This window comes from Eptesicus fuscus, chromosome 5, assembly GCF_027574615.1.
Source record: "Eptesicus fuscus isolate TK198812 chromosome 5, DD_ASM_mEF_20220401, whole genome shotgun sequence".
NCBI lineage: Eukaryota > Metazoa > Chordata > Mammalia > Chiroptera > Vespertilionidae > Eptesicus > Eptesicus fuscus.
Window position 1 is genome coordinate 36,909,220 of NC_072477.1, and position 231,947 is coordinate 37,141,166.

The 231,947-nt window shown below is 41.1% G+C and overlaps 3 protein-coding genes and 2 pseudogenes across 11 annotated transcripts; 2 read left to right on the forward strand and 3 right to left on the reverse strand.

The window, feature by feature from the left end:
* The first annotated feature begins 35,729 nt into the window (after positions 1-35,729).
* On the forward strand, positions 35,730-62,908 carry TBPL2 (TATA-box binding protein like 2). The gene is made up of 7 exons (XM_028141285.2): positions 35,730-35,792; positions 38,381-38,841; positions 39,615-39,702; positions 42,285-42,376; positions 46,707-46,874; positions 53,980-54,074; positions 62,832-62,908. Exons 1-7 carry the CDS (start codon positions 35,739-35,741, stop codon positions 62,906-62,908), a joined length of 1,035 nt encoding a protein of 344 aa, XP_027997086.2. The 5' UTR covers positions 35,730-35,738.
* On the reverse strand, positions 60,189-60,887 carry LOC114230548 (40S ribosomal protein S6-like; annotated as a pseudogene).
* A 2,855-nt stretch (positions 62,909-65,763) lies between the features above and the next one.
* Positions 65,764-117,286, forward strand: ATG14 (autophagy related 14). Of its 2 annotated transcripts, none has more exons than XM_054716049.1 (10): positions 65,764-65,994; positions 78,622-78,684; positions 80,274-80,316; positions 81,684-81,765; positions 83,733-83,970; positions 87,317-87,546; positions 88,771-88,888; positions 91,113-91,203; positions 91,284-91,369; positions 117,073-117,286. In XM_054716049.1, the coding sequence occupies exons 1-10, from the start codon at positions 65,774-65,776 to the stop codon at positions 117,200-117,202; spliced, it is 1,302 nt and encodes a 433-aa protein (XP_054572024.1). In that variant the 5' UTR covers positions 65,764-65,773; the 3' UTR covers positions 117,203-117,286. The 2 variants fall into 2 exon arrangements, with proteins under 2 accessions (XP_054572024.1, XP_054572023.1); XM_054716048.1 differs by lacking the exon at positions 117,073-117,286 and adding an exon at positions 98,875-102,113.
* Positions 111,509-194,017, reverse strand: FBXO34 (F-box protein 34). 8 transcript variants are annotated; one of them, XM_054716041.1, is made up of 3 exons: positions 193,575-194,017; positions 170,666-170,807; positions 111,509-114,705 (listed from the first exon to the last, which is right to left on the reverse strand). In XM_054716041.1, the coding sequence occupies exons 2-3, from the start codon at positions 170,671-170,673 to the stop codon at positions 112,584-112,586; spliced, it is 2,130 nt and encodes a 709-aa protein (XP_054572016.1). In that variant the 5' UTR covers positions 170,674-170,807; positions 193,575-194,017; the 3' UTR covers positions 111,509-112,583. The 8 variants fall into 8 exon arrangements, with proteins under 8 accessions (XP_054572016.1, XP_054572017.1, XP_054572022.1 ...); XM_054716042.1 differs by lacking the exon at positions 170,666-170,807; XM_054716047.1 differs by lacking the exons at positions 170,666-170,807; positions 193,575-194,017 and adding an exon at positions 193,217-193,237.
* LOC114230688 (U6 spliceosomal RNA) lies at positions 176,149-176,261 on the reverse strand (annotated as a pseudogene).
* Positions 194,018-231,947: the final 37,930 nt, after the last annotated feature.

The following is a 231,947-nucleotide window of genomic DNA, read 5'->3' on the forward strand; positions in this document are numbered from 1 at the left end:
AAATGCTATAAAAAGTTTCTGAATTCTTTCTCTCAATTTCTGTACTTATTATAGACTGGCACTAGCCCATGGGCCACACTTTGAGGATTACTGGTTTAGACCAGTTCTTCCCAAATACCATGCTGAAGTCTTTATTCAGTATACAGCCAATAAGAAAAACTAGGACAAGGAATTGAGCTTTCCATAAAGCAAACTTAATTTGACATAAAGGACCATCATCCTATGTTTTGAGACAATCTCCTTTCCATATATTTAGGGGGAAGAGTGTGAGAAAGAGGGAGAGATTGAGACTGAGACAAACAGTGGAGAGAATAGGTGGTAGTTGCCTTTGGATGCCTTTGTTGACCCATGATTGAAGAGTGGCTTAAACAATGAAGATATTTCTCATTTTTCATACAAGAAGCTGCACTTAGAGGGGTACCAGGGTTGGGAAATTCAGGTGATGTATTGCCAACAAGATTCCTTTCATCTCACACGGTGCCATCAGTGTGTTGGCTTGTCCCTTAAACTGGCTTTCCTCATGGTCCCAAGACGGCTGCAGCAAGTCCAGCTGTCCCAGGGAGACAATGATGCTCAAAAAGAAAGGCTGTCAGTGGTGATTTACCAAGAAATGAAAGCAGCTTAAGCTTTAGAACGCTTCACTTTCACAGGCTCCTTCCAAGACTCTGGAAAGGACCCAAGCAATGCATTCACCTGGTCATATATATATATATAATTTCAGAGAGGAAGGGAGAGGGAGATAGATAGAAACATCAATGATGAGAGAGAATCATTGATCAGCTGCCTCCTGCACACCCCACACTGGGGATTGAGCCCACAACACAGGCATGTGCCCTGACCAGGAATGGACCCTAGTTCAAGCACGACAAACTCAAAGGCTAACATGGGCCAAATAAGCAAGGTTTAAGTTTATGTAGGCCACAAAAAAACAAAAGCTTCAATTTTCATAGAAACATAGGTTTATTTTGATAGAGACATGCTGAATACTGTTATATTGGAAATCAGAAGCTGAACAGAAGACACCTTAGTTAGCCAAATTTGGAGTCTTTATTATGCCAAGGATCTCAGAGGAGTTGCCTCTCAAAGTCTGAGCAAAGCAACATGGAGGGAACTTTCCCTTTATACCCCTCAGGTCCTTTGTCTCCTAAATGTGGAGTTTCCGCATCTTTTGCAGGCTTTTCAAAAAGCCCTATGTAGATATTGTGCAGGAAGCTTGTAACCTTGAGCACAGTACAACTCAGTAGCCTTGAGCACAGTATAATTCAGATAATTAAAAGACACCTGGCATGGGAGTAACCAGGGACGGCAGTAGAGCAGCTTGCAAGACCAGATAATTGAGCTTATTTTCCCTATTATTCAAGTAAGCGTGTTTACAGAAGCCAAGAATAGCAGAGTTAATTCACAGAATAAAGGACCATCTATGTTTAGTGGGAAATTTCAAACAACAGTTTTTACAGTATAGAGCAGTGGTTCTCAACCTTTTAATGCCGCGTCCCTTTAATACAGTTCCTCATGTTGTGGTGACCCCAACCATAAAATTATTTTCGTTGCTACTTCATAACTGTAATTTTGCTACTGTTAATGAATCGTAATGTAAATATCTGTGTTTTCCGATGGTCTTAGGCGACCCTGATAGCGGTTCTTCTTTTTTTAAAATATATTTTATTGATTTTTTACAGAGAGGAAGGGAGAGGGATAGAAAGCTAGAAACATCGATGAGAGAGAAACATCGATCAGCTGCCTCCTGCACACCCCCTACTGGGGATGTGCCCGCAACCAAGGTACATGCCCTTGACCGGAATCGAACCTGGGACCTTTCAGTCCGCAGGCCGACGCTCTATCCACTGAGCCAAACCGGTTTTGGCCTGCTGGCGGTTCTTAACCTGTGGGTTGCGACCCACAGGTTGAGAACCGCTGCTGTAGAGCCTAAGGCCATCGGAAAACACAGATATTTACATTACAATTCATTAACAGTAGCAAAATTACAGTTATGAAGTAGCAATGAAAATAATTTTATGGTTGGGGGTCACCACAACATGAGGAACTGTATTAAAGGGACACAGCATTAGAAAGGTTGAGAACCACTGGTATAGAGGTTACGGGAACAAGATGGAGTGCCTATGCTTCAATACAAAGGGCTGAAATACATGAATAATCATTAACATAAAATTATAGAACATTTTAATAAAAATTAATATTTTTTCTTGAACATTAACTTACCAGACACTGAATAACTGCACAAATTAGTAAGTGTAATGCAAATAAACCTATTTTTCTTGTTCTCCAAAAGCAAAATATTTCCTGTTGCACACACCAAACAAGTCAGTCCAAGACTAATGATGTGACAATCGTCTGCTAAAATATTCGCTGCTGGTATTACTAGTAGTGGAGAGAAATGGTGCACCTGCGCGTAAGTCACGTAAAGGAAATGAATGCAACACAATTATAGTAATCAGTCATTAGCAAATGTTGTAGTTCGTTATTAATAATTATGGATAATAGGATATTGTAAAAATTAAGGTTTGAAATTTTTATTAAAACGTTTCTTACATATCATTATATTGGCTGGGCTGCAAAAATATTCATTGCAGGCCGCAAGTTTGACATGCTTGTCCTAGTTCATAGGTCAATGCTCAACCACTGAACCACATTGGCTGGGCTGGTCATATATTTTTGTAAACTGAAAAAGCAAAGACAATTTTATACCTTTTTTTTTTTAGAGGGCCCCAAAATTGTTTAAGCTTCAAGCTTCACAACCTGGATCCTACCCTGACAAGCATTTTTTCTTCATGTATCTCTCTTTGTAAGAGTAAGAAAAATCTTTCCCAAAACTCTGGCATTATAACCTATTGGCTAAAACTTAAGGCTCACCCCTTAACAAATCACTGACAGTGGAGTTGGGATTACATAACTGGCTTATACTAATCAAGACTCACCCCGCGCTGCTGGGGAGGGGCCCGTTTACCCCGAAGCCCCTGGCTGCCAGATACCTGAACAAGATTGGGATTCTGAAAACAAGAGGAAGAGCATAGTCACTTCCCTGGTTTCTTCAGACTTCCCAATCAGAGTCTTTTGCAACTTCCCTGACTTGCAATTTATGAGCAAGCATATCTCAACTATGTCGGTCCCTTTCTCCTTCTACAGCCCTTGAAACCTGGTGATTTCTTCAGCGTCTTTGCTAGGCACCCATCACCCCTCCACAACGCCCTATCAGACAGTATGTGGGATAGGTACTCACACTTCTCTCTCTCTCTCACATCTAGGTCTTGAGAAACATCAGGCAGCCTTAGCCCCACTAAACTTTTATTTGCATCTGGCCAGCCCCACTCACGTCCTTTAGATTTCTGGAACAGAGCCTGTTTTACTTGGCTTGGGTGAGGGACATCCACCCACAAGATCCACTCTATCGTGGCAGTTGGGCAATCCACATCATAGCTCTCTCCTATCCTTTCTCTCTCATCTGTCTGTAATTTCAGTGTGGGTGAAGGGTTTGAGAGCCACTTAACCTGTGCTATGCTCTGCTATTTTAAGTTAAATTAATCAAAATTAAATAAAATTTAAAATTCAATCATACCAACCATGTGTCAAGTGCTCAAGTAGCTACATGTGGCTAGTGGCTACTATATTGGAAAGCACAGATATAGAACATTTCCATCGTTGTAGAAGGTCCTATATAAAACCCTTAATAAAAATGTCAATATCCACTTTAAAGTTTATGCGTGGTGGTCCATCTCAGAACTTTTGGTATCTAAAACTTATCATACCTTAAAGCCTCAAGCAAAGCCTAATCAACTTTTACACATACATTTAAAAGTGTGAGATGTATTAATATAATTAAATATGATTTTCCCATGATTTTCATTTCATGCATGATAATCATTACATTCCTAAAGTTGTAAATATTTGCAAGGACTACTTCAATCATTTTGCTCCAGCTCATATTCAATTAATGCGGTATAATTTATCTCAGAAAGCATATTTTCATATCATTTGATGGTGCTTATATTTGTTGAGTTTACATTTTTTGAAATTGCTCTGTTATATTTTATGTTCAATTCACAAGAATCCAATTCACAAGAATCACACTTAAAGGTCGTTCATTAAAGTGTAAATACCAGTATAGTAAAGAAATCAATAATATAAACATTATAATTGAGAACAACAGCACAAATGTAAAAAGTGAGCAAAAGCCCTAGCTGGTTTGGCTCAGTGGATAAAGCGTTGGCCTGAAGACTGAGGGGTCCAAGGTCCTGATTTCGGTCAAGGGCACATGCCGGGGTTGTGGGCTCATTCCCGAGCAGGGGGCATGAAGGGGGCAGCAGATCAGTGATTCTCTCTCATCATTGATATTTCTATCTCTTCCTCTCCCTTCCTCTCTGAAATCAATAAAAAAAAATATGTATTAAAAAAAAAGTGAGCAAAAATCCAGGAAGAATATAGAATGTGAGTGTATTCACGCAGAGCTAAATGAATCTCTGAGTAATTCTGATTTTCCACAAGTAACCAATGGTGAAAAGTGTGAACAAGAAATATGATGAATCTATGAAACTGAATGTTACTCATTCATCAATTTCTTCCCCTCTAGTTCTGTGTGTTGTCTCCTTTGAAATGTTGTCAAATAGTAGCATGAATCCTTTGTATAATATTCAAACAAACCATCTTGGCCACTCAGATGAGCCAAACATTTTTTCTATTCCCAAACAGAAAATAATAATCTGCAACATGAAAATTATAAAGTTTGCTGCTAGACAGAAACAAAGACTATCATTCATTCTTATGAGTCATTAAAAGTAGGTGCATGTCATGGTATTGCTAAACAACAGTCACAAAGCAAATGATAAGAACCATATTCAGAGAGAAGACAGAAAAGCTACTGGCAAAATCCTTTAGTGAATGACCCTATTGTAGACCCTAATAATAATGGCATACTGGGTAGAAGAGTAGTTGCTATCAGTTGTGCATACTAGTACTTCACAGTGGAAGGAATTCACCGATGAGTATCATGGTAAAAATCAGCTCTTAGCATATTGTGATAGAACATGTGAGTGAGAAGTTCCGGATAACTTTTTGTTTTCCTTATGCCTGAAAATCCATCCTAATCATTTGCTCGGTTAGCCAAAGTTCTGTGAGTCATAATCTTAACAGGAAAGTGTGTGCTGATATCAGCGCTGACCAGGCGGGTATATAACAGGAATGATATCCAAAAAAAGAGGCTGTACCTGAATGCCAATCCACATTTATCATTTATTGAGAGAGAACAGTAGGCAGTGCTCTCCTCTCTCCCTCTCTCCCTCTCTCTCTCTCTCTCTCTCTCTCTCTCTCTCTCTCTCTCTCTCCCTCTCTCCCTCCCCTCTTTCTCTCTCTCTCTCTCTATCACACACACACACACACACACACACACACACACACACACACACACACCTACATACAGCTGTTGGTTCTGTTTCTCTGGAGAACCCTGACTAGCACAGCCCCTTTGGTGACTTCTTCATGTGTCCAAGTCCAGAAGTGACAGGAGGAGGCAGAACTCTCAGGGCGCTTGGCCTGGATGCAGGATGGCAGCAAGAAGAGTGACCCAGCATCCCAGTGAGAGGCTAGTAAGACCCAGGGAACAGGACCAAGCGGGCCACAGTGGAGTTGGCTGGGTTTCATTGTGGCTTAGGTAAAATAGGTGGCCAAGGGTTCAGGATGTGGCATCCAAGAAAATCTCAGGAGGAGCAAAAGGTGTCTCTGAAATTGACCTGAATCTAAGTTCAGGCACCAATTATCTGGATTTTTAATGTTGAGGGTAAAATATCAGGATTTCTTCAGAAGATTAAATTTTATACATTTGGTTCTTTACAAAGACCTTAAATTTTCACTAACTCTTAATGATTCTTCAGACATCTGGGAGATAAATCAATGACATTATTCTGCATATTTTAAATCATATTGAAAAGCTGCAACAATGAATCAATTACTTTCAGAGTCTACTGTCACCAAAGAATGAATTAAGAATTTGTTGTTCAAACTTCAGTGTTTGAGTGTGATATGCTACAGTCTTGGCATCTGATGGAGCCCTATAAAATAGTTTTCTGTTTCTGCATAACAGACTGCCCCAAAACATAGTGGCTTAAAACAAAAACAATCATTTATTTGTTTACAATTCTGAAATTTGGACTTGGCATGGCTGGGACAGCTTGTCTCTGAGCCGTTGAGCTAGGATGGCTTACTCAGAGGTTGGAGTATCTAAGAATGGCCTTATTCACATGGCTGGCAGTAGGTTGTGACTGTTGGTTTGGAACACAGCTGGGGCTATCCCTGGGACATCCCGGTTCTCTTTCACATGGCCAGCTTGAACCTTCTCAGAGCATGATGGCTGAGTTCCAAAAAGGAGAATTTTAAAGGGGCAAAACCAAAAGCTGTGAGACTTCTGGAGACCTAGGGCACATTCTGGTGTACAAGCAAGTGATAGGCCAGCCGGATTAAGTGTGGTAGGCAGGATTCCAAGATGCCTCCCTTGATCTCTGCCCTCGGGATTGCTCCCATGATAATGTTACATGGTAAAGGGAATTTGTTACATGGCAAAAAGAATTTGTAGATTAAGACTACTGGTTAAATGTGAAGGCCGCATCCATTTGCAGCTAGGGTTCAAGGTCTAGAGAAGGGGCTGATGCACAGATGGATATACTAGATAAGAAATATAAATTTAGAAGGCATGGGGGGAGCGAGGTGGAGACCTACTCTCTAGCAGAGAGGTTCCTTGAATCTCCGGACCTATCAGCTTTTTATTTACTAGAATACACATTTGCCCTTCAGCAAAGCAAACATGCATATCAAAGGTAAGGTTTGGTAAACAGTAAAAGATTATCAGATTAGGGGATTGCCTTGAGCCATCATTGTCTCCACAGAACAATCGGTGCATAGCTTTTTGCCCTTGCTCAAGCCCAAGGTCCATCAGCCTTCTGTGTTCCCTGCTGCACTTTCATGATAGTGTAGACAATGGGCAGCTTCCAACAGTTAAATTTTATTAATTAGGATTACTAATCAATTGACTGAAGATAGAGCTGTTATCCTGGTAGGCCTGACATTACATGAACCCTTTAAAAGCAGAGAGTTTTCTCTTCCTGGTAGCATAAGGGAAAATCAGAAAGAGTGAAAGCATGAGAGAGAGTCAATAAGAGGGATGGTTCTCCATTGCTGAGATGTGGGGGACACATAGCAAGGAACTGAGCATGACCTCTACGAACTAAGAGTGATCCCTAGATAATAGCAAGCAAAACAATGGGGACCTCAGTCCTACAACCAAAAGGACATGAATTCTGGCAACAACCCAAGGGAGCTTTGAAATGAATCTTCCTTTGGCCCAACTTCTAGATCAGGCGTCCTCAAACTACGGCCCGCGGGCCACATGCAGGTGTTTTTGCCATTTTGTTTTTTTACTTCAAAATAAGATATGTGCAGTGTGCATAGGAATTTGTTCATAGTTTTTTTTAAACTATAGTCCGGCCCTCCAACAGTCTGAGGGACAGTGAACTGGCTCCCTGTTTAAAAAGTTTGAGGACCTCTGTTCTAGATAATGACACAGCTGGCCAATGCCTTGATTTCTACTTCATGAGACCCTGAAGAAAGGACCAGCTAAAATGTTCTGGGCTATTGACACAATACATGTGTGAGATAATACACATGTGTTGTTTTAAGCTGCAGTTTTGGTAATTTGTTACAGCAAGAGAAAACTAACGCATAGAAGATAGAGATGGAGTGGACTTCAACTCCTGATGAAAGGAGTAGCAAACACTTACTACAAAAGGCTGTGGGATGGGAGGTATCGTCATTCAAAAATATGGGATCCACATCGATCCAAATAATAGTTAGAATTATCTGAAAGAAAATTCAACAACTGCTACTATTCTCAGAAACTTATCATTGTGAATTTCAGTTTTCTAATTGAGTAGAAATAAAAGTAAGAAAAGAAACCAATGTGACCTACAGCTCAAGTTATCCATTATCACACTGCCTTGACAAAAATTGCATACAACATCATCCCTCTTACAAATCTGAAATGACCATCATAAATTTTTAATATTACTTATCATAAGTGAACAATCTTCAAAATTTTTTCAACTAAATTTTCATAGTTATTTTTTACAAATTCATTTGAATTTTAACTGCATTGTGGTTAAGAATTTTGGTTCCAATTATTTAAAATGCATTGTGACTTGAATTGTGGACTATTAAGTAGTCAGATTTCATAAGGTTCTGTGTGGCATGAAAGAATGTGCATCCTCCAATTGTATTATGGGATTCTATATATATCCATTCATTTGAGCTTGTTAACTATCTTATTTAAAATTTATTTATCTTTACTGATATTTTCACCTACTTGATCTATTCATTACTGGGTGAGTGAGCTAATTTCCCACTAAGACAAGGGATTCATCTATTTTTTTGTAGTTCTATCAATTTTTGATTCATATATTTTGAAGCTATCTATATAGAAAAGGCTAAGCGACCGTCCACCTGTCCAACTGGTAGCTATGACACGCACTGACCAACAGGGGGCAGATGCTCATTGCAGGAGCTGCCAAGCTAAGGTGACTTGGCAACAGTGGTTCTTGGGTGACACACCAAGGAACCAGAGAGGAGGGGGTCCGATTCCGGGGGGGTGTCACCCGAGAACTGCCCTCTCGCAATCCGGGAGGATGTCAGAGAGCAGGCCAGGCCGAGGGACCCCACCTGCTGGAGGGACCCCTTTTGGGTGCTCTCTTGTGCTTGTTCTTACTTTCTCTCTCATTACATTCCCCCTGGGGAGTATGCTGCCTTGTGTTATCAGCCTTGTGGAGAGGCCCATGTGGTGTGGAACAGAAGCCTCCAGTCAATTAACAGTCAGCAAGGGACTGAGACCTGCCAGCAACCACTAACTGAGACTGGGAGGGGATTCTCCCACCTTGAGATGACCGAAACCTCAGGAGACACCCTGATGTTGAATCACCCAGCTACGCCACTCCTCCACTTCTAATCCCATCTTTAATGAAACAGGGGAATCTACAATCACAAAGAACAACCATGAAGAATACCTGCCAAACACCTTCAAATTGGATCAGAAATAATAGTGAACCCCAAGAGCAATGGACCTCAGGTGTATGAATTTCTGAGAATGGGTGCTAGTTCCAAAGAATCTTTGATTAAAGCACTAAGATCAAGGGCCATGGGGAGACCATGGGAGAAGCAGTAGGTGCCTCAAGGGAGACACCAATTCTGTACTGTAAAGTGTGGGGGGGGGGGGAAGGCGGGGGGGAACAGCTGAAGAGGAGACCACTGTAACAATAATTTCTGTTGTCTATAACCTAGTCCAGTGATGGCGAACCTATGACACACGCGTCAGCACTGACACGCGTAGCCATTTCTGATGACACGCGGCCGCTAAGGCAGCCGCATGCCGAGGATGAAACATTTGCTGCTCCTGAGGATGAAACACTTGCGAAATAATGTTTTTTCCTCAAAGTGACACACTACCCGAGTTATGCTCAGTTTTTTGGCGAAGTTTGACACACCAAGCTCAAAAGGTTGCCCATCACTGACCTAGTCTAATAGCTGAGAGAGAGAGTTTAAGGGATTTTCCAGAGGCAGTTTAAGGGACTTTACTGTGAGTATACCACACTCACCTCCTAAAGAGAAAAACTCTTGGAAAGAGGAAGTAGTAGATATAGGAAGCCAAAGACAGTCAGAAATAAAAAAGGCCCTATGCATGTATTCTTCAGGAAGAAAGAAAAGAATAAAGAAATGTAATCAAACTTCAGATAAAGAATATGTACAAAAGAGGATTTATCCAAGGAAACAGGAAGGCTTAAGAAAACAACAGCAGTAGGAGTAAAAGGCAAGCCAGCAGGACCCAGGAGAAAAATAGTTTAATGGTAAAAACATTACCAAAATAATACTACATGAGAAATGAAAGTGGGGGAAAAAACAAAACCATAATAAATGACATAAATTACAGGCTTTTAAAAAAAGAGATGGAAAGGGGCAATGATATAAAATATATTAAAGATGATAGATACAGAAGTAAAAAGAGATCTAACAGACACATCATTGATATTTCTGAAAAATAGAATCAAACAAATGAATTTTTAATTTCCCCCCAAATATAATAGAAGAAAAATATTCCAAAATAAATATTTGAATCTTCAGGACAAAAAGCCATATTGAGGAGGAAACTGGTCTTGCAAGGTGTGTCAGGCCATAAAAACTGTGAACAATGCATTGCCCTGGGGCGGGGGGAAGGGTCGTTATCGCTGGCCCCAGGACAGATCATCGGATATGGCCTGGGGACCCCCAACACCTGGGGGCCTTCCTGTAAACCTGAGAAAGGGGGCGGAGCCATATCTGCAAGATAAAGACCCCAGAAGGTTATAAAAAGTGAAGTCTTCTTCGTGTTTCTTCACTCTGATTTGGAAATTATCCCCGGAGTCCACTAGTGTTAATAAACAGGGTCCCTCCCTTTCTCTAGGAAGCATGCTTGGTATTTCTTTGGTCTTCCGCAACAATATGAGCCAGGAAGAACCGAGATAGAATGCCCCAAACCAAGATATAGCCTAATGAAGGTTAAAGGAACTAGAGTTACATACAAAACAAAAAGAAAAAAGTTACACACAACAGAGAAAAGTCAGGCGGCCCTCAGGCTTCACCACAAAAAACCTCTGTTCCAGCAGACAGAGAACACCGCTTAGACAGATCTATAAGAAAGTGTGGCCTAAACATTTATATTTAGCAAATTTGCTCTTCATATAAAAACACAAAAGACAGAAACTCTCCAGGATGAGAGAATTCAAACAAAATATCCCTTGTGAACTCTTCTGGAGAAAGAAAACAAAACTCTTTGATGATAAAATCCAGGCATCTGTGGATGAAAGGGGCCACCTGCTAACCTGACAAGCTCAGGGGAGGCCTGCATGGCAGTCTTGCAAACTCAGAGACCTAAAGTAACCACAAAGGATGGTCTGAAATTAACTAAAAGCAGTTATGGTGGGTAGTTACATCCTAGGGCAGTATCTACATTGACAAGGCCAACCTTTACCTTAACTGAGCCTATCTGTCGTTTTGCATCTATAATAATATACCCTTTGAAATGTCTAGGTAACTTGTAACTTCCCTTTTTCTGGACCCCTTGGGGCACAACCTAAAGTGCTGGGCGCCAGGACAGATACCACAAATTCCTTCATTATCATCTTAATTGTTCCTGTATCTATCATTTTACTTTTTATCCAATCCCAGGGGTTTCCCTGCTTTGCTTTCTCCCGCCTCTCAATGGATTTCATGTAACCAATCTACATCCTTTTCCTTTGATTGCAATGTATAAATACAGATGTAACCCTCCAATCTCCGGTGCATTATCTCAATTCGTTGAGGTTCTGCTTCCCAGCATATGTCAACAGTTTGGCTCAAATAAACTCACAAAAATTCTTTACAGGTTTCAATGGTTTTTTTTATGTTAACACATCCAAAGGGTAGAATCAAAACAACAGATTCAGAAATGAAGGAGGCCCTGGTAAAATGACCAGGTGAGTAGACTCTGGTGACAGACTGCCTGGGCTCCATTCACATGCCTGTGTGACCTTGGACAAGTCCTTTAGCTCTCTGTACCTACGTTTCCTCATTGTAAAATGGCCACAGTCGTTGAACTTAAGACTGAAATTTTTGAAGACTTCATTTGGCTCACGTGTAATGCACCTAGAATAGAGCCTGATACAGAAAAAAGAGCTATGAACTAGAAGTGTGTAAGCTAATATTTTATTTTAGAATAAGTCTGAACAACTATGGGCTGTTGCTGAGAAGTTAGAAACCTTGAAGGCTTCACAGCCAAAAACATCCAAAATATGGCTACAAGACTAGTCTAGTGAGGAGAGCCTATTGCCACGGCCAAGGGCCGATGCTACAACTTATGACCCCAACCCCCAGCACTGGACACTCTTGGCCACCACTGGCACTGCTGCTCCTGAATGATGATCTCGGTGCAGCGGCCATGAGAGAGTGCACCGATCACATGTCACAACCGAGGTGCAAAGGAAACTGGGAAGTGAGTACCTGCACTTTCAGCTTTGTGGTGGCAGGTGGGCTCTGTGTCCTACCCAGATTCATGTGGAGGAGAATTTCCCGTGCACAATAAGAGCACTCAGATGCTGGGCCACTTAAAAGAATGACAGGTCTCCTCCTCTTCAGTGAAACAAGGCAATCTAACTTAAGAGAGATAAGAGCATGACCCTCTCTACACAGAACACCAAAGTGCAAATGCTCTGCGACTGTGGACAAGTTAATTAAGCTTTAGGAGCCCCGGTTTCATCTGTAAATGGAGATGGTAATAGTACCACTCTCATAGTGCTGTCGTGAGGATTAAATGAGTTAATTTATTAAATGAGTTCTTTCAAGTGCTCAGTGAAGGTTAGATCTGAAAGTAATATTTCTTACATTCCACTCCTTCACTGCTCAAGATCAATGCATATATTTCTTCACATACTTATCATCCCAAAAGTGCTCTCACCTAACAAAATTAAATCATCCTGTGCCAACAAAATTATACCCACCTCTTCTTTTAAGTCCCGGATATCTGTTCCATTTCTCTTTTATTCTATCACAGCTCTGATCAATAGTCTGTAATATGTAGACTAATATTTAAACTAACATGCTCTATATGTAACTGTGGGGGGCAAGGGAGGAGAAAGAAGAGGGGAACTAGAGTACATGAGCATATTCATTGCACAGTAGAGAAAATGTGTGTTGCTGAAATTGTTCTTATTTCTGCAATGCTGTATAAATACCAACGTTGGTATTTCTGACTTATTTTTCCACCACCTAGTTCATGGTCCTTTGGCTTTTCACCAGCATCTCATCTGGTTGGAAATTTTTACCTGATGGAAGTGAACCAAACCTTAAATTCGGCGGGATCTGAGCCTTGTGTGATCTGGTTTCTATCAGGTTACTGTAGTGTTCCACTTACTCTCACCATTGGCAGTAGCTGTGGCAGTGGAGGAGGCAACCTAGTGGTTCCCCGGAGGCCTACCCATATTCCTTCTCCCCCTCACTGCGAGCCACGGTGCCCATTGGGTTCTCTGGAAGCGATCCTCACCTGTGATGTTACAGGAGCAGAAGCAGAATTGAACTGTGTGCCAGCCTGGTGGGGAGCTCTGGCGGGATCACTGCCCGGCATGGGCTGTCCCGGGAAGGGTCTGGCCCTGGCTGAGGCAGCTCTGTGCAGCTGAGAGTCACGAGTCCTTCCTTCAAAGGGACCTGGGTGACTCAGATCCCTGTTTTCTATAGGCAGCAATCCCATTTTGCCTTAGGGGTCAGGCACAATCACTCCATCTACATTGTAACTCCTCTTCCTTTGTTCACCTAGTGGCCTGTGGAAACCTCACCTTCCAATCCATTAGAACTGTAGGTGCATCTGCTGCTAGAGGCATTCCTCCCATGGGAGCAAAGCACAGAACATTGAAAATGCACAATGAAAATTTTGCAAATGGGTCACAGAGCGTAATGATTGGAGGTGCTTCCTCCATCTGCTTTCTCATTGGAGCACACAGCTCAAAATACAGTATTGCAGTTTTAGGAAAACAGAGATTGATGTGTTCATGTTATAGGGAAAAAAAACAACCCTGTATGTTAATCAAATTGTGGCAAATTGAATTGTATTTTAAATGCGTTTGGGGAGTTCATAATATAAAGGAAGTTGTTCTGCAAAAAGAATATTATTTTTGTTAATCAAATAGTCACTTTTTCACCCTCTAACTTCCTTTTCCCAGCTGCTCTCCACCTCTAGCAAAATTAATATATTTTATCCATTAACTTGTATGATATTGAGTTTTAAGAGTAACACACACAGGCTCTGTTATCCACAATTTAATATCCCATAATGTTTCCTGGAAATAGCGGTTTCTTGTTCCTAATGAGATAACTAGGGTTTATGAAATTATCCCAGCAGGAGGCAATAGAAATGTGAATACAAAACCTTTCCATTAATGAATGAGAAAAGTTAAATGTCCCTGTGAAAGGGCCCTAAGCACTTAGTCTCATTAAGAAAAATTCATGGCCTGGCTGGTTTGCTCATTGGATAGAGCCTCTATCTGCGGACTGAAGGGTCCCGGGTTCGATTCCGGTCAAGGGCACATGTCTGGGTTGCAGGCTCAAACCACAGTAGGGGGCGTGCAGGAGGCAGCCAATCAATGATTCTCTGTCATCATTGATGTTTCTATCTCTCTCCCTTTCCCTTCCTTTCTGAAAGAAATAAAAATATGTTATTTTTTTAAAAAAAGAAAAATTCACAAGGAAAGGTGGGGGAGGGTGGGTGGATGGGTGGGAAGAGATTAACCAAAGAACTTGTATGCACCTAAGCATAACCCAGGGACATAGACAATGGGGTGGTGAAGACCTGGGGCAGAGGGGGCTAGAAGAGATCAAAGGGAAGGGGGGCATATGTAATACTTTCAACAATAAAGATTTTTTAAATAAAATTTTAAAAATTCACAATAGCAAGGAGATACCTGATTGGTGGTGTTGCTCTTATATCAATCAGGGGCAAAGCAGATGTACAGTCCTGAGTTCATCCTAGCTTGATGCCTGTGTTGGTGCCAGAGCTGTTTCATGCCTGAGGCACATGAAAAAAATTTCACGGTAGCCTAAAGAGTTAAGTGGAGATGTATACATAACTACAGTTCAGTATCATGGAAATTGGAATGTTTTAAGACTTTAGGAGTAAAGCCAGTGTCTTTAAATCATTGTGATATAGTTGTAATAACCTAGTTATTGTTTAACAGGAAAAGGGTGAAAGGGGAGAGCAAATAGTATGGGCATGCCATTTACACAGCTTTGCCAAAAAGTTGTATTTAACACTCTCCAGTCTGTTCCCCGCTGATTGATGGGGAAGGGGCTAGAGACAAAGGTAGCTTATAAGCATGCCCAGTAAGGAGTGAGTGACATGGAAACAGGTCATTGGCCAGGATGGGCGTGGCCACTGCAAGCTCAGGGTTACCTAAATATTTAAACTTCCAAACAAAGGAAGTTCGGCCCTTTTCTCTCTCAGGTGCTGGCCCTCTGGGGACTCCTGCTGCAGGGGGGCTTTGCTCCCTGTGCCCACATGGTGCACACGGCCATGTTGGACTCCACACGTGGACTGATGGACTTGAATCTGGCCTGAATGCTGAACCACACCTGGTTGCAACATGGAACAAAAACTGGATGCTGGCCTGTTTCTGACTCTGAACACCCAACTGCTCCTCTTTCAGGACTGGCATAGGGGGCTTTAGGACCCAAGAAATGTAACTTTACACAAATACAGCCTTCTTCCATATTCCATCCTCCCGTGCGAATCTCAGAAAATTCATTTTCTGAAGATATCACAAGAGCCTCATTCCCACTCATGTTCTGGCATCAATTGTGGTTTGATTTTTATTTTATTAGAAGAGTATGGTTCTAACAGACTCTTTAAATGCCTCTTAATTTTACCAAGACTCTGTAACGTTTGTTTTTGAAATGTTCTATAGGATTGTTTATTATTTCAACATTTTCTGCATGTTAGACCAAGGGGTTATAAAATACCGTCTTTCTTCCGAACCCTCTCCCTTTAATCGCCCCTTCCCCCCAAGAAGCGCACAGTCTCTTGGGTATACAGAAGAGTAAGTAAAAAGTTATGCTGGTCAAATATTTTTAAGTGATATGCGTGCCCTAATAGTGGTATGCACAAAATTGCCTGAAAGAGGGCAGTTAGGAGGATGACACATGGACATGTCACTCAAGCCAAGATGTAAGGCTCTATAGGAATTAGCCAGAACAAGCTGCCATTGCTCCTTCTTGAGCTTTCAGTTGTAAGAATGGTCCTTCAGTTTGCCCTGCGGGAAGATAAGGAGTCAGCCTTCTTCCACCCCTTCCATATGCACTGTCCCTCCCGTTCTGCCATCCCCACTGAGAGAACCACATCACCTTTTGGTTAGAGCAAGTTACTTATTTACATTACAGTTACAATGTAAATGCTATTCAGACTTGAACCATTAGGCATATCATGATAACTTTTCCTTTATTTTCTTATTAAATATAATTTTCCTTTCACCTACTGGGTTTTAAGTCACAGATTCTCTAAGTCTCTAAATGTCCACTCCAAATTTTTGATATATCAACTTTTGTATTGATTTATCTTCTTCATCTGTCCTAGAGCCTTATGGCCAGTGCCAAGTTCAAACTGGTGGCCCTTCATGCTGGTGCCATCAGCCTGGATTGCGGCAGGCCAGGGGCTGGGTTTCTCTTCACTCTCCTGCCAAGAATGGCTCTTTCTCTCTCCTGGATTCACTATCCTGTTTTCTTCTCTCTTAATTAAAAAAAAAAAAAGTTTAATATGTTTCATTGATTTCAGAGAGAGGAAGGGGGAGAGAGAGAGAGGGATAGAAACATCAATGATGACAGAGAATTATCGATCAGCTAATTATCTTGTACGCCCCTACTGGGAATTGAGCTTGCAACCCAGGCATGTGCCCTGACCTGGAATGGAACTGTAACTGTCTGGTTCATGGGTCAATGCTCAACCACTGAGCAACAGTGGCCAGGTCTTTCCTCTTAATTTACTCCCTCATGCTAGGTATCTCCTGATACCCCAAGAAAGTACAATTGTTGAAACCTCTCATGTTTGGAGATGGGATTGGAGAGGGAAAGTTAGGTTAGTTAGGGAGCATGAGGACACTCTGTGGTCAGAGGGATGTATTCATTATCTTGATTGTAGAGATGGTTTCATAGTTGTATACATACGGCAAAACTCATCAAATTGTGTGCAATTAAGTTGCAAGAAAATAAAAAGAGGAACAAAGATATGCATATAAAATTCAAAAGTTTATTAACTTATATTAGCAAATCTGTGAGTAAGCAGGTGCTCATATACAGTGCTGGTGGGAATACAAATTGTACAATCTGTATAGAAAGAAATTTGACAATATCTAGCCAAACAACAAATGCACTTAACCTTTGGCCCAGCAATCCATCCCACTTCTAAGAATCTGTACCAAACATACATTGGCAGAAATACAAAATGATATCTGTTCTACACACTTTGTTGAAGCACTATTTGTAATAGCAAAAGATTGGAATCGATCTAAGTATCCATCAGCAGAATACTGATAAATGAAGGTACAGCTACAAAGTGAAGCACTACTCAGTTGAAAGGAAATAAGGAAGGTCCCAATATACTGCTATGGAGTGATCTTCAGGATGTATTGTTACATGATGATATCAAGTTATGAAACATTGAGGATATCTGTACTTTTTGTTCCAGAAAATGCTCTATATCTTGATCTGAGTGGTATCCACATGGGGTGTATAAATATGTAAAACTTCATTGAGTTACACATTACCATATGTATGTTAAATCTCAATTTAAATTAGAAAAAAAAAAAACATAAATGGGAGCAGATTAAATAGAGTGGGAGAAGAGGAAATGGAAACAGTGGGACTTGGCCATGAACAGGCAGCACTGGTTGGAACAGACTGTAATGCCACGGGAGAGTTTTTCTCTCCCTCCTTTCTTCTTTCCTTTCTGCCTGCCTTTAGTCCTTCCTTGTTGTAATGGGAAAGATTTAAGCATATGTAAAAGCTGATGGTTGATGAGAAAGACCAGTTGAAAAGTAAGATTGACTCCATATAAGAAGAACAAAGAATAGTCTATAGTGCAAGGTCCTTAGAAAGTTGGGATTGCCCTTAGCAGAGAGACACCATCCCAATGGGAGGAAAAGAGGCTAGCATGGGCGCAGCCACAGGAGAGTTGTAGGACTGGGAGCACCAGGCACACCGATGTTCTGGATGTTCTGTAAGGGAGCGAGCTGAGGAGGGCATGCAGTGGGAGTGCAGAGAGCTGGTTGTAGAATCCAAGAAGTAGAAAGGGTTTGAAATAGTATCGCAGGGAGTGGGAGAGTCAGAAATGAGCTGGATAGGAAATGTCAGGTATTAAGGAGTGTCAGATATTAAGGGCCTATTTGAAGTTCATGAGCACATGCCTTTCTCCAGAAGGGCTCAGAGGAAGCAGAAGGTTGGATCCATCCAAAGTTGGATTTCGCCAGCTAGGTGCAACTAAGACATAAGGGGGTTTATATAATTGGCCAAGCATGTTATTAAAATGACGAATCATTCAGTCTGAGGTGGATAAATGAGGAAGTAAAAAAAGCAGAGGGCTGATTGATGAGAAGTAAACAGAAGGCTGAGAGGATGGGCGTTCAGGTGAGGTTGGAAAGGGATTGCAGGAGCTGGGGGACTGAGCAAAAAGAGAGAGAGTCAGCATTTCCCAAAGTGTGTTCTGAAGAATATTACCAGATAAATGGCTCGTGCGCTAATAATGCATCCTTAAGATTCTGAGACATCTTGTATCACAGAGGCCTGTACTGTGTTTAATAGAGCACTTTCTGAATCCTGGAATTACTAAGCCTTTGCAGTGGAACATCTATTAACATTCTTCTAAACTAGTGTTCTTCCAAAATCTTTTAGCAACTCTGCTTTGTCACATGCTGAAACTCTTACATTAACAGGATGAAGTGAATAATTATCACAGCATGTGATCATTATTTTTATATCTGCTTTAATGTATTTCAATATGAAAAGGTTATTTTTCTATTAAAAGCATATATAAGAGTAGAACATATTTTTAAAGGTTAAAGGGGGTATGGTTCATGAAGTTAATACTGTTAGGCTTACCTCATTCTGCTATAAAGGTGAATAAAAGACAACACTATTGTGTTGGATAGAGTCCAGATTTAACCACTAAGATTATTATCTTCATCTGCATTAATAAACCTCATTTGAACAGTAAGCAGCCTCTCTTAAAACCAATTACATCTCAGCTGCAGAAAGACTTTGAATATAATAAAGGTCCTATGTTAATCACATCAAATGTGTATTTCTAGTCTTTAAACTCCATAATAAGATTTCTACCATATATAGTAAAAAGAATAAAAAGTAGCCATTACAACATATAAATAGAAAAGGTCTCCATTTTCTTTCACTCCATTTCTGAGACATTTAAGAACAATAAAAAAGTAGGTATCGGATGTAAACTGAATTAGTGTTTTTGCTGCCCATCCCTAAAGGAGGATTATACTTGTCCACCTCCTTGACATTACTCTTGGCCAATGAAATGTGAGTGGAAGAGACATGAGTTACAAGCAGAAGCTCTAAGAGCCACTGCATGGTTCACCATGACCTGTCTCCTTGTTCTACATGCTGCTCCGTCAGCCTGACTCCCTGGGTAAAGGTGACACAGAGCAGAGCTTCAGATGATCCTTAAAGGACGCATAGCATGAGCAAGAAATGCCAACAGGAGGGGGTCATTTGTTACCACAGCTTAACCCAGTTTGTGCTGACTAATACAGAAATTATATCCTGTACCCTCTCTTCAAGTTTCCCAAACTGGCAACTGTTAATGAACAGAAATAGAAGTAAGCACCAGAGGCATAAAACTCCCTCCAGAGAATGTCTGGATCAGTGGTGGCCAATTAGCTTCATCTCTCATGTCAAATCTATCAGACTCAGCAACAACATGAATCAACTCTGTAGAGAAGGGTTCTGAAGCCATGGCCTTGCCCGGAAGGAAAGAGTACCATATTTATGTGTATGTCTCCCAGGAAAGGTGATGCAGTAAGTTGTCCATCCCTGGTCTATAAGGCACAACCTATGCTCACTATCATTTCTGTTATTTTTCTCATTGGTGCAGGAGGCATTATTTTTTTCAATCCCCCTAGAAATAAACAGAAGCTAGTTCCCTAAAGTATTTAGACCAATAAATAATTTCATTTTATTTTACTTATTTATTTTCTAAAATATATTCTTATTTATTTCAGAGAGGAAGGGAGTGGGAGAGAGAAATACTAACATCAATGATGAGAGAGAATTATTGATCAGCTGCCTTCTGCACACCCCCCACCGGGGATCAAGCCCCACAATCCCGGCATGTGCCCTTGACCGGAATCAAACCAGGGACCCTTCAGTCCGCAGGCCGACACTCTATCCACTGAGCCAAACTGGAAGGGCAATAATTTCATTTTATTTGCTGATAAAGAAAGAAAACAAATTGTTCCTATCAGAGCAATCACAGAATTCCTCCTCAGGCAGAGACTGCCTTTGTTAGAAGTATCTTAAAAGGATGTTTTAGTTATTAGAATGGCTCTCTAGGCCAAGTCTGGATGGTTTGTGGAGAAAGGGAAATAGCTAAACTGTTTTGCGTTGGAAATGTGCAGTAATTGTTGGAGCTGTCACTGAAGGAACCGGGAGGAGTTAGGGAGAGGTAAGGAAGAGGGACAGGAGGCTCAACAACATGGCTGGAGGCTGGGGAAGAGACAACCCCAGGAAGTTCCCCTGGGGATGGAATGGCTGAGGGACTTTGAAATGAGATGCTTAAATATTCCGTTGCAAGTGTTTTGACCTTCTATGCTTTAATGTGACATCCCTAACACTAACACACATACCCACTTGTTATGGGCTGACCTGCAACCCTCCCCCCAAAATACATATGTTGATGTCCCAATACGCCCCATACTTCAGAATGTGGCCTTATTTGGAAGAAAGGGCTCTTGCAGTTGTAATTAAGACAAGGTCATACTGGAGAAGGATGGACCCCTAATCCAATATAACAGTGTCCTTATAAAAAGAGGAAATTTGGACACAGACACACACACACACACACACACACACACAGAGAGAGAGAGAGAGAGAGAGAGAGAGAGAGAGAGAGAGAGAGAATGCAGTGCAAAGAATGGAGCTATGCTGCCACAAGCCAAGGAACTAGCAGAAGCCAGGAGAAAGGTCTGGAACAGGTCCTGTCTTGGTGCCTTCCAAGGAAGCACAGCCCCACCAACACCTTGATCTCAGACTTCTAGCTTCTAGAGCTGTGGGAAAATAACCTTCTGTTCTTCAAGCCACTCTGTGCTACTTAGTTATAACAGCCCCAGGACACACCATAACACACACACACACACACACACACACACACACACACTCACACACACACTCCATTGCCCCAGTCTTTAGGAAATCTGCAGCACGCACACAGCCGTGAATGGGTGAATGGTGGCACAGGGCATGCAGGAAGCGGAACACAAAGTGGAGACCAAGAAAGCAGTGGAAGCAGAAACGGTGGCAGAGGGAATAGAGGCTCCTTCCGTTCATGCCGGCAGGAGTTCTCAGAGCTATTGGGAAGGTATCTGGCCTACTTATGAGGGACAGAGATTTGAGGCACTTTTTACTAAATCATAAAGGGCCAGATGAGCTCAGCAAGCTGGGGAAGTTAGGAACACCTAGTGGCTGACATCTGGCCCACACGACTAATGATGTCCAGTGGGTGTCTCTGGTTCACACTGTCAGTGAGTAGTATGTAAGTCATGAGCAATTAAAGGGGAATGGCTCACTGCACCATCCCTGGAAAGAGCAGTCCCCGCCACAGCCCAGGCTGCTCTGTCCTTGGCCTAATACTCATTATCCCCTGCACTGCGATAATGAGTTTGCTGCTTTGTGGGCTTTAGAGATGAGCTTGGTTTAATGCCTGCTGATTCATAAGACACAGGGGCCCTGGCCTGCCTGTGATGCGATGTGTGCATTTGAGTTGGGAACGATTTCTATTTCATACTCTCCGGCAAAATGAGGTTGGGTTGCTCAAGGAGGCCAGCTAAGCATCCAGAGACAGAGACCTGAGAACTCTACCGTGGGCAGGGGGGTGGGGCTAAGGAAGGAGCAGGCACACTGCCTCTTAGCCCTCCCCCTTTTAGCTCCTCCACAAGCAAGCTGTTGCCAAAAAGCATTAGAGCTGCTGCTGAATCCTATCAGATGGGAATGACTGAGCAGAGCGAGTGTTTGTGAAAGGCGGCCAATCCCACATTAGGCACTAACTGTTCACAAAGGTGACTCACCAGGAGTCGGTAATCCGGAAGGGAGTGTCAACAATGAAATACAGGACAAGTTTCAATGAAATGTTGGCCAAACTGGGCAAACATGACATGGTATGGGTACGCAGAAGAAACACTGTCTTAGCTGTTTCTTGTGAGATCAGGGAGGGCTGCACGCAGAAGGCTGCATCTGAAGGCCTTCCAGGGTAGGGAAGCCGGAAGAGATATTCCAACCGATGGGACTGTAGGAGTTCCGATAACTTAGTGCTTTTTCAGAGCCTGAAAGTGTAGTTTGGAAACTGTAGACGGAGAGGTTTTATTATTTGTTGTTGTGTTAACTTTTCTTTTTTTTTTAAATTCCATGTTCAGGAATTTGTACTTTATTCTAAACACAGTGGGGAATGCAGATTTTGCAAGGTGATCTGTGTTCCAGATGTGTATCTGCAATTTACAGACTCAATAAAAAATGAACGCCCTTCTTGTAGGCCCAGCACTCTGCCAGGCACCACAGGGCCAAAAGGAAGGCCACAGTCCTTACTCTAAGAGGACGCAGACAAAGAGAGAATGCACAGACCCAGAGTCCGAGAGAGAGAGAGAGAGAGAGAGAGCTGGGGAAGAGCTCCGGTAAGCTATTGGCTGCAGGAACCCAGAAAAGGAAAGCCAGTCAGGAGAGGCTTAATGAAGGGAGTGAGCTGGGGCTGAGCCATGAACAAAGTTTAGGATTGGAACTGCAGAAAGAGGGGAGATGTGCATTCAGAGGTTGAGCAGGAGGAAGGTGGTACAAAAGCAGCATGAACAAAGGCTGGTAGGGCAGTGGGCGTGGGGTCCTGGGGATATTGGCCTGCGGGAGGAAACTAGAGAATGTGAACGAAGCCCTAACCTCATAAGTTTTGCAGACAGTACCACCCAGGATTCTGTATCAAAGCCATTGCCTTTCCCCAAACCAATGTAGTGATCAAGGCCACATTAGAGGACCCATTGTAGTCACTCTTTCAGTGCAACCAAACCTAGAGATGCAACCAGAAACTGCAAATTGCAACCTGACGCTAAAACACACTTTGTTCTTTTGGGAAACAGCACGAGTTCATCAGTCTGAAAAGTCCTCAAACATTCTTGAAGCTGATGCCCAGGAAGTTCCAGGTCAGTGCCTGGGCTCTAGCAGGAACCAGAGAAGAAATGTTCATACAAAATCACGACACAAAGTAAAAAGCCAGCACGCACTAGGCAAATCCTGCACATATGCCAAAAACGGAATTCTTCCACCTTGGTAGTACTGGAAAAAAAAAAAAAAATCTCTGATGCCTAGCCAGTGTAGCTCCATGGTTGAGCATCAACCTTTAAACCAGGAGGTCACCTGTTTGATTCCCAGTCAGGGCACATGCCTGGGTTGTGGGCTCGATCCCCAGCAATGGGGGTGCAGGAGGCAGCTGATCAATGATTCTCATCATTGATGTTTCTATCTATCCCTCTCCCTTCCTCTCTGAAATCCTACCTAATAAAAGAGTAATATGCAAATTGACCACACCTTCGCTACGCCCAAGCCAAGCCCACCAGCCAATCAGGGCGAGTACGCAAATTACCCAACAAAGATGGCGGTTAATTTGCATACTCTGAGGGAGGGAGGAGTGAAGACTGAAGACAACTTAGAAGGAAAAGGGAGGAAAAGCGGAAAGCAAGGTGGCTGCCAGAGGGAAACTGTGGGCGGGGCGGGGCGGGCGGCAGTGGCCACTTGCAGGAATCTTCCTGCAAATGGGCTCCTAGTCAATAATAATTTTCAAAATCTCCTTTGTAGGAGGTGGTGTGGAATCTGGGAAAATCCCAAGGTTGAATCCTGGAAGCATTCCTCACCGTATGACCTCATTGTTTTGAGATTCAATTTCCTCATCTGTAAAATGAGAGTAACAGCACCTGCCTCACTGTTCTGACATGAAGATGAAATGAGATGACATAGGGCCTATGTCATAGGCAAACACCTTGCAGGATAACTGGCATCGCCTAAGCCCTGGGTGAACACTGGTTCCTCCTCTTTCCTCCCATTGGTCTTGGGTTATAAAGCCAGATCCAGAGAATTGGTGTGACTTCCGAGAAACCAACCAACCAAAGGATCGTGATGCTAATGAGGCTTGAAGCCTCAGACCACATTAAAGGTCTCCGGGGCATTGGTAATGGGCCACATCTGACATGGCTCTAAGATTTGCATCTGTTCCAGATGTCACAGCTTCATCAAGGCTGCCTCTCCATCACACTTTGGCATCGAATGACAAGATAGGATCTGTAACAGGACGCTGGAGTGAGGCCAGCCCAGCAGCCCTGAAACCCTCTCCCCTGCCCCCAGCGCAGGCAGGACAGGAGCCAAGAAGAGGTGACTGGGGGTACTGAAACAGCCTCCAAAGGTTTAGCTCACGCAGGAGGAACGGGAGCAGAGAAGGCAAAAGCAACACTCCTAAAGATTAATAAAGGAAAGTCCTCCGTGTAGAACACAGCCTGGCTGCCAGGAAGCCCAAGCAAGTTAATAATCCAACTTGATGGGCAGCCAGAAGACTTAAGGTAGCTCAATCAAAGTGTGGGCGTTATGCAGCCCAGAAGACAAAGACACATAAACAATAGCAGGTAAAATGTGAATCAAGCGATTTAGCAAGTCAGATTGAGAATCTATCGCTTGCCACGTCTCAGATTCCTAATAGATAATTGTCCCTCTGTCCCTTCTCTTCATCCCCGCTGCCCTTGCCCTCATTCAGGCCCATATCACCTCCTGCCAGCTCAGGGACACCTTAATTTTCTATATATTCAACTCTCACCAAGTTCCTGGTGGCTCACCAAATAAAACCTAAATTTCCAAGCCTGACATTGAAAGCCCTCCATAAGATGACCCCCGTCTTAAACAGCCCATGCCCTTTCGGGGTCCCTATGTTGCAGCCTCACCAAAATAGACTCCCTCAGACCTCGGTGTTTTTCATTTCAGTGTCTTTGCCTGAGCCGTTGTTTCCCAGGGATTCTCACATGCCCTTGGTGCGCGTTTCCCCAGGCTGCCGTAACAAATGACCACAACGTGGGTGGCTTAAAGCAACAGAGATTTATTCCCTCACAGTCCTGGAACCCACAAGTCCAAAATCAAGGTATTAGCAGTGTTGGTTCTGGGGGAGAATTTGTTCCACGCCTCTCTCCTAGCTTCTGCCGCCAGCAAATAATCCTCGTCATTCTTCGATTTAGGTCTGCCAACCTCTGCCTGTGTCTTCAGATGGCCTTCGTCTCTCGGGGTGTCTGGGTCTCAAACCTCCCTCTGCCTTTCTCTGAGAAGCACACCTCTCATTGGATTTGGGGCCCACCTTAACTCCAGGATTACCTCATCTCAAGAGCCTTAAGGTAATTCCATCTGCACAGGCCCTTTTCAAAACCGGGTCACATTCACAGGTTCTGGGTAGATAGATGTGTCTTTTGGACGGACCACAATTCAACCCCCTACATTCTTTTTGATAATTTAATTTAACTTTTTCCCCATCACCATTTATCCCCTCTGTGCCCTCTGTCACCCTTCCCCACCTGCAATCACCACACTGTGTCCATGTCTATGAGTTCTCTCTCTCTTTTTCTTTTTTTGCTCAATCCCTCCACACACTCTTCCCTGCCACCACCACCAGAGCTGCAGCCTGCTCTCTCTCTCTCTGAGCCTGTCTCTATTTTGCTTTGTTTGCTCATTAAATTCCACATATGAGTGAAATCATATGGTACTCGTCTTTCTCTGACTGGCGTATTTCACTTAGCATAATGTTCTCCAGGTCTATTTATGCTATCGCAAAGGGTAAAATTTCCTTCCTTTTTACGGCAGAGTAGTATTCTAGTGTGTAAATGTACCACAGCTTTTTTATCCACTCATCCACTGATGGACCTGTGGGCAGCTTCCAAATCTTGGCTATTATAAATAACTAGAGGCCCAGTGCACGAAATTCGTGCACAGGGATGGGGGGTTGTCCCTCAGCCCAGCCTGCACCCTCTCCAATCTGGGACATCCCTCTCACAATCCGGGACTGCTGGCTCCCAAAGGCTCGCCTGCCTGCCTTCCTGATTGCCCCTAACGGCTTCTGCCTGCCAGCCTGATCACCCTCTAACCATTGCCCTGCCAGCCTGATTGATGCCTAACTGCTCCCCTGTCAGCCCAATTGCCCCTAACTGCCCTCCCTTGCAGGCCTGGTCCCTCCCAGCTGCTCTCCCCTCTTGGCCTGATCACCCACAACTGCCCTCCCTTGCAGGCCTGGTCCCTCCCAACTGCCCTCCCCTTGCTGGCCATCTTGTGTCCACATGGGGGCAGCCATCTTGTGTGTTAGAGTGATGGTAAATTTGCATATTACTTTTACTAGATAGGATGCTGCAATGAACATAGGGGTGCATATATTCTTTCATCAACCCCCCCACACTGTTTAAGACTTTGCTCTATCTCTGCCTCCTCTGTGAAGTATGCCCTGATGCCTATCCTCAGGAAGTTTATCTTTCCCACCTATAACCTGCCAAGACATTTGATTGAATTCTACTTGGGGTCACTGTGTGTTTTTATGCAGGACTTTGAGTGAGTTGCCTAACTTCCACAGACCTCGGTTTCCTCATCTTTGAAACTGAGATGGTAATTACATCTATTTGTAGCACTGTTTTGATAAAAAGACATTTTCAGGGACTTAAGTAAGTCATCTGTCAGTGCTATATTATCATTATCTTGATTATAGCTATTGTGTTATCTTCTCACCTACTATATTGTAAGTTCCTTAGAGACAGGCCTGAACCTCTGTGGAATCTAAGGAGTGTCTTGCACAAGTCATGGATGAGTGGCCATGTGAGGGGGAAAATGACGTGTACGTTATCTTGAAATAAAACAGTGCACACAGAGACGTGGTGGGAAATGTTATGAGGAGAGGGAGCCCTCTAGCCAACTCTCCATCAGCAGTGAAGTGCCCGGGTCTTCCCCACCAGTGCCGAGTCTCTTCTTAGTCACTCCTAAGATATTTCTGCCAGCAGTTACTCGCTTTGGCTTCCAAGAAGCACAACTTGGAGATATGCCACGCAGGGGCCCTTCTGAGCAAGTACAGCGAATCTAAAGGAGAATTCCTTTTCATGAAGAACCTCGTTTGTGGATTTGTCATCATGGCAATTATGTCTTGTTATTTCCATGGTTCCTCTTAGCACCGGCTTGACTAACAAATAGAAAGGAGAACAGGGGAGGGGAGGAGGCTGACTCCTGGTTCGAGGGAAGAGTGACTCAGTGGCCCTAAGGAGCCTCGTCTCAGGAACTGGGTAGGTGTGCTGACTCACCGTGGCCTCCTCCCAAGGGCTGCTCCCTCCAGGCCTCTCGGGAGGTGTGGCAGCCTGCAGTGGGACTGCTGCTCTTCCCCACACAACCCCAGGGGCTATTTGGCAAACTTGCCTTCCGAAGGGCCAAGACTCTTGACGGATGGTTCTGTGTTTTGTTGAAGGATGCTCTGAAATGTTCTAAAGGATTTTCACTATTAGAAATGAGGGCTGGTCGTCATTCCCACCTGGCGGCAGGTAGTACTCCCAGGCAGCCCACCACCATTGACTGGGCACTTGTTGTGTGCCAGGCGCTGTACTAAGCGCTCGAATGTTATCTCACGTGACCCTACCACAGCTCTAGGGCAGACCTATGATTAGCTCCATGTCACCGGGGAGAAAGTGAAGGCTTACGGATATGAAATCGCTTGCCTAAAATCACAATCCTTGTGTGCAATTAAGCAAGTATTCAAACTGAGGTCTAACTCTCATACTCAGTCTCCCAACCACTGTACTCCACTGCCTCCTACCTGCATCCACACGGTGGGAAAGGCAGCTCTCTCTCCACAACTGCGAAAATGAGGTACCCTGGATACTGAAGTAGTGAATGAAATTCATAGTCTTCTTCTGACATTTCCCCGGTTAGGAACATTGAGACAGACCCTTCGCAGATGGGTAAACAGCTGAACTCGTAGACCTTACACTTGATTTTGCATAATAAATGTAAACGTGTTTCAAATTCCCACAGAATGTCTATCAGAATTCCATTTTTAAATGCTAACTCTTGGGGAGGAAAGATGGTGCTGGAGAGTCATTCCGGCCCGACTCTAATTACACAGCATGCAAGCGCAGACACGTAGGAAGATTCACGTCGTGGCGAGGTGCGCACGAAGTGCAGCTCAGTGGGAAGACGGAAGCTGAAGTCCTTCCATGTACTTCCCCAAACAAATACTGTAAGACCTCATCCGCTGAGTGTGGCAGGGGGCAGGGGGCAGGGAGCCATCCTCCGGGATCAGACCTCCCTGGAGGCGCTCAGTTTGGAAAACGGCAGGGCCACTCTCTCCTGCCCAGAATCGGTACTGACGGGTTCGGTTCTGTTTCCACAGAACAGTTGCCCAAACTGTGCTCATCAATAACACTTCCTATTTATAATGCGCTTTTCAAAATAACGTATCCTTTCGTGTGTGGAAACTCTCTGATGGTAGCTGTCCACCTGGAAAGAAAATCATAGGGATTAAGTCAAAAAGAGAAAAAAAGGAACTTGTGAGGTTTTCATTCTTGTCCTTAATTTTACATTAAATTGAGCCATGCTCCAAGGAAAATTAAAATACAGTAAAGTCTGCCGAAACCGGTTTGGCTCAGTGGATAGAGCGTCGGCCTGCGGACTGGAAGGTCCCAGGTTCGATTCGGTCAAGGGCATATACCTTGGTCAAGGGCATATACCTTGGTTGCGGGCACATCCCCAGTAGGGGGTGTGCAGGAGGCAGCTGGCCGATGTTTCTCTCTCATCGACGTTTCTAGCTCTCTATCCCTCTCCCTTCCTCCCTGTAAAAATCAATAAAATATATATTTTTAAAAAATACAGTAAATACAGTGTACTTCTTTATACCCAGTGTACAGTGCCACCTGAGAAGGAAGGTCAGTGGCATTATTGGGGAGGCTCTGTGGTGCCACTGCCATTCAAGCTTTTCAAAGGACTGCGGCTGGAGAGCCAAGGCTGAGGTGACTAAGGAGGTTATTTTTGACCGTGCTCCTGTGCCTTCTCGATTAAGCCATTACACAGACTCCTTCCCAGAGGCTGACGTTTATGCTCCACGGCCACTGAAAGGGGAAGGATGAGTTATTATGAGATCTTTTTATTTCAAATGATTACTGAAAGGACAAGAATTCATCCAATTTTGATCTAGACAAGACCTTCAAGCCATGCTCAACTTCCCCTCCATAATCTTTTGTGTGAAATCCCTGTCAGGAAACTGACAGCTCAGTGTAGAGATTAATCACAATGAATGTCCATGGCTCCTAAGAGAAAGAGAAGGCTGCATCTAGCAAAATTGCCACCAGATTAAAAAATGTTCTCTCCTAACGTGGCCTCAAGAAATGTAATCACGTTTACGCAAATTCTTGCCTTTCAGCTTTTCCCTAGGCAGCAAAATTGCCCTTCACCTAAAACACCAATCAAGGTAGTAACAAGGTGGATTACTCTACAAACACTTTCAGCTGGCTTACCCACTGTAATTTGAATCTCTTTGTATAAATATGTACAAATGTATTTGCATGGATTGGTTCAGTGACTAATCCTATTTACTTTTGGAAGTACCTCCTGATCTCCAGCCACAAGCCACAGAGAAATCGCCGCTTTTTATTTTAACATCTGAAGGGTGCCCGGACCCCTTTGTCCTCCAGCTCCAAAAGCAGTTTGCTCCCCAACCCAGAAGACAATTTCCTTTATGGAGAGGAACGAGCGCCCCCTAGTGAAACAATGTTTCCCAACATTCCTTCAACACTGACAATCCATCTCAGTGTTTCTTTTATTTTTATTTTTGAAACATACTAGGGTTTTATTATTATTTTTCAATATTATTCTGTATTAGTTTCAGGTATACAACATAGTGGTTAGACAATCATATACTTTGCAAAGTGGTCCCCCTGAAATTTCAAGTACCCCCTGGCCCATACATAGTTATTACAATATCATCCCCCCTCCCCCCGCCCCCCGCCGCCATTGACCTCTCCCCAGCCATTCCCACCCCCCAGCACATGCCCTCACCCCTCTAGTGTCTGTGTCCATTGGTAATGCTTATATCCACACATACAAGACCTTTAGTTAACTCATCTCAGTTTTTCTTGCCAGAGAATCTCCTGGACCGACAGTGGTGCTGAGGCCCAGGGCCCAGGGCCCATGAGCTTTTCCAGGGCCAATAAAATTGAAAGCTGAGAAAAATCTACTGGCTCCAAGAAATGTTTTAGTTCCAAAACTGAAATTAGTAAATTTGATTAAATATCTACAAAATGTGACATGTCAATTAGTCACAAACAATTCAACTTCTAAATCATTATATATGAATTACATTTGATGTGGGTTCATTTTAATATTTTCTTTGATGAGAGACAGGGCCTCTTAAAATAAGAGTAAGAACCTCTTTTCCATAGAGTTGACCTCTCTTATAGTAAAGACTTTATGACCATTAACACGGTCCAATTATGTCTTGACATTACTCTTTAAAAACATTAAAAACAATACTTTATATGTGCAAAGTGCCCGGTAAAAGTTTACACATACTACCATTCAACTCATTTAATCTTTTTTAAAAAATGTATTGATTTGAGAGAGAGAGAGAAGGGAGGGAGAGAGAAAGAATAACATAGATTGTTGTTTCATTTATTTATGCATTCATTGGTTGATTCTTTTTTAAAAAAAAATAATTTTAGAGAGAGTGAAGAAGGAAGAGAGAGACAGACAGAAACACTGATTTGTTGTTCCACTCATTTATGCATTCATTGATTGCTTCTTGTATGTGTCCTGACTGGAGATCAAACCCACAATCTTGTTGAATCAGATGATGCTCTAACCAACTGAGCTTCAACTCATTTAATCTCTACAATAGTAAATTAAGAAAGTATGAATTAAAACTTTTGGATAATTTGGATATTTTCTTTCTTTCTTTCTTTTGCCTAAGTACAAAATATTACAAATTCTGAAGAAAAAAAACAGAAACAAAACACTTTAATAAGCACAGTTCAAATGAAAGCAAACTTCTAATTTGAAGCATATGTAAACTTTGATGGGAGACAATACATAGCATGTGGCTTCCGAGTCAAATACTTTGAATAGGAGCTAAGTGACCTGGGACAAGTTACTCTGTGTGCCTCAGTATTCTCAACTTTGAAATGGGGATAAAATAGTACTTATCTCACAGGGTTGTTGTGATGCTTAAATCAGTTCATATATAGTTGTCCCAAAAACATGTATACACACTTTAACAGCTGATAGCTCCATTGATATTTCTTTCTTTTCAGCCAGACTAAGCTTTTGTTGTTGTTGTTGTTAATCCTCACCCAAGAATATTTTTTTAAATGTATTTTATTGATTTTTTACAGAGAGGGAGGGAGAGAGATAGAGAGTCAGAAACATCGATGGGAGAGAAACATCGATCAGCTGCCTCCTGCACACCTCCTACTGGGGATGTGCCCGCAACCAAGGTACATGCCCTTGACCGGAATTGAACCTGGGACCTTTCAGTCCACAGGTTGATGCTCTATCCACTGAGCCAAACCAGTTAGGGCCCAAGAATATTTTTTCCATTGATTTTAGAGAAAGTGAAAGGGAGGGGGAGAGAAAGAGATAGAGAATCATCCAATGGTTGCCTCCCGCACATGTCGGAAATCAAGGCTGCAACCCAGGTACGTGCCCTTGCCGGAATAGAATCCCTGACCCTTCAATCGTGGTCCAACACTCTAATCACTGAGCCAAACCAGCTAGGTCCAAACTAAGCTTTGAACAAAGGAAATTCATCCTAAAATGCTACTGGAAGTGTGAATATGCATTTTATGTAGTTGAAGTACAAACACTGCCTTTATAATTATTCTTAGTGTGTATACATTTTTTTGGGACACACTTTAACAGCTGATAACTCACTTAATTTTCACTCCTTTTTAGGTTTAACTGACTTGAAATAACGGGTAAAGCCAGATTAAGCTTTGAACAAAGAAAATTTATAAATTAGACTATTCTTAAAAATATGTTTCTATTGATTTCAAAGGGAGGAAGGGAGAGGGATAGAGAGAGATAAAAACATCAATGATAAGTGAGAATCATTGACTGGCTGTCTCCTGCATACCCCCTACTGGGGATCAAGCCCGCAACCCAGGCATGTGCCTAACCGGGAATCAAACCTGTGACCTCCTGGTTCATGGATCAATGCTCAACCACTTAGCACACCAGCTGGGCTCCACTAGACTTTTTTAGGGGATACAGAAAAGATAAATTTTACAGTACAAAACCAGCAATAGTTGATGAATTAAGGGCATACAAATACCAAATGAAATTATTCTTGATGTTTGTGATTCCATTGCTCCACGCTATCAGCAGTGTCTGGACCAGTTTTCAAACTGGACCATCAGTTTGAAAACAGACATAAACAAGATAAATTATTCATCTCTGTAGATTCTTTCAAATTTTAAAAATGAACTATCCTATATAATAAAAGGCTAATATGCAAATCGACTGAACAGCAGAACGACTGGTTGCTATGATGCGCACTGACCACCAGGGGGCAGACGCTCAATGCAGGAGCTGCCCCCTGGTGGTCAGTGTGCTCCCACAGGGGGAGCACAACTCAGCCAGAAGTTGGGTTCACGGCTGGTGAGCGCAGTGGTGGTGGCTGGAGCCTCTCCCACCTCCATGGCAGTGCTAGGGATATGTGACTGCCAGCTTAGGCCCGCTCCCCATGAGCCTAAGGCATCAGTCAGACATCCCCCAAAGGCTCCCAGACTGCGAGAGGGCGCAGGCCGGGCTGAGGGACCTTCCCCTCGAGTGCATGAATTTTGTGTACCAGGCCTCTAGTATATTAATAAACACTGACTTTATAATCATTCAAAGTATGTATACATTTTTTGGAACACCCTATATATGAAACACTCAGAATAGTGCTTGGCACATAGAAAGAGTTCAATAAATAGTAGCAATTAATTATTGAATCAAATCACATCAATTTTTTATTCTCAGAAATAGAGTAATTTAAGATTTTGGATAAGTCAATTCTCACCAAAACAACGGAAAACATCCACAAAAACAGTCACTCATCTTTTATTTTGAAACTTTCTATTTGTAAATAATTTCAAACTTAAAAAAAAGTTGCAAAAATCAAAATAGTACAAGGAACACTCATGTACCCTTTACACAAATATGCTTATTGTTAACATATTATTCATTTGCTTTGTCATTTGTACTACAGATCATTTCAAATCTGGTTGTTGGCCAAATTCAATGACTTGCAGCTATAAGAATGAGGTCTCCATTTCCTTGCTGGTTGTCAAATGTGAGCCATTCTCAGCTCCTACAGGTCACTCATTTTCCTTGAAACATGGCTTCATCCATTTCCAAAAGCAGCAATGAAGAATGGCCACACGTTTCTGAACCTTCCTCCCAAGGAAGAGCCCCAGTTCCTTTGAGCACTCACCTGATTAGGCCAGGCTCACCCAGGATAATCTATTCTCTAATTTTTATTTTTTTAATATATTCTTTTTATTGATTTCAGAGAGGAAGGGAGAGGGAGAGAGAGATAAAACATCAATGATGAGAGCAAATTGTTGATCAGCTGCCTCCTGCACTCCCATACTGGGGATTGAGCTCCCAACCCAGGCATGTGCCCTGACCAGTAATCAAACCTTGACCTCCTGGTTCACAGGTCGATGCTCAACCACTGAGCCACAACGGCCAGGCTATTCTCTTTTTATAAATTTGTTTGTTTGTTTGTTTGTTTTGTTGGAGAGAGAGAGAGAGCGAGAGAGAGAGAGAATCATCGATTGTTGTTCCACTTATTTATACATTCATTGGTTGATTCTTATATGTGCCCTAATCAGGGATCAAACCCACAAGCTTGGGATAGCAACTAAGCTACCTGGCCAGGGCTATTCACTTTCTTCATGTTAAATAATTTTGGACCTAAATTTTTGCAAAATCTCTTCACAGCAGCATGTAGCTTAATGTTTGAATAACGGGGAGAAGGTGTATATGCATCAGGGGGCAGGAATTTGGGGCCATTTCAGAATTCCACCTACCACATATGAGACACTTTCTTAGTCTATGTGTTAGTTTGCTGGGAATAGCAAAATACCACAGACCGAGTCACTTGAACAACATAAACTTATTTTCTCCCAGTTCTGGAGGCTAGAAGTCCAAGATCAAGGTATCAGCAGGTCTGTTTTTTCCTGAGGTCCTTCTCATCATCTTGCAGATGGCCACCTTCTCACTGTGTCCTCACATGGCCCTTTTCTCTGTGTATGCACATCCCTGGTCTATCTCTCCCTCTCTCTGTCTCTCTCTCTCTGTGCGTCTCTCTCTTTCTTCTTATTAAGACATCAGTCATATTGGATCAGGGCTTCAACATATAAATTTGGGGGGAGGGAGGCACAATTCAGTCCATAACAGTCTAATAACAAAACCAAAAGCTAATATTTGAGCTGCTAGGTGGATACTGTGCTAAACAATTTTTGTAGGCTATCTCATTTAACATAAATCATTAAATTACATATCATTATAAACATTATATAAAATTCCAGCTTTATCAAAATGTTCATTATTCTTGATTAGAAATTCTGTAAGATTTTTACTGTTATCTGATTGTTAGAGTGATGTGTCTAGATTACTATCATGTGCTTCCCACGCTCCGTTCTGAGTACATTTTCATCCACCGATTAAGTTTAATTGATCATCTAAGAGCTTGGTACAAAGATACAAAGATGAGCAACCGAATTTCCTGCTCTCAGAGACGAAGGCATGGTTTACATGTGTCTCCATGTGCATTTTGAAATATCTCACACTAAAAAATTAATTTTATTTATAGAACCATTCTGCACTTTTAAGTTCTTATGGAAACTGAGGCACTGAAAATTAAAATAAGGATTTTGAGAAAGAGGAAATCCCTGTGTATATTTGGTTTTCTTGAGCTGCCTCAATCCTAACTGTGCAGCGACATTCTTTTCTGTGGGGTTTGCCTAAAGGCTCTGTGATTGGGGAAAAAAACACCTGGGATTTGAAGGTGAGAAACAATCATAACATAAAAGCAATACATCTGACTAGGTAAGGCGCCTCAAATTCCTCTCACTCTGCTCAAGAGATGAAAAAAAAATCCTTAAAACAAAGAAAAAGAGAAATCCTTTTATTTCCTTACAGTTCAACCCATTCACTTTTTTAAAAATTTCATTTAATTTTGTTGTTTAAGGTATTACAAATAGTACATATGTCTCCTTCCCCTCCCCCCTCCACTGACCTCCTTCTGGCCTCCCCTACCCACTACCCCCTACCCCCGCCCCCGTACTTGCCCTTGTTTTCCTGCCCCCAATGCTTATATGCATGCATACAAGTCCTTCGGTTGATCTCTTACCCCCTCCCCCCCCCAAACCTCCCCTACCTTCCCGCTGTAGTTTGACAGTCTGATACTTTTAACGCTCCTAACACGGAGACCTCTCCTTCAGGAGGCAAAGGCATTTGCAGGTACTGAAGAAAATCTCCCCAGATTTGCAGACCCAGTTTGCTTCTCAGCTGTGGGCAGAGTGCGGTGATGGCACCTTGGCAAGGAGCCTCTTCCCAGCCCCAGCCCCAGCCCCAGCCCCAGCCCTCCTCTGCCCCGTGGCCGTGGACAGGTGTAGGTTCTGCATCCCCGCCCCGGCTCATCCTTCATTCACCAGCGCCGGCTGCGGGAGCGTGGACTGGGCGGGGCTGCCTCCCGGCCCCGCCTCCCCGCGTGCGGCTGCGAGGCTAATAAATGGTTCGTGCGCCCCGCGCGCCTGGTCGAACTCCGCCGTAGTTCGACCGGCCCGGGCGCTTCCCCGCATCCGCTCCCCCAGCCCCACCCAAGAGTGGGGCCTCCGCGCATGGAGAGGGAAGAGAGGTACCTGGAGCTCTACCTGGACCGGTGCACCGCCCAGGTGAGCCTGGAAGCTGCCGCACGGTCCCGGGGTCCGGGGCTGCGTCCCGCCCCGTGGCTTGAGCGCCAAGTCCTGCGCTGTAAGGGCTTTGCCTTCTTTATCTCATAAAATTCCTAGCGACTCCAAGAGATGGGCTTGATTATCTCCATCTCTCAGTTGAAAAATAGAAGCTTCGAGAAGTGAAATCATTTGCCGAAGGTGGCTAACCAGACCTCGCACCTGGTCTACAGTGAATCCAAAATGTGAACTGGAGGCACCTGTGGCTTCTTTCCGTTTGTGATTCCTAAGTGTTGTTTTCTTCAACTTTAAAAAAGTCTTTAGAGTCAAGTATTGTAGAAGAGTCTTCAGAAAAAGAAAAGAAACGAAGAGAAAAGAAAAGAGAGCAACTTATGGGGACGGGAGGGCCTGGTGAAAGGGGATTTTAAAGCAGACGGCGATAGGGCTGAGGTAGAAACAGTGCCGTGCCAGAGCCTTTAGCCTAGCAAAGGAGAGCCCACGCAGGGAAGGTTCTAGGAAAGATGAGTGAGTCATGGCTCTGCAAAAACCCTTTTAAAAATAAGTTTCTTCTGATGTAAGGTCAAGGATGCAGTGAAGACACTATCAGTACATCCTCTGAGGTGTGTTCCCACAGGTAAACTCATAAAAACATCCCCCTTCAATATCTTGTTGCCATTGCCTTAAATTTCTTGTGTTTTTTTTAAACTTTTTTACTTGTATTTTCAATTGAATTTATTAGGGTGGCATTGGTCAATAACATTATGTAGATCTCAGGTGTCCAATTCTAGATTACATCATCTGTATATTGTATGGTGTGATCACCACCCCAAGTCAAGTCTCCTTCCATCCATTTCAATTTCCCTGTTGGAGTCTGGTTTCCTCGGGTGAGAGCTTTGCCCCCTGCCAAAATGCCACAGAGGGGAGAGGAGGAGGCACTGACGGTCGCAGATATTGGTGCTTTAGTGCAAATTGGCTGATGAGATCCTTTCCAGCCAGGACTGAGGAGGCGGAGGAAACCTGGAGAGGAATCAGGGCCATCATCCCCACCTCACTTTTCTTAGGGTCAGTCTGGGGGGTGGGGGTGGGGGGAGAGCGGAGCTAATGATGCAATTCAAAATGAAATAAGGTCAAGCATTGTATTTCAAGAGAACGACCACATTCTTCAAAGTGTTTTCTTTGATCAGTTAGTCACCCCTGCCATCTGCTGGACTTGTAGAACCAGGGCAGTTGAATAGAATCTGGCAGACATTTTATCTTAGCTGAGGTAGCTTTGTCACTGAGACGACAGAGATGAAGAGGCATTCCTGACTATTCTGTTGTCAGAAGTAAGATCTTCTAAGGGATGAGGTTATCCTGCAGGCAGTGCTCAAAATCTAGACTCTCGCCGAAACCGGTTTGCCTCAGTGGATAGAGTGTCGGCCTGTGGACTGAATGGTCCCAGGTTCGATTCCGGTCAAGGGCATGTACCTTGGTTGCGGGCACATCCCCAGTGGGGGGGGGGTGGTGCAGGAAGCAGCTGATCGATGTTTCTCTCTCATCGATGTTTCTAGCTCTCTATCCCTCTCCCTTCCTATCTGTAAAAAATCAATAAAATATATATTTTTAAAAATCTAGACTCTCGTCCTGCAACTGGGGCAAAGCAGGCGGTAATATATGTACCAAAGTAATCAATTTTTTTCATAAAAACTCCATGAATTTTACACTAGCTCATTCCCTCAGTTGATCATAATGGAAGTTGAGCAACCTTCTCTCGACTGGAAATACAATATAATGATTTAAACTGTTCTTGCCATTTAAATTTCAATAACTTTTACCTGTTGCAAATTCGCATAACTAGAATGTTTTCTGGCCTCTCCTTTGACTAGAAGGAATAACACGGAGTCCTCAGTGGAGCCTTGATTAGCACTCAAGCTATATCTTAGACTTCCTTTCACTTATTGGTCTTTTATTTACTTATTTATTTTTTATATTTTATTGATTTTTTACAGAGAGGAAGGGAGAGAGATAGTTAGAAACATCAATGAGAGAGAACATCCATCAGCTGCCTCCTGCACACACCCTACTGGGATGTGCCCGCAACCAAGGTACATGCCCTTGACCAGAATCAATCTGGGACCTTTTAGTCCGCAGGCCGACGCTCTATCCACTGAGCCAAACCGGTTAGGGCTGGTCTTCTATTTAAAACATGAATGTAAAATTTAAAAATATTTAAATCAACTAAAGTCTATAATCAATTTGAGGAGTAGAGTAAATCTATTCTCTGCAAATTACACATAATCTAGAGCATGGTTGCTCAATTACAAAATTGGATTTAGAGTGGCAACTTACTACAGACCTAACTAAAGTAGGACAAGCATTTTATGGAAAAAAAAATGCTTTTTCTGGACGTTAAGACATACTGTTCTGTTTCTGTCAAGTGTGTTGTAACACTGTAATAGAACGTCAGTGAGACTTTGTGGAGAGAGACAGGTCCGCTGCAATGCATTGCCTCTCATCCTGAACACATTGCCTGCTGGCCATGGCAGTAGCCCGTGGGTGTGACATCCTGTTCTGTTTGTTGTGTTTTGTCTGTCTGTTTGGGAACCACCTAGGATGACCTCGCCCCACCGGGGTTGCCCCTGCTCAGCCCAGTTGCACCTTATGATGTCTACATATATAATTCATCCAACCCAGAGGCTGTGTTTAATTCACATCTTGAAGAAGTCAAAGAAATAACTGGTGGTTTCTCATCTGTGGATCTTAGCTTCCTACCAGATGAACTTACCCAAGAAAATAAAGACCAGACTGTCATTAGAAGCAAGGGTGAGGAGGATGAAGAAAATTGTAAAACTCAAAGTCCGCCAAGTAAACTGCCATTATCCAGCCAACAGGACGTTGGCCTGGGCTTAAACAGCAGCAGTTCGTCAAATTCCCACTCAGACCTGCACCCTGGGGATGCTGACTCTGTTCAGCACTCTCCTGAGAAACCAGACTCCTTGCCTCTGGCGTCCATAGCTCCCATGACACCAATGACCCCTGTTTCAGAAGGTTCAGGGATTGTGCCTCAACTACAGTAAGTGGTTTGTTGGGGCTTTTTAAATGGGTGGTGTTTCTGGGTACATATTTTCTATTTCTGAATGTCATGACAACTAATTTCAGGATAGGAATGTAGGAAGAGAATTTTATTATTCTTGGTTTTATCGGTTCTTAATAGATTGTGGCTTTGGACAGATTGGTTTTCTGTAAAATGAAGCACTAATTCATGATCTCCTAAGAGAGCGTTAAGAATATATACATTATTGGAAGATTGCATTTCTACTAAGACAACCGTAGTTGCTGAAAATTGTGGTTGCGGTTGGTTAAACATAAAAAATATAAAGATGTAAAACTGAATTCTATTTGCAAATTGATTTGAATTGTGCTATTTTGAGACATCGTTTTGAAAAAGATTTAGAACTTAATTTTAGTCAACCAGTCATAAAATTTTAGGAAAAACTATTTTACTTTAGTGCCTCCTTTTGAAATTTTTACATTTTACCATGTTACTAAGTATTTAGAATAATTCTCCCTCTAATAGGGGTGGGGAACCTTTTTTCTGCCAAGGGCCATTTGGATATTTATAACATCATTTTAGGGCCATACAAAATTAGCAACTTAAAAATCAGCCTGCTGTATTTGATCAAACATTTCATTAACTCACCCCTAATGACTTGGCCAGACCAAATAATTTCTCGGGCCTGCTCTACAAAGTCACTAATGTACAACCTATGAAGTGAGGAAGTTAGTTTCAATTCTTTTTCAATTTTTATATCGTATATAATTTTCTAAGTTGACTTATCCCTTTAGGAATATAGTTTCCACTGCAAACCTTGCCTGTAAATTGGATCTGAAGAAAATAGCTTTGCATGCAAAAAATGCAGAATATAACCCAAAGGTAAGCTTTCTTAGTATTCCTTTCAACAGTTAGCTTCCTCTTAAATTTACTTTCTTTCATATGATCAAGATATTGATTGATTTCTTTGTTTTATTTTTTATTTTATTTTTAAAATATATTTTATTGATTTTTTACAGAGAGGAAGGAAGAGAGAGAGAGTTAGAAACATCGATGAGAGAGAAACATCGATTCAGCTGCCTCCTGCACACCCCCTACCGGGTATGTGCCCACAACCAAGGTACATGCCCTTGACCAGAATCGAACCTGAGACCCTTCAGTCCACAGGCGGACGCTCTATCCACTGAGCCAAACTGGTTTCGGCTGTTTTATTTTTTTCAAAAGAGAAAATGTGTTAGTGAAAACCTTTGGGTAACTCAAAGGTTAATTGCTTCATTCTCTGTTTTGAAGTTCTAAAAAGTAATCATTCTCTATTCTGAATAAAGCAGTAATTGAGCAATTCCTAAAAGTTAAGATCTTTCCATTTTCATCCAGAAAGTTTTTTTTTTTCTTTTCATTTCAGTATGACTATTTTTAGCCTGACTGTGGAGGTGTTAAGTTTCTTAAAATGATATATTTTTAGAAACAATTTTTTTTCTAAATGTTGTCTCACCTAGCTGGCACTTGGGTATTTTTCCAGTTACAGCTTCTCTTCTTTGAGAAAGCTAAATTGTTTCAAGTGTAAAATTCAAGCTTCTACTTACTAATGTGAGATTCAAGGAATCCCCCCCACCTTCAAAGTTTAATAAAATCTATTCTTTCTGTGTCCTGCTAAGGCCAGGCATCCCATTTCAGTGGCCTATTTACCTAGGAAATGGATTTGTTAGTTTGATCTACATTTAATGATTTGGCAGGCTCTGTACTTGGGAGTACGAAGTTGAGTAAGGCCTGGGGAAAAGTTCACTGTCTTGGGTGGCGGAGGGTTATGGAGTTAGATGCAAAAGACCACTTTGGGGGGAACCCAGAGGACCTTGCCCGCATCAACTCTTTGTAGATTACTTGTGTGTTTTTTTTTGCTGTTGTGGTATTGTCATTGCTGACATCTGAATCCAAATGTTACCTGGATGTTACCCAAATGCAATATAGCTTTCCTTTTAATATTTCACATAGCTGGACAGAAACACAAGGCTCTTTTAGCTGCTGCAATGATTGACCACACTTTCGAGCAATCAGCACTTGAAGCATATTTTATTCTCAGCTTTCCCATCATTTTATTTTAGGGTATAGGACCTGTCCAAACTTGGACTTGACAGCGAAAGAACTTGTCTTGCACTTAAGCTACCATTAGAATGTGACAAAATGGTACTGGGCGAGAGTGCTATCTGTTTTTGTTTGTTTGTTACTCCTCACCTGAGGATTCCACACCCCCTCCTCCCCCCCCCCCACCCCCCGCCCCATTGATGTTTAGAGAGAGTGAAAGGGAGGAAAGGAGGGAGAGAGAGATGAGGAAGAGACAGAGAGAAACATTGATGTGAGAGAGATACATTGATTGGTTACCTCGTGCATGTGCTCCGACTAAGACCAGGGATTTAGCCTGCATGAGCCCTTAACTCCAAATCGAACCCAAGACCCTTTAGTGTGCAGGCCAACACTCTAATCACTGAGTCATACTGGCCAGGGCAAGAATGCTATCTTTTTAGTAAACACCAGGAAATCGTTAATAGGACTTGATCAACTGTGTGTATTTCTGACTCAGGATTCTTTTACTATCTGCTAACACTTCAAATCTGAACTTGCCAGCCCTGTTGGAGTAGCTCTGACCCATAGAACTTGAAGTCTTCTTGCTTAGCACCCAGGCCAGTTTCCTTCCCAACTTAAAGGGAAAGTGGGGGAGGGAGGGAGAGAAGGAGAAGGGAGTGTCTGTATAGGACCGGTAGGAAGAGCAGGTCACTAAGTGACATGTCAGTATGGCAGGCCAGTGGCCCTCAGCCCTCCCCTGCATCCGCCCACCTGGAGGGCTTGCCTGTGCTCCTGGCCTGGGACCACACTCTGCGAACTACTGTGGCAGGCGAGAACTTGACAAATCAACTTTGGTCATTCGTCTTCAGCATGTCTATCAATATACATATTCTGTTCTTTGTTTTGGCTGCTATGTAGTACATTCTTCAGTCTGGCAAGTCTGCAACATTCCTTTTCAGGTTTTTTTTTTTCAAAGTACTTTTACTTTGAAATACTTTGGTGGTTTTAGATCTCACCTTTAACATTGCCTGTGGAATGTTGGAAGTTAGATAACCACATAGTTTCCCTGTGTATGAAATGGGAATAATCATGGCCTTACCTGAATCCTGTTATGAGGATAAATGAGAGAAACCCTGTACAGCTCTTCGAATAGGGCCTGGAACATATTGGGCCCTCAAAGTTAGCTTTACTGTTGTTATTCTTACCTGTTTGTTCTAAGTACATTTTAGAAGCATGACCCTCTTTGTTATTTAATCTTCATTGTGGGCAGAATAGACCCAGACATTGTTTAGTTTTCCCATCCAATCTCAGTTTATTCAAGACTGTTTTCATCCCAGCTCAGCTTTTCAACTGGAACAGTGTTGGCTCTGGCAGAGGCTAACTGTCCTTTTGGCTTCTGTGTATAGAGGTTTGCTGCTGTCATAATGAGGATCCGAGAGCCCAGGACAACAGCCCTCATATTTAGCTCTGGGAAAATGGTCTGCACAGGAGCCAAAAGGTATGAGGAACACCCCCGCACCCCGCCCCACACCCCCCCTCCCGCCACCCCTACCAGAGGAAGAATTCAGCATGCAAAGTAAGGAAGGATAACATTATTGTCCTAAGACACATGGAGAAGCAAAATACTTGGCTAAATAGAGTTAAGTTCATGCAATGCCAAATTTGGGGTTCAAAACATTCAGTCCCACAATGCTGACTTTTATCCCACTTTATAGTTCCCTCTGAAATTACGGGGGCTTCACTAGGCTGTTACAGCTTGTTTTTAAGGTGCAGTAAAAAGAAAATAAGCTACCATAGGGATAAAGCCTGTTGTACAACCGGGGATGTAGTTTTCGTGTATTTTCCACAATTGCCGATAAATGGATAGGACTTTTTACAGGAGGGGAATTAGATGTTTCTTGACCATTAGCTTGAGCATTAGCTCAGGAGGCATCTCTTAAAAGGCTCGTCTTCCCAGGACCTCACGCAGAGGCAGCGGTGTGCTGCGCTGATGTAGAGCCTGTCACCGGGAAAGTGTAGCGGGAGCTGCTCTTCCTCCTGAGCATTCAAGGCGAGTAGCAAATTGTCCTCCTGAAAGGCTGTGCCCATTTCCCCTCATTCTAGAGATGTACTGAGTGTTCATTTTCTCCAATGAACACTGGTGTTAACATGTTTTATATTTGCCAAATTGATTGGCAAAAAGCTATGTTGCTTTAATGACATTTCTTTGATTTACTAGTGAGACTAATTTTTCATAAGCATATAAACTGCCTATTGTTTTCTGCCCAATATTCTTTGAAGATATTTGTCTTTTGCCCAATATTCTATGAATATATTTAAGTATTTTCACCATTTTATACTGTAAATATTTTCTCAGATTAATGTTACGGTGTTTTATAACTTTTGGGTTTTATATTTACACAATTAAAATATTTTTGTGCAGTTAGTCTACCCAATTTTTTTCTTTTTAGTTTCAATGTTTGTCTTCATGCTTAGGAAGGCATTCTTCATGTACAACATTATATAAATACTAGAGGCCAGGTGCACAAAATTCATGCACTGGGGGTAGAGGGGGGCGTTCCACAGTCTGGGATCCCTCTCACAGTCTGGGATCCCTCCTTACCGCCCACCTGCTCACTGCTCCTTATTGCTTGGCTCACGGTGTCTGCCCCCTGGTGGAGAGGGACTGCAGGAGGGCTCCAGGGCGTGTCTGGCCCTTCTTGCTCAGTCCTGATCCACCAGACCCCAGCAGCAAACTAACCTACCTGTTGAGGATCTGCCCCCTGGTGATCAGTGCACGTCATGGCGAGCAGTTGAGCGGCCTTAGCATATCATTAACATATTATGTTTTGATTGATTGAACGGCCGACTGGATGACCAGACACTTAGCATATTAGGCTTTTATTATATAGGATTGACCTCCATATATTTTTCTGGCCTTTTTCAGGTCCTGCTTTGTACTGAGGAAGGGAAGTGGATATTTTGATTCCTCTAGAGCTTTCTCTAGATGATAGAATGTTCTATATCTGTTCTGTCCACTGTGGTAGCCCCTAGTCACATGTGCCTATTGAACACTTGAAATATAGTTAAAACAACAAACTGAATTTTTAATTTAATTTTAGGTAATTTAAATATCCATGTGTAGCCAGAGCTACCATATCGAGCAGAGCAGGTCTAGAATTTTATTTCAATGTAAGATAAATATTTTTTTCAAATGGCCAATCAGTGCCCAATACATTTATTAAAGAATCCATTCTTACTCCATTCCCCGCCCAACCTGTTTTTACTAGTTAAGTTTTTTTTACACGTGTTTGAGTAAGTTTCTAGGCTTTTTCTTTTGTGGATCTGTGTATCCTCTGACCTAGAAGTTTCCATTGTTAAGTCATTATTGGACAACTCTGCAAGATTATCTGCAAGTATGTTCATTTCAGTATTGTCGAAAACAGGGGAGAAACAAATTAAACATGTAATGGAGGTTTGATTAGATCATAAAGTAAAATTGTATTTAGCCATTAAAATACACGCACATATATTGAGTTGGAAGGATGGTCACATTGGGTTAAGTTTGGGGAGGGAAGAGCAGGTAACTAAATTGTAGGTTTATTATCCAACTTTCACTTTAAAATATGCTCATGTATTCATTAACCCTACCAGACCTGAGGCTCTGAACCTAACTGTCCCCTATACCTGGGCTCCTGAGCATTAAAGAGAAAAAATCAACATGATATAGAAAAATGTTAGTTACATGCAAACAAGTGGTTAGAATAAGATGGAACTTGGAGACATTGTAAAAAATAGGTACTAGGCAAAGTACAGAAAATTAGGTAAAGCAGTATAGTGGCAGATTCAGAAATTACTGAAAAATCGGTACAGCGGTCTGGTAGCCTTAATATCTTTCCCTACCTGAATTTATTTGGTTCCTAACATCTAATCGTGAAAGAGGATAGTGAATTCAGATAGTAAAAGATATCGTTACTCAAATCTATCTGGTTCTTGAGTTTTGGATAGAGAGTTGTGAACATTTGGTTGGAATAAGAGATATCAGAATTATGTCCACAAACTTGCCAAACCTATTCTCCTTAGTTGTAATCATCAGAGTTTGCCTGGTGAGGGAAAAGTGCAGAAGGATTGAATTTATCGGTGGCTTTCACCACTGGTGTGACATTTCAAGGTTCTTAATCTATATTTTCTAATGTTTGTACGAAACATGTATGTAGTCTTCGTTAGTGTTTTTTTTTTTTTTAGTGGAAATTTCTATGTGATAGTCATAACTGATATCCCAAGAAACTACATGGTAATGAAACCTTTGAAACTTGACCTTATAAACACATAGGAAATATAAGGGGTCAATTAGGCAAAATGTGGCTTTTCAAAATGAAAACATTTTGTTTCACTGCTAACTTGGGGACATGGCCTTGCTAGGGACATTCCAGGAGTTAGAAGTGGGTGAGGAGAATCAACGTGAAGTGAGGCAAAGTAGGTGAAGTAATGAATACAGTTAAGAGGGGGCAGTGTTGGGAAGAATCCAGATAGAAAGCGAATAGAACACTTCCTGTGGTCCAGCAAACACATTCAACCTGGCTTCTCTTTCAGATGCTTCTGAGTTTCAGCTTAAAGATGGGCCGACCCATAGGAGCGGGTAGAGTTCACATGATTCACCCACCAGGTGTTGTCCCTGTTTGGCAAGCCCTGCTACTCATTCTTTTGTTTGGGCAGTGACCATTGGAAAGTACCTAATGAAAACCAGAGCCTCAGGCCTCAGGATTTCACATGTTCTGACATGCGTTTAGGGTTGGAGTAGGACAAGCACTTAGAACAGAACCACAAAGTTGGATGAATTGTATTATTTATTTATTTCTCATATTGGATGAGTTCAATGACAGTTGTGTGAGAAAGCCTGAGCAGAATTGGGCAGGTCTTGCAGTATTTTCACGTTTTTGTTAAAATATAATTTGCCCCATAAAGACCCAAGTCCTATATCATGGGTCATGTCTGTGCTGTTCAATTGGCATGAGTCTTCCTCACGCTGATTTTTTTTTTAATATATGCATTTGTACTTATTTTTGTTGCTGCTGTTTCCATATAAGTGGCACACGCGTTTAGAGCAAATGGATGGTTCTAAAACTTCAGTGAGCATCACAGTCACTGGAGGGCCCCACCCCCGGAGCGTCTGTAAGTCTGAGATGGGACCTGGGACTCTGCGTTCTAACAAGTTCCCAGGTGGTGGTGCTGCCGCAGCTGCTGACCTGAGGACACACTTTGAGAACCAGTGGAATAGTTAGTTTTATCTAAAAGATAAACGCTCTGGGGGTGGGGCCCTCCAGTGACTGTGATGCTCACTGAAGTTTTAGAACCATCCATTTGCTCTAAACGTGTGTGCCACTTAGATGGAAACAGCAGCAACAAAAATAAGTACAAATGCATATATATATAAAAAAAAATCAGCGTGAGGAAGACTCATGCCAATTGAACAGCACAGACATGACCCATGATATAGGACTTGGGTCTTTATGGGGCAAATTATATTTTAACAAAAACGTTTTATCTAAAAGCACTGAAAACCAGAATAAAAACCCACCTTATATGTGATGGGTGATGAATTAAGACAAAAATCTGTTTATGATTCAGTTCAACAGCTGTACTTGGTACCATACCTTTTACTAGGTGCCAGGGACAAGACTAGAGGACGTAGGTTCTCGTCCTGCAAGTCTACAGATTCATCGTGTACTTTGAAAGATAAACATGGTATAAAAGGTAGAAATACAATCAGAGGAGTGTGTGGATACAGCCCAAGTCATGTGGAGGACATGATGATTCGTCGTCTTTTAAACACGTTTGCCCCTCCCCAGCGAAGAGCAGTCTCGACTGGCGGCGAGGAAGTATGCTCGTGTGGTGCAGAAGCTCGGGTTCCCCGCAAGATTCCTCGATTTTAAAATTCAGAACATGGTTGGAAGCTGTGATGTGAGATTTCCCATCAGGCTGGAAGGTTTGGTGCTAACCCATCAGCAGTTCAGTAGGTACGATTGTTATAAAACTCGACTTGGAGTTTGCCAGCATATTAAGTTGGATTATGGGCTGCTTTTACAGTGGATCTTTTAGAAGAAGTATCCTTTTGTGTGTGTGTAAAGGCCCAGTATGTGAAAGGGTTAAGATGCTATACCTAAATCCTCATTGGTTACCATATATGTTCAATCTTTTGAAGTAATAATTCTTAAACTAATTTGAGTGGTAACCACCCAGATAGCTTAGAATTTGTAGTTCTAACAAGCTCACAGGCAATGCCAATGAGCTGCTGGACAGTGGCCCACAAAATACCTTCGATGTAGAGATTTCTAAAACTACATCTGGCTTGGAGGTGACGGCAGTGGAGGGTAGAGAAGGGGTATGGGATGGGGTAGGCTAGTCGGAAGGGGCTGACAGCTGGTGAGGGGAGAGAGGGTTGAAGAGAAGGTGAGAAAAGAATGGTCATAGCATGTTCTATGAAGACAGTCCCATCTCATGTTTGTCCTGTTGGGTCGTTTGAGGGTTGTTGTTGTTGTTGTTGGTTGGTGGTGGTGGTGGTGGTGTGTGTGTGTGTGTGTGTGTGTGTGTGTCCCAGCACAATTTCTTCTGTAGTACTCATATTCCTAGGGGAGTATCTCTAGCCTGCCTGGCCTCTTTAAATGTAACTTTTCATCTCACCAGCAAATGCTACTGCTGCTCCACCTCCCCCCTCTCCTCCTCTCTCTTCTGCTCCTCCTCCCCCTCAAGCTACTTTGGGGTTCTCCCGTCCATCTCAGGCCCTTAGATAACAGTGCTGGGGGTTGACTGGTCCAGCGGTTGCCAACCAGGGATCCACAGACCACCAGTGGTCTGTGAGGTCCGAAAGGTTGACAACCACTGGACTGGTCAACACCAAATCTCACCTTCCCTTGGGATATATGGGCCCCGGGTACTTGCACTGGCCTGGAATCACAGATGCTCTTGATCTAGCTTGAACTTAAGTCCTTTCATTCCAACACTTTTCCTTCTCTTTGCCTTTGGGCCATCCTTCTGTTTAATGGAGGATGGGGATCATATAGCTGTGCTTTCTCTTGTATTTCTTAGCTTTCTTTTGAGATGTGATCTGAACAGAAGTTTAAAATTGTCTTGTTTCTTCCCTAACATTTAAAAAAAAAAAGTTAGTTCAGCCCTAGCTGGTTTGGCTCAGTGGATAGAGTGTCGGCCTGCAAACTGAAAGGTCCCAGGTTCGATTCTGGTCAAGGGCACGTGTCCATGTTGTGGGCTCGGTCCCCAGTGGGGAGCGTGCAGGAGACAGCCGATCAATGATTCTCTCTTATCATGGATGTTTCTATCCCTCTCTCCCTCTTCCTTCCTCTCTGAAATCAGTAAAAATATATTTAAAAAATAAATAAAAAACGTTTAGTCCATTCTGAGACTGAGCTTTTATAATATTCTTCAGGCAATGTTCTTTTCCCCTTGATTGTATTTTCTTTTTTCGTCTGCATGAACTTTTATTCAACATATGCTTATTGAGTGCCCATGATGTACCCCCTGAGAAGTCCCGCCCTGCCCCACTTCAAAACATATCGCCTCTTTATGTATCTTTTTCTTTCTCCCTTCTTGTGATTATTTGTAAATTCATAGTAAAACCTCCATTGTTAAGAGTTTGTCAACACACAAACCATCTTATCTTCCAGATTCTCAACCATGGGCCTTCCGTCTGTCTTTCTCTGAACCAACTTTTTCTGAACATGTGAAAGATCTCTGCTTGAATTCTAATTAGACTTAGCATTCCCCTTTCTGGCCAGTTAGGGCTCTAAGATGATGTGGGCGCTTCATTTCATCTCTTTTCCACTGACATTGCAGCTCAGATTTAAATCTAGAGTGGGAGTACCCCTGGCCACGACTACCTTCTGACAGATACAAGTACCAGCAGGGCAAGAAGAGAATTCATCAGCTGCACTGCGTTTAGCCCCTTGGAGTGGATCTGGCCCTGTCTCTCTTCCTTCTGAGCCAGCTTGATGATCTCATCCATTATTTTATTTTAATTTGGCAAGGAAGCCTGCTTTGTATTCCCACGGCTATCTCATTCTAGTCTCATTCTTGCCTTTCCCAAATGTTCTCCGTCAGCCTCCATCCTTAGGTTATGGATGACAACTCCAGTGTGTGTGTTTGTGACACTGGGCACTCTTTTATCAGCAGGTGTTATCTTTAACGTGATCTTTAATCGCCCGTAGCCCTGCGGGCAACCATGGCACACACCAGTTCAAATGATCAGATCAAGTTTGCCTTACATTAAAACCTCAAGTTCATTTGATTCCCCAGGTCCTACAAATTTGTATGTATCAGCATTTGGTAATACAGATACCTACCTTGTTACTGGAATCTTCTCCATCAGTCTTCCTATGCTATAATTGTCTTCTGTTTTCCCTGAGTAGTTTTTCCCTTCTCTTTGATTTTAAAGTCAAAGATATCCTGATAATAAACGTTTCTTAAATGAGTAAAATCCAGGTGGATACCAGTCAGCAGATGCTCTGGTGACAGTGACCATCAATGCAGCCATGGTCCCTTGCCCTCATGCAGTTCACCTCTCAAAGGGAAGACACACAACCAAAGACAACCATGAAAAATGGTAACTATGAAGGATGAACTCCCCCTCCACCTGGGAGTGCTCTGGTACCATCAAACAGGCTGATGTAATTGGGGAGGTGTGGGGGTCAAGGAAGACTTCTGAAGGGAAGTGTCATTTAAGCTGAGACGTGAACAATAAGTCAAATTTGGGTTGGCCAAGAGACTGGCAGGTGTTTGTTATTCTCAGTCCTCATGAAGTTCTCCATCCCTAACCAAAACCTCTTTTTCTTTTTTCTACCTCTCTTGAAATTGAGGCAGAGAATAAATACAATGAAGTAAGTCTTTAATCAGAAGATTCTTTTTCTGGCACCTTAAAATCATGGTTCTGAAAGCCAAATGCAGTACACCATCATTTACATACTTTTGTTTTCTCTCTTCCCTCTTAGAGTCCTAAGATTCAGCTGGAAAATCAAATGAAAACATTCCTTCTGTGCCCTCAGCCTTCCTTTCAGTTCCCATGGGGTTTTCCAAGGCTCCAGCTGGTCTCATTGTCTTCCTGGTGTCAGGAAGTGGTTAACGGGTAGAAGTTTTGACAGATAGAGTGATGTGGTAGGACCACCCACAGCAATCTTTGTGTACCTTTGAAGGGCAGCCACTGTGATGTCTCTTCCTGGAGCCAATCAGAAAGTTCACATCTGCTGTTGAATGGGTCTTTGCAGAATGGAATGGGGGTTTTCATGTCATCTGGATTTCCTTAGTGTATTCTAGTGTTCATTTCTCCGATATCTTTCTTATATCTGTTCTCCATTAGCAATTGTTTTAAGAATAGTTTTATTTTATCAGCTTCCTCTCCCTGACCTCTCTTTTATAGACTCCTCAAGCTTTTCCAATTCTCTCCCCCGCTTTTTTTTTGTTAATCCTAGCCCTAGGATATATCCCCCCCCACACACACACACACACACTGATTTTTAGAGAGAGTGGAAGGGAGGGAGCGGGTGTGGAGGAAGGGAGAGAGAGAGAGAGAGAGAAACATTGATGTGAGAGAGACACATCGATTGGTTGAAACACACAAACCCCCGACCAGGACCAGGGACGTGCCCTTGACTAGGAATCGAATCTGTGACCCTTCGGTGCTCAGGCTGACGCTCTAACAACTGAGCCACATTGGCCAGGGCAACTCTTCTTCTTTGTGCTGGAGTGTGGAGAAGCAGTTCTTAGCCCTATCATCCTTTGCTCCATGGAACAGCCAGCTTACTATTTTTTTAAAAAAATATTTTTAATAAATCTTTATTGTTCAGATTATTACAATTGTTCCTCTTCCCCCACCCCATAGTTCCCCTCCACCCAGTTCCCACCCCACCTTCTGCCCTTACCCCCCACCACTGTCCTCATCCATAGGTGTACGATTTTTGTCCAGTCTCTTCCCACACCCCCCACACCCCTTTCACCCCGAGAATTGTCAGTCCACTCCCTTTCTATGCCCCTGATTCTATTATTCACCAGTTTATTCTGTTCATCAGATTTTTTATTCATTTGATTTTTAGATTCACTTGTTGATAGATATGTATTTGTTGTTCATAATTTTTATCTTTACCTTTTTCTTCTTCTCTTCTTAAAGAATACCTTTCAGCATTTCATATAATACTGGTTTGGCAGTGATGAACTCCTTTAGCTTTTTTTTTTTTTTTAATATATTTTATTGATTTTTTTACAGAAAGGAAGGGAGAGGGAGAGAGAGTTAGAAGCATCCATGAGAGAGAAACATCAATCAGCTGCCTCCTGCACACTCCCTACTGGGGATGTGCCTGCAACCAAGGTATATGCCCTTGACCAGAATCAAACCCGGGACCCTTTAGTCCACAGGCCAACGCTCTATCCACTGAGCCAAACCGTTTAGGGCTCCTTTAGCTTTTTCTTATCTGTGAAGCTCTTTATCTGACCTTCAATTCAGAATGATAGCTTTGCTGGGTAGAGTAGTCTTGGTTGTAGGTTCTTGCTATTCATCACTTTGAATATTTCTTGCCACTCCCGTCTGGCCTGCATAGTTTCTGTTGAGAAATCAGCTGACAGTTGTATGGGTGCTCCCTTGTAGGTAACTAACTGTTTTTCTCTTGCTGCTTTTAATATTCTCTCTTTGTCTTTTGCTCTTGGCATTTTAATTATGATGTGTCTTGGTGTGGTCCTCTTTGGATTCCTTTTGTTTGGGGTTCTCTGCGCTTCCTGAACTTATAAGTCTATTTCTTTCATCAGGTGGAGGAAGTTTTCTGTCATTATTTCTTCAAATAGGTTTTCAGTATCTTGCTCTCTCTCTTCTGGCACCCCCATAATTCTGATGTTGGTACGCTTGAAGTTGTCCCAGAAGCTCCTTACACTATCTTCATATTTTTGGATTCTTTTTTCTTTTTGCTTTTCTGATTGGGTGATTTTTGCTTCTTTGTATTTCAAATCTTTGACTTGATTCTTGCGATCCTCTAGTCTGCTGTTGGATCTCTGTATATTATTTTTTATTTCAGTCAGTGTATGCTTAATTTTTAGTCGGTCCTTTTTCATATCCTCAAGGGTCTCACTAAATTTATCGCCTTTTCTGGAAAATTCTTGAAAAACCTTATAACTGTGGTTTTGAACTCTATATCCAGTCATTTGCTTTCCTTCATTTTTTTTCATTTGTGACTTGTTTCTTTGTCTCCACATTTTGACTGCTTCCCTGAGTTGATAGAGTGGCTTTGTGTGCTAGGTGTCCTATAGGGTCCAGTGGCTCAGCCTCCCCAGTTATCTGAGGGGGACACTCTTGGTGCACCCCTTTGTGGGCTGTGTACACAGTCTTGTTGTAGTTAAGCCTTGATTGTTGTTGGTATCACTGGGAGGAATTGACCTCCAGGCCAATTGGCTGAGGATCAGCTGTGTCTACAATGGGAGAACTTCTGTACTAGAGACACCCTTATGAGGCAAGACTTGCTTCAGTGGGGCTTTGGTGCTCACTGAGTCTGCCCCCTGAGTGTTTCCCTTATGGATCTGAGGAGTTGTAATCTGACCCCTGGGTACACTGGCTCTTGGATCTCCAAGGAGGTGCTAGTTTAGCCTCTGCCTGAGGCCACCCAACAGGAGCTATGGAGAGATCTACAGATTCATCTTCTTTGTTTGGGGTTTGGAGGTGCCCAGATGAGGCCCAGCTGTGAAGCAATGCAAGCTGCTGTGGGGCCTTGGGCCTTCTTTTGGATGTTCTGGGTCTCACTGACTCAGCTGCAGTTTTTTAGGTAAGTTTAGGATTCTTTTTTCTTTTTGGACCAGGCCATTCATATGCAAAAGCCTCTGCGCTCAGCTTGGATGGGGCAGAGTCTCAGGGCAGAGCAAACAGCAATGGCTTCCCATCAGCCCTGCCCTAAGAGAGGTCCCTGGGTCTCAGTGTCCCGAGGTAATTGCTGCAAGCACCTCTGAGAGAAAACCACCCTCGAGTTTCACCCACTGCCAGACAGTCCAGTTTCTCCCCGTATGAGTCTGGGTCCCCAGAATCTCGCCTGGAACTGGAGTTCAGAGCAGAAGCTTTTGTCTCCCTCCTGATTGAGAAAGCCAGTCGCGTACTCAGTTGCCAGCCCTCTCTGTGCGCACGCCTCTGTACCTCTGCCTTCCGCAGTTCCTGTGAGTCTCAGTGTGCTTTTCTCTTTCCTTCTAGTTGTAGAATTTCCTCTCAGCCAGCCTTCCTGTGGTTCTGGATGATGTCCATTTTGTCTTTTAGTTGTAGTTTTGAAATTGTTGTGTGAGGCAGCAGTTCAGGTGTTTACCTATGCCGCCATCTTGGTTTCTCCCAGCTTACTATTTAGTAGTAAATAACAGTGAGTTACTATGTATAGAAACAAATCCTGAATTTTTTAAAGTTGGAATAGCTTTCTTTATACAGTACCTGTCCAAAGACAAATAACACTTTCTTTATACAGTACCTGTCCAAATAACACTGGTTTAGAAAATTTTTTAGGTCTAGCTGCTAAAAATGATAACTTTATCAGTTCATAATGACCATACAAAATATGCTCATTACTGGGGGAACTTGGAAAATTTAGAAAACGTGTTTATGTATTTTTATCAACAGACTTTTTTGGAAAGATGGTGAACATTTAACCAACAAGATTTTAATACATGAAATCTGATACCTTAAGTCAGGGGTCCTCAAACTTTTTAAACAGGGGGCCAGTTCACTGTCCCTCAGACTGTTGGAGGGCCAGACTATAGTTTAAAAAAAAACTATGAACAAATTCCTATGCACACTGCACATATCTTATTTTGAAGTAAAAAAATGGCAAAAACACCCACATGTGGCCCGCGGGCCGTAGTTTGAGGACGCCTGCCTTAAGTTACCTTAATTTGTAATAGCTTAGAAATAAATTCTGTTCTTGACTGGCACAAGAAATTACCTAGGATGCTCAGGACTACTTTATTAAGATGTCCAAAAGGTTTTTGGCAAAACAGCTTTTTAAAACTACTTTAATATGCAGCTTTAATATATACTGGGTCTGGAATATTATGGGAAAGTAGTTATAGTGCTATTTTTAACTTTTTCCTTTTATATCTTAACAGTTATGAACCTGAATTGTTTCCTGGCCTTATTTATAGAATGGTAAAACCACGAATTGTGCTGCTTATCTTCGTATCTGGAAAAGTTGTGTTGACAGGTAAGTTCTAAAATTATTTTCTGACTTTCTAAAATTCAATAGCTATGCGTGTGCTTTGCTTTTCCTTTTATTTTTTTTTAAATATTTTTTTATTGAGGTATTATATGTGTACATATCTTACTATTACCCCCCCACCCCACCCCCACACATGCCCTCCCCCCCCCCAGAGTTTTGCGTCCATTGTTTATGCTTATATGCATGCATACAAGTCCTTCGTTTGATTTCATATCTCCCCCACCTCTCCCTAACTTTCCCCCTGTAATTTGAAAGTCTGTTTGATGCTTTACTGTCTCTGTATCTATCTTTTTGTTCACCACTTTATAATGTTCTTTACTATCCCTAAATGAGTGAGATCATGTGGTATTTTTCTTTCATTGACTGGCTTATTTCACTTAGCATAATGTTCTCCAATTCCATCCAGGTTGCTGCAAATGATGAGAATTCCTTCTTTTTTATGGCAGCATAGTATTCCATTGTGTAGATGTACCACAGTTTTCCGATCCAGTCATCTGCTGATGGGCACCTAGGCTGTTTTCAAATCTTAGCTATTGTAAATTGTGCTGCTATGAACATAGGGGTGCATATATCCTTTCTGATTGGTGTTTCTAGTTTCTTCGGATATATTCCCAGGAGTGGGATTACTGGGTCAAATGGGAGTTCCATTTTCAGTTTTTTGAGGAAACTCCATACTGTTCTCCACAGTGGCTGCATGCTTTTCCTTTTAAATAGCTTTGTTCACCATTATCAAGTAATTCTATTACCGAATACTTGGGGAAGGGGGAGAGTAGAAAGGAATATAACTTCATCCATCAGTCCCAATACCCAAAACAATGTAACTTTTTCGTGTTTTTATGTCATTTTGACATTAAATGTTCATATTTACATCCTGCCTTTTTATTAACCATTATAACATATGTTAAGTGACTCCTTGTTACAAACTCTTTATGAAGGCTTTTAACCCGTAACCAACATGTGCCCTGACCAGGAATAGAACCGTGACCTCCTGGTTCATAGGTCAATGCTCAACCACTGAGCCATGCCAGCCAGGTTAAACTGTTTTTGAAGGGATGTAGAATACAGTTCTTCTATGTCATACCAGCAGTGTATAGAAGTATCTTTTAAAAATCCTCAGCAGCACTAAAAAACAAAAAAACATAAGAGAAAACTTTCTTTATACTAGTGGGAATTATCTCACTGCTTTAACCTCAATAGTAATCAGAAATAGAAATTCATCACTTTCACTATCTATCTATAGAAAAGCCTAAGCAACTGTTACAACCGAACAACTGGAACGACCAGTCAACCAGTTGCTGTGACACACACTGACCACCAGGGGGCAGACGCTCAATACAGGAGCTGCCCCCTGGTGGTCAGTGTGCTCCCACAGCCAACCTCCCACAGCCCCTACCCACCCACCCTGCCAGCCGGCCCTGATCATCCCTGATCAGGACTTCTCGAGATGCCCTGATCAGCCCCAATCACTGGCCGGGCTGAGGGACCCCACCCATGCACGAATTCATGCATCAGGCTTCTAGTATCCAATAAAGATCATTTTAGCTTTTGTAAATAGTGGGTATGTAACTTACTCCTTTTGTCCACTTAGTTTTTATTAGTTTTTTCCCCTTAAAGATTTGTATGCATTTAAAATAATTGCTCTTTGTTATATTTTTCCAGTTGACTTATCCTATATAATAAAAGGCTAATATGCAAAAAACGACCAGTCACTATGACACACACTGACCACCAGGGGGCAGGCGCTCAATGCAGGAGTTTCTCCCTGGTGGTCAGTGCACTCCCACAAGGAGAGCGCCTCTCAGCCAGAAGCCCTGAGCTGGGCTCACAGCTGGTGAGCGCAGCGGCGGTGGCAGTGGCAGGAGCCTCTCCCGCCTCCACGACAGTGCTAAGCTGTCAGTCAGACATCCCTCGAGGGCTCCAGGACTGAGAGATGGCACAGGCTGAGCTGAGGGACCCCTCTTGCAGTGCACAAATCTCATGCACTGGGCCTCTAGTTATTACATAAAGAAGGGTTTTTTAAATTCTCAAAGTAAATAGTTGAGACTCCTTTTTCCATATCATTCTACTGAAGTTTGCTATTTTTGTCTGACTTTTTACACATTTTACTCTTCTCTGCCAAAATGAATGCCACGTTTATATGGCATGAGCCAAATTGATCTCCACGCTCCATCCCTTAATAGCTAGCTAGTCATCTGAACATTACCTATTCTTCCTTCCTTATTCATTCATGAGGACTCCTCTGACCTTTATTGTTATACATGGGTCTGTTCTCCAGTTCTGCCTTTGTTCAAGAATTATGCTATGATAATCCTATTGTATTAATACTAATGTGCTGTAAATGTTCTTTAATTCTAGTGGTCTCTGCATCTGGTAGAGCCAGTTTTCTCTCATTGCTTTTCACTTTATATTTCTTACCTCCTCTTGGACAGTCTTCCAAATAAACTTTAGAATTTTATAAAGTCTAGCTCTAACTAAAAAAAGTGAGACTTTTGCATTACCTGAATTAACTTGAGAAAAAAATGATAAAACTATTACTCAGCATCCAGCAATTTGGAATATTTGTCCTTAAGCCTTCTTTTAAAATTTTTTATTGATTTCAGAGAGAGGAAGGGAGAGGGAGAGAGAGATGTAGAAACATCAATGAATAGAGAGAATCGTTGATTGGCTGCCTCCTGCACGCCACCTACTAGGGATCGAGCCAGCAACCCGGGCATGTGCTCTGACTGGGAATCAAACCATGACTTCCTGGTTCATGGGTCGATGCTCTACCACTGAGCCAAACTGGCTAGCACAAGCCTTCTTTTATAATTCTCAGTACAGTTTCATAGTGTGCTTTTCTCTAAGAAATAATGAATGTGTCTTCAAAGTGAAGAAAGCCTGTTTAGAATTCAAGAACTTCTTGAATACAGCAAAGCTACAATTCCTCAGATGTCACCAATTTAGAATTTGCAATAATTAAGATCTTCTCTAGTGACTAAATTTACCTCTGTATGTCCTAAAGGAAGAAGGGAAAGCCTGCCAAGTAAATGGAATACTATAGATATTGGAGATCAATATATGCCCTGCATAGGAAATAAACTTTTCAAACCCTTTGGAAGAATACTTTCATATATGTGATATGTGTCATTATGAATCTGTCTTATTAAAATAGCAAATTACCAAGTATAGGCAAAGTTCCTATTATAAGTACATAAACAAGTTTCTTTAAATGTCCTTAATTCAGATCATCCTTGCCCTGATGATAGGAATATGAAATCTAAAGAGGCTTTAGTAAAATGCTTTACATTTACTTATTTCCCTTCAGCATAAAGGACTAAAACATTGGGTCATAGTTACTGAGTCAGCTAGATGTCAGCGGTTCTTGGAAATGAGTAAGTCTGAGAGCAGCATAAAAATGGCCAGACTGATTTGATTAGTGAGTAGGCCAGAGAGAGAACAGAATATCCCTGTCAATTGTTACTGGTAATTTCCCAGTAATACACTGTTAAATGCATACCTTTAGGGGTTTAATGCTGTTTTTCTCCATTTGTAATATTTTCACTTGTGTGTATACACACACACATACATACATACATACTAGAGGCCCAGTGCATGAAATTCGTGCCCTCAGGGAGAGTCCCTCAGCCCTGGTGCACAATCGGGGCCAGGGAAGGACACAGGAGGTTGGCCAGCTGGGGAGGGACCGCGGAAGGGCTCCAGGGCATGTCTAGCCCGTCTTACTCAGTCCTGATTGGCCGGACCCCAGCAGCAAGCTAACCTACCAGTTGGAGCGTCTGCCCCCTGATGGTCAGTGCATATCATAGTGAGCAGTTGAACGGCCTTAGCATATCATTAGAATATTACTCTTTGATTGGTTGAATGGACGACCGGATGACTGGACACTTAGCATATTAGGCTTTTATTATATAGGATATATATACTTGTGTGTGTATATACATCATCCTCCTATATAATAAAACCCTAATATGCAAATCAACCGAACAGCAGAATGAATGGTTGCTATGATGCACACTGACCACCATGGGGCAGATGCTCAGTGCAGGAGCTGCCCCCTGGTGGTCAGTGCACTCCCACAAGGGGAGCACCTCTCAGCCAGAAGTCAGGCTCACAGCTGGCAAGCGCAGCGGCGGTGGTGGGAGCGGGCCTAAGCCGTCAGTCGGACATCCCCTGAGGGGTCCCGGACTGTGAGAGGGCGCAGACCAAGCTGAGGGACACCCCCCCCCCTCCAGTGCATGAATGTCATGCACCGGGCCTGGTGTGTGTGTGTGTGTGTGTGTGTGTGTGTGTGTGTGTGTGTATACACTGAGTGGCCAGATTATTATGATCTCTGAACGCATAATAATCTGGCCACTCAGTGTGTGTGTATGTGTATTTATATATATATTAGAGACCCGGTGCATGAATCGTGCATGGGTGGGGTCTGGCCAGTCTGGCCACGGGGAGGGAACATGGGCAGTTGGCCGGCCTGCCTGCTGGTCAAACTCCTGGTCAAGGGGACAATTTGCATATTAGCCTTTTATTATATAGGATATACACTGAGTGGCCAGATTATTATGCGTTCAGAGATCATAATAATCTGGCCACTCAATATATATATATATATATATATATATATATATATATATATATATATATAACTTGGGAAAATAAGATGTGTAGTAATGACTTGGTGTAAGAATATAATTTGAAAATCCAAGTAGAATTGGAAATTGATATTTGGGTTGCCTAAGGGGTAGGATAAGCTTACAAACTCTTATCGAGAGATGATAGACATTTAATAAACTTTGAGTGCTGACTAGAAAACATGCATTTTAGCTGCTAAAGATATAAAAGTGAATATAACACACTCCCCATCTCTAGAACAACAAAATGGCTTAGATTTTTTTAATAGCTTAGAGTTTGTAAAATGTTAAGGTTCAAAAAGGAATCTTTACAAGCTTTCTCTTAACTCTTTTTTTTTTTAAATATACTTTATTGATCTTTCACAGAGAAGAAGGGAGAGGGATAGAGAGTTAGAAACATCAATGAGAGAGAAGCATCAATCAGCTGCCTCCTGCACACACACCATTGGGGATGTGCCCGCAACCAAGGTACATGCCCTTGACGGGAATCGAACCTGGGATCCTTACAGTCCCCAGGCCGACGCTCTATCCAATGAGCCAAACCAGCTAGGGCCCCTTACTTAACTCTTGATAACAACCCTACGAGAAAGACTATTGTCCTTATTTTATAGGTGAGGAAACTGAAACTCAGAAGGTAAACCATTTGCCTGTGATTTCAGAGCTAGTTAATGGTAGAGCTGGCTTTTGAGCTCATATCATTTGATCTGAAAGCCAGTTTTTTCTGCAGTGCACAAAGCATAGAATGTCCACTTCAGTCACCAAACTTAGGAATTCTGTTTATTCCCCAAAGTGATGGTCATTATAACTGAAGGAAAATACTGGTAAGTTTTGCTTAAAAGGCAAGGATCATCTAATTGAAGTCTGGTGCTACAACTTGGGATGTTTGATTATTTATTCATTGATTATTAAAAGGAGTATGGGGCCAATTTAGGGTTCCTTAAAGTTTTTTGTTGTTTTGTGAGTTTTTTTGCTGTTTACATACAGTATTTTTTAATGTATTTTTCAATTATAGTTGACAATTTCTCTTATGAACATCTTTTCGTATGTTGTTGGCCATCTGTATGTCCTCTTTGTAAAAATGTCTATTTATGTCCTCTGCCCATTTTCTAATATAATTGTTTACTTTTTTTGATGTTGAACTGTATGAGTTCTTTATATATATTAGATAGTTAACCCTTATTGGATATATTATTTTCAAATATCTCTCCCATTCTGTAGGTTGCCTTTTGTCTTTTGATGTCTGTTCTTATTTGTTATTCTTAGAAAATCTCATATGTAGTGATTTCAGAGAGGAAGGGAGAAGGAGAGAGAGAGAGACGGAAACATCAATGATGAGAGAGAATCATTGATCGGCTGCTTCCTACATGCCCCCTACTGGGGATTGAGCCTGCAACCCCGGCATGTGCCTGATGGGGCATCCAACTGTGACCTCCTGAGTCATGCCTGGGTTGATGTTCAACCAGCAGGGCAGAAACTTTCATTTTCGACTGGACTCAGAGGTAGAAGCCCTCAGAGAGGAGCATATGTCTCTTGGCAATCCATTCCTGGTATTTATGTTTGGGCTCCTTCATTCTCTTAGCAAAAAGTTTAGCGTACTCATTTTTCTTAGGATGCTATTTCTTCAGAGCAATAGGCCAATGTTTGTGTTGCAGGACATGTGGAATAACTAGAAACTGAATCTTGGGTGTTTTGGTCCTGGGATTCTTACCTTCTTTGTTTAGGGGCTTTCTCACAACATATTGGTGGGCATCATGGTCTTTAGAGAGATTGAAAAGCTTGAGGATCCTGATAGCTCTTTTTTGGCCCCAGGCAATGAGGCACAGTAGTATCAGTGAGACCAAGAAGATCTCTCTTTCCTTTGTTTACAATGACCACGTTGAGAACACTGAGATTGGCATCCACAGTGCAGCCCCAAACAGATTTGCACTTTCTTTCTCCAGTCCTCCTTGGTCTGTAACAGGAGTGCCCCTTACTCAGAAGAAGCCTTTAGTCTGCCCCATGGGAATCCTTGTTTGTCTTTCCCACCACTGACTGGAACCACATAACCCTTCCATTCTTCTCCCAGAGCGTCAGCAGCAACTTCTGTGGCCACACACTTCTCATAAAAGGTATGGAGTGGGCATTCGTCTTCAATGAGCTTCTGGCAGCCAGTGGCTGGGAAAGAGATGTTTCCATTTTATTCTGAAGCAGCCAACTGCTTATGAGGCGCCATGAAAATAGGATGGCCTTTTTGTTTTGTTGGTGCTCTCCTTTGTGGAGCCAAAATTTTATGGGTTGAGGTCTTACATTTAAGTCTTTAATCCACGTTGAGTTTATCCTTGTATATGGTGTAAGAAAGTTGTCTATATTCATTTTTTTGCACGTCTTTCCAGTTCAACACCATTTACTGAAGAGACTGTCTATACCCCATTGTATATTCTTGCCTCTTTTGTCATAGATTAATTGAGTTTATTTCTGGGCTCTCTGTCCTGTTCCATTGATCTATGTGTTTGTTTTTATGCCAGTACCAGGCTGTTTTGATTTCTAGAGCCTTGTGGTGTAGTTTGATATCAAATAGGGTGATACCTCCAATATTGCTCTTCTTTGTCAAGACTGCTGTGACTATTTGGGGTCTTTTGTCGTTCCATATAAATTTTAGGATTATTTGTTCTAGTTCTGTGAAAAGTGCCATTGATATTTTTATGGGGATTGTATTGATTCTGTAGATTGCTTTGGGTTCCCTTAAAATTTTGATGCCAGTAATTTCATTGAGGAAACATTTAATTAATTTGATCAAATCCGCTCATTTTAACACCAAGTTACAATATTGACAGTTACAAATCCTGGCAATGTTTATCTGTTGACTTTGGATGCAAAAGAAGGAACACTGGATACACAAGAACTTCTCCCATAGCTGCTACCATTATTCAAGGGAACGTCAACTTCTTGGGCCCCAGTATGAAGTGAAGTAATTGTACTAGATAATCTCCCTAAAGCCCTTTGTGTCAGCAATATCTGAGGGTTCCTTAACCTTACCAACATTTGCCATTTTTAAAATGATAGCTCATCTTTGGTTCTGAATCCTGATTTCTACCTGTTTCTCAAATCTGATGATCCTCCTTTTGGTAATTCCCTGTGATTAGTCCCTGTAATTAAACCAGATAGCCACTTCTCACAGGTTATTTCTGTTCTCTTACTGAGCCTTCCTCCTCTCCAACCTTATATAGCACCCAAGGAAGCCTTTATCAACTTCAGCTATTTTCCATCCCTCTTCATGCTAAGTTTTTATATTCCTTTCATTAATCTCCTTGCCTCTTTCCCACAATAATACCAGATAATTTCCTGATTAACTGACAGATTAATCAGGAAATTTCCTGATTAATTAACATCCATTATTATGGATACATAAGTAATACCAGGCCACAACTCTTAGCTCAATGTGCTTGCATAGCTTTGAAGGTGGAAGTAGTGAGGGGTAGTAGGTGGTGGTGAGAGATGAGTAGGGACTGAATGATATCTCTCAAGGGTGGGGACCATGTCTAATTAATGTTTTTATCTCTTTAACTCCTAGAGCAGTTTGTGATCATTAAAGATCTCTGGAAATTAAAAAAAAAAAAGATCTCTGGAAATTTAAGACTCTGATGGGTGATAGTGGTACAATTTTTCCCTCTAATAATCTTACATACACTGACATTTAAAACTTTTGCTCCAGTTTGTCTCACTCCCTTAGTCAACATTAGAGAATCAAAATGTTAACGAGGGTAAGTGGATCAAAGGAAGTCTCTTTTGCTGGTAGCTAAATGCCTACAGATACTGATGAAGATCCTGTTCTGGGGTTATATTCGTGACACACCTAGAGATAACATGCCGTATTTCATAGTGAGTCCTTTGTGGCTAACGATGATCTGATACGCCCACATAGTGGATGTACTAGAAAACTCTGGTCTTTGGTGTGCGTTTGTGGAAATGTGGATGTAATCACTAAATTCTTTTGTCTTTACCAGAAATAAATATCACTTCTCAGGTACACTGAAAGAGATGTCATCGTATTAAAAGTGATTGGAGATGACAATGAAATTTTAGTCTTAAGAAAATTTTGGGATTGTTCTTAAAGATGATATAAACTTGGATTTCTTTACAGGTGCCAAAGACCGTTCTGAGATCTATGAAGCATTTGAAAACATCTATCCCATTCTAAAGGGTTTTAAAAAAGCCTGAGTATATCACTCAACATCTCACAGTATATTGATGAGTATGTGCATAAGCCCAGGACAGAAACAACTGGATTTTTCTACCTTTAATTGTAGATGTTCCATGCACATTTTGACTTTACAATTAAAAGGTGATTCCATGTGAAATGAAGAAAGCTTCTTATTCAAAATGACTCTAGTATGTTATTTTTAAAACAAGTAAACTTATTTCAGAATGTGAGAGATTTAAGGTCTTGCTAGAATGATTTGTAGCGTCAATAAAATTTAATGTTCTGCTCTGGTTAAAGATGTAGAGCATAACATGTCCTCTGAAAATGCATGGTGATATATAGAAATTTCAAATAACTGCATAAAATAGATACTATCTGTAATATCTAGCAGGAGAAAAATCAATGTGTCTGTGTTTTGCCTTTTAAAATATTGATTAGATAATCCTAGCTATCAGGTATAGGCACTGTGAAGGATCCTGTCAGAATACAAAAGGATCCTGTCAGAATACTTTCAGAAAGTCTGAAACCTTGAGAAAAATCTCATTTTTTTTTTTTGTTTGAAATGATCAGAGAAAATTCTCTCACCTAAAAATAAATATTAAACTTTTAGGAACTATTCAGATTTAGTGTAAGCTCTATTTTGAAATAGCATGGGGAATTTTTGCTTTCTGTGTGCCTTTATAATCCTACTAGAGGCCTGGTGCATGACATTCATGCAATGGGGGGGTGGGGGGGAGGTCTTTCAGCCTGGCCTGCGCCCTCTCGAAGTCCGGAACCCCTTGGGGGATGTCTGCCTGATGGCTTAGGGGAGCGGGCCTAACCCAGCAGGCGGACAACCCCCAAAGGGTTCTTAGCACTGCTGCCGCTGTGCTCACCAGCCATGAGCCCAGCTTCTGGCTGAGTGGCACTCCCCCTGTGGGAGCGCACTGACCACCAGGGGGCAGCTCATGTATTGAGCGTCCGCCCCCTGGTGGTCAGTGCCTGTCATAGCTACTGGTCGTTCCATGGTTTGGTCTATCTGCATATTAGGGTTTTATTATATAGGATTGTGTTAAAACAGATTGGATAAGACTAAGAGGATGGAGCAAAGGATTTAGATTCAAGACCTAATTAGTTTGTGGAGTCATCAGCATTTGATGGAGATGTGGAGGTTAACCGGGAGGGAAAAGGCTAACATGACTCATAGCCCCAAGTGGTAGTGATTATGTCTTTCCCAAGAGGAGGAAACAGATTTGTGAGGAGAGAGAGCTCAGTCCAACATGCTGAGCTGGTGGCCATGGTACATCCCTTGCTACCTAGCGGGCAGTTATGAATCTTTAGGTGTGGAACTGGGGAGGGAAGTCGCTGCTAGAGAGAGAATTTAGAGCAGTTATCAGTTGACAACCTATCAAAATAATCCTTGGGAATCACTGGTCTAGATAATTTGACCTATAAGCCCACTTTTCTTTTTTCCTTCTGTGGTTTAGAAGCATATTCAAACACTTATTACTCTGTTAACTGAAAGATGAAACAGAGAAGTGTTCTGAGCAGGCCAATCGACTCAGAACCATGCCGCCGAGCAGAGCCAGAGCAGGAATCAGAAGCTCAGGGCTAGGTTCGAGGATAGTCCATGCTCACCCAGGTTCGGCACCATGATGAAAGATGAAACAGAGGGCCGGAGACCATGGGATACCAGGATACAGGCTTTATTGGAGATCACCCTGCCGACCACCTTCCAGAGGGGAAAAGGGAAGAGAAAGAGAGAGAGAGAGAGAGAGAGAGAGAGAGAGAGAGAGCGAGAGAGAGAGCGCTAGCACGAGCTTGCCAGAGTGAGAGTGCCTATTAAGGGGAGGAAAAGAGGGGACGGGGCTTAGGGCACTCGGCACACGCTGATTGGTGGTTTCATGTAAGGTACATGGTTAGGGGCCTAGGGATTTAGGAATTGGGGGCTTAGGGTATATGGCAGGTGCTGATTGGTGGTTCAATGTATAGTCCATATAAGGTGTTCAGGAATGTCCGGCTGCAGGTGGAGTTTACGTCATACTCCGTCCATCAGTTGGGAGAAGGGAGGATTTATCATTAACAATCTTATGACCCACCTTATTTCCCCCTCCCTGAAAAAATCTGCCAGTAATCCTATTTAGGTAATTTTCTATCTAGTTCAAATTCTTTCTCAGAGCGTGGCCAGACAGATTAGGTAGGGGAGGAATGTTGGCCATTATTTTTAAATTAAAATTATCTTTTCGGAAAGATACAAAAGTGACTTCTACCTTCAGTAGTATGGTTGTTTCCACTGGTTAGCTATTATCCGTAAAATATTATCAGATTATTATTATTAAACGTGTTTGCTTAGGAATTCTCACGATGCTGGTTAGGTAGGTGCTTCTCCATTAAACAGATGAGAACGCAAGCCAAGAGGTTAGGGAATTTGCCCCAAATCACACAGCCATTAAGAAAGAGGGTGAGCCAAAATGAAACCTCATCCCAAGACCCAGCCCCTTCACCAACCTTGTTTGCTGTCGTTTTAGCCAAATTTTAAAGCATCAAGCGAATTAAAGAAAAGTCCCTTTATTTTGTTCCCAATCCGTTTTCCCAGACTCCTTGGGGCATCGTATGACTATTTCTTGCACAAGTTAGAGACCTAAATCGGTAGCCTTGGCACGATCCCGCCATGATGACATTTTGTTTGGCCGACGCGCCCCTCCAACCCAACTTCTGCTCCGGGACACGCCGCCCCTCAGCGGACAGGAAAGGCAACAGCGCCCCGACCTCGGGAGGCCGGGCCAGGGCCTCGCCGGGACCCCCGCCCGCGCTCCTGGCGCCGCCCCGGCCCCGCCCCCTCGCCCAGGATGCATCTGGTTGAAAACAAAATCCCACGTGACTGGCTCCGCTCTCAGGCTATCATGGCGTCTCCCAGTGGGAAGGGAGCCCGGGCGCCGGAGGCTCCCGGCTGCGGGCCCCGGCCGCTCGCCCGGGACCTGGAGGACTCGGTGGACGACGCGGAGGGGCTGTACGTGGCGGTGGAGCGGTGTCCGCTGTGCAACACCACCCGCCGGAGGCTGACCTGCGCCAAGTGCGTTCAGAACGGCGATTTCGTCTACTTCGACGGCCGCGACCGGGAGAGGTACGGCGGCCGCCACGGCCCTATTGTCTCTTCCCCGGGTGGCTTCCTCAGCTCCGCGCCGGAGGCTGGAGCCCGAGGCCCAGGTCCGGACCCCGGACTCCCTCGAGAGGAGGGGGAGAGAGGGAGAGGAGCTGCTTTGCTCCCAGGGAACAGGGTCGTCAGGGTCGGGGGCTAGATGAGGGAAGGTCCCCGTTTCCCCATAACCCACCCGAGAGGAGTCTGACCCCCCTGTGCTCTGGAAAATGGATAGACGGTGACTCTGGAGAGGTCTCCCCCTGTTGCTGCCTTAGAGTTGTAGTCTCAGCTCTTTGCTGCTCTCCCATTCAAAGCTTGATTTAACCTTTTTCTGCCTTTGAAAATACACTCATCCTCTAGGAGAGACCAGAAGAGAATCAAGTAAGTAGTTAAGGAGGGATTCGAGCCCGGGAAGCCTGAGTCGCAGCTGGACCTTGTCAGACATGCTTATTACTCTGTGTGAACTGGGACTAGCTCGTTACTCCCTGATTGTTTTGGATACTAAGGAGTTTGGGCATGTGTTTTGGCTTTGTTTTAAGGCATGAGTTAAGAGAATTAAATTTAGGGACAAGTTTTGAAATCAAAACAGAGCTACAAGTCCTTGGTTAAGGTATTTGAAGAATTGGTGTGTTTAGTTGAAAGGTCTCTCTCCCAACTTTTATTTCACTAAGATGAGCTAACGTTTTTATTGCAAAAGTTCTTAATCCGAGAAGTTGTTATCCCCACCTTATTGCTGAGTAAACTGCATAGTTAAGTGCCTCCCCCCCCCCCAGGTCACATAGTTGAGTGTAGGGACCAGAATTAAGATCCAGACATCCTGAACTCTTATACCATGCATTTAACCACTAGTTTGTACAACCTTTATATTTGGAAATGTTTTGAGTTCCTAGTTTTCCTCTGATCATGAATGGAGTTCGGTTCTTTTTTTTCCTGTTTTGAGATCTGTAGAATATAATCTTTTTAGTTCATTGCCGTTTGATGACTTTAGAAACTGACCTAATAAGTGATAGCTTTAAAAATTAAAGCTGTTTTTTAATTTTAAGAATACTAGGTATGAGACGGGAATGTCTAACTGATGGGGAGTTTTTCAAGGGTTCAGTTCTGAATCTTCTATCTGTATGTTTTCCTACATCCATTCTCATGACTTTAATACCATCTATATGCTGAAGACTGCCAGACTAGATCCAAACCAGACCTCTCTGGAATCTGGAAAACAGCTGCCTGCCCAACATCTATATTTAAATTTGTAATAAGTATCTCTATCTTGGCAAACTGGAGTTATTTTCCAATATAAATCTGTTCCTCCCATGCTCGTGCCAAACTCAGTAAATGGTAACCTCATTCTTCTTTGGTACAGGACAAAAAACAGTCTTCCTTGGCTCCTCTCTTAATGCTGCCCCATCTAATCCCATCAACAGATTCTAACCACTCTTCAAAAGCTATCCTAAGCTGGACCCTTTCATCACCTACGCTGATCCACCAAAGGAACAATGCCTCCTGAGCCTCTGCTTCCACCTTTGCTTCCTTATAGTGTTATTTCCATATTGCAACCGGAGTAACACCACTCCTCCATTCCTCAAAGTAAAAAAGCTGAAGTCCTTAATCAGAGTTCTGCATTGCCTGTTCTCCTCTGATCTATTATTTTTCCCTTACCTACTCTGCTATACCACCTGGCGTCCTTGCCAGTCCTCAGACACACAAAAAACACTCCTGCCTGGTGGCATTGCAGTCTTATTCACACTGCTGGGAGCTCTTCTCCTCAAAATAGTCAGGGCTGCCTTTGTCTCCTTTAGGCCTCTGCTCATTAGAGAAACTCTTTTTGACCACTCAATTAAAATAGTCACCTCCTTTCCCAGGTTACCTGCTTTATTGGCTTCCATAGCAATTATCTCCATCTATGGCTTACATATTAATGTCTAACTGCCCTCCACTCCAAAGATGTAAGCTCTATGAGGGCAAGACTTTATCAGTTTTGTACTCTCCCAAGTCCTCGCATGGTAGAGGATAGGATTATAAGATTTGTTGAATGACTGAATGGATCTACCTCTCTTTCCCAAACTTGTCTGATCCTGAATCATTTCCTTTTTATCCTTTGTTACTAAGCCAGAAGCCAGGGAATTATTTCATGTATCCAAATAATTGGCAAGTCTAATTTGATTTGCTCTAAAATAGATCTTGAATTTGTCTACTTCTAGTCCAGACTGCCTTCACTTCTCTCATGGCTACTTATTGGTTTCCTTTTTTTTTTTTTTTTTTAACTCTACAACTCCTCCCCACCCTCTCTGGCCAGCACACAACAGCCACTGTAAAAAAGTAAATCAGATAACGTTATTGTTTTGCTTAAACCTTTCAGTGACTTCTCACTGAGTTTAAAATTCAAAAAAGTAATCTAATTAAAAAAGTAAAGCCAAGCTCCTTCCCATGGCATATAAAGTCCCATGTAATGTGGCTATTGCTTATCTTTAACTTTGGCTATAAGGTTGAGTTAAAAATGTAGGCTTTGGATTGATACTGCATTGAATTGAATCCAAGTGCCCCCACTTGCTATGTGATTTTGAACAAGTTAACTTTGCCTATGCTTGTTTATTTCATTTTTAAAATGGCGGGGTTTCTGGTAGTGATTACGTAAGAGGATGCATTAAACTACTTAGCATGAAGTCTAGCATATATTAAGCACTCAAATATTCTTCATGCGCAAATCGTCTAACTATTAAAACGTTTTCACCACTGGGCTCTTCCCCTTGCTGTTCCCTCTGCCTGGAACACTGTACCTCCTGAGTGGAATCTTGTCTTTCTGTCTTAACTTGAACGTTGCTTCCTTAGTGAGGCTTGTCCTGACCTCCACTAAGGTAGGTTCACACTTCCATCTCTCCCCCGTTATTCCCTGTCACAGTACTCAGCCCGTCTGGTACTGAGCATGATGTATAATATTATTTATTTGAGGAGGAGCTTTGCATCCACCATGTAGTTTCATGAGGACATGATTCTGGTTTTGTTCAATCAGATCACCCGTACTTTGCATAGCGGCCGTGGAGCACACAGTACGCATATTGTTGAAGGAATGATAAAGTCAATAAACCTTTAAAATTTTTTTTTTTTTTTTTGCTAAATCTGAGCATTAAAGTGAATTTTCAGGCGAGAGGTGTATTCGAGTGGTTTTCTTTTTCTGACCAAGAAAAATAAAGAGCAAATACCAGAACCATTCAAAATTGAGAGGTAAAAAAGAAAACTTAGGGTTCAGGGACAAGAAGACTGCTAAAATGGTCTGCTCAGCTAGCTCCATGTCACTTTTCATTGTTCCCATTTCTGAACTGTGTCTTCCTTAAGAAGTGGAGTTTGTTTTCATCATTCCCAGAACAATGCCAAATATCTGCTGGGATGAAGCAATCTCTTGAGACCCAGGACCATTGTGCTAAAAGCCAAATCGTTTTTTATGAGCTCTCACTGGATGCAGTTATCTACATAAAACATTCTTGCAAGTTACAGAAGAGAAAGGCAGGTCTCTGCTCTCAAGGATTTACACTGATTACTAATAAGCCTCAAATTTCGGGGGTGAGGTTGGTTGTGAGATATTTTTAGTATTTATGAAAGTTTTGTACTCTGTGTTTTCCTTTCAGACTCTTAATGAAAAACTCGCTAACTCTGGGAAATCACTTGGAAATAAAATATGGAGATTTACAGCACAGTTTAAAAACCCTTGTTTAACCTCCGATTCTTTTCAGTAAATTAGCCAAATTATCTGTGCTTACATGGATCTTGAATGTGATCATGCATATCAAAGTTCTTGTAAATGTAAATGTATTTTTTTTTTTAGTTTCATTAATGGGCTACCTGAATATACAGGTTTTAATAGTTTAACAGGCCCAGTGGGCGTGACTCAGTGGTTGAGCATCTATCTATGAACCAAGAGGTCATGGGTTTGATTCCCGGTTAGGGCCCATGCCCAGGTTACAGGCTTGATCCCCAGTAGGCGGTGTGCAGGAGGCAGCCCATCAATGACTCTCATCATTGATGTTTCTATCACTCTCTCCCTCTCACTTTCTCTCTAAAATCAATAAAAAAAATATATATATAATAGTTCAATAATTCAAGGAAAATTAGGTATTAAAGACTATCTCATAATAGTTCCTTTCACAACTAAGAAGGAAGCATGTGTCTTTATATAATTTTGTGAAAAGTATGAGTTGGTAGATTGGTTGAAAAACATCTAAACACTACTTTTTTGTTGTTTAATGGGAAGACTTCCATATACCACGGTATTCTCACCAACACTGTCCTTTCCTCATCTCTCACCTTGGCCCCAGTCCTAAGACAATACCCACTTTCTTCTCCACTTTTTCACCTGCCTTTTAACTTGTGTGCTTCTTTAAGAGATGAAGAGAAGTGATTTAAGCAGTACTCCAACACAATCCTTGGCTTGTACTGGTGAATATTTTACAATTACAGGTCTTTTAACAGGAATATAATTTTCTGGATTATTCATTTATCTGATACCAAAAATAGCACTGTTGCTCAATAGGGAACTGACAAGTTAAAGTCATCTTCCCAGTCAAAACTGGAAAATGTCAGTTACTGGTTTATAATAGGGTTTGGGATAGGATGGGGAGCATAAATGTGAGGATGCCTGCTGGTTTAGAAACCAGTTATTTTAAAGTGTGGATTAAAAAGGCAGACATATTTTATGAGCATATGGATATTGCTTTTATAAGTACATTTTCAGGAATGATGCAGCATTACCTTCACTGATGAGTTTTAAGAATATATTACTACATTTTATCAGGAAACAGAAATATAGGCACTAAACAAACTGAAGTGGGATAAAGGATGAGCAAGAAATTTAGACATTACTGAAGATTTCAAGGGGAAGACACAACCAACATCCACAAAATTATCTTTTAGATATTTCTGTTCTCCCTTTAGTATTCTTTTGGTTGTCAGTGACGATAGCCTGTCTATAAAAATGTATTGTCTTAAGAATTCAGTTCTGAGGCCACATTTGTATACCTCACTCAGCAGAACAAAAGCTCTACAGGTAGCTGGTCTCCCCACCTTTAGACAAGAGTTTACCACCCTCACTGCTGTTTGATTGTATCTGCTAAGAAAATATGTTTGGTTTTCAGTCAATATCATTAGCTACGCTTCATCATTATACCTTTTAAAATTTATAAAAGGCTTTCACATTTATTATCTGCCATTTATTTCCTACCACAAAGCCATGTGTTATTAACCTATCTTAAAAGTGAAGAAACAGAGGAGTTGTGCTTAGACTATGCTACTTTTTAAATTCACTTCCAGATCTGAACTGTATTTATATATACATATATAGTTCAGTTTAATGCATTCATAAGTTTAAGTGCTAAATCACTCATTATAATGAAGAAAAGGGAAACTAAAGTATATTATGTGCTAAGTGCCTGTACTTGATGCTTTCACATTTATATTATTTAATCCCTGTAACCAAGTTGTGTAAGCAGTATTCCCATTTTACAAGTTAGGAGATTAAATGGCACTTGGTTTCCATTTTCTACTGACTTAACCTTCAATCCTGCCAGTGCAGTGTTTTTACTGTATTTTCTGAAATCCTAAATATTCTAACATAAAAAGCCATCCTGATGAGGACCATGTTTTTCCCCTATTGCATTTGTCCATAAACATTACACCCTGACTAGTATATGCCTGAAGCTAAGGAAGAAAAATTTGATGGCTAGTAATTCTTACTGTGTTCATATCCTAATTCAAGAAATATTTATTTCTTTAACCGCCTCCACTTAAACAAGGAGATTGCTGTGCTCTCTTCTCCAGGAACCTCTGTGCTCTCACTTACCTGAGAAGCCTCACTGCCTTATTTCTATATCCAGAAATAGTCATTAATTCTTCTTCCACAATCTGGGCCCAAATCAGTGATGGGTAAAACTCCCCACAGTGACCTAAAAACAGTGTGCTCATTTCTCCCTCTTATATTTAAGGAACCCAAAGAATATAACCTATCTCAAGGGACCTAAGAACTTTAGATACTTTAAGGGGATTATATATGTATTTTTATAGTAGATGTGATCCTCAGGGGGTGAACATGAGAAATTTTCATTGATTATATACCTTTTTCCTGATTGTAAAAGTATATATGAGTATTGTAGAAAATTGTAAAGTACAGAAATACATAGAGAAGGAGACAGAATTTTTTTTTAGGCCTTCAGTTGCTTATTTGAAAGTTTTGGGGGGTTTTTCCTTTCTATAATACATGAGTGGTTATAATATATTAAAGGTTTCTCAGACCTTTCTATTGCCATAACCCTAGGCACAAAGTAAACATATACCCCTAGGATGAGGGAAAGGACTGGGCAGGCAGATGGAGGGATTAGTTATTTTGTGAAAGGTGCTGTGCTTGGGACATCTAAGTGCTCAGTAGGTGGCTTAATAGTTGTAGGTGTTATAATGATGTTAATTATCTATCACCTAGCACAGAATTAATGTGGATCCCTAATAGAGAACCTTCCCTGGTGCTGTTTTTCTGGTAATATGGGATATTTATGAATGGTCTAACCTGTGTATAACTCTCAGTTGCCCATGTCAGTGGCCAGGGCTCACTCATTAGCAACACACTTCTATCCTCAATATCCCACTTGGGAGTGTTGACGCTTTGTTGCAGAGATTAATTTTTTACCTTGTGAAACATAATTTCCTCTGCCCTTAATGACTTCCTTCCCTTGACAGGGCCAGCTCTAACTCATCCTAAGTCTTAGCCCAGATAGGCATAGCTCACACAAAGCTCCCTCGGAAGCCTGCACTGGGTGGTGTGCCGTCTCTTGTACCACCGGGGTGCTGGGTGATTACCTCTCTCATTCCCATCCACCTCTATTGAAGGGAGAATGATTCAAAGTCAACTTAAGGGAGTATTTTTTTAATGGAAAAGAAATGATTAATTGTAAAAGTATGGAAGAATTTAGGAAACAGTAATCCATTTAAGGAAGTACTTTTTTTAGGGAAGAAAACATCTTATAAGTGGAGAAATTTGGTAAATAATGTAGAAGGTCTTTTTAAATTGGGAGAAAATATAGGAAACTTGTAAAAGCCATGGTGCACAGTACGGGTTCACTGGCAGATTCCTTTCAGAAACCACAAAATACTGAAGTCATTGAACAAACCACAAAATTGATAAATGTATTTGCATAAAAGTTGGAAAATTCTGTAGAACAGAAACAGGAGTAGTCAAAAGGAGATTGAGGTGGGAGATTTTTCAAGATATATGAAAGAAAAATGTCTAATTTCCCTAATAATCCTTAAAAAACTATAGAAAGATGGACAAAGGACATAGACAGGAATAACAAAAGAAAAAAAGTAGCTAATTATTTAGGGAAAGGGCATTCATTTCTAGTGAAATAAAGTATTTGAATAATGAACTATTTTGGGGGAAAAGGGGTGGGAAAGCCAGTCAGGTTAGCAAAGACTAAAATGTGCAGTGTTTGGGGAGAGTATGAAAAAATAGATTTTGTTACTGGTGGGGTTGTGAAGTATATTAAACTAGAAGCCCGGTGCATGAAATTTGTGCATGGGTAGGGTTCCCAGGCCTGGCCAGTGATCAGGGCCAATCGGGGCCTTCCGGCTGGTGGCCGAGGCCTTCCTTTCGACTGCCAACTGGGGACTCCCTTCCCCAGCTGCCGGCTGCCGGCCGGGGCCTTCCTTCTTTCCACACCACCCCCTGATGGTCAGCGCGCATCATAGCACGATAGAACTCCCGATCTCCCGGTTGAACTCCTGCAGGGACACTTTGCATATTAGCCTTTTATATATATAGATGATCCAGAAGAAATTTAAAAATAACTGCCAGAATTTTGCTTGTACATATTTGACCTAGCAATTTATTTTTACTTATTGGAATTTCTCATAGATAGTCTTAAAAGCTTGTAAAGATTTATGCACTAAGATATTCATTCATAATATTGATAAGAGTGAAAAATTGGCAGTGTTTAATAGGAGTTTATATAAGTAAATTATATGCCCTAGCCCAGTGGTCGGCAAAGTGTGGCTCATGAGCCACATGCGGCTCGCGAGCCATGGTTTGCCGCTCTGTTGACTAATGAGTTTGCCGACCACTGACCTAGACTCTCGATTCCAATAATTACAGGCTGTTGTTGTTCCTTGTGATTAAGCCCCTATCCCAGTGGTCGGCAAACTCATTAGTCAACAGAGCGGCAAACCGCGGCTCGAAAGCCGTAGTTTGTCGACCACTGCCCTAGCCTGTTTGGCTCAGTGGATAGAGCATTGGCCTTTGTACTGAAGGTTCCCAGGTTTGATTCCGGTCAAGGGCATGTACTTCAGTTGCAGGTACATGGTCGGCTGGTGCAGGAGGCAACCAATCTGTGTTTCTCCCTTATCGATATTTCTCTCTGTCTTTCCCTCTCCCACGCTCTCTAAAAAATCAACAGAAAAATATCCTCAGGCGAGGATTAAAAAAAAAAGTAAATTATATGATGTCTATTGTATGAAATTCTGTGTATCTGTTCAAGAATGAGATACTTACATGTTTTGATATGGAAAAACATACATACAGAATATTTTGTGTGATAAACCCAACTTGAAAGTACATATGATTCCTTCCCCCCTCCTTTTTAAAAAAAGTCCTCACAGAGGATATGCTTATTGATTTTAGAGGGAAGAGAAGGGTAGGGGGGGAGATATGTGCCCTGACCAGGAGTGGAACCCACAACCTTTTGCCATATGTGATGACACTCCAACCAACCGAGCCACACTAACCAGGGCTCCTTTTTGAGTCAAGTCTGGTTTGAATATAATGACTATCTGTTAATCTTTCCATTTGTTGGAAACCATATTGAGAAAGCGCAGACTTATGGAATGAATTTTTTTATCTATTTCCATGAGTAGTGGGATGGAGAATGCAGAGAATGGGTGAGTGTGCTGATGAGCAGTTGAAATGCTGACCCAGCCACATTCCTTGATATCATCTGCTGTTTAGCTTTGTTAACACCATTTAGTTTTAATTTCCTTCATCAAGGATACCATGACTCATGAACTGTTTGGTACAGAAAGAATTATCTTCCGTTTATTATTCCTGCTGTCAACTGTGTATTTGTTTTAAGTGTGTGTGTGTGTGTGTGTGTGTGTGTGTGTGTGTGTGTGTACAAAGCCCAAGAGAATCAACCAGCTTTTAAAGCTGAACAAAGTTGTTTGTCATCCCAGTTTGTTCTAGTGCAAAGTGGAGTGGCATTTTTATGACATCTGAAAGGAGAACTTCCATAACTTCTAAAAGCAAGATTTTATCTTCCTCTGTCAGTTCGTTTTTGCATGGTTTGGTGAATCTTGTCAGTTTGTCATACCCTTCAGGTTACGGGACCATGAATCACCACATTGCCTTAGTGAGATAGAAATAAATACCACATTAGTTTCTCTTTTTTATATACAAGGAAATGGAAGCATAAAACAAATAAGTAATATGTCCAAGAGTACACAGCTACAGAACATATCATTAGACTTCTTAATATTGTGGCAGATTCTTTGTTATACGTTGTGGGTACATAATAAAAGACTGATAAGTTAATTGATGATTCTCTGGGTTTGTCTACATTTCACATTGGTGTCTGAGTTTTCTAGTACTATTTCATGCACTGACCACCTGACTGGCCATTGCAGTGCTACCCAATAGAATGTCTGCCATGGTGTTCTGTTTCTACACTTTCCAATATGGTGGAAGCCAACCATTTGGGGCTATTGAAATGTGGTTAGTGCAACTGAGGAACTGAATTTTTTAAAAATATATTTTTATTGATTTGAGTAATAGAGAGACATCGACATGAGAGTGAACCCTTGGTTGGTTTCAGGTGCCTCTGGCCCCCCACAGGTCCCAACCGGGGATCGAACCCCCAACCTGGGTATGTGTCCTGACTGGGAATCAAACTGTGACCCCCTGGTTCATGAGTTGATGCTCAACTACTGAGCCACACTGGCTGGGCTTGATTTGCTTTTTTGTTTAATATATTATGTATTGTACATTTTCAGTGGCTATTAAATGATCATAATTAGACCATTTGGGTATGTTTCAAACATGGTGTTATCGAACTAGTGTTTTAGAGAGACTTGTAAGGAAGAGGTTTTTAGGGCTGTTATTGTTCTGTTAAATGGTTTTCATTTAGGCTAGAAATTGAGGAGACAGGCAAAAGCCTGTCCTTAGACTGTGTACCATGTGGCTGTAGCACCATTGTTTCCTTGAAAATAGTGAGCCACAGTTAACTCAGTTGAAAATCAGTTGCACAATGTTAGTCATTCGATTCTAAAATCAAATCCTTATTAAGCAACAAGCCACATTTCAGGTGTTCAGTAGCCACGTGTGACTGATATTTACCATATTGGACAGCACAGATCTAGAAGATCTGAATGACACTGTTAGACACCTTCAGCCAGTTGACATTATAGAGCACTGTACCCAGCAGCTGTGGAATACACATTCTTTCCAGTGCATGTGGAACTTGCACTGAGGCAAACCAAATTCAAGGCAGTCTCAAATCAAAAGATTGAAATCTCACAGTATATTCTATGACCACCTCAGAATTAAGAAAATAATAATAATAACTTACCTAAGAAAGCCTGTTATATCTAGAAATTAAACAATATACTTGTAAATAACTTGTGAGTCAAAGGAATCTTAAAGAGAATTAGAAATTTCAAACTAAATACACTGCATCAACATTTTTGGTGTCGCTAAAACAATATTTAGGGGGAAATTTATAACTTTATATGATTAAATTAAAAAGAAGGGGGCATAAAATCACTGATTTGAGCTCTAGCTGGTTTGGCTCAGTGGATAGAGCGTCAGCCTGCGGACTGAAGGGTCCCAGGGTCGATTCTGATCAAGGGCACATGCCTAGGTTGTGGGCTTGATTCCCAGTGGGGGATGTGCAGGAGGCAGACAATCAATGATTCTCTCTCATCATTGATGTTTCTATCTCTCTTTCCCTCTCCCTTCCTCTCTGAAATCAATAAAGATATATTTTTTTAAAATATCAATGATTTGAGTTTTTATCATAAACTGCAAAAAAGGGGCAGACTAAACACCAAATAGGTAACAGGAAGAAAGTAATAAGTATGAGAGTAGAAGACTGACAGAGAAGATTCACTGTAATATGATATCCCTTCCTCTTGGTAACTTTTACTTATTAATTTTGTAACCTCAAATTACTAGCAATAAAATAAGTGAGAAAAAATTGTACTTTAAAAATATAAGGAACAAATTGATAGGTGAGAGCAGGATTAAATTAAGCTTGATAATTAAAATTATTATTTTGTTGTTAATTTTCACCCAAGGATATTTTCTTCATTGATTTTCAGAGAGAATGGAAGGAAAGGGGAGAGATAGAGATACATCATTTGATTGCCTGCCCCAACCCGGGCCAGGGATCGAGTCTGCAACTGAAGTACATGCCCTTGATCAGAATTGAACCCAAGACCCTTCAGTTCGTGGGCCGATGCTCTATTCAATGAGCCAAACAGCCTAGAGTAAAAATTATCTACTAGAGGCCCGGTGCACGAAATTCATGCATGGGTGTGTGTGTGTGTGTGTGTGTGTGTGTGTGTGTGTGTTCCTCAGTCCAGCCTGCACCCTCTCCAATGTGGGACCTCTCGAGGGATGTCCAACTGCCTGTGTAGGCCTGATTACAGTGGGGTCAGGCCTACAAGGGCAGTCGGACATCCCTCTCACAATCCAGGACTGCTGGCTCCCAACCGTTCGCCTGCCTGCCTTCCTGATTGCCCCTAACTGCTTCTGCCTGCCAGCCTGATCACCCCTAACCACTCCCCTGCCAGCCTGATCGATGCCTAGCTGCTCCCCTGCCAACCCGATTGCCCCCAACTGCCCTCCCCTGCAGGCCTGGTCGTCCCCCCCAACTGCCCTCCCCTGCAGGCCTGGTTCCCCCCAACTGTCCTCCCCTTCAGGTCTTGTCCTCCCCCCCCCCAACTGCCCACCCCTGTGGGCCTGATTGCCCACAACTGCCCTCCTCTGCTGGCCATTTTGTGGTGGCCATCTTGTTTCCACATGGGGGCAGCCATCTTTGACCACATGGGGCGGCCATCTTGTGTGTTGGAGTGACAGTCAATTTGCATATTACTCTTTTATTAGATAGGATAACAATAAAAGTGTAATATGCAAATCGACTGAATGGCCGTCCGGATGACCTTCTGGACGAAGCCAGGGCTGCAGGCGCAGGATTGAGGCAGGTGCTGCGGCTGCGAAGGCCTACTCTTACACGAATTTTGTGCATCGGTCTCTAGTTTTTGTAATAGAAGCCTTAGTTTTTTTTAATTCAAATTCACATTAGTACTCTAATGTTCCTGTTTGGAAATAATTTAACTTAGGGGTGGAAACCTATAGATATATTTTATAAACCCATGACAGAATTTTGAGGCTGAGAGTTTGAATTTAACTTTAAAATAACCAAGTGGTGAGCAGCCACGTGCATCCCATTGAGAAGTTGTGTACAGTACTTACTTCAGTGACATTTCCAGGTGAGTCTGCAGACATGATTGGCTTCCCAAGAGTTCATATAATCTGATTGAACTGGAAAAAAAAAGAATATTTAAATAAAACATTAAATTTTTTTCTTACAGGTTTATAGACAAGAAGGAACGGTTAAGCCAACTTAAGAGCAAGCAGGAAGAATTTCAAAAAGAGTGAGTCTTCATTTTTTTTTTTATAATATATTTTATTGTTTTTTTACAGAGAGGAAGGGATAGGGATAGAGAGTTAGAAACATCGATGAGAGAGAAACATCGATCAGCTGCCTCCTGCACACCTCCCACTGGGGATGTGCCCGCAATCAAGGTACATGCCCTTGACCGGAATCGAGCCTGGGACCCCTCAGTCCGCAGGCCAACGCTCTATCCACTGAGCCAAACCAGTTTCGGCTCATTTGGCTTTTTAATTTGTGGAGGTTATCTAGTCACCATGTGGGTTAATTCAGTGCTGTGGTGTGCAGATATATGGATTGCTAACTTACTAAATCTAGGATACAATCTGAACGTACAGAAGAGCAGTGCATCTTGGAGAAGCAAAATAGGAGAGTTATCCAGTTTCTAGAAAATATTGGGATCAGACCCGGTGCCTGTGCACAAAAGGCACTATGATGGGATGGATGAATTAAGCCCCAGCCTGATCATTGGTGTGTGGCAGACGGGTCCAGGACAGTAGGCATGTTAGACTTAAGTTAGTGATGGTGGCTCCTATAGGATGTTACTGCTTCCGTTTAGCTTCCTTTATCAGTGTTTTTTGCAAAGTTTGGTATGCAGATCATCTATATCAGAATTCATTAACTGAGGTAATGGTTAAAAATGCAGATTTTAAAAATCCTATCCTTAGGTATTCTGATTCAGTAGGTCTGAGTGGAGGCCTGGAATCTGAGTTATTACTGAGCACCACTGGTGCATCTCTCACACTCTGGATTTGAGAATTTTCCTATAGAGCCTCCTATCCCAAACTGACCCAGTCATTGCTCTGCAGACACACCCCAGGTCAGATAAACACATTCATAAGTGGATTAAATAGCCTGAGATACCTCACATTAGAGAAACCTGCTTGGATTAATTTAACTTGGTTATTTCTCTAATTATTCAACCATAGAAACTATTTATTTATATATTTAAATCCTTCCCTGATGCCATGCTTATTCTTTTTTTTTTTTTTTTTTTTTTAAGAAAGGGGAAGAGAAAGAGAGAAAGGAGGGACAAATGGAAAGGGAAGAAACAGTGATCAGTTGCCTTCCTGCACACACCAGGACTGGGGTTCGAAACCTTTCAGTGTAAAGGACGGTGCTCCAGCCAACTGAGCCACACTGGACAGGGCAGAAACTTCTCTTTTTATAGAACACTTCACTCCATAAAACAAATATTTGCAGATACTGGCTTGTGCCTTTTCTTTGTGTAATGATCTTAGCATTTTTAATCATGAATTCTCTTGTAACTATCATTAATTATGACTGGTGGGAATTATTAGTTATGACTGAGGACAAAGGCTCTGGCTGTTATGGAAGTTTATGATGAATGCCTACAGAAAGGCTCTGGGCTGTGTTAGAAGGGCAAAAAGGAGGAGGTGAGAAAAAATTGCAGAGAACAGAATTTGGAAAACACTTAAGTGCTTCAGTCCCATTTTGCTATTTCAAGCCATTTATAAGAAGTTATGTTTAAAAATTGTTGATTTTACATTTTTGAGCTTTATAAAATTTAACTTTTTAAGGGCTTATTTAATATCTCTCTTCTCCATACAGAGTGTTAAAAGCTATGGAAGGAAAATGGATAACAGATCAGTTGGTAAGCTGTAAGAACTATTTAAATAATATTCTTTGTACTTGAGGTTACATGTTTTTAAGTTGGTGCTTAAAAAATCATTTTGAGTTTAAATTTGTTTTTGTTCATTTTTGGAAGTCTTCTCTTTGAATATATTTGTAGTGTGGGCTTCTCAGATATTTTATGGTTACCAAAAACAGGATATTGACAGTTCATTAGGGAGCTGTTGTAAAAGTTATGAAGTCTGATAGTGACATCTATACTAATAAAAGGGTAATATGCTAATTAGACTGGGTTGACCAGACATCTTCCGGTCGTCTGGTCCTCCTTCCGGACAAAGCCACGGTGGCGGGGGCTGAGGCAGAGGTGGTTAGGTGCAATCAGGCCGGCAGGGGAGGGCAGTTAGGGGCTATCAGGCAGGCAGGCAGAGGGGTTAGGGGCGATCAGGCAGGCAGGTGAGTGGTTAGGAGCCAGCGGTCCCGGACTGCAAGAGGGTGCAGGCTGGCTGACGAATTTCGTGCACCGGGCCTCTAGTAGAAATATAAGAACAATGGACTATCCTTTTGGAGAAAACGTAAAACACACACATTTTGGAGTAATGATTAAATATGAAAAGTAAACTCATAAAAATGTGAAAATAGGGGGAAGTTTTTATGTAATCTAGGAGTGAGGACCTTGATAAGCCATAAAAGAAAACATTTTATGTTTGGTTTTTTTTGTTAATCCTCTGGGCATAAACAGAACTTGCTGTGATGATGCAAATATTCTATATCTACGCAGACCAATATGGATGGTAGCCATTAGCCACATGTGGTGTTGAGCATAAGACATATGGGTAGTGTAAGAAACTGAATTTTTAAAAATGTTTTTATTGATTTTAGAGAGAGGAAGGAAGAGAGAGAGAGATAGAAACATCAATAATGAGAAATAATCATTGATCAGCTGCCTCCTGCAAGCCCCCTCCTAGGGATTGAACCTGCAACTTGGGCATATACCCTGACTGGAAATCAAACCTTGACCTCCTAGTTCATGTGCCTCAACCACTGATCCACCCCAGCCAGGCTGAATTTTGTTATTTTATGAAATTTTAATTGATCTTTAAATAGCCACATATGGCAGGTGGCTATATATTAGGCAGAGCATGTTAAGAGAATATACTGCAACATTTTTCTCTGAATTTCTCTTTAATTTTCTAACAGCTTCTGCATTGAGCCATAATAACACAATTTTTTTCTTTTTGGTAATCTGACATAGTTACAGAAGCTATAATAAATGTAACAGTTTTCATTATATTTTTTAAGATATACCTGAAAAATGGGTGGTGATACTGGGTAGATAATGATATTAATTATGAGGCCAAATTTTCTGATATTTATTGCATACTTTTTAAGAGATGGAAAATAATGTCCTGCAAGATGAGGATTGAACAGCTGAAACAAACAATATGTAAAGGAAATGAAGAAATGAAGAAAAGTAAGTAATTGGACCCCCTCCCTCCAGCCCTAATAAAGAGCTCATGTGGAATTTCATGGGATTAATAAACTAGAGAGGCAGAGAAATAGAGGAGCAGGGGCAACAGCAACCTGGAAAAGTTACTGCTTACCTTCCTCTCCTTATGAAACATTTGTGTAAGGGATTCTTATATAAAGACCTTTAAATAACCTGCTACCTTTCTCACTTTAAAAAAGTTAAGGAACATATGTTTCCCATTTGCCTTAGCTAAGAGGAGACTCAGAGTCTAACTTGGAATCCTATCTAATAAGAGAGTAATATGCAAATTGACCATCACTCCAAGACACAAGATGGCCGCCACAAGATGGCATGCAGGGGAGGGCAGTTAGGGGTGACCAGGCCTGCAGGGGAGGGCAGTTAGGGGTGACCAGGCCTGCAGGGGAGGGCAGTTAGGGGCAATCGGGCCGGCCGGGGAGCAGTTAGGCGTCGATCAGGCTGGCAGGGGAGTGGTTAGGGGTGATCAGGCTGGCAGGCAGAAGCAGTTAGGGGCAATCAGGCAGAGGCAGGTGAGCGGTTGGGAACCAGCAGTCCTGGATTGTGAAAGGGATGTCCAACCACCCATTTAGGCCCGATCCCACTGGGATCGGGCCTAAATGGGCGGTTGGACATCCCTCAAGGGGTCCCAGATTGGAGAGGGTGCAGGCTGGGCTGAGGGACAACCCCCCTTCCCCCTCCCCCACCCCCCCGTGCACGAATTTCATGCACCGGGCCTCTAGTCCATTTATAATTATTAGTTCCTACCACCAGAGGCATAGAATATTTTTTTTCTCCATTAGTGTATTTTATACATATTTTAATCTGTATTAATCTTACATTATATTTTTACTGATACTCTCTACCAATAGGTAGTTATCAAAATTTAAGAGAGTTCTCTTAGAAATCCTACATCCTTGGAAATAATATGTGTATTTCTGAAGATCAGTGTTTAAAGTTTAGAATGAATCACCATCAGACCTTGTGAATCCCTCTCCTATTCATTGCTTTCAGAAGCAATATCTTATAAGGGGTACATAGTGGAGTTAAAGCTTCCTTTGAAGACATTTTCCTCATACAGTTCTGTGGAGTTTCTCAGGATTAACAAGAGAAGCAGGGCAGCATGATGAAGGGGCACCCAGGACTGCGGACAGCCAATTGCTCACTGGGTTTGGCACGCAGCCTCCAAAGCCTCTGGTTCAGCAGCAGTGTAGGGACTTGTCATTTAACCTTGAACCTGGTGTACCTCTTCCCCACGCTTCCGTGATGTTCACCCCAGGGGTTGGCCACCAGGTATCTGAGAACCGCCTCAAATTGCTGAATTTACTGACCTTGTACATTTCTCTGGTGAGCAAGTTTAAAACTTTGATCAGCTCTCATAGATTCCTCACACCAAAATACAAAAGCAACAACCACAGAGAATAAAATGAATGGTTCTAAAGCAGTGAACTTAAAACAGTGGTTTCCATCCCTGGCAGAGAGATCTGGGAACCTTTTTAAAACCTAGAGAGAGAATCTTGGGACCCACCCTGGATTTAGAAAATACAGTCTCATGCATGGGGACTGGGTCAGTGGTTCTGAAACTGTAGTAAAAGACCAGTAGTTTCTCTTTGATTTCCAATCTGTCATAAACTGATACCAATACTTTTATAAAGTATAATAAAATAAATTACTGGAAAAATGATCATATGCTTGAATGTTAAGGCAATGTCAAATTGCCATGTCAAAGAAAACATTTTCTAAACTTAGTCTGTATTTCTGTACATCTCTTGTCTGATTGGGGAAAGTTTGCAGATGGACCCAGATGCATAGGCCACACTTTGAGTCCACTGCTGTGGGTCCCGAACCCTGCTCTTTAGAACATAATGCAGGCTAGTTGCCAGGCTCACAACCTAAGGGAGTTCATAGATTCCAGGCTATTTGTAGAGATAATTGTTGAGTTTGATTTATTTTAGATTCTGAAGGCCTTCTCAAAACCAAGGAAAAGAATCAGAAGCTTTATACTCGAGCACAACGGCATCAAGAGAAAAAGGAGAAGATTCAGAGGCATAACCGCAAACTTGGGGACCTAGTAGAAAAAAAGACCATCGACTTAAAAAGTCATTATGAGCGTCTGGCAGATCTTCGGCGATCTCATATATTAGAGCTCACCTCTGTCATTTTTCCAATTGAGGAAGTGAAGACTGGTGCGAGGTACAGTAAGCAAGTCTTTTGACTCTAGATCAGGTTCCAAAAATCAAGTATTTTTTAAGTGTGTCAGCACCTCATTTATTTGACCTCATTCTCATTCTGGGGCCATTGGCTTTCCTGGTAATTAAACTGAATGAAGTCTTATCTGCTTCAGCAAACACTGCACACTGCACGAAGTTGGGGAGGCAGCCAAGGGAAAGGGCGGTGGCCCTCGGAGGAGCTTGTGTACACGTACAGCTTCCCGATGAGGTGCTGACTCACCCTGATCAAAAAACCATCTGATGGCCCATGTCAGCTGCAATCCCAATCGGGTTGTTTATTAGTTATATGCTGTGAGGCAGGTTCTTGAGCCTCAAAGTCAGGGATAATAAATGCCTACTCACATAGGGTCAGGAACTAAAGTGGAAGAAAGCACCCGGTGCTTGGGGTTTCTTACATGGTGACAGCCTTTCACTGCTGACCAGCTGTTGTCAGGCACCGGGTATCTTTAGTCTACTCTTAGCAGCAGTACATGGTTACCCTTAAAAGACAACCAGTCAGGCCAAAGCGGGTAAAAAAGCTGACAAAACAGAAACATTTTGCCAAATTAAATTGCCTGCCATGGGAACATGAAAGAGGCCACGGATTCCTTTTGGAGAGAGCTTTGAACTCAATGAGTAGACACATGAGCAAAGCTCACCCTCCCGAGTTAACAAAATTTATGGACAAAAAGTTCCCCTTGAAATTAACTAGTGGCAGACATGTCCAAGGAATATTGCGGGGATTTGATTCCTTTATGAATCTTATGGTAGATGAATATGTGCAGATGGCAACAACAATATTGGAATGGATACAATTGCATACAAAGTCACAGAAAACGGAGAAAAACTTTCTCCTTTCTACCTGTGCTGTTTAAGTTTTTCTGTTAGTATATATTAGTATATACTGTTAAATTTTTTTAAGCTGATGATTTTGAAGTTATCCCTATAATAAGATTTCGTGTTCATTCTTATTTCTCAAACTTCCTTGAGTGGGAGAAGGAGGAAGTAGCATTACAGCTTGGAACTGGCCTGGTCCCCCTCACCCCCGGCCCTAACCGTGATAGCTGGTAGAAGTTATGCTGTGTGTTTTGTGGCAGAAGGAAAAAGGATCGAGGAACCACTGGCCAAGAGAACAGAATCTAAACTTAGTGCGGTGCAAAAGGCCCTTCCCAGTCTCCCATTTCCTACCCACCTTTCTAATACCATCTCCTGGCACTTTCTTTGTGTATTCTACACAACCCCACTGATCATCTCTGCTCCCAAACACACCGTGTTCTTCCCCTCCTATGCATTTGTGCCTGCTATGACTTCCATTCCCATCATGCTTCAGACCACCAGATCTCCAAGTGTGGTCTATGGGCTCTGTGGGTCCCTGTAACCCTTTCATGGGGTTCATGCAGTCAAAACTGTCCTACCTAATAAAAGAGTAATATGCAAATTGACCCTAACTCTGCTACACCAACAAGTCATGCCCACAAGCCAATCAGGAGCAAATATGCAAATAAACCCAACCAAGATGGCTACAGCCACTGAGAGCAGGAGGGAGGCTTGGGTTTCCCTGGTAGCAAAGGAAGCCAAGCTTTCTGCCTGCCGTTGCCAGCCTAAGCCTCCACTCAAGGCCACAAAGTTTCAATTGTAGAAGATAGATAAATCCCAGATACCAGGGCCTCTGTTTGGGTCGCCAGGGGGCGTGGCTGGCCTGCAAACCACCACAGGCCCCTCGCTCAGGCCGCCCCATGCCCCAAGGGAACCCCCACCCTGATCTGGGACACCCTTCAGGGCAAACCAGCTGGTCCCCACCCATGCACCAGGCCTCTATCCTATCTAATAAAAGAGTAATATGCAGATTGACCATCACTCCAACACACAATATGGCTGCCCCCATGTGGACACAAGATGGCCAGCAGGGGAGGGCAGTTGGGAGGGACCAGGCCTGCTAGGGAGGGCAGTTGGGGGCAATCAAGCCTGCAGGGGAGGGCAGTTAGGGGTGACCAGGCCAGCAGAGGAGGGAAGTTGAGGGTGACCGAGCCTGCAGGGAAGGGCAGTTGGGTGGGACCCAGGCCTATAGGGGAGAGCAGTTGCGGGGGACCAGGCCTGTAGGGGAGGGCAGTTAGGGGCAAACATGCTGGCAGGGGAGCAGTTAGGCACCAATCAGGCTGGCAGGCAGAAGCGGTTAGGGGCAATCAGGAAGGCAGGCAGGCGAGCAGTTGGGAGCCAGCAGTCCTGGATTGTGAGGGATGTCCGACTGCCTGTTTAGGCCCGCTCCCACCAGGAACAGGCCTAAACGGGCAGTTGGACATCCCTCGAGGGGTCCCAGATTGGAGAGGGTGCAGGCTGGCCTGAGGAATACCCCTCACCCTCCGTGCACGAATTTCGTGCACCGGGCCTCTAGTTTTTATATAATAATACTAACACTTTATTTTCCTTTTTCACTCTGTTGACATTTGCACTGGTGGCTCAAAAGCCATGGTGGGTAAAACCTCTGGTGCTGCGACACATTTCAAGGCAGTGACACCAAGCTGCAGTAATAGTCATTGTATTCTGCCCTGTACTTGCAGTATTCAAACAAAACAAAAACCATTTTTGCAACAAGAATGTTCTTGATGAAGCAGTAGGAAATATTTTTGTTTAAATTTTATTGGCTTGCCCTGAAAACACACCTTTTTAAGATAGCATATGATGGAATGGGAAGTGTGCAGAAGCTGCTTTTGCTGCAGACCCAAGTGCCATGTTTGGCTTAAGGAAAAGCACTTGAATGAATTGCAAGCAGTTGCTTTTTTCATGGGACACTATTTTACTTGAAAGAACAACTGAAATACTTAGGTATTATAGGTTTTTTAAAAATCTTGATCAGTGCTGTATTGTGTTATTTGACTCTTTACTAATGTTCTTGGTTTGAAAAATACAGATTTTTTTTCATAAAGATACACTATGTTAACATGTAATAAGTATTATTTTTGAATGAATGAATAATTTAAAATGTTCTCGGATTTCTTATATAGTAAAGCTCAATAGACCTAACCCACACACACAAAAGCTCTTTGGGGTCCTCAGAAATTTTTAAGCATATAAAGGAATATTGCTACCAAGTCGTTGGAGAACCTGATATTTGAGGCCCTTGCTCATGGTGCCCCCTTAACACCCATGTGGACTTCTGTGCCACAGCTGGTTTGATCTTCATCTCTGATAGCAATCACTTCCCTCTGCATGTTCCACGTCACTTCCTGTGCTCATGTGCTTCTTCCCAGTGTTCTGTATATCTGGCAAATATGTTGCCTGCTCTTTAAAACCCAGTCCCTTGAAACCCCTTTGCATCTTCTGGTTTTTAGAGATCCCGCGGATGTGTCTTCAGAGAGTGACAGTGCCATGACCTCCAGCACTGTGAGCAAGCTTGCAGAAGCCCGGAGGACGACTTATCACTCAGGGAGATGGGTCTGTGACGACCACAATGGGGACACCAGCATCAGCATCACAGGGCCTTGGATTAGCCTTCCCAACAACGGGGACTACTCTGCCTACTATAATTGGGTGGAAGAGAAGAAAACCACGCAGGGGCCTGGTGAGAAGCAAGATAGTGTTTGGAAACTTTTATAAACATGTACCGTACTTTCCGGCGTATAAGACGACTGGGCGTAAAAGATTTTCCTGGGTTAAAAAGTCGTTTTATACGCCGGAAAATACGGTATATTGGACTATATTGATGGGATTAGATATAATGGACTACCGTATTTTCCGGCATATAAGACGACTTTTTAACCCAGGAAAACCTTATACACCCAGTCGTCTTACACGCTGGAAAATATGGTATTTTTTTAATCGAGGTAAAATTTATATAACAAAAATGAACAGTTGTGAACAATTAAGTGGCATTTAGTACATTGACAGTGTTATAAAACCATCACCTCTGTCTAGTTCCAAACATTTTCATCACCCCATAAGGAAACTCCAGGGCATGAAGCAGTCACTCCCAGCGCCCTCCTCGGAGCCGAGCCCTGCCAATCACTAATCTGCGCCCTGTTTCTCTAGTTGTGTCTGTTCTGGGCATTTCATATAAATGGGATCATACAAAACATGGTCTTTTGTGTTTGGCTTTTATTGCTTGGCATGTTTTCAGAGTTCGTCCACATTGTTGCAAGTATCATTCTTTTTATGATTGAATGACATTCCATTGTATGGATATACCACATACTGTTTCTCCATCTGTGGATGTGCTGGAAACATATATTTTAGTTATTTCACCTTTTGGGGGTTGATACTGCTTTATTTATATAAAAAGACCTCACTATTTAAAGAAGTGTAGTCAGCCTGAGTCCCATCCCTTTTGATAGTTTTTAACTTTGTAAAGAGCTTGCTTTAGCAGTCCTAAATGGAGACTGAATACCACAAAAGAGAAAGCCTTTAACCCCCTGTAGCTTTTCTTTGGTGAGAATTGTTCATTTAGTCATTCAGCAAATATTTAGTGAGATTGTTTTAGTGACACCGGTGGTGTCACCCAGACAGGTGTGCCTTTCCCTCTCTGTGGGGAGGACAGGAAGCAAGCGGTCATCAAAAGCAGTGTGCACTGAGTGTGTGCTGTGGGTGGGGACTTTCATTTATGCTGGGCCTACTTACTTAGGTTTCACTCAGTGAAATCATAGCAATGGAACATGGACCTTTTATTAGGAAGGAGTAAAACGTTACCATAAACATGTAATGATAAAATTAGAAATCATAAAATGTAGGTTCATTCGTATTTTTTGCTGAAATTAATGTTTTGTGTGTGGTGGTTGTTTTTACACTTTAGACATGGAGCATAACAACCCTGCTTACACCATCAGCGCTGCACTGTGCTATGCGACTCAGCTGGCCAACATTTTGTCTCATATACTCGACATAAATCTTCCCAAAAAGCTGTGCAACAGGCAAGTAATTGAGTGATGTCTTCTTCGTTGTGAATCTCTTATGCTCTTTTTGTGTTCTCATTTGTTCTAATTAAACCAAAATCAATAATTTAAGTGTTATTCAGACAGAAATGACCATAGATACTGAGATTAATTCCATAAGCCTCATGTGGTACAATCTGGTGTTATCTTACAATTGCATGTGAAGTGTTTGAGAAGACCACAGAGAATTCTCCCACTTGAAAAAAGAACTGAAGGAAAACCCAGCATATTCAGAGGGTGTGCTCATGTGCAACTGGGTAAACACTTGACAATTTTTTGGTTTTGTTTTTCTTAAATGATTTGAGAGAGAAAGAAAACATCAGTTTGTTGTTTCACTTGATTTATAAGAAGATTCGTGCAATAGACCTTCATTCACCTGGCTGCCTGCACCAGTTTTCTGCCGGCACCGGGGACCCAGGCCTTGGCTGTGGCCACCGCCTTCTGCCTTCTGCCTTCTTTCAGGGTCCGAGCTTGGCCCTTGGCGGTGGCCTTGGGCTCGGCTGCACCCAGCGTCCCTGCTACCAATCGCAGGAGCCGACCCCCAGTGGTCTCCTGAGATCGGCACAGGCTCCCCGCTGGCGCCCAAGGCCGGGAAAGCCTCGGGCTTCTTTCCAGGCCTTGGGCTCGGCCGCACCCAGCGTCCCTGCGATCCCATCGCAGGAGCCGACCCCCAGTGGTCTTCGATCGGCACAGGCACCCCGCTGGCGCCCAAGGCCGGGAAAGCCTCAGGCGGCTTTCCCGCCACACCCCAACATCCCTGCAACGGTTTCCTGGTGGGCGTGATTGATGGCTTGGTTGGTGGGCGTGGCTTGGGCATAGCGAAGGTGCGGTCAATTTGCATATTTGTCTATTATAAGGTAAGATTGGGATCAAATCAGCAACATTGGTGTATTGGGACACGCTCTAACCAACTGAGCAACCCAGCTGGGGCTGTTTGATTTTTCAGAACAAAAACGTGGTTTAAAGATTTTAAAAAAATGTAAAGGTTTACAATCTGTACAAATCCTACTAATACATTCCTACCAACCTTTAGTTATCCTTGCATTTCAAGCAAATATAAATATGGTTACCATCTTTTAAACAAAGAAGGTATCATGCTGTACCAAGGTGTTTTAAACCCCTTGCTTTTTAAGTTTTTATTTATTTATTTATTATTATTATTTTTAAATATATTTTATTGCTTTTTTAAAGAGAGGAAGAGAGAGGGATAGAGAGTTAGAAACATCGATGAGAGAGAAACATCGATCAGCTGCCTCCTGCACACCCCCTACTGGGGATGTGCCCGCAACCAAGGTACATGCCCTTGACCGGAATCGAACCTAGTACCTTTCAGTCCGCAGGCCGACGCTCTATCCACTGAGCCAAACCGGTTTCAGCAAGTTTTTATTTATTTAAAAAATATTTATTGAGTGTCTGCTATGTGCCAAGCACTGTTCTAGGTACTAAGAAGGCACAATGGTGATGAAAGCATAATCCCTACCCTTTTGGCTCTAAACTTTAATGAAGGGACAAATAAACAGTATGTCATATGGTGACAAGTGACAGATAAACAGTATGTCAGATGGAGACCGTTCAAGGAGGGTGAGAGAAAGGGGATGTGGAGGCAGGGAAGGGCTTGCAGTGTTTGAGTGGGCAGGTGTGTGATCACGTGTGAACCTGAGGGAGGAAGGGAGCAAGCCAAGTGGACCCTGGGGAAAGAGGCTGTGAGCAGAGAGAGGCCTGCAAAGCCCTGGATGAGAGCTGCAAGGAGCACAGTGGAGACCGAGTGCATCAAGGAAGGTAGGAGTGCAAGTTGTGTGGGGCCTGTGGGGCCTTCAGCTCTCATCCTGCATAAAGTGGGCAACTGCAGAGGTTTCCTTTGTGTAAGTGTCCCCGGATCTTACCGGTCCTCTATTGACACTTGTGGATAATCTTACACATTCATCATTCCATTAGTTTGCAAGTATTAGTGTAGAATAAATTTTCAGAAGTGGAATTGCTTAGTCAAAGGGTCTATGTATTTGTAATTGTTACAGATTCAGTGAAATTGTTCCATGAGGGGAATAGTTCATTCTTAGAAAGTTTCTAAGTACATTTAAGAGGCAAAGGCCTCAGGGTAAGTTTTATACTGAACTGCAGTGTAAAGCACACTCTTCAAAATGAACGTTGTAACATAGAATTTCCTCCAAAAAATACAACTTTACAAATTATGTTTGTTTTACAGTGAATTTTGTGGGGAAAATCTCAGCAGACAGAAATTTACTCGAGCAGTAAAGAAACTGAATGCAAATATTCTTTACTTGTGCTTTTCTCAGGTATGGAAAATATGCTGTGAACTAATTTTTAATTTCTTAACATGGTTGAAAATAGTAATCAATTTTTTGTTTTTTTCTAGCATGTAAATTTAGACCAATTACAACCACTGCATACCCTCAGGAATCTAATGTACCTGGTCAGCCCGAATTCTGAACACCTAGGCAGGTAAGAAGGGTGTGTGTTGCTTTTCTCTGAGTGGTACTGTTGTGACGACTTTTAAGTGGAGTTGTATGTGTTGGCAGTGTACAGAGGGCTGTTCCTCAGCCCCCGATCTCCAAACAGGACAAAAATAATGCAGTCCCATCTAGAAGGAAGCAGTGGCTAATCAGATTCGAGCCATTATGGTTCTTAAATAATCATTTCTCGGAGAAAATTAATAGCATTTTAACACCTAAAACAGAAGAACCCAAGGGTTCCTGGCCTTTCTTGTGCTGTCCCTGAAGATCAAACGCTTTTCCTTTAATCCACATCTGTTTCTTCTCTAGCCAGTTGCTTGAGCATCTTCTTTTGTGCCTGCTCATTCCTTCCCATAACAGCTCTTCACAATTCTCTCTTAGTGACTGAGTCAATCTGGCCCCCATTTGTTGGATAAAGGGTATGAGATGTTTATGGGATGAAGAGTTTAAAATCCATTAGCTTAAAAACAGGCGTCAGTAACAAAAACGACCAACCAGGACCGTCTATGGGGTCTTTTCAGTTCTCAGCCCATAAAAAGCAGGGCACTCAGGAGGCTTATCTTTGGTCGCATCCAAGAGCCCCTTCTCTAGGTGCTTATCTTTTTTCCTTGTCCTTAGAGGTCTGTCCATTCATTTCTGCAGATAAGGCTTGGCTATTGTATTTGCACTTTTGAAAGACAAATAAAAGGTGGGAAAATTCTTGTGGGGTCTCTTCCCATCATTCATTCGCTTTGACACAAACCAGGGCTCAAGGGGAGTCCCCTCCACTGACCAGGATGCCTGGCTTCCTTCACGTTGCAGTAAACTTTGTGACAATCTGCCTTTAACCGTTGTCTTATGTTTCTCCCCCCTTCCCTGCCCCTGGCTAAAACAGTAGTTAACTTTGCAAAGAGCTGTGGACTCTCTCCAGGAAACTGCATGTTCACCTTGAATGTTTTGCCATTGTATAGGGACTTCAAACCCCTTAGCCCAAATCCCATTCATCAATTTAAGAGCCACAGAAAACCTTTCGAAATCCATCCCAATTTTAGTGGTTTGATTTCCATCGGTTTGCTTGCCATCCTCTCTGTACCTTATTTGTAAATGGTTCAATGTTAGGAAATTTATTATTAGTAATAAGGACTAATATTTATTGACACTGGGCTAAACACTTTACATGTCTTAAATCTCTCTTTTCAAAAAAATATGTTTTTGTTGATTTTTCAGAGAGAGGAAGGGAGAGAGAAAAAAACATCAATGTGAGAGAAACATCGATTGGCTGCCTCCTACTGCCCCCCACTGGGATTGAGGCTGCAATGTGCCCTCATGGGGAATCAAACTGGTGACCTTTTGGTGCATGGGATGACTAACCCAACTGAGCTACAGCAGCCGGGGCAGGATTATTATCCTTACTTTTACACAAGGGGTAACAGGCTTATTAGCAGGCCAAGTAACTCGTGCCCATGGTCACAGAGCCAGTAAAAGTGGTGGAGCCAGGTCCCAACACATCTGGCTGACGACTCCCAAGTACTAGGTACTCATGCTTTTAACCACGCACATTAACTTTATCACATTAACAGACTAAAGAAGAAAAAAACATAGGACTAACCTGGTACAGATGAAAGAAAAGCAATGGACAAAATTCAGTTCCCCTTAATAAAGAAAACTATCAAATTAAAAAGATTATTAATAAAGGATACCTACCATAAGCATGGAGCAAAAGCCATGTTTAATGGCATATTGCTTACGTAGATGTTTAGGGGCAGTGCCCTATCGTCAGGAAGAAACAAGGGTGCCCTCCTTGCACTGCTACGTTAACATGGCTCTGGAGGCCCAGCCAAGGCAGGGCATTTTAACAAGAAATAAGTGCGTTTATATTGGAAAGGAGGAAACTAAGCTGATCTCTTGTAGATGGTATGATTAAACTGGATACCCAAAAGAACTACGAAGCTATTAGAAATGATACTTGTATGGTGTCTAAATATAAGATCAACATACATTAAAACAGTTGCTTTCTTATGTGCCAACCACAACTTGTTAAAAAGAAGTAATGGGAAAAAGATCCCTTTTACTTTAGCAACAAAAGCTATAAACTATAGAGAAGTAATCCTTAAAAAGTACATGCAGCCGAAACCGGTTTGGCTCAGTGGATAGAGTGTCGGTCTGCGGACTGAGTGGTCCCAGGTTCGATTCCGGTCAAGGGCATGTACCTTGGTTGCAGGCACATCCCTGGTAGGGGGTGTGCAGGAGGCAGCTGGTCGATGATTCTCTCTCATCGATGTTTCTAGCTCTCTATCCCTCTCTCTTCCTCTCTGTAAAAAATCAATAAAATATATTTAAAAAAAAAAGTACATGCAAATCTTTGTAAAGAAAATTTTGGAACTTTAAAAAAATATTCAACTTGTAATTTTTGAATGTCTGCCCAGCACTGTATGGGGTGTGGCACTGAATGAAAGAAGGCCAGGGTGGTGATTTTCTAGGAGAGGAAGGCTCAGTATTGGAAAGTGCTACTTCTCCCAAAAAGGAAAACTGATCAGAATTTTAGCAGATATTTCATGGAACTTTGACAGGCTGATTCTAATGTTTAACTAATGTTTAATTAGTCTAGAATAATAAGGGATGGTCTTGGCCCCTTTTAAAACATAGTATAAAGGTAATTAAAACAAGACCCTGTTAGCATGCAAATCAGTGGAGCAATTAGAGGAATAGAAGAGAGTCCAGGAACAGACCCTTGTGTATGTGGGAATATAATATATGATAAGGGTGGCATGTTGAATCATAATAGCTCAGTGGTGATGGGCCAGTTGGGTATTAATCTGGGGAAAATGTTGGATTTATATGTCATTCCACATACAAAAAATTAATTCCAGATGAAATAAAAGACTTTAATTTTAAAAACTATAACTAGGAGAAAAGGCAGTGTTTATAATGATAGGGCGGGGAGGGGATTCCCAGGCAAGCCACAAAACCCCAAAACCATGAAGGAAAGGAGTTAGATATTTTACTATGGAAAAACTCTAAATCTCTCTGGTAAAAGATACCATAAACAATGTTAAAAGACAAGCAATAGATATTTTTTACAATCTCTATAAGAGACAATGGATTAAAATCTAGACTCCTTAAATCTTTCAGGTCAATAAAGAAAGGCAAGCAACCTCATAAAAAAATAGAGAAAGTATTCAAGCAGGCAGTTCACACAAAAGAAATGCAAGTAGTCAGAATTCACATGAAAAACATCGTTAGCCTCAATCAGGAATAAAGAAATGTAATTCAAAACAGGTTTCCATTTTTCATCTGTCAGGTTAGCAAAAAGGAAAGGACATGATACCCAGTGTTGGTGGTGGTTTAGGAAAACTGGCAGTCTTATATTAGGGTGGACTTCCTTGGGGATCTGAGTTTTCTCTGGGCTTGCCCTTGAGTCAGCCTCCATTTAGAGGGCTCTGTCCTAGAGACCTGCACACACAGCCAGGCTCTCGTCACAACTGAGCTTTCCTGGTCTGTGAACCAGGAGGTCAGCGCTTCAGAACTCCCTTTCCACACCTCCCTCAGTCAGGCTTAGAGAGACTGGTAATGGAACTTGGGTGGGACTTCCTGTTTCCATGGAGACCAGCTAAACTGAGGATTCCATCCTGAATCCAACATAACTTATTTTTCTTTGAGATAAATTCAGACTTACAGAAAAATTAAAAAATAGCACAAAGATGCATATACCCTTTACCCAGATTCACCTTCGTTAGTGTTTTACCCCATTTGCTTGGTCATTTGTGCAATCCCTCTCCCTCTCCTCCCTCCTCTCTCTTCATAAATACACACACACACACACACACATTTTTTTCCTGAACTCTATGAGAATAAGTTACATATGTCATGGCTCTTGACCCCTAAATAGTTCAATGTGTATTTTCTAAACATGGGGATATTTTCTCTTCTTTATTTGGGAGGTGGGGGAATTTTCTTAACCATAGCCCAGTTATCAACATCAGCACGTTTAACATTGATATCATACTTTACTGCCCATATGCACGTTTTGTCAGTGCACCCGATAATGTCCTTTATAGCATTTCCCCCTTCAGGATCCAATCTAGAGTCGGGTGGTACATTAATTGCTATGCCTCTAAATTTGGAACATTTTCACAGCTTCCTTTGTCTTTTATGACATTATTTTCATTTTGCGATTGGGTGTTTCCTTGCAGTGAGATGCAGGCTATGCATTTTAGGCTGGGACACTTCCTAGGTGGGAGTATCTCCACATAGCACATTTGACGATCTGTCCTTCTTTATTGGTGATGTTCACTCACAGTCAAGATGCTTTCTCACTTCGCCGCTGTGTAATTCCTATTTGCTGCCTTCCTTGCAGTGTGGGACCATGCAGTTGTCCTCCTAATAAGAATCCCCCCTGGATTTGTTACCTATTGACGAGTCTTATCTGAGCCCGTCTTTACTATGATGGTGCCTACATTCACACCTTATCATCCAAAGTCTAGAGTTTACTCTTGGTGCTGTACATTCTAGAATATTTTTGAAATAAGCTATTTGGCAAAAAGAGACTTTTAAAAAGCCAAAAAGATCAATCATCTTGTTGCCTTAATGATAAGGATAACATCCTGTATCATGAGAAAATGAATACTCTGGCTCCAGGGTCATGAATAAAAAGATATCAGTTATTCAGCTAAACTGAAAATTAGAAGAATTATTTTATAATCTGTATTTCCCTAAGACATTAAGCAGAAAGACTTAATTCTTTTTCTAGTTAATTCTGTGTGGATGCGTGTGTGGCTCAGGCATGCTGGGCAGGTAATAGATTATGCTGGAAGTGATGGGAGAAGGGCATCGAGTAGAGAAATGTCCCAGCCGCCTCTGTAAGGGTCTCTTCTGCTCCTGGTGGTGCTCAGAAATGTAGGCTAGTTGTTGGACCTAAAATGGTTCCTACTGACCGCTGTAGGAATCATCCACTAGTTTTTCATGTGAGGTACTTAATTGAGCACCTGCTCCGTGCCAAGTGGACTCTGTGCTATGGGGGTTCCAAGCAGAGAACGGGTCCAGTAGCTCCAGTGAGGGACTCTGCCTGAGATGTGCCACTTCCCCCCTGGTATCACTCCGGCCTGTCTCCTGGAAAAAACCGTCAAGAGGGGATCTGGAGACAATAGCAGTCGCATGCCAAGAAGGACCCTAAGAGTAGATAAGACAGCCTCAAGGCTAGCAGAAAGGAAGTAGTGATGGCGGAGAGCTGACCTGGACCTGTGAGGGAGCCTGGGGGAGTCAGGAGACTTAGCCCCCAGACAGCACAACTGAACAGAACAGAATCCAAGAGCCTTGTATTTGGGAAAGGAGGGAGACCAGCTAAGACACTTAAATTGTGAACTTTTTTTTTTTTTAATTGATTCTGAGAGAGAAAGGGAGAGGGATTGAGAGAGAGAAACATTAATGAGAGAGAAACATCATTGATCACTGCCTCCTGCATGCCCCCTATTGGGAATAGAGCCTGAAACCCAGGCCTGTGCCCTGACTGGAAATCGAACCATGACCTCTTGGTTCACAGGTCGACACTCAACCACTGAGACACACTGGCCCGGCAAATTGTGAACATTTTTAATAGGCAAACACCGTGAGAGGGACAGTTCTTCGGCAAGCTGAGGTGGGTGGGGGGTAGGGCTGGCTGGTGGTGGTAGCGATACAGGGAGGACTAGAGCTGGGGGACACGTTGAGGATGGGAAGGGGACTTATTTGGTAGTGTCAGGCAAGAGGGTGAGGGAGGAGGGAGGAATCCCAGCTGGCCGAGTTTTGAGACTGGTTGACTGGCTCAGATACCCGAGACTAGAGTGCGTGCAGATGAGAGTGCGTGAGATTAGTAGCACTCATTCGGGGAGCTCTGACAGACGGGTGTTTGGGATTGGAGCTTGGAGGAGAGGAATCTGGCGGGGGGAGGGGGGGGCTGGGGTGGAGTCTTTGGAGTAGACCTGTTTGTCAAGGAAAAGAAAAAAGGGAGAAAATAAGTAAACTGTAAGGAGAACCATAGGAAACAGGAAAGGGGCACTCAGAGCTAAGACACAGGTTGCAGTGGTTATTGGATTATGGGAAAAGTTTCAAGGGGAGGAAGGAAGGTTGTGGGGAGAAACCCCTCCCAATTCTTGTTCCCTTCAGCCCTTGCAAAATCAGGATTTCCAGGCCGGGTGGAGGCCTGGGAACCTTGGCAGTCCCTGGTCTGAGGGGCTTCTTGGGATGTAAATTGTTCACTAGAGACCAATGGGAAACACTGTGGCACATCTTCCAAAGAATGAAAACTTGTAAAGCCCTAAAAACAGTGCCCAGAACAAAAACATTAGCTACTCCTGTCCCAGCTGGGAAGCCGGGCTGTCTTGTAAGATTGAAGTCTAGTTGGCCCTGGAAGAGCGCGTCAGAGGTGCAGGTCTGCGGAGGCGCTTGGAGGCCAGCGCTAGGCTTTGGTCATTATACTGTAAAGAATTTAGGACCACAGACTGAAGGGCAGGCTGCACTTTCCTAGGGTATTTCTCATTTCTGTTATTTTGCTATCCTCTGTCATTTCTCCCTAAGTAATTACTACTGAACCTCTTAAATGAACTGAGGCATTGGGCCTTACTTGGGGGTAATGATGGAGAGCGAGGGGCTGCTGGAGCGACTTGGTCCCACCCTATAGCTGGTTGCAGGAAGTCCCCTGGAGAAGATGCAGCCTGGCTCCCTGGAGGCAGGAGCGACAGGCACGGGGAAGGGACAAGGAGAAGCAGGTCTGGTGGGGTCTGTTCCACACGGCAGCACTGAGTCCGGTCTGAGAAAGGTTGAGAGATTTGGAGGTGGAGACGTTACTAGGGAACTCTGGGCAATACAATGTTTTACTGAAAGACCATGCAGGAATATGCACTATTCTAGGTGAATATATTTTAAATAATCACATCTCATTTTATGCCATAAACATGTCCCTAGAAAATTATGTGATGATCTTAAAAAGGGCGGGAGCCGGCTGTTAACACCAGTCCCAGGAGGCTTTGCTAACGTGTACACAGCCATATCATTTAGCCCTTTTGGGTCTTGAGTTTAATGATTGAGGGCTTCCATAGGCAGAGAACATCTTAATTTCCTTTGTATACCATTTGATACTTGTTCCACTAACTAATTAATATACCTGAGTATATACATCATGTGACTGTTTTTGTCAAAACTGTGTCATTGGAATGTATAGATAGTACAGTTGTTTAAAACAAAATCATACTGTGGACCAGAACAGAATGATGGTCTCAGGGGATGGGTTTTTTCCTGTCCAGGGTCTTCACAAATAAAGTAGGTAGAATTGAGATGTGTGGTGTTAGTCATTAGTTGGATGGCAGTTATTTAGATAAAGAAAAACTGAGTTATAGACCAACAGTGAGTGGACACAGTGCGGACTGAGGGAACGGGTGCAGTGACAGCTCTGGGTCTCCTCCGTGCCAGCAGGTCTTCTGTCCCCTGTTGTCACATGTGAGAACGGTGGTGTCTCAGAGACCCTTCCCTGTCGGCACACAGGTCGGGACCCTTTGAAGTGCGAGCAGACCTCGAGGAGTCCATGGAGTTGGTGGATCCCGGAGTTGCTGGAGAATCAGATGAGAGTGGAGACGAGCACATCAGTGATGAGGAAACCGACTTGGGCACAGACTGGGAGAACTTGCCCAGCCCCCGGTTTTGTGACATCCCTTCCCAGCCCGTGGAAGTCTCGCAGAGCCAGAGCACCCAGGCCTCCCCGCCCATCGCCAGCAGCAGTGCGGGCGGGATGATCTCCTCCGCTGCAGCCTCGGTGACCTCCTGGTTTAAAGCTTACACTGGACACCGTTAACGAGCATGGATCAAAACGTGCCAGATTTGCATCAGGAAAGTTAACTAGTAAACTATGTATTTAGGTAAGATCATGCCTGGAACAAAAAGTATTTTTAACTTTTTTTTGATGTTGTTAATCCTCACCCGAGGATATTTTTCCATTGATTTTTAGAGTGGAAGGGAGGGGGAGAGCCAGAAAGAAACTTCGATGTGAGAAAGATACATTGGTTGGTTGCCTCCTCACTTGCCCCAGTCTGGGCCGGGGATCGAACCTGCATCCCAGGTATGTGCCCTTGACGGGAATCGAACTCGAGACCCTTCAGTCCACAGGCCAAACTGTCTAAGGCTAAACTATTTTTGTTGTTGTTTAAAGCAGGGAGATAGGCATTTCTTTGTCAAATGGCCAATGGTGGTGACAGACATGCTGAGGATAACAGAACAGAGGGGTCAAAGGTCCTTCTACGCAGACTAGTGTTGGTGGAAGGAGGACCAGTGCACGAGGCCAGTTCTGTTGAGGCAGAAATTCATCTAGGCTCCCTCTGATCACAGGCCAGAGGACCCAGGCGCGGCTGACATGTTGGTCCTCGTGATGCTGATCACAGGCCAGGGGACTCACAGACACAGGCTGACATGTTGGTCCTCGTGATGCTGATCACAGGCCAGAGGACCCAGGCCAGGTCGACATGTCGTTCCTCGTGATGCTGAAACTATTACTGTCACTTTATGTTGTAGAGATTGAATCTCAAGGAACTGATTCTTGATGATTAGGACTTGAATATGAGTTTGTTTTTATGCGATCATTTTTTGTACAGAGAACCAGCAGGCAATTTGAGATACTTGATTTCTTTATAATTTGGTCATGTTTGGTTTTTAGGTCAAGGATTTTGGTTTTGTTTGGAAGGGTAGTATTTTGGGCGGGGGCGGGGGGCGGGGAGTAGTTTAAAAATTATTTCACTTTTGCTGCTCTGTCGTAGCTCGTCAGACATTCCTGTTTTTCTTTCTCCCCACACACCAAAGAAACTAAGCTCTTTTCTTTAGGACCCACATTCATGAACAGAAGAAATTCTAGCTGCAATAATGTCCTAGAGATTGTAAACCTATTTTCTTATATTCTGAGTGGAATTTAGTTCATTCTTACCTAGATTATTGAATTCCTACCATCTACACTATGTGCAGTTTGAAATGAAACTTATTTTCTATGAGTGAAAGATTAAGTCATTAAGATTGTTTGCTAATGTAAGTTAAATGCCTGCCTGGGCACAGGTTAAAAGCCACACAAGTGGCCTTTAGTATTCTGGTGTCCAATTTGTTTCTAAGGGATTTAGTAGGCGGCAGGTTTTTCCAGGGAAAACTCCTGCTTGTTTCCTAGAAGTCTTTGTTGCTCTAAGGACACTACCTTCCTCAGAAATGCAGAGGAAATCATAGCTGGTACTCCTCTCTCCTGGGGGAAGCTCCAGGGAAGGATGTTTCCTCACCAACAGACCATTTTCAGCTCGTTTTCTTGTCATTCTCTAGTGACAATCTTTAAAGAAAACCGTAGAGAGGCATTATGTACAAATATGTAAGTAGTTTATTTTTAATAACTGCAAAAAAATCCTATGTAACTACAAAAAGAAATCCTATGAAAAATTCCTAACAGGCATTATTACCATATCTTGTTAGTGTGATTAGCATGATAGTACCTCAGATAAATCACTTGGGGGTTTGCCCTGCCCTAGCTTCTTTTCTCGTTGTAATTATTAGAGATGATCTTTGCCTCCAAACCCGAGGTGCTATATAGCTTTTGCTATTGGTATATTTAGTGTTTGGCAGAGTTTGGGGTAGAGTTGCAGAAGGGTTGTTTATTCCTACCCAGGAGTCCCAAGTTCCCTGAATATGAATTTGCCACTTTAGGAGGAAATAGGCTCTCTTTTAACTGCTTAGCTTTATGTTGCTGGGCTTGTGTTGTACCATCCAGGCCTGTAATTCATAGAGTGGTTGACTTAACAAACACCAAGTGAACGTAAAATCCCATGAGGTAAGACTTACCAGGTACTTCCAACCCTCACAAAGAAGAGCTTAGTCTCAAGAGTTGAAAGACTGGGATTTGGGGCTTGAGGGTAGAGCTTGACTTGAGCTGCAAGATGCACAATAGTCATGGTTGTTCTTAAGTAAGCCTCTTGGAAACCATGAATGTGAGATGAAGCTTAAGAACAGAATCCAGAGATCACAAACTCATAACTAGAGTAATTCAACAAACTGTGCAAGGATATGGGAAATGTAGGGATTGATAGGGTATATTTTGTTGTTATCAACTAGAGGCACTTTACTTAGGGTTAAATGATCAAACCCTTTAGTGGTTATGAACACCAACATACTGGCTTACACTGCTGAGGTATTTTGGTTTTCTTTATTTTGCACTGGATCCACCCTGTAAATATTCTTAAGTATACATTTCAACCACTGTTTTTTCTATTCTTTTTGCTGCTCATTAAATTCTTTCATGTAGGTGCCAGAACCATATGTAAACAGCTTTTTAAAAAATTGAAGCTGGTTTTTATTTTTAAACAAAAAGCCATAGACCTTGGTCCTTTATTCCACATTAAAATGATTTGTTGAAACAAAATAATACTAATAAAAATCCAGAGGCACCAATAGGCTGCTTAAAATGGTCTGCTAAAGACTTTTGTAATGGAGTATGACTAAGAAAAGTTTTGCACATCTGTACGTTAAGACGAAAAACATGTCAGCATTGGGTCTAGCAGACAGGATGCATTAAGGATTCGTGTGTTGGTAATTTGGAAAAAAGCATTTGGTGGCATGCTGTTAAAAGAACTACAGTGTCTGAGACTCTCTTCCGTGGTGTCATGTTGCAGGAATTTCCCATTGCTCTGCAACTTCCAAACCAGTTTGAGTCATACAAATGTTTTCTAAACTTTTATTGTATTATTACAATAAACCTTTTACCAGTATTTTGCTAATGTGTATGTCTTTCTCACACTAATTATTCGAATGAGATCTAGCCCTGGATAATTTTATATAAGTTATAGGATAATATTTTTAAGGATTTTTTGCCAAGCAAGGAAAAATGCCTGCTAATACTTGAAAGAAATTTTTGATCATGGTGGTATTCATAACGGTACATCTTTAGGAAGCTGGGAAACCGGTTGCTTACCAGTTACATAATTTCTCTAAAGATGGATTTTTCTTTGGTAGCCATCACATGATGCTCTTATTCTACGGTGACATGGTATCTTTTAACAGCCCTCTAGGAAGGGATTAATTTATAGCATAAAAAGGGGTAATTTGTGACAACAGGACATTAAAGGGGAGGAGAAAAAGGATTGAACTTGCACAGGTAAATAAAGATAAGATGCAATCAGAAGAAAAAGGACTATGTGTGAACAATTTTTAACATAAACCTAATGAATTACACGGGCATAAAACACACAACCAGAAACACAGGACAACCAGAAAACGAAAGATAAAGTGGCTATAGTAAGTCCTCATATCAATAATCACCTTAAACGTAAATGGACAGAACTTACCAATCAAAAGGAAGAGTAGCCGGATGGATTAAAAACTACACATTGCCTTCAGGAGACCCATCTCAGCTACAAAGATAAACATAGGCACAATAATTTTGAGAAAGAAAACGAAGTTGGAGGTATAATGCTACATGATATCAAACTATACTACAAGGCTGTAGTAATCAAAACAGCATGATACTGGCATAAAAACAGACATATATATACATAGAACAAAATAGAGAGTCTGGAAACAAATCCATTCCTATATGGTCAATGAATATATTAAAAAAAGAGGCAAGAGCATACAATGGGATAAAGACAGTCTATTCAATAAATGGTGTTGGGAAAATGGACAAATATATGCAAAAAAAAAAAAATGAAACTAAACCATTTTCTTACATGATATACAAGAATAAACTAAAAATGGATTAAAAACTTAAATATAAGACTCAAAACCATAAAACTCCTAGAAGAAAACATAAGTGGTAAAATCTCTGACATTTCTCTTAACAGTATTTTTTTCTGATATATGTCCACAGGCAGGGGAAACAAAAGAAAAATTTTAAGAATGGGACTACATCAAACTAAAAAGCTTCTTTCACAGCAAGGGAGTTCGCCAAGGATACATCCTATAAGGGGTTAATATTCAAAATTTAGAAAGATTTCAAAACCCAAACCCAAACAATCCAATTAAAAAATGGGCAGAGGACCTAAATAGACACTTCTCCAAAGAGGACATACAGACGGCCAATAAACATGAAAAGATGGTCAACATTGTTGGTGAGGATGTGGAGAAAAGGGAACCCTCGTGCACTGTTGCTGGGAGTGCAGATTGGTGCAGCCACTATAGAAAACAGTAGGGAGATTCCTCACAAAATAAAAACTAGAACTGCCTTAGGAAACAGGGATTCCATTTCTGAGTATATATCCAAAGAAACCCAAAACAGTAATGCAAAAGAATATATGCACCTCCATGTTCATTGCAGCATCCTATATAAGAGAGGAATATGCTAATTATCCGTTACGCTGTGAGGTGTAACGACCAACCACGTAACTGGATCACAGATCTGCAGGAGGGTGGGGCAGCGAGCTATAAGGAGGAGGTGGGGGAGGTATAGGAGGGCGGGCAGCAGGCAGCGAGCTACTGGCGCACGGATTCGTGCACAGGGCTGCTAGTTATTAATAATAGCCAAGATATGGAAGCAACCCAAGTAACTTAACCAATAGATGAAAGGATAAAAATGGTGTTGCACATATACAATGGAATATTACTTGGCCATAAGAATGAAATCTTAGCATTTGCGACAGCATGAGTAAATCCACAGCTGTGCTAAGTGAAATAAGTCAGAGAAAGACAAATACCATTTGATTTCACTTATATAGGGAACCTAAAGAACAAAATAAATGAACACACAAACAGAAACAGACTCATAGATACTGAGAACAAACAGGATTGCCAGATGGGAAGGTGGTTGGGGGGCTGGGTGAAAAAGATGAAGGGATTAAGAAGTACAAATTGGTAGTCACAAAATAGTCACAGGGATATAAAGTACACCATAGGGAATATAGTCAATATTGTAATAACTATGAATGGTGACAGGTGGGTACTGGAAACATTGGGGGGTGACCCCTTTATAAAGTATATGATTGTCTAACCAGTATTCGGAACATAGGAAACCAATGTAAAATAATACTGAATGTAATCTGTAATTGGAAAAAAAGGAATTAACATAACTAAAATATCCATATTACCAAAAGAAATCTACATATTCAACACAATTCCTATCAGAATCCCCATAGCATTTTTCACATATATGAACAGAAAATTCTAAAGTTTGTGTAGAGCCACAAAAGACCCCAAGTAGCTAAAGCAATTTTTAAACAAGAACAAAGCAGAAGTCAAAACACTATAGTATTGGCAGAAAAACAGATATATAGACCAATGGGACAAAATTGAGAGCCCAGAAATAAACCCACACATATATGAACAACTACTTTTCAACAAAGGAGCCAAGATTACTCAAGAGCAAAAGGAAAGGCTCTTCAATAAATGGTGGTGGAAAACTGGACAGCCACATTCAAAAGAATGAAACTAGACGACTATCTTATACCATATACAAAAATTTACTCAAAATGGATTCAAGTCTTGAATGTGAGACCTGAAACAATGAAATACATAGAAGAAAACACAGGCACTAAATTTATGGGCCTTTCAGAGATGTTCTGTGAACTTCAAGGCAAGAGAAATAAAGGCGAAAATAAAAGACTTCTGCACAGCAAAAGAAACCAACAAAACAAAAAGTCAACTAATGAAATGGAAGAAGATATTTGTAAATGATATCCTATCTAATAATAGAGTAACATGTAAATTACCATCACTCCGCTACGCCCACGATTGGGCGGCGGGAGGCGGGGGGGCGGGACTCGGGGTGGCCTATCCGGCCATTGAGAGGCACGGATCCGCTGACACTGACGGGGGTACCCTGCTGTTGAGAGGCGCAGGGGGCGGGACTCCCGCCCCCTGCGCCTCTCAACAGCCAGATCCGCTGCCGCTGAGGGGGCCTGCCGGGGACACCCAGCTGCGCCTCTCAATGGCAGGGTAGGCAGGTGTCCTCGGCAGCCCCCCTCAGCGGCCGTTGAGAGGCGCAGGGGGCGGGACTCGCGCCCCCTGCGCTTCTCAACAGCAGGGTAGCCCCCCTCAGTGGCTGCGGACCATCAAAAGTGGGGGAGCTAGGTGCCTGTCTGCTCCGGCGCCAGGCCTTTCAGGTGCCGGAGGCTTCTGAAAGGCCTGGTGCACCAGCGGACAGGCACCCAGCTCCACGTGTAGGGGACCCTACACGTGCATGATTCAATCATGCACTAGGCCTCTAGTTTCCAATAAGAGGCTAATATCCAAATTATATAAAGGACTCATACAACTCAAGACCAATAACTTAAAATCCAATTGAGAATTGGACAGAGGACCTGTATAGCTACTTTTCCAAAGAAGACATACAGGCAGCCTACAGGTATATGAAAGGATGGTCAACATCACTAGTTATCAGGGAAATTCAAGTCAAAAAGCACAATGAGATACCACCTCACACTTGTTAGAATGGCTATTATAAAAAGACAAGAAGCCCTAGTCGGTTTGGCTCAGTGGACAGAGCGTCAGCCTGCAGACTGAAGGGTCCTGGGTTCGATTCCGGTCAAGGGCACATGTCCAGGTTGTGGGCTTGATCCCCAGTAGTGGGTGTGCAGGAGGCAGCCAATCAAGGATTCTCATCATTGATGTTTCTATTTCCCTCTCCCTCTCTGAAATCAATAAAAATATATTTTAAGAGACAAGTTTTTAAAAAAGACAAGAAATAAGTGTTGGAGAGGAAGTGGAATAAAGGGAACCCTCATACACTGTTGGGAATATAAATTAGCCACTATGGAAAACAATATGGAGATTCCTCTAAGGAGCACAGACTAGAAGCAAGTTGAGGGGGTCTGGGGCCAAGACTATTGGTCATCGAAAAGGAAGAGGTCTTCTGAGCGGTCCCAGCTTGGGTGCTAGGGCAGCCAATTCACCATCTCTGCTTAGGAGTCAGTCAGGGCTGGAATAGAACTGTTCGTGGCAGGCCACACAGCCTGTAGTAGAATCATGCTCAACTGCCTATGTAGAGGGTTTGGTGAGGAAGGCCCACAGCTCAGTCCCAGAAGTGGGAGGGCTGGGTGGGCCAGGCCTGGCTCCATCCACACCCTCCCACCAAACCTCAAGCACTCAGTTGTGCAAACTGGGTATCAGAACTGCGTTTTTTAAGAACTGTATCAGTCTCTTTATACTACTTAACAGACATCTAAAAATTCCAGTTTGTAAAACAACTGTTTGATTCTCTGATGGGGATAGGTCAGATAGGAGGGAAATAATTTAAATAGCACAGGTGATTCTATGTCAGGTAACTGGCAGGTGGGATCTTTTTGCTCCCTGAGTCTTTCTACACACCGCTTGTCTCTCCGCAGGAGTACCCCATCTTACACAGTTTACACATTTCCCACCACTGTCTATGTCATCCTCTACTGGGTGATGAACATAGGATTTCCAAGAGTAATTTTAGTGGTATGTCATTCCCCCAAATTAGGACCTAATCCCTGCTGTGTTTTGTCATTCCAAAGAGAAAAGCAAAATTTAGTAGAACCATGTAATTTTTAACTTTCTTATAGTCCACCTTAATCCAAAAAATTTGAGACAAAGAGACCTAAAATTAATTGGTTCTGATGTCTGTTCCCTGCTAATTAAAGAGTGGGTGTGGGGTCTTTGAGGGGGTTGTTGCAGTGTATGTTTGCCATCACTCTGCTCCCAGCTACCAACTCAAGAGGCTCTGTTCCTCTAAAATAACACTAAGGTCAAATAAGCCATCTAAAATTGGGGTGCTGCCTAACTGGTCTCCCTTAAGCCAGTTAGCTATAAATACGCTGGATGTCACCCAAGGGTGCATAACCACAGTGATATGTATTCTTCCCATGAGGTTGTGCAAACACCAGCTATGGCCACAAATTTAGGAATGGCGTGCACGTCAATACAAGGGATTGCACATTTCCCACACAGGTGCTTTCACCAACTCACAGAGATTGCAACACTAGCTTGTCTGAACCCAAAGGAAAACAGGGATAGAAGCTATCCGATTCCCAGAGTATCATGTGGGGTGCTGAGAATGTGGTCCCTTCAGACACTAAGAGCTAGATAACACCAGCTCTTATTGGTGCAGTTTGCAGTATATGGCAAGAAGGGTTTTGGTGCAGAGTGGCTTTATTCTGTCGTTTGTGGCAGGCTATGGGATGAAAGAGAGGATGAATAGCCAGTCAGCTGAGTGAAGAAGGAATGAAGGCAACTAAAGCCCTGGAAAATGCCTGGGAATGCCCATGTAATAAAGTGTTAGAAGTCAATCCAAAAAAGTTGGCAGGGAGGCCCTGAAAAGTCCACTTAGAAGGGCTGGGGGGGCTGGATAGAGCCCAGGAAGGGAACTCCAACCCTCACCTTCTGCAGTTAGCCCAAAGCAGCCTGCCGCCAGGGGAGTCCCTGGCAACAACAGAACCCAGATCACACCAAACGCACACTGACTGTTACCCAGCACAAGTCCTCAGGCTGCCGTGGAGCATCCCTAACTAAGAACGTTCCCATGGGGCCAGCTGTGGCCGGAGGAGAGCTTCCTAGATCCCTTTATCCTCCCTTCAGGCTTCTCATACTAGATGGGAAACAGCACAGAGCAGTAAGAATCTGCCTGTACCCCTCATATTAAGATGGCCACTAGAGGGGAATATAAACATGTTATGGAGGGTGTACTGGAGGCACTGGGGATGGCATGACCAAGCTGCCCTCTCTGGGCCCAGAGTGAAGTCCAGATACAAAAAGGGGAATGAAATGATAGATTCACAGGGTACACCCAGCCAAACCCAGTGGACAGGCCAAGGTTGGTGGTGGGGTCCCAAAGAAGATACCTCCTGAGCAGAGCTATCAATGTGCTAAGGGGATGTGGTCAATTTGGTCGATCCTGTCACATGGCTATTTTAAAGCCAGTCATTTTGACAAGGCCGAGAAATTCAATATTAGCCCTTTGTCCATTTCCAATTCATTTCTTCCTTGGCTATCTCCTCCGCTGGGCAAGGGACAAAGTCAAACTGCCCAGAGATGGGGGAGATGCTCTCTGATTCTTCCAGATTTCTCTGAATCTTGTATTTTCTTCCAAATGGTGAAGTGAGGGATAGGAGATAAAAACTAGGCCAAGTGGATCAGAGCCTCTGAGCAAAAGCTAAGGGGAAGTTTTCTTTATTTGAGTGGGGAAGGGGGAAGGGCTAGGATCCTGATGCCCACATTGTTTACTCTTTTTTAAAGAAATATATTTTACTGATGTTTTTACAGAGAGGAAGGTAGAGGGAGAGAGAGTTAGAAACATTGATGAGAGAGAAACACTGATCAGCTGCCTCCTGCACACCCCCCACTGGGGATGTGCCTGCAACCAAGGTACATGCCCTTGACTGGAATCAAACCTGGGACCCTTGAGTCCGCAGGCCGACGCTCTGTCCACTGAGCCAAACCGGTCAGGGCTATTGTTTACTCTTACAAGTCTAAGATCTACAGCAAGGTGTAGGAAGGAGGTAGCCTGTGACGAAGAAAATAAGAAAATGGGCTAGTTTCCCCAGCGTGGCACTAGGGGGCTCTGAAGCACAGCATCTTTCTCCTCAGGGGAGAAATGAAGACCAGGGAGGGGCTACCCTTAATGCCATCTGCTAAAATCCTCTATGGTTCACACAGAGCACTGGGAACTGGGTCCTGCCACATCATTCAAAAGGGAGAAGGGCATGCCAAGATGGGGTTGGGCTATTCTTACCGTGTCCTCTGCTCCGGGTCAGTTCAGCTCCTCAGAGTCACAGCTTGTGTCCCATGTGAAAACCAGATTTGGAACGGCTTGAGTAGGGAAAAACCAAGCAAGAGTGTTTGTTATTTATCCTATGTGTCCACCCTGAGCCAACAATGATAGCTAACTTGCTGGGCACTTACCATACACTGAACTGTACTGTAAGTCCTGTATGTGCGTGTCTCCTTTAATCCTACATTCGGAATCACAACAAACCTAACAGGAAGGTCCATTGAGATTGCCGGTTTAGAGCAAACCACAGGGAAGGAGGACAAACACTGGAAACTTCAGCCCAGGGGATTCTCAGGCTGAAAGGCATTTCCAACATTCATAGTCATATAAAACTTCATAAGCTATATAAATATATAACCACAATGTTTTATACCGGAAACTAATGTAATAGTGATATTAAGTGTAATTGAAAGAAAAAAAATTTAAAAAGAAAAACATTTCCAACATACCTCAACTGAGGTGAGTCATGAGGAAGGACCATCACCATTAACTACTAAAATCCAGTGGGAAAATGAAAACAGACACAGCCACGTTTGCAAAGCTGTAACCTTGATAAGAGACTGGCCATGACACAGCATGGAGCTTATCAGCCCCAAATCCCCACATCTCTGCTGGAGGGGCTGGTTCCGTGGAGGTTCAGTTGGGTCTAGTCTGGGTTTCCTGATTCTTAAGAGCTGGTCAAATAATCTGATCCCAAACACAAAATGACCCTTCTTCAAACCAAGAAGGGTTCTGTGTCTTGCTTAGTTTTGTACTCTTGACCCTGACCTACCCCTGAAGTATCTTGGGTTCTGGGATTTGTAAAATTCTCCTCCTTCTCACTGCTGATGCCCAAAGTCAGACTGTGGTGCCAGTGCAACAGCCCCTCCTGGTGTGTGGACATCAGCAGGAGCTTCTCCTGGGGCAAGGACGGTGTCACGAGGGCCTCCTGAGGGGCCAAAGACCAGAGAAGGAAAATGTTCTCAGCCTCTCCTCAGTCCTGTCATAATCAGTGAGCCTGCAGGATCCAGCTTATCACAAGTGTCATTCTTACGTGTCTCACAGGGAAGACCTGCTCAGCATCAAGAAACACTGTAGTTCAGGGAGGAACAGATACTGCCTAAGGATAAGGGCGGAAGAAACCACTGCCTCAGCCATAGGTGACTCCTGCTCCACCTGGCTTCGGTGCTGCTGGCAGACCTGGCCAACACCTACTCAACCTTTCCAGCTTTCTCTTTGGGACCATCACAGCACAGCCCTCACTCATCACTTCCCGATCAGCCCCTCCACTGGGTCATTTACCACCACTTCTCCACAGCCTGGAGCTTACAGAGGTTGGAAGGTTTTTTTGGTGGGTATTTGATCTCAAGCCACCACATTTTTAGATCCTCCACAGCAGCTTTCTGGGGCCCAAAACTTCCCAGCCCCAACTAGCAGTACATGATCACAGGCCTGAATACATCTGACTGACTTTTGAACAATTAAGTAATTATGCCCAGACAAGTTGTAAGAATGTCAGATAACACCTCATCCAACAGGAAATACAGTGGTTGTTGGGCAGATGACAAACTCAAAGTGTTAAAGGGTTGCAAAAATGTAAGCTTGTTATGTTAAAACTAGAGGCCCAGTGCACGAATTCATGCATGGGTGGGGTCAGGTCAGCCCGGCCTCAAACAGGACTGATCAGGGCCGGACCTGTTGGGAGGAGGAGACGGTGGGAGATTGGCCAGCTGGCCCGCTTTGATCAGGGCCGATCAGGGCTGGGCTGGCTGGGGAGAGGGGCTGCAGGCAATTGGCTGGTGGGCCCCACCCCTGATTGGGGTGGGGGGCCGATTAGGGGTGGGGCTGGCCATGGGGAGGGGCTGTGGGCTGACTGGTCCCACCCATGAATGGGGTGGGGGGGCCGATCGGGGGTCAGTGGCCAGGGGAGGGGCCAAGCGTGGTTGGCTGGCTGGCCCTGCCCCTGATTGGAGTGTGGGGGGGCCGAGCAGGGGGAGGGGCTGCAGGAGGTTTGTCAGCCAGCCCCGCCCCTATTGGAATGTGGGGGGGGGGGCAATCAGGAGTGGGACCAGCCAGGGGGAGGGGGCTGCGGGCCCATCAGGGGTGGGGCTGGCTAGAGGGAAGGGCCGAGGGGGATGGCTGGCCACCCTGCCCTCCATCGGGGTGGGAGAGTCCAATCAGGGGCAGGGCCGGCCAGGGGGGAGGGGCCGCGGGAGGTTGGCCAGCCGGCTCCACCCCCCGATTGGCTGGTTCACTGGCTGCAGTGGGTGTCATAGTATTACTGGTTGTTCCAGCATTACGGTCATTGGCTTTTTATATATATAGATGGTCTCTTTTCAATAGCAGAAAAAAATTCTCTCCCCCTCCCCATAACAATTCAAAAATAATTTTTAATTCTTACAACTCAATTTACAATATCCTTCTTTGTTACTTGAAAAAAGGAGGGGAAAAAATCTGCAACTCAGGTCCCATTTAAGATGCATCTTTTTATTGAAATTAAAAAAAATTTGTAACCAGACAGAATAAAGTAGACAAGAATGTTATAATCTGACTATATAATCTCTCAATCTTGTTGAATCACTAAAATATAACGTAGGATTGTTCTCTATGCTAATTTTAAGGTTGTCCAGTTAAACCATTATTTGGTATCTTTTCAACAGGTACTCTTAACTATTTAGAATTTCTTATCAGAAACATTCATATATTATACAGGAAACATTCATAGTTTATTTTCAAAACATTCATATTTTATACAGGATATACAAATTTAAAACAATAAAAAAAAAACCACACACACACAATTGTAGCTGCAACACTATCCTAGCTGCATTGTGGTGATGAGATTCCGTCAGTGTCCACTATACATAAATGGATTTTAATCGTGTTATATACAGAGGGGCCAAAAGCACTCATCTAAGGTAAAGGCGCTCGGGTTTAATGTGCACTTTCACAGCCCTGTGAAAACACAACCATTATATACACTGTAAACACCACAGGGCATGAAATCCATCTCCATCCACAAACATCAATCTCACAGGATCAAGCATACAAGGCCTAAGGTAAGGTGCCTGACTTCTTCATACGCATACTTTTCATCCATGACTGCTGCTCTTCTTCCCATAGGACACTACTCACTTATTTCAAATATGGTGTCTGCCAGTGCTCAGAAATTTCTGGAACCCCTTTTTGGGGACGGCCTGCACAATCTGCAGTGAACTTTTCTGTCCGTCCTTGATGATGGCAAGTCTTTGTCCTCTGAGGATGGATTTGATTTGGGAAAACAGGCATAATTATTCACAGCCAACTGAATCAAACTGGGCTTTCACCCTGGATCAAAGGGGAGGCGCCACTATAAAACAATGAGACCAGTTTTCTTGTACAGCTTGTCAATGAAAAAATGCCCGAGCAACAGCAGTCCTGAAGGAACAGGTACAGATTCTCCTAGTGACGGCTCTGAGAGGCAACACCCACTTGAACAGTGAGTCTAGGTGGTGTTTTGCAGTATTAAAAATCAGCCATTTGGTCGCCTCTCACATAGACTTTAGTATTCCTCTTCAGTTTCAGTCCCTTTTGCTTTCTTGTGGATTGCCCGATTAAAGCTGTGACAAGCAGGGACCCAGTGATTGTCATGAAGCCCCAGCTTACAGCCAGGGAAGCCTTTCTGAGAGCGATGGCAACACATCCAGTATCCTGGCCCATAAGGCAATGCCTGGCAATAGGGCTTGGGATGCCACCGGCACAGGGACACATCCCCCTTCACATATTTTTTCTTGCACTGCTTACAAGGGTCCTCTCTATAGCGTGGGTCTCGAACCCAGCGAGAATCTGCTGGCCTGATGTTGTAGTACTCAATGATGAACTTGAAATAGCAGCAGGTACATTTAAGAGCCACTAAACTCTTGGTGGGAAGTAACCTGAAGATTTTCACCATAATGTGGTGGGGCAGGAAAGCCATGTACTGCTGAGGTTCTAAAAGCTGCTGGATTTTAAATCTGGTCTCCAGAAAGTCATGAGACACCTGCTTCTTCCAACTGGAGGCCTCAAGTACTGGTACTGTACTTTCCACAGGAGGGGCTGGCGCTGGGACGAGCGAATCAGCTGAAACAGTTTTTCCCTCAGATGCACTGCCACCCTCAGCAGCATCTTCAGGCTGGCTGGCCTCTGGAGACTCTCGGGTTGTGCTTTCATTCATCTGGGAACAGTCTGACTGCTGCTGACTAGGCAGCAAAAAGAAGAGCCTCCCTGGAAGGGGGTCTCCACAGGACTTTAAACTAGAAGGCTGGTCTCTCTCCACCTTGGACACAGTGATGCTAATGCACACAGATTCTTTTCTTCGCTGATCAGGATTTTGTGGCACAAGCTCTTCTCGACTCATACAATCAACAGCATTTGTGGGCAACTCAATGGCTTGGGGACAGGTTCGAGGAGGAAAAGGTGGCTCAGGTTCCTCTGTCATTTCTACATCATACCTACTGCTGTTTTTCACAGCAGGGTGCTGATCTGGCTCTGTTGCTGCACTATCCATGTGGAAACTCACACCTGCTGGCAATGAGGGACAGCCCGGAGGAGCCCCATCCCAGGACTGCTTCCCCTCAACAAAACAATGGTCAGCTCTTGAAGGGCCACAGTCCACAGACACAGGGGCCTCCAAAGCGCCTTTGTCTGTTTTGCCTTCATCAGCCTGAGTGCCGTTTGCCAGTAGCACCCGGCCTACATTTCGACGGAAGCTGTTATTCCTCGAGAGGCTCCCAGGCTCACTCTGGCTCTGCCGCTTCAGGCACTCAGACTCCAGCCGGGCTACCATGTCGAGGACGCGGACTGGCTCACTCTGGGGTTCACCAGCTTCAGGATGTCCCCTTTCCATGGGTTCTTCACAAGCTCCTGGGGCAGAAAAGGGCTCAGAGGCTGGAGGCCCACCTCTGGATTGCCCAGAAATCCTCCCCACAGCAGGGGAGTTAGTGCAGTTTTTCGCACAACTGGCCAGCAGAGCAGCACTGGCTCTTTGCTCCAGGAAGGCAACCATCTGTATGACCGACAGAGGCCTCCCAGCACAGACACTGTCCCCACTGTCACTCACGTAATGCACAGAACAGTGCTCAATGCCACACGCAAAAGGCTCAGGCTCATAGCACCTGCTGTTGATTTCCCTCATCCTTTCTAACTGTATCTTGGCTTCTTTAAGATCCCCTGATTTTTTCCTTCTTTTAGTAGCTCTCCCATCAATATCCCAGGAGCTTTTTATTTTCATAGATCCTATCCTATTGCTACACTGGTGGGCTGCAAAAAATGCTATTTTCTCCTTGGTATTTCCCGGTTTCACCACAGCCCAAATATCAAGCGGCCCTTCCCCTTCTTCGCCCTGGTGGATTGTTGCAGATGGTGCATTCTTCTTGGTTTTCACATTCAAGCTGCTCTCTACAGGACTCTTCCCACTCATGCTGCACAGAACATTTGGAGAAAGGACCCCAAAAGGCTCTCGAGATGATGCTTTACCAAGAGAGGTGGAAGGAAAGACACTTGATTTCATGTAGTTAGCTTTGCATTTTTTGTCATTTATAGCCTCTTGGTGGCTCATGGAAGTTCTCAGATTTTCCTTGCTAATTTGAAGAGGTTGTGCTTTCTTCTGCAGATTCCAATATGGTTTTAGGTGCATAACAGAGGCTCTACGGGAAAGAAATACACATTTGATTACAATTCTCATTTTGTTTTTAGGAATTTTTTTTTTACTTACACTCAGATAGTTCTAGCAAATAATAGAAACATTTTCTATCTGTTCACTAAATCTTTACCAACTCTCATTTCAGCTAGTTTTTAATTTACAGATCAAGAATAACAAAAGCTGCCTAGCCGGTTTGGCTCAGTGGACAGAGGAATGGTCTGTGGACTGAAGGGTCCCGGGTTCAATTCCGGTCAAGGGCACATGCCCAGGTTGTGGGCTCAATCCCCAGTACAGGGCATGCAGGAGACAGCCAATCAATGATTCTCTCTCATCACTGATGTTTCTATCTCTCCCTTTCCCTTCCTCTCTGAAATCAATAAAAATATATTTTTAAAAAAAGAATAACAAAAGCAAACTAACCATTTTCCATGGTGTATAGGCCAGAAAATAAGTTGGTGAATTTTAGACTTAGTGGACAGAGAGAATTTCAGAAAATATTCAATATTCTATATATAAAATTAGTGCTTAAAAGAAAGAAATCTGAACCTACCGAATATATTCCAGTAGGTAGAAGGCAGTATAGAAGAAAGGAAACTAGAAAAGAAACTCATCCAGAATTCCTAGTAGATTAACACTATTTCTAAGTCATTTGTAACTAGCATTTTATTGGTTGCAAAGGTCTATCAAAATTATTATATTGTTTTCTAAGCTATTCCCACACTTGAATATCGGTATGTTTATAACTTTTCACTTGTTTGCTTATGTACTTTGCCTGTCTATTAGTCTTGATTTTCTAAATAATCTATTTGTATGCTTGTATCCTCATGGCCAATTTTTTCTGCAAATATCGTAAATCAAATCTAGAACCTCTAATCCTTATTTAATTCTAAAAGCCATTTGGAACCAATTCAGAAAAAGTGCCTTGTTTTTGTTCTCTAACCTGGGGTAGAGATGAGAGCCATTTTTAAAATTAGACAAAAAGATGATTACATGCAGAGATCTGAGTTCTAGTCCTTACCATAGCACTAATTAACCACACAGGATGATTTTTACCTTGGACAATCACTTACTCTCTGAGTCTGCATTGAAACATTAACTGAGAGGTCAGAATACCAGATTATCTATCCAAAGATCTCATTTAAATGTCAAAATAGCCCACTGCTATACAAAAAGTGTTCTGTAGGGATGCCTGGTGTCCTACAAAATAAACCTACAGACCAAAATAAACATCTGCAGTCTCAGGTTGGTGGAGTGAGGCAAGAGCAGTCTAAGAACATGGACTTTCACCTATTCTCACTCATGGGGACACCAGTCTAAGACATACATATTGGGCAATTCATCATATTTCTCTCATTCACCCCATAACTTTACTGAGTGCCTGCAATGTGGCAGCCTCTATGGTATCTGCTTTCAGATATCAGCTTTAATAATCAAGAATGAAAGTGATCATCCAGAACAAGTTTACCTTTCATTTCAACTTTTAATTCCTAGAGTCCAGTCTCAGCTAAAAGAAGAAATGTGGCTATAAGTATCTTCCAGCTAGGTAAACAGAAATCTTGCATTTAAGGCACATCAGGTATCTTTTAAAAGATATCCCTGAAATAGATCTTTGTTTCTGATTTTTGGCAATTTATATCCTAAATCTGTAAAGATCTTCCCCTTTCTGCATGATAACATTTTAGTAGTTTTCTATTATATATTCTGTAATTTGGTCTTATAAAAGAACCACCCATAACTCAAGAATAAGATGAAGATATATATGAATAAAATAGATAAATTAATAAATGATAAATGGAAAAAAAGAGGCACATCTAGAGCTATTTCTGTGTCAACAATTTTCTGGTTTTTTTCCACATCCCTTCAACTCCTAAGTAAAATGAAAGACATGGAGTTTGCTAAAAAATCCAATAAATTCTCACATAATGATCTTATTACAGAATGTCTGTGGATAAATTTAAACTTCAGCAATGTGTGTACCATTCTGCATCGCACAGTATGTTCTCTTTGCCTTCCTCCCTCACACATTATTTTAGGTGCTAAATTGATAGACGGGGACATTAAGAAGAAACAGAAGGATTTTGTTTGCATTTATTAACCTGTAAAGTCAGCTCAAATGGCACATTACTAATAGATAAGGTTTTATAGCAGATTAAATAGGAGATGATCCCAGGAACAGAAGGGAGGGGAAGAAAGGTACAATATGGAAGGAGAAAAACTAACAAAACCATGTGATGCAATCAGGGTGACTGTTGGAGGGTGGGGAACAATTCTATGGGTCCCCTGAAGAAGACAGGACATTTAGGCTTGAGTTCCCAACTGGATGAAGATTGCCTAGGATATTAACCTCTCCTCTCCTTTTCTCCTTTGCAAGCCTTGAAGACCCTGTCCTGGCAAGACTTAAGAGTAAAAAAACAGCAGAACTCTGGGTTCTGGTTGAAATCATTGGTGGACCACACCATATGAGCAGGGCACCAATGGCATCTGCTGCAAAGATCCATTAAAAAAAAACTTTGCATCTCTAATAGATTACATCAGACGGTGGCGCTTTTCCCACCCCCACCTAACTCCCTTAAACACTGCAGAAAGCTCCAGCCAGGTTTCCATGGTTGCCAATCTCTTTATCACAATTGTATTTTTAAAGTTCTCTATAATAAAGTCCTGCTCTCTTGCAATTAAATAAATTGCAGAGATATAGCACCTACCTACACAAGACTGTTCCTGAGACACTCAGAAATGTCCTTGTAAAAAATTAAGATCCCTGGGCCCATTGAGTCAGAATTTCTGGAATTGGGTCCAGAATCTGTTTTTAACCTTAGATTAACTTTAGTGGAACTTTAAAGGTCATGTGTTAGATCTGGTGTAAGAGTGTCATGGGTTCCAGACTTGGGCTGGGGTGCTGGACTGCCTCAATAGGGGTGAGGTGGAACTGCCCAACAAAAAGCCAAGCAGACAGTCCATACTGAAGCACTCATCCTGACAGGTAAAGACAGACCCATTTTGTTGTTTACTCTCTTTAAAGCTGAAAAAATTTTATGACCTATCACACAATTTCCTCTTCAACTTCAACTCCTCAGTTTCTTTGACGTTGCTTTTTTCCGGATCTCTTCTTCTCCTGCCCTTAATCAGTGTTGCTCAGAGTTTTGTTTTTCTAGACCATTGTCACGCAAGCCATACATCCAAGTGATCTCTTCTAGTTTTTAATGACCACAAACTGATGACTCTCCACTGATGTGCTCTCCCAAACTTCATATCCTATTGCCTGCCTAGCAGACATACTCACCTGGATATCAAAAAGAATCTCAAAAACCAACAAAACTAGTTAATGATTACATCAAGTACCTAGTCCAGAAAGTTGAGTCACTTCGATTCCTCCACCCTGACCCCACATCCAATCACCAACTCCACTAATATGCTCCCTCTTCTTCATCCCTAGCACAACTGCCCTAGTTTAAACAGCCTTCTCATCTCTGCTACACTGCTGTTACCACAGGAAAGCCTACCCTTCCCCGCAATGCCAGGTGGTGGAGCCCACCCTAGCCAGCCTATAATATCAGCTCCCAGCCTATCAGATCCCCTCCTGCTTTGCCCTACTACCATACTTCACCCTCTGGAAGCTCGTCCACAGAACCATTACCATGGGAACAGGTGAACAAAGGCCAATCACATCACTTTAAGATACAATTTTTAAGGCACCCAGAACCATAAAACTAACATAACAGCTTTAAAATTTTTTCATATTAACAGCCACCCATTTCCTTCTATCCATTTATTATGAAAAATTTACTACATACTCTGGGCTGGATACTACTGTACAATTATGAATAAGACCTAAAAGCTGCCTTTAAGGAAACAGAAAAGTAAATAGGCGATTACCACAGAATGTGATATGTGTTATAAGGGTATGAGAAGAGGAGAGGGGACTATCAGCATCAAGTTCAGTCTTGAGGGTGTAGAAAGAGGTCAGAGAAGCCCTGATTTTCAAAGCTAAATAAGTGTTGAAGGGAGATAAATTAATTCCTAAGAGGTTTCAAGTAGACGGTGCTTTTGGAAAACTGAGGTAGGTGAGAAATAACCAGAGTCCAAGCTAAGGTGTCATGAGTGGGAAAATGACAAGTAAATGAATTAGAAAGAACAGGCAGGATTTTAGCCACTAATTATAAATGGAGATTGAAGGAGAGGAGTAAAAGTTGAGTCCTCATCTTATGGCTTCAGCAACTAGATGGAGAGTGGTACCTTTTAGTGAGATGGTAATGAAGGTAGCTGAGCAGACCTGGAGCAGGGGGAATCAGAAGCTGCCTTTTTGGGATGATTTTTAGTTGTTGCTACCTAGTAAAGAGATTAACTCAAGAGAATAGGAGGAAAGGAATAAGACAGTTGTCATAGAAACATTTAAATGAGGAAAAGGTTTTCTGGGTAGAAATTACAGATGTCTTTTTCCAAAAATTTCACAATGTATCACTGTTATATGGGGGGAAATGTGTATAAAAGGGAGGTGCAGACACTTTTAGACCCTACAGCAAGGTCAAATAAAGAACTGTGTCCAGTTAGCTAGGGAAGGAGATCCCTGGTGACCCTGCTGTGAGGCACTGTATTGTGAGTAAGACAGACCCAGAGTTCTTGGTGGAAGAGTGACTAGAAGTCCCAAAGCCTAGGAGCCATACTAACTGTTGTCTGAGAAGGGATGAACTTGATCAACGAGCAATGGAAAAGACAGAATTTCTTTGAGCTAACAGGAAGCCTAACATGAAAGGCAGATAGATGCCTGCTTTCTAATTTGTCACTCAGTCTATGGTGCCTTGCCTATCAAAACAGTTTAGAAGATAAGGCACTTTCTGTTTCTTTCTACTATATTAAAAGTACAGGACTGTTAATTCCAAAAAAGGAGTCATCATTTATTAGCATTAACAGCTGCTCTTTATTTACAAAAAATCAGAGTAATAAAAATAGAATAGTCCCTGAAAGACCCTTCCCATGATACCTTTACAGGGGGGAAAAGCATACAGTAAATAAATCCACTATTTCTTTACAAATGTAAAAGCTGCTAGAGGACATCTTATGACTTCCTTCTTCACGGAACCATTACAGAAATGATGAGCAACTCCAGCAACATGTACATATAATAAAATCCTGGTTTTTGCAAATGAAGTAAATAACAGAGCTAAAATGACTTTTGAAGCCCCACAGCTAGTTAGTAGTGGAATTAAGATATGAATTAGATAAGAATCTCCTGGATCTATACTTTCCTTGCTACCAAAAAAAAAAAAAAAACAAAAAAAAATCACCACAAAACAGCATATAAAATCTTAGATTCGATTACGACACAAATAAATTTTATTAAATAAAATTAAATAACTCTGGTAGCATCTATTCGAAGAGCCTTTATCTTTCAAGTTGGGTCAATATTTCTTAAATTGGGTCAAATTTTTAAGTGCCATGTAAAACCTCTACATAGAACTGTGAATTAAACCAGACATATCATAATCACATAGAAAGCCATACATATGTAAAAGTAGGTAGAAACTGCTTCCCCAGCTAGTAAAATAGAAAAAAGTGCCAAGACCAGGAGGGTGTGAATACAGGCAGAGGCATTAAAAAGACTTCCCTCCATAGGCCTCTAAGCACTGACAGAATGCATCCAACCCCAACAAAGCACCTTAACACAACAGCAGTACACAGCCTAACTCAGAAAAGATGGTATTTCTCAAAGTGAGCTCCAAAATATTGGGGGTGGAATTTTTTCAGGGAGTTAGTTCACTTTTTTTTTCTTTCTTTCTTTCTCTCTCTCTCTCTCTCTCTCTCTCTCTCTCTCTCTCTCTGGAATATTCTCTAAAGCTATTTCATGGGAATTCTGAACTTTGCTTCAGGAGGTCCGGATGGTTAGTAGTATACAATTTAATGGGAAAATCCTTTATTGTCTGTTAATAGATACTGAGTAATACAGAGAATGGCCTTTGAAAACTCAACACATGCAAGGTTTTCAAGAACTCAATGCTCACAGCTTTCATCTTAGAATTCACAATGGTATTGAAGTATAGCACATACCTGCTTCATGGTTATCTATAATATAGATTCTATATCATGATTAAAAAACAAACAAAGCTAACTTCCAGAAAATAAAGGTTATGATAACCTTGATGGGCAACAAAGTATATAAAACACACTGAAAAGGAATATTACAAGTTGGGAACGGTAGCCACTACTTTGTTATTCTATTGTGAGCACAACAGAAGTGATACCTAACACAATTAACAGTACTGCAAAATACTGAATTAGGGATATTATACTAGTTTACTCGGGTCTCCCCACTCCCCTTTTCTTGGAGTAGGGAGAAGAAAGGAGAAGGGCCTTGAAGGAAAGAACACTTGTTCAGGCTGTTACAAATTATCAAACAGCTGGAGAACAGAGACATATTGAAGTATTTCATTTTGGTTCAATTTACCATGATTATCTATGTTAACGCAGTAGTTTACAAAGTTTTTCCTACTGTTCCTGTGACATAATACCAAATGCTCTAAAAAATATGGCATATCACAATTTATTGCTACCTAAGCAGATGAGACATCTACAATTTGGCAGCCCTGGCTAAAATGAACACCAAAATCCAAATGAAACCCAATAAAAAAAGTTTAGAACCCCCAAAATCATTAATATATTTTGACAAATGTATTATTACCAAGAAAATTCTGCCTCCACAGACTTTGAGATATTCCACATTCCTGATAAAACACTTGCTTGTTTTTCCTATCCTAATATTTCTTAAAGAAAATAAAGAAAAATAAAAACTTTACCCTTTCACATAGTAAACTGTTACTTCCTTGAGTGAGCTGATGCTTTTTTCAACTTTGAAACCAATCATTCTTCCATACATATTTTATGCAAATTTATATATATTTAAGGCAATAGCAATTTTTTACATCACTTGTACTGACATGCAGTACTTTCAAAGAACTGATCAGAGCTTTAACATATGCCCTATTTGACCAAAATGTAACTCGGACATAAGGATGTCATCTCTCCCAGGGAATAAATGGTAAAGATTCTAATACTAGCTATGAACACACTTCAAACATCCATTAGGTGCCAAATAAAGATTGATATGAAAAATAAGAGAACAGCTACTAACTACAGTGTCACTGCAATACCACACTGCTTGTCTGCCAACATGCACACACCCTTGGGGTTGGATGCCTTGGTCTTTTATTTATTTCATTTTTAGAGAGAGAAAGGGAGGGAGGGAGGAAGGAAGGGAGAGAGAGAGAGAATATATGCATTCATTGGTTGACTTTTGTATGTGCCCTGACTGGGGATCAAACCTACAACCTTGGTGTGTGGGGATGATGCTCTAACCCAGTGGTCGGCAAACTGCGGCTCGCGAGCCACATGTGGCTCTTTGGCCACTTAGGGTAGCTCAGTTGGTTAGAGCAAACTCATTAGACAATGATTGAAATTTCTTTGGAGAGCCAAATTTTTTAAACTTAAACTTCTTCTAACACCACTTCTTCAAAATAGACTCGCCCAGGCTGTGGGATTTTGTGGAAGAGCCACACTCAAGGGGCCAAAGAGCCGCATGTGGCTCGTGAGCCGCAGTTTGCCGACCACTGGCCTAGCCCATTAGCACCATTATAGGTACCTGAATTTTAAATGGCTTATCAAAGAAAAAAGGAGATAAAAAAAGTCAAAATTCAGGTAACAAACATTAAGGCACCAAGCAAAACAGTTTGCTTGCAGTATCAATACAGACAAAAGATTGGACAAGTTAAGACTTTTGTCAGCAATCCTGGGTGGGGGTGGATGGGGTGGGAGAATTACTTCAGAAATAGGACTCACGATGTTGACCAAAGAAATAAAACCTAAACCACAGTCCTGACTGCACCCAGCTGTCAGTAATTAATGCTTCTTCTACCACATTCCTTTAGCATCTGTTGAACCAAGACTGAAGTAGCAGTCCATGTACTTACTGGCTGGTCAAGGTGTACACTTGGTTAAGAATTACCATTTGAAAAGACATAAAGAGTCAATAGAAAACAAAACAAAAAATTGCTGCTTTGGGACCTGTTTTTAGAACTTACCAAAGCCAATTTGAATATTAGAGTTAAAAAAGTAGTATATCCAAGGGATAAATGTGAAAAATCTATACTGCAGAAAACTAATTATTAGACACTAAGAAGCCCAAAGTGTCATGTTATTGGACAAAAAAGAAAAAAATCATATAGTGGGGGTTTGTGTACTTTCCTTATCTCTCATATAAAACTACTCCATGAGTACACGAAAGGTTTACTAGTATCTTCATCTTTGTACCCCATAGCCATCCCATTCTATAGAATTTGACTAAATCTGGAGTTCCTAAAACCAAATAGGAAAGATCCTATTCCTATATAATAAAGAGGCAATATGCAAATTAATCCTCATGCCCTCACAAGATGGCTGCCTACGACCAGACCGGCAGGGGGGTTAGTTAGTGAGGGACGACCAAACGACTGAACAAGCAGGCTGTGTGGGGCGACCAGGCCGGCATGGGGGGTGCAGTTGGGGGCAACCAGGCCGGCTGGGGGGTGCAGTTGGGGGCAACCAGGCAGGCAGGCAGGTGAGCGATTAGGAGCCAGCGGTCCGGGATTGTGAAAGGGATGTCCGACTGCCGATTTAGGCCCGATCCCTGGGATTGGGCATAAACCGGCAGTCGGACATCCCCCAAGGGCTCCCAGATTGGAGAGGGTGCAGGCTAGGCTGAGCGCCCCCCCCCCCCCCCCGTGTACGAATTTTGTGCACCGGGCCTCTAGTATAATTATAACAAGATATAAAGAAATCTCAATTCAGGGTAAACTTTGGGCCTTTAGTACCAGCTTTGCATAAAACTAGAATCTAAAAAGAAGTCATGGGTTTAAGAGAGCCCTTACATATCTTATCCTCTGGAAATTCCTAGATGTATGTATTTACTTAACATGGTTATAATCATATTGTACATATAATGCTGTACTTTTCATAATAAGTAGTATTTTCCATGTTATTACATGGTTTTCAAACCCACCAACTGTAGAAGTATAAATGCCAGAATTTATTAAACCATTCTCTCCAACCCTGGACATTATAATGTAACATCTTCATGGATATAATCTCTTATGTATTTAAGGGTATATCCTTAGAAATTTCCCAGAAGTGGAATTCCTGAGTCATAGTGTTAAGTATTTTTATGACTGGATATATCTTGCCCAAGCACTCTCCAAAAGCATAGTGCTAACTTAACACGGTTACCACCAAGAAAATCATGTCAGTTTTATGGCAAAGGTTTTGTTCTTTAAAGAGAATTGTCTTATACCAAGGGAAAGAAACCAATGTAGAACTAGAGATAAAAGATACCAGATACAAACAAGTGAGAATAGAATAGCTATTTCCACACTAAAATAATAACAGCTTTAACAGCTCTACGATGTTTACTATGTGCCAGGCACTGTTCTAAGCTTATAATCCTCCCCCCAAAAACAACTTAAGAAGTGCATACTCTGCCCTGACCGGTTTGGCTCAGTGGATAGAGTGTCGACCTGCGGACTGGAGGGTCCCAGGTTCGATTTCGGTCAGGGGCATGTACCTTGGTTGCGGGCACATCCCCAGTAGGGGGTGTGCAGGAGGCAGCTGATCGATGTTTCTAACTCTCTATCCCTCTCCCTTCCTCTCTGTAAAAAAGTAATAAAATACATATTTAAAAAAAAAAAAAAGAAGAAGTGCATACTCTATCTCCAACTGTACATGAAGAAACCAAAGCAGAGGGAAGCTGAGGAACTTGCCAGGATCACACAGCAAGCACATCAAGACGCCTGGATGCACATGTGGTAGGAGCCAAAGGCCATCTCTTACCTACTATGCAATGAAGGAAGCAGATGAGGAAAAGGGAGAGGGTACTCCTTAGCAAGGTAATCCTCAATATCATAAAGGAAAACTGAGGAACCTCAATGTGACAGGAAGCAGAATTTGGGCTATGTGCTCAATTTTGGATGCCTTGAATGATACCGTATTTAAAATTAACATAGTGTTTACCAAATATTTAATATCTTGCTGAGTGTCAGGTACTGACTGTGCTAGACCCTGGGGCTTCAGCATGAACAAAACTAGAATTCCTGCCCTCGTGGTGAACCTGACAAACATACATTCATCTCTTAGCCTTTTATTAATTTTCAAATCTAAAAGTTTCCAGTTTATTGAATCAAGTTAGCAACAGAAGCAGACATCATTAAAAAAATTCAAATTTTATTTTTGGCAAAGAGAAATTCCAAAAACTAAATATACAGGCATATCTCATTTTATTGCACTTTGCTATATTATGCTTCTTACAAATTGAAATCAAGCCCCTCCCCCACCATTTGATTACAACTCGCTTTATTATACTCGCTTTATTGCAGTTGTTTGGAACCAAACCCACAATATCTCCAAGGGATGCTTGTTATGTCAAAAATTGACAGTCTGGAAGAGGTGTGAGGACAGATGACAGTACCAGAGAACCAGACTGGGCTGGAATGACTGTACAGAACACACATGGGAGAATACACAAGCGACACTGTTCTGCTATTGATTTATAATGGACTTATTTATAAAAATCAGTCCCACAGAATGAGAAATGCTAGAGACTAGAAGACAAAATATAAGCATAGGCAAATGGGAAACTGTAAAATGATAATTAAATCAATAAAGAAGACCAGTAAGAATAGGAATTAATTTCATGGGTCCAAATTTCATGGGTCAAACCATCTCTTTCAGGTACTAGATTATGTAAAGCTATACACAACATTTTATCATATGACCCAGTACTGGGGGACAAAGAAAAATAGTTAAGTTACCTTGATATACTCTTTTTTTGTCACCCAACTGCTACTTTATACTGAGTGTATTAGTTTGCTAGGGTGGCTTGAACAACAGGAAAGTTACTTCTCACAGTTCTGGAGACTAAAAGTCCATGATCATAGTGTTATCAAGTTTTGCTTTTTTCTGAGGTCTTTTTCCTGGGCTTGTATGTGACTGCCTTCTCACTGTATCCTCACTTTTTCCCTCTGTTTTAGCACGCCCCTTGTATCTTTTGTGTTCAAATGTTCTCTTCTACCAAGGGCAGCAGTTAGATTAGATTAGGGCCCACCCTCTCTCTGTCCAAATTCAGTCACATTCCAAGGAATTAGGAGTTAGGCCTTCAATACATGAAGCAGGGAAGAGCACACAATTCAGCCCATAACAATGGAGTAAATGCAAGAACTTACAGGTTAAAGTTTGATGTTTGAAGATCACATAAAAAAATAATAAAGAGCCCTAGCCAGTTTGGCTCCGTGGATAGAGCATCAGCCTGTGGACTGAAGGGTCCCAGGTTCGGTTCTGGCCAAAGGCACATGCCTGGGTTGTGGGCTCGATCTCCAGTAGGGGGCGTGCAGGAGGCAGCTGATCAATGATTCTCTCTCATCATTGATGTTTCTATCTCTCTCCCTCTCGCTTCCTCTCTAAAGTCAATAAAAATAATAAATAATAATCTATAATAATAAAAGCATAATATGCTAATTAGACCAGTCATCCTTCCGGATGACCTTCTGGATGGAGACAGGGCTGCGAGAACTGAGCCCCTTGCACGAATTTCGTGCATCAGGCCTCTAGTAATAATAATAAAGTGCCCTAACCGGTTTGGCTCAGTGGATAGAGCATCAGCCTGTGGACTAAAAGGTCCCAGGTTCGATTCCGGTCAAGGGCATGTACCTTGGTTTCGGGCACATCCCCAGTAGGGGGTGTGCAGGAGGCAGGTGATCAATGTTTCTCTCTCATCGATGTTTCTAACTCTCTATCCCTCTCTCTTCCTCTCTGTAAAAAAATCAATAAAATATATATTTTTTAAATCTTTTTAAAATAAGGCTATTTTGATTTGACCTCTATATAATCCAAGCTGGCTCAAGAGAACACTTCAAATAATTCAAGAGCTCACTACTCCAATAATAATAAACATCTGGAAAATCTCCTAATTTTCTGCAAAATATGTCTGGAAGGGACAAAAATGTTTTCCCTATTCATTAAAATCCCATTTATACAGAAAACAGTTGTTATTAACCTTTTTGGCAGTTGCCAAGCCCTTTGAAATTCTGATGAAAACAAATGAGGCTCTCCTGAGAAAAGGGCACGCATTTACATAGTTTGGCATTATCATTGCAGATTTACAAACCACCTCCCTAAAGCTCATCAGAATCCAGGGACTCAGGTTAAAGAGCACTAACCTAAAGGACCATTTATTATCTAAATTAAAAACTAAGTGTCAGAAATTTTAAGTTATCTCTGAGCCTCTGGGTGGTCTTCCTTCATTGTGTCTCTTTAAACCTGACAAGCAACTCGGTATCTTGGAAAATGCCTCTTGGACTTTTAAGCAGAATGTGACTCTCTTCATTCGTAAAATAAAAACAGATTTGTAAACTCAAAAAACCCAGATGTCCACAAAATGGAACAAAATACTTGAAATTGAGATTATCTTGAAAAATAAAACAAAACAAACGAAAATAAAATAAAAATACAGAATATGTAGTAACCATGTTTACATTTAGCTACTTCCCAAAGGTCTGGAAATAGCTAATGATCAACCAAATAATATCGGAATTTTAATCCTACCAGCCAACTATAAAAAGAGACAGAAGAAAAGATTATTTCAGAAAATCTAAACTAAGAAAAACCTGCAATTCAGCACAAAATCTTAGGATAAAAAGAGAAAATAACAATAGGTAGAAATCACTAGTAGGTTTCTTATTTACTGAAAAAAAGAACCATTATTTTCTACATACCAAACTCAAAGCCAACAAAGATAATGTTGTGTTGTAAAATTTTAAGACCCGGCTTGTATTCTACTCCCTCTACTCAAAGGTAGTCTCTGATTTTCCTCAAAAAGCAGCTCTGGACAGCTGGTCAAAAGAGAACCTTATGTGGAATTCCACTCACTATTCCGCCTCGGGAATTCTGTGGATAATTTCAGCAATACGTAAGCTCTCAAGGATGGGGACACCTTGTCTGCCTGATTTACCGCTGTTGCCCCAGAGCCTCACTCAAAAAAACTGTTTGTTGAATTTGAATAAATAATGTATTCTACATGAAGCAACCTGAATCAACAGGGCAAGAATGTAACATTCATTTCTACTGTACAAGTACCTCAACTGGATCACTCTAGCCTTGAGTTGGATCTAACGAAGTACAGGGAGGGCAAAAGTAGGTTTACAGTTGTTCATATAAAAATCAATACAATAATTAAGAAATAAGAATAAGAATAAACTCTGTTTCATGTACTCACAATTGCAAACCTACTTTTGCCCAGCTTGTATTAGCAGCAAGAAGAAGGTTCAGAAAACAAAACTGCTATTCATTTAAGAGATGTATTATACCATCAATTTCTAAAGAGTTACCTAAAAGATAACTTGCTAAAAAACAAACAAAAAAACTTGCTAAAGACTCATCTGGCAAAATGCTGAAACTTTTGAGTTTTATTTCCTGACCTAACACTTTAATTTCCCTTCTATGTCCATTTAAATGATCAAAGGTCTAAGTTCATCTGGAAGGCAGACTCTCAAAATTCCCCAAAGAAAAGCAAAAATCAGGTTTATTCCACTGCAGATGTACCTGAAGATTATATTCGACTATACTTACTAGCTTTGACTAAAGAGCACCTTGAGCTTGAACAAGATTTGAAGAAAGAAAAGAAAGGGAGTAGTAAGAGTATGAGGGGAAAGAAGTCAGTTATCTGGTCTCTTGAAGAAAATCTCCCCTATTAACCCCACCACAGACTTCTTATTGAGCTCACCCAAGCTGGTCAAACCCCAGGCTTTAAAACACTTTACAGTGCTCCAGCTTCAGCTGCTTGCTTTAAATGAAATACCAATGAGGTGAATGGGGTTTTTCTCCCCCAAACAAATAAATTATTTCCAAAAATAAAAATATTGTCATACTATAAATATTATAGAGAGCTATTTGGAAGGTCCTCAAAGACAACAAGTGGGCACTAGACCCTTTGGATAATACTCAAATATAAAAGGCAGAAGTTATGCAATAGGACATACTATAAATTAGAAAACTGGAAAAAAAAATCAAATGATCTTCCAAGCCTCTTGTATAATTTTACAAAAAAACTGCACAATTTTGAAACTCAGGTCTTCAAATAAGTAACACCAAAGCTAACTATAATAAAGAGACATATTTTAGACTTTATTACTAGTACTCCCAATTCCAAATCAAGCCTAGAACTGATTTTTAGAAAATCAAACACATAGCTCATTTAAAAAATAATTTACATAAGCACTTAAGACTTTAAAACAGTACTTTATAATATTATACAAGTAGAGAAGTTACATAGTAATTAGAGTATATATTTATCCCTAATTAGTATTTCTAGCTGGAAAATAACCATCAGTAAGCACTCTATGACAACTTCCTAACTAGATGAACTGTATGGTCTGAAGTCATTCTGCAGTAATCAACTACTTAATATAGTATATTGCACATCAACATCAAATCATATTTTAATTACTGCTACAAAGCCATAGAAAAAGAATACTAATTGAAAATAAAATAACTTAAAGCCATTAAATGACTTAAATAAAATATATTTCCTGATTAGTTTTGATTAAAAAATAAGTGGATGAAATGACAGAAATAGATACTACAATTTTCCAACTTTTAGTGAATTTAACAGATCTAGGCATTCATCATCAGTAGCTGCTAACATCACAAAACTGAAACACAACCAGACATTACATGCTTCTGATTGGGGGGGCGGGGGGGGAGAGGGGAGAGGCACTTTAAAAAATCAATACTAACATGGTCAATCCTTAATCAGCTACCAATTTAGAGGAAACACCAGAGAGAGAAAAGTTGAACACCTAAAGGACAAAAAACAGCAAAATCTAGATTAGGGAGAAACTATAGAACAAAATAAGGCTAGTTTTGTCAAGTAAATTCCAAGAGAAACAGAAAGACAGAGATTGAGGGGAGCCTATACATCAAAAGAGACTTAAATTAATTATGTGGATCCTGAATCAAACAGATATAATGTAAAAATTAATATCTGTGTATATATACATGTATGTCTAAATTTTTAAGTTCTCATCTCTTAAGATATACATCCTAAAATCTTTTTAGATTAAATTATATGTCTGAGATTTCCTTCAAAACAATATGAGAGAGAAGAAATGGTTGGGAGTATAGATCAAACAAAAATGGCCATGAAACTGGGTAATGGCTAAGAGGGGGCCTATCCTACTATTTCTGTACTTTTATACTTAACTAGATTTTTCCATAATTACCAATCTTTTAAAATGTCCATTACGCACACACAGTGTGGAGCTGCATACCATCTGAGTTGTAGTGAAGAAACTGGAATAATTCAGTGGTTCCCTGGGCAGGGCAGCTTTGCAGGGCTCATTGTAAGTCCCTGCCCACCAAACCACAAGCTGTCTGATGCATCCACTCCTTCCTGGTTCAGACACAGGGCACCAACCAACATAAGTTCTTGTCTTACTCCATACCCATTACTGAAAACTGGACAGGAAATAAATCAGAAAGCAACAAGAAAGATAAAAAGAAATGAAAGAGAAACAAACACAGGCAGTCAACTAAAATCCTATATAATAAAAGCCTAATATGCTAAGTGTCTGGTCAATTGGTAGGCCATCAAACCAATCAAAGCGTAATATGCTAATGATATGCTAAGGCCGCCCAACAGCGTGCCCTGACCACCAGGGGACAGACAGTCAACCGGTCGACCAGTCACTATGATGTGCACTGACCACCAGGGGATAGATGCTCCGACTGGTAGGTTAGCTTGCTGCTGGGGTCCAGCCCATTAGGACTGAGTAAGATGGAACGAACACACCCTGGAGCCCTCCTGTGGTCCCTACCTGACTGACCACCCTCCCATGTCCCTCCCCAGCCCCAATCATGCACCAGTGGGGTCCCTCGACCTGGCCTGTGCCCTCTCACAATCTGGGCTGAGGGAACCGCCCCCGCCCCGTGCACAAATTCTGTGCACCGGGCCTCTAGTCATTTTATAACAAGCCACTCCCCTCCACATTCACCCATAGGGAAGGGAAAAATGACAGCATTAATATTAAATATTACTATGAATAATAATGTAGCTATTGATATTTATTGAGCACTTAATAGTCTAAAGAGCTTCATTATATAAGTATATGTATTAATTTCATCTTCAGGAGAAATCTATGAAATCAATGCAATTATTATTACTCCCATTTCACAAATGTGGAAAGTGACCAATTAAAATGTAATAAATAATTTTAATGAGTGACATGTTTAATGAATATATAAATCATAACTATACTTACTAAATATACTTACATAGAATATATTTATTTAATGAATACATCTGTGAACATAAATATTTTAATTTGGAGATTGAATATACAAGTGGCAGTTCATCTTAGAACTAAGTCATTTTTAAAATGTGCTTTACAGTATTTTAAATGAAGCTTTGTGTGCATGTATACACACATATTTATATAACAAATGATTAATAGTCAGAAGAGTCAAATCTTGCCCAAAGATCACCAAATCAGTGGTACAGAGGTTCCTAATTTTAAGTACAGTATATTTATGACTTTATTTTCTAAATCCTCAAATCCCAGTAGTTATCCATTCTTTAAAAGGAAAAATAAGTCACAAATCAAAGTCACTTAAAGTTCATTTTAGCAGAAATGTTTCTCTTTGCCCAGTAAATAGTTAAAGACCCAAAGATAACTGAACACACGTAGATCCAAGGTGAACAAACAGTCCAAAGGAAAGCATTACAATACCATCAACTCATGAAGGGCAGGGGTCCCTGACTGATATTTTATAGATTCCCCCACAAGATCAAGCACAGAACACTTTACATATAAGAGGAGCTCCATGAAAAGTACTGTATTTTCCGACGTATAAGACAACTGGGCATATAGAAGATTTTCCTGGGTTAAAAAGTCGTCTTATACGCCGGAAAATACGGTAAATGCCAGGAGCTATTCTACAACAGCATCCTAGTCCTCTACATCTTCATCAATCTGGCCTCCAAATAAAGGGACTCCTTTGACTGAAGAAAAAACAACAACAACAACAACACCTGCCCTTCATTGTCATGCAGTCTATAAATCTACCTAATTTGATAAGTGAGAAACCCAGGCAGGTGAGGCAACCTGGCGCCCTCTGGAGAACACTGTGTAAGCTCAGTTCCCCAAATTCCACCCTACCTCCCACAAAGAAAAATCTGTTCTACCACATCACTTCCTTATTTCTCTACAAAGCCTCAAATATCAACATCTCGGTCATCAAAGGTTGTTAACCTAGCACAGCTAATTTTCAACCTTTTTCATCTCATGGCACACAAAAACTAACTAGTACTAAAATTCTGTGGCACACCAATCCTACCTAATAACAGAGTAATATGCAAATTGGCTGTACCTTTGCTACACCCACAAGCCACACCCACCAGCCAATCAGAGAGAGTATGCAAATAAACCCAACCAAGATGGCTACAGCCACAGAGAGCAAGGTTTCCCAGGCAACAGAGGAAGCCAAGCTTTCCGCCTGCCCTTGCAGGCCTAAGCCTCCACTCAAGCTACAAAGTTTCAATTATAGAAGGTAAACAAATCCAAACAGAAATGGCGGCAGCCATGGAGCTGGAGAGAGCAGGCCAGGGTTGCCCCCGGCAATGGAGGAAGCCAAGCTTTCCACCTGCCCTGGCCGGCCTAGACTTCCACTCCAGGCTACAAAGTTTCAATTATTGAAGGTGAATTAACCCCAAGAGAAATGGCCGCCGGCCACAGAGCGAGCAGGAGGCTTGGCTCTGCTCCAGGCTACAAAGTTTCAATTGTAGAAGGTAAATAAATTCCAGATACCAGGGCCTCCGCTTGGGTCGACAGGGGGCGTGGCTGGCCTGCAAACCACCACAGGCCTCTCGCCCCAAGGGAATCCCCACCCTGATCCGGGACACCCTTCAGGGCAAACCAGCTGGCCCCCACCCATGCACCAGGCCTCTATCCTATCTAATAAAGGAGTAATATGCAGATTGACCATCACTCCAACACACAATATGGCTGCCCCCATGTGGTCAAAGATCCTGCCCCCATGTGGACACAAAATGGCCACCACAAGATGGCCAGCAGGGGAGGGCAATTGGGAGGCACCAGGCCTGCAAGGGAGGGCAGTTGGGGGTGATCAACCCTGCAGGGGAGGGCAGTTAGGGGTGACCAGGCCGGCAGAGGAGGGAAGTTGGGGGCAAACAGGCTGGCAGGGAAGCAGTTAGGCATCAATCAGGCTGGCAAAGGAGTGTTTAGGGGGTGATCAGGCTGGCAGGCTGAAGCGGTTAGAGGCAATCAGGAAGGCAGGCAGGTGAGCAGTTGGGAGCCAGCAGTCCTGGATTGTGAGAACTCTGCCTCTCATTGAACACTACTTACCATGGTCTATCTTGTCTTCCCCTCCCCTACTACACTGTAAACTCCTGAAAGGTATGAGTAATTCGTTTTGTATTTCTCAGAGAGCACACAGCACAGTGCCTTATACATGGCAAACATTCATTAGAGTGAAATCAATGTCAAACCTAAGGACTTAAAAGAAACCAGCCAATCAGCAAGAATCATCTTGAGTGAAACATTATGAGTGGCTGACTAATCAATACTTGGGCAACCTAGGAAGTTGATGCAATTAAGCAACTCCACCCACCCAAGGTTTCCTGGTCTTAGCACCCTGCTCTCTCAGAGATGGGAGGTGGAGAAGTTGACAGAGGACACTGTGGTCACCTTTAATCTTGTTTACTTTTCTTCGAAGTAAAAAGTAGTTTGGCTTGCAAAACAGCACCCCCCCCCCCCCCCCCGAATTTCAGTTACCTAAGTCATTCCTATGTAATATCAGATTTTAAAGAAAATCCTATTCACTAGCCATGTACAAACACTTCTGTAACAAAGTTATTTAACTTAATACTGTTTTTACTCTAGTCAGTTTAACTAGAGTAAAAACAACGTTCATGTTGCTTAATAACATCCAGGCCAGAACAGTCTACATATGCAGCCATTCAGCTATGCAACCTCTCTCTCATTTTCAGTCCCAAACCACATCCTTTAAATACTAAAATACACAGACGCTAAGTCCTAACAAGAAACAGTATAAAGTCTCCCCACAGCTCTTTACTGTATTAAACACAGCTGTCTAGGGTCATGTTTACAAAGATAAAAAAAAAAAAAGTCAGCACTACCAAAATTTCTGATAAACAGATTCCTACACACCCAAACTAGAAAGGAGGAGCATACCAAGTTTAAAAATACTTCCATCCTTAAGGGTTATAGAAACAAACTATGTCTTATTATCAAGTTTTGGTTATTCCTGTAAATTTTCTACATATATAAAATTTTCTTTTGAAGTGACAATGCTTCATTAATTACTTCAAAAGAAAATCCTAACTTCCCTGGCTCTAAATTAATTATAACGCATGCAGATTCACACCCAGAACGCTTCAATACTTCAATTGTTAATAAACTAAACCACAAAAGAAAACCTGATACCGAAGATCAGATTTCAGTGCTAGATTTATAGATGGCAAAACTGTACATACCAAACAGCAAAGCCAAACATGGTAAGAGTTAGAAATTATATAAAACTCCCTCACCCCAAATTTCTAGTCATTAAGTCTATTCCTCTTTCCTATGACAATCTTATAGAAAAAGACCATTCGTACAACTGAAGGAACAGCAATCATAATGCACAAACTGCTGGAATTTGTCAGTCATGGGTCCTACTCTTCCTTTTCATCCTCAAAGTAGGATCATACTCCCTATGCAAGGTGGCCTTGCAGCTAATGAACCATAGCTCAGTGGAAAAAGAAAACAAACACATCTTCCCTAACCCTAACAGCACCTGAGCTGTAAAGGAATGCTTCATATCTACAAAGTATTTATAAACATCTCATTTGGCCCTCTTTCTGTTCCTAAGTTCATTGGCATCTTGGGCCTTTGTACCAGCTGCTGCTCCTTTCTCTCCAGTCTTTGCATACTTATCCCCTTGTGGTCCTCAAGTCACCATAAACCTCATATCCCCCTCAATGTTCTTGGACCTCACAATCTGTAACCATTGTGCTGAAAAGGAGATAAAAGCCCAGAAACTGAAATTTGCTCAAGATCACAGTAGTGATTGTAGCCATTGCTTCTAACACTGACATTTTCTAACATACTAAAAATTTAAAACCTAACACATTTTAAGTTATAAAAAGGTTTATATAGATTCACCAAGTTCTCTCTATGGAAACATTTTGCAATGTCTTACTTCAGGAATTGACTTGTATTTATGTAGACCCCCGCCCCCCGCCCCCCGCAAAAAAAAAAAAAACTTAAAAAGGGAGGCTGAGACAATATAGGAAAAGGAGGAATACCTAGAAATCAGGTTTTAAATCGGTAGATTATTCTTGAGGTCACTTCACTGTTATCAATGTGTACAGTATTTCTTAAGTTTTTAGTACCTAAACTAAATTTGGATGGAAAGAGAAGAGGGGATGTCTTGGCTATCTGATGCCATTCAGCTCTATTACCTGCATGGCTACAGGAAACACACAAAGCAAAACTACAGGTAAATGCCTATGACACGCTCTCATTTGGAAAGATGGGGAAGGAGAGGGAGGAACATTAGTAGAGGTACAAAAACCAGACAAGTCAAACAGAAAAAAAAATGATCTTTGATTGGACTTAACATGAAAACAAAAGCTAGCCCATAAGGTAAAGAAAAATAATACTGAAGTTATCATTTTTCCTAGCATAGAATGAGGAATAAAGGAAATGGAAATCTCCTTAAATATTAGGCAAATTTTATCAGAAAAAAAGTCAAATTACTGTGGAATTTTATTTTTGGTCTTAAAAAAGGATGTATCCCAAAATGCCTTTTTAAAAAAAGTTTGGTGTCCTAAGTAGGACACTTCCTTACTGTTGGAATTATCTTGAGAAGCATAAAGAAATCATACGATGACCACCTAGCCATGATTTCATATACTAATGCAGAACCAGAAACCCACTTTTATCACCGCACTCTGAGTAAACAAAGCTCCCAAAGCTAGCTCATACTATGGTGTGCCTATGTAAGTCATAATAGGGATCAAAATTCCAAACTCAGAAATTAGAATACCTGTATCTTCCATTCATATTATCCCCTTTCCTGGTATTAAAATTATTAAACCAGAAGGTTTAGGTTACGCAAGGAAAGAATCATCATCTAAGCAAGAATTCAACCAAGTTATAATGAATCTTGAAATACAGTTTTAACCCACAGTTGATTATCCCCACCCTACAAGAACCAAAATAATCAATACAATAAAGAAACAGCTTCTTCCATCCATCCCCTCCCTTCTAAAGGCAGAACAAACATGGCCTGAAATGTTTGTTTTTAAGTTCCTCCTAAAGGCCTAATCTTCATTTTATTACATATTTTCTTCATTTGATATAACTAAATGGAATCAACTTTCTAGGTGTTCATACTGTTCTGAATTTGAACTAATTCCCTTGACCACTCTATAGTAAATCTCTCTAACGCTCATTTACTATACAATGTTCTTTCTAAAGATGTCTGATCTCATGCATTATTACCCAAATCTCGCAAGTTTTCTGAGTCATCTTATCTCAAAGTTGAGTAGGACACAAAGGAAAGCAGCCTACTTACCCATTAATTCTTGCAACAACAAATGTTAATCCATGGTATTAATTTTAAACTTTGTTAAAGTTTAAGAATGAAATAATATATTAGAGAAAGAATTCAAAACATGCATGAATTTTAGCAATAAACTGCCTTTTTAAAAGACTTTTTGCACAAATCGCCATCAGCCCTTTCCTGGGCTTATAGGTAACAATTCTTAGTTTTCAGGGCAGATTCTCTATCCTACCCTCTAGGAACTTCTAATTAAAGTACAATCAGTTTTGCTATATGGGATCGATTGATATACTGGGTAATAATTTGAGTGAAATGTGAATTTTGTGTTTGCTTGCGTATGATTTTTTTCTGTGAAAAACACTAGGTACATATACAAAACTGCATGTAGCTGATCCCAGCTGCATAGGAACATACAAAACACACACATGCCCACATCTCAAACATGGTTTTAAAAACTTTTAAAAAACACATGACAACCATAGATACCATTCATGCTGTTTTCCTGGAAATTTTGTTGTTAATCCTCACCTGAGGATATTTTTCCACTGATTTTAGATAGAATGGAAGGGAGGGGAGGGAGAAATGGAAGTAGAGAGAGGGGGGAAGAGAGAAACATAGATGTGAGAGGGACACATCAATTGGTTGCTTCCTGCATGCGCCCTGACCAGGAATTGAACCCAAGATCCTTCAGTGCATGGGCTAATGTTCTAACCATTGAGCAATGCTGGTCAGGACAGTTTTCCAGGGGAGGGAGGATTTTAAATATATTTTTATTGATTTCAGAGAGGAAGGGAGGGGAGAGAGAGAGAGAGAAACAGCAATGATGAGAATCACTAATTGGCTGCCTCCTGCTCACCCTTACTGGGATGGAGCCTACAACCAGGACATATGCCCTGACCAAGAATCAAACCATGACCTCCTGGTTCATAGATTGACGCTCAATCATTGAGCCACACCAGCCGGGCCTGGAAATTTTTAAATATCCTGCAGCAACCCTTGTGAGTCCGCCAGATGCCCCAGGGCTCCTCACATAGTTTGGGAAATGGCACCTCAGTCCTCCACACTCTAGTCTAAAGGCTCTAAATACAACCTACGTGCTATGTCAAGTGGCCAGTCCTGTGAAACTGAGTAAAGGAAACTTTATTTAAAATGGAGTGGGAAGCCCTAAAGGGGAAACCCTCATGCACTACCACTCACCACACCTTGCAGACTCCAACAGGGAGGGAGGTTTTCTCCTTGCCCTAGTAACAGACCCAGGCATTGAAAAACGGTATGTATGAAGTGTGAAGTCACTACATTTGAACTCTCGGTTTCCTCCAAAGCACTGGTGGTCCGTGAGGTCCAAAAGGTTGGGAACCGCTGCTCCAAAGGACATTTTGTTTATCACAGCCTCTCCCAACTCCCTCCTTTTTTTCTCTATAATGTTCCTCTGCTTGGTTCTCTCTCAACTTGTCTATGGTTTCCCATAGCTTGTATTTCCCAAATTGTAATTCCTCTGCCACTCCCAAATAAACTCATTTTTGCTGGTAAAATAACTGGCTACTTGATTTTTAAGGTTGGCAATATTGACTATTCAAACTTTCCACTTTGATGTTTAATGAGCCTCTCAAACTCATCATGTCCAATATAAAAATCCTGATTCCTTGTGCACATCGCATCACCACTCTCCCAAAATCTTCCCCATTTTAATAAACAACTCTACTTTTCCAATTACTAAAAAAAAAACAAAAAAACACACACCTTAAATCCTCTGTGATCCCCTTTTATCTCTCACAAATCACATCACTATATCCCACTGGCTCTACCTTCAAAAATATATTCAGAATCCAACTACCATTTACCACCATCACTACTACTACTCTGTTTTAAGCCACTATCGTTTCTCACTGGCATTAGTCTCCTACCAGTCTCTCAATTCTACTCTTGCTCCCCATATGGCCTACTCTCAAATTCAGCAGCCAGAATGGTCCTTTAAGAAAAACAGAAAGTTCCATCACATCATTTTCTGTGCCACACCCTCATTTGTTTCTTCTAAGATGAGCCCCCAATATTTCTCATTTTCTGTCATTCTTCCCTTTGCTTACTAGTTACTCTGCTCCAAAGAGACTGGTTTCCTTCCCTTCCTCAAACATAGAGAGCACAATCTCACCTCAGAGCCTTTACACTTTCTTCTGTTTCCTTTGCTTCTTCCCCCAGATATTTACCTGTGTCACTCTGACTTTCTTCCGCATTTCTGTTCAAATGTCATATTTTTAGAGAGGCACTCCTTGATTGCACACTTAAAGGAGCATTCCCCAAATTCCCTATTCCCTTCTTTACATTCTCTGCAGCACTGCCTCCCTCCCTCCTGACATGTATCCATGTTGGGGCAAGACTTTGTTTTGTTCATTGCTGTATCTACCGGGCCCAAAACACAATATTTAAGACACAATATTTGTTGAATAAAAATTATACTGATTGTTTAAGGAGGTCTCAGATTTCTAATTAGTATCAAAATGCCCCCAGAGTTTGTATTATTGGGAATTTTTCTATCCTGCATCTCAAACTCTTTTGTTTTCCTGATAAGAATTAAATTTAGCTTTTTAAATCATCATTATCCATAAAGAAAACTATTTGGCTAGTCCAAAATGAATTATACTTTGACTTTCCTAAGCTCTTTAATTCTATTACTAAACTAAAAATTAGATAGCCCTCTATATTTTATTAGCTACCTGAAATTTTAGTCTTATTTTTGACATCCTACAAAAATCAGGGAAGATGTTCCAGGCAAAAAAAATCTCAAATCCTGGTCTATTTCTCTCTCCACCAACCATCTCCTCAATTCTTAGCTCTAAACACAACTGTTAAGGAAAATCTCTAAGATTTAGGTTCCAAATAACCTTTTCTCAGAGCAAGATCTAAGACAACGCACTTCAAAATGTAACCACAATGTATTTAAACCAAAGATTACCTGTGGTCCTATGCAATCTGACCCAAATGTAAGATCACTTTTTACCTTTGCCTCATTTAATTCTCTACTTCCCCAGACCAGTTGTCTTCAATGTGGATTTGGGGGGAAGGGTACTGTTAAATGAGCCTTAATAGGAAGCTACTCGATTATCCTCAGGCAGAAAGTAAAAAACATCTGAATATGTTTTAGAGTCTCTGTAATGTGATGAAACCTCAACTCAGCAGATTTTACTTCCTCTACAAACCATCTCAGCTTTATCTTGTGCATGCTGAGGATGTTAAGACACACCTTTTGCAGGCAAGCTTGTCCAATCTATAAAAGGGTATGTGGATTGTGTTAGGTCCTTTAGAAAAGCAATGGACGAGCATTTTGTCCCAATTCAAGGTTATGAGTTGGCTCCTTGTTACTATGGTGATGAGCACCCTATGAACAAAGATAATTTGCTACTTCACGGAAGCTTTGATTTTTATCAGGAATAAGATGGGAGGTGCAGCACCAATTATGGAGTATATTTATAAACATTTAAAGGAGTGTGATTCTTGAATCTGAATAGCAAGTGTTTAAATTGTTGAGCTTACAGGAAAAAAGAAGGGAATGAGAGGACTGAAGTAAATAAACATGCTGGACTATATATTCTAACATGTACAGCTCTACACCATCCCTGAACTCAGCATTACAGGTGTAGAACATCAGTTCTTAGATTGGTTTTCAGATTTTGTGTATGTGTGACCAACAGTCTAGATGGGAAGAAAATCCACTGAAGTAACCAGGAAAAAAACAAGACAAACAGTAGTGCAAGCCCAATACTCCTGAAATATTAACAATTTAAAGAAAAGATGCGTATCTCAAATTTTTAAAAATAACATTTAGCATGTACTCTTGATCTTTTAAAAAAAATTCCTTGCAAACTATTGAAGACATTCCTAAATTAGAGCCAAGAATAAAGAACCCAGTGATCATATTACAAAAAGATTAACATATTGAAAGGGAAGAAACAAAAATCTGTCATCATTTGCAAACTACATGTTATCTGGGGTTTTCAAGTTAAACAATCAAAATTATTTGATATAATAGAAAAATTTACCAGACATAAGATGAAAAAGATAAAACAAAAATCATTAAACAGAATTAACACATGATCCAACAGTTCTTCTCCAATGTATACACCCAAAAGAACTGAAAACAGCTATTCAAATATCTGTACACAAAAATTTTTAACAGTACTATTTAAAATAGCCAAAAGGTGAAAACAAACCAGATATCCACCAGTGGGTGAATGGATAGATTGTGGTATGTACATACAATGAGTTATTATTTAGCTATAAAAAGAAATGAAGTATGGATATACAATACAATATGGATTGATCCTTGAAAACATCATCAAGTGAAAAAAAATCTAGACACAAAAGATCACATACTGTTATGATTACATCTGTAGGAAAACGTTCAGAACAGGCAAACCTATAGTGACGGAAAGGAAAGTGGATTTTGGTTGCCTAGGGCCAATGTGTATGTGGGTGGGGAGGGGTAGACATGGGATTGTATACTGGGACTGGAATCAGGACAGGACGAGTGGGGAGAGAGGAATGACTGCTAATGGGTATGGAGTTTCTTTTTGGGTGATAAAAATGTCTGAGAATTATGGGTGATGGTTGCACAATCTTTAAACACAAGTAAACTGTACACTTTTAAAAGGTGAATATTATGGTACTAGAGGCCCGGTGCATGAAACTCAAGTGGGGGGGGCCTCAGCCTGTGCCCTCTCGCAGTCCGGGAACCCTTGAGGGATGTCCTACTGCCCCCACCACTGTTGCGCTCACCAGTAGTGAGCCCGGCTTCTGGCTGAGCAGCGCTCCCCCTGTGGAAGCGAATTGACCACCAGGGGGCAGCTCCTGCATTGAGCGCCTGCCCACTGATGGTCAGTGCACATCATAGCGACCAGTCATTTTGCTGTTGGGTGGATTTGCATATTAGCCTTTTATTATATAGGAGGATGTGATTTATATCAAAATTAAAAGGTAAATGGGAGAGACTAGTCAATACAGTATATGCCCAGCAAACTAAATATTTGGGAAAGGAGTGTTAGGAGCATATATATTTTTTGGCATCTATTTTCAATGTTGTTTGAGTTTCTGACCACAGTAGATGTTAATTTTATAATATAAAAAACTATTTTAGAAGAAAAATGTCTGAGAGGCAGAACTTTAAGTAGCTGAGGACCATTAAAGGATTTTTAAAGGGAAGTAGTATGGTTGGGTCAGTGTTTTTGACATATCCCTGGAGCATCTTTACAGAGAATGGACTTGAGAGGCACCAGTTTGGAAACAGGTATTGATCCATTTCTCCATTTAACAAATGCTGAATGCCTACTGGGGCCTGGCACTGAGCTAAGCACTGGGATCTGTTAGACATGCTCCAAGTTGTCTCGGCAAAAGGTCACGTATACCTACTTTGGGCAATGGTGCAAGGGATATAAGGAAAGACGCCTATTCTTTTTTTCTTTAAGGGAGTGGGTATGAGGGGATGTATGTTAAAGCCCTTGCAATTTTAAGGCATCTGTGGATAATATTCTTCTGATAATCCTTCTATTACAAGAGGACCAGATATTCTCGAGAGTTATCATCCATTTTTGTCAATTCAGTGAACAGAAACATCAAAAACCCATATCAGCCTTGCTCTTTCAAGTTAGTCTTATTTTCAAGATTCTTTGACTTTGAAAAGTCCATTTCTCAAAAACCTCTGAATGAGTAAATTTCAAAGCCACCTTGGTCATTTGCTCTGTGTCCATTTTTTTATTCTTTGGTTTTGTCAAAGCTGAATAAAAAGACACAGTATTAATAGTTAACCCAAAGGAAAAACATTTTAGTGAATCATATTAAAGATATCTAAAATTATGACTTCATCTGCATTGGTTTCTTTTTCACAGTTCACATGTTCCCATTTTATCACAGCCATCTGCTATTTCAACAGTAAGCCAGTTTTAACAAAAGTTGTAATAAAGACCATGACTGTACATATAATTTTAAACTTTCTCACCTTAAAACTTTTTTTTTTTAAACAAAAGCCCCCTAACTGCCTTGACAGAAAAAAGAAACTGCTGATAAGTTAGGCAAAAAACTCACCCTATCATTTAGTTTCGGGCATTTTAGAAATGTGAGGGGCATGGCAGCAGCTCCTTAGGGCTACACACTACCTTAGGGCTAACTGCTTTACCATCCAGGACTGAGAAAAGGAGCTCCTCTGAGGTTGCTGGTCAAACTAGCAGGCATTCACTATCTCCTTGACAGTCACCTGCCAGGGTGGGCTTTTTTTTTCAACCCTACCATAACACTACCATAATTCTCCACAAACCATGCCAGCAAGGCCCCTCATTTAAAGAGTTCCCATTTCAAATACATAGTGTGGGTAATGCCAAGGTAAATGCAGGTCAGTTTCTGAGGAAGAGATTATGGCAAGCATGACAGTGACAGGATTTAGATATCCAGATAGTCCCAATTTTGATTTTTTTTAAAAAAACGTAAGGTGATTTGTTAAATATGTGATGCAAGATGATTTAATAGTTGTACTTGATAATTTTTTATGAATAAAGTTCAAAACCCAGAAAAAAATCTACACAATATTGCTCCAGTGTGGCTCAGTTGGCTGGGCATCCTCCCATGCACCAAGTCAAAGGCATATGCCCAAGTTGCAGGCTCAATCCCCTATAGGGGGCATGCAGGAGGCACTCTCACATTGATGTTTCTCTCTCTCCTTCTCCCTTCCTCTCTAAAAAACAAAAACAAAACAATAAACTATTTTTAAAAAGCAGAAATGAAACATTCAATAGAATAGCATAACAACATTGGAAGATCAGTCCAGGAAGTTCAAGAGAAAACTAAGAAGGGAAAAAAAGAAAAAAGGAGCAGAGAAAATCATCAACAAAACAGTTCTTAGATTAAAAAGGTTCATCAAGTACTCAGTACAATGAATGGAACCAAACTCACATTAAAGCATATTGTTGTGAATTTCAAATATCCAAGAAACAAAGATAAAAATTGATCACATAAATAATCAGGAACCTAATGGCTTTGAGCTTCAAGAGCAATGAAGTAAGCACAGAGGGAAACTAGAAAACAATGAAGTCATGCCTTTAAAATTCCAATGGAAAAATTTCAAGCTAGATTTCTATACCCAACCAATCAATCAACCAACAGTAAGCACAGAATATGGAATTTTCATCCATTCAAGGTCTAAAAGTTTAACTCCCATGAACTTTCTCAGCCACCAACTAGAGAATATATTCTGCCAAAATAAAAGGGTAAACTGAGAAACAGGAAAATATAAGATCTAGACACAAGAAATCCAACACAAAGAGGCAAAGAATTTCCCCAAGACGCTGGTGAAGGGCAGTTACAGGATAAGTGCTGTGGATAAAAACAGTGGGCAACCAGTCAAGATGGGAGCACATCTTCAGGAATATAAGGCACTAATAGAAGGCCTGAAGTGTCAGAACTTCCTGAAAGGAAATTTGGACAAGTTACTATTTGAACTGTATAGAATGTCCACTCTTAACATCATAAATAGCTTCTTAGAAATTGCTAAACAATGTACAAGGAAACCAATTTACCATAAGCTAAATCAGGAGTGGGGAACCTTTATTAGGCCAAGAGCCATTTGGATATTTATAGTATCATTCACGGACCATACAAAACTATCAACTTAAAAATTAGCCTGCTATATTTGGTCAAACATTTAATTAACTCACCCATAATGCCCTGGCAGGGCCAGACCAAATGATTTCTCGGGCTTTATACTCAGGCCGTTTCTTCCCCACCCCTGGGCTAAATGATATAAAAAAAGAGTTAAGCCGAAGCCGGTTTGGCTCAGTGGGTAGAGCGTCGGCCTGCGGACTCAAGGGTCCCGGGTTCGATTCCGGTCAAGGGCATGTACCTTGGTTGCGGGCACATCCCCAGTAGGGGGTGTGCAAGAGGCAGCTGATCGATGTTTCTCTATCATCGATGTTTCTAACTCTCTATCCCTCTCTCTTCCTCTCTGTAAAAAATCAATAAAATATATTAAAAAAAAAAAAAGAGTTAAGTTGCAGGAGGCGTAGATATTCTCTCTCATTGATGTTTCTGTCTCTCTATCCCTCTCCCTCCTCTAAAAATCAATGAACACATACTAAAAAAAAAAAAAAAAAATCCATACTTCTAATACTAAACATTACAATAAATGCGAGCTATCATACATTTTAAGAAAGATTAATAAAAACAAGTCACATAATCAGGTGGCAGGAGCCCATCTGGCAGCTCAAGGCCCAAGGTGGGGACTCTACCCTGGACAGAATGCCCTTCCATAAGAGGGCACACTCACACTCACCCACACGGACTCATACTGTGACAATTTACTCACTTCAGTTCACCTTGTGTATACATCTTCGGGATGTGAGAGGAAACCAGAGTACCTGGAGAAAACCTATGCAGACATGGAGAGACCATGTAAACTCCACATGGATAGCAGCCCCAGCCGGGAATTGATTTTCCCCCCTCATCAACATTATAACAGAATGATGTTGAATGAAATGAAGTTGAAGGAAATGACTATTCAAGGATCTGCTGAATTAGTGAGAAGTTAAACAACAACAAAACAAAAATATATATATATATAAAATTCAGGAAAATACAAAAGTTGTATAGAAGTGTTCACAGATTACTACATGGCTTAACTATAAATAGCACTTTCAGTCTTAACTGTGTAAACACTGAATACCGATTTAAGCCGAGTTATAAACACCTACACTAGGATAGTAGAACAAAAAGGGTACTTGGGGATGTGGGAAAAGGCCTAAATTCTCACCTGCCATAATGGGAAAACAAGATAAGCCCTGAAGCTGAGAAATCAAGAAATCAGAATACAAAAATGCTGTTAAAAATGACAGTGTTCAGAGCTTGCTACCCCAAAGTATGATGCCTTGGCATATTGAATATTTTAAGCTGAAGAAATTGGAGAAAGGAAGGACCCTGATCCTCCCTTCTCCCCTGAAGCAGGTCCTAAGACCCTCAAGTGAGAAGTGCCCTACCTATACTCACAGGAAAGGAGCATCCTTATCTCTGAAGATGGAGGGACACAGAAAAATTAAAAGGAACTGGTTTTGCTATGTTTCCCAATTCACTACTCCTCACTCATACTCTCTTGTCCTATCACAATTTTACATGCCCTTTCACTCTTCACAGAATCTAGCATAAAAATGCTCAGCTTTTACCACTTCTTCAGGTCTTCATTCCCTTATAAAGGTTCCCATGTCAAATAAAAGTTTCATTAAATTTGTATGTTTATCCATCTTTTGTCTGTCCAATGTATAGGGCACCAGCTGGAGAACCCAGAAAGGTAGTAGGAAAAAAATAATCTTCCTCCCCAACAAAAACAGAGATAAATGCAAAAAAGAATCAGCTGTAAGAAATTAAAGTGTTCACACCTAGGGAGGGAAAGTGGGGGATGAAGTGGGAGAACTGTTGCCTTTCAAAACAAGTCTTATAGAGCTACTGAATCTTTAAACTATGCACATTCAACACTCTGATAACAAATACAGAATAAGCCCAGCCGGTGTGGCCCAGTAGTTAGTTGAGTGTCGACCCATGAACCAAGAGGTCACTCGTTCAATTCCCGGTCAGGGCACATGCCTAGGTTGTGGGCTCCATCTTTGTTGGGGGCAGGCGGGCATGCAGGAAGCAGCCAATCAGTGATTCCCTCTCATCACTGGTGTTTCTATCCCTCTCCCTTCCATCTAAAAAACAAATAAGAAACATTAAAAAATAAAAACTAGCAGAAAAAGTTCAGAATGTTCTAGTTCATGATTCCTTTTTCAGATTACAAAAATTCTCAATAAATTTTTTCATTTATTGTATTTTCCAATTTTTCTTCAGCACACATTTATTGCTGCCTCATTATCACTACTAATCAATCATCTTACTACTATCTGACATTCAAAATTATCTGTAACTCCAACTATTATTTAGGAATTCTCTTATGTCATATGATACCAAACCTGACCCAGCCCAGGAAAAGGCCGTGGCTTACCCTCCAGGAGTTCCCTCAGTAGTTTAGAACAAAATGTCACACTGGGTTTCCTTCTGCTAGCCTACATTCTTTCAAATTAGTATATAGAGACTGTGGACGAAAAACAGGTTCAACCTCACAGGGCGATCTAATCATCAGTTCCTATCTGGGCAGGTCATGGTGGCTACAGGAATATACCTTCTTTAATAAAAGGTTTATCTTTGCCTTAAGCAAGCCCTGTCCATTATTTCTGTGCAACTAGGTTAACAAACCTCTGAAATGCCTTTTTCAAAGTAACTACCCTCAAGATGAAGGTAGATAAAAGTTGCATAAAAGATGCTGCAAACTCTCAGTATGTTGAGATCTTGCTTCCAGGCACAGGGTCAGTTTGGCTCAAATAAATTCTTACAAAAATTTTCTACAGGTTTAGACTTTTCTTATATCAGCAAGACTTTCCATTTAACCCCGTAAGAAAATCTAATAAACAAACACAATAAACTCTACAATGTTCCTTTAAGGGAGCAACATCATCAATTTCTTTCATACCTTTATGATTCCCAACACTATATTAAAATCCTTCAGTACACACTGAGTGGCCAGATTATTATGATCTCTGAACACATAATAATCTGGCCACTCAGTGTACTTCTCTTGAGTACCTCATTTATTTTATATCAAAGATACTATTAATCATGCACCTGATCAGTTTTCCCCTTTGCACTGGCTGATAGAAAGCTCAGAGCAAATAGGTGGTTGATCTCCAGCAAAAGTCTAGAATAGTTTTGGTACCCATTTGAGAGACAAATACACTGAGTGGTCAGATTATTATGCGTTCAGAGATCATAATAATCTGGCCACTCAGTGTATATAAAATAAACTGCAATGTGCAATATATTATTTTAACACAATTGTGTAGAATTTGTTTTTATTCTGTCTTTATATAGCTCTCACTTTTGACTCTTATCTAGCTAGAAAAGTAGTTACGGTCAAAGTTTACAAAAATGTTCAGATAAATAAATGTCATATCCGTGTTCACCTCCAGATTGGATGATGCTGATGGTCACCATAGGATGGTTAAGAGGAATGTGCGCACAGAGAACTGAGCCAGTCTGCAGACAGATGTAGTCCAACCACGGCATTTACTAACACATATTTTCACTTATTCCCTCACGAGTGATTTGAGCCCTGGCCGGTATGGCTCAGTCAGTTGGAGTGTAGTCCCATGCACAAAAGGTCATGGGTTCAATTCCTGGTCAGGGCACATGCCCAGGTTGCGGGTTCAGTCCCCAGTCAGGGTGCGTGCAAGAGACAACCGATCGATGTTTCTCTCTTTCTCTTTCTCCCTTCCTCTCTCTCTAATATCAATTTGATACAGCATCATTTCTGAATTTAAGGAAAACTAAAAGTTTTACAGCTTGCTATATTGGCAGGCAGGCAAGCAGGCAGCCATGAAGAAACCCTAATCATAAGAAACCCTAATCTTAAAGATTCCTTTTGCACTTAAAATTGAGATGAGATGAGACAGACAGACATAAAGGCATGATCTACATTTCTCATCTTCACTCTGCCTAGTCATGGCAAAGATGATCTTGTCTTCATTATTAGTGAATTCCAGCATGGTAATTTGGCCTGTTTGATCATGAACACTCCTCATACACGCACCTAACACCAGTGAAATATCCTTTGGGCATAAAATACTAAAAATTTTATCAAACTGGTAACAAAAACAAGCTGCTACCAGAAGAATTTTTTTTTTCTCTCAAAGTTAAATTAAATTTGGCCAGTGTACAGAGAACATACTTCCAGATTAGTGGCTGCTAACCAATTTAATCTTACCACACTCAAAACTTCATGTTCACACTAGAGTGCTTTAGGTAAATAATACTAATCTCTTCCGGCTTCTACATAGCTTGCAGACTTCACGGAAGTTCTTCTGGTTTCTTGCCACCTCCATCCATCCCATATCTCGTCCTCCCCCCAAAAAAGCAGCCAGAGTTTTTTGTTTTGTTTTTGAAACAGCTTGCTTTTTCCATCCTGAGCTTTCCCAAACTATTTCAGGGTTCTGACAATTCTGCCAGTGACTAAATCTCCTCCTGGGAATAGCTACCTCATTATCACTACTAAAAACAGTCACTCCTAATACTAACTGATAAGGATCTGGAAACTCATTGTAACTTGGGGAATGCAAATCCCACCCTACCCAAAGATAAATGCATTACAAATGGAATAACAGACTCAGGGCTGGACCAGGACTCCAGCAGTGTTTGTGTTCCAGTTAAGCTATGAGTCCTACTTCTCACTAATATGAAGAATTTGTTACTATAGTTTCTTTCCTCATACTCAATTAGTACATACATTAGATATCAAGAACCCAAGAACCCAGCAAGCAAAAAGGAATAAAGGCAAACACACACACATACACAACAACAATAACAGCAGCTAATGCCCTAACAACAGCAGCAGCAGCAGCAGCAAATGCCCTAATATTTTTAAGGTAATATAGCCTTCCAACTGATCTTCTGTTTCAGAAATATTTTGTACAGTGTGTGTGTGTGTGTGTGTGTGTGTGTGTGTGTGTGTGTAATTTTTGTTCCTGGCAAGCTAGTCCTCCTGCTTAGAAAATCATCAGCAGATAACCTTAAATAAGAGGGTCTTTCCTATATCCCTTAAATAAAACAACTACTTAGAAACTTAATTCTTTCAAAGAGGATATGCAAAATAGAGGTGATCATAACTCTATTTCTATCATCACTACTTGGCTTCTACTGAGCTTGCTCAGTATTAGTGGAAAGCCACGTAATCAAAGTCCATCATACTGGAAACCTGAGAGAGAGAGGGATACAGAGGCAATTCCTCAATCTACACACAGCTCCATCCCAACCCCAAGTGTCCAGAAAGTTCTTTCACATCAACTAAAATCAACCTGGGCCATTTTGTAGTTACGGCTCAAGGGTATTTTACCTTTTTATACCATAAACTCCTTTGGCAGTATATGAAGACTATATATAGACTCTTTCTCAGAATATTTTTAAAGCAGATACCCATGCACAAAGAAAACCAATTACATTAAAATATAATTGTCAAATATTTTTAAAGTTATATTAAATACACTTATTTCTTTAATATATAAAGTAAGTTCTAATAACAAGTCTATTAACTATCATAATTTGCAAATTGTGACCAACATAAATGGTATTTTCAAAACATCTGCAACAACTGCTATGTGATATAAAAATATTTGTGATTTCAAATAATGACAAAGTCCCAGGGACAGCTGATTTGCAGAAAATGATAAATTTCAAAGTGAAAACAAGTATCTAATATTTTTTAATTCAAGTTCATGGACGCCTGAAGCTTTTAAAGCATTACCACTTTGGAGCATGTAAAGAAGAATTTAGAGATCACTTGGTTCAACCTCTTCATTTTAAAGATAAGAAAACTAAGGAGGAATTGATGATGCTGCTTGCCTGAAGTATCTTGATTCTAAATCACTTGGTTCTTCTGAATTAATTTACAGTAAACCACTGTTTTCTTCTGAAAACCCGAATCTCACATCTAACAATAACTTAACACTTCAAGCTTCCACTTCAATTTCATCATCTGTAAAATGAAGATAATAACCCAATTATGGAAGAACCATAATGTGAAAGTAAAATTTTAAAAATCCATGTTAAGGTATTATAGCAGTATCTTTAAAGGTAAGACTATTATCAATTAACTAGAAGCCCGGTGCACAAAATTCGTGCACGGCGGGGGGTTGTCCCTCAGCCCAGCCTGTACCCTCTCCAATCTGGGACTCCTGGAGGGATGTCCGACTGCCCGTTTAGGCCCGATCCTGGTGGGATTGGGCCTAAACAGGCAGTCGGACATCCCTCTCACAATCCAGGACTGCTGGCTCCCAACTGCTCGCCTGCCTGCCTTCCTGATTGCCCCTAACCGCTTCTGCCTGCCAGCCTGATCACCCCCTAAACACTCCGCTGCCAGCCTGGTTGATGCTTAACTGCTCCCCTGCCAGCCTGTTTGCCCCCAACTTCCCTCCTCTGCCAGCCTGGTTACCCCTAACTGCCCTCTCCTGCAGGGTTGATCACCTCCAACTGCCCTCCCTTGCAAGCCTGGTCCCTCTCAACTGCCCTCCCTTGCAGGCCGGGTGCCTCCCAACTGCCCTCCCCTGCTGGCCATCTTGTAGTGGCCATCTTGTGTCCACATGGGGCAGGATCTTTGACCACATGGGGGCAGCTATATTGTGTGTTGCAGTGATGATCAATCTGCATATTACTCTTTTATTAGATAGGATAGAGGCCTGGTACAGGGATGGGGGCCAGCTGGTTTGCCCTGAAGGGTGTCCCGGATCAGGGTGGGGTTCCCTTGGGGCGTGGGGCCTGTGGTGGTTTGCAGGCCGGCCACGCCCCCTGGCAACCCAAGCAGAGGCCCTGGTATCTGGGACTTATTTTCCTTCTACAATTGAAACTTTGTAGCCTGGAGTGGAGCCAAGTCTGCTGCTCCCTCCGGGGCGGCAGCCATTTCTGTGGCAGTTAATTCACCTTCTACAATTGAAACTTTGTAGCCTTAAGCGGGTGGGCCCGGCCAGGGTGTGCGGAAAGCTTTGCTTCCCCTGTTGCCGCCGGCAACCCTGGCCTGCTCTCTCAAGCTCCATTCTGCCGCCATTTGTTTGAATTTGTTTACCTTCTATAATTGAAACTTTGTAGCTTGAGTGGAGGCTTAGGCCTGCAACTGCTATGGAAAGCTTGGCTTGCTCTGTTACCTGGGAAACCTTGCCCTCTGTGGCTGTAGCCATCTTGATTTGGGTTAATTTGCATACCCGCCCTGATTGGCTGGTGGGTGTGGCTTGGCTGGTAGGCGTGGCTTATGTAGCGGAGTGATGGTTAATTTGCATATTACCATTTTATTAGAGAAGATTCCCTGATAAATTAAAGACAAGTTATTCTTATTCTATAGTATACTTTAAATATCATCAAATTCTGATTTAATACACTAGAGGCCCAGTACATGAAAATTCATGCACTGGAGGGGGGGGGGGTCCCTCAGCCCAGCCTGCTCCCTCTCACAGTCCAGGAGCCCTCAGGGGTGGGAGGCGACCTAGCAATCAGGGGAAGGCGACACCCCATCACACCTCCGCTGCTGCCACTGCTGGCAGTGCAAGCCTTGTCCGACCCTGGTTACCTGAACCTCAGGCAGCCCTGGGTGGCTGGGCAGCCGAATACAAGGCTTGCCTGAGCCTCAGTCTGGCCCTGGGCGGCTGAGGGGCTGAGGGGACTGGGGGACTCTGAAGGCAGGTGCATGGAGCGGCCAGACCTGCCTGGGGGTGGGCCCAGCTGTGCCACGCCTGCCACCCCGACGTGGCTGAGGGAACTGAGCACCGCCATCTTTGAGGGCGTGGCAGCAATTAGCATATTCCCTCATTAGCGGTGGGTGCCACCATCTTTGTGACAGTGCGAGGGTCAATTAGCATATTCCCTCTTTATTAGATAGGATTACATATTTTACGCTATCAAGTGGGTCTTCCCAAAGTACAAACTGACCCTAGAAATAAGCCACTTCAAGTGGAAAATTATTCATTTAGAACAAAAAGTATTGGCTTTAGTCAGTCTGTTACAAGCTATGTGCTTGCAATTCTAGGCAAAATGCTTGTTTTCTCTGATCCTCCATTTCTGAATCAGTAAAACGCCGTGAAGATCATTGTCAGTCCCCTTCTCTTAAAGAGGGTGATGAGGAATACATGACTCAAAGAAAATCTCATAAAGCAATAAGGAAGCTTTTCTGATTTCTGCATTATGAGTATTTACTTCCTCTTCTTACATCACTTGATAGTTATTTAAAATAGGATAAAGTATGGCACAAATAATATTCTTTCTTCATTGTCAGTACAGAATCTATGAGCAATCTAAAACAGAGCCATTAAACAGCCAGCAAGTTTTTTCTATAGAAACTCCTTGTTTAAAAGAAATCACGCAGTAAAGAAAGTATTACTACTGTGCACTAAAAAAGGGAAGGGATTTAAAACCAAAGGCCATTCCCAAATATCTAAACCAGACCGAAGTAAACAAATGTTTGGAGGACAAGAGTCATACAAAATAATTTAAGCACATAAGTATTAAAACATGCAAGTGGGGAAAAATGCCAATAGAGGCAAAGTCACTCAACTTTTCCCCACATACTTTGTTTTGCTTGCCTCCATGAAAAAAATTCAAAGGGGTCAACTGTAGACATGTCAAAGTGATAGTGACAAATATGCAAACGTATTAGTGGACAAGGAACAATATACATAAAATACAGTAGGTCCTGTGGGGAACACAAAAGACTCGTAGTACAAAGAGATCTGTTAAACACTAGCGGTGGAAAAAAAGAACCATTATCTGTCATGCCCTCCTGTCACACCCTTTATTTGTAGTTATAACTGCAAGCTATTTTAAAGACAATGGTAATGTTATTAAGGGCACCTTCATACTGTGCCAAAGCACATACACACAGCAATTCAGAACAATCAGTCTTACTTTCATGAGAGCAAAGGTTGCAGCCAAATGAAATGGGTGGATACCATATTAAACAATCTTGGAATTAGCTAATAGGATATAGGAAAAAATTATCCTAATGTAAATGGCTAAATTCTCTTCCTCCTTAACACAATACAAATTTTTACTATTTGAAAAGCACTAGACAAGAAAGGTTCCATTTGCTAAAACCTAAATATGGCCTGTTTTAAAGCACAAAGATGCTTATTATCTCCTTGTATAACCTGTAAACTTAAAATATATGCACTGGATACTAGATTTGACAACATGTAATTTCAAAAGGATGCTGTGTAGAAACAACTATGTGAAAACCTTTAAATACCGGCGCTGCAACTCTAGAGAAAAACCAAGTATTTCACAAACATTTAATAAAGGTGAAAATTGAATAAAGGCAACAAGTAACACTGTAAAGACTAGTGCTTGGTTTGTTTTGAGTATTCTACTGCTCTTATTCCTGAAGAAACAAATTCTTCTCCTTTATGGCTTTCCTGACTCCATGGTCCCTAATCATAATGAAGTCCAAAACATTAAGCAGTTGTTTTTCAAAGTATGTTGATAACATAATTCAACTTCATGACTTACTCTCAAGCATATTATAACTCTATTTTGTCTTTTAAATGATTGGGGAAAGAGAACTATAAATTATACAAATGCCCACATATTTAAGTAGGTTTTTCAGCTGAAATATGAAGTTTATTTGATAAAACACTACAACTACTGTACTGCTAGATCACACAGGTTTAAAATGTGGCATTTTATCTGTCCTTGTGGCACGTCAATATTTTATCCAATGCATTCAGTCTATATTACTAACATTAGTCAATACTTTGTTGACTGGCTTAAAGGCAAAAATCAGAGAGGGGATGAAAAAGCTTTAACAATGATAAAAAATGACTTTATAATCACAGCAATGCAAAGTTATAAATAAATATAGCACTTAGTAGTAAATGGAGAAAAATGGAAAATAAAGTTCAGGTCTTGGAGAAATTCCATTATTGAATTGATACTCAGTAAAAAAAAAAAAATTATGAGACAATTTCAACAACTTGCTTTCAGACTCATTTTTTAAACATTTTTTTTTCAGATGCAATTAGAACTTATATCTTAGGTCAGTTCACTGCGAGTGTGAGAGAAATCTATTGCTCAAACAGAAATGAAAGGGAGTGTCTTCTCAGATTGGCTATTTTTAATAAAACCCCAAAGAGTCTTTAAGTTCTTCAATAGGTACAGCATTCACTGCCCTAGTTTGCTCTAAGAATAGAAACCATTTATGATAATTTCCACCAAAAATCATGAAGTACATAAAAAAATATTTTAAATATTTTTCAAAAAACATTTTTTAAAACAATGATAAAAAATGACTTTATAAAAGTATTTTGAAAAACCAACCAGTCCTACACAGAGCTCCAACCCTAGAAAAATGGGTTGGCCACCTAAATTACTTGCTATTTACAGTGACTTTAGGCAAAATCATTTATCATTATTTAAGACTGAAGCCATAATTTCAAACTTATTGGGCAGATTAGGTGACAATGATGCAAGAAGTTTAGCGCTCGTTCAAAGCACTGCAAAAAGCAAAACAGAAGTTTATCTTATGTCAAAATGGCATTTCCAAAAAACTGCCCAAAGCTAATTTTTGTATATTGGCTTCTATTTTCCTCTTCAACTCTAAAAAATGGACTATGTAACCCTTTTCTTTTTTGGGAGGTGGGGTGGAGTGATTTTATGGTAGGGAGGATAGGAATATGGTCATACATAATAAAGAAAAACATGTAGAATGCTGCAAACCTTTTCTGAATTATATACTGAGGGAGGCAATTATTTTTAAAACAAAATAAGAAAATATGAGAAAATCCAATCTGTATTATGTATTTGGAACCAACTTAAAGGTCAAAAGAAGAAAAGAGCTTGATTAAATAGAACACAGAAGACTAATAAATGATTCATTTCAATCAAACCCACAACTCACCCTCACTACTTTGAAGTGCAGGAGCTCTGTCTTTTGATATTTGTGGAAAGAGCAATTTGGGGAATTTTGTTTTGTTGCTTTTGCTTTGCAATTAACTGACTGCTATGGTCACAGAAAAAAAAAAAACCATACAAAAACATAAAATTACTCAAGTTCATAATAAAATTAAGTGGTAAGTAAGTATAGGGATACAGAAATAGAGAAGAATTCATTCAAAGATTCTATCCCCCCAAAAATGACTTAATATTATGTCAAATGAGTACCCAAATTTATACATTCTGAAGGATATTTTCATGGATGAAAATGACAGTGACAGTGTTAATGACACAGGGGGCTGGTGTTTCAAATGTTAGAGATAATCTGCTGTTCTTAAAATAAAAAATACAGCACTCAATGCTGGCAGATTTTTTTTAAATTTTTTAATGACAGAATGAGAGGTTACCATAGTAAAAGCTAAAATCACAAGCATAAATACAGACCTAGAGCCAATTTCATTAGAATTGAGACATACATTAACTCATATTAAACAATTTCATCACTTTAGCAGTAAACATATGTCATTGTAACTAAGCAATAAATCCAAATACTATTCTTTCCCTTGTGTATCCTTACAAGGTATCAGATTGCTTGATTTATTTTCTGATGTAAAATCCTAAATTTGTTTAATACATACAATTACTTATACATTTCTAATAAACACCCATTACTGAGGCTGTTTTAAACCCAGATTATTTTTTAAAATGCTATTTAAGTACGTCTAGCAATGTATTTACAATTAGTTAAAGCACTACACTAGATTATGATATTTCTCATATTTTTTAAATATGTTTTTTTAATTGATTTCAGAGAGAGGAAGGGAGAGGGAGATAGATAGAAACATCAATAATGAGAAAGTATCATTGACTGGCTGACTACTGCACACTCCCTACTGGGGACTGAGCCCGCAACCCAGGCATGTGTCCTGACCAGGAATTGAATCTCCACCTCCTGGTTCATGAGTCAATGTTCAACCACTGATTGTTTTATTGTTGTTGTTAATCCTCGCTTGAGGATATTTTTTCATTGATTTTTTTTTTTTTTTTTTTTAGAGAGAGTGGAAAGGAGGAGGCAGGGAAGAGAGGGAGACAGAGAGACCAACATCAATGTGAGAGACACGCATAGATTGTTTGCCTCCCGCTCGTGCCCCAACTGGGGCTGGGGATCGAACCTGAAACCCAGGTACATGCCCTTGACCAGGTTGATATGGTGCTGACATTCTAACAGAGAAGACAAAAATAGTTAAATAAGAAGAAAAACTATAAAACTCTTAGAAGAAATGTAGGCAAAATCTTCATGATCTTGGATTAGGCAATGGTTTCTTAAATATGACAACAAAAGTTTAAACAAGAAACAATAATTGGACTCCACTAAAATTAAAAAGTTTTAATTTTAACAATAAAGTAAAAAAGAAAAAGAAAAACAACCTCCTAGGATGGGAGAAAATGCCTGCAATTCAAATATATCTCATAAGGGATTGTATCTGAAATATATAATAAACTCTTATAACTCAATAATACGAAGACAAATAGCCCAAATAAAAATAGGGAAAAGATTTGAATAGACATTTCACCAAGGCAATACTATACATGAAAAGCTGCTCAATATCATTAGCCATCAAAGAAATGCAAATCAAAACCACAATGAAATACCACTTCACAGCCACTAGGATGACTACAATCAAAAAGATAATAAATGTTGGCAAAGATTTGGATAATTGGAACCCTCATACACTGGAGTTGGAAGATGTGCAGCACAGCTTTGGAAAACAGTTTGGCAATTCCCTCAAGAGTTAAACATAGACTTAGCATATATAATCCAGCAATTCCACTCCTCGGTATGTTCTCATAAGAATGAAAACATGTGTCCACACAAAACTTGTAAACAGATGTTCATAACAGCATTATTCATAAAAGCCAAAAAATAGGAACCTAAATGTCCATCAACTGATGAATGAATAAACAAATTATGAAATATACATACAATGGATTATTCAGCCATAAAAAAGATAGAAGTATTTATACATGCTGCAACATGGATGAACCTTAAAAACATTATGCTAAGTGATACATAATGTATGATTCCACTTATATGAAATGTCCAGAATAAGCAAATCTATAGAGACAGAAAAGTAGATTTAGTGGTTGCAGTGGCTGGGAGGGTTGGGGGGAATGTGATGTGACTGCTAATAAGCACAGGAATTCTCTCTGGTACTCTCATGATTTGAATCAAATGTTCTAAAATTGATTTTGGTGATGGCTGTACAACTCTGAATATCACTGAACAGTACACTTTACATAGGTTAACTGTGTGGTATGTAAAATTATATTCCAATAAGCCTGTTACTGAAAAATAATAATAATGTTTACAAAGCACTGTTAAGAAGTACAGAGTATTAAGAAAACATAAAAAAGGAACTCTAACAGAATCTGGGGAATCGGAGGAGAGTTAAGTGAAGACCTAATGTATATGCATTTTAAAGCAAAAAAGGGCACAGCATGTCTGAATAACTACTAGTAGCTAAAAGAATTCAAGAATGGCTAGAGTTGAGTGATGAGGTGGAAGAGGAAGTAATAACATAGCTCATGTTTACTGAACTTTTACCTATGTGCCAGGCACTGCTTACTCCAAACCCTAAAATATATGATTATATTTAATCCTAATAACTCTTTAAAGTATAGATGGTTATTATCCATTTAAAGAAACTGAGGCATTGTAAAGGAAAGTAACCTGCCCAAGGTCACAGCAAGTGGTGCTATCATTGCTTAAACCAAAACATTCTGACCCCAAAGTCCCATAATCCTTAACACTTTATCACCCACCTTTTCCTGGAAATTGCCTACCAATTACAACAGACAAAGTTTTATACATTCATCCTCTACAGTAACCAGATACACCATACAATTATACACAAGTTTATTTCGTTAAGCAAATAAAGTACTTAACTTGGGTTTAGAGACCATGTTTTATAATACTTAACTTTTAATCTCTGGAATCACACTCAGCAAGGCAGGTTGATCACTTAGCAGCTCTGAGAACTGAAACTTCCTGAAAGATATTTCCTGTCTCACACTTAACTGGGAGGTAGGGAGTGGGAGCATTTACTCGTTATATTATTAAAATTATAACTGTGTGTGTGTGTGTGTGTCCCCTGAACCCATACAGTGGAATGTGCTTAAAACTTACTGGTAATTTGGGCAACAATGTGGGTCAAGCTTAGGTTTCTAGTGTGAACATCTGCGTAGATGATAGTGCCTGAACATATGTTTGGGAGAACAATTCTGAGCTCAGTTTTGGACAAGCTGAGCTAGAAGAACTATAAGACATCAAAATCAAGATGACTAAAAGGCAGTTAGATCTGTGGACCTGTTCCTCAGAAGGTAAATTTGGAAGTTTGGGCATAGCATGATAATAGACTAAATGCCTAAAGAGAAAGCATGGACAGAGAAAGGTCTTAAAACATTGGGTTTCAAATTTCAGCAAGTATCAAAATTACCGGGAGGGTTTGTTAAAACCCATCCACAAAGTTTCTGATTCAGTACGTCTGAGTGGGCCTAAGGATTTTCATTTCTAACAAGCTCCAAGGTAATGTTGATATTGCTGGTCTGGGGAACCACACTGGGAGAGCCAAAGGCCTGTAGCAAAACCCTACAGAACTCTGAGTTAAAAGCAGAAGATAAGGTACTTAAAACGGAGACCAGGAGGAGCCCAGACTAAAGTAGGAGAAATACTACTTCAGTTAAATTATTTTTACCAAGGTCACGAGCAACCTCCTAAACTGATATTCCAGTGGAAACTATGACTCCTTAAAAATTCACACAATTCTACTTGCAACAAGTACTTATTGAGTACCTACCATATGCCAGGCGCATCTGTCCCCTGGAACCTATCTTCTTCCTTGGCTTGCTGCTGCTGCTAATGTTTTGAACACTGATCTCTGTTCTCTCCTTCCACCTACTCAAAACATTTCAAGTTTCCCTACGATTCGGAGTCTTCATCATACAAGCTCTACCAGGACAATTTCACCTAATCTAAAACTTTTGAGTACCATCTATCTGCCAAGAATTCCCCACATCTCATTTCTAGTACCAACTTTGCTGCTGAGCTTCAGATCCTAGTTCCAACTGCCAACCCCAAGCAGACATAAGCACACTAAGCCTTTTTCCAAAGTTTCTCTCCAAAAAGCACAACCATCCATCAACCCAGAGACCCAAACCAAAAATCTGTGACTCTTCCTAAAGCAACTGTTCTCAACCTTACCTGCATATTGGAACATCCCAAGGGCTTGGGGAAAAAAAGAATAACATGCCATGGCCAGGTATTAAGTGGTTAGAACATCGTCCCGCTACGCCAAGGTTGCAAGTGTAGTCCCCAGTCAGGGCACATAACAACCAATGAATGCATAAACAAGTGGAACAACAAATGGATGTTTCTCTCTCTCTCTCCTTTTCTCTAATATCAATGAATAAAAATTTCAAAAAAATAAACAAAAAATGAGTTTTAGGGGGAAAAAAAAAGAATAACACCTCATTCATGAGTCTAATAATATGACAACAATGATCCTGTTCTACCTTTAACAAACATGACTATAAAGTGCTTAGCAAAAATGCTATGAACACTCAATAAAGGGAGCTATCTTTATAACCACTTCAATTTTCAGCTCTTCTGAGGTCTATTCTGAAGTTTCTGATTAATCAACACTTCTTTAAAAGCTATTCCATGAAAAAAGAAACAAAAACAAAAAATATATTTATAAGTCCTTCTAAGGTAAACTTACAAAACTTAGGTTCAAATTCCCATTCCAACTTTTTCCAAATTTCCTTTGGTATAGCCACTTATAATTTATTTATAAAGGGATAAGTAAAAGTTGTTCAATAGATACATCACTGGAATCATGAACTTCTGGCTCATGAATTAGAGAACACAAACCAGTGAGTAAAGTCTTGTTGTTCACAGAGCCATTCACGAAGACACTGATGAGCCATAAATGTAAAAAAAAAAAAATGGGGGGACCAATACATTCCAACAAGCTAATAGGAGAAACCCATTATACAATACAACATTACTTGAAAGTGTTTGCAAATGAGACATTCAACTCTATAGTGATATCAAAGCACCACTGCACCTGTCTCTTAGGTGCTATTTTGTATTTTGATTATTTTCAAAAGAGAGTGACAAAGATTTAAAACAGCCGCTATCTTCCAAAGTAAAATGCTTTGTTTGTGCCCCTTGCCCAATGATGTTAGCAAATCTGTCTACTTTTTCCAGAAAAGACTTGCAGAGATCAGAAAATGTTACGTGAGTTCATTTAAAGCTGTAGAATTCTGCCATTTTTCACCAAAGATGGCCAGTTTCTTATAACTTTAGCACAACAGCATAGCTCATAAATAGCCAGAAATATGTCAGAAAACAAAAGAATAAAAGCTACCAAAAATTGAGAATGGCATAAAAGATATGGTTTTATTTGACTATTGTGTTTGCCTTTACGTAAATAATTAGTAGTACATCTGTGTTACAAATGAATTAGAATTAAGTTATATATTTTTAAAAAATGCATATGAAAATACCACTCAAGTATGTAAAAACCATCCTTTTAAAAAAATTACTATCTGGTAAATGGAGAGGGGCTTACAGTGGTTAGCTGAAATGAACTCTATGGAAGTAAGCTTTATTTATGTTTACAGTACAGTTAATAAAGGTATGTGGGTGGTGGGAAAGAGAGGATTGCTCCCTTTTTTAAAGTACTCTGTATGTATACATGAAGTAACCATGTTTCTAAATGGAGATAAATTAGAACTATGAATACCTAACAATGAGGACAAGCAGTGAGAAGAAATTTAAAGGTATTTTTCAGTTTTGTTTTTCTAGATATGGAAAGTCTTTAATTTTTAAATGAACAGAATATGCATATAATCTGAAGTTTCCTTATTTCCAATATATTTGAGTCCTTTTTATAACCCATCCCCAAGAGGTCACACAGTCTGAACCTCTCTACCATCATTATTTGTAACACAGATGTACTCCTACTGGTAGAGAAGTCATTCCACCAATAAAAATTGTTCAACCTCAGAGAGCTGTGCCAAAGGATTAATAGCATGCTTTTCAAATTTTAAAACCTAATGCAAAAGGAAGTTCATTTATACCATCATAGCACCAAACCCTGGTATATTCAGGGTCCCAAGTTTATGGGGGTATATTAGGTACATCTCAAGTGTTTTTAAGCAGATTGCCAAGCCGGTTGACATAACCAAGACCCTTCCTCAAGAGTCTACCTATATTCCCAGTAGGGGAAGGAACCATGAGAACTGCAACAGCAACCAAGCAAAAACTTGCTAGTTCAATTCACTTATAAATATACTTACTATTATAAATGTATCTCCAAACAAACTGCTGAAATTTAAGGAGCTAAGAATTGTTTCATTTTTGTTTTTCTCCTATGTCACATCCTAAGAGTGGTTTCTATTGTATAGGATACCTTCTACTCCAGGCAATGAATGCACAATGTCTTTGACTATTTCTTATACTCTACTCTGCTCCAATATGCTCAACATACTATTTGTTTTCAGTTTATTCCAGAACAGGAACATGAAACTACGCTGCTTAAATTAAGGAACAGTAGGAGCAAATATTGTGGTAAGATTTTGACTCAGAATTAATTCACAAGCTCTGACAACTCTCAACCTCTTTACCACTTCCATTATTCATCAGAAAAAGAAAATGGATCTAGTTCAAATCACAGGCAAATCCCTTATACTTTGATGTATTTGCCCAGAGTGGTTAGACTGGATTTAGAAAGAACCTTGCTAAGAAAAAAAAAACTAAAACAAATTCTTAACCTATAATCAATTCGTCTCTAAACCACAGAAACACCATAAAATGTGTTTCTCATATCTAATAAGTAACCAGGTAGCATACTTTCTAATTACTATAAAGTCTATTTTAGTATTCAGACTCACTGTTACCTATGAGAAAGATAACTACTAAAGGGAGTTTCCTTGAGAAGACTCCTTTATTCCTACACTTAACGTCAATAGGTTCTTTTACCATATGCTAATTAATATAAACAAGAGTTAAGTTCCTATGGCATCTCATCACAAAATGACACTAAACAAAGTATCATTATTCAAGGACCAGCTATACTTTCTCCCAAACAAATACTACCAAAGCACTTGATGTGAGCAAAGGCATTTTAATTTCTATCCTACTAACTAGCCTAACATCATACAAACTTCCTATTGCATCAAGCAGAGGCAAACTAGCATACAGCCATTTTCCAGGTCCAAACTTTTGATTCCAGATGCTGAAGGAATTCCAAAAGTCATCTCCATTTGATATCCTGTTATTCAAACCTAAAGGTTTTGTTGGAATACTCCTACCAATAAACCATTTTGAGGCCTCATGAAAGAAATTAAAAATTACTCCTTTACTTTTTTTTTAATTGTCTAAATTTTTATATATGTCTCCTTTTTCCCCCGCTTGACCCCCCACCCCCAGCCATTCCCACCCTGGGCAAGCCCCCACAGCCCCAGTGTCTGTGTCCATTGGTTATGCTAATATGCATACATAGAAGTCCTTTGGTTGTTCTCTAACACGCCCCCCCCCCCCCCCGCCCCCGCCGTCCCCCGCCATTTGTCTCTGGATTTTGTTATTAGATTTTCTGCATGCAACTTTGCAACCAGCTTGCCATTCCTTGCTGCTGGAGCTACATCTACATCTTTTAGCCTAGCCCCTTTGCATGGTCCCTAGCTCCCCATGGTGCCCCCTGCTGCTCTGTCTTCCTGTACCCCTAGAACTGATCCAGTGCTTATGTTCTGAACTGTACTATCTACCAGACTGCAACCAGAGGCGGGGAACAAGAAGTGGTGAACTATGAGTACTTGTGACATGACTCACCTGTTGTAACCAGCTGTTTCATAACCTGCCCTGCCCAAGCGGCTCAAATTGTACACCCTGCCTCCCTCAAACAGACCTGTTCTTGACTCAACCTAACTCTTTAGAATGGCTATGGTTTCCCTGGCCACCTGCCTTTACCTAAAACTTCCTACTGAAGACAGAAGAGTAACATTAATAGATTTCAAGGACTTCCTCCACTCATGTGAGAGAGGGGGGAAAAAAACAAGGTAAGTAATCTAAACTAAAACCCCCAGTTCAAAAAAGGGTCAAGTTTGGGGGAGCCAGGGGGAGTGTAGGAACCACTAAAGAGTTTTACTCATTAACTCACCTAAATTTTACAAATAGGCAGCAGAGAGTGTGGCAAGGAAAGGCTCACGTGTTCTACCATAATGGGGCATACCAAAGCAAAAAAAATAATAAAAATGTTTAAGAAATAATTTCCTCCTGCCAGTCCTTCCTTAAACATCCATTTATAAAGAAACTTTTAACATTTCTGAAGTCCAAAAACTAGGACTTTCAGTGTGTTTTATAACATCCTGAGCACGTATGATTATGAGTGTGCGTTTCTGGACATGAAAACAGTACTTTTCATTCCTAGTTTTCTGGCTGTGCTCCAAGACTACTTTTCTTATCAAGTTATCTTTACTGAGATCCTTTTTGACAGTGGGGGAAGAAGAGGACCTGTAACAACTTTTATGAAAACATTTGCACATATACATTTCAGCACTTACCAAGTGTTCTTTTGAGGTTTTAAAGAGAAAACCAGTCTAAAACGACCTAACCCTGCCCTGGCCAAGTGGCTCAGTTGGTTGGAGCACCGTTCCAATGTGTCAGGGTTGCAGGTTTGATCCCTGGTCAGGGCACATACAAGAATCAACCAATGAGCACCAGCTGGTTTGGCTCAATGGATAGAGCGGCGGCCTGCGGACTGAAGAGTCCCAAGTTATAGGCTTAATCCCCAATAGGGGGGATGCAGGAGGCAGCGAATCAATAATTCTCTCTCATCACTGATGTTTCTACCTCTCTCTCCCTCTCCTTTCCTCTCTGAAATCAATAAAAAAATATTTTAGGGGGGAAAAAAAATCAACCAATGAAACACATAAATAAGTGGAACAACAAATAAATCTCTCTCTCTCTCCCCCTACCCCTCTCTCTCTCTTCCTCTCTCTCTCAAAAAATCAATAAGTAAGAAAAAAAGACAACTACCTACCAAAATTTCTGCTGTGGGCAATCACCGCCATATCTAAATCACATAGTTGTTATTATTAGCAGGGAGAAAAGGAAAAATTAACACCTGAGAATTTACTATATGCCAGGCATTTAATATATGTATTTTAAACTAAATTCTCATAACCCTGATAGGTAGCTATTATTGTCCAAATATTACAGACTAGAGGCCCAGTGCACGAAATTCGTGCACGGGAGGGGGGGAGTGGGTGTCCCTCAGCCCAGCCTGCACCCTCTCCAATCTGGGACCCCTTGAGGGATGTCCGACTGCCTGTTTAGACAGTTGGACATCCCTCTCATAATCCAGGACTGCTGGCTCCCAACTGCTCACCTGCCTGCCTTCCTGATTGCCCCTAACCACTTCTGCCTGCCAGCCTGATCACCCCCTAACCACTCCCCTGCCAGCCTGATTGATGTCTAACTGCTCCCGTCAGCCTGTTTGCCCCCAACTGCCCTTCTCTGCCGGCCTGGTCACCCCTAACTGCCCTCCCCTTCAGGCTTGATCACCCCCAACTGCCCTCCCTTGCAGGCCTGGTCCCTCCCAACTGCCTTCCCCTGCTGGCCATCTTGTGCCGGCCATCTTGTGTCCACATGGGGGCAGGATCTTTGACCACATGGGGGCAGCCATATTGTGTGTTGGAGTGATGGTCAATCTGCATATTACCCTTTTATTAGATAGGATAGAGGCCTGGTGCATGGGTGGGGGCCAGCTGGTTTGCCCTGAAGGGTGTCCCAGATCAGGGTGAGGGTTCCCTTGGGGTGTGGGGCAGCCTGGGCGAGGGGCCTGTGGTGGTTTGCAGGCCGGCCATGCCCCCCCACCCCCACCCCGCGACCCAAGTGGAGGCCCTGGTATCTGGGATTTATTTATCTTCTACAATTGAAACTTTGTAGCCTGGAGAGGAGCCAAGCCTTCTGCTTGCTCCGGGGCCGCAGCCATTTCTGTTCGGATTTATTTATCGTCTATAATTGAAACTTTGTAGCCTTAAGTGGAGGCCAAAGCAGGCCAGGGCTGCGGGAGCTTGGCTTCCTCCATTGCGGGGGGCAACCCTAGCTTCCTGCTCTTTCCAGCTCCGTGGCTGCCGCCATTTTTGTTGGGATTTATTTATCTTCTATAATTAAAACTTTGTAGCCTTAAGCAGAGGCCTGGGCCATCCAGGGTGTGTGGAAAGCTTAGCTTCCTCCATTGCCAGGGAAACCCAAGCCTCCTTCCTGCTCTCTCTGTGGCTGCAACCATCTTGGTTGGGTTAATTTGCATACTCACTCCTAATTGGCTTGTGGGCATGGCTTGTGGGTGTAGCGAAGTGATGGTTAATTTGCATATTACTCTTTTATTAGATAGGATGAGAAAAGGGGCAATGAGAGGTTCAGTAACTTATTAAGTAACTTACGTGTAACTAAGTAGCAAAACCAGATTTGAACCCAAGCAGTTGGCTCCAATGTCTGGGCTGCTTTCTGCTAGACTGTACCCTACCCTAAAACTTCACTCTGAAATACAGGAAAGATAACTATTTGAACATTTCTAGACCCTAGATCATTAAACCTCTTCACAAACCCAGTTATATTTGAGACTTTACATTATTTAGGGGGAAAACCTGGTGGGTCCTGCTTTAACGAAATTAAACTATCTGGAGAGAATTAATAGACCTATTATGGGCACTACTCACCAAGAATAATGGGGTTCCCTAGCTGCTTATCCTAATGCAAAGCTCACCAGTTGAGAGACCCTATCTAGGTACAAAGGTCCCAATCAGTTTTATATTGCTTCATTCTTCCATTGGATTAGTTAAATCAGAATCAAACATCTGTAACATGAAAGAGACAAGAATCTGACAAAGGAAGAAACAATTAATAAAATAGAACAGAATTTGTTAAAAGCCTTCTAATTGAGATCCTCAGAGTCAAGATACTGCATCCATAAAGCAAGATAGGAAGCTGTGAAAAGACAAAAAAGAATGAAAAAAGACTTAGAAAAAAAATTTTAAGGCAGTATAAGATTTAAAGTTGTGGAGACAAAATCAAGAAAACAGACCAAAACAAAGACAAAAAATTATCAAAGGAGACACAATATCAGTCCAGGAGGTAGGCATTTGACTAACAAGAACTCCAGAACAAAAAGAAAAACAGAAATCAAAGGGAGGAAACTTTCAAAGAAATATTAATTTTCCACAACTAAAAGATTAATAAGTTAATAGAAGAAGACTTTATAGAAGTCTGCCCATTAGCAGGGACCACTCAGTGTTCAAATAAATAGAGGCCCAAACCAACACATATCATTGGGAAGTTTTAAACAAAGATAACCTTTCAGAGAAAAGGCAGCTTATCTACAAAGGAACAAGAATCAAAATAGCCTAAGACATCTCATCAATAAGGATACTACCTTTGAAGTTCTGACAGAAAATCATGTTCAATCTAGAATTCTATTCCCAGTTTAAGAATAAAAATATTTTCGTCTTACCTTAGTATGAACCCCAGCAAAACAAGGCAAAAACAAAACAAAACAAACAAACAAACAAACAACAAAAACAAGAAAGAGGAATATATGGGAAAGAGGAGCATAATGAAGGCAAATGACAGAATGTCAGCTGAGCAGCAGTTCTCCATAAAGCACAGGTTGATAGAGGGCCTCAGGAGGAGGGTAAGTATGAAAACAGGAGATACTAGAACTTTTACACTACCTTTAAAAAAATGGAATATCTGCCCTGGGTGGTTTGAGCATCATCCCAATATGCCAAGGTTAGGGGTTCAGTCCCCAGTCAAAGCTCATACAAGAGGCAACCAATGAATGTATAAATAAGTGGAGCAACACACTGATCTTTCTCTCTCTCTCATCAACTAAAAATTTTTTAAATAAAATGGAAAAATTAAGGAAGTTTTAAAAACAAATCCTACAACTGAGAACTCTGACATGGGGAGATAATGGCATCCTGTTTTAACTTTGGAGAACTACCTTCTCCCCATCCCCAATACACGTGATTCAAATGGGACTGACCCCACATCCATCCCCAAGGGTAGACATATTACCAGGACCTATTCTAATCTAATTATCTCCACCTTGCAATGGTCACTTGTTCAGAAATAAACACACAGCCTAGAATCAGTACTGGTGGAAGAAAGGGTAAAGGAGAGGTTCCTGAAAATAAAGCTAATAGAAGAAAAGCAGACATAGTAAAAGACCAATTCTTTAAAGCAAGGTTTGAGCACCTGGATCCAATCCTACTCCATCCTCCTAAACTCTAAGTTCTGGGGAAATTTTCCTTTTTCACTTAAATTACTGAGTTGGTTTTCTAACACTCCAAAGTATCCCTTACTAAAATACTCCTTTTTCAAAGCAGGAAGTCAAAAGATACCATCTATTGTTATCTCGCAAGCAAGGCACTATCTGATCTTTGTTCTGGACTGTATTTTTACGGATGCTCATATAGCAAACAGCGTTGGAGGATAGAAAGTGCCTTCCTCCAGAGCAAATAACCGGCATACTTACTGTCTCTCCCTCTGGAGCTGGAGCAAAAGATGGCATTATAAAATATTTGAAATCCCTTAACTCAGAGGATTTTCTCCAATAACAAAACCTACTAGTTGAACCAGTGTTATCTGTCTGGCCCTCTCTGCGTTGCCCTGTGGGAACCGAGTCTTGGAACACTGACACAAATGAATGCTGATACTCTGGCTACTGCTATTGCTCTGAGTAATACTGTACTTCATCTCTGCCTCTGGGCCTTCCACCAACACAAGATCTGTGTCTTCTATCAGCATCCATAAAGCTGTGACAGGCTAACTCATTACCTTTGATTAGACAGTCAAATCTCAGATTCTTTACCATTCTTGACAGGTAGTAAATGGGAGCTAAATCTTTACTATCATTGCAAAAAGCCAACCGATAATGTTTAAAACTGACAAATAAAGAAATGGAAGTATAAGCATATTAATATGGGGGATTATCACTAGAAGAATCAAACATAGGAATAACTGAACTTGTTTCCCTGTGAGAGGGAATTGAGGTGGGGAGGTGTGAGTGGGAGAAGGGGATTATTGCTTTCATCATAAACCCTTCTAAACCATTACACCCCCCCCCCACCACCACCACCACCATACATGAACATGTATTTGAGAAAGAAGTGTTTGCTGGCTACTTCAAAGGCAAAAAAAAAAGTGTACAAGAAAAAATATTTTTCAGTATTTTCATCCCACTGTAATTGGATGTATCAAGAAAAGTACCTAATTATGATGTTCTCATCACAGTTCTAGAAACCTAGAAGGGAAACTCTCTCACCAATGATCAACTCAAGTCAGAAAACAGTCTCAATATATCACCAAAAAAGTACCTCATGTCTTGCTTTGGAGATTTTTTCTTTTTTAATAAAATGATTCTAATAGCCATGTACACAATAGTGTCCTACACCTTTCCTACGCAAAGCACATTTCTGGCTTCAACATGTAAATACGTATCCTTACCCATAATTTCCTACAATTGTAGATTCTAATTTACTCCTCTAAATCACATTGTTTTGAAACTGAAATTAAAATTAATTTATGACACTGAAGATAAATCAGGTATTGTCTGTGGTTCTTTACAACAGAGCAGAATATTTTTTATGGCAAGGGAAAAATATGCCATTTTGCAAGAAAAAATGGACAAATAGCTCATTAAGGTACAAAAAGTAATTCACATTATGAATCAGAATTTTCTAATCGAAATTTGAAACTAAATTATTTTGTGTGGTAGGCAGTGAATAAATGACTATTTCTATTAATATAATTTTATACAAATCATAGGGAAGTTTTTCTCTTAAAAATCTAGAAAAACAGCAAAACCAACCTACTGTCTACCCCTCTACTCCTCCACTAAAGTATACTTCCTATACAGCCACATTATAACTTTTGCCCTCCTGCTGAATCTAATTTTTAGGGAAGATGAAGGAAGAACATACACATTCTGCCCCCAAGTTAAGCTAAATTCTCTTGAGCTAAACTAAGTCTGAGTAAGAAGATCTGGTTAAGAGCCAGTTCTAGTTTTATTTCAAATATACTTTATTTAATTTAGCATTGATTAACTTTAACATAATATTACTACTTCAATCACAGTGGCCTCATTCAATCTAGTTAAGTCATGGGAAACTGGAGCAAATAAAAGATAAAAGGTCTCTTTGTGACATTAGAGTTCCACTAAGTTGTTTCCAATTTCTTTTTCTCTTCTATGTGCTCTTCTAGGTGCTCTCCTAGGAAGGCATTTGTAGGGAAGTTCCTCTGTAGGTCAAATTGCTTTGATTGGCATTCCACCTCCAACACACTTACTGGCTAGGCAAGCTGCTTAACCTCTAAGACTCAGTTTTCTGCAAAAAAAAAAAAAAAAGTGGGGGGACAAGAATACTTGCCTCAATTGGTTGTTATAAAGATTAAAAATTAGCCCTGGCTGGTGTTTCTCAATAGTTAGAGCATTGGCCTGAGCACCGAAGTATCTCTGGTTCAATTCCAGTCAAGGGCAGGTACCTGGGTTGCAGGTTCTATCCCCAGCCTGGACAGTGCACATGCAGGAGGCAACCAATTGATGTGTCTCACATCAATGTCTCTCTCTCTCCCCTCTCTTCCCCTCCCTCCCCCTCCCTTTCGCTCTTTCTAAAAATCAATGGGGGAAAAATATCCTCAGTTGAGGATTAACAAAAAGATTAAAAATGATAATGCACATAAAATAGGCAAGGAAGGGAGGGAGGGAGGATTTCCTTCAACCCTAGAGACTCTTTCTTATTAACTAAACCACCACTGAAGGCTATGAAAAGCAACTTCACCAGGAAGAAAAAAAAAAAAAAAGATGTTAGGGGCTTGAGGCAGATGATGTAGTTCAAGCCAAAACTCAGTTCCTTTTCCACCAAGAGAATATAGAGTCCCTAAACTTCGCACGGCTGTTTGCCTTGGTATCATTATGGAACACAGTGGTCTTCAAAAGCAAAACTTTAAAAATAATAGAAATAATATTTTAAAATATATTTTTAAATGTAAATTATTTTATAGCTAACTTTCGCACATGTTACTTTCCTACCTTCATTCATTCAAAAAATGTTTGTTGAGCACCTATGAGGCACTTGAATAAAGTGAATAAATAAATAGTTCAAGCCCTCAAGGAACTAATAATAATAACACTCTGGCAGTGAAAGAGAAAATCCTATATAATAAGAGAGGAATATGCTAATTATCCGTTATGCCCTGAGGCGTAACGACCACATCAGATCAGCAGGAGGGTGAGGCAGTGAGCTACAAACAGGGGGCAGAGAGCTACAGGAGGGGGCAGGGCAGCAAGCAAGTGGGAGGTGGAGAACAGCAAGCTATGGGGGGGAGGGGGGAGCTCCAGGAGGGCGGGGCAGCGAGCTACCAGCAGCAGAGAGCTACCAACAGCAGCGGGACGGTGAGAGGCAAGCGGCAGCAAGCTATTCGTGCACGGATTTGTGCACAGGGCTACTAGTAAATAATAATCATAAATAAATGACAATATATGTTTCAAGGAGGCAACTGCTATGGGGTTAAAAATAGACTAGGGTAAGGGAACTTAGAAGTTGGTGAGGAGAGGAGCAGTTGCCATTAAAAAATTTTTTTTTAATTAATTTATTTTTTAGAGAGGGAAAGCAAGAAGGGGGGAGAGACAGAGATAAAGACATTGATTTGTTCTTCCACTTACTTAAGCATTAATTGGTTGATTCTTGCATGTGCCCTGAGCGGCGATCAAACCCACAATCCTGGTGCATCAGGACAATGCTCCAACCAACTGAGCCGCCAGGGCAGCAGTTGCCATTTTTAACAGGGTGCTCAACAGAGGCTTCCTTGAGGTGATATATAAGAAGAGATTTGGAGGAGGTGAGGAAATGAAAATTTATCTAAGAGAATAGTGTTCTAGGCACAGGGAACAGCCAATGTAAATCCTAAGGCAAATGCATTTCTAGCTAATTCACAATGCCAACACTACCTAACAAATAAGCAAAACATCACCTATTGTTATTATTCTCTTAACCATATCCCCTTGCCCTCCCCAAAATATCTGTGCTAGCAAAACAAAAACAAAGAAGAGAAATTTATAAATATTCATGCAACAAATATTTATTGAACACCAACCATGTGCTAGGCACCATCTCCTATTCTAAACCAGGAAGACCTCAGGAAGGGGCCTGAGGTTGACTTCAAAGCCCATTTATTAAGTACAAGAAATACATACTAGTATATCCTGTTCTTTGGCCTACTGGTAAGTCATGGGAAACTGGCTTTAAAAAACAAAAACAAATAAAAACACAAAACAGAGATTTACAGAAATCTGACTTCCAGATAAAGTGGGATGATACTGCACTAAAAGTATCTCAAAGTCTCTATCTGTAGAGCACAGTAATTGGCCCCTTATTAAGTTTCTTTACCTAAATAGGCGATCATTTCAAAAGTACTCCCCCATGCCCTTGAAGGTAGTCTACTAATTTTTCTACTACCTTCCAGAGATTCACTTCAATTAGAGGAAAAAGGTGATTTACCAAGCACTAGGTAGGTGCTATGCCATGTGCTATGGTAGCAGTGTCTGTATGTAGTTATTGCCATTTTATCGTTTTCTGATTGTTTTTATAGTTCTCTATCCCCTTCTGATTCTCTTGCTCTCATGTGGTATGAAAAAATATATGCATATACATCCTTTTTTATGCTATTTCCCACTTCAAAATTAACCATTTGTACGCCATAAGCGTCTATAGACGACACAAACGGCAGAACTTTTTAAATTAAATTCAAAATATTGTGGCAGTTAACTCATAATACAGTTCATAATACAAGTACAGCTCATAATAATACTTGGTTGCATAGGAAATTACTATGAATTTTTCTTCAAGTCCCAACCAAAAGCTTATAAAGTTTAAAACACATTTTAAAAACATTTATTCTATAAAAATTAGAACTTTAGCAGAATATACTTTATATAATTTATCTGAGTCCCCTTAGCAACTGAAGTAAAAGGTTAGAAAGTTGAGAACCACAAGAAATATTTTATAAAAAGAACCAAATGTCCAGACAAGAAAAAGCTGAAGTTCATCACCACAAAACCAAGGGACTTCTTTAAGAATGAAAAAAAAAAACAAAAACTAAAAATATGAATAAGAAAATATTGCAAAGAAAAAAATGTTCACTGACAAAAGCAAACATGTAATAAAAGCACTGGATCAATAAACACTAAAGCGAGTACAAAGGTTTAAAGGCAAAAGTAGGCAGATCATGTGTAATTCCAACAGTAAATTAAGAGATACACATAATCACACAAAAGAAGTAAAAAAAATAATGACAAAAACATAAATGTGGAGGGGGTGAGTAAAAATGGTAGTGATTTTAAAATGTGTTCAAACTTAAGCGACCATCTATTTAAAACAGACCGCTATCAACATGGCTTAGTATATATGAAGAACATAGTAAACACAAATCAAAAATCTACAAGAGATATACAAGAAATAAAGAGAAAGGAATAAAAAACACAACACTACAGAAAGTCATCAACACACAAGAGAAGAGAGCAAGAGAATCAGAAGGAAACAGAGAACTACAAAAACAATCAGGAAACAATAAAATGGCAGTAACTACATACCTATAAATAATTATGTTAAATGTAAATGGATTAAATGCTCCAATCCAAAGACAAATGGATAAAGAAGATGTGCTACATATATACAATGGACTATTTATTACTCGGCCATAAAAAAAGAATGAAATCTTGTCGTGAGACAGTATGTATGGACCTAGAGGGTATTAAGTTAGGTGAAATAAGTCATAAAAAGACAAATACCACATGAATTCACTATTATGTGGAATCTAAGAAAACAAAATAAACAAAACTCATAGATACAGAGAACGAACTGATGATTGCCAGAAGGGCAGAGGTTGGGGACTGGGTGAAAAAGATGAAGGGATTAAGAAATACAAATTGGCAGTTATAAAATAGTCACAGGGTTGTCAAGTACAGCTATGGAATATAGTCAAGAATATTATAATAATTATATATAGTGTAAGGTAGGTGCAAGACTTATGGGGGGGGGCATATTAGAGCTATCCTAATCATCATGTTTTACCTATGAAATTAGCAAATACAAAAACAGTGTCAACAAAGTTGTTCAATAATAGGTGAACTCTCAAACTCCAAATACTCTATGACCCAACAGTTCCATTTCTAGAAATTTATTCCACAAGACAACCTATAACAAGGTTATTCAATGCAGGATTGTTTCTAATAGAAAAAGATAGTAAAGACTCCACTTCTCAACGGCCCTTGCATTCAGAAGGGACACTAAGTTCTGGCTAACACAACATAATTGGAAGTATTATAAAGTGACAGCTTCTAGAAATCTTCCTGTAAAAATAAAAACAGGCTGGCATGTAACCTCTGCCCCTTCTTGCATCTTAGAATAGGTTGCCAAAGCTGAAGATCCAGCTAGGTCAATGAGGATGCAAGAATAGTACAGAAAGAGCCCAGGTAATTGGGGGAAGTGGGAGGGTGGGGGGGGAAGATGGAGGGTTGGCAGGAAGACAGACTAGAGAGCTCTCTCTCGCCTGCTTGCAGCCTTTGTTTTGAACCACTGTCAGAATCCATCAAACTCCTTAATGTCTGTGCATTTTATTGTATTCATTATGCCTCAAAACAAAAAAAGAGAAAGCAACACCTCCAGTGCTATACCAGTCCTAGACCACCTATCTGAACTTAAAACTTCATTGTTGCCAAAACCGGTTTGGCTCAGTGGATAGAGCCAGTTCGTCGGCCTGCGAACTGAAAGGTCCCAGGTTCGATTCCGGTCAAAGGCATGTATCTTGGTTGCAGGCACATCCCCCATGGGGGTGTGCAGGAGGCAGTTGATGAATGTTTCTCTCTCATCGATGTTTCTAGCTCTCTATCCCTCTCCCTTCCTCTCTGTAAAAAAATCAATAAAATATATTTAAAAAAAAAAAAAAAAGATTAACAGGTCTTGACCCAAACCAAATTTATAAAAAAAAAAAAAACTTCATTGTTGAACCCACTGTTGGTTTAGGTTTTCTAACACTAATACACTCTTCATATACAAAAATGAAAAGATGACATAATCAACTGAAAAAAGCAAGATAAGAATATGCAGAATATGCTACCACTTATGGTGGTGTTGTTTTTAAGGTATAGAGAATAGAATTGGTTGCCCCCAATAAGAGGAAAAGTGTGCCTGAGAAACAGAAGAATCTGAGGACATGCTTAGAGAGGAGGAGGAAGGAGGAGAGAGGGAGGGAGAGGGAGAGAGAGAGACAGAAAACATTGTTGTTCAGTTGCCTTCCATATACTCCCTACCTCGGGATTAAATCTGCAACCCAGGTATGTATCTTCACCAGGAATCAACAGGCAACCTCTTGGTGCACTGGAGGACACTCCAACAGAGCTACTGCAGCTGGACAAGAAAACTTACTTTTTGCACTTTTACATTTTGAACACACTACTTATTCAAAAAAATAAATGTCTATTAAGCCTATTAAATATTCCATTTAATTTTTTCCAATTTTTGGTATATGAATATTTTAATGACTTGACGACTTATACTGACTTTAGTTTCAAGATGATCCCACACTGAACTAATTCCCCCAAGAACCACTAGACACAGGTATGACAAAAGAATTTTTAAAATGCCGAAAGGGAGCAGGGGGGGATGGGGAAGAAGAGTACTGAGAACTCTTTTAAGGGAAAAAGGCAAGAAAACTTTTAATTAAAAAGAGAAGCACTGGGGTTATTCTACGGCTAGAAATATATATCATATATCTCTTATCAGCTTTAGTGAAGAACAAACGAGCAGCTAGCTAAGCCAACAATGGCCAACAAGGCTTTTCTTTGATTAGCTGAAGGAATCATACCAAAGGTTCCTTTTCTCATTAGAAGAGTATAGCTTATGAAGAGTTAAAAAAAAGTAACATGAAAGTATGGATCAGGTTAGAAATTGAAATAAAATGAGACTTTCTTAGAAATTTATGAAATTGACCTTAGGTGGTTTTCTTTTCTTAACACTATTTTAAAATCTGCATATATAAACCCTGTTACCTTATTTCATGGTATAAGCAATATAACAAGAGTTACTCAAAATCTGCTGCACTCTTCAATAGACCGTTTAATTTTGTATTGGTTGCCCAAGTCTTGGCCTGCACATACATATACCTTTACATATGATTCGTATAATTCTTGTGTATGATTTGTATATGATTTTGCCTATGATTAGTGTATATATGTTATATTCCAGTTTGTAACAATTAAATTGCACAGAATGAAAAATGTTCACTTTAGAAATCCATAAAATTTTGGATTAAGAAAGCCCTTTCTCACAACAATGCCAGATGATGACTAACCAGATCCTAGAGTAGAGGCCACCAGCCATCTACGGATCCATTTCAATTACAAAAAACCTGTGAAGTGATAAATACAAACATTTAAGCCCAGAAAGGGGACATCATTTACATCCTCTGGCTGATAATAGAAACCTCAAATTATTTCTAACAGGGTTGGAGGGTTACAAACAAAATCACTAACCCTTTAGAAATTCCTAATAACTAGTGTTAAATTTCATTTGGGGCCTCTGAGTACATGCCAGCATAGACACTAATCATTCATCCCTTCAAAGTAAATGCATCTGAAATAATGAAGAGCAGGCTAGGGATACGGGCACGCACATCCGCTTCCCCAGGAGGGGCTGGGAGAGTGGCAGTTTGCATGGCGATCCCCCCACTTCCTCTTCACAGCCCCTTCACTTTCTTGCTGCCCCTTTCCCAGTCTCTTTTCACACTCACTCTTGGTCTGTCCCAATCCCATCTTCTGTATCAGGTTTATTGTTTGTACATATAAATTATACTTTCCTTTCAAAAAAAAAAAAAAAAAACACCACAAAGTAAATGCTCCTAAGGGCAAAGACTACATTTTCCAATAGAGTTATCTCTATTATCCTATAAAGTAGAATTTTGGCAATATAGACTAAATGAACATTCAAATGCAGAAGTGGCACACAATTAACATTTGGTGAATGAACTGAACACTAACAGTTTATAAAGAATGCAATGTACAAGGAAATAAAATTAAGCTTTACTTCTCTGAATAAGATGTCTACACTATAAGCATACAACACAAATGGCAAGCTCCTTTTTATTTTTAATAAAAATATGGAACACACACACTTCACAAATTTGCATGTCATCCTTGTGCAGGGGCCATGCTAATCGTCTCTGTATCATTCCAATTTTAGTATATGTGCTTCTGAAGTGAGTACGAAATGGCAAATTTCTTAAAGAAAACTGAGTAATTATACTGAAGGTCATTGACGAATACTTGACATAGTTTTCTTCTACAGGGAAAAAAAAACTATCTACCAAGAACATTACACCATAGATGGGGGAGAGGAGGAGTTAGGCGGCTGAGGGGGATTGAGGAAAAAACTCATGAATAGGGACAACAGTGTGGGGATTGCTGGGGAGGAGGGGGAAGAGGAGGGAAGGTGGAAGAGGGCATGAGGTGATAAATGGTGATGGAAGGAGATTTGACTTGTGGTGTGAACACACAATATAGTGTACAGATGATGTGCTATGGAATTGTGCACCTGAAACCTGTATAATTTTGTTAACCAGTATCACCCCAATAAATTCAATAAAAAGGAAAAGCATGGTATGGTATCGCTGTTACTTTAATAAACCATTAAAACTAACCATGCTTTGCAAGCAGAAAGGTGGGAAATTATGCTTGTTATATTTTTTAAATTGTGAAGAGAAAAGGTAAAAATTTTCTCCTAACGTCTACTAAATGATCAATTTGGAGGTGAATAAAAGAACAAATCAAATTAATTTCATATGTTATTCTAAAAAAAATTAAATATAAATAGCATAACAAAGATATAAATTTCTAAAATTTGATTCTAACAAATTTTTACTTGATTCTGTAGAAAACAAAGGTTAGTTAATAACTGTAAGACTTGTCCTTAGGAGACTGACTCAAGAAGCCAAAATCTTAAGACTTTCAATAGGAACTCCCACTGGATTATATGACTGGTCAAGAGGTAACATATATTTAAATCAGACCCATTAAACAAGAGAAAGATTCATCAAATGTTTGCTAAAAGAAATGCTTGGAAACACTGGGGACACATAAAACTATAATATTTAAGTAGTCCAACAAATGAGTTGGCAAGCAGATTTTAATCTTCAAAATTAATAATACCTTTTTTAAAAAATATATATTTTTTATTGACTTTTTACAGAGAGGAAAGGAGAGGGACAGAGAGCTAGAAACATCGATGAGAGAGAAACATCGACCAGCTGCCTCTTGCACACCCCCTACCAGGGATGTGCCCGCAACAAATGTACATGCCCTTGACCAGAATCGAACCTGGGACCTTTCAGTCCGCAGACCGACGCTCTATCCACTGAGCCAAACAGGTTTCGGCATTAATAATACCTTTTAAAGAGGCATGCTCCCCTTCTTTTTTAAAAAAATGTATTTTTGCTAGTACTTCTTTGTTGTTGTTGTTAATCCTCACCTGAGGATATTTTTCCACTGACTTTTAGAGAGAGTGGAAGGGAAGGGGAGAGACAAAGAGAAACATCAATGTGAGAGATACATCGATTGGTTGCCTTCCACACAAGGGCCAGGATCAAGCCTGCAACCGTGGTATGTCCCTTGACTGGACTCGAACCCGGGACCCTTCAGTCCAAGGGCTGATGCTCTATACACTGAGCAAAACTGGCTAGGGCTTAAATATCTATCTATGTATATAAAAGCATAATATGCAAATCAACCAGACAGCAGAATGACTGGTTGGTTATGACACGCACTGACCACCAGGGGGCAGACGCTCAATGCAGGAGTTTCCCCCAGCCCGCAGGCCCTGATCACCTGATCGGGGCCTGCCAGCCAACCTCTCAGTCCCTCGCCCCAGCAGGCAGGCTCTGATCACCTGATGGGGAACCAGGAACCAGTGGTGGGTGGCAGCTGATGCAGGCTGCGCTGGGGGCCCTCATAGCCCTGCCCGTCGCCCCACACACAAAGGGCAACCAAGGCAGCGGCAGCAGGGGGTGGGGCCAGCTGCTGGCAGCTGGGGAAGATGGGCCCTGATTGCAGGCCAGGCCTAGGGACCCTTCCTGTGCACAAATTTCGTACTCCAGGCCTCTAGTATTTTTATAAGGGAGAGGGAGGGAGAGAGAGAAACATCAACGATGAGAGAAAAAAATCATTGATCGGCTGCCTACGGCATCCCTACTCCCCTCCATCGAGCCCACAACCTGGGCATATGCCCTGACTGGAATTGAACCATGACCTCCTGGTTCATAGGTAAACGCTCAACCGCTAAGCACACTAGCCTGGCCATGCTCCCCTTCTTATGTCCCTTAATAGGAGGGGAAATCCAGGAGACTTCCATAAAGAAACAATACTTGTAAGAAGCTTTACAACTCCTAATTCTCTACTAAAATAAGATAATTAAAATTCAAGCAGGATAGACAAGGTAGATTCATAAAGTAAAACAAGATAACAACTACAATAAGAATCAAACAATTTTTTTGGTAATAAACTCAAGAATATCTTAAGTGACTGAGAAAATCTGGAATACAGAGTCTAATAAAGAAGAAAATAAAATCATTCATTTTTTAGATTCAGAAATAAAATGGTAACATGTTCAGTACTTCTAAAATGTCTTATACTATAATTTTTAAGTGTAAGAATATTTTATACTATAGTCTTATAAATAAGTGAAACTAGAATGTAAAGTTGTTTTAATTTATTTGGACTAATAATAATCAATTAATGATATTTTCCAAAAAGGGAGAAAAACCCCACAAGGTGTTAAATAAGACAAAAAAATAAATTCTTAAATAAAAGCTACTAATTACCAAAGACTATATAAAGGTTCTGTAAAATAGTGCAAAGATAAAAAGTGACAGAGGTTAGCATAGTGCCTGGCATATGAAATACACTGCACTTTTTAAAGTAAATGAATAATAAACAGGCCTTGAAATTCCACAAGTTAAAAATGTTAGTGTATAACTAGTTTACTAAGCTAACCATATAACGTGTTAAATAAAACACAGGCATAGAAAATGTCAAGTGAAAGATAGGATCCCTAAAGCATAAAGCCTATGACCTTCTCTGGACTTATTTTCAGGATCCATTTTCATACTCCTATTTGCAGTATCCCAAATAAGCTAAAGCACTGTCATGGAGGTAGAAATCTTCATCAAAGCGAAGACTGCCTGAACTACAGACTAAAGTGACTGGTGGGTAGAAAGTACAGAGAATAATTCTGATGACTGAACTTGAAATAAAATCTCTTGCCCTACTTGGGAAACAAGTTTACCTCTCCTGGTTCCTAGACAATAGAGCAAATGTGTCCTTTGAGACTTCCTTGTTAAACTCAAATTTCACCTTCAGAAACTCCAGATAATCAATACTTTTGTTCCAAGAGTGATTTTACCAATACAAATAATACTTCATAAACAATATTAATATTTTTAATTTTCAAGAAGCAAATGAACATTTTAATACACAAACTCCTACAACTGAATCTGCTAGAAGGTGTCTAAGTTAACCAGCAGAGTAGAAAACAAAACAGAATTTTTTAAAAAAACAGAACTTAAAGCTACAAATTTAAACCCAGGGATAGTCCAGGTATGCTCCTAAAGATAAGGAAAAAAAGCTGCCGAAACCGGTTTGGCTCAGTGGATAGAGCGTCGGCCTGCGGACTTAAGGGTCCCAGGTTCGATTCCGGTCAAGGGCATGTACCTTGGTTGCGGGCACATCCCCAGTGGGGGGTGTGCAGGAGGCGGCTGATCGATGTTTCTCTCTCATCGATGTTTCTAACTCTCTCTCCCTCTCTCTTCCTCTCTGTAAAAAAATCAATAAAATATTTTTTTTTTTTTTAAAAAGGAAAAAAAGCTAAGCCTTTATGTGTCTACAATTTGGGAACAAAAGATACGAAGCTTAGAATTTAGTAAATTTAGTAGGGGAGATAAGACTAATACACATGAAGCAATTAACAATAAACAACAATATACTGTATAATGAAGTGCTAACTGGCTGAGTACTCAATAGACACCACAGGAATTCAGGAAATGGAAAGACTGCAGAAGGGCTGGAGAGTCCAAAGAGGTTTTACTGTAACAGGCTTCTTATAATGGATGATTACACTTAGAAAAATGGAAAGGGGAAAGCAAGGCTCAGGAAACTGCCTAACTGAGCACCAGATTTGTCACAGGCAATCCCACAGACATGTGATGGAGTATAGGATGCACCATCTTACAAAAAGTCTTAAGAGCTACTTTTAAATGTGATGCCACGGCCCGATTGGTGTGGCTCAATGGTTGAGCATCTACCTATGAACCAGGTGAACCAGGAGGTCACAGTTTGATTCCTGGTCGGGGCAGATGTCCGGGTTGCAGGCTCGATCTCAAGTAGGGGGGTGTGCAGAAGACAGGCAATCAATGATTCTCTCTCATTATTGTTTCTTATCTCTCTCCCCCTCTCTCTACCTCTCTGAAATAAATATTATATATATATATGTGTGTGTGTGTGTGTGTGTGTATGTATGTATATATATATATATATGTGTGCATATATATATATATTAGTATATACACATATATACATATATATACACTAGTATATACAAATACATATATACTAGTATATACACACATATACATATATATACATATATATATTATATATACACATATATACATAATGCCACAGAAACCTAGTGCAGGGGAGTAACATCCCAGTAGAATTTTTATTCAATTTACCTGGCAACTGTAGAAAAAGACTAAAGAGGGCAAGTAATAGATTTATGAAAACTATTAACAGAGACAACTATAGAAATCTAAATTCAGAATGATCACTGGTCTAGATGTGTGCTATCCAATACAGAAGCCACTAGACACATGTAGCTTTTGAGCACCTGAAATATCACACAGTCTAAGCTGAGATGAACTTTAAGTGTAAAATGCACAATGAATTTCAAAGACTTTATATGAAAAAAGAATGCAAACTATCTCAATCATTTTTATATTGATTACATGTTGAAATCATGATGTTTGGGATATACTGTGTTAAATAATATAGTATTAAAAATTATTTTTAGATGTTTCCTTTTACTTTTAAAATGTGGCTAACAGAAATTTTTTAAAAATATATTTTTGTTGATTTCAGAAAGGAAGGAAGAAACAAAGAAACATCAATGATAAGAGAGAATCACTGATTGGCTGCCTCCTACATGCCCCCTACTGGGAATAGAGCCCACAACACGGGCATGTGCCTTTGACTGGAATCGAACCCAGGACCCTTCAGTCCCCAGGCTGACGCTCTATCCACTGAGCCAAACCAGCTAAGACGCTAACAAAATTTTTAATTACATGTAGCTCACATTATATTTCTACTGAACAGCACTGTTCTCTGGTCATCTCAACTTTCTTGACTTCCCATTCCCATGATTTAAAACAATTTTAACATGTGCCCATAAATATGTGTATGTATGTATGTGTATGAGTGTGTGTATACACCACTGTACTACTAATTTTTATCCTATCCTATATAATAAAAGGCTAATATGCAAATCGACCAAATGGCAGAACAACCCATCACTATGATGCACACTGACCACCAGGGGGCAGACGCTCAATGCAGGAGCTGCCCCCTGGTGGTCAGTGCACACAGCCAGAAGCCGGGCTTACAGCGAGCACAGTGGCGGTGGTGCGAGCCTCTCCCACCTCCGAGACAGTCAGACAACCCCCAAGGGCTCCTGGACTGCGAGAGGGCACATGCTGGGCTAAGAGAACCCCCCTCCCCAACCCAGTGCACGAATTTCATGCACTGGGCCTCTAGTACTATATTTTACATAGAGAATAAACAAAAGCAAAAATAAATACTAAAAGGACGAGAAAAATAAATAGTTCTAATATTTTTCTTTTTGCAACCCAATGGACTATCACACATACTCCATATTGGAGGCCTAGAATGCCAAGAGTGACTGATCAGAAAAGACAAATCCAAGTAAAAAACTCACTAAAACTTTAATAATTGGTTAACTATGAGTGCAAGGGAGAGGGGACTAAGTATGACATAATGGATAGCTACTATTTGCTACTCAGCATCCAGAAACCCCTGGATGTGAATTCACTTCTCTCCCAACATGCTGCTTAGGTAACAATGACCCCATCCCCAGCTCCAGGGGTAGGCCCATGCTGGCTAAACCAAACAGATATCCATATTCTCAGTGACTGGTTCAAAAATGTCAGAAATGTAATCCAAAGTCAATGAGATACAAGACATTTGCTGGGGCTTCTGGAGAAATAAACTATCTTCCAGCAGTGGTTCTTAAGCTGTGGCTCACAGACTCCCCACAAGGGGTTTGGGTATAGAATTCTGGGTATCTATAAACTCAGATGAAGGGGAAAAATATCTTTACTAACCTCCAACTGAAATTCGGCATTTCCTTCCATTGTGAATTCAGTCACCAGACCACAATATTAGCAATATCTGTCACTGTCACCAATAGAAATCAGATATTTTCCTATCACATGATCTTCAGTTATACCTCCAAACAATGTTCATCATTACTTGGAATTTATTAGACTTATTTGGACTAATTATTTAATAAAGAATATTATTTAATATTATTTGGACTAAAATATTATTTAATAAAGAAGCACATATTAATCTTATAATTTAAAAAATAATTTTGTTACCTATATATTATTCCCCCCCCTTTTTTTTACTATAAATCCAGGATTTTATTAAAAATTTCAGAACACGTAAAAATGGTAAATACCATGACAAATCAAAGATAGTTCAATCATTAGGAATTTTCTCAAATGTTTTGTATACTAATAAGTCAAAGAAGAAAAACCATATAGCTAAGGATGGCTCTCAGGTACTTTCTTCCTATAATAGACATGCAACTCACTGGCTCAGAAGAGATCAACCACGATAAGATCATGGGAAATCACGTCACACAGCAGCCCATGTCCTAGATCTGCTTCTTGATTGCCTATCCTAGAAATTATTAGTGAAGCCTGACACTGGGCAAGAGTTCTAATTCATGATCGATCTGACAATCTGATCCTTTGTGTTATATTGGTGTGGATTGGGATTTTTTTTAATCATTTTTTATTTTTCAATTATAGTTGACATACAATATTATATTAGTTTCAGGTATCTACTCCAGTAATTATGTAATTTACTAAGTGATCATCCCAATAAATCGTGTACCATCTAACACCATACATAGTTATTAGAATATTGACTATATTCCCTATGCTGTACTTTATATTCCCATGACTATTCTGTAACCACCAATTTGTACTTCTTAATCCCTTCAATTTTTCACCCATCCCAACCCCCCTCCCATATGGCAACCATCAAAATGTTCTCTGTATCTATGAGTCTGTTTCTGTTTTGCTTGGTCATTTATTTTTTTAGATTCAATTGTTTATAGGTATGTATTTATTGCCATTTTATTGTTCATATGTTTTATCTTCTTTATTCTTCTTAAAAAAGACCCTACATTTAATGTAATACTGGTTTGATAGTGATAAACTCCTTCAACTTTTTCTTCTCTGGGAAGCTCTTTATCTGTCCTTCAATTCTAAATGATTGTCTTGGTGTGGGCCTGCCGGGTTCATGTTGTTTGGAACGCTCTGCACTTCCTGGACTTGTTAGGGAAGTTTTCTGTCATTATTTTTTCAAATAGATTTTCAATTTCTTTGCTCTCTTCTCCTTCTGGTACTCCCATGATATGAATGTTGGTACACTTGAAGTTGTTTCAGAAGCTCCTTACACTATCCTCATTCTTTTGGATTTTTTTTCCTTTTTGCTCTTCTCATTGTGTGTTGTTTCCTATATTCCAAATCACTGATTTTATTCTTTGCCTCAGCTATTCTACTGTTGATTCCCTATAAAATACTAATTTCAGTTAGTGTAGCCTTCATTTCTGACTGGCTCTTTTTTATGGTTTCCATGTCCTTTTTTAAGGTCAGCCACAACCCTGTTTTGCCTGGGGCCACCTAGCATGAGTTAGAAAGCAAGCTGCAGATGCCTGCCACTTGTGCTGGGCTTTGAGGTGCCCAGGTGAAGCAAAGCTTCCAACCAATGGGGGCTGCCACTAATACTGGGCCTGGGACCACTTAGTGAGAGGTACAGGGCACACCGAGGCCAGGTGCTGCTTGTTTGAGAGAATTTAGGAAAATCTGAAGCATGAGCCAAAACTGGCCATTACATGGAAAAGCCACTGGAAATGGCATGAATGGACCCACAAACTGGGTGGGGCTGGGGGTCTCAAGGAATCACCAGTGTGGGGCAAACAGTGATAGGTTGACTGAGACTCAGATATGGTACCTGCCTGCTGGCTCTGTGGGGGAAGGGCTCAAAAGGAACAATGGCCTCTGCCAGCACTTCTGCCTAGGAGAAAGCTGCCCCCAGCTCTCGCTCTGATTCCAGACAGTTCTTCTCCATATGTCCCCAATGCCTTCTGACATGTTGTCACAGTGCTGGAACTCAGAGGGAGTAAGCCCAAGTAAGTTTGTGCTCAGACCCTTTAAAACTGCCTGGGACTCCAGCAGCTTGCCATCTCACTCAGCTACAATCACTACTGGATATTACAGCCAGAAGTTATGGGGACTTCTTTTCCTGGCATTGGAACTCTGGGCTGGGGGACCTGGTGTGGGGCTAGGACCCTTTGCTCCTTACAAGGGACCTCCGCAGCCAAGATAGTCCTCCTGGTTTTTATCTGCCACATATGGGTGTTGGACCAGCCTGTTCCATGCCCCCGCCCGCCTCTGCTCCCTGTACCAGTTTCAATGTGGCTTCTTCTTTAATTTTTATTCCTTTCTAAACACCCTTTATTTTTTTTCTCATCACCATTTATCCCCCTATACCCTCTTCCACCTCCACCCACCACAATCACCACGCCGTATTCCATGTCCATGAGGTTTTTTTTGTTTTTTGCTATCCCTCCACCCACCTTCCCCAGGGCCCCCCTCCACCAGAGCTGTCAGACTGCTATCTATGAGTCTGTCTCTATTTTGCTTGTTAGTTCAGTTTATTCATTAAATTCCACATGAGTGAAATCATATGGTACTTGCCTTTCTCTGACTGGCTTATTTCACTTGGCAAAATGTTCTGCAGGTCCATCCATGCTGTCATAAAGGGTAAAATATTCTGCGTTTTTATGGCCGAGTAGTATTCCACTGTGTATATGTACCATAGCTGTTTCATCCACTCATCTACTGATGGGCACTTGGGCTGCTTCCAAATCTCAGCTATTGTAAATAATGCTACAATGAACATATAGGGGTGCATATATTCTTTCAAATTAGTGTTTCAGTTTCTTGAGGAAAATTCCCAGAAACAGAATTGCTGGGTCATAAGACAGTTCCATTTTTAATTTTTTGAGGTAACTCCATACTGCTTTCCACCATGACTGAACCAATCTGCATTTCCATCAACAATGCATGAGGGTTCCCTTTTCTCCACATCCTTGCCAACACTTGTTCACCCATTCAGTGCGTTATCTTTTCATTCTGTTGATGGTTTTCTTTGCTGTGCAAAAACTTTTTAGTTTGATGCAGTCCCATTTTTTTTCCCTTGTTTCCCTTGTTGAGGAGATATATATTTTAAAGAAGTATTTCTATGAGGAATGTCCAATGTGGCTTCTTCTTTACATCCTTAGTGGTAGGTCTTCCGTTCAGCTAGATTTCAGACAGTTTTGAATGATGGCTGTTCTGTAGATTAGTTGTAATTTTGATGCAGTTGTGGGAGGATGCAAGTACCACATTTACCTACACCACCATCTCGACGGGAAGCCAAATATATTTTTTTAATGTAACTGTTTTCTTTGTAGTCCTGTGTATTTCATTTTTAAAAAAATATAACTCAGAAAGGGGGTGCTATAAGCCAAAGGGGTCTCTGGAGCAAAATAATCAGGAGTCCTGCCCTACAGCTTCTGTAGAAGCACTCTTCTTCCCCTCCTCTGAAATTCATGGCATGAGGATGTGGGACTTGAGCTGCAGACAAACATGCTGTAACCACAAAGGGACCAACACCCCATAGAAGCAGACTTTGTTTCAAAAAAGGAAAGAAGAGGAAGATGAGGTTCTGATCACATAAGTACAAGTGGATCAAGCTTCACCTTTGGACTTTTCAGCCAGTAAATTGAGTTGGGTTTTTTGTTATTATCACAATATAAAAAATCTAAATGGTACAGTTAATTTCAATTGTTTCTATCTTAACACACTGCGGACCAGTAGTTTTATTGCTAGCTTTACCCAGTGGCCAGTTAAGTTTCTATTGAACCAGCACAAAAAAATGTTTTACATAAATGTTAAAGGCACACTTTAAAATTAAATACCCATTGCATTCTGAAGTTATTACATGTTGAAGTTATTTAGTACATGTTCTTACAAGCTAATATCTTTTTAAAGTATGATACTTTGTAAAACACTGTGTAATATGAAGTGGAACTAAACAAAGCTGGCAAATTCTTGTGATCCGTCCACAATGGGTTAAGAAACTAGAATAATAGACCTAAGTCTGTGCTTTGAAACAGCAAAATTATAAAAGATTTAACTTTGTCACATTGAGGGGATCTGAGGAAAATTAGTTTAGTTTTCACAAACTGAGTGTACTGAATATTCACTCAGTACTTACTACAATCTCTTCTCATATGTACTTCCTGTCATAGAGGATGGACAACTAAAAACTACAATTTCCAGATGCCCTTGAAACTGAGGTTTTACGTATGACATAAATGTGGCCAATGGAGGACAGAAAGTAATATATAATGATGGCTCTGTCTAAGGAAGTTAAACTTCTGCCAAAGTATGGTGGCAGCAGCATTCTGATTCAACAACATGGTCCATGGTGGCAACAGGCAAGTTCTGCAGTATCTTTCTTGTTCTAAGAAACTTAGTCTAAACTGTCCATTCAGTCCACTCAAAGTTTACATATCTTCCTTTCCCAATAAATCCCATTTGCTACAACTACTTAGAGCAAATGCTCTTGCTAAAGTAAATAGGGATATACAAAAAGAAACATTTTATTAAGTTAGGAACCTAACAAGAGTTAACAGCTTATGGATACAGATGTAGGCATAACCTGGAAAGAATTATAATGGAGAAGCCATAAGAGGTAAGGCAAGATTACAAGAAATACCACAGAGTCAAGAACAAAGCTTTAGATAGTTTGGATCTGGAAGAGAATTATCAGCAACGCTGAGAAATCAGAGGCAAAGAACTGAGAGCAGAGAATTTAAAAGATGAAGAGGTCTTCTATACAAATAAATCCCAAAGATGACAAAGAGGGTAAGAATTTAACTGAAAGATCAGTTTTTCACATTACTCCCCTCCTCAAAAAACAGCTCAGTTGGTTAGAGCATTGTTCCTATACATCAAGGTTTTGGGTTCGATCCCCAGCCAGAGTACATACAAGAGTCAATCAACCAACGAATGCTTAAGATCTTTCTTCTTTTCCCTCCCTCCCTTCTCTCTCTCTCTAAAATCAATAAAAATATTTAAATTATCATGGGTACAGCATAATGCTCAAACTCCTCCCAAAACTGGATCCCAACCACCCTTGTCTACAACTGTTCCTTTACATCATAACTTCTAATCACAGTCCATTAAAAATAAATAAATCTGGACTCTAAAATAAAGGCCCAATTCAAGAACCACACCTAGGAAGCTTTTTCTCTGGCAATACCTAAACTAAAACCCAAACTAAATTATAAGCTTAAAGAGAGCAGGCCACCCTGGCCTGTGTTTCTCAGTGGTTAGAGCATCGGCTCTTGCACTGAAGGGTCCCAAGTTCGATTCCTAGTCAAGAACACATACCTGGGTTGCAGGTTCGATCCCCAGCCCTGGTTGGGGTACGTAGGGGAGGCAACCAATTGATGTCTCTCTCTCTCGTTTTGTTAATCCACACTGGAGGATATTTTTCCATTGATTTATTAGGAAGACTAGAGGCCCGGTGCACGAAATTCGTGCACGGAGGGGGGGGGTCCCTCAGCCCAGCCTGTACCCTCTCCAATCTGGGAACCCTCTCACAATCCAGGACTGCTGGCTCCCAACTGCTCGCCTGCCTGCCTTCCTGATTGCCCCTAACCGCTTCTGCCTGCCAGCCTGATCACCCCCTAACCACTCCGCTGCCAGCCTGATTGATGCCTAACTGCTCCCCTGCCATCCTGTTTGCCCCCAACTTCCCTACTCTGCCGGCCCGGTCACTCGTAACTGCCCTCCCCTGCAGGGTTGATCGCCTCCAACTGCCCTCCCTTGCAGGCCTGGTCCCTCCCAACTGCCCTCCCCTGCTGGCCATCTTGCGTTGGCCATCTTGTGTCCACATGGAGGCAGGATCGTTGACCACATGGGGGAAGCCATATTGTGTGTTGGAGTGATGGTCAATCTGCATATTACTCTTTTATTAGATAGGATTAGAAGAGAGAGGGAAAGACAAAGAGAAACATCGATGTTGCCTCCTGCACATGCCCCAACCAAGACCTGGGCCAGGGATGAGCCTGCAACCAAGGTTCGTGCCCTTGATGGGAATCAAACCCGGGACACTTTGGTCCACAGGCCAACACTCTATCCACTGAGCCAAACCAGATACAGCCTCTCTCTCTCTCTCTCTCTCTCTCTCTCTCTCTCTCTCTCTCTCACTCTCTCTATAAAATCAATGGGAAAAATATCCTTGGGTGAGGAGTAACAAGAAAGAGAGAGAGAGAGAGACAGAGACAAAGACAGAGACAGAGACAGAGACAGAGAGAACAGTGCCTGTATTCTTGATTTCTTTATATTCTGATTACCTAACAAAATGTCACCCAAATGTGCTAACAAAGCAGGCCCTTTGAGCAGGTAGTTTCAGAAGATACTGGTGGAGGTGAGATTGCAGGAGATTAAAAAGTTAAACTGACTTGGACGTGCATGAAGGAACTTTCTATAGTAATGGTAATGGTCCTATAGCATGACAAGGTTATGGGTTACACAGATGTATGAACCTATCCCAACTAAGGGAATGCTTCCCATAAGACCTGTACTTTTACTGCAGTATATAAATTTTACCTAAAAAACTAGTAAACAAATAGTTTATGATAGGCATTCTGAAGTATTTAGGCATAAAGTATACTTACTTTGAAATATAACAAAAATGAGATGCATTAATGAATGGATAGAAGAAGAGAGGGAAGATAGGATGGATACAGAAAAGCAAATCTATAAAATATGAATTGCAGAATCTAGGTTGTGGATATTTAGGTATTCAATATACAAACAATTCTTGCAACTTTTCTATATAGTTTTCATTATAAAATGTTAAGAAAGCAAATAGTGGAAATTAAGGGTCACATATTTCAGAAGTTTGTCAATTAAAGAAAAGGATTGACAAAGAATATATATACATGCCTTTGAGATTGGGATGTCTAGACTGTTCCTCTTCTCTCTACCTCCAATTTTAGACTGCATATATAGACTAGTTCTGGCCTCAAGTGCTTATTCTTGCCTCAAAGAAAGAACTCACTCACTTAAAACTCCATTTATTCTAGGATAATTCAAATAATGGATTCTAGACGCTTTGATAATCTGTTAGCTATTCTTTTTACCTGAGCTTTTAATACATCCTTAAATCAGCCTTTAGACAAGACCTCTGGCCATTGGTATAATATAAATGGTTTATCCTCTTGGTCCAATTCTGGCCCCTTAGAATCATGGTCCTCCATAGCAAAGAAATGTTAAAACAAAATGTCCTTGCAGTAAGGACAATTCATCTGCGTGAATTGTACCTGGCATAGAGGTACTCAAAAAATGTTTGTTAGATGAATGAACCCTATGCCTGATAATATAAAACACATATGTAGCTTAGTTTCACATTGATACCCACATTGTGTTGAGGATAGTAAATGTATGTGATAGGATTCTGAAGGTAAAGATTTCCAAAGAAAAGATCTGGAGCCTCTTCAGTGGAGCTAAATAGAAGATGGAGCTGGAAATGAAAGTTTGATAAACAACTATCACTAAGAAACACCTACATTTTAATCACTAATACTCTCAGATAGCACAGTAAGTTCATCAGCTTCAAAATGCCATAAGTATGAACTAAAGGAGAAGATAAATTATGCAAAGATAAGGATTGACAGGAATTCAATTTCCAAATGACCTAAATGCATTTGGAGCTAATCTGTTCTTTTTGTTGTTGTTTCCAAAGGACTGCAGATTATGCACTTGTTGAATTTTGCCTTTGTCACACATGACCTAACAAGGAAGGCATTCATTAGACCCTAGTAGCTTCCCTCAAGTATCTGTTTCTGAACAGCTGCAAATTTTGGAAGATAACACCAAATGATGTCTCTAACGATTAGTACATTCTCTCCCCCAAAATATTAAAACAAGTTAATTGTTGTTGTTAATATGTTTACTAGAATATCAAAACCATATTAAACTGGCTTAGCATAAACTTTAAGCTTAGAAAATAAACTAGAAAGTTTGTATAAGAATTTCAATTCTACATGTTAATAGAATAATTGACCCAATAAACATATCCTAAAGAATTTCTAAAATTTAGCACTTCATTCTGCATCTTGTTTGTTTTTATCTGTCAGAAAAATGCTATATCACTAACTACTATTTGATTTAGTCCCTTCAAATGCTGTAAACTGGATAATGACAAAATATTTTAAAATAATAATAAGCCCGATCCTAAATAAGTTTCCATTTATAAGTAAAAGCTGCTTTATAGACCTAAAACAGCAAGGCCTAGGTGAAAAACATCCTTCGGAAAAATGTTTCAGAAGAATTATGACTTGTTAAAAGGTTATGCAACTATATGCATAATCTGGTTTTTTTATAACTGTCATTGTTCCTCAGTCACATAGAATACACAGACATTCATTCTCTACCTATTAACTCGTTTTCCATGAGGAAAAATAAAAATTTCTCCTCCTTGGCAGTGCATTTTCCCCCTCTATTTGAAATGCACTGCCAGGGAGGAGCTATTTTATTATCATCATTTATTTACCTTTCAACTCGCATTTAGTCTGACTTCGTCCCTTCCCATTTACACCAGTACACTTAATTTACAGAGCCATGTAGCCTGGCACAGAAAGGCCACCCAGAAAAGACACATGCAAGGGTTCTTTTTGTATCTCTTTCAACTTCATTATATAATATCTTGCCATGATCCTTTCATCATAAAGAATAGATTAACAGCCTCAATATCAGCAGTACCTATCAGTCCCGAGGATCCAAACAAATAATGTCTTCAGAACCTTCGCTCAGCACTGTCACCATACAATTCCCAATTTCTTTAAAAAAAAAAATAAATAAATAATAATAACAACAACAACTCTCAGGAGTACACACAATGCTGCTGAATTTCCAAGATATGGTGAGGATCAAAATGAGATTTATAAGAAAGCTTTGTTTTGTGAACTTCCAGTCAAATCTAAGAGTAATTAATGAGGGTAAAATTTTGTTCTCATTTCCTGAGTTAATAGGTATAGCATAACTTTCCTCTACATGTTGATGCAAACTCCAGAGAGACAATACATTATCAATAATTTATAAAGAGCCTGAAAGAAGTATTAACCACAACAAAAAACCTACCTTACAAGTCAAGGTCAGTGAAAAAGGATTGAGGATTCCTATCCAAGCTTCCTATTGAAAACACGAAATTGTAATTGCGCTTTAATTTTAAACCATCTACCTTTCAAACTAGATTCTAGTAAATGATTCTACAGAGAGGAAGACAGGATGAAAGTATTGATAAAGCTGAACCTGGAGTGAGTCAGTAATGGCAAATGACTAGCCTCTCTTCCACTCTGATCTCTTTCGAAAGCTCTGGAAGAAAACCAAGAAACTTTTAAAAAATTCTATAGTTTCATATTTGAAAGCACCACTGACAAAAAGTTACATGTCCAGACAAGCAGTCCTGGGATAGTATTATGTATATTGTTATGGCCCAGCCTTAGTAAGAAAGCAAGAAAAAGGCTTGTTGCTGAGCTCTAACCAGAGGAAACCCTCAATTATCCATGGTAGCATGGGGCAGGGACAAGCTGGATGAATTAAATCTTCAGGTAATTATTATTTAAGAATACTGGATTAATTCCAACACCCTCCTCCTCACAATAGGAAACGTTCATTTAAGATCTACTCCCAAGCAAAATAAACCAGTCAGAGAAAGACAAGTATCACATCATCTCACTCATATGTGGAATCTAAAGAACAAAATAAACTGATGAGCAAAATAGATCCAGAGACACAGAAACATGTAACAACAGACTGACGAATTTCAGAGGGAAGGCGGGGGTGGGTTGGTGGGAAGAGATTAACCAAAGAACTTAGACGCATATATGCATAACCCATGGACACAGACAATAGTGTTGTGAAAGCCTGGGGCGAGGGGTCAGGGGCGGGCTGGAAGGGGTCAATGAGGGGGAGGGGGGAGAAGAGGGGGAAGCCAGGAATGGTACATCTGTATTACTTTCAACAATAAAGATAAATGTCAAAAATAAAAAACAGTAATAAAAAGATCTGCTCTCCCTCTTCCAGGCCCTTCTCTAACAAAAATCACAACTAGCAGATAGATGATCTCCAAACTGTCTAGCAAAAGAGTAAGGCAACTGAATCACCAGCACTCAAATTAGATCTATCCCCCCCCACCCCCACCCCCAATTCCTATCAACAAACCACCACACTATGAGTTTAGATTCCTGAAAGGCGTTTACATGAAACACCCCCTCCCCACACCCCCAAAAGACCTTCTGATGAAGCTGTTTCTAAGTCAAATGTGTCTTATCCCCAAGTTCAAGAACTTGACAACTATTACATTAAAATGGGAAAAAGCTGGTATCGAACAACTTTCGATTCAAACCCACGGCGATTCCCGGCCACAGGAGACTGAACTTCCTTTCTCCCCGCTCCGGAACCACCCGGCGCCCTCCCGCGTCAAGGTCCCGGCCAGGGCCTGCGGTGACCTCACAGTCCACCTCCCGGACGTCAGAGGCACGCGGACCCGCAGCACCGTGACTTCATCGCCGACCGGAGCCGGCCCGCAGCCGACTTCCGCCAGCCCGGAGGCGAAAGAGCTGGGAAGGTTGCGGCCCGGCGCCGGCTCACCTGCGCTGGAGCGGGAAGGGCAGGGTGGCCGAGCCCAAGCGGGCGCGACCGCGCGAGGCGACCCCCACCCGGGGCCCGACTTCCTCACCGGCCGCCGGTCCGCTGCCTCCTCACGGCCTATCCGTAGTCTCCTAGGCTTCAGCCCGGACCTGGACCCCGCTCCCGCCCGCCGGTCCGCCCGACCTCCGTGGCCCGCGGGGGCGGCTCAGCGCCGGGCCCGCGTGCGGGCGGAGGCCGGCCCGGGAAGAGGTGCGGGCCGCCGACTCCGGCCCCAGACGCGCCTGCAGCGCCGCGCGCCCCGGACCCGCGGGCGCGCCCCCGCCCCCACCCGCCCCGCGTCCTGGGAGCGCAGGCGAGCGGCGGGAGGGGGCGGGGAACGGCCACGGTGGCCGTCGCTGAACCCCGACCGCGCTGCCCCAGCGCCACGCCACCCGGCCCCGACCCACCTGCGCTCCTGCCCCGGCCCGGGCCTGGCCCGGGGCTGCACACCCCGATGCGGCGGCGGCGGCAGGAGGCCTGGCTCGCTCCCCACCGCTGAGGCGGACCGAGCGCCCAGCGCGGCGCGGCGAAGCCCAACGCTCGCCCCGAATCCTATTTGTTTGGCTAAAACGGCGTGACGTCACGCGCCGGCCCAATCGACGGTTGGCCAAGGGAGGGGCTGCGGGGCCAGGTGATCGCAGCGCCCCCTGCCGGGCATTGTGTGGTACTTCGGCCGGTGGGGCGTGAGGAGTGGGGCGAAGCATCTGCGGGCCCCCAAGTGGTGGCGAAGCGTGAAAGCTCCAGCACGACCTGCAGGGAAAGCAATCAGACCTTGGGGCGAACCGGAATGGCAGTAATGCCAGTGTTTAGTCAACAAACGTGACAAGTTTATTAATACTCGTGGGTGCACCTGGAGCTATAAATGGTATTAGATTACCACGTATTATAAATCCTATTGACTTGGGTTCCAATTTTGGTTCTGCTACTAGCCTGGATGACTGGGCTTCTGACTTCTCATTTGTAAAATGAAGGAGTTGGGAGAGTCCCTCTGACTGTCATTCTTTTCTATGCAAACCATAGCAGAAATACCTACCAGTACATACGTAAACTTTGAGATTGACAATAGACTTGCTCTGCAGCTGGCCAGCAGGTCACACTTAGAATAGCACTGGTCTTTGAGAAAGAAGATAGGACTATAAGGCAGTGAAACCACTTTAGGCAAGTCCTTCCCTTGATTCTATTTCTCCATTCATACATTGGGAATGATCCCAAGAAATGATGCCAGGAGGACCCATACAGTGTGCATCAGGCCACAGGCCCTCAGGAGGGAGTCCTGGGTGGGGATGGTGTGCCACAGTGAGACCATTTGACACTAAGGAGCTGGAAGAGGGACGAGATTAAGGTGGCCTGCTCCTAGAGGAAGAGTCTTTCTAGTGGGATTTTCCCCAGGAGGTGTTTTCTCCATGGTCAGTGGAGTAAGACCAAATGTGACAGTCCAGATGAGGCCACAGACCCTGTAGCCTGAAGCCACTCATGTGGGAACACAAGGTCTAAGCTAGAGGTTGCAGCTTCTTAGAGGACTAGGAGGGCTAAGAGCTGTGCTTAAGAGACTGGAAGCCAAGACAGCAATACTACCTTAAGAAACGGGGGTGGGGGATGGGGGGTGGATCACAAAAGGAGAACGCAGGTTTGCATACCCCACTAACTGTTATAGCACAAAAGGAATTAAATCCAGCTGAGAACCTTACTGCATTCCAAGTACTAAAATATAACAGGCAAAGGAAAGCAGCTCATCACACACCATCCCCAAGCCCACCAATCCTTCTTCTTGTTCTTATCATAAAATCAGAACTCTTTACTATGACCCATTATAATCAGACATGTCCTCTTCTTTAATTTCTCCATTCTCCCCCTTGTCTTGGCCAAAATGTTATCTCCTCAGAGAGCTTTCTGCAACTCTCCAATGTAGTATTTCAGCCTTGTCACTTTCCTTAGTCACCTAATTGGCACCCAATAAATACCTATTGAATTAAAAATATTCATACTTTTTCTCGCCAGACAATTTAAGCCAGGATGCAAGTGTTCATCACCAGTGAATTGCTAATAAAAGTGACAAGAGTAGAATGTATATATTAGTACATTAGAAATAGGACATGAATAATGGGGGAATCTAAGGTATTGCTGCAAGAATATGACCAAAAGTAGGAACATCTGAACTCAGTCCGTCATGATTTTGGTGCTTCAACACAAATTACGCTTGATTAAATGTTCCAAATTACCAATTGGTTATAAGGATACTTATACTATCCATTTGGCATTTAGACAGGAATTAGATTTCACTGAGTAATACCAGGTAACTCATTCTTATATATTTTATATTTTTAATAAAGCCCTGGCCTGTCTGTTGAAAAATGGCAAGAAAGAAAATGAAGTGGGGGTGTTACTACCCACTGGCTGTACATCAAATAGCAATTCCATGGAGCGAATGCATAATGACCTAAGCCAGTGGTTCTCAAAAGGGTGATTGATTGGTTTTGTCCCCAAGGGGTAAGTGCTATTGGCATCAAACAAGGAGAGGCCAGGGATACTGCTCAATATCCTACAAGGTACATTTCAGTCCCCACAGCAAAAAATTGTCCCTCCCCAAATGCCAATAGTGCCAAGGTTCAGAAACCTGGCCAATCAGTGTGGTCTTAATCTCCTCGTCAGTGATTGGTTTAGGCACAGGTGTGTGATGTAAATCTAGCCAATAAAATGCCATGGAAGTCTACTGAGATACTTCTGGGAAAGGTTTTTTCTACCCTAAAGAAAGAAATTCATTTTCTGTTAAAATGCAGCACGTTTCTAAATAAAATATTTACCAACAATGAGAAAGAAACACACAAGAAGAGACAGTCCCACATCTGCTGCTAGATGCCAGTGTGTCTGTGTGCGGTGCCTGGTGCTGCAACTGCCATCTTGGGCCATGAGAGTTGTTAGCTGAGGAGAGCATAAAAGGATGGTTAAGCAGAGAGATGGAAGTAACCTGCATCTTTGATGATATCATCAAACCTCTGATTTAACCAATCCATGAGATTTCTTGTTATATGGGATAATAAATTATATTTCTATTTAAGTCATTTATAGGACTTTAAAAAATTAGAAAGTAACTAAAAACATCCTGGTGTGTGTGTGTGTGTGTGTGTGTGTGTGTGTGTGTGTGTGTGTTTTGGGAGGCTGTTGGATAGGAAATAAAATGGGAGGGCAGATACTAACCTACTCTGTTGGAGGCAAGCTCTACAATAGTTTAAATAATAAAATAATTTTGTTTTGCTATGCTTCCAGAATAATCTTTAACTAATGATACCAGAAGCTGATAAAATCAGTGGGAAAAGAATCGTTGTCTATAAATGCATAAATGAGTAGGAACTCATGTGACACTTGAAATATTTCAGGAAATGACATTTTCCAGCCATTAAAATTTAATGTGAGGGAGCCTGCAGCATTAGAACGAGACTAGCAAGTCTACCCTTATTCTTCCTAAGCTCTAGCACACCTAATTCACAGGCACTTGCTATAGCAAAGGAGAGGCTGCATGGCTAAAATAACCTAGTTACAACATCTTGCTAAAATAGTCCAGAGGGATAGATTTTGCTCAGAACTGAGTTCTGTTTAAAAAAAAAAAAAAAAAAAGCCACCCACGTATTCTACAGTTTTAGGATTTGCTGACATTTTCTACAAGGCATAACTATGCTTTTAATGCCAAATCCAGCTTGGAAATACCAAAATCACTTTTCCAAAAAGTACAGAGCTTAACTACCAGCATTTCCTTGCAAAAATCACTTGTGTTATTGATTAACGATGAACCCAAACAATATTTTCCTTGGGAGAGTGAACAATAAAAGTGTTTAGGACGCAGCACCATCTGGACACTCACGCCACTGTATTAGTTTAATGTTCCTCTAGCGGAGAGTCCCAGGGATCTTTCACCACACCTCACCTCTTGCCCCTTCCTACGACTGCTCAGCTACATGTAATTTTTGTGTGCCTTCAGCAAGAAAACATCTGTGTACTAGTAAAGTAAATTGAGCCTGTTTTGCTCTTCCTCTAGACCAGCGATTTTCAACCGGTGTGCCGCAAGAAGTTTTAGAACATGCAATACCTATTTACTAGTAGGCAGGGACACTGATCTCTTTTCCCTTAGATTGTCAAACAAAAATATGGCAACAGCCAACACAATAGCCGTATGGCATGAACTAATCAAAGTTATACCTTTTTTTTTTTTTTTTTTTGGCAGATTGACAAAAAGTTTGGTTTTTTCCCCAGTGTGCTGCTGAATTTTAGTAATTACTTTATGTGTGCCATGAGATGAAAAAGGTTGAAAATGGCTGCTCTAGATGCTCACTCCTCAACAAAGCCAAGGTGTGCCTCCAAAGTGGCAGAATGATGAACTTGTAAAAGGGTGAGGGCATCTGGTTGCCTCTCCTGGTTGAGAGCTACTCTGGTTTCCTTATATCTCAGAGCCAACATTTGCACACAGTATTTGCTCCCTAGCCTCATGATTCCTGTGGCTTTGCGGTCTGTAACTTTTACTGTAGTTGCACTTTTCTAGCTTTCCGTATGCTTTCCTTCTCTCTTTGGGGTCTGTCCCTACTACATCGACCATATTTCTTTTTTAAAATATATTTTTTAATATGTGTGAACCCTGACCTGGGATCAAACCCAAAACCTTGGTATGTGCCCTGTCGGGAATTGAACCTTCAACCCTTCAGTACACTGGATGACTCTCAATCAACTGAGCCATACTGGCCAGGGCTCCCATATCTCTTGACTTTCTTGACAAATGGCTTGAATTTCATAGTCAAGAAGACTCATTTTGGTCCATTCATGGCATCCCTGGAGTCTCCACCTATGAGTGTATGGTTTGAATCCTCTCCTTTACTCAGTATTCCCTTCATTCCCTGCTACTGAAGGGCTACTTTTGCATGGCTGCACGCATTTTCTTTTTTTACATTTCCAGTATTAGCAAAACTCCAGAGCTCCACTCTCTGAATAAAACCAATGTGTAATTAACATGTGTGGTAAGAGCCCCACATGTTAAATTCATTAAGTACTTCTTTAAATTGTCCTAAATATGTTTTCACATATGTGTTATTTTGTATATTGGCACATCTGAGTCCTAATTTCCTGCTTTGAGGAAGAAGTTGTGTTCTGATCATTAAAGCCCTATTAAAATATCACACACACACACACACACACACACAAAAAAAAAACCACCATATTTTTCAAGCTCCAAAATTACTGGCTAAACCATTCTTCCTTCAAAAGGCTATGTAAAGCATGAGATGATTAAATTAACATTCTTCATTTTTTTACCCTTTGCCATTGCTCTCACATTTGGGTGGTGATCAAGCTGCCCAGAAAAGAGACAAGAACAGTCGTACACACACACACACACACACACACACGTTATCTACCTACCCCCATATCTTTGCCCTTGAATCCCTATACCGTGAGTCATCCCCATGATCTATGATCTCATGGTACTTTGTCCCACATTGGCTATTTCACTTACTACATTTCAATATAATTTATCTATGCCCTGTCCCTTTGAGAGCTCTTTAAGGACGTATGCTACTGATTTGTTGAATCAGTGAATAGATGAATGATTTATGAGAACAATTTCATTGAATACATCAAAATATTCAGTGGAAGAAATACCTTTCTATTAAGTGCAATATTTAAATTGCCAAGTTTGTTGATTTTACATAAGTGGAACTACGGGCAAAGTTTTGTGTTTCTTCCCTGGGTAGTTAACTTGTTTTCATGAGTGGAATGCTGCTGGAGTGGATCGTGTGGGCCTTTCCAAAGGCCCATGTTTTCTTTAGTGCTTCCTCAAGGGTAAAATGACTGACGTGTTCTCTCAGAGAGTTGGATGCCAACAGGTAACAGTTTGGGCCTTATCCTGGATGGGACCACAATTTGTACATGGTTGTCAAAGGTAAATGATGTCAATCTCCCTAAAAATTATTAAATTACATTTAAATAAGTTTGTAGCAATGGTTATTTTAGTTGTTGCTAAAGTACAATTTAATTGATTTAGGCAGCAATTGAACCAGCAAATTTAAAATTTTATTTCCTCTCCCTCTTTTCCCTGTCATTCTCATAAAATTGTCAGTCAAGTTTAAATCCATTGCAGAACTGGAAAGTACCAGAAGGAGAAGAAGAAGAAGAAAAAAAAGAAGAAGAAGACAAAGGAGGAAGACGGGGGAAGGATACGGGGAAAAGGAGGATCTGGACAAATAGGGGATAGATGACTACATGGAGATATATTTGTACAATGGAATAAGAAACAGCATTTAAAATGAATCATCTAAGTGGTCAGCAAACCGCCGCAGCTCGCGAGCCACATGCAGCTCTTTGGCCCCTTGAGTGTGGCTCTTCCACAAAATACCACTTGCAGGCGCGTGCACGTACAGTGCGATTGAAACTTCGTGGCCCATGCTCAGAAGTCGGTATTCGGCCTGGGCGAGTCTATTTTGAAGAAATAGCATTAGAACACTCAAGGGGCCAAAGAGCCGCATGTGGTTCGCGAGCCGCAGTTTGCCGACCACTGATCTAGATCCATAAACAACATAGATAATCTCAGAAAATATTTGGTTCAGTGTAAAAGAAAGTTGTAGGTGGATACACACTATGTTACCATTTACACAAGTCTTAACACCCAAACAAAACAGACATGCAACAATGCCAGGTCTTGCTTATGGACAGCCTAAATGACAATAAATATAATAAAGACATGGGTGAGCAGGGTCCAAAACAACTTCAGAGTAACAGTTAACTTCTGGGGAGAAAGGGAGAATACTTGAGTAGAAAAAGGCACAGAGAACTTCAATCATATTGGTAACTGTTAACATGTTTTAAAATCTAAGCGTTGAATACATAGGTATTTGTAAAATTACTCTGAAATTTTTTTGCATCTTAGCTGTATTTCATAAATGTAACAATTTCAATTCACTTGAAAATTTTAGAAGCAGTTGTGATGTGAAGAATACCCTTGGGAAGAAAACCAATTATTATTATTTATTAATAATTTAATAATGTAGGAAGTGGGCCTCTGTGATCCATCTTCAGCATATTCAGCTTTTAATGGAAATGGTTACTGAATTTCCCCAGGGCAAACAGAATGAAGGGAGGAGGGAAGAGGATATAAGAACAAAGAACTGTGCCCTAGCCAATTTGGCTCCATGGATAGAGCATTGGCCTGTGGACTGAAAGGTCCTGGGTTTGATTCCGGCCAAGGGCACATGCCCAGGTTGTGGGCTCGATCCCCATTAGGGAGTGGGCAGAAGACAACCGATCAATGATTCTCTCTCATCATTGATGTTTCTTTCTCTCTGAAATCAAATAAATAAAAAAAAAAAAATTTTTTTAAAAAAGAACAAAGAACTGAGCCAGTATCTTGGTGGAACCCCCCCCACCCCCCCCCGCCAGGCACCTGCTTCAACTAGACTGGAGAAAATGGAGACAACTAGAAAAGGCCTCAGCCCATTTTTTAAATGGCCCAATAGGAGACAAGACCTAGACAACAATATGAGGAAACTATTAAGCCCATAGTACTCAGGCAATGAGGAACTGGAAGAGGGACTCTCACACCTTGGGGGATAAATAGGCTGTGATTGCTACTCCATGTATGCCTATGGAAACCCACTCTCAAGAATGTATTAAAAGTCTCATTTTTGCCATACTTCTGTCTCTGAGTTTGATATCTGAATTCGGACAGGTTAGCCTTTCTCACAAATAGTTAAGCTTATTACCTGTAAGAAATATTGATGCAAAGCAACAAAAAAAAAAAAAAAAAAACCAAAACCACCTTAGATTCTATTTTCTCCTCTTATCTGAAAGCATTTAGGAAACATAGACTCTATTAGCTAATCATGAAAAAGTCTTACTGTACAAAAATGATACTTCTTTGTGAGTGAAGGAAGTGAAGCTAAAATTTCTGTCTCTCTTTGTCTGGAATTACTGCTCTAATTTTTCCAGTGAGAAGACAATAACAAATCCCAGGCATTTATAAGCCACCTGGAATTTGAACTCTAGGGGCAAATGCTTCCATAATGCTGTTAAATGCATACACAGAACTGGCAGGGAGACAATATCAAAGTTCTCATCTCTAAATCATCCTCCTATCAGATTTTTTTCTCTGGTTGGTTCCATACCCTCCAGAGCTATACACAAAGAAAGCACAGGAATATCTGGCTAACCTAGTACAAAGCAGGACCACTCAACGGCTAAGCACAGTGAAAGATGTGTCTATGGCCACCGCCCCCCCCCCCCATTCAAGTGCCCAAAACCTCGACTCCTGTGCTTCATGCAAAATATGTTTCCAATATATTGTTAAGGATAATGACACCTCTGCAAACTCTAAACAGAAAGCTGAATAATCATTAAACCTTTTACTTTTGCAAAAAGGTCTTTTGAACAAAAGGAAAAGGCGCCAGTTACTTAAAATGTGTGCGAGCCAGAGACCTATGTGAAAAGCAGCATAAAGAAACCATTTTGGCCCTGGCCGGGTTGGCTCCGTGGATAGAGCGTCGGCCTGCGGACTGAAGGGCCCCGAGTTCGATTCCGGTCAAGGGCATGTACCTTGGTTGCGGGCACATCCCCAGTGGGGGGCGTGCAGGAGGCAGCTGATGGATGTTTCTCTCTCATCTATGTTCCTAACTCTCTGTCCCTCTCCCTTCCTCTCTGTAAAAAGTCAATAAAATATATTTAAAAAAAAAAAAAAAAAAAGAAACCATTTTGTGATAATGTTAGATACCTGGTGGGAAGGAGAGCTAGCAACATCCAAGTATTCTCAGGAGGGATTTCCAGCCGAGAAGAGCCTTAGGCTCCACGCAGTCTTTTCACAAACCACTCTTTACATGCCTCAGGGGAGAGAGGTCCCAGTGGCTGAGAACTCAGAACTTGAAAAGATAGATTTGTTTTTCCTTAAAGAAGTACTAGGGAAACATCTAAAGGTCTCCTTCACAATAAACAGATCAAAGGCTGGTTGAAAGCCTGCATTTACACACAGTGTTTCTGAACCTTGCGACACATTAAAGTCATCTAGGGAGCTTTTGAAAAGTAGGATGCCAAAATGTCATCCCAGAACAATTGAATCAGAATCTCTGGGAGGAAGAGCCCAGGCATTTGTGATTCTGATGCACAGTGTTGGTTAACAATTACTGCCTTGCCCTGGCCAGTGTTTCTCAATGGTAAGAGCATCGGACTGCACGCCAAAGGGTCAATTCCGGGTCAAGGGCACGTACCAGGGTTATGGGTTCACTCCCCATCCCTGGTCAGGGTGCCTGTGGGCGGCAACCAATCGGATGTGTCTCCCTCACATTGAAGTCTCTCTCTTTCTCTCTCCCCCTCTCTCCCTCCTTTCCACTCTCTCTGAGAAGCAACCGAAAACAATATCCTCAGGTGAGGATTAACAACAACAACAAAAAGTACTGCCTATGGCCAGGGATATGCTGGTAAACGGGCCGTCCCGTACGGGACTTAATTATTCCTGGGAGCTCTGATTTATAGTGTGTGACTATTTCTTGGTGTAAATACTCCCACCATGGCCAAGTTTAAGCTACTGATGTGCAGACACTGAGTGAGGGATTGGCAAGAGATGTGCATAAGCAGCACTCACGAGTTTCTGGGCTAACTCCAGCACCCCTCCTTTAGGGCCCTTTGATGATGAAGTTATATACGGGGCAAGAAAGCAATGTATTGTTTGTTTGGTCCTTTTTACATAACACAGAACTTTGTCCGAGTTCAAGCTCTCTCAGTTTAAAGAATATAAGGGCAAACTAGTATTAGATGAAATAATGATATAGTGACCATACCATCAGTTTTTGCTTGTTCCACTCTATTTTTAAAGCCAAAACATATTTGAAAATATTACTGTTATAAACACAATTATTTTTCCCACTTTACCAATAATTAATATTTGAAATTAGCTTATTCATGCACTTATTTATGCACTCATTGGTTATTTCTTTTATGTATCCTGGCTGGGAATAGAACCCACAACCTTGGTGTATTGGGAACTGAGCTAGCTGGCCAGGGCCTGAAAGTCAATTTTATTTTATTTTATTTTATTTTATTTTATTTTTAAATTACTTTATTGATTAAGGTATCACATATTTGTCCTCAACACCCCCCTCCATTCCCATCCCAAATGAAAGTCAATTTTAAATAAACTACAGTTATAAAACATTATCCTGTGAACTACAATCCTATCAAGCTTATATGTTAGCAATTGTATAATCACTTAACTAAAAGAGTATTCAAAATCACTTCATAAAAGTGTTTTAAAAATGCTGTTTCTAGATAAATAGAAGAGACTTGTTAAATAGCAATACAAAAAATGATACACTATCTAGAAATTAAATAAGATGGGAATGATTTACTAATAGGATTCACATTATGTAGGGTACAGTTAGAAAACCTATCTAAGAATTATAGTCCTAGTAAGTTTCCATTTGAGCTATTGTATAATCAGTTAAACAACAAAACCAAAAGAGGGGGGAAAATTATTTTAGAAGACAAAAAAAAATGTGTTTTTGAATTATTTTGATGAACTTATTAACAAAAATACTCTTATTATACTATCTATACTAATAAAAGGGTAATTATGCTAGTTAGTCCGGTCGACCAGACATCTTCCTGACATCCGACTTCCTTCCAGGCAGTTAGGGGGCGGCCAGGCTGGCAGGAGGCCAGTTAGAGGGCGACCAGGCCGGCAAGCAGAGGCAGTTAGGGTGATCAGGCAGGTAGAGTAGTTAGGAGCGATCAGGCAGGCAGGTGGAGTGGTTAGGGGTAATCAGGAAGGCAGACAAGCAAGCAGTTAGTATCCAGCAGTCCCAGATTGTGAGAGGGATGTCCGACTGCCAGTTTAGGCCCCATCCCTGTCCTGGCAGTTGGACATCCCCCGAGGGGTCCTGGATTGGAGAGGGTGCGCAGCCGGGCTGAGGGACCCCCACCCAATGCACGAATTTCATGCACCGGGCCTCCAGTCTACAAATAAAATGGAAGCAATTAGTTTTCAAGGTTCACATTTTAAAAATCTACTGTTGGAAAAGTGGACAGATACATGCAAAAAATAAATGAGACTAGACCACCAACTTACACCATACACAAGAATAAACTCAAAATGACAAAAGACTTAAATGTAAGTCATGAAACCATAAAAATCCTAGAAGAAACCATAGGCAGCACAATCTCAGACATCTCTCATAGAAATATGTTTATGGATACATTTCCTAGGACCGTGGTTGGCAAACTGCGGCTTGCGAGCCACATGCGGCTCTTTGGCCCTTGAGTGTGGCTCTTCCACAAAATACTACGGCCTGGGCGAGTCTATTTTGAAGAAGTGGCGTTAGAAGAAGTTTAAAAAATTTGGCTCTCAAAAGAAATTTCAATCGTTGTACTGTTGATATTTGGCTCTGTTGACTAATGAGTTTGCTGACCACTGCCCTAGGACAAAGGAAACTAAGGAGAAAATAAACAAATGGAACTACATCAAATAAAAAGCTTCTGCACAGCAAAAGAAACCATCAACAAAACGAAAAGGGACCCCACCCTATGGTACATCTGATAAAGAGTTAATATCCAAAATATATAAGGAACTCATACAACTTAACAAAAGGAAGACAAATAATCCAATTAAAAAATGGGCAAAGGACCTAAATAGACACTTCTCTAAAGAGGACATATAGATGGCCAAGAGACATATGAAAAAATGCTCAAAGTCACTGGTTATCAGAGAGATGCAAATTAAAATGACAATGAGGTATCACAGTCAGTCAGAGAAAGATAAGTATCACATGATCTTACTCATATGTAGAATCTAAGTAACAAAATAAACTGATGAACGGAGTGGATCCAGAGACCTGGAAGCATGGAACAGAGTGCGGAATCTCAGAGGGAAGGCAGGGGAGGGTGGGTGGGTGGGAGGTAATCAACCAAAGATCTTGTATGTATATATACATAACCCATGGACACAAGACACTAGGGTGCTGAAGGCCTGGGGTGGGAGGGAGCAGGGAGGTGGGGGGGAACAGGTGGGCTGGAGGGAAAAGGGGGACATATTAGTATGTAATACTTTCAACAATAAATAATTATTTAAAAAATAAAAAGAAAAAATCTACTGTTGTAAAACATTATCCTAAAAGTTTATAATCCTATCAAGCTTCCATGTGAGTCATTGTATAATCACTTAGTAGCAATAAAACTAAAAGCAAAAAAATCTAATTTACTCTAGTAGCAAAGGAAAAAAATAACCTGCTGTGGTCTTGGATCTTCAGAAATAGAATCATTGAAAGGAGAGATCAACTGGGAAAGTAATACACTGTTTGTTTGTTTTTTTCTAGTTACTTTTTTTTTTCTCTTTATTGATTAAGGTATCACATATTTGTCCTCGTCCCCCCATTTCCATCCCACCCCCCTCCCCACACATGCCCCCACCCCCCTGTTGTCCTTAACCGCTGGTTGGGCTCATATGTCTGTAATACACTGTTTTTAGGCCGTGTGGACAGGGACAGAGTCCAGCCTTGGGGTGCATATACTTTTTGTTGCCAGTGGAGGATGTGCGGGGGTCAAGGAAGTGTCCCAGGGAAGGGAGGAAAGGACTCCTGGGAGCTTCAGCCAGAATAATGGAAGACTCGAGGGACCTGCTTCTCAGAAATTGTTCTGTCTCCTCTGCAACATCTCACCCCTGACAGGACAATGAGAGAGGAATTGCTTGGGTCAGAGGCTCCCGGTTCACGTGGGAAGTTGAACCAAAAAAGATCCTAAGTGATGGTCAGTGTGAGAAGCAGCAGGACAAACTCTGTTGTTCATGTAGAGAAGGTCCGCCATCAGGATGGAATTAGCCTGTTGGAGGGATCCTTTTTCTGGGATCCCATACCTGTGGAAATGGCACCTGGTCCATATGGGACATTGGACCCTAGGGCTCCATGACATCTTAGGCTTCTGTCAAATATCCCATTTGGAATGTCAGGAGCATGAGGATCTTTTCCTAAAACCTCCCAATGAATGTATTTTTTTAAGTTATTAAAGCTTCTCTCAACGAACAGTGCTCTCAACCTATTATCATGAGCCTTTCTTTCAATGGGAATGAACTAGCTTTGATAATAACTGGCAGTTCTTTTGAATTTTTCCAAAAGAATTTAGGTTTCTGTCTTAGAGGAGGATGTTCAGTTCTTCACATGCACAGCTCATCTTCACATCTGCTCTGGACAGGTCTCCTCTATCTTCACAGGGTAAATTCTCTCCAAATTGGTTATTAGGTGAAAATTCATTTTTTTATTGCAATTCAGAAAGAAGTTGAAGTTTCTGCAGGAACTCTGACCTCTCGCTTTATGTGTTTTTTTTCTAACTGCAATGACACTCATTTGGACACTTTTATTATGGTCTGTAAGTGTATCAATTACCTTCTTCAGTTAATTTAGTGGGCATTTGGTTTCTTTTTCTTTGAGAGGTTTTAGGTAAGTATTTAACTCAACTGTATCAATCCGTTTCTTTAAAATTCCTGTTATTCATTTTCTAAGACAGTGGTCAGAAAACTCATTAGTCAACAGAGCCAAATATCAACAGTACAACGATTGAAATTTCTTTTGAGAGCCGAAAACCAACTTCTGCGCATGGGCCACGAAGTTTCAATCGCACTGTACGTGCGCGCCCACATGTGGTATTTTGTGGAAGAGCCACACTCAAGGGGCCAAAGAGCCGCATGTGGCTCGCAAGCCGCAGTTTGCCAACCACTGGTCTAAGAGATGGCCTTTTTCTAAAGCATTTGTTATATCCACTTCCAAGTTCCCACCTTCTTTGTTGTCTTCTCCAAGAATAGCAACCTGATCTCTTATCTTTAGCTCATGCTCACCTGAGGCTTGCACTGACTTTATCATTTACCAGTAGAACTTGTTCCATGTGTGCTTTAGCATCTCTTAACTTTTTTTTTCCTGTTGGATTTATTTGGTCACTCTTGTTGTAAAGGTTCTTGTGAGTACAGCTTTACATTTCCCCTAAAAATCAGAATTCTCATTCAAAGTATTGTTTAGTGCTTCTGAAGTTGGTTTTGATTTTTGTCATGTATTTTGAAGGCTGTTTGGGTTGTAGCTACTTGAAATATTATGTGTTTTGATGTTTCTTCTAAAGACTGAATCTTTTTTAGACTGTCAATCATCAGCTCAAGTTGTTTTAATGTTTAGCTTTCCCTATTTTCAGTCCTTTCTGTGGGAACCCCTTTCATGTCCAGCGTGGTTCAGGGTTCGGGTTCTGGAGAAGGCCGCACACAAATGAAAGAGACTAGAAAAGTATTAATTTGGGAATATTGGGGGCCAGGCGGGAGCCCACCTCTACTGGGAGGACTACCGCCTTGCTTTGGCCTTGCCATCCCTTTTATTCAGGTTTGGGATACACCCATTGTTCTTAGGCAGGTAATTCCAGTAACAGGCAGATTATTTTATCAGTAAGGATTTACATGATTATTTGGCAGGAAAATTGCCTCAGTTATCATTGTCTTAATTAGATAGGGAGTGGTTGGCTCTGACCTTTCAGAGCTTAAAGGTTGACCAGCCTTCCAGGTTCCTTGTCCACATATTTCTATTAGTGAGACAATGATCGGTTTCCAGCACCTTTCCTCAAACTCTATTTTAAACCCATGAAAAGAGTTGGAAGTTTCCAGCTCTTCATTAATGGCTTCCAGTGTTTATCTGATCATTTGTTCTCAATTGTGGCATCCATTAAAGATGGTTCAAGTCTCTAAATTATTTTCCTCTTCCTGAATTGTATCCATTATTTTGCCATAAATGATATTACTGGGACAATTAAATTTAAGGTGCCTCAGGACTAGGTGGTATTATCAGTGTTAATTTCCTGGTCTTGGTGATTATATTGCAATTATGTAGGAGAATATCCTACATACAACCTCTAAAGTATTTTGGGGTGTTTGGGGCATCAGGTTGGTAACTTACTCTCAAATGTGTTCACGATTACCGTTATCTGTACTGTACTTGCAACTTTTCTGTACCTTTCAGATTGTTTTTCTTAATTAATAAACTTTATATTTAGAGCAATGTTATTTTATTTTTTAATAAGATGAGCTTATTTATTTATTTTTATGTATTTATTTATTTCAGAGAGGAAGAAAGAGGGAGATACAGAAACATCAATGATGAGAGAGAATCATTGATTAGTTGCCTCCTGCATGCCCCCCAATGGGGACCAAGCCCACAACCAGGGCATGTGCCCTGATCAGGAATCAAACCACCACCTCCTGGTTCATAGGTCAATGCTCAACCAGTGAACCATGCTGGCCAGGCTATTTTTTAGAGCAATTTTAGGTTCACAGCCAAACTGAGCAGAAGATACAGAAAGTTCCTATATATCCCCTGTTCTCTTACACACATAACCACCCCCTCACCCCTCTCATTATCAACCACCTTCACCAAAATGATACGTGAGTTATAATTGATGAATCTACATCAACACATCATTATCACTATAGTCCAGAGTTTACATTAGGGTTCACTCTTGGTGTTATGTATTCTAGGGTTTGGACAAATGGGTAAGGACACATATCCACCATTGTAGTATCATACAGAATAGTTTCATAGCTTTAAAAATCCTCTGTGCTCCACTGACTCATCCCTTCCTCTCCCCACCCTGGCAACCACAATCTATCGTATCCATAGTTTTGCCTCTTCCAGAATGTCATGTGCTTGGAAGCATACAGCATGTAGTCTTCTCTAAATTATTTTCAACCAGGTGAAGCTTGTAAAAAAACATGGTATCTTTCTCCAGAAGGGCAGTTCCTTGTCTCTATGTACATAAAGTAGGCTTTTAATAATTAAAAATATGACTATGGATATAATTACATCATTTTCCCAACAATCTATAAGGATCTGGTCCTGGCTTGCTCTCTGCTGTCTGTGCCTCCACCACCTGGCAGTGTCTCCAGGACAGATGTGACACAAAGCATCACAGCCATCACTCTGAACCCTTCACGTTGCCAGGGCTCTCTATGCTGCCCAGCTCTGTATGCGTTGGGCTCTGCCCTGTCTCTCATCTTCCTCCTGGAAGAGCAGGAAAGCCCAGCCATGTCTTCCCTTGGCAAAGGCAGAGGCACAAGCGAACCTTTGCATGTTATAGCCTCCCTCAGCTGTGAGGCATTAACAATTGTTGGGTATTTTTAAAATATATTTTATTGATTTTTTACAGAGAAGAAGAGAGAGGGATAGAGAGTTAGAAACATCAATGAGAGAGAAACATCGATCAGCTGCCTCCTGCACACCCCCTACTGGGGATGTGCCAGCAACCAAGGTACATGCCCTTGACCGGAATCGAACCTGGGACCTTTCAGTCCGCAGGCCGACGCTCTATCCACTGAGCCAAACCGGCTCCGGCAACAATTGTTTTTTTTAAAAATATATTTTTATTGATTTCAGAGAGGAAGGGAGAGGGAGCGAGAGATTGAAACATCAATGATGAGAGAGAATCATTGATCGGCTGTCATCTGCACGCCCCCCACTGGGGACTGAACCTGCAACCTGGGCATGTGCCCTTGACCAGAATTGAACCTGGGACCCTTCAGTTCCCAGGCCAATGCTCTATCCACTGAGCCAAACTGGCTAGGGCATTAACAACTGTTTTTGATGGCCTTTTCTTTCCTTTCCATAAAGTCCTCATCCTCAGGAAGACTAAAGGCTGTTTGGACCTGGGAGATAGAGAAAGAGCAATGTGGATGCCCATTTCTTCTGTTGTTGCTCCAGAACCACCCCATCTTTGTTTGCCAGCAAAATGCATCCCCTGCACTCTCCTCTTTCCCCATGTGACTCCATTCTGAAACAAAGTCTTGAATTTGATTAGCAGAATCTACATTACATGTTTGCACCCTACCAAGAAGGGAAGCTGGAAAAGGGAAATGGTTCAGAAGACTTGAGGCAGCCGTGAATGGCAGATGCTCACTACAGTGGCTCTACTTGTATCATGTGACCTGGCTTCTTAAGACATAACTTTTCATCTATAGACTAACCATAAGGGAAATGTTTACCCTTTGAGGTGGCTTGTGGGAGAACTCTATCCAATAAGAACAGAGAAGAACAAACTGACCCAATTGAACCCTCTCTCAGGACATCTTGGAGACTTATACAGAGGCAGCAGTTAGACAGTGAAAAGTGGGGTTACAAGGATGGAGAGAGACAAGAGCAGGAAGCAGAAAGCCACAATCACCAGATTTCTTCATCTTGTAAAAGCCACTGTGGTGTCACTAGATTTACCACAGTGTCTGGACTAACATCCTACTTTTGGATGGGTGCCAGGAGCCAGGAGACCACTTCGTTGTGTTCCTATATGGAGCCTGACATAGAACTCACATGGCAAGAGAGGACCCGAACATATATGCTCCTGCAATCCGAAACATGAAACCCGCTGCACCCACCAAAAGTATAGCAAACTCCGAGTGTCCAGTGGTGGACCACTAGATTTGAGCTCACAAAGGGACCAATGTTTAATCAATTTACGTTTCATTCCAAAGCATCTAGTACTTACAGAAAACACTCAGGATTCGTCTGTTGAAATGGAAATGAGGGTATACGCAGCAAGAGCTATGGGATTCAGAACAGAGAACAATCGCTGTTACAACCCCAGTATGCTAGGTGTTCTGGGTTTACCGCCTCCCCACAGATTCACTATCTGCTCTTCTCTGCCTTGCTCTGTGTCTTGGGAGGGTGACCTCCAAGGACTGCATGACCTATGCTCCCTTATCTTGTGGTTTTCCCCTGGGGATGGCCAAAGAGAAGTACTGCTCCTGAGAATGGATGGGAGGGAGACAGATGGGAATTTAGTCCCTACCACCCTATGTGCTCTTGCAAGGGCTGTGGTACCATACTGTGGCCACAGCTACTGCCAGGCGTCTCTCTCCCACCGTTTCGGCTCTCAGGTTCTTGGTGGCAATGCCCACTTCCCTTGCCTCTTCAGGCCTTTGTTGTGTTCCTAAACCCTGCCCACACCTCTGAAAATAGTCCCTTTTTAAACCCTTCATATTCTAAAAAGATATCCATATTCTAGAAAAAGGAGATAGTATTGTCCTTGTCCCCAAGTAGTCTTATCACTTGGAGACAGGTCAAGTTCACAAAGTCAGAAACAATATACAAAACAGTCTTTTACTTCTAGCATTGAAGATACAGGAGTGACTCCTCTGTTTTCTTCTATCAGTTCTACTCCCCAAATTCTCTCACTGGGCCCAGATCTCAACCTCTCTCTCCCTCACCCCCCTTAATCAGGGAAGCCTCCTTCTCTGTAGCTACAGATTTCTTTGTTTAGTTTTTAATCTCCCTTTCTCCTGGCTCCTGGCACCCATTGCTTCTTCTTCAGTTTGCCAGTCTTTTGACCTAGTCAAGCTCTTTGCCAGATGGTGTTGGGGTTTCTGACCCTGGAGGCTCAAGACCGAAAGAGAAAAAAAAGGCCTTTTTAATGGTCTGCCCTCACGTTGTGCAGTCTGTAAAATGTCAGATCGCTCACAAATAAGGTAAACTATCCTACTATCTTATAGTGTTTCCTGCACTTGCTGGGAGGTTTGCTAAAAGGCCAGACATGGATCTGACTCTACAGTAAAATCAAATTTTCAAAATCATAATAAATTATATAAAGCAGTCCAAATTTCAAATATAGTGTTTTGCATAAAGAATGGAATAAGTTAAAAAGAAAATATCTCATCTGCTTTATGTTGTTTCCTTCTGTTTTGTACTGGAATTCAGTATCAACAGCTGCGAACATTAAAAATAAAAAACAGTGAAAACCAGACTTTCTTTAAAAAGAACACAAAGGGATTGAATCTGAGCCCGATAAAGCCTCTGGATTCAGCTGCCAGTTTCTAGGAAACGAGGAGGGCTCAGGGACATGCTGAACTAGATCAGGAGTGTGCAGTCGGCAAAGTCCACACTGCAAGGTACTCTGTGTGCCAACCAGACTGAGTTCCACAACAGATAAAGTACAAAAAAGGATGGGGGAGACCCTACATTAAAAGACATAACAAGGTTTGCTTTTTTAAAAAAACAGGCAAGAATAAACTACAGTGTAAAGCAGCAATTTTGGACCTTTTTCATCTCATGGCTCACATAAACTAATTATTAGAACTCTGTGACACTCCAAAAGAGATTCGTTTTGCTAATCTGACAAAATCCTATATAATAAAAGGCTAATATGCAAATCTACCAAATGGCTGAACAACCGGTTGCTATGACATGCACCGACCACCAGGGGGCAGATGCTCAGCGCAGGAGCTGCCCCCTGGTGGTCAGTGCGCTCCCCCTGTGGCTCACGGCTAGTGAGCACAGTGGCGGTGGCAGGAGCCTCTCCCTCCTCCTTCGAAGTGCTAAGGACTCCTTGGGGGATGTCTGACTGTTGGCTTAGGCTGGCAGTCGGACATCCCCCAAGGGGTCCCAGACTGCGAGAGGATGCAGGCCAGGCTGAGGGATCCCCCCCACCCCAGTGCATGAATGTCGTGCACTGGGCCTCTAGTAATAGATATAATGTTGATTCATTTACATCAGACAGTTGTTGTTGTGTTGGCTGTTGTGTTTCTTTTTTTGTGGTTTTTTTTTTTTTTTTTTATTAATAAGAAAACATCAGAGGACACCCTTTTCATTGATTTTCAAAGTGGACAGCAGGGGAGTGGGGAGGAGAGAGAGGAAGAAGAGAGAGAGAGACACACCTATTGGTTGCCTGAAGCACATGCCCCAACAGAGGCCGAGAATTGAACCAAGACCCTTTGATGCAAGGCCCAAGCTTCAACCACTGAGCCATACCAGCCAGGGCGCTGTTGTCATTTTTTTTATTTGACTGTCTAAGGGAAAAGAGGTCAGTGCACTGATTAAACAGTCAGATATTGCATGTTTTAAAATTTTCAATGGGGCACACCCATTGAAAATCGCTGGTCTAAACATTTGCCTTTGAACTCACACATCTGGGGAGTCAGTTAACTCATAATTAAGATCACAGGCTTTGGGGTTAGGCAGTGTCACCCCATTCTCCTCATTTCCTTCTATTCTTATAAGAGGAAAATCTTTTTTAAAAACAGAAAAAATTTTAACTAAATTTTATTGCTTTATTAAGAACACTCTTTTTAAAATATATATATACTTTTATTGATTTCAAAGAGGAAGGGAGAGGGAGAGATAGAAACAACGATGGGAGAGAATCATTGATTGGCTGTCTCCTGCACACCTCACACTGGGAATCGAGCTCGCAATCCAGGCATATGCCCTGACTGGGAACCTGGTTCATAGGTTGATGCTCAACCACTGAGCCACACTGGCCAGGCTAGGAGGAAATTTTAATACCACAACACACTATGACATCATATTAGGAAAAGAACCAGAGAATGTCAGTTGAGTTAGCATGTGAACCAGAGACTCTCCCACAGGGACTATATTTCCATGGTGTCTCTCTTTTCTATTTATTTCAGTTTGACATTTTAACAGAAATTGTGATCTCGTGCCTGGTGGTATGGCTCAGTAGTTGAGTGTTGATCCATGAACCAGGAGGTCACATTCAATTTCAGGTCAGGGCACATGATTGGTTTGCAGGCTTAATCCCCAGTAGGGGGCATACAGGAGGCAGACAATGGATGATCCTCTCTCATCATTGATGTTTCTATCTCTCTCTCTCCCTCTCCCTTCCTCTCTCTGAAATCAATTTTTAAAAATCTTAAAAAAAAAAAAAGTGATCTCATGAGTACAGCCTTGAACTAAAATTAGGGTACTATTTTTCATTTCCAGTACAACCTCTGATAAGCCCTATTACCACAGGCAAACTATTTAACTTAAATGCACTTATTTCTTCATCTATAGCAACAGCAAAATTCTGATTTTCAAGGAAGCAGATATGATGATAAAAATAGCATAATAGGCTATTTTTATCTCAGCATATGAAGGAAGCAGCAGGGTGTGGAGGAAAGTGCAGTGGGCTAAAAGAAAATTTGTATTCTAGTTCTGATACATCGCTAGATGACTGGGTAGTCTTGTACACATTACTTAACCTCTGTGGGTGAGAATCTAGCTGCTAAATAATCTCTAGGATACTTTCCAACTTTTAAAAAAAGTTTAAGATTCTAATCATTACTCTGTGAATGACTATTGTGCATGTCTAAAACGTTTCTGTAAATTGTTTATTTTATTGCCTCATGCTGGGGCCTGTGAGGGGGACAATAACTAGCACCCCTCTTTCCTGCCCTAATTCTGAACCAAATGAGATGTAATATAGAGTATAAGGCAGTAGGGTCTAGGAAAAGGCAAAATATCACCTTTATCCTATATAATAAAAGGCTAATATGCAACTTGTTTCCTCGACCGGGAGTTTGACCAGGAGTTCGACCAACCACCCATGGTCCCTTCCCCTGGCTGGCCCGGCCAGATCGGCCCCAATCAGGGCAGGCTGGCTGGACCCCACCTGTGCACAAATTCGTGACTGGGCCTCTAGTTAATAATAAAGACTAGAGTGGAAAATATGGCATATACCTGTGAGCAAGTGGACTTCTTAAAACTGAACCCCACACTTAGAAGACAGTCTCACGCATCCAGGCTCCAGGCAGTGGACTATTCCAGACTGCCCTACATGGAATCAGTTATAAACAAAATTTTTGGAATGGAAGAACAAAGTAAAGTATGGGCTCCCCAGAGAAAATTTTTGTATATGTCCTTTACTAGGTTGAAGAAGTTCCCTTCCATTCCTGGTTTATTGATTGTTTTTATCATAATTGAATATTATCAAATGCTTTCTCTGCATCTATTGAAGTAATTATGTGGGTTTCATCCTTTATTCTATTGATATAGTGTGTTACATTAATTCATTTCAGGTATTAAACCAACCTTGCATTTGGGATAAGTTTCTCTTGGTTATAGTGTATAGGCCCAGTGCACGAGTTTGTGCACCAGTGGGGTCCCTCAGCCTGGCCTGTGGGATCAGGCTGAAACCGGCTCTCTGACATTTCCCGAGGGGTCCGGATTGCAAGAGGGTGCAGGCCAGGCCGAGGGACCCCACTGGTGCATGATAGGGGCCGGGGAGGGACGCGGGAGGTTGGCCAGCTGGAGAGGGGCCGCAGGAGGGCTCCAGGGCATGGCTGGCCCATCTAGCTCAGTCCCGATCGGCAGGACCCCAGCAGCAAGCTAACCTACCAGTTGGAGCATCTGCCCCCTGGTGATCAGTGCATGTCATAGTGAGCGGTTGAGCAGCCTTAGCATATCATTAGCATATTACGCTTAGATTGGTTGAATGGATGACTGGTCACAGCATATTAGGCTTTTATTATATAGGATAATCCTTTTTACATGCAGCTGGATTCAGTTTGCCAATATTTTGTTGAAAATTTTTATGTCTATATTCATAAGAGATATCATTCTCTAATTTTCTTTTTTTCTGTTGTCTTTAATTTTGGCATGTCCATATAGAATAAGTTGAGAATTGTTCACTCCTCTTCTATATTTTAGAAGAGTTTGTGAAGAATTGGTATTAATTCTTCTTTAAATGTTTGATAGAATTCATCAGTGAAGGCAGCTGGGCCTGGACTCAGCCCTCTTTTAAAAGTCTTCCAATTGATTAAGTCAGGGCCACCCAGGATCATCTCCCTTTTGATTAACTTACAGTCAACTGTTGAGACACCTTAATTACAACTATAAAATCTTTACATAGGCCCAGCCGGTGTGTCTAAGTGGCTGAACATTGACTTATGAGGCAGGAGGTCATGGTTCAATTCCCGGTCTGGGCATATGCCCAGGTTGTAGGCTCAAATCCCCAGTGTGGGGCATGCAGGAGGCAGCCAATGAATGATTCTCTCTCACCATTGATGTTTCTATCTCTCCCCCTTCTTCCTTCCTCTCTGAAATCAATAAAAAATATTTAAATATATATATATTTATTTAAAAATCTTTGCACAGTAACATTGAAATTGTTTGATTAAATACCTAGGAAAAGGTGTGTGCATGCTATAACATCCCTGCTGCATCCTTTTTCTTTTCTTTTATTATTATTATTTTTCTTTATTGATTAAGGTATTACATATGTGTCCTTATCCCCACATTGCCCCCCTCCCCGCCCCACTCATGCCCTCATCCCCCCCCCCCACCTTCCCCGCACTGGTGTCTGTGTCCATTGGTTAGGCTTATATGCATGCATACAAGTCCTTTGGTTGATCTCTCACCCTTACCCCCACCCTCCTGTACCTTCCCTCTGAGATTTGACGGTCTAATCCAGGCGTCCTCAAACTACGGCCCATGGGCCACATGCGGGTGTTTTTGCCGTTTTGTTTTTTTTCTTCAAAATAAGATATGTGCAGTGTGCATAGGAATTTGTTCATAGTTTTGTTTTTTTAAACTATAGTCCGGCCCTCCAACGGTCTGAGGGACAGTGAACTGGCCCCCTGTTTAAAAAGTTTGAGGACCCTGGTGCTTCTCTGTCTCTGGATCTGTTTTTGTTCATCAGTTTATGTTGTTCATTATATTCCACAAATGAGTGAGATCATGTGATATTTATCTTTCTCTGACTGGCTTATTTCACTTAGCATAATGCTCTCCAGTTCCATGCATGCTGTTGCAAATGGTAAGAATTCCTTCTTTTTTACTGCCGTGTAGTATTCCGTTGAGTAGATGTACCACAATTTTTTTTAATGAATCTTTATTGTTCAGATTACAATTGTTTCTCCTTTTTCCCCACATATCTCCCCACCACCCAGTTCCTACCCCCCCTCTGCCCTTACCTCCCCCCCCCCCCGCTGTCCTTATCCATAGGTGTATGATTTTTGTCCAGTCTCTTCCCATACTCCCCACACAGACACCCCTTTCCCCCTGAGAATTATCAATCCACTCCCATTCTATGCCTGATTCTATTAAGTTCACCAGTTTATTCTGTTCCTCAGATTTTTAATTCACTTGACTTTTAGATTCACTTGTTGATAGATATGTATTTGTTGTTCATAATTTTTATCTTTCTTCTTCTTTTTTCTCTTTTTAAAGAATACCTTTCAGCATTTCATATAATGCTGGTTTGGTGGTGATGAACTCCTTTAGCTTTTTCTTATCTGTGAAGCTCTTTATCTGCCCTTCAATTCTGAATGATAACTTTGCTGGGTAGAGTAGTCTTGGTTGTAGGTTCCTGCTATTCATCACTTTGAATATTTCTTGCCACTCCCGTCTGGCCTGCATGGTTTCTGTTGAGAAATTAGCTGATAATCGTATGGGTGCTCCCTTGTAGGTAACTAACTGTTTTTCCCTTGCTGCTTGTAAGATTCTCTCTTTGTCTTTTGCTCTTGGCATTTTAATTATGATGTGTCTTGGTGTGGTCCTCTTTGGATTCCTTTTGTTTGGGGTTCTGTGCGCTTCCTGGACTTGTAAGTCTATTTCTTTCATCAGGTGGGGGAAGTTTTCGTTCATTATTTCTTCAAATAGGTTTTCAGCATCTTTCTCTCTCTCTTCTTCTGGCACCCCCAAAATTCTGATGTTGGTTCGCTTGAAGTTGTCCCAGAGGCTTCTTACACTATCTTCAACTTTCTGAATTCTCTTCTCTTCATGCTTCTCTGGAGGAGTGTCCTTGGCCTCTTTGTATTCCAAATCTTTGAGTTGATTCTTGCAATCCTCTAGTCTGCTTTTGGATCTCTGTATAATATTTTTTATCTCAGTCAGTGTATGTTTAATTTCTAGTTGGTCCTCATTGAATTTATCGGCCTTTTCCATGAAATTCTTGAAAAACCTTATAACCGTGGTTTTGAACTCTATGTCCAGTCGCTTGTTCTCCTCCATTTCTTTGGTTTGTGATCTGTTTCCTTGCCTTCTCATATTCTCTGCTTCCCTAAGTTGGTAGGGTAGTTTTGTGTACAAGGTGTCCTATTGGTTCAACGGGTCAACCTCCCAGTTACTTGAGGTGGACACTCTTGGTGTACCCTTGTGTACTGTGTGTCCCCCAGCAGGAGCTACAGCAAGGGCTAGTTTTCTCCTCCTTTGCTTGGGCGGTTTTGGAGCAGTCTGACTGGAGCTGCAGTTAATTAGGTTGAGCTGCCTCAGAACAGGCCATTTATATGCAAAAGCCGCTGTGTGGAGCCTGGGCGGGTTTGTAGAATGTGAGGGGTGGGGCCTCAGGGCTGGGCGGGGTCTCAGGGCGTCACTAGGCTGGGGCGTGGCCAACGGCGATGGCTGCCGTCAGCCGTCTCTGCCCTTCCACGTTTCAAAGTCCCTGCGCCCTGCGCTCCAGTGCAGCAAACAATGATTGCTGGGCGCACCACCACAAAAAAGTCACTCTCACTCTCCGACCCGATGGCCGAGAGTCCAGCTTCTCCCCGTAGGTGCCTGGGTCCCCCGAGTGTCCCCAGAAACTGGATTTCAGAGTGATCGGGAGCTTGTCTCCCTGCGGGTTGAAGAAAAGCCTCGCACCCAGCCGCCCGCCGCCGGCCCGATTCGTGTGCCTCCGTACCTCAGCTTTTCAGCGATTGTGTTCCTTTCTCTTCTTAGTTGTAAATCTTCCACTCAGCCAGCTTTCCCGTGGTTCTGGGTGGTAGACGTTTTTGTCTTTTAGTTGTATTTTTGAAATTGTTGTGTGTGGCAGCAGATTAGTTGTTTAACTATGCCGCCATCTTGGTTCCTCCGTACCACAATTTTTAATCCACTCATCTGCTGATGGGCACTTAGGCTGTTTCCAAATCTTAGCTATGGTAAATTGTACTGGTATGAACAAATTGTGCTAGCCTGGCATATATCCTTTCTGATTGGTGTTTCTAGTTTCTTGGGATATATTCTTAGAAGTGGAATCACTGGGTCAAATGGGAGTTCCATTTTTAGTTTTTTGAGGAAATCCATACTGTTCTCCACAGTGGCTGCACCAGTCTGCATTCCCACCAGCAGTGCACAAGGGTTCCTTTTTCCCCGCATCCTCGCCAGCACTTGTCATTTATTTGCCAATGTTATAACCAATAAGGGTTTAATCTCCAACATTTACAGGAAACTCATACAACGTAACAAAAGAAAGATAAACAACCCAATCAAAAAATGGGCAACGGACCTAAATAAATACTTTTCGAAAGAGGACATAAGGAAGGCCAGGAGACATATGAAAACATGTTCAAAGTCACTAATTATCTGAGAGATGCAAATCAAAACGACAATGTGGTACCATCTCACACCTGTCAGAATGCCTCCTTTTTCTTCTCCAATAATAACAAGAGAAGATCTCTTGTCTTCCATCTGAACAGGAAGCATACTGGAAAGGAAATACTGGGGACTAGCCAAGTTGACACATCAGAAAGCCATCAGTTTCCAAACTTATAACTGCATCATTATGATGAAGAACTTATTACAAATGTAGATTTTTGATATCATATTCCAAAAGGTTGTGGTTTCCATTCCTGGTCAGAGCACATACCTAGGTTGCAGGTTTGATCTCCCATCAGGATGCATTTGGGAGGCAACCAATGTTTCTTACATCGATGTTTCTCTCTCTCTCCCTCTCTCCCTCTTTCCCCCCCTCTCTCTCACTCTCTCTTTCTCATCTATAATAATAAAAGTGTAATATGCAAATAGACCGAACGGCTGAACAGAGGAATGACTGTCCAGAGGACCATGCTACCGGCACCAGGCCAGCCAAGGCGGGTGAGATGCAATTGGTTGGGGCCCAGCCATTGCCCCATGATCACCCCGCAGAGGGAGGCCCAGGCCACCGGCCAGTGGGGCAATCAATCGTGGGGCTCCATGATCGCCCCAAAGAGGGAGCCCAGGCTACCTGGCCAGCGGCACTGCGGCGGGTGGGTGGGGCCTCCTTTTGCAAGGTGATCAATGACAGGGCTCCCAGACTGTGAGAGGGCACAGGCCAGGCTGAGGGACCTCCCTGACCCCCTGCCAATGAACAATTTTTGTGCACCGGGCCTCTAGTCAATAATAAATCAAAATACATACCAGCCAAATGCTATGTGTAGACCTTATTTAGATCTGAGTCAAACAAAATAATTACAAAAATTTTTATTACACACTCCAGAGGATAGAGCATTAACCCATAGGTGGACTGAAGGGTCCTGGGTTCGATTCCAGTCAAGGGCATATGCCCAGGTTGTGGGCTCAATCCCAGTAGGGGGCATTCAGGAGGCAGCTAATCAATGATTCTCTCTCACCATCGATGTTTCTGTCTCTCTCTCTCCCTCTCCCTTCCCCTCTGAAATAAATAAAAATATATTTTAAAAAAATTTTATGGGACAATTGGGGATATGAACACTGACTGGATATTTATTAAATTTTTTAAGTATGATCATGGTTTTATAGTTATTCTTTTAAAATATATTTTACTTTTAGAGATACATACTAAAATAATTAAGGATGAGAACTACATAATATCTGGAATTGGTTTTAAAATATTTCTTTTGGAGGAAGAGGGGACACTGAATGGAGTGTAGTGAACTCACTGACCATGAGTGGATGATTGTTGAAGCTAGGTAACAGGTACATAGAATATTACCCTCTTCTCCCAACTTTAGAATATCATTGAAATTTTCAATAATTAAAAGTTTTAAAAAGGTATTTGTGTAATGCTATTCCCATGTATTATCTCATTTAATCATCATAACTGTCTTGTGTGGTAACAGGAATGACTCTGTTTTACAGATGAAGAATTTGAGGCTCAGAGAGATTCAGTATCATGCCTGACACAGCTAATTAGAGGCCTGGACCCAAATCCAAGCAGTATACCTTCAAATCCGTTGTTATGCTATCACCCCAAACTCTGTATGAAAAACTGAAAAATGATTATGGGTTGTTTGATGAACAATAAAGCGAGAAGGAGCAGAGAAACAGATTAAACATCATTACTCTTATTCAGAATGATGAATTTGTAGCATGTTCTTCTCTAATTAGGGGAGAGATTAATAACAACCATCAGCTGCTATGAGTTTATTAGTGAGCGCAAAGAGACGCAAGCTACTAAACAGGATTGATTTATAGTTCCAGATGTGAAAGAGAGGATCTATTAACTTTTATTTTTACAAACCATCAAAGGTGATAATAAAAGCAATTTAAGACATTAAATACATGAACTGACACTGCTCTTCTCAGGACTCAAAGGTTATATTATGCTTCTTTTCCTTCAAATATAGTCAATATGTGCTGAGAAAAACAAAATTTCTCAGGGTAATATCTGAAACAGGGACAAGTAATTAAATCATATTTGGATCTTGTTAATGCATCTATTGTCATATTAAATGATTTTTGTCTATGATCTCTCACAACTTTCTAGAAGGCCAGGTGCCTATTGGCATATGATGGTATGTTTACATATATAAAATTTTTACAGCAGGGATACAGATCAGCCAATGTTCTTATTTTAAAATATATTTTTATTGATTTCAGAGAGGAAGAGAGAGAGATAGAAACATCAATGATGAGAGAGAATCACTGATCAACTATCTCCTGCACACCCCCTACTGGGGATGGAGCCCACAACCCAGACATGTACCCTGACCAGGAATTGAACCCTGACCTCCTAGTTCATAGGTCAATGCTCAACCACTGAGCCACGCTGGCCGGGCTCAGCCAATGCTTTTAGCCAATATTTTCACTTCTTGACAATTTACAATACAGTGAAGTATCTTTCTTAAGCTAATAAATTGACCACTTCATATCTAGTAGGAACCACAAAAAGAGGTATTAACATACGAATTACTACTGTGTATCTAAATGCTTCACTACATATAGATTGATCTTATGATAGTAGTGACTCACCAATGAATAATTTCATGTAGCTTCATCCCCTCTAGAAAGATTTGCACACCTTTGACTAATGCTGTCAAAATGTCCTAAAAGGAACAAAAAACAATGGGTTAATAGTGATGGGATTTAAACATTCAGAAAAAAAGAGTTATGAAGTCAATCTTGAAAGAATTAAACTAAGTGTCTTATAGACGCTTATTTCTGGGTTGTGTGACGACCTTGAAGAACTTTAGACTTCTTGCTCAGATCAAATGCCTGCTTCCCAAGCAGCTGTTCTAAATCCAACATCTCTATCATCTACAGCAGCAGTCACTTCCCCCTTCAGGTCTGAATTGACCCATTTCGCTTGAGAGCTGAAGGCAATGAAAGGTAGAAGTGAGGAGGAACCAGGAAGGCAAACAGAAAGTAAATGGCAAGCATCAATTTATGAAACAGTGAGTTCCAATAATTATATTACCAAAAAAAGGTACAGTAATCCCTCCTTATCCACAGGGAGTATGTTCCAATACCTCTAGTGGATGCCTGAAACTGTAGATAGTGCTGAATCCTATATACTGGCATACTATGTTTTTTCTTATACATACATAACTATGATGAAGTTTAATTTATAAATCAGGCACAGTAAGAAATGAACAACAATAACTAATAATAAAATAGAGTAATTATAACAGTATACTGTAATAAATGTTATGTGAATGTGGCCACTCATTACAGAGGACCCTTGCTGAAAGGATCATCTTCGTGTAGGCCAGTGGTCGGCAAACTCATTAGTCAACAGAGCCAAATATCAACAGTACAACGATTGAAATTTCTTTTGAGAGCCAAATTTTTTAAACTTAAACTTCTTCTAACGCCACTTCTTCAAAATAGACTCTCCCAGGCCGTGGTATTTTGTGGAAGAGCCACACTTAAGGGGCCAAAGAGCCGCAGTTTGCCAACCACGGGCGTAGGCTCAGTGCTTTTGGCGCAACACATTGCCCTCATTCAGAACACATTTTCTGTTCATGTCTCCCACCCACAAACTTGGTGCCTTTTCCCTCTTAAGTTAGCCCTTACCGCACCCTGTGGCTGCAACCTTTGCCGTTTGAGGTCCAACAGCAACACTAGCATGGGTTTCTTTTCTTTTCTTTTCTTTTCTTTTCCTTTCTTTTCTTTTCTTTTCTTTTCCTTTCTTTTCTTTTCTTTTCTTTTCTTTTCCTTTTTCTTTTCTTTTCTTTTCTTTTCTTTTCTTTTCTTTTCTTTTCTTTTCTCTTTAATATATTTTTATTGATTTCAGAGAGGAAGGGAGAAGGAGAGAGAGACAGAAACATCAGTGATGAGAGAGAATCATTGATTGGCTGCCTCCTGCACACCCACCACTGGGGATTGAACCCACAGCCAGGCATGTGCCCTTGACCAGAATCCAAACAGGACCCTTCAGTACACAGGCCAACGCTCTATCCACTGAGCCAAACCAGCTAGAGCTAGCATGGGTTTCTTTTTCCTTCTTCACAGTTTTATGGGTAGAAGATTCATTCTTACTGTAGATCTCAGCAGCCGCAGCATATGATTTTTTTTCTTTCCCTGTTAAGTCAAGAACTCTTGCCTTTTCACTTAAGGGAAGAACTTTATGGCTTCTCTTCTGCATATCCAGATTGCCAGCATCACCACGCTGCGCTTTGGGGCCGTTACTAAGTAAAATAAGGGTGACTTGGACACAAGCACTGCAATACTGTGCCAGTCAATCTGATAAACGAGATGGCTACTGAGTGACTAACAGGCAGGCAGCGTGTACAGTGTGGACACGCAGGACAAAGGGATGATTCACGTAAGAGTGGGGCAGAGCAGGGCAGCATGAGATTTCATCACGCTGCTCAGGACAGCGCACAATTTAAAAATTACAAATTACTTATTTCTGGAATTTCTATTTAATATTTTTGGACTATCAGGGTCTGAGAAGGCTTGTAAATTAGTGATATCTTTCCATGTGTCTTGAGCAAAGACTTATTTGTTTTCTTTAAATTAAAAAAACACACACAAAAAAAAACCCCGCAGGTCTGGCCAAAAAGGGTGTAAAGACTTTGTCACCTTCTAAAAATCATGAATATTGAAAAACAACATGACTTTCCATATGCAGATTTTAAATTTTTTGAAGTAATTGGGCTCTCTTCAAGGGAGGTTTCCCACACACTTTGAAGGAATGCACATCTTTGGGCAAAAATTCTTCATTTAGGGACATTTAGATGGTGAAAGAAAGTACCCCTCCCCCCCCCCCACACACACAGATAGTGTAATAAACAGTTGCTAGATTTTATACTATCATAAAACAATGTTTCATAAAAAAAAAGATTGGACATGTAATTAAAAAGAAAATACTCCTGATTGTTCTGCATGAAGTAAAAATTATCAGTTCATGTCAAAAAGCCATTCCTGATTACCATACCTGCTCCATGCCTTGCTCACTCTGTAATGTATTGCTTGTTTTTACAGGACAGCTCAGCAGATGTCACATCTGGTTATCCTGCAGGTTTGGAGCTCTAGTTTATTTTTAGTTGGGATGGCATGAGAAAGTTTAATACCTTGGGGAAGCTTACACTGCAAAAAATTTTAGCTTGAACTTTGTTACATCTAGGACTTTCCTGAATCTTTAAGATTGACCTGATAAGAAAGAGAAAGTGAGCACTATTCAATAGAAGTAGGACAAGGAAGATAGGGGGAAAGAAAGGTCAGTACTGAACCCCTCCAGATTCACTCACTATTCACCCTGGACCCAATACAGTTATGAATGCTGCCTCAGATAACCCCGTTATGAGCAGTGAGCAAAAGCCTTTCAATGAAAAATGTCTGGCTATTCCATACAGTGTTTGGCCCAGTTTTCTGAGTTTAATTTAACTTTATTGTTAGTCCTTCTTACTCTTTGGCAGGCAAAGTGCTGTCCAACCCAATAGAATCCTGCTGCGGAATTACCAGACTTCTGGACTATTAGCACTGTTCTCCTTTCGTTTCACTTTTGCAAAACAAAATGAGCAACAAAACTTTATTTGCACATTAAGCTGCAATAACTATTTACTACCAAAACTAAACATGACAAAAACCCTCTAAACATGACAACACACACACACACACACACACACACACACACACACACACACACATAACATAACATATACAGGCTAGAAGCCTAAGACAATGGTTTGGTAAATTATACTACTATCAAAATCATACACCTCCAAAACAAAAATTTGAGACAGAAAGGATAGGGGTAAACAGGAACCCTCATTTACTGCTGGGAAAAGTATAAGTTGTATGATACAACGCTTTTGAAGAGCAATTTGGCAATATCCAGTAAAGAAGTGTGCAGGAATCACAACATGCAGTCTCACTTGTACATAGATACACTAGAGAAATTCTCAGATGTGTGCACAAGGAGATATGCTTGGTGCAGCATTATTTTGACTAAAAGAAACAAGGGGAATCACCTAATGTTTATTAATTTTCAAATAGAGTTTCCAAAAAGGAATACTATTCAGTAGTTAAAATGACACTCAACTTACATGTATCAACATGGATAAATTTTGAAGACACGCTGAATAACCATGATGAATTGCAGAACGATATTGTATTGCAGAATTAAATTATATTATACATATTTTTTGTTAATCCTCACCTGAGGATATTTTTCTATTGATTTTTAGAGAGGGTGGAAGGGAGGGGAAGAGACAAAGAGAGAGAAACATCGATATGAGAGAGAGACATTGATTGGTTGCCTCCTGCTCACACTCCAACCCAGGCCAGGATCGAGCCTGCAACTGAGGTACATGCCCTTAACTAGAATTGAACCTATGGGTTGATGCTCTATCCACTTAGCCAAACCAGCTAGGGCATTATGCACATTTTAAAAAGACACGTAGGTCTGTGAAAAAGTATGAAGACATAGAAGTATACTGCTTAAGATGCTTGTCAAAAATCATAGGGGACTCCCTTGTTTAGACTAAGTCTAATTTGGGTTCTTTAAAAAATGAGGAATGAGCCCTGGCCACTGTGGCTCAGTTGGTTGGGCATCCTCTCATGCACCAAAAGGTTGTTGGTTCAATTCCTGGTCAGGGAACATGCCTGGGTTGCAGGCTCGATCCCTGGTAGGAGGTGTGCAGGAGGCATCCCATTGATGTTTCACTCTCACATTCATGGTTCTCTCTCTCCCTCTTTCTCTAAAAGCCAATAAATTTTTTAAAATTAAATTAAAATAAGCAATAAGGTAGAAGTTTCAGAATACCAAAACACTAGAGATTACTCAAAGATTTTCGTGTCTTTTAAGTCTTTCTGCAAAAATGTTCAGGCATGATCACACTGGTTTCATCACTTTGCTTATGAAATTTCTTCATTTTTTAATATGTCCAAGCATATCTGAACATCCCTATCCCCCATGACCATCTCCTTTTATAGAGGCAGACAAGAGGGTTTTGACCCCAAGTAATGTATGCTTCAAAGTACAGAAAAAGGTATTATGGCCTTATAAAAATTACCTTCCCCTGGGGTCAAAAGAAATTATAGTATAATATCTAATACAGATCTGATTATAACTCAGTGACCTCATTTGAAGCAAGTTTGATGGGCAGATTTTTCTCTGTTCTTCATTAGCAAAATTAATCTGAAGGCTGACACCGTTTGTGAATAGCTTCTCTCGGGAACTTTACAAGCCTCACTATTGCAATAACCTGAAATTAATCTCTCTTAGAAAGATGCTTGCGGATCCTGGTGAGACTCCCTCAGGAACAACTGTTGACAGTCAATTTGTTATTGCTGTCTTTTCTTTTCCTCTGAAAGACATAGGAAAATATTTAAACCTCTGGCTGGAGGGGGTTCCCAGGGATGTAGAAAGGTCTCCAAAAAGAGATGCACATCCACCTTCAAGGTGGTGTTCACCTAGAGAGAGATGGAGACCAATGGGACCAGTGAAAGCATAAAAGAAGCTTCAATTGTATCTTCAACATTGTAGTCTTTTTAAATTAAAAATGTGAAGCAAATATTGAGAAGTGGTAATATTTTTAAAACCGTATGGCAGACATATACTGGTATGTCCTCATGACATAATTATCTCCCGTTTTCTGTATTCTTGAATGTTTTAAAAGAAAAGAAATAAAACAATGCTGTCAGTGTGGCTCAGTGGTTGAGCATTGACTGTGAACCAGGAGGTCATGGTTCGATTCCCAGTCAGGGCACATGCCAGGTTGTGGGCTTGATCCCCAGTAGGGGGCATGCACGAGGCAGCCAATCAATGATTCTCTATCAGCAGCATTGATGTTTCTATCTCTCTCTCTCTCTCCTTCTCCCTATTTCTCTGAAATCAATAAAAATATATTTAAAAAAATAAAGAGCAATTCCATTTCTAAGATGTTTTCTGTTGGATAGAGTTGCATAAATGCACAAAGATATATGTATAAAAGTATTGCTAATCATAGTAAAAAATGAAGAACACTTCTATCTACGAAAGACAGATTAAATTGATGATGCTCTGTCCAATTTACAGAATACTATGCATCAACAAATTAAGATGATCACAGTATAACCTAAGTTCAAAAATGAGCAAGTGGTGGAACCTCATATACAATACAATTCTATTTGCACAAAAAGGCATGCTTTATGCCTATATGTGCAAACAAGTGTCTGAAAGAAATGTACAGTTATTATCTCTAGGAGATGAGAATGGAGCCTGGGAATGGGAAAGAAACATGTTATTTCTTCTGTGACTTTTATTACATCAGCTAGGACTCTGCTGCCAATGACAGAAAACAGAAACTCTAACTGCCCAAAGAAATGAGTGAATTCATTGCCTCAATTTAACGGAAAAATCTGTGGGGGGTTTCAGGTTAATCAATTTATTTCCTGTTGCTACCTACAAGGTAGCCCTGTGCCTAAATTTTTGGACACATGCCTCATACAGCGCTAGGTGATACTGGTTTTGGGGCTTTTGGCTGCCACCACGTGGTGAGTATGCTGTACTGCTTCTAGGTTCCCTTAAAGAAGGACTCAAGTAATTAGATTTCCAAAATGAAAAGTGGTTAATACTACAGACTCTGATGCGACTAACAAAGTAGATGAATTAATGTTTCTATTCAAAGATAAAAAAGGATTTATCTTCCAAAAGGAGGGTTTAATATCAGGTATATAATGACTTCATATACATTTATAGTTAAATTGAATATATTACTTTCTGCTTGTATGTTTAGCATATAAAGAAAAAATGACATTGCAAATATTATGAGCCACTAACTGTAAAATGCCTTGAAGCTGGTAATGCATAGAAAGTATATGAATAAAATTACATGCCAGCGATTTATTCAAACCTTTAAACCTACTAATATATTTTTTATTATTGTGCTTTATTCTGAGTACAAATTGCTGTAATTTTCTTTGGAACGATGCCATTCTACAATGGCTACATAACAGTAATATCCCCTAAATTATACTGAAATTTTGAATGCTCAGTAGAGATACATCATTCAAATAGGTCTTTCCAGCATTTTACATTTGGGGAATGGGGAGAAAAGAGAACACGAGCACTGAACATTTTAATGAAAATTAGAGGAAAAGTGTAAATTAATGAGAAATGCAATGCACACACGCAATGCACACAAAAGAGAGGGGAGCAGAAAAATGGATGGACTCTAAACAATGTTTTATTCCGCTAAATGTAAAGCTTATTATTAAGAATATCTTATAGGAAAGGCTTCAGATCAAGGTGTAGACTGTGACATGTAACTAATTCCACACCCTCCCACCGACATTCCAACACAGATATTTTTTTTAAAGTACAAACACTTTTAGAGTATCATAAGTGTATCAGAAATTTTGAAGACTACCTGGAAAATAGAAAGCAAATGGGGTTGGATTTCCTGAGAAAAATAAAAAGAGAAGAAATTGCATCTCAGGACACAAAGGCTACATAGGTTTTTTCTAAGAAGTCTCAGATTAGCTCCAGGCTCTTAGCAAATTCAAGAGAGGAGCTGACTGTGGAGCAACCATCAGTGTAGTTCATTAAAGATGCTTCCTGGTGAGAGTGTTGGGGCCTGAGAGAAAAATCAAAGCCAGACTTTAGTAACTTCAGCATTTGCTCCCCCCCGCAAAAAAAAAAAAATTAAACAAGAGACTTTGTAATATTAAAAGCAGAATTCACAATGAAGACATAAAATCTATGCACCAAATAACATAGCATCAATATTCATAAAGCAAAAACTAGAAGATACAAGGAAAATCAGAAACACAATAGAGAAAGAGACCTCCATTCACTTCCCTTAATCTATGTTGGAGCAAGTAAGAAACAAGAATATGGAAGAAAAGGGAGTAATGTCTTCAAAGGCTTAAGAAAAAATTGTTGAGCTTAGCTTTATTATTAACTAATCACGAAGACAAAATAAAGGCATCTGGGAATTTAAAAGTTTACCTACATGAAAAAAATTACCTGAAGAGTTCAGCACAAAAAACAAACAAAAGGAATCCAAGGCATTATGTTTTACAATAATGGTGTCAACTAAGTGAACCAGAACAGTGGTTGGCAAACTCATTAGTCAACAGAGCCAAATATCAACAGTACAACGATTGAAATTTCTTTTGAGAGCCAAATTTTTTAAACTTAAACTTCTTCTAACGCCATTTCTTCAAAATAGACTCACCCAGGCCGTGATATTTTGTGGAAGAGCCACACTCAAGGGGCCAAAGAGCCGCATGTGGCTTGCGAGCCGCAGTTTGCCGACCCCTGAACCAGAACAAGCAAAGGAAAGATTTAAGCAGCACAGTTTTAATGTCATGGGATTCCATTTCCTTCTAAATCCAATCATAATATTTGGTTACAGTGAATAACACTTATCTAGGTATATAAAAGCCCAGCAACTGAACAGCAGAATGACCAGTCACTATGATGCACACTGACCACCAGGGGGCAGGCGCTCAACACAGGAGCTGCCTCGTGGTGGTGAGTGCACTCCCACAGTGGGAGCACCACTTGCTGACCGGGATGGCGGGAGCAGCTATTCAGAGGGCGGGTCCACAGCCACTCAGCTGACCAGGATGAGTGGTGCTCCCACAGCGGGCCGATCCCACAGGCCACGCTCCCACCAGTGTATGAATCCGTGCACCAGGCCTCTATTATAATTTTAATAACTGCCATACATTTGGTTTTCACCTTTGAGTGTCAAATAATGCCCAAAGCATAGGAGAGTTAATAATTATATTACAGAGTAGCATGTAAATGTCATAAACCTTGAGAATTAAAAAAATTACGTGGCAGGGTATAAATGTCAGCCAACAAACTGAAGTGTAGAAAAAATATCACTTTGTTTTCTACACTTCAATTTAATTTCTGCCTCTGATAAATGTCCCCTATCTCCTTCCACCACCCTCATACAATCTGCTGGATGGGAAATATAACCACAGACATTCTGGGGGTTTCTCTGCTCTCCCTGGGTCCCATCAAGGTAACAATTGCCAAAGCTTCAGAGAGAAAAGGGACCCTCCAGGTAACAGAGAGACTCAACAAATGATTGTTCCCAATGCAGCAGATCTCTGCTCTTATGGGGTCCCATGAAGCAGGGGAGTCTTAGCCAACGTTGGAAATCCTGTGCTAGGGTCCCGCCTTTCCCAGGTGTCTGACACTGCTCTCTCTTCTGAGGCTTGCTCCCTTCTCAGGGCTCCTCCGTGGAGCAGTGTTTGGGTCCCACGTAGCTTCTCACCACCACCCAACCCTCATGGAATCTCTGGGGGAGAAGGCTCTCCCCAATTTTTGCTTCTCCTGGTCACCATGCTTCCTTCCCTCAAATCCTGTGCTCCTCAATGATTTTAGCTTATGGAAAGCAAAAGCCAAGAAAAATTTTACAGGCTAGTTTTGTTTTCCTCCCCATCCTGAGGTGATAAAATTCAGAGCCTGCTACTTGCTTGAATGGAGAAATGGAACAGAAAAATAAAAATCAATGTCATACAATGTTATTCAAACACATAGTAATGTAATTAAGAAAAAATTGGGATATAGATAGAAGTAGAAAGATTAGTATTCTCATTTTTCATTGTGGGTACTTAGTCCATATTAAATTGGATAAATCAAGGATTAAACATTTAAATGTATTATTTAAAGTCAATAAGGCAACCATTAGAAAATAAAATAATTAGATAATAGTAAAAAAGATAAATATAATAAAATAAAATGTAAGCAGAGATGGGAGGATAGTTCACAACAATTATTAATCTTTCACAGTGGGATATTAATAGATTCTGTATTAAATTGATAAAACTTGAAATGAAAGAATGTGATATTAAACTAAAAGCAGAAACCGTTAACAGGGGTGATTTCTGGGAAATGAATTAGGGCTGGGGAGAAACGAAGAGTTAGGAAGGGGAGGGAGAATTTTATTTTTCATTTTAAGCATTCTTATTCTAATTTTTTATTATGTGCATGGAATTTATTTCTAACAAAAATTATATTAATTCAAAATAATTATATTAATTCAAAAATTATATTAATTCAAAAATTATATTAATTCAAAATATTAATAAGATATGTTTATTAAAGAACTCATTAAAATATTCATATGGCATTAGACCTTTACTTTAAAAATTGACTATTAAATTCCTCACAATATTATGAACAGCTGCTAAAAAATACACCAAAAAGACAAAAGCAAACAAAATATAAGAGAAAAACATCAAAATTAAATTTTTAAAATTTTAAAAGTATATATACATATATTATTAAATTGAAAATCCACATCAAAAAACAAATTTCTTTAGCCTTATATAGATAAACAAATAATTTACCCAAAAAGAAACACTTGGAAACAACTAGAAGGAAAGAAACACTAACAAAAATGATCAAGAGTGGCAAAGCAATGTTTATGAGCATGCAGTCTTTCACTCAAAACATTTCATTATTGCCCTGGTTGGTGTGGCTCAGTTAGCTAGGCATCATTTCATGCCCCAAAAGATTGCTGGTTCAATTCCCCGTCAAGGGCCATGCCGGGTTATGGGCACCATCCCTGTAGGGGCCCTGCAGGAGGCAGCCAATCAATATTATGCTTTCACATCAGTGTTTCTCTCTCTCTCTCTCCCTCTCTCTTCCACTCT

Excerpts from the sequence above, each read along its gene's own strand:
- TBPL2 (XM_028141285.2), top strand. The coding sequence starts at position 35,739 with ATGGAGAGGGAAGAGAGGTACCTGGAGCTCTACCTGGACCGGTGCACC. Across the intron at positions 35,793-38,380 it reads TGGACCGGTGCACCGCCCAG|GATGACCTCGCCCCACCGGG; the intron begins GTGAGCCTGGAA and ends GGAACCACCTAG. Across the intron at positions 46,875-53,979 it reads ACCCATCAGCAGTTCAGTAG|TTATGAACCTGAATTGTTTC; the intron begins GTACGATTGTTA and ends ATATCTTAACAG.
- ATG14 (XM_054716048.1), top strand. The coding sequence starts at position 65,774 with ATGGCGTCTCCCAGTGGGAAGGGAGCCCGGGCGCCGGAGGCTCCCGGC. Across the intron at positions 81,766-83,732 it reads AAATGAAGAAATGAAGAAAA|ATTCTGAAGGCCTTCTCAAA; the intron begins GTAAGTAATTGG and ends GATTTATTTTAG. Across the intron at positions 83,971-87,316 it reads GAAGTGAAGACTGGTGCGAG|AGATCCCGCGGATGTGTCTT; the intron begins GTACAGTAAGCA and ends TCTGGTTTTTAG.